General features: G+C 31.7%; 5 protein-coding genes across 32 annotated transcripts; 2 read left to right on the top strand and 3 right to left on the bottom strand.

Annotated features, from left to right (window-relative positions):
* Window positions 1–101948: 101948 nt before the first annotated feature.
* Window positions 101949–111158, bottom strand: LOC139486161 (sodium/bile acid cotransporter 7-like). Its single transcript, XM_071270936.1, has 11 exons — window positions 110927–111158; window positions 109621–109703; window positions 108910–109046; window positions 108210–108285; window positions 107208–107246; window positions 106671–106706; window positions 105995–106143; window positions 105116–105216; window positions 103965–104090; window positions 102871–103021; window positions 101949–102079 (listed from the first exon to the last, which is right to left on the bottom strand). The coding sequence occupies exons 1-11, from the start codon at window positions 111030–111032 to the stop codon at window positions 102058–102060; spliced, it is 1026 nt and encodes a 341-aa protein (XP_071127037.1). The 5' UTR covers window positions 111033–111158; the 3' UTR covers window positions 101949–102057.
* Window positions 111159–111315: 157 nt separating this feature from the next.
* On the top strand, window positions 111316–128473 carry LOC139486160 (ORC ubiquitin ligase 1-like). 2 transcript variants are annotated; one of them, XM_071270935.1, is made up of 7 exons: window positions 111316–111436; window positions 118758–118893; window positions 119237–119328; window positions 119991–120203; window positions 120786–120874; window positions 122836–124250; window positions 124647–128473. In XM_071270935.1, exons 1-7 carry the CDS (start codon window positions 111350–111352, stop codon window positions 124874–124876), a joined length of 2262 nt encoding a protein of 753 aa, XP_071127036.1. In that variant the 5' UTR covers window positions 111316–111349; the 3' UTR covers window positions 124877–128473. The 2 variants fall into 2 exon arrangements, with proteins under 2 accessions (XP_071127036.1, XP_071127035.1); XM_071270934.1 differs by having other exon boundaries at window positions 122836–128473.
* A 2493-nt stretch (window positions 128474–130966) lies between these two features.
* Window positions 130967–180025, bottom strand: LOC139486158 (adenylate cyclase type 9-like). Of its 3 annotated transcripts, none has more exons than XM_071270933.1 (7): window positions 179418–180025; window positions 166428–167913; window positions 154678–154761; window positions 143724–143878; window positions 139138–139188; window positions 137914–138028; window positions 130967–137177 (listed from the first exon to the last, which is right to left on the bottom strand). In XM_071270933.1, the coding sequence occupies exons 2-7, from the start codon at window positions 167860–167862 to the stop codon at window positions 135529–135531; spliced, it is 3489 nt and encodes a 1162-aa protein (XP_071127034.1). In that variant the 5' UTR covers window positions 167863–167913; window positions 179418–180025; the 3' UTR covers window positions 130967–135528. The 3 variants fall into 3 exon arrangements, with proteins under 3 accessions (XP_071127034.1, XP_071127032.1, XP_071127033.1); XM_071270931.1 differs by lacking the exon at window positions 179418–180025 and adding an exon at window positions 168153–168262; XM_071270932.1 differs by lacking the exon at window positions 179418–180025 and adding an exon at window positions 168019–168093.
* Window positions 180026–184104: 4079 nt separating this feature from the next.
* On the bottom strand, window positions 184105–260880 carry LOC139486155 (C-Jun-amino-terminal kinase-interacting protein 4-like). 25 transcript variants are annotated; one of them, XM_071270908.1, is made up of 33 exons: window positions 260396–260857; window positions 255520–255640; window positions 254674–254744; window positions 254185–254273; window positions 253197–253471; window positions 251912–252241; window positions 250525–250630; window positions 249763–249848; window positions 248765–248800; window positions 247326–247367; window positions 246043–246060; window positions 243337–243394; window positions 242790–242846; window positions 241739–241889; window positions 240795–240991; window positions 225782–225808; window positions 223774–223953; window positions 223154–223177; window positions 220894–221116; window positions 219898–220059; window positions 219265–219442; window positions 218477–218686; window positions 217786–217830; window positions 216686–216763; window positions 216181–216370; window positions 214491–214571; window positions 214047–214114; window positions 213348–213499; window positions 212801–212972; window positions 211912–212025; window positions 210132–210317; window positions 189670–189831; window positions 184105–189069 (listed from the first exon to the last, which is right to left on the bottom strand). In XM_071270908.1, the coding sequence occupies exons 1-33, from the start codon at window positions 260690–260692 to the stop codon at window positions 188963–188965; spliced, it is 4293 nt and encodes a 1430-aa protein (XP_071127009.1). In that variant the 5' UTR covers window positions 260693–260857; the 3' UTR covers window positions 184105–188962. The 25 variants fall into 25 exon arrangements, 24 of the variants coding, with proteins under 24 accessions (XP_071127009.1, XP_071127005.1, XP_071127008.1 ...); XM_071270904.1 differs by lacking the exon at window positions 223154–223177 and adding an exon at window positions 222049–222105; XM_071270907.1 differs by lacking the exon at window positions 223154–223177 and adding an exon at window positions 222049–222105 and having other exon boundaries at window positions 250525–250603; window positions 260396–260853.
* On the top strand, window positions 260874–276219 carry LOC139486157 (uncharacterized). Its single transcript, XM_071270930.1, has 19 exons — window positions 260874–261084; window positions 262736–262836; window positions 263500–263569; window positions 263986–264116; window positions 264492–264580; window positions 265753–265852; window positions 266392–266435; window positions 266672–266749; window positions 267181–267377; window positions 270209–270276; window positions 270811–270917; window positions 271578–271683; window positions 272179–272278; window positions 272657–272696; window positions 273248–273299; window positions 274332–274521; window positions 274770–274887; window positions 275592–275682; window positions 276067–276219. The coding sequence occupies exons 1-19, from the start codon at window positions 260919–260921 to the stop codon at window positions 276148–276150; spliced, it is 1932 nt and encodes a 643-aa protein (XP_071127031.1). The 5' UTR covers window positions 260874–260918; the 3' UTR covers window positions 276151–276219.
* The last annotated feature ends 2523 nt before the right edge of the window (window positions 276220–278742 follow it).

Genomic DNA, 278742 nt, shown 5'->3' with positions numbered 1-278742 from the left:
TTAGATTTTTAATTTTTCAAATTGGTCTACATTAAAGTCTGAAGGGTCCAAAATCAAAACTTAGTTTGATTTTAACAAAAATTTAATTCTTGGGGTACTTTGATATGCTGAATCTAAACATGTACTTAGTTTTTTTATTATGGGCCCAGTTTTAAAATTGGGGTCCAAAAATATGGGGTTCTTTGATATGCTGAATCTAACCATGTATTTAGAGTTATGATTTTTGGACCGGTTATCAAATTGGTCCACTGTGAGGTCTAAAGGGTTCAAAATTGAACTTTATTTGATTTCATCAAAAATTAAATTCTTGGGGTTCTTTGATATGCTGAATCTAACCATGTATTTAGATTTTGGATATTGGAATACCACAAAGGGATGGTAAGAATAGTCTTTGGGAGTTATGGCTCAAACTGTTATGGAATAAGGTGCAAATAAGGGGGGAAGGGTTTCCAGGTTAATATACAATTACTTAAGTGCAAAACATAATTTAAAAGCAGTGTAAGGTTGGTAATTGAAACTCATTTGAATATCTCACCTAAACTGCTTTTAAATTATGTATATTGGAAATTTGCCAAAAACTTTATTATTAATAAATCCATTGGAAATTTGCCAACAACTTTAGTTTAATGAACTTCATTGAAAATTTGCCAATATAAAATGTTGCTGATGAAGCTTTATTGTTTATGGCACCTAAACTGCTTTTAAATTATGTACATTGGAAATTTGCCGATAACTTTAGTTTAATAAACTTCATTGGAAATTTGCCAATATAAAATGTTGTATTTTTGGCCATGATTATTGTTCTTTGAAAATTGGAGTTATCTTTCTTTGTTCAGAATAGTAGTTGAATCAACTTAAATCAATGCTATATACAATATACAATGCAATATTCACTTTTACTACTAACTGATAAGTTAAAACAATCTTTGCCATTCAGTGATTACAAGCACTTTGATTACCATTCTAGGGTTATGCGTCTTTACAAGTGGAAAAATTGAAGATTTTTTTCATATCTGTTCTCTTAACTAAGTTTGTTCAACTAAATTTAATGAAATGATTATTTAATTAGTATCTCTTAACTCAGTTCATGTTCAATTTTTGGCAGCTTCACTTTCACAGTTATATAACGTTATATGCTATCGGGCGCAACATCTGTGTCCCTTTGGACACATTCCCCATATATTTTTAGCTCACCTGACCTGAAAGGTCAAGTGAGCTTTTCGCATCACTTGGCGTCCTTTGTCCGTCGTCCATAAACTTTTACAAAAATCTTCTCTGAAACTACTGGACCAAATTTAACCAAACTTGGCCACAATCATCCTTGGGGTATCTAGTTTAAAAAATGTGTCCGATGGCCGCCATGGCTAAAAATAGAACACAGGGGTAAAATGTATATTTTGGCTTATATCTTTAAAACCAAAGCATTTAGAGCAAATCTGACATGGGGTAAAATTGTTGATCAGATCAAAATCTATCTGTCCTGAAATTTTCAGACGAATCGGACAACCTGTTATTGGGTTGCTGGCCCTGAAATGGTAATTTTAAGGAAATTTTGCAGTTTTTATGCCCCACCTACGATAGTAGAGGGGCATTATGTTTTCTGGTCTGTTCGTCCGTTCGTCCGTCTGTCCCGCTCCAGGTTAAAGTTTTTGGTCAAGGTAGTTTTTGATGAAGTTGAAGTCCAATCGACTTCAAACTTTGTACACATGTTCCCTATGATATGATCTTTCTAATTTTAATGCCAAATTAGAGTTTTTACCCCAATTTCACGGTCCACCGAACATGGAAAATGATAGTGCGAGTGGGGCATTCGTGTACTGAGGACACATTCTTGTTGGTTATTATCTTGAATACTATTATAGATAGAGATGAACTGAAAACAGCAATAATGTTCAGCAAAATAAGACCTACAAATAAGTCAAATATGACCAAAATTGTCAGTCAACCCCTTAAGAAGTTATTGCCCTTTATAGTAAATTTTAACAACTTTTCGTCATATTTTGTAACTTGTTTACAAATCTTCTTTTCTGAAACTACTGGGCCAAATTTAAACTTACTTGGCCACAATCATAATTGTGGTATATAGTTTTAAAAATGTGTCCGATGACGCCGCCTACCAAACAAAATGGCCGACATGGCTAAAATTAGAACATAGTGGTAAAATGCAGTTTTTATGCCCCACCTACGATAGTAGAGGGGCATTATGTTTTCTGGTCTGTGCGTTCGTCCGTCCGTCTGTCTGTCTGTTCGTTCGTCCGTCCGTCCGTCTGTCCCGCTTCAGGTTAAAGTTTTTGGTCAAGGTAGTTTTTGATGAAGTTGAAGTCCAATCAACTTGAAACTTAGTATACATGTGCCCTATGATATGATCTTTCTAATTTAAATGCCAAATTATAGTTTTGACCCCAATTTTACGGTTCACTGAACATACAAAATGATAGTGCAAATTTCAGGTTAAAGTTTTTGGTCAAGGTAGTTTTTGATGAAGTTGAATTCCAATCAACTTGAAACTTAGTATACATGTGCCCTGTGATATGATCTTTCTAATTTAAATGCCAAATTATAGTTTTGACCCCAATTTTACGGTTCACTGAACATAGAAAATGATAGGGCAAATTTCAGGTTAAAGTTTTTGGTCAAGGTAGTTTTTGATAAAGTAGAAGTCCAATCAACTTGAAACTTAGTATACATGTTCCCTTTGATAAGATCATTCTAATTTTAATGCCAAATTAGAGAATTTATTCCAATTTCATGGTCCACTAAACATAGAAAATGATAGTGCGAGTGGGGCATCCGTGTACTGTGGACACATTCTTGTTGCTTTATATCTTTGCAACTAAGACATTTAGGGCAAATCTTTCAAGATTTAAATGTCCATCAGAATAAGATCTATCCCCTCACAAATTTTCAGATGAATCCTACAACCCGTTGTTGGGTTGCTGCCCTAAAAATTGTAATTTTAAAGAAATTTTGCAGTTTTTGGTTATCTTGAATACTATTATAGATAAACTGTAAACAGCAATAATGTTCAGCAAAGTAAGATTTACAAATATGTCAACATGACCAAAATTGTCAGAGAACCCCTTAAGGACTTCTTGTCCTTTATAGTCAATATTGAACAACTTTTGGTCCTTTTTGTAACTTGTACAAAAATCTTCTTTTCTAAAACTATGGGCCAAATTTAACAAAACTTGGCCACAATCATTACTAGGGTTTCTATTTAAAAACAAAGTGTCTAATGACCCCGCCTACCAACCAAGATGGCCGACATCAGTAAATAGTGTAACAGGTGAGCGACACAGGCTCTTGAGAGCCTCTAGTTTTAGAAGTTACTATTAATTGAAATAAATTTTAATAGTTATTGTTGCAAACTCCAATAGCAATTTGAATTGAGATCATTTTTGGAATAAATTAAGGGGGAGATGAAAAAAAATTGGGGGGGAGATCAATTTTTCAGATTTCAGAACAAGAAAGAAAATTTCTTCATACGTTTTTTTTAGAGGATTAATATTCAACAGCAAAGTGAATTGCTCAAAAAATGTATCAGTTCATTAGACCACATTCATTCTGTGTCAGAAACCTATGCTGTGTCAACTATTCTATCACTATCCAAATTCAGAGCTGAATCCAGCTTGGTTGCTGTGTCCATACTTGCCCCAAGCGTTCAGGGTTCAACCTCTGCGGTCGTATAAAGCTGCGCCCTGCGTATCATCTAGTTATGGATTCAGGAATGGATATTTGATTTCGTGGTTTTATATAAGTCTGCATACAAGCCTGTAAAATTCTACTCTTGAACATTTAAATTCGTAGTTCACATGTACCTGCCAGTTCCACAAAAATGAATATCCCACAAATAATGATGAATCCACAGTACCGGTATTGCATGTATTTGATTGAGATGCAATCCAAGACTTGGCTCTGAAGTTTCTTTACTTAAATCTTTTAATCATTCCAAACTCATATACAGCTGTAAGAATAAGTCCAACTTTGTTTCATAAGGATCTTGTTTTAGGGGGAAAATAGATCTCACAAAAATGATCGAGGCAACAACCAAAAATCTGATGGAAGCACACAACCTTCTAAACGAGCGATAACGGGTGCATCGTCGGACCAAGCGACTCCTGCCATGCTTTCATCGTCCGAGAATAGAACACAATTTGTCAAAACACAAACCAAACGAATAGTCTGATATCTAAAGTTTATAGACCGCTAAGTATGTCGCAAATGAGTTGAGATAGGCAAATCGTATTAATCAACAATTAGTGATGGCGACTACATTGTGTAGTCTAAATTGCTGCTTACAAGGACGTAAGTACACAATTTTAACCTGGTATTTGTGATTATTAGTTTATTGAATCCAAGAGTTTTAAAGACAAAGTCAACACTTCGAAGTTTTATCGAGAACGCTATCACAAGTTGGTTGAGCGTTAAGGAATATCTGTGTCACAATTGATTACGGATACTAGTATATTCCACTTGTTATAGCCACAATACGGTAATGTTACTTCGAATTAAACATCATAAAACTTGTACTTACCATGATCAACGCAACGGGTGCCAAATATGGAATCTGGTCTGCTAAACCCTTCAGAGCATCATTGACTCCCCCCTTTCTCTATGGTTATTTTGGATTTGCTTAAGCTGTAGTTTTCTCTGTAATGGTTTGTGAACTGTTTCTTTGAAGTTTTGGGCTTTTTCTACATTGAAATGTTTGTTTGTCTTTGACCTTTTTATTGTTCCTTGGTTTCTGCCACCATTTTTTAATCTTAAGTGATATTTTCCTGAATTTGTGTTGACATATTTATAATAGTGTAACTTTTGTAAGAATCTTAGAGTTTGGGTGTTTCGCATATTAAAGACATATATCTTGTGTTGAAAAAAGAAGTTTTACTCAGTCTATCTGTTATACTGTATCGTTGTCTTACTATGATTTCCTTTTTCGAGAAAACTAAGGATTTTCTTATCTCAGGAATAAATTACCCTAGCCGTAATTAGAACAACATTTTGGAATTGTGGGTCCTCAATGCCCTTCAAATTTGTACTCGTTTGGCTTTATAACTATTTTGATCTGAGCGTCACTGATGAGTTTTGTGCAGACGAAACGCGCGTCTGACGTATTTAATTATAATCCTGATACCTTTGATAACCATCATTAACATTCAACATTAACGGTACCATTTTTCCAATAATGTCCCTTTAGAGATGTTTGATGCTAAACAGATTTAATAGGGAAGTCAACGAGTACTCCAGTATCGCTCGGTAGTACCGAATATCGATTACCAAAATGATACTCAACTAATCGGTTTCCTGTTAGAATGTTGTTGCTTTGTAAAGTTTAATCAAAACGTATTGTTCTGGAGTTCACCTACCGGGAAATTGAATATTATTCAATATTAATTAAAAAAAAATATAAAACGATTCGTATGTTCGCGTTTAAAATTCTTTTGAACAGAGGTACATGCATGATATATGAACAAAAACATTTTAGTAAAGCTGCCACTTTTAGCCAATCTGAGTCACTCCCCGAACTCTGTGCCGTCAGAGCATATATTTTATTCAGCAGGACCTAACACATTTGGAAAATTGCTACGTCCCAGACAAGTTGACAAGACAATATTTTCAAATAAGAACAAATCGATGCACCCTGTATCGACCCTCAGATAAGGATTACTGACACCAGAAAGCTCTTATCATCACCCCTTTGTTGCTCATTGAATGTGTTTGTTTTACGGTTCCAAAATATGTTTGTGTTAGTAATTATTTTTCTAAAGATATCAATTGATTAATTACTTAATTAGATTATTACCAGTTTACAAAATTAGAAGATGTTGTAAATGAGCTTGTATGTAGTTATGGTATAAAATTCCATGCTCTATCATCTAGTCCTAGGTAATAATGTTGAGAGATTATATTACCGATCATAGGACAACTACATCGTCACATAAAATGAGTATCAATTTGTGTTTTCATTTTGTTAATATTTTACCGAGCTACTACTCGAGTATCGCTCGATAAATACAACGAGTAATCGATTAGTAAATCTTCACTGAGTTGAACTTCCTAATATTTAAAAATCAAAAATCTCTTTAAAGAAAGGTAGAGCTTATAAACAGAAAACTACAGAAAGTATAGCTAAATTTGGGGGAAATCAAAGCGTTGCAAAACGGAGATATATCACTTCATTTAAGATAATTTTCAAATTTAAATAACTAAACACTAGACTTTCCCGCACCAGATCCTCATTTCGACAATAAACATCTCTTCTGTGATTCTCGAGGCCCAATTATTTGAAAATCCAAAAAAAGACATTACAATGCAACGCTTTGATTTTCCCCGAATTGAGCTATTCTTTAGTTTTCTATGTTGTGTCATGTGTACTATTGTTTTTCTGTTTGTCTTTTTCATTTTTAGCCATGGCGTTATCAGTTTGTTTTAGATTTATGAGTTTGACTGTCCCTTTGGTATCTTTCGTCCCTCTTTTACAAAAGACAATCTCTTTTTATTCTTGTGAAAATTGCTAACATATGACAGTAAAGTGATCAAGGACTCACAACTCTCACAACTATACTAAAATCTAACTGATGGTTCAAGTTTCCCTTTTTTTGCTTGATACTCCATGAGATGTCAGAGTACAGCCCATTCATAATAGAAAACATGTCCATTGAAATTATAACGCTTTATTTTTTAGTAATCCTGCCTTATTTGATTTAATACTTTTATACATTGAATTGATAAAAATATTCAGTCGAAACTTAACATGTGGAGCAGGATCTGCTTACCCTTCCGGAGCACCTGAGATCACCCCTAGTTTTTGGTGGGGTTCGTGTTGTTTATTCTTTAGTTTTCTATGTTGTGTCGTGTGTACTATTGTTTTTCTGTTTGTCTTTTTCATTTTTAGCCATGGCGTTGTCAGTTTGTTTTGGATTTATGAGTTTGACTGTCCCTTTGGTATCTTTCGTCCCTCTTTTAACATAAAAATCTGTTAATTTGGCATATATTCAATTTATGAATACAACATAACTATAAGTTGGCTGTGTTTTATTTGATTAATATGTAAGGCAATATTATCGATTCAAAACTAAATCCTTGACAGTATTATTATTTAACACTATTTAATTATAAAGGTTATGACCATGACGTGTTGTTTGATTTAAAAGCAGATAGAAATATCGTACTCTACTGTTTTGTCTATAAGGCTAATTAAATTTAATTGATAGATTTTCATCCCCGACCGCCCCGATTTTTTTTATTTAAAAAAAAAATAACGATTTCCGGATTTTTTTATATCCGTTACCGGCAACCGTCGGTAATTTCGTTTCATTCAAAACTTCCTGTTTCAAATTTCGGTTTTTGTATTTTCTTCGTGTAACTTGTTTTACAACACCACATATCAAACTTGTTTTATAACATCAAACATCCAACATGTTTTACAACACCAAACATCAAACTTGTTTTACAACACCAAGCACCCAACTTGTTTTACAACACCAAACATCAAACTTGTTTTACAACACCAAACACCAAGTTTGTTTTTCCACACCAAACATCAAACTTGTTTTACAACACGAAGCACCCAACTTGTTTTACAACACAAAACATCCAACTTGTTTACAACACCACATATTAAATTTGTTTTACAACACCAAACATCAGACTTGTTTTACAACACCAAGCACCCAACTTGTTTTACAACACAAAACATCAAACTTGTTTTACAACACCAAGCACCCAACCTTGTTTTACAACACCAACCATCAAACTTGTTTTACAACACCAAATATCCAACTTATTTGTTTCATACGAAACATTTCACTCGTTTTATAAAACTAAACATCAGAGTTAAGTAACCTGATAATTACACGTTTAAAAGTTTATCAAGGTTATATGAATTCTTTTTTTATTAGTCAATAACATAATACAATACTGCTTTAAACAGTTTAATTTAATACACCAACATTTTTTCCTGGTGAAAGGTATGATGACTATGATTGACAAGCAAAAGCCATTAATTATATTTAGTTAAATATGGCTATTAAGATAGCATTGCAACCAAATCTATAATTTTGTAAAGTAGATGGTGCAAGTAAGAATAGTAGTTTACACTGTTTGTCATGTGACTCAATACCTTGTTTTCCATTTGAAACATTTGCTATTTGTGTTTCAATTGACATTTTGTGACTGCTGCTTCTCTGCTAAGCACACTGCATTTAGGATTGAGAGCAACGTCTGGTTTGCTTGGTTGGCCTTGTACAAAGGAGGTATATATTCTACTCGCATTATCAACTACCCATCATGAATACTAGTACGCATTTTATTTGCCACTGGACATTAAACAACCATTCATACATATAAGGTTGAACGATGATTTTGAAATATCTTGAGTATGAATGATTTAAGGTAGCACAATACAAAGATTTTTTCACTCCCAATCAGATAACTTTAAACTGATGTGATTCATTTCATACTTCTTTATATTTTATAAATGGGGCACCAAAAGAAAGACGAAATATTAATCTTTCAAATTGTGATAATTTCATTATGACATAATTATTACATATAAACCAATTGTTATGTAATTAGTTGCTATATTGTGATGTCCACACTTGAATGAATTTAGCGTCTTTGTTCTTCATAGCATCCCGAAATATTTTATAGATACTTGTACAACACAGCTTGACCTCCAAAACTGTGTCTCTGAAAGATTTCTCTGAAAGTTTGTAAAGTTTAATTTCATTAAGGTTTTAATATGTCTTTATAGTTAGAAGATTTAAGCTTGTAGGTACCACAGATAGATTGCTTGAACTATAATGCAAGTTAAATTCCAAAGTCAGATATAAAATAAAACCTCACCAAATATACAAGGCTAATTTGATAGACCAGACGCACGGACTATTAGTTTGTCCTTACAACCTTTTGACTCCATTTACGGTTTTGCATACAACTAAGAATGCCTGGCAGGTTGATCTTTATTTCTGTATTCTTAATTTTTCTCATTTCGTTATTTTTTCATTCATTTATTTTCGTAGATACCATTTGTTTGTGGATTGAGGAATGGATATTTGATTTCGTGGTTTTATATAAGTCTGCATGCAAGCCTGTAAAACATTGTACTGTTGAACATTTTAATTCGTAGTTCACATGTACCTGCCAATTCCACACGTACCGGTATTCCATGTTTTTGATGGAGATCCAATCCAAGACTAGGCTGTGAAAAAAGTAAAATGTTTGTTATTTAACAAATAGGTGTTTGGTGTTGCAAAACAAGTTTGATGTTTGGTGTTGTAAAACATGTTCACTGTGTCTAAACCACACCGGTAAAAATTACTCTGACTCGATGGTATCTAACACCCGGCACAATGACGGAATATTTATAGACAAAAGAAAGGTAGGTTTCTCCTTATTTTTTTTTTATTTTTTTATGATATCGAAGAAGATCTATATATATACAACTATTTTCTATTGTGAGATGCAATATCTTCTACAACCATTCTATATCAATGGAGAAATAAGTAAAAATGCATGTCAAAATGACGAATTGAGTGAATCTTGCCTCGAAATTGTTTAATTTCTCGTTAAATTGTTCACATTATACGGAAAGAAAGATACTGACACAGAGATTGCAAAACTAGTCATTATAAGCATCTCAATACTTGTATCTCTGTGCATGGAACAAAAAAATGGGTCATGTCAAAATGGAACTGGCCGGTTTCGTCAATGTTTACCACCCGGTTTCGTCATAGTTTTAACAATGCATAACCCGGTTTGGTCAAACAAACAAAAATCATAATCGCATTACATTATAATTGATTATTAAACTTCAGTTTTGAATTTTGTAGGTCGTTGGAAAACAAGTTCTTTCACCGGACAACGGCTTATTATTTATATGAGTCTCATATTTAAATAAATAGTAAGCAAACACTTGCATTCCTACTCTTAAAGAACACAATATTTTAATTTTACTTTGCATTCCGAAATTTTTTAACAGGAGAATGAAGTTAAAGCTCTCTAAATATGCGTTTTCTATATGAATTATGGGAAAATATGTTGAACATGTTTAAACTTGAAATTAAAGTTTACCGTCTTAAAAATCGAAACACACAATTGATATGTGATTTTCTCGCACAAAAGGATGGGCACCTTTATAAGTAATCTAATCGTTCTATGTATGCAATCTTTTCTATCATCGTTAAAAATAAATCTTCTTAAGAATACACGTTGATAATAAGACAAATGTATATGCATGCATAATCGACATAGAAAATAAATGCTGGGGCGGATCCAGCCATTTTAAAGAGGAGGGTCCCAATCCAGGACAAAAGGGGGGGGGGGTTCCAACTATATGTCCCCCATTCAAATGCATTGATCGGCCAAAAAAAAGGGTGTTCCAACCCCCGGTACCCCACCCCCCCCTCTGGATCCGCCAATGGAATGTAGGATTACAACTACCATGCATTAAAATAAAATTTATTTATCACTAATTGTAACTATACTGCTATGTACAAATTAGTATAATAGTCTCAGGTCATCGACAAAATTCAATAATAATTATTTTGTTAACATTACTAAATAAACCGGGTCTGTACTGTCGCCATTGTGTTATGATGATCGTACACTGACGTTGGTCAATATATTTTCACAATATATACGGACAGACGGATTCAGTTTATTTCAAAGTGGACGTAATTCGAGCAGCTTTTACATACCACCGAGAGTACAATATTTTGATTATTTTTTGCTTTACAAAATCGTTAAATACACGAATCAATATGGTTTTGGCAACCAAAGATGGGGTCGGGGCGTGCAACCTATACGTCGTCTAGATTCGCCACCTATCTTATAAAGTGTATACCGAATTAAAATATTGTAAGAAATGAGAAAACAGGAACACCCGGGAAATCGGATTATGTGAGTTGGATTATGTTTATTATAAACATTCTCCTTGATATTTTTAAACAACCGAGACATAGTGATTCGTATTCATAGCGTTTTGAACTATTTGTATACAGCTGCATATTTCAACAACCCGACCATAGCGCAAACAACAGCCGAATGCCACCAATAGGTCGTCAATGAAGCAAGACACTCCAGCAACCGGAGGCGTCCTTTAGCTGGCCCCTTAAAAAATATGTATACTAGTTCAGTGATAGTGGACGTCATAGTAAACTCTGAATACATGTATATTTATTATATTTAAGGGATAATTTTAACTGTGATACAAGTTTTGGCACAAATTGCGCATTTATTATACAGTCTCTGTCATCGGACGAGTTAAGGTTTTTTCATCATTTTTTATTGTTTGTACTTTTGTTGTGCTGTTTGTGTCAGCGCCAACACTTTAACTCAGTTCCCGAATCAACTAGCTTGTAATTCCGTGGTTGTCTTTGGTTGCTTTTATACCATATGCGTTTTGAAATTAAAATAGGCAGGTAGTTTTCTTGTTTGAATTGCTTTACATTTGTAATTTAGGGCCCTGTTATAGCTTGCTTTCATGTATTTTGTGTGTTTTTTCCCATTGTTTAAGGCATACACTGACCTAAACTTGATTAATTCAACATCATTTTTGTCTTTAAAAGAAAGTTGTCTCACTGGCAATGTTTATGGGATAAGTGGTGACCGTCACTTCTTCTAAATAATACCTAGATATAAATGACGGTCATATTTTGCAAACCAACTTTTATTCACATTGAAAATACAAAATTGTCAGATATTTTTTTCAAAAATTATCTTGAAGTTTCATTTGAATTTGAACTGTAAAAAAATGAATTTGAACTGTAAAAAAAATGTGAAAAACATGAAAATAAATGTGCCTACCAGAAACGGGGAGAAAGTTACAAATCCCACTGGTATGTTATGGATGCTTAAGTGTGAAAACTCGCGTTAGTGCGCGAGTAACAAAGTATATATAGTACCAGAAAATCTGGCAGAGCTGCATGCATTAATTTGTGCAGAATAGTATAGACTATAGTCGGTTTGTGACTGTTCGTCAATGATTGAATGAATAAATGTATTAATAATTGATAGTAAATATTGTAAACTAAGTGTATAGTATAGTAAATTAGAAGTGGCACAATCAAAACACATCCTTTTATTTTTACATCTTTACATACTACTATAATAAACAAAGAAAATATAATGTTATAAAATAATTAGATACCAGTGTTTGCTATTGAGTATTCATATTCCATTTAAAATTAGTTTGAAGTTAAGTGAAATAAGGGATACGCCTTTCATTAGGAAAATGTGTATTACCATAATTACCTATGTCCAAAAGTGCCCGTTTAAAATAGATTTTAACACGCCAGGTTTACTTTACAATAAATAGATATTTAAATTCTCGAAAGACAATGTTCAGATCCGTGTGAACGTTGCTTTTCATAAATTGTGTGTTTGAAAAAAACTAAAAAAAACCGGGTGATATATATAGACGAAACCGGGTGGTTATGTAGTAAACAACAGCCGGTTTATTTTAATTTGACATGACCCTTTTCTTTCGTTCCATACACAGAAATACAAGTATTGAGATGCTCATAATACTAAATTTGCAATCTCCGTGTCAGTATCTATCTTCCCGTACCTTTCTTTCCGTACAATGTGAACAATTTAACGAGAAATTAAACAATTTCGAGGCAAGGTTTACTCAATTCGTCATTTTGACATGCATTTTTACTTATTTCTCCGGTAATAAAGAACGGTTGTACAAGATATTGCATCTCACAATAGAAAATAGTTGTATATCTATATATATTCTTCGATATCACAAAAAAATAAAAAAAAATAAAAATAAACCTACCTCTCTTTTGTCTATTAATGTTCCGTCATTGTGCCGGATGTTAGATACCATCGAGTCCGAGCTTTTTTGCCGGTATGGTTTAGACACAGTGATGTTGGATGTTTGATGTTATAACACAAGTTTGATAACAAGATAAGTGTTTGATGTTGTAAAACAAGAGGGGTGTTTGTTGTTGTAAAACAATGAAAATGTTTGGTGTTGTAAAACCAGTTGGGTGCACTGTTTTTTTGAAGTTTCGGGCTTCTTTTTTTACATTGAAATATTTGTTTGTCTTTGACCTTTTTATTGTTTCTTGATTTCTGCCACCAATTTTTAATCTTAAGTGATATTTTCCTGAATTTGTGTTGATGGCATATTTATAATAGTGTTTGATTAATTCATAACTTTTGTAAGAATCTTAGCGTTTGGGTGTTTCGCATATTTAAGACACATATCTTGTGTTGAAAAAAGTAGTTTTACTCAGTCGATCTGTTATACTGTATCGTTATCTTACTATGATTTTTGTCGAGAAAACTAAGGATTTTCTTATCTCAGGAATAGATTACCTGAGCCGTATTTGGAACAACATTTTGGAATTTTGGGTCCTCAATGCCCTTCAACTTTGTAATTGTTTGGCTTTATAACTATTTTGATCTGAGCGTCACTGATGAGTCTTGTGTGGACGAAACGTGCGTCTGGCGTATTTAATTATAATCCTGGTACCTTTGATAACTGTCAATAACATTCAACATTAACGGTTCCATTTTTCTTGCAACAGATGAACATTTTCGACAATAATGTCCCTTTAGAGATGTTTGATGCTAAACATATTAATAGGGAAGTCAACGAATACTCGAGTACTCGAGTATCGCTCGATAGTACCGAATATCGATTACCAAAATGATACTCGACTAATCGGTTTCCTATAAGAATGTTGTTGCTTTGTAAAGTTTAATTAAAATGTATTGTTCTGCAGTGCACCTACCGGGAAATTAAATATTATTCAATATTAATAAAAAAAAAATATAAAGCGATTCAATGTTCGCGTTTAATTGTCGTTTAAAATTCTTTTGAACAGAGGTACATGTAGGATATATGAACAAGAATATTTAAATAAGGCTGCCACTTTCAGCTAAGCTGAGTCACTCCCCCAACTCTGTACCGTCAGAGCATATATTTTATTCAACAGGACCTAACACATTTGGAAAGTTGACAAGACAATATTTTCAAATAAGAACAAATCGTTGCACCCTTATCGACCCTCATAAAAGGATTAATGACACCAGAAAGCTCTAATCATCACCCCTTTGTTGCTCATTAAATGTGGTTGTTTTACGGTTCCAAAATATTTTTGTTTGAGTAATTATTTTTTTAAAGATATTAATTGATTAATTACTTAATTAGATTATTACCAGTTTACAAAATTAGAAGACGCAGTAAATGAGCTTGTATGTAAATATGGTATAAAATTCCTTACACTATCATCTAGTCCTAGGTAATAATGTTGTGAGTTTACATTAACGATCAGAGGACAATGACATACAACACATAAAATAAAATGAGTATCAATTTGTGTTTTCATTTTGTTAATAATTTACCGAGCTACTACTCGAGTATCGCTCGATAAATACAACGAGTAATCGATTAGTAAATCTTCACCGAGTTGACATTCCTAATATTGAAAAATCCAAAATCTCTTTAAAGAAAGGTAGAGCTTATAAACAGAAAACGACAGAAAGTATAGCCAAATTCGGGGAAAATCAAAGCGTTGCAAAACGGAGATATATTACTTCATTTAGGATAATTTTCAAATTTAAATAACTAAAAGTTTTAATAACTACCAGTGGTAGTTATAACATTCATCTCATCTCACCTCACCTATCCCCTTCATGCCGGTCAGCATTTAAGGTCCTGATACATTCTTTCCATTTTACACGGTCTTTAGCTGCTGTTCTTGCTGTAGCCCAGCTGGTAGTTATTACATTAATGGTACCAGATTTCCCCGCACTAGATGCTCATTTCGACAATAAATGTCTCTTCTGTGATTCTCGAGGCCCAATTATTTGAAAATCCAAAACTTATTAAAAATGAAGACATTACAAAGCAAAAATGTTTAACTATAAAAAAAAAAAGACAATCTCTTTTTATTCTTGTAAAAATTGCTAACATATGGCAGTAATGTGATCAAGGACTCACATCTCTCACAGCTATAGTAACATCTAACTGATGGTTCAATTTTCCCTTTTTTTGCTTGATACTCCATGAGATGTCAGAGTGCAGCCCATAATAGAAAAATATGTCCATTGAAATTATAACGCTTTATGTTTTAGTAGTCCTGCCTTATTTGATTTAATAGTTTTATACATTGAATTAATAAAAATATTCAGTCGAAACTTAACATAAAAATCTGTCAATTTGGCATACATTCAATTTATGAATACAACATAAATATAAGTTGGCTGTCTTTTATTTGATTATTATGTAAGGCAATATTATCCATTCAAAACGAATCATTGACAGTACATGTATTATTATTTAACACTATTTAATTATAAAAGTTATGACCATGACGTGTTGTTTGATTTAAAAGCAGATAGAAATATCGTACTCTACTGTTTTGTCTAAATATTGTACCCGCCCTTGATTATATAATATAAAGAAAGACTTTATTTAGTAAGCCTTTACATGCAATATCTATTGTCCTTAATACTAATCAGTTTTATTTTACTGACTTGTCAATAACTTCCCTATCGTACGTCCCAATGTCGTCTCAAGTCTTAGGGAAATCTTTGTAAAATAACCTTTATACATTCTGTTTATATTGGTGAACATCATGTAAAATTCAATCAACACTAAAGTATTCTATTATGATAAAACTGGTTAATACGCAAGATTCGAATATGCGTTATTAATGTTTGGCCTTGCTGATTTTATCAGCTCTTTATTGTTTAAATAAATTAAGTTTGAATTTTCCACGGTGTTGGTCTAGTATATTACTGAAAAAGACTTTAATTGTTTAATGATGAGGTGAAAATGGAAGCGATATCGTTATCAATTATTCCACCCTATCATTTTGAAAGTATGTAATTTTCTTTTGTAGTGTAGAACTGTTTATTGATCGCTAAGGGTACAAAGACGACGAAATTTATTGTTACGCGTCTGGCGTATTTAATTATAATCCTGGAACCTTTGATAACTGTCAATAACATTCAACATCAACGGTTCCATTTTTCTTGCAACATATGAACATTTTCGACAATAATGTCCCTTTAGAGATGTTTGATGCTAAACATATTTAATAGGGAAGTCAACGAATACTCGAGTACTCGAGTATCGCCCGGTAGTACCGAATATCGATTACCAAAATGATACTCGACTTATCGGTTTCCTGTAAGAATGTTGTTGCTTTGTAAAGTTTAATCAAAATGTATTGTTCTGCAGTGCACCTACCGGGAAATTAAATATTATTCAATATTAATAAAAAAAAATATAAAGCGATTCAATGTTCGCGTTTAATTGTCGTTTAAAATTCTTTTGAACAGAGGTACATGTAGGATATATGAACAAGAATATTTAAATAAGGCTGCCACTTTCAGCAAATCTGAGTCACTCCCCCAACTCTGTACCGTCAGAGCATATATTTTATTCAACAGGACCTAACACATTTGGAAAGTTGACGAGACAATATTTTCAAATAAGAACAAATCGTTGCACCCTTATCGACCCTAATAAAAGGATTAATGACACCAGAAAGCTCTAATCATCACCCCTTTGTTGCTCATTAAATGTGTTTGTTTTACGGTTCCAAAATATTTTTGTTTGAGAAATTATTTTTTTAAAGATATTAATTGATTAATTACTTAATTAGATTATTACCAGTTTACAAAATTAGAAGACGCAGTAAATGAGCTTGTATGTAATTATGGTATAAAATTCCTAACACTATCATCTAGTCCTAGGTAATAATGTTGAGAGTTTACATTAACGATCATAGGACAATGACATACAACACATAAAATGAGTATCAATTTGTGTTTTCATTTTGTTAATAATTTACCGAGCTACTACTCGAGTATCGCTCGATAAATACAACGAGTAATCGATTAGTAAATCTTCACCGAGTTGACATTCCTAATATTGAAAAATCCAAAATCTCTTTAAAGAAAGGTAGAGCTTATAAACAGAAAACGACAGAAAGTATAGCCAAATTCGGGGAAAATCAAAGCGTTGCAAAACGGAGATATATTACTTCATTTAGGATAATTTTCAAATTCAAATAACTAAAAGTTTTAATAACTACCAGTGGTAGTTATAACATTCATCTCATCTCACCTCACCTATCCCCTTCATGCCGGTCAGCATTTAAGGTCCTGATACATTCTTTCCATTTTACACGGTCTTTAGCTGCTGTTCTTGCTGTAGCCCAGCTGGTAGTTATTACATTAATGGTACCAGATTTCCCCGCACTAGATGCTCATTTCGACAATAAATGTCTCTTCTGTGATTCTCGAGGCCCAATTATTTGAAAATCCAAAACTTATTAAAAATGAAGACATTACAAAGCAAAAATGTTTAACTATAAAAAAAAAAAGACAATCTCTTTTTATTCTTGTAAAAATTGCTAACATATGGCAGTAATGTGATCAAGGACTCACATCTCTCACAGCTATAGTAACATCTAACTGATGGTTCAATTTTCCCTTTTTTTGCTTGATACTCCATGAGATGTCAGAGTACAGCCCATAATAGAAAAATATGTCCATTGAAATTATAACGCTTTATGTTTTAGTAGTCCTGCCTTATTTGATTTAATAGTTTTATACATTGAATTAATAAAAATATTCAGTAGAAACTTAACATAAAAATCTGTTAATTTGGCATACATTCAATTTATGAATACAACATAAATATAAGTTGGCTGTCTTTTATTTGATTATTATGTAAGGCAATATTATCCATTCAAAACGAATCATTGACAGTACATGTATTATTATTTAACACTATTTAATTATAAAAGTTATGACCATGACGTGTTGTTTGATTTAAAAGCAGATAGAAATATCGTACTCTACTGTTTTGTCTAAATATTGTACCCGCCCTTGATTATATAATATAAAGAAAGACTTTATTTAGTAAGCCTTTACATGCAATATCTATTGTCCTTAATACTAATCAGTTTTATTTTACTGACTTGTCAATAACTTCCCTATCGTACGTCCCAATGTCGTCTCAAGTCTTAGGGAAATCTTTGTAAAATAACCTTTATACATTCTGTTTATATTGGTGAACATCATGTAAAATTCAATCAACACTAAAGTATTCTATTATGATAAAACTGGTTAATACGCAAGATTCGAATATGCGTTATTAATGTTTGGCCTTGCTGGTTTTATCAGCTCTTTATTGTTTAAATAAATTAAGTTTGAATTTTCCACGATGTTGGTCTAGTATATTACTGAAAAGACTTTAATTGTTTAATGATGAGGTGAAAATGGAAGCGATATCGTTATCAATTATTCCACCCTATCATTTTGAAAGTATGTAATTTTCTTTTGTAGTGTAGAACTGTTTATTGATCGCTAAGGGTACAAAGACGACGAAATTTATTGTTACGATATAACACTTAAGATAACGTTATGAAGATTTAGACGCTTTGCAGGAAATTCAGTGGCCGGATGTGAAGGAAAGATTCTAGTGTTCAGTAAGGGGAACATTTAGGGAACACCTTATCAAGGAAATATTGTACCCGCCCTTGAATATATAAGCGGAAAAGGAATACCTTTAGGATTCTGTCAATGTTCTTACAAAGAAGACCAATAAACCAACAGAATCCAATTCTCGCGGATAGTTTTACTTTTGTGATTTTATTTTATGTAACAGTATGTATGCTAACGATACATCCCAATGATAAGTTTTACCCGGTTACTGCAGTGGGAAATCTAGTGACAAAATATTACTTCCTCTTTAAACACTGAAATAAACTCATCATATATACCAGAATAGAAATTTTGTACTTGCGCAAGACGAGCGTTTCGTCTACAAAATTCCCTTCAGTGACTCTAGAAAAAAAAGTACAAAAGGCCAAACAAAACACGAAGTGAAAGAGCATTGAAGACCAAACATTCCTAAAAGTTTTGCCAATTACAGCTGAGGTTATCTATTCCTTAGGAAGAAAAGCCTGAGTATTTCAAAAATGTCAACTTTTGTGAATAGTCAAATTATTATTATGATCATATCAATGATAATTCATGTTAACATATATGTACTGACTATTGGGCTGGTAATACCATCGGGAAATTAAAACTCCATCAGCAGTGGCATCGACCCAGTGGTTGTTTGTAAACTCATCATATATATGTACAGCTAAGGTAATCTATTCCTGGGGTAAAAATGTACACATGATAAGAACAGACCGGTGTGCTCGCTAACGTAGATGAGAAAAAATAAGCACACTTATACATTTGCATGTATATTTCTAATAACACAGTTTAACTAATATTTTTTTTTCTAATTTAGAAAGAACTTTCGATCAGTATCGTCACCAGTATTGTTTAAGTATTGACTTTCTCGACTCAATCACAAGAAGAGTGAAAATTCTTTTTGTTTTTGTTCACTGGACCACTGACAGTTTATTTTCAATCCAGTTACCGGTAGGAGTATTGCATTTTGTGTATGCTTAACAGCATAGATAAAGACGCCAATGAGATGCTCTCAAAGGTTACGCACTTACTTTTTTCACTAGATGTCTTGAATTGTCTTTTCTGTACACTGATAAACAAAAACACGTGCTGTGTTTAATTTTTTATATGGAGAAACAATTAAATAACTGATTAGGAATGTTTTATAAATCAGTAAACACTTTCATTTAAACACTTACAACTGCATTTGTTTTTTATTAAAAAAAGATTAGCATAGGTGTTCTGAAATTCGACATTTTTGTTCTTCTAAAAATGACCCATATGTACTTTGAAATATGTTTTTACGTTCAAGACAACATAGTGCCGACTCCATTAAACAGCTATACTGTACCAATTGTTATTCCACTTATCGAGAAAAGGAAAAGAGTAGAGGTCTTAAAAAGGTTAAAATCGATATGTTCGTTTGTTTTGTGATTGTTTCAATTATTCGTCGGCCTTTTAATTGCTTACTCAAGGAAATGCCAGTTCATAGCTTATTTATAATATAAAAAAAATGTCTAGCAAGACAAGTTTTGTCTAGAAATTATGAAGTTTTATTTTCAGGTAGTCATACATCATTTGATTTTTATAGTTTTTTTTATATTAGATAAACCATATTATTCAGTCAAAGCTTATTATGAAATTATGTCAATTTGGCATAACAACATTAAATAAATGTAAAATTTTGCTATCTATTATTTTTTTTATTTGAAAGGCAATATTTTCCATACAAATGAACCACTTAACATCATTATTATTTTAACACTACTTAATTATAAAGGTTATGCCTATTACGACTTTAGATACATGTTATTTTAAACGTGCCAAATTTGTTTGATTTAAAAGCAGATAGAAATATCGTTCTTTACTATCTTGTCTACGGTCTAAATAATTGTTTTACTGATATTTAATTAGTTATCTTTAACATGCTATTTCCAGTGTCATAAATACTAAACAAAATCGTTTGTCCCAGTTGGCTTGATCAGCTCTTTGTCGTTTGTAATAAGGTTTTGAATTTCCAGTTTTTGACCTTGTACGTGACTGAAGCGACATTAATTGTCGAAATGCACATCTGATGGAGTAAATATGGAATCGATATCGTTATTAGACATTTCACCCCATCTTTTTGAAAGTATGTAATTGTCTAGTGCAGTGTTATGTTTATTGATCGCTAAGGTTACAAATACGAAGAATATAATTGTAAAAATACATGTTTAAAACTTGAGAGAGTCCATTTTCATAGGGAGATGTAATTTAAGATTTTATCTTGTATGGTTTATAAATCATAAAAACGTTCATTTGAACACTTATAACTGCATTTGTTATTTCAAAAAAACAATTAGCTAGGGTGTACTGTAAAAACGACATTTTTTGTTCTATAAATGACCCATATTCACTTTGGATTAAGTCACTCAGTTCAATGCAACATCGTGTCAACTTCATAACAGCTTTACTTGTATACAGTACCAATTTTAATTTCACTGATCGAAAAAAAAGAAGGTCAAAGATCTTTAAAAAGGTTAACACTCGCAATATATTCCACTCCGTGATTGCCTAAACATTTACCTGCCTTTTTTAAAAACTTGCTTACTCCACGAGACACATAATCGAAAACATATCTGGATAGTCAAGATTCTATCTTAAATTCATGACGCTTTATTTTTAAGTAGTTATGCATTATTTGATTTAAGGGCATACGATATAGTTTTGATCACGTATTTACATTTTGATAAAAAAAAATCCATATAGACTATTTTTTACCTGATTAAATCAAAGATGAAAACAAAAATATACCTTCATGTGCTTCTTTTTGAGTAAAATGAAGTAGAAATTTTGTATATTTGCTAAAATTTCGGATTTCTGGCCGTATTTTCTCTTTTGAAAGACAGACATAACTTTTTTGTTTTAAAAGATAAACACAAATTGTTTTCCGTTAAATAATTTGTAATTTCTGTACTTTATAAGTATCCTAAAATATACATTTGTTATTCAAAAATAAGACATATTTATCAAATGTTTATGAATGTAGAAAAAAAACATAATTTTTTGCTGTATATTTATCAAATATTTAAAAAATTGCACTATTTACGTTTTCATGAAATTTGCACACATAATCTTCTTTCGTAATCAAACCAAAAGGCTTTTTAAAAAAAAGGGTCCATGAACTCGTTTTCAGGTTAAAATATGTTTGAGTGATAAAAATCAGTCGAAAACTGAATCTTTTCCCGATAATTCATAGTTTGACGTCGCGAAAATAATAATTTACGTTAGCAACGTCATAATTTCCCCTGTAACTGTATTGTATGCCCTTTTAACAGTTTCACATATTAAATGAACCAAAATATTCAGTCGAAGCTTATTATAAATTCTGTCAATTTTGCATAACAAACATAAAAAATTGTAAACTTTTGCTATCTATTAATTGTTTTATTTGAAAGGCAATATCTTCCATACAAATGAAATCCTTAACAGGATTATTATCTAAGACTACTTAATTATAATGGTTATGACTATGAAGAGTTTAGCCGCATACAATTTTAAACGTGACAAATTTGTTTGATTTAAAATCAGACAGAAATATCGTTCTTTACTATTTTGTCTACGGTCTAAATAAAAGTTTTAATTATATCTAATTAGTAAGTTTTTAATGCTATTTCCATGGTCCTAAATACTAAACAAAATCATTTGTCCCAGTTGGTTTAATCAGCTCTTTGTCGTTTGAATAAGGTTTTAGATTTCCACGGTTTTGACCTTGTACGTGACTGAAGTGACATTAATTGTCGAAATGCACTTCTGGTGCAGTAAATATGGAATCGATATCGTTATTAGACATTTCACCCCATCTTTTTGAAAGTATGTAATCGTCTATTGCAGTGTAATGTTTATTGATCGCTAAGGGTACACATGCGAAGAATATAATTGTAAAAATAAATGTTTAAAACTTGAGAAAGTCCATTTACATAGGGAGAAACAATTTTATAGTTGATCTGCATGGTTTATAAATCATAAAAACTTTCATTTAAAAACTAAGAGTGCATTTGTTATTAAAAAAAAACCAACTGCATGGGTCTTCTGTAAAAAAGACCCTTTTTCTCTAAAAATGACCCATATTCACTTTGGAGAAAGTCTCTCAGTTTAATACAACATCGTGCCAACTTCATAAAACAGCTTTACTTGTATACGGTATGAATCTCAATTTCCCCGATCGAACAAAAAAAAGGAAAAGGTCAAAGAGCTGTAAAAAGGTTAAAACTGGCAATATATTTGTTAGTCCATGATTGCCTCAACATTTATCTGCCTTTTTATACGACCGCAAAAATCGAAAAAAATTTGGTCGTATATTGGTATCACGTTGGCGTCGTCGTCGTCGTCGTCGTCGTCGTCGTCGTCCGAAGACATTTGGTTTTCGCACTCTAGCTTTTGTAAAGGTAAATAGAAATCTATGAAATTTAAACACAAGGTTTATGACCATAAAAGGAAGGTTGAGATTGATTTTGGGAGTTTAAGTCCCAACAGTTTAGGAATTAGGGGCAAAAAAACAGGTCCCAAAATAAGCATTTTTCTTGGTTTTTGCACAATACTTTAGTATAAGCTAATAGAAATCTATGAAATTTTAACACAAGGTTTATGACCACAAAAGGAAGGTTTGGATTGATTTTGGGAGTTTTGGTCCGAACGAATTAGGGGCCAAAAGGGTCCAAAATTAAACTTTGTTTGATTTCATCAAAAATTGAACTATTGGGGTTCTTTCATATACCGAATCTAACTGTGTATTCAGATTCTTAATTTTTGGTCCTGTTTTCAAATTGGTCTACATTAGGGTCCAAAGGGTCCAAAATCAAACTCAGTTTGACTTTAACAAAAATTGAATTCTTGGGATTCTTTGATATACTGAATCTAAACAGGTACTTAGTTTTTTTTATTATGGGCCCAGTTTTCAAGTTGGTCCAAATCAGGTCAAAAATTAAACTTTGTTTGATTTCAACAAAAATTGAATATATGGGGTTTTTCAATATGCTGAATCTAACCATGTATTTAGATTTTTAATATTTAGGACCGGTTATCAAATTGGTCCACATTGAGGTATAAAGGGTCCAAAATTTAACTTTATTTGATTTCATCAAATTTTGAATTCTTGGGGTTCTTTGATATGATGAATTTAACCATGTATTTAGATTTTGGATATTGGAATACCACAAAGGGATGGTAAGAATTGTCTTTGGGAGTTATGGCTCAAACCGTTAAGGAATAAGGTGCAAAAAAGGGGGGAAAAGGGTTTCCAGGTTAATCGACAATTACTTAAGTACAAAACATAATTTTAAAGCAGTGTAAGGTTGATATTTGAAACTCATTTTTATAGCTCACCGAAACTGCTCTTAAATTGTGTATATTGGAAATTTGTCACAAACTTTGTTATTAATAAATTCCATTGGAAATTTGCCAAAAACTTTAGTTTAATGAACTTCATTGGAAATTTGCCAATATAAAATGTTGCATTGGAGTTATCTTATATGTCCAGAATAGTAGTCAAATCAACTTAAATCATGACTGTATGACATTTTATATTTTATGACGTATTTAAATGAGTAGTTATTGTTGAAAACTCCATTAGACATTTGAATTGAGATCATTTTTGGAATAAGGGAAAGGGGAGGTAAAAAAAAATTGGTGGGGTTCAAATTTTCTTATTTCAGATTTCAGAAATGAAAAAGAAAATTTCTTCAAATATCAAAGGATTAATATTCAACAGCATAGTGAATTGCTCAAAAGCAACAAAAAAAAAAACCATTTTAAGTTCATTAGACCACATTCATTCTGTGTCAGAAACCTATGCTGTGTCAACTATTAAATCACAATCCAAATTCAGAGCTGTATCCAGTTAGAATTTTGTGTCCATACTAGCCCCAACTGTTCAGGGTTCGACCTCTGCGGTCGTATAAAGCTGCGCCCTGCGGAGCATCTGGTTAAAGACTTGCTTACTCCATGAGACACATAATAGAAAACATGTCTGGGTAGTCAAGTTTCTATGTTGAAATCATGACGCTTTATTTTTAAGTAGTCATGCATTATTTGATTTAATAGTTTTATATATTAAATAAATCATATTATTCAGTCGAAGCTTAAAGTCATATGAAACGAGTAACCGGTGAAAAATAATGTTTATCCAATTCTTAAATCAATGCATAAATATATCCTGAAGTTGGTCTTCTGTGCACGATTTTATCATTTTTACGCAAACATATCGTATAATCGTCAATTTTTTTTCTCTCACTATCTGTTATAAAGTGAAAATATGGCAGCTACTTGAGAAGCCGAAGTTTACCGAATGACACCTTATAGTAAACAATCAACAATTAAACGTGGATTTTGAGCACGTGTTTGACATGTTCAATCAGATAATAGTTTATTTTAAGGACAGATCCCTGCGTATTGTGATCGCATGAACAAATTAAAGAATTTTCTTCAGAAAAAAGTATATGTGCATAAGTTTCCTAATGAAAAACTATCCGTTTAGTTATTAAAAAACATATGCATTATATTTTTTTTAATTTGAGGTTTCATATGACTTTAATATAAAAATCTGTCAATTTGGCAAATATTCAATTTATGAATACAACATAAATTTTGTTAAAGTAGGCTATCTTTTATTTGTTTAATATAAAAGGCAATAGTATCCGTACAAAACGAAATCCTTGACAGTATTATTATTTAACACGACTTAATTATAAAGGTTATGACCATGACGTGTTAATTAAGGCATATGTTATTTTAATTGTGATAAAGTTGTTTAAAAGCAGATAGAAATATCGTACTCTACTGTCTTGTCTATGGTCTAAAGGAAGATTTTATTTAGTAATCTATTTCCATTGTCCTTTATCTGTTTACACTAACCAAAAATAGTTGATATCAGTTTTATTTTACTTAAATGTCAATGATTTCCCTATCATAAGTCCCAATTTAGTCTCAAGTCTTAGGGAAATCTTCTAAAAAGAACCTTTTTAAATTCTGTTTATATTAGAGACCATCACGTTAAATTAAATCAGCACGAAAATATTCTATTATGATGAAACTGGGGAATTCGCAAGATTCGGATATGTGTTATTAATGTTTGATGAGGTGAAATGGAAACGATATCGTTATCAAACATTTCACCCATCTTTTTGAAAGTATGTAATTTTCTTTTGTAGTGTAAAACTGTGTATTGATGGCTAAGGGTACACATACGACGAAAGTTGTGTAGATTTAAACGCTTTGCAGGAAATTCAGTGGCCGGATCATAGGTTATAGGGGTGATTGTGAAAGATTCTCGTGTTCAGTAAGGGGAACATTTAGGGAACACCCTATCAAGGAAATATTGTATTCGTTCTTGAATATATAAGCGGAAAGGAATACCTTTCGGGTTCTGTCAGTCAATATTTTTAGACAGAAAATCAATAAACCAACAGAGTTACTTTGATCAGATATTAGTTGCGTAAGAGCAATAAAATTGTAAGGACATTTTGTTTCTGCTGCAAATTAGTTAACGTATAGGTCGCATTGGATATTGCAAATTGACAGAGGTGACTGACCCACTCAGAGGACAGACTGTACCAGCCGTACTGTCTGTAAGTAATAGGCTGTCCTACTCGGAGGACAGACTGTACCAGCCTGCACGGTCTGTTAGTGACAGACTGACCCACTCGGAAGACATACTGTACCAGCTGCACTGTCTGGTATTCAAATACTGTCCACTTCCTAGGAAAGACTGTACCAGCCGCATTGTCTGGTAGTAACAGACTGTCCTACTCGGATGACAGACTTACCAGCCTACACGATCTGTTAGTGATAGACTGACCCACTCGGAAGACATACTGTACCAGCCGCACTGTCTGGTATTCATATACTGTTTGCTTCCTAGGACAGACTGTATCAGCTGCATTGTCTTGTAGTAACAGACTGTCCTACTCGGAGGACAGACTAACCAGCCTACACGGTTTGTAAGACATACTGTACCAGCCGCATTGTCTGGTATTTAAATACTGTCCAATTCCTAGGACAGACTGTACCAGCCGCATCGTCTGATAGTAACAGACTGTCCTACTCGGATGACAGACTTACCAGCCTACACGGTCTATTAGTGACAGACTGGCCCACTCGGAAGACATACTGTACCAGCAGCACTGTCTGGTATTCATATACTGTCCACTTTCTAGGACAGACTGTACCAGCTGCATTGTCTGTCTGGTAATAACAGACTGTCCTACTTGGAGGACAGAATTACCAGCATACACAGTCTGTTAGTGACAGACTGACCCACTAAGAAGACATACTGTACCAGCAGCACTGTCTGGTATTCATATACTGTCCACTTCCTAAGACAGACTGTACCAGCTGCACTGTCTGGTAGTAACAGACTGTCCTACTCGGAGGACAGACTTACCAGCATACACAGTCTGTTAGTGACCCACTCAGAAGACATACTTGAAGGGACTCACCGTCTCATATGGCGGTCAGGTTATAAGTTTGTATAATACTTGTATATATTATTGCTCTTTATTACTTTATGTCAACAAAGAGTTAGTTCAATGTGTATTTTTTAGTTTATTGTGCCCTTGGCTCTTCATTGTTTAAATTAATTAGGTTTTGAGTTTCCTCGGTTTTTCTCACATGTATGACTGCAAAGACGTTAATAGTTGAATGATACCGTAAAAATAGTACTGACATTGTTATTTCGCTCCATCTTTTTAAAAGTCTGTATTTTTCTTTTGCAGTGTAATGTTTATTGTTCGGCCAGGATACCAATACGAAGAATCTAAATGTAACGATACATCTTTTACGCTTGAGATAACTTTGTGTAGATTTATTCGCTTTGCGGGAAAGTCAGTGGCCGGGTCGTAAGTTATAGGGTTGATTAGGAAAGATTCTTGTGTTCAGTAGGGGGAACTTTTAGGGAACACCCTTTCTAGGAAGTATTGTTATCGCTCTGGAGTATATTAGCGGGTGAGGAATACCTTCCTGGGGTTCGGTAAATGTAATTACAAAGAAGACTAATAAACCAACAGAGTTGCGTTGGTCAGATATTAGTTGCGTAGGAGCAATAATATTGAAAGTACATTTGTAAACGTATAGATCTGATAGGTTGATAGAGTAGACTGACCTTCCCAGAGGACAGACTGTACCAGCCCGCATTGTCTGGAAGTAACATACTGCCCATTTGCTAGGACAAACGGTATCAGCCCACACTGTCTGGAAGTGACAAACCGTCTCATCTGGAGGTCAGGCTGTTAGATTGTATAGTACTTGATATATATAATTGTTCGTTGTTACTTTATATCGACAAAGATTCGACGTGTATACTTAAGTTCATTGTGCATAACATTGATAGATAGTTATATATCTTTGGTATTGCCGAATTGTCATGGACAGCTTGATTCAAAGTATTCACTGGAACGTTTGTTTAAGATATTAAGATATTAATGCCTCACTGGTTACACGTTACAGTAGAATGCCATGATAGTTGTCAAAAGTACCTGGATATCTTGTTATCGGATGGTATTTATGTATTGCATATAATCAGAATTATTGGTCTATTAGATCACCAATTTCTGAAACTGGCAAATTAAAAAAATCATAAATGATTGAATTTCTATATTTAAATGAAGATTTAACTAAATGTCATTGAATTTGAGGAAAAGTGTTATCTATGTATGGAAGTCCTCTATTTTAAATGTAATACATATTTGTAAATGCTATGCTTATTCAACAGAAACGCTTTATATTTTTCAATCTTCTACCCAAAACGATTTCGTAGCAGTATAGGTCATACACGTGTTTATATGTTTATATGTGAACGTGTGTCCCAAAAGCCTTCATTTACTAGTGTTTATAAACAAATATTTTTTCGAGTTTGGCTATGGCGTGTCAAACGTTGCAATATTAATATAAAGAAGTATTCATAAAAGTAAAATGATTGTTCATAAAAGTAAAATACTAGTGTTCATAAAAGTAAAATAATTGTTCTTTAAAGTAATATAATTGATCTTAAAAGTAATATAATTGTTCTTAAAAGTAAAATAAATGTTCATAAAAGTAAAATATATGTTCTTAAAAAGTTTTATAATACGTTCAATAATTTGAATTACGGGATACCTCTTTGTTTTTATAACAGTGTATTTGATTTGATATATGCCCTGAATGTGGACAGGGTTGGGCTCCAGACCGAGACTTTGATCTGAAACCGGACTAGACGCCGGACAAGGACTGAGAAAATTATGGGGAAAAGTGGTGAAATTTACTAGCATATATATATATATCTTTATTCCCGAAAACCAAAGTATAAAATTATGGTACAATGACATATACAAATAAATTAACATACATAGTATAAATTTTAGATACAAATGTAAAGTAGAGACCTAAAAGAGTTACCCATGAGATTCATTATAATTTTTATAAACTAACACTGTTTTTTTAGTTCAGACGGGTTGTTGCTATTCATTAGACCTGGAAATTTTACAATATTTGGTCTGTTTACAAAATGATGCTGTAAAAGACGATTGTATCAAAAATATGTTTCGACCCCCTTTTCTTAGATACGAATAATCAGTCTTTCGTGTATACCAGTCAATTAAAATATTCACATTTTTACACGTTTCTATTCCTTAATTTGTACATAAACTGCGGTAAGATAGCGTCAAGCTTTGTTTAAATCAAATGGTAAAAACCTAATATATGCAAAAATAAAAAAAATATTCCATGTTAAACTGTTGAAGTTTAAATAATTTTCGTCCGTTTTTCAAGTTTTTTTTCAGTATTCGATTTCATTCTAAAGGTAGAACTAGAACTCTTATATGATACAGCGCCACCTAGATATTATCAAGTTGCTTTTTTTTTAAAGTCAATACGTATACCTTTGAACTTTATTTTTTGCAAATTATTATTTCAACTGAATTGTGATTCATATCTCAGCATTTTCATTATTATGTGTGTGGAGGATAATATTTTTTTTATAGTATATCAGGACAATAATGGCATGTTTAGAGTGGTGTTGTATATAAAGTATGGAGATAAGGAATGTTTTTTGTTTCAATCGTGCATTTCTGGATGGTGTTGGCTTTCATATTTACCCGTTTGAAAGGTCGAACTACAACCAATGGATGACACTTCTAAGGGGTTTATTTGTAGATGTACTATTTTAAGTAATTTTATATATGTTTTTCCTTTTAAAATACATATTTCAGAACAAGTGTGATATTTTGTTTCATAAATTGTGGAAGTTTATTCCTACCAAATAAGACAAAATCTACTTGCTTACCATTTTATTTTGTGCCGTAATATCATGTACCACCGTAGAAAATGGTTTGGATTTGCTAATACATTCAATTTGATGCTTATACATGTTTACTTAATATACCTGTCCACATCAGGTGCCTGTTTTTTTGTTTGTTTGTTATTATCGTGTCTGGTTTTCGTTTTTGTTTGTACAAACATATTGCCATTGATTTATATCTTGAACAACACTTGTCAATTTGATGTAATTCAGCTTGCTTTGCTAAGACTCGACATTCAAAGCCATATTTATTGAAAAGTTCTCTCATTGACAAGCATAGTTATCATATAATCATATCAGAAGCAGGATAATTTGATTGTTATTAAATGCGGTTCTTTCAATCAACATACGTAATAAATCTCAAAACTTTTTTTGCTAACTTATGAGTGTTGCCCATAATTCAGAAATTTAACAGTGTTTCGGGATTTTTTGCTTAAAGTTAACTTTTTAAGCATGGGTCCCTTTTCAAAAGTCTCCCAACTACTACCTTATATGAGGATTTGAGAAAAGGGGACATTTGCTATGTTAAAGAAGTCTTCAACTTGCTCTTTTTTTTTGCCTGTGAAGACTATAAAACCTTCATCTCTATATTGATAGTTATTAAAGGTATCAGGATTATAATTTAATACGCCAGACGAGCGTTTCGTCTACATAAGGCGCACCAGTGACGCTCAGATCGAAAAAGGTAAAGAGCCAAAGAAGTACAAAGAGCATTGAGGACCCAGAGTAATTTGATGTTTTCTTTCCATTTGAACTTATCTTAGATATTTATTAATAGGACAGACCGATGCAGATATGTGCATGATGGTGAAAATATACCACCTATGGAGGAAGCGCTACTATAGCTTGTTTGTATAACTTTCCATTAAACTCAAATTTATTGTTTCGTAGAATTAAACAATTGATGAATCGATCAGTCGTAATTAAGGAACAGTAATTAATGTCTCCTACTAGTTTACCATTTCGCAATGACTCATTAATTGTTTCTAGATTAATTTAATGAATTTTTGAAAGACTTAGGTACATGTCCGTGCTTTGAATCCTTATAATTCTTTGAGAATTATACGTTTGGGAATATATGACTTTTTTTTCTCTATAAAGATTATCAACTTTATATTTTATTACCATATAGCATATAAGTGAGTAAGCGACCGGTGTAAAGTTCTTTATTGCCACGTTTTAGATATATTAAATGCTCCGTATGGAGGTGATCTTAATTACAGGAAGCTAATACAGATAAGAAGAAAAAATTCTCCGAATGAACAATAATTAAGGTTCCGAATATTCCCTCAGTGGTTCACACAATGAAAACATCAGGGGTTCACGCAATAAACTAGGGATTTCCCACAGGTGCGCTATACTAACTGGACTCGATAAACCCACGTGACTGATAAGAAATTCCAGATGCCAATTTACAACCTCGGTATCACAAATAGTTACCAAAGGAGTTTTGCCGCTGAGACTATAATTGAATAAAATCATATGACTTTAGTACAGAGCTCTGCAGGCCGTTAATACATGCTAATTAGTCGTTGTTATTCATTTTAAATTTTACTTCCATGATATGAGTAATGCAAGAATACAACGCATGTCATCTTAATGCCATCATGCTCAAGATATTTGATTGATTGACGTTAACTTCATTATTTGAAGATTAATATGGTAAAAAAGTTTGTGTTTCCATTTGAGAAATTTTTATAATACCTTACATATTTGAAACCCCAGGTTACTGTTTGTATGGTATATGCGCTTTTTCACCTTATTTTTATTATTGCACTGAATACTGATAGTTTGATAGGTTTCGTTGAAAATTTTCATGGAAATTGTTTTATTTTTTATTTCTGTTTTACCGTTTGTTTCATATCTCTTGTTAATACTTATTCAAGGTAGCACAATACAAAGATTTTTTCACTCCCAATCAGACAACTTTAAACTGATGTAATTCATTTCATCCTTCTTTAAATTTTATAAATGAGGTACCAAAACAAAGAAGAAAGATTAATCATTCAAATTGTGATAATTTCATTATGACATAATTATTACATAATTATTTATTATGTAATTAGTTGCTATATTGTGATGTCCACACTTGAATGAATTTAGCGTCGTTGTTCTTCATAGCATCCCAAAATATTTTATAGATTCTTGTACAACACAGCTTGACCTCCAAAACTGGGTCTCAGATTTCCAAAAACATCAATAGAACAAATGTTATACCCAATTGAATTTGGTGGTCTCTTATGAATTGATGTTGCAAACTTCATTGAAGATTTATGAGAGAATGAAATGCAATAAGAAAAATCTGAGACCCAGTTTTGGAGGTCAAACTGTGTTGTGCAAGAATCTATACAATATTTTGGGATGCTATGAATAACAAAGAATCTAAATTCATTTAAGTATGGACATCACAATATGGCAACTTATTACATAACAATTAATTATGTAATAATTATGTCATAATGAAATTATCACAATTTGAAAGATTAATCCTTCTTCTTTCTTTTGGTACCTCATTTATAAGATTTAAAGAAAGAGGAGTGGAATAACATCAGTTTAAAGGTGTCTGATTGGGGATGAAAAATCTTTGTATTGTGCTACCTTAATATTCCCTTATTCGATATATTACTTATTTCATAGTAGACTGCCATTATATAAATAACACATAGCTGAGAGGGTGATAGAGCAGATTGTTACCCCGAGAATTATCAATCGCTCTATCACCCTCTCAGCTATGTGTTATTTAATTTATTATACTGAATTTCCTATCATTATTGCCGTTTACAGATGAATTTTATTTAAAAGTACTTTCTATGACGTCATGTACATAACAACGTAACGGGTTTTAGAAAAATCAACAGAAATGAAGCAAGATGTTTTATTATTTAGTTTTCTGACAGTCAAATAATAAAATCCGAGCCAAAATGTAGAACCTGAGCAGAGAGGGTGACATTAAAAAAGACTGTCACCCGCTCAGCCATGTGATAGAGTAAATTAACACCCGCGTATGAGCCAATCAAAATATGGAATAATTAAGGTAAAAGCTAACCATGAAAAATAAGTTTATCCTACCTATCTCACAAGTGAGTTCAGTTTTTTAGAACCAAATATAATGCCCTCCATTTAAATATGTAATCTATCAACAAGTAATTGGGGAGGTGGAGAAGGGTTTGTGTCCGAGAATAACACTTTTTAGATTTTAGACGTCTTCTGTGAAACGTTTTCTCAGAACTAACTAAAATTCGATAGAACTTTTTCTATAAGAGTTACACCATATATCATGAAAACAAATCAGCGTTTCAATTTACATTTGATTGCCCAGAATAAATTACTTATACCCGCTACCAACATTACAAGATATATCTACAGTAACTTTCTATCAAAATATTTTTTTCAAAATAGCCATAAAGATTTCCAGGAAGGTAAGGTAAACAATCAATGAATAACAAACGAAAAAGAGGAACGTTAAAACAATAGCACCTGATTCAACCTTCAATGAAAAATATTTTGCGTTCAAATTGGAATCATAGGAATATTCTTTATTTGAAAAGTTCATCACCATACATTTAATCTTGATTGCAGGTTTTTGTATGAAATAAGTAAACAAGAAAAATATGTGTCCCCTTTTTATAATACAGTACAAATATGGTATATACATGTATAGCAAAATATTGGGTTAAACCGATTGGATAAGTATACACAAACAGTACAAGATTCTTAGAGGAAATAACGATGAATTGAGCACATGTATTGTATAATGTTTCTGTCTCGGTATATCTTTAACCTTTTCAACTTTTGCAATTGCTGAGTATTTTTGTAGACGAAACGTCTGGCGTACCAAACTTTTAGCCTGGTATCTATGATTTTTGATAAGCTGTGTGTATTTTTAAAAGAAAGTCGACTCTTTCAGTATTCTATCCAGAAAGGCCTACATTTGGCTTGAAAGCCTCCATCCCACGCTAAGGTCTGAGATCAGTTGCAGATTTTGTTAGAGAAACAGCTCTCTGACCGTATAAGATGCAGAGAATAACATGAAATATGCAGCTTGTAGACTAATTATCTAAAAGTATTATTGAAAGAGACTTAAAAGATTCTCTTGAGTTAGCAAATGTCTTCGTTGAACAATGCCCTGATAGCAGAAAAGGTTGTCCATGAAGAATATTTGTTATAGGATACACAAGATTTTTACTTCTAGTTTTGCCGATAAATCGACTTAGATATCCTACAAAATTCAAGGAAGATTGGTTTCCAAAGTATAATTTAATCACAGAGCTATCAACATTTATCCCCACTTTCCATTATATGTTCTACATCGTGTTTTGGTTCTAGGCATGTGCAACAATATGGCCGCAAAAATTTGACAGCTCCAGAAAATTTACAGAGAAGACGGTTTCCTTTGTTAAGAACATGCATTTTTTTTCCTTACAACTTACAAAATACTCATTTACACATCCATCATTATTCTTTAACTCAGAGTCAGCCGAAATGAAAAAAATACACACTTTACCCAACTGATCTACCTAAGAGGAAGAATTGTTTACATTGGCAACAACTGTTCAACTGACACATATAAATAAACATTTACTACGCTCTAAATAACAAATGAGCAATGAACGGAGGAAATTTATAGCCGAACAACCCCAAATCCCATGTGGTTTTCGATACAAGACACCCATACTTGAGTCGGAAAACAAGGGCTTCGCCATACGAAACTACAGATCTTGTGGATCTGATTGAAAAACACAGAAGAAATACAACTCCAAGTCTCAGAACAAGAAACTGAGGAAAAGAATATTAAAGACAGAAACTGTGGTAAAGGGTTTAGGTGAGTTTATCTTATCAGTATTTACTTCATGCACTCAACGATCAGAAGTTTCCACAATATAAGAACTAACAGCAAGAACAAGTAAACTGTATAAATAAATTCGTTTCAACACCAGCTTAATTGTCATCATAATCACAATTGTAAAGTACATGGATCTAGAAAAAGCAGAAGTGGACCAACTACATATACTCAGTAATGATGAAACTCATATCAAACAGTATATACCAGCTTACTTACAGTGATAAAATAACGTAAATCACCAAGATCAAGACCTTACAGATGCAAATCAATAACACCATACTTGATATTAATACTATTTATAAATGTAAATGATGTCAACCCAAATCCAGGACCAACACAACACAATAATAGTACAATATACCGCTGCGGCGTGTGACCAACCTGTCACCTGGGACCACGGAGCTGTCAGATGTGACACATGTGACCTCAGGACATTTATAGTGGCACTTATAGCTACCTCATAGCAGACGAAAACACCGCTCTGAGATGGGACTACGTTGTTTGCGACAATCCAAGCTACAACTTGTTGTGTTACACTCAACATCTATCCAAACAGAAAACTACAGCTTCAGTCCATTGGAAAATTATTCTTACAACAGTACTGAAACACAAAACAGAAAGCCACTACATTCGTCAACATCAAAACGAAATAATGTATTAAAGGAAAAACATAATCCCTTTACACCATTGCGAATTCTAAATGCCAATTGCCAGTATCATGATATATCAGATACAAACAACACAAAGTTGAAAACATCATAGGTAGTACCAGCATACAAAAAGGGTCACGAGAACATGCCAGAAAATTACAGGCCAATATCTCTTACATGTATTTGCTGCAAGATCATCGAACATATTATTATCTGCCACATTATAAAACACGCTGAGGCAAATAACATCCTTTATCCACTCAAACATGGATTTCGAGGTAAACTATTCTGAGAGACGCAACTCTTAGAATACATTGATGACCTGACAAAGTACCTTGAATTGGGAAAACAGTGTGACCTACTGATACTAAACTTCTCAAAAGCATTCGACAAGGTATTCCATAGCCTACTTCTATATAAAATAGATCACTATGGACTCAGGGGAAAGACCAACAGCTGGAAAGAAGCATTCCTGACAAATTCAACTCAAGTAGTGGAAGTTACGGGTGAAAAGTCAGAGAGAGCGGATATAGAATCTGCAGTTCCACAAGTATCAGTTCTAGGCCCGAGTCTATTTGTGTTCTACATAAATGACCATGAAAATAACCTAAAATCAACAGTTCGTCTGTTTGCTGATGACCATCGCCTCAGATACTGATTGTCGACACCTACAGTCAGAACTTGACAAACTGGCACTATGGGAGAAAAAGTGGAAGTTGGAATTTCACCCTGAAAAGTGTAGCCTGCTGACTGTCTCCAGAAAGAAAAAAGACGATCAACTAGGAATATATACTACATGACTATGTACTAAAACATGAAACGTCAATTAAGAACCTGGACTGGATCGTCAACGACAAAGACAAAGACATGTACCTCCAAAGACCAACTATATAGTATCCAGACACACACAACAGTATGGATACGTGGTACAAACAGCAACCAAAGACTGCAGGAAATGGCCCTTCGTTGTGAACATCATTAAAGACTGGAACAAGCTTCCCCCGGAGATCACCATAGCACAGTCATTTAAGACATTTAAATCTCAAATGACCGATCTCACACAATAAAGATGAACATTTGTTTTTATCCTATTTTTAACCATGCAGAACCAATTTGCCAGTATATTCAGAAAGCTGAATGTGGGAAGTATATGAAAAAGAGGCAATATGATAATTCATTCAAATGTTTACATGTAGTGAGAATATCTGTTGTTTGAATGTTGCTTCCGGTAGGAGATTGTCTTGATAAAGACTGGAAAACACAAGGATGAATTTCTTGTGTACGGAATAGTTTTTACATTCATCAGGAGCTCTCAAGCCACATATTAAAAGACAAAGCTATAAAAATACCTAGTAACACGTTGAGCTTAATGATCAAAAGGTTCCTAAAATATATATCAATTATACTTAGATAAATTTTGCCTGCTGGTGTTTGATCCTTTCTTTTATAAATTTTATTTTGATTTATAGACATAGATTTTTCAAAATCGTATGGTAAAAGAGCCGAAAGATAACAAAGGGATATTCAAACTCATAAATCGGAAACAAACTGACAACACCTGTCAAAACAAGACACCAAAGACAAACAACAGTATATTAAACGAGACATAGATGATAAAGATTGGGTAACACGTACCCCACCAAAACCGAGGTGATCTCATTTGCTTCTTAAAGACAAATCCTTCTATTCAGATCTACCAATAATATATTCTCTATATATTTTTTTTACTTTAGACTTGGTAAAAGCTTCAAAATAAGTAAACAAAAAAATGGGGTCACCGACCTCGTTTTCGATTTAAAACGCCCTCTTTTTCGTGATATTTAGAAATCGGGACTTGTAACAATAGCAGTGTAATATTTTTTGAAAAGTTCGTAGCCCATTCAACTTGTCTTGTCTGTTAACTTAGTTGTTAGTACCAACTATTTTATTGATATAACCATTTTCTGAGTAGAAAAAAATAACGATAAGTTGCTGTAATAGTTTTCCCGCCTTTTTTATCGTGAAATATCTATAAAAAAAAGTAAGTTTTATAAAAATGACCAATAATTTCTCGATGAGTATTGAATAGAATATGCGTTGTTTATAACTAAACAAAATAATAGAAAAAAAAGATATTTCTGAAAAGGGTGCTAACAGTTTGAATTGGCGGGAATAAATCGCGCCAATTCTAAAAACAACGTTGTAAGACGTTAGGCCATTTGAACGATATTCTTACAAATTGCGGACAACTCAGTTCTCATTATTTGCTGTTTTGTTGTTTGTTTGTTTTCAATTACAATGAATGCACATTGATCTACACATGATAGTACTTATAGTTTCCAGTCAGTATCACAGACACGTAATATAAATGCGGTGGTTGGAAAACAATGCGTTGTACTTGTAAATGAATACGCGAATGCTTCTATGAACATTTCTATTCAGGTTAATAAGAGAGTTTAGGTGTTGAACAGATATTTTATATAATTAAATGAACAGCGACATAGAAAACTAAAGAATAAGCAACAAGAACCCAACAAAAAACAAGGGGTGATCTCAGGTGCTCCGGAAGGGTAAGCAGATCCTGCTCCACATGTGGCACACGTCGTATGCTTATGTGATAACAAATCCGGTAAATAGTCTAATTAAAACATACTTAAATTTTATCTATTTATTTATTTATTATTTATTTTCTTATTTCCTGCAACTTTCTCTTCTTCAAACGAAACGACCGTTATAAGTAAAATTATTCTCACATTTCTTTGTTTTAGAACTTGTGAAATGTTAATCAAAAAGATAATTAATAAATGCAGAACCAAATATAATGAACCAAATATTTCCTTATTCTATTTTCTACGATTTTTTTTTTATTAACGAAATGGTTAATAGACCGGTTATTTTAAGATTGCAATGTATACTAATGCACTAGTTCTAAAAAGATTGTAAACGAGAGATGGTCTTATAATCTTGAAATTTTGAATCTAATAAGATTAATTCAATTCCGTGGAAGTGTTAAGGGGGTCTAATCAACACAGTTTTTAGTTTAGATTATTCATCCATAGTCATATTTTAATTAATTACCATTAAGTATCGAAATATTCCGTAATGTTGCTAGAACTTCTTCAGTCTAAGTATACTCATTCAATTCAGCTATCATACCGAGATTATGGACGGAGCCTAGTCCGTGTGTTGTTTTTTTTTTAATCAACTCGTGACAAGATTGTTAATTGTTTGTTTTTTTCATATGCATTCCTAATTCGTCATTCCGACAACTATTTAACACAGATTATGTTTTTATACAAAAGTTGCGTACCTCGTATAAATATATTGATGTTCCATTTCACAAGCATTCAAACTTAGCAAATCGGAACAGAATGGTCAAATAAAAACCTGCAAAGTTAGAAGCGCATATGTTTATTTCTTTGAAGAATTTATTTTACATTTATGTGTCGTTGGATTACTACCTACATTGAATTTTGATAAAATGATTGATAATTTTTGCACTTTCGTAATGATTTGTTGAAATATAAATACAAATAAAAACCTACTATAGGTATTGACTTTGAAAACAGATTAGTGAATACATGTAAAAAGTTGAGGAAATTAGTACTGATATTATAATTTGATTGGCCTACTTTGTTATCGAGTATCCTTATTCGGTTTCGTTTATTGACAGTCGTTTTTGTGTGGTTTTTTTTTGTGGTGATTGCTGTATAGTTGACTCTCTTTGTATTCATATTTCTTATTATTTGCTGTTTTGATGATTGTTTTAGCTACACTTAATTCACAGTATATACACATAATTTTTTCATATATAGCCAATTCAGATACACGTCTGTTATATAAAAACAATAATATTTAATTTTTGACAAATCAACCATTAAAAACGATTGTCAGTCATCTCCATCGGTTCAAAGAGAAATAACTGTCATAAACGTTTCCAGTTCGCGGAAACCGCGACGTCATAAACCGCTGACGGCATAGTACTGTTGCGCTTGTATGTGCGCATAAACAATAGATAGATTTGTCTTTAAGGATAAGCAGATCTTGCTCCTTACGTGACACCCGTCGTGTTGTGTGTATGTGTACGGAATAGTTTTCCTAGATGTACACTCATCAGGAACTCTCAAACCCACAAATTGAAAGAAAAGTCTATCAAAGTATCCAAATACACCTGAAGCTCTAAAACCCAAAATATAAACTATTTCATCTAACATATTTTTTCCTGCTAGAGTTTGATCCTAACTTTAATAAAAAATATATTTATAAACATGAAATTTCTAAATAGTACTCTAAGGGAGTCGAAAGTTCCAAAGGGATATTTAAACTCAGGAGTCGGAAACAAACTACAGACTTAGACAAAAACCAACAAAAGACAAACAAAAGTATACAAATCAAAACAATGAAAATAAAGATTGAGCAACACCAACCCTACCAACATTCGGGATGATCTCAGGTGTTCCTTCAGGGTATGCAGTTCCAAAATGTGAAACCAGACGTGTTGCTCATGTTAGAAAAAGAACAAGTAATAAGTCTCATTTGGTAAATCACATCTGGGGAAAAGAGTGTCTTTTATCTACATAAAATGAAAGTCGTATCTTATGTCTGGGAGATTGAGTTATAGGTTCGTTTAATGGGAATGTGATAAGAAGATGAAAAAGAACACGAAATGAATCTGACAGTAACTTTAAATTACAGTAAAAGCGAATGTTCTGCAGATGAATAATTTCAAAGTTTTGACTACATACATAACATATATCGCATTGTACAAATGATACAGTTGAGTCTGTTTAAAACCTTGACCTGTAATTAAAAAAGTACTTGATCTTCTTATGTCTTTAGATACCGGTATCAGTATAAGTGTATAATCTGTTGTGTCCCCGGTAGTGATATTAAGACAAGGTGGTGTTTTACATGGCGGGACGAATGCATGCATAGAACGTTTACCCTATTGACGCAGTCTGTTTCACTCTGTTTGAAGTTCATGTGATTCTCTCAGGCTCTGTTTTTTCTTCTTATCCATTTACGAGCTCTAAATATCGGATAACTACTATGAACATCAAAAGTGTGCTACAAAAGGAATGATATTTTCTCATGTAACATTTTATCATATTGAAGTTAACACTCAGACAGTGACTGCATTTCGAATACATATCGCTCCAATTGTACAGATACTACAGTGCTTGGTTTTCCTATAATAATGTCCTTTAAAAAGATTTATTGTTTACAATGAAGCAAATTGGTCCCATATGGTAAAGTTAAGGTCGTCCATATAAACGTTTTATGCATGGTATCATGATTTAATGATTCCTTAGATATGTCCAATTTCTTGTTACTAATATCGCGTCTTCCTTTTACAAGATCTTAACATAACAAATGCCATAATCATCTGTTAGTTATATGTAATAATGGGCGCCTAGCTTGGAAATTATCTCTAGTTTCCCGTGTGCACTTGTGATATTGTTTAAAACTCAAGCAATAAAATCTCATTATTTAAGGTTATTATTGGTCAACAGTATGGGTGGAGTGTTTTTATGAGTCATTTTTTCTGCAATTTGTTTTGTCTTATTAACAAGAATTATACAATAAATTAATTCAAAATAACACAATTCATCATTTTCTATTTTTAATATATATACAAAATTTACAGAAATTACTTTTATTAAGCCGACTGAATATACTTAAAAAGGTATAAGTTAAAGAAAAATACGACGATATGTATGGTCCAAAATATGTGATAAAAACAGTAAATAAAGGCAACAGTAGTATACCGCTGTTCGAAATTCATAAATCGATAGAGAAAAAACAAATCCGAGTTACAAACTAAAACTGATGGAAACGCATCAAATATAAGAGAACTACGACACAACAGAAACACAACATTAAAATGTAACACACACAGAAACGAACTACAATATAACAATGGCAATTTCCCTGACTTGGTACAGGGCATTTTAAGATAAAAATGGTGGGTTTAACCTGGTTTGTGGCATGCCAAACCTCCCACTTTAATGACAATGTTAATTATAACATTAAAATGACAACATTACATAACAGGACTACAATACAAATAAATAGGAGAAAATATAGAACAGAGAAACAAACGATTGATAGCCATCAAAAGGTACTTTGTTAAATATTTAATACGCGACACGTGCGTCACGTCCACACAAGACTAACCAGCGACGCCAAGATGAAAAAGTTTAAAAGCCAAAACAAATACAAAGCTAAAGCATCGAGGACCAAAAGTTTTAAAAGTTTCGACCAACACGGCCAGGGTTATACATCTGGGACAACAACATCCTTTAATATTATTTAGAATTTAGAATAAAACATACCTTTGCAAACAGTAAATTTTATAGAATAAATATTTCAAGAAGTAGGTATCTGAGTAAATTATAGAAAACGAAAGGAAAAAAATCTCCAAGTCGACCCGAAGTGCTCTAATAATGAAGGCAACCAATGAGTCAGACAGCAAGAATGCAACATTTTGAAATACAAATCACTGACATACATAAATAGACCCTGGGCAACTCAACGACATTGCAAACTGCAGAGCAAAGCATTCAAATCTTATAATCTAACCAAAAGGTGCGGGAAATATTCCAGTTATTTCAATTAAATTCAATATAAGCACATTTCGTATTGTGAATTAAGTAATATATTACATCAAATGATTATAAAGTGACCACAATGTTGTTGACTTTTTGCAAGGAACACATGATATTGTCATTTTCTGCAACCTCATACTCTTTTATAATTGACTTGAAAACATAAGTATGCATTTCCGTAATCTCCAGTTAAATCAGTTAACATATTGCTAAATGAAGTTGTTTTAGATTGTGGGTCTAATGGTGGACTTAACAAAAGTTTCTTGTTTTTCCCTTTTTTTTCATGTTCTTCACCAACAAGATGATTAATTGAATATCTGATGGTTTCTGATAGATCAATGCATGGGTTAATTTTTGGCTCTATGTTTGCGATTTCTTTAGTCATACAATTAATCACATTGTGTTTTGTTATGTCTGTACCATCCACTTGAAATTCCCATCTACACTCCCATACTAACCAGTTTATCAATTTTACGAAAGAAGACCGTAAGGCAATTTCACTTTCGCAAAAATTTACATTTTTGTAATCATTATTGTCAAGTAAAAGGTCTTCGAGTAGTCTTGGTTGAACCAAAGGGGGGCCATACATTTCATCAGCACATAGCTTATCTGAATACACAAAGGTAATTTCATTGTTCATCATTTTTCTAAGACCATTCAAAAATTCTTCTTGTTTCATATTTTTATAAGTTTGATGCCATCCAACAAATATTTTTGCGCCAATGATTTTGTTCTTAATTGCTATAATCTCATTCAAACAGCTTCCACATGGAGACAAGAAGGAAAACAAGTAAATTGTCGGAGGATTTTTTAATTTATGTTCTAACCTCGCAATTCGTCCTGTAAGGTCGTTCAATATTATACTTTCAGCATGTTCATGAATTGTTTTTGGAGTCGCAGATACATAGTTTTGTGTTTGAAGTTTGATATCGAAAATAATGGGAAACGGACGATACGGATTTTCAGCATTTCTATTTTGTGATAATTGATTCAAAGTAAGTACAGCAAATTGATTAAAGCCCTTGTCTATATGTTGTAATCTAGTCCCTTTGGCAAATATTTGGCAAATTTCAGAAAAATATCTAATATCAGTGTCTTGAAATTGCGTTACACAATTATCTTTTTGACTATAATAACCTGGAGAAGTATTAACTTGTGATGGTGTATTCTTCCATATGCAAAAGTTTTTATGTGCAAGATTATTGCAACATTTAGTTCCTGCGCTGCAACATTTTTCGCCACAGCACTTTTCGTTTTTTCCACAACAATAATTCCCGCAGCAAGTAGGGACATCATCTTTACATGCACCTTTTTTTTTTTTGCAACATGTATGTCCTGGAGGAACACAATAGTTATGACAATCGTTATCAGAATTACTGATTGGACAGCATGCTGAATTTTGCGTGTTGCAAAACAAATTTTCTGGGCAATGCTGACAACCTAATTTAAATATTAAACAGGAGCAGACGTTCATACGATCGCTATTAAAGAAAGCAAACCTCATTTTTGTCTGTTTTACTTTGTACATGTCGGTTCCTTCTTTTACCATTTCAGAACAAAAGCAGATTACTACAGCCAAAGTCATGAAAAGAATGACCTTAACAAGCTGTTCTGTAAAATATGCTACCATTTTTTACCTACAAATTAGATTAAAAAAAAAGGCGTGAATACAAAAATAATTTCTGGAATAGCATTTGTTCGGTAAACTCGTTACCAAAACGGTAAGAAATTTACGAAAGAAAACAGTTGTAGTTCTTGGCTTTAAATGTTCTGCACAACAAACGGTAAAACATGTACCTGTCACAAGCAAAGGTTAAAGAAAAGTCGACTACCTCAAGACTAGATAACCTGAGTTGTATTTGATAAAACCTTTCGAAATGTTTGGTCCCCAATGTTATTCAACTTCGTTCTTTATTTTGCCTTTTTATGTTTTTTATTCGAACGTCAATGATTTTATTAAGGAAACTCGGGTGTAGAAGGTAGTAAGCCTAGTATCTTTGTGATGTTATTTTTCTATTCATTACAATAATTCTGGGGCTTTTTTCTCGTTGCTTACTTTAAATGGTCTTTATTGAACATATCTGAATGAATGTGAAGTGAAATAAAACATGGTGAATTGTTAGGAGAAACAAAACCTTACCATACATTTTTCACGTAGAACAATAACAATCAAAACTAAGGAGTAAACAAAGACTCGCAAAACCAAAGGACATTTACATCAACAGTTATAAATAATAATTAAGAAACAACACGAACTCCACTAAAAACCGGGAGTGAAATCAGGTGCTCCGGAAGGGTAAGCATTTCCTGCACCGTATACGGTACCCGTCGTGTTATTTTTCTGTTCAGTACGGTAATGATGGAAGGTTATTATGACTGAGGAAGAATATCAGATATGATTTCTGACACACTTTTGTCATAATGGCCAATGGCGACCGTAAAATTTCTTGAGTGATGACCTACCAAACTTACGAACCGGCCAAAGAGATGTTAACTCCCTACCGCCACCAACAGGAAAAATACCGCATACACAGGCAGACTTATTCTGATCACTTAACAAAAGTGTATATAAGCTCATCAAAATGGAAACCACGGCTAAACACCGAAACATATAAATGAACATAAATTTGAAAAATAGGCTGGAGGTTCCTTACTTTGGACTGGTAACATGCGTTTAGGTTAAAAATGTTTTGTGATATCTCAATATTAAAGTAATATAAATTTTATTATCCTGATTTCAAGTTAACGCAATTTGATTGGCTGATATTGTCCTAATAAATTTCAGTACATTTTTTCAATATGTCAATTGGAGTTATCTTCCTAATCCTGAGCTTTAAAAAAAAGTATTTTTATTTAAGTTGCTTTATAGTACTAATATTTTTCATTTTCCACAGTTCAACATTAAAGATCTAAATATATTTTGTTGATATTGTCCTATTAATTGATCTGAATATAATAATATGTAATATAAAAAAATCAGGATAAATTCGTTACACAGTGTGCAACTGTCCTAATACAGAATTTATCGGGTCAATAAAATGCATATCGGGTTTTATTGACCCGATAAATTCTGTTATGAGAACAATTACACACCTTGTTAGTAATATTGCTTTTCAATAGGTCAGAATGAAATGCAAGTTTTGTAATTATTTTGAAATTTTAAGGAGTCATCAAATGTGGTAATTAGACCATAAAGACAGTTACAAAAAAAAATGCTTTAAATGTACTTCGAAATGAAGAATTAATCCTGTTTGGATTTGTATACATAAATAGTTTATGTGTGCCTTTGCCACATAAGAAAATACCTGTACCAAGTCAGCGATATGATATTTGTTATCCATTCGTTTGATGTGTTTATCTTTTGATTTTGCATTTGATTAGGGACTTTCCGCTATGAATTATCATTAAGAGTTCGGTATTTTTGGTATTTTGCTTTTTGCTGATATTCAAATATTCTCTAGATTATATCCTCATATAAATACTTTCACAATAGCTTTTAGATGAAATGTGTAACTGTAATTTTGATGAAAATTAAAATAAATTTCATGTTGATTTTTCTGTTTTATCAAAGACAAAACGACAAATTTCAATTAATAAAAAAAATTCAACTTATGCCCCTTTTTGAACTTTGAATTCGTCAGAGTTTGTAAGAATTTTTTCAAAAATTATAATTATTACAAACATTTATATTTACAAAATACCACATTATTGCACATTCTCCACATACAAAAGTGATATTCTTATAAGGATAACATATTAAACCAGTCTCCTACTAATTTTTATTTTGTCTTTTTTAAACTATGTTCATAAAAAAAAGTGGATCTAGAATAAAACCGTCTATGCTTACAAAAGTTTCGAGTAGGATTTTCTCTTTAATCCTTTACATTGTCGAGTAAGTATATGTAAGAGAATGATAATCCCTTCCTTCCTGATTAAGTAAAAGCGTAAGCGTTTAGTCCTCAAGACCGAAATGATCTCCTGATTGATTTAATACATAATATAAAATTTCTAAATTATTCTGAATATTACATCGGAATATTGAAATTATTGGAAATCTTTTTTTTCTATTAATCTTACCAACAGGTCCGAGACCACAATCGTCGTCCCTTGATTTTCGTTGTTCTGTCGTCCCTTGATTTTCGTTAATTTCGTTGTTCACGAATATAGTCCCTGGTGTAGACAGTGGGTAACTTGCCATTAATGTTTATACCCCTTCCAAATTTATTTCTCCATGTTTAATGCCTCAAATTGCAAGAAGGGGGCTGAAATTACGTTGTAAAAAAAATTTGGGTCTCGAATTTTTAAGGAAAGTAGTGATTTGGTCCAGCTGAGAAAGGTTAACAATTAGCACTTCGGAAGCTGTTAAAAGATTTCAAGACGCCCTAAACATCAAATTGTCCATATTTTGAGATAGAGCCGATAAAGTTTTCTATAATTTTGTTATAATTTGTCCCAAAAGTAGTACAACACACTGTAAAAATTTCATTGAGAAAGCGCAGGTGGGATTTTTTTTATTTTCATTTATATTCTAAAAGAAATGCACTACGAAATAATTGTGGTCTCGGACCAACAGTAAATCCCGTACTATGAGTTTTGCTTAACCTATTAGTTAGAGATTTATGAAATATTTGATTTATAACTTTATGTTTTTCTTTTTTTCACCAGCTCAATAATCAGCACTTCTGTGTTGACATGAATTATAATTGATTTGGTCATAAATTAACTGTTTACAAAACTTTGAAGTTTTGAAATGCTATGGCTTTTCTATCTCAGGAGTAGATTATTTTGCTGTATTTGGCAAAAGTCTTAGGAATTTTTGGTCTACTCTTCACCTTCGAACATTATTTGACCTTTTCATCATATTTGATTTGTGGGTCAACGATTAGTCTTTTGTACACGTCTGGTGGAAATTTAAAATTTAAATCCTGGTATCTATGATGAGTTGATTGATATTGTTTAATTTTGTTTTGTTAACTAATGTTAAAGTCATCAATATTTTTATAATAACATTAAAGGTACACATATTACTACGCATGTACACTATATTTATTTTTTGGATTTTGATTGTTTTTTTTAATTTAACTATCAGTCAGCTTGGTCGCATTTTTTTCAAACGGATAAATGTGCATCGGAACATTTCTAACTTAAGCTTAAATTGAATTTAGATTGTTTCATGTTGCCTGTATTCTCAAATGAAAAGCAGTCACCTGAAAATATTTATGAGGTAAATGGTGTTCAATTGGTTTTTTTTTCTCAAGATTTTGTCTTGCTTCAATAGTTATCAAAAGTACCAGGATTATAATTTTATACGCCAGACGCGCGTTTCGTCTACATCAGACTCATCAGTGACGCTCAGATCAAAATAGTTAAAAAGCCAAATAAATACAAAGTTGAAGAGCATCGTTTCTCTATAAGCATATAACTTAAGGATGCATGAGTAGGCAACATCAAACAACATTATTGTTAAGTATGGACCCATTGGTAGAAAATCTTTGTTTTGGACCGAAATGGAGTCATATTCATTACAATTATTCCCTATTTAGAACATGACTTACATTCATTCTTCATAAATTAGTAACACAGAATATTACAATTTCATTGGTCGATTGCACTTTGCTATATTTTAAATGATACACAAAAAAAATAACTGTTTACTGAATTTCTGAATTTCTGAATTTTGAACAGCGGTATACTGCATTTGCCTTTATTTTCTGATAGAATGAACAGAAATTGCGACTGAATATTCATTTCGTGTTGTCTTAAGTTTTTTTAAATTATTGACTTTTGTTCATTGTTTGTTGAACATTTACGTTTTTTCTCTTGAGACATGCTAAAGCTAAAAAAGACTCAGATTGCACGATAAAGTACAGTAACGCTGCCAATTCGAAAAATCGAAATTCCTTGTCCCATATGCATATATATGTATATATGAATAAGCAGCAAATGCACGATTGCTTCTATTAATTGGTGTTGGAAGCTTTAAATTACTAATGGTAGTAAAGATGCTTTATAACAGATATCAGAATACATAAACCTGATCGAAAGACCCAATGAACCCAACTGGCAGCTAAAGACTAAAGGAGAAGGTCCGGTAAGGACTCATTTTGGCCTCAAATTTCAGTTTCATCTGAAGAAAGATTTTAACCACTTTTTAAACACTTAAGTGTCTATTTCACTTGATTCAATTAGTTTATGTGAAAGATTTTAACTGATTAAGTCATTAAAGATCCGATTGAAGCTCAAATATGAAAAATATCTCAAGTACGCCAAAAAACGTCACTTTTCAGATTGTTTTTGTCAAAAATGAAAGTGGCCGCATCCGTGTTCATCCACAACCTTTATATATGTTATGTACTATCATAAAATACAACTTACATTGCAATATTACGGATGAACATGAATGCGGCCACTTTCGTTTTACACGGAAACCGTCTAAAATTTAACTAAAATGATAGAATTTTGAAGATTTCAGTAATTTAGCATGACTTAATGGTGCTACAACCCGATATATGTGCATTGTATTGTCAAAAACAGCCCATATTTATGTAGCAGAAGCATTCAACTGTCCAATAAAAAACTAAAAGTTTACATTTTAACAATTTTGTAAAACTGTTATATTTTTGGGCCAAAAAGGGGCCATACCGGACCTACTCATTTCATTTCAATATTCCGTTTTTATAAATATTTGTAACACCATGATAGTCTTTTTAGTCTGAATCTTTGCTAAAAGAAATAATGGTACTGACGGGTGAAAAAAAATAAAACAAATAAAACAAATATCATACTCATGAGTCTTCTTCGTATTTAAAATCACTGCAAAATATGATTCTTTAAAAGGTTGTTACGTGATAGTCTTAACTGGAATTAATTCGATTCAAACTTCAAGTATTTATAACAAGATTGATTACCTTTTAGCAAGCCTCGTACTGAATATCTCTTTCAACGAAAAAACGTGAAAATGGATAAACAGTCCTTTCCTAGTATTCCTTTTTGACACTGTTTATCGCACTTTGTTAAAAACTATTGTGAAGTTAAAACGCATATCGTTTACCTTTTAAATGTTCAATAATATACCTGTATACCAATTATATACGACAAATTTTTAAACAATCAAAATATCATTTTTGAACATGTTAATAACATTTTTTTAATTTGTGTTAGATTTACATATTGGGCAAAGAATAATAGATGCGGTTTGGGTATTTTTCTTTATTTTTCTTTTTTAGCACTTTAACTTGGAAATTAATTCAAATAAAATTATTTTTATTTAAAAAAAGATTCGATGACATTGCACATTACATGTCTTCTTTAAACGCAAACTTTGTGTCTTCGAGAAAGGTTTTCCCAAAACATCTGTCGAGCACAAAGAAATTTGTATCTGAAATAAAAATGATAAGATGAGTTATGATCGCCAATGAGATTATTCAAAAATAGTTTGTGAACCTTTTATATGAATTATGGATAATTCAAGGTTCTATCTTTACAGTCAGAGTCAATGTATACATGTGTTGCTAGACGGGGTTGTCTCGTGGTACCGTGTGCAACACGTGCGAGAAATCGTGATTTCATACTCCAATTGAGCCGAGTTCAAGATGTAAAAATTGACATTTGTTGCTTTTCTGCTAGACCTTGCCATTTGGCAGTGAGAGCAAAGACTGATCAGCTCAGAATTATAATAATGGAATTTCTTCCTGTGGACTGTATCTTTATGAACTAAAAAACTAAAAAAACTGGTTCAGCATTTTGTTAAAAAATTAAGCAGGTTTATATTGAGATCTTATTAGCATGTTTTCGACCGGAATATGCATTTATTTACAAAAGTTGACTTTCAAAAACTTCTTTTTGTTCGACTATAGAGTTTAAGCTCATAGTTCTGAATTTTCAATTTGAATATTTTTATTTAATGTACATATTACATTACATTAATATTATTTTATTACACATTGTTTGCAAGAGAAAAGAGCAAGTTACAGCGAGTAACCAATCAAATTGAGAAAGGAAATGGGGAATGTGTCAAAGCGACAACAACCCGACCATAGAGCAGACAAAAGCCGAAGGCCACCAATGGGTCTTCAATGTAGCGATAATTCCCGCACCCTTATGTGTCCTTCAGCTGGCCCCTAAAGATATGTATACTAGTACAGTGATAATGGGCGTCATACTAAACTCCAAATTATACACAAGAAACTAAAATTAAAAATCATACAAGACTAACAAAGGCCAGAGGCTCCTGACTTGGGACAGGCGCAAAATTGCGGCGGGGTTAAACATGTTTATGAGATCTCAACCCTCCCCCTATACCTCTAGCCAATGTAGAAAAGTAAACGCATAACAATACGAACATTAAAATTCAGTTCAAGAGAAGTCCGAGTCCGATGTCAAAAGATGTAGCAAAAGAAAATAAATAAAATGACAATAATACATAAATAACAACAGACTACTAGCAGTTAACTGACATGCCAGCTCCAGATCTCAATTTAACTGATTGAAAGATTATGTCTTCATTATATGAATATCAGGCACAATCCCTCCCGTTAGGGGTTTAGTATCATACTATTATAAAATATATGAGAAGAACATAACCCGTGTCATGCCAATAACTGTTTTTTTTTAAATAAATGTGTTTAGTTCCGATGCAAAGACCCTATAAGTGAATCAATATTAAAGCCAAAATATGCAATTTTTAATGACCTGACAACAGTATCGTAACTATATCCCTTCTTAATAAGTCTGTTTAAAGGTTTTGTAAGCTTTTGAGGTGAATACTGACATTTTTGTGCTTTGTAAAGAATATTACCATAAAAGATTGGATGTGAAATACCTGAACGTATAAGATGTCTGCATGTTGAGTTATATTTACGAATTATTTCCTTATACCGGTGATAAAATTTAGTAAATGTTTATAAGAGTTTTGTCTTATTTATACGAAGGAATTTAGGAAAGTTTTTTTTTACATTAGGACAACCAGGCGAGTGAGAATTTTAAATGTGGGGAAATGTAACTTTTATCCTAACTCAAGTGTTAGTTGTTGTAGAGTTATATCTATGATTGTTCAAATCTCTGTCAAGTTTCCCGCACAAAATTTGTCTTCACCCTCATCCAAACATATAAAGTATGATGTCAAGTTCACAATACGAAAATGCATTGTAAAAGTAAAATTACAAAATACCGAACACAAGTAAAACTGCAAACGGAAAGTCTTTTATAATTTGGCAAAATCAAAAGCTTATACACATCAAACGAATGAAAAACAACTATCATAGTCTTGACTTGGTAATGGCATTTCCTTATGTAGATGTGAATTAAACCTAGTTTTAAACCATATTTTGACTTTTGATTATTATGTCTTTTTTGTTCACGCATTGTTGTAAATATAACGGAATTAGATGCGACTGTCAGATAATTAAGAGGTTTAGCGCTTTAAAACCAGGTTCAATCTACCATTTTCTACATTTGAAAATGCCTGTACCAAGTCAGGAGTATGACAGTTGTTGTTCATTCGTTTGATGTGTTTTGTCATTTGATTTTGCCTTTTGATTAGGGACTTTACGATTGATTTTTTCTCGGAGTTCAGTATTTCTGTGATTTTACTTTTTAATGCTTGCTTACCCTCTCACTTGTATGACAGTCATTTCAAATTTCATAATCTTGACAATAATGTGTTACTAGCAATAAACCAAACAGACAATAAAGGTAAATATTCGTCAAAAAATGGGGTACAGCAGTAAACATTGTGTTATAATCTTAATCACAATAAAAACAAATAACTATTTTAACAAAAAAAATACAAAATGACATACTAGTATACCCACTGTAAAGACAATTACATCAGCAAAAGAGCGGGACCAGAATACAAAAATGACCAAAACACATTAAAAAAATGTATGATGTCTATATACCGAACCATGTAATTACAAAAACGTGACTAAACAGTAAAGGTTGAAAATATAAAAGGACGAACAAATAACACGTGATGATGAAGATAATCAACGTCAGTACCTAGAATCTAAAATTCAAGACCATAATGTTTAATTGTGCAGTTGATACTGTATATTTATCAACAAGGTCTTGGTATCTTTCTTGATGTATTACCTCAGCTGTATTTGGCAAAAAATATCGGAATTTTGGGTATTTCCAACTTCGAACTTTATTTGACCTTTTGTAAACGAAACGCACGTCTAGAATTTCAATCTTGGTATCTATGATGAGTTTACTTACAACCACTTGGTCGATGCCACTGCTGGTGGAGTTTTTATTCCCCGAGGATATCACCCGACCAGTAGTCAGCACCTCTGTGTTGACATAAGTTATCATTGATATGGTCATAGTTATAAATTAACTGTTTACAAAACTTTCAAATTTTAGACCAGGAAAAGTGTACCTTAGCTGTACTTGGCAAAAAACTAGGAATTTTGGTCCTCAATGCCCTTCAAAATGTTGAAAAAGGTTTGCCTCCAAATTCAACAAATCTGTTGTCAATAAGACACTCCAGCATACTAATCACTTGTTTCTTTGTGTAGCATGTTTAACGTTTGTTCATTTTTAACAAAATATGCCGTATGGTATCCTAAAGTAATAAATTTATCGCCTTAAAAGCAAAATCACAAAAATAATAAACTCGAAGGAAAATTCAAAACGGAAAATCACTAGCACAAACACTTCAAATAAATGAATAACACCTGTCATATTCATTACTTGGCACAGGCATTTTCATTTGAAAAAAATGGTGGATTAAACATGGTTTTATAGCTAGCTAAACCTCTTATTTGTATGACTGTCGCATCAAATTCCGTTACATTGACCACGATTGCTTTTACCTTGTAGATTAGAATGGCCAGTATTTATTTTTCATTCTTAAGCCATGACATTGTCAGTTTATTTTCAGCTGATGAATTTGAATGCAACTTTGGTATCTTTCGCCTCTCTTTTAATACAGGGTTTGAAACCATTTCACAATTTCATAAAAAAAATCTTTTTCCGTATGTACAAAAATGATTGAACCTAGTTGTATAGCTAGCTAAACCTCTTGCTTGTTTGACAGTCACACAAAATTTCATACAAGTTCACTGATGAGATCACAACCAGTGGTAAACTTCACTTTTGAAAAAAAGTTTATTAAACTTTATAAAAAAAAATTAGGTGGAATAGCTTCTTCCTTAATTGTTCAACGTGTTAGTGACAGTGGTATTGTTTATCAAGTAAGTGAAAGCTGTGTCATGAATTATAATAGAATTTCATTTTTTACACAACACAACACAAATGAAAGAATTAATTCAAACTCTAAAAGACAAAGCTTCTCCAAGTAAAACATAAGTTTTGATGTTGTTCATGAACTACAATGTATATCAATAGTATATGTAATTTGACAGGCGAAACTTTCGTTACAAAACAAAATCTTTGACATAATTATTATTTTACATTAATTTATATAAAACATGTTATTAATTTTTTATGTGAATATTTAAACCAAAACACAAAATTAAGCATGGAAAATTTCAACAATAATGAAACTGCTATTTATATTGTCCATACTCGGAAATCCATCATTTGACACTGCTTAAGTGCAGTTATATATTTTTATCATAGGGTATATCATAAAGTCTAGTTTTCAACCAATTTCAGGTACCGTACAAATCATTTGTAAAACAGTATTGGTTTTTACGTGCTTTTCAATCTTGTGTGGTATATTTTGTTTTAATATGTTCATTTGAAGTTACGAATAGACATTAAATTTTGTTCATCTAATTCTCTATAAACAAGAATATTGCAACGTTTGACAGCACGAAAGAGACCTTTTTGCGGAAACATATGTCTTCATGTAGAATTTATATATTGCGTGTACTTGTGTTTGGTAACAAATGTCAGAAACTGGCGATTTAATAAAAATTTCATTATGGAAATGAAGGTTTTGCGACTTTGTTAGTTTTCATAGACAAAAAAGCTGTCTAGGTAAGCAGACCTGCATTCTAAATTGTGTACTTGTGTCACGTGTTTTTCTTGTAAGCAAACCCACGTGTTTGTGAGTCTCAAAAGCTATTATGTAAGGGTTTTTATATATTAAGTGTCTTAAAATTAAATTATTATTTTTTTTGGATTGTCAGTCTTTGTTGTAATGCGTTTATGTTTTATATAATATTTATAAGTAGGGATGTCAAAAGATCGGAAATTTAATTCTCGGATACTCGGTCATGATACGCTCGAGTACTCGAGTACTCGGATGAATCTTAAACGTCTAATGAAAAGAATAGAATTTAGTGGGATGCGGTGTTTTTGTTATTACCTTTTTATTAACGAAAGACAAACGTACTACAAAAATAACTTGATCCACTGTTATGTGTATCGGATCTCCATTTTTGTGTCTATTACACAGTGAATTACAGGCCGCCGTTTCTACAAATAACCCATAATAATAGCAATTATTGTGTGTGTACGTGTTCATGAACCGAAATAGAAAATGCAAATAAAACCATAAAAATTTGAACATAAAAGTCCGACAAAGTAGACATTATGTATCATCTGTTCCTGTGAGTTGGTATTTTTTTATATTACGACTTGTCAATTAATTTGTCAACAACAATATTAGACTTCAAATTACTTATGCTTGTTCGTGTTGCTCAGTCTTACGTTTTCTGTAGGTTTTTTTTCACTATCGTTTGTCTGTTTGTGTTTTCCTTATTTGTTAGCCATGGCGTTGTCAGTTTATTTTCGACTTATGAGTTTGAATGCCGCTCTCGTATCTGTCGCCTCTCATTAAATTGTAAATTAAACAATAATTAAGTTTCAAATAAAGAGTAATTAAATTTCTTTAAACTTAAATCAAATACCAAATAGTCTTGATTAACAAACAAAGGTAAGAATTACGGCTTGTGATGAGTTATTAATCCATGAAAGTGTTGATCAGTGTACAAACACCGTTAAAATGTCTCTAATCAGTAGGGTTCAGCACAGGGCACTTTGATTTTGTTCTTGTTGAGAAATACATGTATATGATCTGGTCAACAATTTTAGATGATAGGCTTTTTGACTTTCCTTTTTTTTGTTACAAGTAGTGCACATCAAACATTTCCTCGGAAGGAACGGACTACTATTTACTAGTACCAGATAGAAGTCTGAGGATTAACGTTGTTAATGAATTTAAAATAGTATTAGGAAGTGGATATTTCAACGGAACTAAATTGAGCGGATATGTGAGGAGACTTACTTTAAGATTTAAAACAGGCAAACGATACTTTATACAATTTACCATATCGTTCAATGCTAACATAAGGTATAAAACATGAAAACTATCTGGTAAATAGTTATCAAAGGTACCAGGCTTATAATTTAATACGCCAGACGCGGGTTTCGTCTACATAAGACTCTTCATAGACGATCAGATCAAAATATTTATAAAGTACAAAGTTGAAGAGCTTAGAGGACCCAAAATTCCAAAAAGTTGTGCAAAATACGGCTAAGATTAGCTATGCCTGGGATAAGAAAATCATTAATAAAGGTACACGTTTGAGAAAATCCTTGACCAAGGTACACATTTCAGCCACTTCAACTTTCAGAATTACAAAAAGAGTGCATTCAAATTTTTCTTCTGTAAGGATTTCTTTGTAGAGATTACCTAATTGAAAAGGTCGAAATTAAATGAAACGATGCTGAATACTGTCTATTGACCTTTATAACATTTTTATCGTCTAAATCTGTGGTAAGGTTTGGCCTATGATGTCGCTCTAAGACTTCACAATTGCAGGTGTACCTTTGTCTAATTATTTCGGTGTATTTTTTACCGATATCTTTTAATCCTGTGTGTTCAACATATATATTATCTCCTGGATATTGTACCCAAGTACATTTGTAAACAGTACTATGACACAAAACAGTATATAACCAGAATTTTCAGAAACAAGTTATCAGTTTCAAAACCTATGAATAAACAAGGGAACCAAATATTCAAATAAATCCGAATAAGAGTATTAAACTATGAAAAGGTAATCAGTTTAGTATTGACCTGTTCTGAATATGCTTACATGCAAACAGTTGATAGAGAGGAAAGACGGTGAAGAATTTCGGTAAATTAAACTTAAATTCCAAACTTTCAGAACAGGCAAATTCCAAGTATCAACCTTTTAAGAAATGTATGCAGTGAAGCTGTGTTAAATATTGGTGATTTACTGCACAAAGGGGAGTATGCAGTTTTAACAAATTTAGTTCAGGTTAGGGACAAGGTTATTATCTGTAATTATGTTATTCAGTTCAGTACAACTTTAAATAAACACAACACAAAAATATTATTTCAGCTGCATCGTCTCGAGTACATGCATAGATTGACAATTAAACAATGGTCTCCATAACAGTAATGTCTCACTCAATATTTCTCAGACTATAAATTTCAGCCTTTAATGCATGTGATTTAAAGTCCCACTCTGTCATTCTGCTCAGGGTTGGTATTTAAAACTCGCTATAAGTTCAAATCATACATTAGAGACATGTATACAAACTGTAAACAAGTAATGACACCGAACTGTTATAAATTTCAAGCAATCTATATAATAAACTTTATTTACACTAACCAATTGATAAGCTTTTACTCAGTTTGAAGAACCATTCATATTCAAATATTCTAGTTTTTCTTTAAACTACGTCTTTTAAATACGTTAATATTAAAACGTTTCGCTTAAATATTCAATTCCAACTTTGACCGAAATTAGACACTTTTAGTCAACCAAAATATACATCCAAATGCTGTAATGCTTATGAAGAAAATGTAGAAGTACACATTTTATTCAATACACTTAATGTAACACTGGAATTGCTCGAGATTTCTCACCGAGACCACTTAAATAAAATCCTGTATATGATGAAAAGTCCCTTTCTACCTAGACGTCTTCACAACTGAGAATCTGGGCTGGGAATTATTTCCCAAAAGACACGCAAACGCTAACTTTTCATGGGAGCTTAATTGAGCTCTCTGATTGGTTGAAAAGGTAAGAATATTTGGAATGGCAATTGTGAGATTCGATAAGTGAATAAACACATCATAGATACCAGGATTAAAATTGTATATGTGCGCCATACCTTTAATTTATGAATGAAACATTTCGAAAGTAATAGAATTATAATGATCAGCTTTTTAAGAAAAAGCATACAAACTACTATTTGGGAGTGATGATTAAACAACCATATCCTTTGAATGTATGTATATACACAGCAAAGCCCCTTCAAGTTATAAGAGATGTGGCACACTTCAAAACAAATTAAAACCAAGAACATAATGCAAAATATTTCTTTAGCCCATTGTTGCTAAATGTAAATTATTAACTTTTGACTTTTTGAAAAACTAAGGCTTTTCTACCTCAGAACTAGATTACCTTAGAATGTATTTGGCAAAATATTTAGGAATTTTGATCCTCAATGCTCTTCAACATCGTACTTTATGTGGCCGTTTTAACGTTTTGGGATTCGAGCGTCACTGACGAGTCTTGCGTACATACACAATTTAATCCTGGTAGCTATGATGAGTTTATCTACATAGAAAAGTAGCCTGAATATTAAAAACTCCATAAAAACGGACGTTTACTTGGATGCTTTGGAAATGTGACACCCGTTGTGTTACCCGAGCAAATTCAAATCTGATATTAAGTTTTTTTTCGGTATACCACGATCGAGAAAATAGGATGAACTTTCGTTTTCTAACATAAATTTTGGGAGAAGGTTGCTGCTAGGTAATCTATTCCTGAGGTAGAAAAGCCTTAGTATTTCAAAAATTTAAAAGTTTTGTAAACAGTTAATTTATAAATATGACCATATAAGTGATAATTGATATCAGCGCATAAGTGCTGACTACTTGGCTGATGATACTCTCGTGAAATATAACTCCACCAGCATCCCATGTATATTTTACATGAAGTGTTCTAATAAAGTATAAAGTGAAGGATATTGATAATCTTTATTTCTGCCTAGACTTTCAAACAAGTGAGAGGTTTAGCAAGTGATAAAACAAGGTTTATTCAACCATTTGTTTACATAAGGAAATGCCTCTTTACGCATCGTTGTCAATATAATAGAATGACGCGACTGTCATACAAGCGATAGGTTTAGCTAGCTATAAAACCAGGTTCAATCCACCATTGTCTACATTGGACAATGCCTGTACCAAATCAGGAATATCACAGTTGTTTTCATTCATTTGATATGTTTGAGCTTTTAATTTTGTCATTTGGTTAGGGACTTTCCGTTTTGATTTTTCCTCGGAGTTCAGTATTTTTTTGATTTTACTTTTTTCGTTATCAAATTATTGCGTTAATCTATAATAGTTATCGGATAATTTTTTATTCAACCATGCATAGCAAGAACCATACCCACGAATAAGGTGGAAGATATCAAGCATGTTAATTTGGAAAAATTATAAATGTTATGAAGTGTCTTTTTTTTCCTTATGTTTATTCATTTAGTAGATTTTTTTCATACATTTAAATTTTGTATTAATTCTCTCACCTAGTCATAATAGGCAACTGATGCGGTGCTTTTTGTCCGCAATTTGCTTTTTGTCCGCTTTTGCTTTTTGTCCGATAATTTTGCTTTTTGTCCGACACTTTTGCTTTTTGTCCGTTGCTTTTTGTCCGTTTCGCTTTTTGTCCGATATTTTCGCTTTTTGTCCGACACTTTTGCTTTTTGTCCGTTGCTTTTTGTCCGTTTCGCTTTTTGTCCGATAATTTTGCTTTTCGTCTGACACTTTAGCTTTTTGTCCGTTGCTTTTTGTCCGTTTTGCCTTTTTAGCTCACCTGGACCAGAGGGTTAAGTGAGCTTTTTTCATTACTTGGCATCCGTCGTCGTCGATAACTTTCGGAAAATCTGAAACTAATGGCAAAATTAAAGCAAATATGGGCACAATCATCCTTAGGGTATGTTGTTTGAAAAAGGTATCCGATGACCCCGCCCAAAAAATAAATGGCCGCCATGTCTAAAAATAGAACATTGTGGTAAAATGTAGATTTTAGCTTATATCTCTACAACTAAAGCATTTAGTTCTGGGATAAAAATATTCATCAAGTCATAATCTCATATGCCCGAGATTTTTCAGTTACAGTAGTCAACGCGTTTTGGGGTTGCTGCCCCTGATATTTTAATTTTAAGGTAAATTAGCATTTTATAGTTTTAATTTGATTGAAGTTTTATTTTAAAGTCATTATAACGAGTAAGCTTACTTGTTATAACGACTTAACTAACAACACAGCTAACTTGTTTTAACGACTTAATTAACTCGTTTAAACCACTTGGCTAACTTGTTTACTTAAAAACTACTACACAATTTTTATGTGATGTTTGATATTAATATAATGATTAAATGTGTTGCTATTATATAATAAATAAAATTGAAATGTAAATGGGGAATGAGTCAAAGCGACAACAACCCGACCATACAGCAGACAACAGCCGAAGGCCACCAATGGGTCTTCAATGTAGCGAGAAACTCCGGCACCCGGAGGCGTCATTCAGCTGGCCCCTAAACAAATATGCATACTAGTTCAGTGATAATGGACGTCATACTAAACTCTGAATTATACAAAAGAAACTAAAATTTAAAAGCATACCAGACTAACAAAGGCCAGGGGCTCCTGACTTGGGACATGCGCAAAATTGCGGCAGGGTTAAACATGTTTTTTTTAGATCTCAACCCTACCCCTATACCTCTAACCAATGTAGAAAACAAACGCACAACAATACGCAAAGTAAAACTCAGTTTAAGATGTCCGAGTCCGATGTCAGAATATGAAAAAAAAGAATATAAACAAAATGACAATTATACATAAATAACAACAGACTACTAGCAGTTACTGACATGCCAGCTCCAGACCTCAATTAAACTGATTGAAAGATTATGTCTTCATCATATGAATATCAGGTACAATCCCTCCTGTAAGGGGTTTAGTATTATACCATCATGAAACATGAGAAGAACATGCCAACAACTGGTTTTAGAATAAATGTGTTTAAATCCGATGCAAAGACCCTATAAGTGAATCAATATTAAAGCCAAAATATGCAATCTTTAATGACTTGACAACAGTATCGTAACTATATCCCTTCTTAATAAGTCTGTTAGCTTTTGAGGTGAATACTGACATTTTTGTGCTTTGTAAAGAATATTACCATAAAACATTGGATGTGAAATACCTGAACGTATAAGATATATGCATGTTGAGTTATATTTACGAATTATTTCCTTGTACCGATAATAAATTTAGTAAATGTTTTGACTAGTTTGTGATATCGAAAACCCTGGTGTAATAATTTTTCAGTAATACATAAATTTCTCTCGCTAAAATCTAATACGTCGTTACATACACGAGCGAATCGTGCAAGTTGAGATATATAAACACCATAAGATTGTGACAAGGGAACGTAGCCATCTAAAAATGAATAATTAACGTTAGGAAATGAAAATTCATCTCTTTTATCATAAATTTTTGTATTAAGCTTCCAGTTAATGATATAGGTATCACGATCGAGGAAAGGACATTGGCCATTGTTAGTATAAGCTATATTTAAAGTAAATACAACAGGATAAATGTCTTTAGTATACATACTGAAGTCGTCATTATTGAGAGCCAATATATCATCCAAAAATCTAAAAGTATTGTAAAATTTTGGTATCAAATGTTGTTTTGATGGGTATTTGCTGATTTTAGTCATAGTTAGTAACTCGTAACAATACAAAAACAGATCCGCAATAAGTGGTACACAGTTAGTCCCCATTGGAATTCCAATAACTTGACGATATAGGGAATCTCCAAAGCGAACAAAAATGTTATCAAGTAAAAATTCAAGCGCAAATATAGTATCAAAGCATGTCCAATTGACATAGTTCATTTGTTTGTTGCTACTAAAAAAATGACAGAAAAGAGTTTGAACATATGTATTGGCATTCTGACTTTTTAAATGCCCAATTATTTAGGGATGTGATTTTTTTTCTTAATATGAATATGAGGCAAAGTGGTATATAGGGTAGAAAAATCATAACTTTGAATAGATTCAAAATCACCAATATATGCATGCAATTTATCAAGTACTTCCAACGAGTTTTTGACACTCCAAAAGTCATTAATTCCACTATTTTCAAAGGCCTTATTTGAACAATTTATTATCAGGTTTTTGATTGTACAAAGTGTATCTGTAAGTAGAATAGACAATTTAGAAATGCAACAATGGCTTGAAGATGAAATAAATCTATACTTGTAATGTGTTTTGTGTAGCTTTGGAAGCCAGTACATAGTTGGGACTTTCATTGTATTTGGTTGTTATGTAGCTAAAAGTTTGTGTTTGTTACAGATGTCGTTTTCTAAAAATGAAGTCAGTTGGAATGTTGGTGAATTCGTGATTTCCTATTGCAGAACCTCATTGTAAAATTTACGTCAAACAATAATGATATTATTAGCGTCTATATCAGCCGGGACAAAAACTAGTTTTTAGTTTAGCATGGATTTCTGGCGAAAACATTTATAACGGCCGAAGTTTTTGTCTTGGTTAATAGAAGAAATTTTCATGATAAAAACTGAAACGCATGCGGAAAACACACAAACGCATAAAGATGTTTATTCAGGACAATAACTTATATCCAAAAATAACAGCAGAAATATATATGAACTACCACCAATGAAGGTTATAAAATACTATAGGTAATACTTAATGCTTTACGTAATGTGCTGTTTATCTTTTTTTGGTCGTTTATATAAAAAAGAAGATGTGGTATGATTGCCAAGATTTAAAATTGCACAAAAATAATGGATTTATACTTTAACGAAAACATCTCTTGAAAAGCTATTCGTTGATGGCTAAATGCTATTTATTTCTGAAATCTAAATTTTGTTTCGCTGTTCTGAGTGTTCTAGATGTTACATGCAGCTAAGATTGGTGAAACAATTACAAAAAAATACTGGTCTGTATAAAATGTACGCAAACGTAAACGAAAGAAAGCCGCTGGAATGCACTCCTGGTCTCAGATAAGTACATTTAAAAAATGACAGCTAACATGAAATAAGTGCCAATAAAAGAGTGAGTCCAACACTTGCTTTTTCAAAAACAAAATCTATATTCAAAATGATAATCTATAAAAAAAAAAAAAAAAAAAAAAAAAAAAAAAAAAATGAATATGAAAATTTACAATTCAAACAATAGATCGATATCAAACAAAAGTGTTTCATTATCATTTTTCGGCTACAATGGGTATATGAAACATCCAATGTCGTATTATCAACATTGAGTCCTAACAAAGAATTTTTCTGTCATGTTGTGCAACGAAATCTCTACAGCACATGGTACATGTAGTGACACCACTAGATGTTTAATATGATCCAGCGAAAAGTCTGACTTAGGTCCACGAAGGTAGCGAATTGTCTGTGTGACCATCGCTGACGGCTTTTAGTACACATAAGATATTTTATTTTATTGGTTAACAGATATTTTTTTCCATGAAACTGATATAGCCCCAAAGGTTTTACATGAACACCAATGTATACTCGTGTCAATTTGAAAGCCACGCGGAATCAATGTCGGAGATGTTTAAGACAAATGCATCGAAATGATACGTGAGTTAGAAAACGTTCGAACTCGAATTACGTCCGTTCAAATAACCCTTGTCCCTCACATATGTTCCAAAAATCTATCAAGCGAAAAGTATTCGACATTAGTCTTAACAGTCATTTTTGACCAACTATGCATAGTTCTAATAATAATAAACTAGAGGCTCTAAATAGCCTTTGTGATCTCCTGGGTCTATGTACATATTCAACAAAGGACACTCTCCAACATTGTTCACAAGAATATAATTCATGACAAAACCTGGTTTTTTTTATCTTGTATTGCTGATCATGTGATGTTTATATTTCTTCTATCTTGTTTAGTTTTGCTCAAAACACAAAAGAGGATAAAAAAAAATCCTCATTTAATTGCAATTACTTCTATAAAGATTCACAGTCTACTTAACTTTGTCGACACCATTTGATTTGTTAGTAGATCTTAACTTGCTGATCATTTTTGTGATTTAAAGTGTATCTTAATCTATTATAATTTTATATAATATATGACAAAACTTTTAAAAAAAAAAATAGATGAAAATCTTCTTTAAGGTGGTATGGAAGTTTAGATTAAAAATGATAGAATTTGCCAAAACGTAGTACAAAAATTTATATATGAACTGTGTAATGTTCAAAAATTTAACAGGTTGTGACAAAATGACACAATTTGTATGACAGCGCTGAAGTACGTCCATTATTCATTTTCCATTATTCAAAATTCAATAAAGAATAATGAAAGAGTTCATTAATCACTATACGTTAAGTGATGAATAATGAATAATGAACTAGTTTTCATTTCAGTATTCAAGTTGAAAAGTGAATAATGAAATAGAATAATATTTTTTGACTGTGACACTATATCCCGTATTACAGAATTCGTAATTTTGATCTTACAAATATTCAAATTAATATCAGACAAAAAATCAAAACACTCTTTGAAATTTTTAACTTTGTTTATTTATCTAGTTTCGGAGGAATAACTAGAGGGATTCCCTAACTATTTTTAACAGAAGTTTCTTGGTTTAATGTATGGACGACCTGAATACCATAAATATAAAAAAAAAACACTCAAAAACTTCACGTTGTCTTTTATTGTTTTCACTGGACATTTGCTATTCCTCATCCCTTGATTATAGATATGACATGTTAATTGTACATCAATGACCATTAGAGGGGATACTGAGGACCAAAATGCCAAAATACGCGTGAAAATTAAGAAATTGCCAATTTTTAATAATGAATCGGATAACTTGAATAATAGAATGGCTGCTGCGGCCCTTCAACCCCTATTTACACTTACACTTTATACCTCATTCGAAAGCTTATTAATAGAGGAGCAAAAGATATTTAGTCAGTGTGTTCCTCGTCGCCTTTTAGAGGAGAAACGAATGACTTAAATATCGAAATGCATGTGACTATTAAAAGACATAGCTTATTTTGAATAATGGAATGGACTGCTGCGACCTTTCAGCCTCTAATTCAAGAAACCTTAATACATCATTTGAAACCTTGATAGAGTAACAAAACTGTTTTAACAACGTGTATTTTGGCACCTCTAATGGTCATTGCGGGACATACTGTTTATAACAATTTTATTCCTCTTTGTATAGCTATAGGCTATATACCTCTTGTTTCTCTGTTGGAACGCTTTTGATTGACGTATAAGGTAGCAATACACAGTAAGGAGTTTGGTTTCGTATTTTGGACCCGGTGGATATGAAAGTTATAGTGCAATAAAATTCATTTTAGACAGCTGAGTACTAATTTAGCCTTCAAATACGGTAAATAAGAACATGGAGATTATTTTTTACATGTTTTATGGCCTATTTACTGTTTTACTCTCCGTATTTTCATAGCTAAACTGGCCATAAAGGTCCGGAAATTAATGTTAATAAATGTTTAAAAAAATCTTTTTTTCCACACGAAGTATTTTACCAAAAAAAAATACGCGCATTTTGGCATTTACGTCCTCCGTAACCCCTCTAATGGTTAATGCGGAACATACTGTCTGTAACCATTTTATTCCTCTTTGTATAGCTATAGGCTGTATACATGTTTATCTCTTGTTTCTCTGTTGGTTCGCTTTTGAATGACGTATAAGGTAGCAATACGTTAGCTTTCGAATGAGTCATAAGGTATAATCTGTTATTAGGGGCTGAAGGGTCGCAGCAGTCCATTCCATTATTCAAAATATCCATTTCATTATTCAAAATTGGCTATTTCTTAATTTCACGCGTATTTTGGCATTTAAATCTCCGTAACCCCTCTAATGGTCATTGCGGCACAATCGACATGTTATAGCTAAAATAAAAAAGACAATGTTTAGTATTTTAATTTTTATATATGTTTTGGTATTCAGGTCGTCCATATATTAAACCAAGGAATTTCTGTTAAAAATAGTTAGGAAAATCCACTAGTTTATACCCGAAACAAAATAAATAAATTAAAAAGATCCGGCATTATTTCACATTGTGTTTTGATTCATTTCTTACAAAATTGTATATTAATTTGAAAATTAGTTAGATCATACGAAAATGACGAATTATGAAATACGGGATACAGTGTCAGTCAAATAATATAATTCTATTTCATTATTCACTTTTCAATATAAATACTGAAATTTAAAATATTTTATTTTTCATTATTCAACATTTAACGTTGAATAGTGAATATGAACTATTTCATTATTCATTATTGAATTTTGAATAATGGAAAATGAATAATGGACGTACTTTACTTCAGCGCGGTATTTGTATGGATTATAGGAAGAAAAACAGCATTTTGTGATCAGAAGCTAATCTAAGTCATAGAATTGAAAACAAAATGCGAGAAGATAGCTTTAAGAAAATGCTTTGAGAATATCAATAGATACAATAGGGTCACCGTGCGTTTTTCCTACTAAAATTAAAGATGGCAAAAGTTCATGTAGATTCTTTCAAAAATGCACTATGTCCCATAAAAATGCCAATTAAAAAACAAATAAAATTAAACAAATAAAATCTACGTTTGTTAAAATATTAATATTTATCAGTTTAATTTTGTTACAATGATTAAAAATTAGACTTTAGGTTTTCTTGTTATTTACAATCCAAGATATGAGGTAAAAAACACAAACGATAAAGTCAGTATTTTCCCCATTTATATAGGGCATAAGAGGAAAAGTGAGGCCATACAAATTCATACTTGACCTGTGTTTTGTGGTATACTCATTGCGTATAAGCTTCATGCCATTTCTGCAGTTAAAGAACGGATATAAAAAGTTCAGCAGTTTTTCCATTTCCAAACTCTAGAGCAGTAAAAGTGACACCATCAAAATTCAAACTTGATCTGGAATGTGTGGTAATAAGCATTGCGTTTAAGTTCCATAACATTGGTTTGGGGCGAACTATAGTTAAAGAATGGAAACCAATTTCGGACGTCATCTGACAGTTTTGACAATTGGTAGAGCTCAACATCCTGCTGTTGTCAGATTTTCTCTCTTTTTAATGGTTTTCAAAATAATAGACAAAACTTTAATTTTACCCCGTATGTTCTATTTCAGTCATGTTGGCCATCTTGGTTGGTAGGTGAGGTAATCAGACATTTTTCTTTTTAAATAAGATACCCTAATGATGATTTTTCGAAGTTCAAAATAAAACCTGCAAAACTATACACGTTTTTATATCGGACATAAAGCAAAATCAGCGGACAAAAAGCAAAACGGACCAAAAGCAACGGACAAAGAGCAAAAGTGTCGGACAAAAAACAAAATTATCGGACAAAAAGCAAAACGGACAAAAAGCAACGGACAAAAATCAAAAGTGTCGAACAAAAAGCAAAATTATCGGACAAAAAGCAAAACGGACAAAAAGCAACGGACAAAAAGCAAAAGTGTCGGACAAAAAGCAAAATTATCGGACAAAAAGCAAAAGCGGACAAAAAGAAAATTGCGGACAAAAAGCATCGTATCAGGCAACAACAAAATAATTAGGAACAATAACAGCTATCTTATTGTGATTTTAAAAGATTATTTTTGCGAAAAAAATGTACTTGACTCACAAAATTGTGTGATGATACAATGATAAAAAAAAAAAAAGATGTGGTATGATTGCTAATGAGACAACTCTTCACAAGAGACCGAAATGACACAGAAATTAACAACTATAGGTAACCGTACGGCCCTCAATAATGAGCAAAGCCTATACCGCATGATCTGCATATTTCTTTAAATCAATTTAGTTTTATTTACTTCATTAATCAACAGGCCTTTATAATTCGAATCCATATGTTGCCTTTTGCATAAATTATCATTTCACAGTTCTTGCGCTTTACAATGTATACATTTTATTTTATAAACAAGAATTGATAACTTTTTAGTACACTGCATTTTTCATGAGAAAAATATTGCTAAAAAAAAATCACAAAAACACTGAACTCCTAGGAAATTCAAAACGAAGAGTCCCTAATCAAATGGCAAAATCAAATAATAAAGCACATCAAACGAATTGACAACAACCGTCATATTCCTGAAATTCCTAATGGAACGAGTGAATTTTGCCATTCAACTTATTTAAAATACAAACAATTTTTATTTTCTAGCATTCACAACATCATTTAACGAAATCTCGATAAACGGATTAAGAAATTTTAACATTTGTAAACTAAAAGGGAGGCGAAAGATACAAAAGGGATATTTAAACTCATAGGTCAAAAATAATATGACAATAACATGGCTGAACAGGAAAGAGACAAACAACAGTACACAAAACTTAACACAGAAAACTAAAGTAATACTGTGGATTCATTTATTTTCGTGGGTACCAATTTTCGTGGATAACGCGAAACTTGCATATTCTTGGATATTTTATTTCGTGGTTTTTGCCAAAATCTGCACATTATCTTATAAAAATTTTGTAATTCGTTGAAAATATGATTTCGTGGTTCACCTGTATCCACGAAGCCACGAAAAATTGGTATCTAACAAATAATAATGAATCCACAGTACATACATTGTACATCGGTAACCAACTATCGCCTCTATTCGAAATGACAGATATATTTGTGTAAAAATAATGTCCCTCTATTTCATAAATACTTGTAAAAAATAGTATACCTGTCTCATTGAAAGAGGAATCTTTATTTGGTGTGAAACTCATTGACATGATATAGGATGAAAAGTTAAACCGGAAAATATGAAGACGGATTTGTTTTTTGTGTTATTACAAAAGTAAGCTCCTTTTTCTAGTTTCAGATTGTCTATTATTGATGTGAAATTTAACCCTCTAAATTCAAAGGCTTCATATTTTCCTTTGTAATAAAGTTACCAGGATGTTTTAAACTTCAGATTTCTCTTCCCAGTAAAGGATATGTTTGTGTAAAGTTGAAAGCCGACTCGAAGAGATTTAATTCATTTTTGTAAGAATGTGAATTATTTGACCAAACTTACCTGTCAATCAAGATGAAAGTTATATGTGACTTATTATTCTATTTTATTTTTGTCAAAACAGTCAAACTTTGTTTTCTTATTTCAGATTTATCATAAAATATTACTAGAGATTATATCGGCAAAAATACTATCTTCAAATTTCTGTAATTAAACAAAAATTGAAACCCCTATATTTATAATTATTTAAAGGCAACAATAGTATACCGCTGTTCGATTTAAATACACGTAAAATACTTAAAAGAAATACTACTCAATAGTAGACTGCATAGGAAATATATTACGAGTCAAAAAGTGATGTTTGCAACAAATGTGTTATTTTTTTTCAGCAATTAAGATATTTTAAAGGGACACTACCTGTCAAATTCATGTTCACCGATTTCACTCAAATTATCTTATTTATAATAATGAAAAACATCTAAACTATTGAAAGTCTAAAATGAACAGTTTACAGGTCGTGAGTTCGATAATATGTAGCTTCGTTTCGTGTGTATTTGAATCTAGACGCCATCTAGATAACAATTGTGTTGATACCCAAACACCTCCGTTGACCATGTAAGCAATATAAACATTACTATATATATAAATAGATTAAGCAACTCGTGCACTTAGATTTTCCATGGTCTGTTTAATTTCATATTATAGATTATAAAATATATGTTTATCATCGTTTTTACCTGTATACGAATTATTTTTTTGTGGATCGAATCAGTCAATCAAAATATTAAACCATGTTTCACTTTCAATGTTGACATTATTTTCCTTTACATATCTTTTCACGGACAATTCATGCGTTAGCCATCTCTAGCTAAGGGGTTAAATTGAAGTTCACATGAATACGGATTCAATGGGATCGAATTATTCATTTGGAAGTGAATAATTTATCATCAATGTTTCTTAGCTTATTTTGACAAAATTGAACAATACTGGCTGCTAAAAGCGAATAATTATTTCACTATTTCACTTTCATAAGTGATTGTAACAAAACGTCATACTTTAGATTTTGTATATATCTGGTTGCAGTGTCCCTTTAAGGCAAACAATAGTATATATAAAGTAACATAAAGATTTGTTTTTGTGAACTACTCGGTATTAAGCTTCATCTTTTGTCAATAGTTATCAAAGGTACCAGGATCATAATTTAATACGCCAGACTCATCAGTGACGCTCTAATCAAAATAGTAATAAAGCCAAACAAGTACAAAGTTGAAGAGCATTGAGGACCAAAAATTCCGAAAAGTTATGCCAAATACGTCTAAGGTAATCTATTCCTGGGATAAGAAAATCCTTTTTTTTTAATTCAGTTTTGTAACAGGAAATTTATAAAAAAAAAATTATCATATATTTGATATTCATGTCAACACCGAAGTGCTGACTCCTGGGCTGGTGATACCCTCGGGGACGAAACGTCCACCAGCAATAACTATAGCTATTTGCTTATATTTGATACATTATTATAACACAATATAAAGTCTCCAATATAAATATTTGTTTAGATTTAATATTTCAATATTTCTAAGAAAGCACAAAATTGTAAACTGAGAAAATGAGACATGTTTATTGCTTCACCCTATTTGCATGGGTTTTTACCGCGTTTCGAGTTTTCTATTTCAGATGAGACATTACACCCGAAATCAGAACATAGGAAACTCTCTTTAGAAGAAAAGGACGAAGAAATATTAGCCTTCTGATACTTATTTCAAGCGCAAGGAAGTTTATTTGAAAAGCAAACTTTTTGACTGTCTTCTTATTTATATTTCTCAGAACTGTTATTGTTACATCATTCTTCTTTGGAATTCAGGAAATATTTTCCTTCTTTCGGGTCTGAATCTTTCTGTAACGACATGAACCGATTGCATCGTTCTAGGTTGTCTCTTAAAATTTGATAGTTTTGGTTCAAATCTTGAATTTTAAAAAGAAAGTAAATGTTAAATGTTTTATAGCCTTTTGATACATTTTTTAAAGGGGTGTCGTTGTGATATTCCGATTAAGGGGTTTCAATAACAAATGAATACGATTTTTTTGGGGGGAAACAATATAAACTCATCATAGATATATCCATGTACGTATCAAGTTTTGTTAATAAATACAAGCCTTAATACATAAACATTTAAGATTGTACACATTTGTATTTTCCATATTTTTAAACTTCTGAGCTATCATATGTCTTTCAGTAGAAACTTCTTTTGTCGATAATTCATGCACAAAAGTGCGGAATACTGGGCTGGTAATTACCTTTGTGAGGAAAACTTCACCAGCAGCGGCATCGACCAAGTGTTGGTAAATAAACAAACAAAGGAACATCATTCACCATTTGATAAAAATTTTACAGGTATTCTTGTGAACTTTGTAGTAATACTCGTCATAAAACTTTGAAGATTTTTTTTGGAGAATGCAGAACAGTTCTACCAACTTACAGAACTATTCAATTGTGAGTTCCTAACAGTCACAAACTTTTAATTCATAAATTGAAATTGTCGCTCTATGTAGCCAATTCTCTATATAGCCAATTTCTAATAAAATGGTCCCCTCCAGCACTGCTTCTAAATTTGGGCGATATTGGATTACCGATGTTCAAATCTCATTTATCGATTTAATAAAAAAAAGAAAAAAATCATTGTTGCAAACAAAAAACTAAGTGAATAGCATAGCTGTTTGTAAGAACTACATATTTAAAAAAAAATGCAATAAGCAACATTAATTTAAGAATAAACAGTAAACTTTAGATATCAATCTACATAAATATACCTAAAAAGGGACATTATTGGACCTTTTGCATGAATCAAAGTACAATTTGACCAAAAACGTAAATGTGTTATGACCATTTGAAGAAAGTTCTAAAGTAGGGTTTAATCCTAGTGATCTTAAGAGTAATTAACTTTAATGTGATTTGTTCCTTGTATTGAGTTTAGTAAAATTAGATAAAACGATTTTTAGAGATTTAGCATAATAAAACCAGGTTCAATCCACTATTTTTCTACATTTAAAAATGCCTGTACCAAGTCAAGAATATTACATTTGTTGTCCATTCGTTCGATGTGTTTTATCATTTGATTTTGTCATTGAATTAGGGACTTTCCATTTTGAATTTTCCTCGGAGTTCATTATTTTTGTGATTTTACTTCTTTTTTTTTTTGTTATCTTAGAAATATTCACATAACATTTATTCGCACCAAAACTACTTACTCGTGATATTTTTTCTAAAATATTTACATTTTCGATAAATGTCTCATCAAGGATGGTCATAACTTTCAAAATTTACCAATGGAATTAGAAAATAGAATTGTTCTTGGAAGAAATACATATGATACAAGTCATCAATTTATTTCCTTTCTTACGGGTCCAACGAATGAAATAATAGCTGCATTTTAATGGAAAGCAGCTATTGGATAGTTTTCATGGTAACAAGGAAGCAAGCTATTATATAAATTGTGATTCACATAAACTATTTTTCATCTGAAAAAAAAATCCACCTTCAACCGATAATCAAACCTGAGGTAAGTTCTTAATTATGATATATGTTTAAGTTTTTGAAATTCTCTTCTTTATATATTGTAAACCAGTTTATTTTCGCGGATATTTTATTTTATGTTCTAATCGTTCTAGTTCACTTTGAGGTTAGTCAATCTTGAGATTTTCCAATTAACTGGATGTATACCATACGTAGGTTCTTCAACATAGGACGACCCTAATTTATGCATTAAGCTATCGGGTTTGAGACTTTATGCGGTTTTTGTTATTTAGGTGGGTCCAGAGCATGCAGAGTGATGACTACTGAACCAATATTTTGACTATTTTATTTATTATGTTTTTTGTTCACGCATCGTTGTAAATATGACGGAATTTGATGAGACTGTCGTACAAGTGTTTAGCTATAAAACCAGGTTCAATCCACCATTTTCTATATTTGAAAATGCCTGTACCGAGTCAGGAATATGACAGTTGTTGTCCATTCGTTTAATGTGTTTAGTCATTTGATTTTGCCGTGTGATTAGGATTTTCCGATTGAACTTTCGGAGTTCAGTATTTTTGTGACTTTACTTTTTTTTCTAGAAGTGTGTACGGTATGTACTATCAACAACAACATTTTTTAATCTGACTAAATCTTGTTTAATTTACTACCATCTCAAGAGGGGGGATAGGAGGGGTCCTGATCCCGAAATCCCGGACTTAAAAAAACGAATTCCCGAGGTCCCGAATTTAAATAAAGTAAATCCCGATGTCCCGAAAACCGAAAAAAACGATTCCCGGATCCCGAAAGGGTCAATCCCGAAATCCCGAGCCTAAAAAACACCCGATCCCGGAGTCCCGATAAAGGTCCTATCCCCCCTCATCTCAACAAAAGTTGTCTCATAAGCAATCATACCACTTCGTTTTTATATTAGTTATAATAATAGTCTCATAGAAATAGCAAATGGTGTATGATTACTTTGAATTGCATAATTATATTACCTTGTGTCAAAAAATATACGTTATTGTAAGAAGGATTTTGGTATAGCTTTGACGAACATTGAAATCTACCTCTAATTGGTCGAGTTCTTTATGTTAATAACACATAAACTTTTCGGGTCGGCGAGTCCCGGATCAATCGGCGGTTTTTTTTTCACTGAGAGAAGAATCTGTTTTGAAATCAATTTATTGATAGTCTATTGAGGTATTCATTTACGAAATAGATTGTACGTCTTCCTAAGACAATTATTCTGTAGAGTATAGCTATTTTTTGTAAGTTCTTTACTACATTAGTCGTAAAAACTTTGATTTTTTTTCTTGTTTGTATACTGTGAGTACAAACAAAATGGCGGAGTCCGACTGTTTTGAATCTGTTGAAGAAAGCTCTTCAGTAGGCAGAGGCTATGAGTCTGACTTCTCCACAAGAGGTATGTCTGATAATTCTATAGAAAGAGAGAGCAAGAAACGCAAATTTGCAACCCCTAGTCCAAATAAAAGTTATGCACATGCAATCCAAACCCCAGCCACAGTCCGATATAGACCTTTACGCAATGCCCCTCGACCCTCTGTCCCCGATAACCAGCATATTATTATCAGTGCTAGAGGTGTTCGCCTAGCAGAAGAAAATCCCATCAAAATTCAAAAAAATATTTCAAAGGAGTATGGAATTGTTAAAAATATTAGACCAATAAGATCTGGTAACATTATTGTAAACTGTATGGATGGTATGCAACTAAAACAACTGATGAAAGCGACTCAGCTAGGTGAATGGCAAGTCAAGTGCTCTAAACCACAAAGTCTTCTGAGCTCACAAGGATGCATATATAATGTACCTCAGGAATATTCTGAGGAAGACATTAAATATGCATTAAATGAATATGGGGTCACAAAAGCCATAAGGCTTACATATTATGACAAAGAACAAGCCAAAAGAGCACCATCTAGAACTATAAAATTGTTCTTTAGCACACCACAAATGCCAACATCTGTATGCATTGGGTTTCTAAAGTACAGAGTCAAACTTTTTGTACCCAAGCCAATCCAGTGCTATAATTGCCAACAGTTTGGCCATGTGGCAACAAATTGTAAAAGGGAAAAAGCATGTGTAAAGTGTAGTTTAAGACATGAAGGTCAGTGTAATTCTGATACAGCAGTGTGTGTAAACTGTAAAGGTCCTCATCAGTCTAACTCCAAAGATTGCCCTAAAAGAGTGGAAAAACAAAAAGCTCTCAAAAAGAGCAAAGAATTAAAGATATCAGTTGGTGAAGCCACTAAAATTGTAAAAGGTGAAGACACCAAGACCTTTGTTGTTGAGAAAGAATTAAATAAGCAACATATCAGTAAAACAAAAACCCACAAAAAAACCATATTGGGTGAAGCAAATATTACTGCTTCCCAAATGGTATCTATAATGACTGTTGCAATAACTCATATAATTAATGCTCCAAAGGAGAGAATTACAGTTGAGAATGTAGTAAAGTACATCAGTGAAGTGGCCAAAACTCTAAACTTGTCTAATGTTGACACAGATCAAATGAATCATTATATTGAGAAAAGCCAGTCCATCAGAATATAAAATTCAAAATTATATATATATATACTTAAAGAGTATTAATTTGAAGAACATCATTACTAACATTATGTATTTTATAATTATATTATTGACAATAATGACTAGTTCATTTGTCATACATCAGTGGAATTGCCATAGCTTTTAAAGCAATGGTCCAGAATATATATGGAATTTGTCAAATTCCTCTACTTATCCAGATGTAATATGTCTACAAGAAACTTGGTTTAAAAGTGAAACTGATCTAATTGAAATTAACGGTTACACAGTTGCAGATTTCTCAGTTAGAGACGGTATAAAGGGGGTGGCACTGCTATATATGTCAAAGTAGACATCCCATACTCTAAGAAAGAAATAAACTCAAAATTTGAAACTTCTGTAATTCAAATATTAATAAACAGTGATATGGTCACCATGATTAGCCTTTATGATGCATCAACAGACACAAAAGAAGATGATTATATAAATCTCTTGAATCAAATTGATGGTAAATTTATTATCTGTGGTGACTTTAATGCTCAACATTATCTATGGGGTAGTAATAAAACTGACACTAAAGGTAACTCATTGCACAATGATATTAGTACCAATAATATTATAGTGTTAAATGATGGATAAGGTACTAGACAAAACCCCTCCGATCTACAATTGTCATGTATTGATATATCAATGTCTAGTGTACAGTTAGCACATTAAATAACGTGGACAGTAGATAATAAATCTTTATATGGTAGTGACCATTTTGTAATACAATTAACATTGATTCAAACCTCGTCTTGTTCAAACAGCGAACAAGAGTTGATTTGGAACTATAAAAAAGCTGATTGGGATGGGTTCGCCAGCTCATGTCATAAACAACTTAGTGAGAACATGGTTACTGACAATATTAATGAATCATGTACTCATCTCACTAACACTATCATTAAAATTGCTGGTGAGCACATCCCTTTTAAGAAAAGAAGGAAAACTAAACCAGAAGTACCCTGGTGGAATGAAAACTGTACATTGGTGGTAAAAGAACGCAATAAAGCTCGTAACAAGGCTAGACATACAGGGGGTGGACATGATTATTTATTATACAAAGAAAAAGAAAAGGAATGTAGAAATACTATTAAATTAACACAGCAACAATATTGGGAAACCTTCTGCAGTGGCTTGAATAATAATAATAATATAGGGCAAGTATGGAATACAATTAAGAGAATGATGGGCAAAACTATTAATTCTCTAATTTTGCCTACTTTGATTTATAAAAATAAAATATATGAATCTACTAAAGAAAAGGCTAATATATTAGCTGAAGCATTTGCCAATGTAAGTAGTTCAAGTAACTATTCAGAAGAATTTATATCACATAAAGAACATATTGAGTCTAAAGAAGCTGAAAACTTGAAACAATATTTTTCTGAAAACTCTCAGAGTTATAATGAACCATTTACCCTTAATGAATTACAGGATGCTATTGCTGATACATCAGATACATCTCCTGGTAAAGATAAAGTTACCTATAGTATGTTTAAAAGTTTTAGTAATAAATCACTTGGTGTACTTCTTTTATTATATAACAGAATTTGGTTCTCACAAGATCTTCCCCTGGCTTGGAAACATTCAATAATAATTCCAAGCTTTAAAAAGGGGAAAGATTCAAGTGACCCACATGCATATAGACCAATTGCTTTAACATCTAATTTTGTAAAAATTATGGAAAAGATGATAAATAACAGACTGAGGTGGTACCTTGAGAAAAACCATATTTACTCACCTTATCAGAGTGGATTTCGTCAAAATAGAAGTACGATGGAACAAATAATTAGACTTGATAACGATATACAAAAATCATTTTTAAAGAAAGAATATTTAATTGGAGTATTTATTGACTTTCAGAAGGCATTTGATATGATATGGAAGTATGGACTCTTAAACAAAATGGTTAAAATTGGGATAAAGGGTAACATGCTCGGTTGGGTTAATAGTTTTCTCACTAACAGAACAATACAGGTCAAAATAAATAACACTCTTTCTGATATTCTCACGATCCAAAATGGTACCCCGCAAGGAAGTTGCATCAGTCCGACATTATTCAATATTATGGTAAACGATCTCCCTTCATGTATTAATAATTGTTCTATTTCCCAATTTGCAGACGATAGTGCAATATGGCTGTGTGGTAAAAATATTGGTTATATTCAAAGGAGAATACAGAAAGATCTTGACAATATAAAATCATGGTGTGATAAATGGGGATTTCTCATATCCCCCTCTAAAACTGTAGCTATTGTCTTTAGTAGAAAGAAAAAGTCTGAGAAGTTATTATTAACGTTAGGTAACAGTTTATTACAAGTAGTCAATGAGGTGAAATTTTTAGGAATAATTATTGATAGTAAATTGACTTGGTTAAAACATATTCAATATATAGAGGCAAAATGCAGTAAAGTCCTAAATTGCATGAAACTTCTAACAGGTACTAAGTGGGGAGCAAACAGCCATTCTCTTAGAAACATATACATTGCTCTTATAAGATCCAAAATAGACTACGGATGTGAAGTATATAATTCTGCCTCACATTCTGTAAAGAAAATACTGGACCGGGTGCAAAGTCAAGCACTTCGAATTTGTACAGGTGCATATAAAAATGTAGCCACAAGTGGACTGCAAGTAGAAATGGGTGACCCACCCTACGAAGAACGTAGGCAGTGCCTTATTACAAAATCGTTTTTAAATATATCTAGTCATGAAGACAACCATCCAACTAAGGAAAGTTTAGCAAAAAAGGCAACATTTCTCTGCTACTCCAGGGAAATAAAACAGAATAAAAAACCATATTTTATTGTTTCAAAAGATATGATTAATCAACATGATGTTGATATTAATCAAATATATAAATACAAACAATTCCCGACACCCCCTTGGCATTTGACTAAACCCCGTGTATGCACACAACTCTCAAGTCTCATCTCGAAAAAGGATAATCCACACTTAATTCGAAGTGAAAGTAACTTCATGATTGATACGCAGTACCGCCAGTTTTTAAAAATATATACGAACGGATCTAAAGATCCAAATTCTAATAAAACCTCATGTGCATTCGCAATACCTGAAATGGGAATAAAAAAAGGTTTCAAACTGCCTAAGAATATGTCAATTTTCACTTGTGAGCTTATGGCAATATTTCTGTCTCTTATGTGGTTAGAAGAATTTAAACCAAATAATGTCGTTGTGTTTGTCGACTCTCTATCAGCTCTCCAAGCCTTAAAGAGTAATTTATTTAAGGTAAAAAATTATTTATTATACGACATTATATTTTTATACAACCAGTTAGTCAAACTAGGTAGCAACATAATATTTGAGTGGATCCCAAGCCACGTCGGAATTTTAGGAAACGAAATTGCAGACCAGACTGCCAAAGTGGCTCTTAATAAAGATACAATAGATTGTCATATTCCCCTATATAAAGAAGACATCAAATGTTTAACAAAAAACATTTTAAAACAAATTTGGCAAAAACAGTGGTCAGACAACCCAAAGGGTAGATTCGGATTTCAAATGTTTGGCTTTGAGCGTTCCTGATGAAGGTAAATCCAGAAAAGCGCTTCGGACGCAATAAATTATTAAACGTGTTGTTTTATATTTTTACATCACTGGGTCGATACCTCTGCTGGTGGACTATCAGTCCCCGAGGGTATCATCAGCTCAGTAGTCAGTGCTTCGGTACTGACATGATTAAACAAACTTTACTAAAATTGTCCGTTTATAAATTTTGAAATTATTATGAAACTAAGGTTTCAACTCCCTCAGGCAAAGTTGGCTTTAGATGAATTTGGCTATTTATTTTAGGTATTTTTAACATATAGCTCTTCAACGATTTTTGGTACTTATACATCTTCGGATTTCAAATGTTTGGCTTTGAGCGTTCCTGATGAAGGTAAATCCAGAAAAGCGCTTCGGACGCAATAAATTATTAAACGTGTTGTTTTATATTTTTACTACACTCCTTCCAAAATAATGTATCATTTAAGATTACTATACCACAAATGAATAGAGAAAATGAACGAATAATATTCAGATTAAGATCTGGCTCTATTAATGTCAATAAGTATCTACACAAAATAGGGAAAAGTCCGAGTGAAATTTGTGAAAACTGCAAAGTCACAGACGATGTAGTACACTTCCTATTAGTCTGCTCAAAATATGATGTGCAACGTAAACAGATGTTTGATATGCTTAAAAATAACGGAGTCGTAGATCTCTCGTTGAAACACCTTCTATCCGGATACACACACACTTTCAGTCCCGTGCATAACTATCTACGGGAAACTAATATACTTATAAGGAAATAGGAAGACTCTCAACTACATGTTTAAGTGCCATTTAGCTTTAGTCTAGAGATCATAAAACAAATAATTATGTATGTGGAACAAGTCTATATGAATTATTTTTCAGATGGTAGCTAAGTTAAAATATTTCATCAATTCAGTATACAACCAGCAAGATTAAAGATAAATGAAAAACTCACCCGAACTTGAAATAATTTCCTTTTTAAATTTAATTAGAACTAACATAAGCAAGTCACAAGTGCAATGCACACTTCACCTTTGTGTCAGTCCTTTGAGCGTAATCAAACAGACTTTTTCTACCTGTGTCATACAACAGTAAATCATTCACCTTTCAAACACCAGTACTAATTGACCATGAAATGCACGCATTTAAATTTAACAAGTATCGACATTCAATTTAATCATTCTGATCTATTGAAGATTATTATACTAGATAAGTTAACAGTACATGTTAAGGGAAAATACAACATCACATTAAGATTCTCTACAATGGACAATGCAATTACAGTCATATTTTTTTTTTAAAGATATGAAAACAACAAACACATCGCACTATGCTCAGATAATTAACAATAGAAACATTTGTTACAGGCCTTTTTTTATATGAAAGTGCCACCAACATTTATCTTAATTATGTAACGTTATATGTTAAAAGTCTTTAAAGCTTAAACAAAAATACAATATGTCCTCTCAGATTTTCATAAACTGACAACTATAGTCATACTCTTATTGATAGAAATTAAGAAAAATAAACAAACACAATCACTACGCTCATACATTATTAGAATAGAAACAAGTCTTAGAGTTGAATCCTTTTCTATGATAATAAAATGATAAATTCTAAAATTTGTACTAGAGGATGTCAGTTAGACAAACATACACAGATTATTGTATAATTATATATATGCACATCCCAGCACTTATGTTTCGCTGGCATTCTCTGTACTAAAAATAAAATCAAACAATGTCATTGTTTAAATAATATACTGGTATTAAATTTTTTCATATTTTTCTATTTTTGCTCCATTTATATATTATACACTGTATATATATATATATAAATCTAAATAGGCGATTAAGGGCATAGGTAGGGATGATTTCTCGTTCAATGACAGAAGTGGTTTTTTTCTTGTCAGGGAATGAGGAATCACAAAATACCAGTATGTCTTTGGCAATTTATTTGGAAACAATTGATGCAACTTACCATTATGGAAAAGGAAAAACTACAATTAATCCTTTCTTAAGGATTCTTTATTTGCTACACCAATCGAGGGAGACGTCCTTACATTGGTAGCATATAACTAGCACATGTCTTGTTACCGGTTTCTAAATATACTTTTTTTAATATACATGTATATAAGTATATCACAGACGACACAAAGGTGAACAACCATATAAATTTTCTGAACAATTTTATGACACCTATCAATTAATAATGTACATTTCATTAGGGACTATCATTTGCTCTTGATTTTTTTTCTTCATTTTCATAGTACATAGTACATGTACCTTCTGATATGTGTTTTTTGTTTTTTTTTTATTGTTTTTTTTTTTTTTTGTCTCTCAACATATATATATTTTCTAGTAATTCAGCAACCATGTTCGTCAAAGTTTCATAAGATTACTCGCCAAAACGTAATACTAAAAATAAATTAAAGACTGAAAGTATAATTATATACATAATATCTTAAATTATGTTATATGAATCTAAGGCGCAATTACTACATAAGTAAGCCGCCTTCCAAAACCAATAACAACAACATAAACTTTTATATACATATTAGAGCCTTTAGACGGAAACATCAAAACCGATGTAGTCAGAAAAAATATAAAGTATAAAGGGAAAACGGTACTATAACATTTTCCCAGCATTAGGTTGGCCTTTTGTGTACCCAAGACAGGGCAAGGAAGTCAACTTAGGAGCGCTGTGATTGGATGTAAGGGTACAATATACATTTTTTTTATCTATGAATAAATGCAGTGTGTATATATACAATATAAATTTTAAAACCTATTGAAATATTTTCTAGAGAATTATTCGAAAAGGCTTCCAAAATTTCATAAATTTGGTGTAAAATAACGGTGAACATGGATAACATAAACAAGTTCCGCTGGAAATTAGTCATGATACTATTTGGCTTCAATTTTTCAAATAGAGTAATAAAGTTCAAACACCACACATAACTGTTTTATCCAGGTTTTTATTATAAAAAGTGGTAAATTTAGAAAATGTTAGTATTGTTGCCTATGTCAGAATAAATAGTACCGTTTTCCCTAAAGCATAATATTTATTAACCAGTTTTTTGTCATTCTAAGATCAAGCCCTCGATGAATTAGTAAAATAGTAGGTGTGCAATCCAAAGAAATAAAACCCATTCGACCTATATTATTATAAGTTACTAATTTTCTTATCTTTACATGTTCTCTAAGTCTGAGTGAAAGTTAAAAATAATAAGTGAAGTATTAAGTTACTAATTTTCTTATCTTTACATGTTCTCTACAAAGTCTGAGTGAAAGTTAAAAATAATAAGTGAAGTATTATTTTGTTACATATATTTTGAAAAGTTTTACTTTATTTTTGCAGAAAAAAGGCAAAATGGCTAACACTTTCGTAAGTTTTTCTGATTGTATGTCTTTTACAAATGTTTGACAAGAATCCACAGGATTTTATGTCTCACCGGATTTACTTCTACTAAAATTTGAAACTGTTGAAATTCAATAAGATAAGGTATTACTAAAAGTATCACATACAAATTATAACGGATTTATGTAGATGAGGTCAGTTTCAGATGAACCCTGTCATACGGACAATCATTACATACGCAAAACTAAGTAAACAAAATGTGCAAAGTACTAAGCACTAAACAATATAACCTTGATCACTAGGTGCATATACCAATACATCATTTAACTCATAATAATCAAGAAATGTAATTGACTTAAAACATGCAGTTGTTTTAAGCAGTCGCTAATCCATAAAGATTATTTCAAGGACAAAGGCTCTTTATGACATCTCTATACAAGATATGAATGAAATTGAGAATAGAAGCATCAAGTCTTCTTTTTTCTAAAATATTAATCGTGTTAATTTTAATACCAATAGTTAAAAAAAGACATAAATAAAGACAAAATACGATGTAAATGGTTACTCTATAACATTGTTGATGGCCCAACAAGACTCGAATACTCTGCCCCGAAACGAGTACATTCTCCACAACGCAACATTTTACTATGGTTTTTCAAGTGTGAAATTGTGAATGGTAAGTACCACATTGGCTGAAATGAACTGAATCTCACTTAAGGAGTTTCGCTTCTTAGTTTTAAAATAAAATGGATTTCAAATCACTGTTATGATTAGGTGGGATCTTAATAGAGAATCTCAAATAGCTGAGGAAAAAATGTAGGTCAGTGTGCTTGTTTTTGAGATAAAAGCCATTGAAAATTTGGCGGGAAACAATTTTCTCTAGACTTTTCATTCATTCAACATTGGCCACTTTCTTTTTTAAAAAACAATGAAAAAATAACAAGATTTTATAAGATTTTCAAAAATGGCTCATTTAAAATATATGGAATGAAAATATGAAGAGAATAAAGGAGCAAATGGGCAAACAATTACAAGCACTGTGATAGATAAAACCAGTGAATCCGAAAATCTGACAAAATATAAAAAAAATCTGAGTAGCAAACCCCCTTAAGACTGTACACAGGCAAAATTTGCTAACGTGATTTTCACGTCAATCTCGGATGACATTCATTTAAATATTTCAAATGAGATTCACCTCAAGCGAACTTATACATGAAACTCACGTGACAAGTTTTATGTGAATTTCAAGTGAATTGCGATTCACTTGAGTCTCACGTGAAATTTTTCACATGAATTTCACGTGAACTTTACCAAAAATAAATGGTATTTTTCATGATTTTAATTAATTTGAAAATTTTGATGCAGTTATATTTGAATTATTTTATTTTTAAGATTCATGTAAATTTCATGTGAAAAAAAATCATATGAAATTCATACGAGTTTCTCGTGAGATTCACGTGAAACTCACAAAAACTGATTTCATGTGAGTTTCTCGTATAAGCTGGTTTGAAGTGAAATTTATGTGAATTTCAAGTGGGAGTCACAAGAATTTAAATTCACGTGAAATTCATGTTAGCGAAATTTGTCTGTGTATGTACAGTCGAACCGAACCTCATTGTGTCGAACTCAGTAAGGGTCGAAAAATCGGATAAGTCCAGATATTCTGACCTTTTATTGACATTATTGTTTAACTTATTAAAAGAAAGTCAAGCGTACAATGTTGATTGATTGGTCGAGAGATGCACTCGGGTCAGCACTGTTTTAGTAGTTTCTAGTTTGAAGTTCTTGTCGCTTGCAAGAAAACGTTGTTTTCGTTCCTTCTCAAAACAAGTTTTAGTTAAACAAAAGACTTTAAATTAGAATTTGCTGTTTCTCTCCCAAGTCCGTGATATTTATGAGTATTTGACCGAAAAATATTTAAAGACAATAATTAAAAAAAAGAACTGTATGTTAGTTATTTTTAAAAGAACTTTTTACAGGTTACCCTCTCCTCGTGGAATAAAAGAATGATGGTAGGAGAGGAATTTGCCTTAGAGGTTAAGTGTAATAAAACTAATGAAAAAACTAAGTATAAAGATATATCTGATCCAAGGTGAAAAAATGGGAAATGGTTTACAATAAATTAAATTCTTCAAATTTCAGTTATATTACACATCTCAATTTTGAACTTATTTTCCTTTTAATAACATTCTTTAGTAAATAACAGAATATCATCATTTGAAAATTACAAAATGGCATAATTGTTTGTACAAATAGAGTAAATATCCATGTAAACAAGAACAAACGCTTGGAAAACAATTTAAGATCTAAATGCAACCTTTTCTTCAATATAACTCGAATGAGTTCTCACAGCATTTAAAGAAGGAATGAAATCAAAAATCTACAATTACCATCATGAACTGAATTATCATTACACGACATAAGCCTCATTCTGTGTATTGACTTTTGAAGAGAACTATTTGAAATGTCTTATTTATAACTCTGTAGTATATATGTGTTCTGTCCCCCCCCTAAATAAAATCAAATCAAACCAATTATTTTATTTTATTGTCGTATAAACTTTACAGTTTGTGACCAACATATATTAACACAATAAACATATATATGTCGTGTACATTTTATTATTTTGTACAGGTTATTACCTGTACAAACATTTTATACAAGTAATTACTTGTATGAAGCCACCATACAGGTTATTATTTATACAAATATAATTGTACAGGTAATTACCTGTACAATTTTTGTGGAAAAAAAAGATAATAACTTGTACAACTTACTATTTTTGAGTTATATTTATTTCTTCTTATTTAAGACTCTTATCTGTGAGTTTGCTAGTCTGGATTTTTTTCATTTGTTTATTAGTATGTATTGATTTTGAAATGTTAGAAGATTACAGACGAACGACAGACGCAAAGAAATAACATAAGCTAACATGACGTAAGAAGTATCTTTGAAGTGCAGTCTTTTTGGAACTTAATTTTGCTTCTTTTATATTACTTAAAGTCTCTCTGTATGTTTCACGTGTAAATATTGAATTAATTAGAAGATTTATTATCATCACACAATTTAGGTATTTCATCATGAAATTTCTTTTTTTATATACTGTTTTCCATCTTTATACTTTAGTTTTGACTACTAAACTGAACAGTTCTGGTCATATATTTGTTATATAAAGTGTACTCACACATTGAAATGTTGTACCTTTTGGCTAAGTAATAAATTATTTTTTAAAAGAGAAATGATTTGTTGTGAACTTCAATTAGATCAAGGTAAAATAATGCTTTGTACAAGTTATATCTGTTTCTCAGTAAAAATTGTACTAGTAATTACTTGTACAATTGTATTTGTACGAGTAATAACCTGTATGATGGCTTCATACAAGTAATTACTTGTATAAAATTTTTGTATAGGTAATAACCTGTACAAAATAATAACATGTACACAACATATCAAACATACACAATAAAAACAGCATCTTAATTATTTAATCTCCTACCATCATTATTTTATTCCACAAGGAGAGGGTAACCTGTAAAAAGTTTTTTTTAAAATAACTAACATACAGTTCTTTTTTTATTAATTATTGTCTTAATTTAAGTCAACAATTTACAATCCATCTCTAACAAAAAAGAATGTTAACAATTTAAAGACCAATGCTAATTTTGACAAGACTTTTTTTCAGTCTGTAATCAAAGAAATGGTGGCTTAGAATAGGCAGTTTCAATTTTCGTAATGCAGAACTACTCTAGAAACACAGTTACAGTCACTTTTATGCAAATCGGCCTACAAAAATTTAATGATGTTACTATTTTTAGTTCGAATAACTTTCATTATTGCTGCTATTTCTATGTATGCATAAATAAATGCTGTATTTCATTTTGAATGTGTTCTGTATGCATGTATTTGTTTGAAAACTAGTAGAGTTCTCACTAAATATCCTCTTTAAATAAAAAAAAATAAGTATAACTATCATTTCGTCCTTCAAAATCAATACCAATTTGTATTGTTCCGTTAATAAACCATTGTATACGGACAGTTGCTTTTAAACAGCCATGATTTTAATGGTATGTCTGTGGATGTAATGTTTGGACTTCAAATTTTGCTTTGGACACCAAATATGAGTTCCATGAGTCGGTTTTACAAAAAAAACACACTTACGACAATCTGTAATGTTGAACACTTTACTTTGTGACGCTAAAAGACGGAACATAATAAATACAGCCCGATGAAAATGCTTCAGTCAAATGTTGCGTCCTCTATATCCCTCCCGAATCCGCCACTGGTCATATTATACATACAAAGTTGTAAGATGTTATAAAATTGTTTTTGTTTCTTTTAGTGGGTACTCAATAAACTTTCAACAAAGCAAAGACCAAAAGGACGGCATCATTTTCCATTTCAACCCAAGGGCTGAATCATCGCAAGTTGTCTTGAATACGTTGACAAACAACAAATGGGGTATCGAGACTAATATTTTGGATGACAACGTTGGAGAGATTCATTATGCAAGCTCATTTAAGTTGAAACTTAAACCGATCACGGAGACCACGGTTCATGTGTATGTCAACGATAAGTTCAAAACCGAATACGAATGCCAAGGAAAGAAAATTACCGACGCCAACTACTTAATTTTTTCGCCTTTTGTTTCAATTCATCCATTATAAAAATAAAAAAGGACAACCTCTGAACATTTGGACAAAACTGTTAAATACAATTGCTTTTGATTGACGCATAAATCACTAACAACCTGCTAAAACATCATTCTGGTACTTCGCAAGTGTTTTTAAAGATCTTGAATATTACAAAATATAACAATTTGTCATTGTCAGCATACACATATTTCCGCCGTCTGGATTGTAGCCTTTTATCGATTTTAAAACAATAAAGCAGTTACAGTAACCTATTTGTTTTCAATTTATACAATATATCAATCTAAAATAAAACTATGGTTTTAGAAGATATACTGAGCCAGGAGTCAATGCAGTGAGTTTCGATACAAATTCAATGTGTCATGAATCCTTACAAAGATTTTTACACTGCCTGTCTTCTCTCTTTCATTTCAGGCACATATCCCATCGACAAATTTCTTCTTATAAAAAAACCTTTAGCTTTATGTTCATGGTAATTGGCGTGTTTAAAAGACATTCTCTTCTATTGGCTTTCTCTAAATATTATAGTTCCTCTGCTCTGTGCAGGGAATAAGTCTATAAATGTTTTACTTTTTCTCGTATAAAGTTCTAAGAAAAACTATTTGTGCCAAACTGTCAAGATTTTGTTATCGATCTTGTATTTTCAAATTGTAGATATTAAATTCCCTTCTTCTTCTGTTTAGCTTTCATATGTTATCACTCTACGTCCAATTTCAGCTTTATAACGCAGACCAACGATCTGCAACCATTCAACTCATTGGAACACAAGCCATGATTAAAGCACTTTTACAGCAGTACCGACACCAACTATACATGTTGCGTAATTTTGAAATTCTGAATGAATCATTCATATTTGTAACGACAAATCCTACACCGTATCCGTCAATTGTTAATACATTTGTTTGGTATTCTATTGTCATCTTTGCCGTTTATTATATATAATTGATTTAATTTCAAACAAAAAAAAACCCAACTAGTATTCAATTTAAAAAACATGCTAGGCGGTTCAAAATACAAAATATACAAGCAATGTATTTACAACTTAATACAACAATTAAATAGCAACCTAATGAACATCAATTAACAAAAACTAACTGTTAATATTGTTGGTAAAGGATATGACATATCCTCTCATTATACAACTGGTACAACGAATCTGGTATATTTCAAAGTTCAAGATCTTAGACTATTATGTATTATTTCAATGAAAATCTGTTTTTTTATGATTACACATAAGTTATTTCTTGATTACAATCGTAATTTTCAGATTTCAATCTGTTAATTTTGACGCGATAAATGTTCTTAAACGGATGCTAGAATATTTATTAAAAGGAGGACGAAAGATACATGAGTAACAGTCAAACTCATAGATTAAAAAAACTGAAAACGCTATGGCTAAAAAAAAAAAAGACAAACAGACAAATAATAGTACAGAAGATGCAACATAGAAAACTAAAGACTAAGCAACACGAACCCCACCAAAAACTGGGGGTGGTCTCAGGTGCTCCCGAAGGGTTAGCAGATCCTGCTCAACTTGTGTTGCTTATCTTATTATAATTCCGGTAAATTGTTCAATTCGGTAGGACACATTCGTGAAAAGGGAAGGGTATTGTAGATACGACATAAGGACATATCAGATAGCATCTGTGAAACGGTTAATCCATAACGGTCAATCAATTGGAGATGGCGTCCGTAAAATCTACGAAGGGATGATTTCGACTTCACCATTTGGAACTCTGGGTTTAATATCTTCCTTTGTGAGCAGCAATCCTATATCAAGGATATCGTGATAGGAAATACAAGCCTGGACATATCGTATCAATTGGGAGATATAAACTCCGTATGCAAGCGCTGCTAGAATGTTGCTACATAGAGATGGAAAGTTCACAATTGGGATGCTGAAATCATCTGTTTTATCCCTCGCCGCGATATAGCCTTTTTGTGCCAATGCGGCGTAAAGCAACCAACAATCAATCAATCAATCTCTTTTGTCGTAAATTTTTGTTTTCAACAGACCCTCATTGTCAATTTCTAGATGTAGGTCAAGATATGAGGCAGACTTAACTGTATCTGTAGTATCCTTTATCTCTAGTTCGATGGTATAGATTCGTTCAACATAGTTACCAACTTTTGTATTATTTAGTGAGAGAACATCATTTATATAGCGGAACGTAAAGTTAAGGGATATTGCTAACTTCATATCTTTTTTCTTAGAAGTTCCGGTATGAAGTCAGATATAGTCGTCTGTAAAAATTTGTTAATTCAAAACAATATAAAACTATTTCAGAGGATTTTTTTTAACATAAATGGCAATAACAGTTTCACTTGCTGATACATTTCAATTTGAGGGGAACTTTTCGAACTTTCCGAACACGAATACAATTTTTTGTTTTAAAAGAACATATACACTTACCAACAACGGATAAGAAGTCCTGCAAAGATACAATAATGAATTTAATCGATTTGGAAACTTCCAATCACTCTAACAAAAGCTTGTTACATTCTGAAAGCACGGATATATTATAATATTTGAAATAACCTACGAGTGCATTTGATATCAAGAACATCTTATGATGATGGAAGATCTATTATAATTTTCAGAATGAGGTTTCCCAAACTCAAATTTAATTCAATTCCATCTAGTTATTTTATGTTCTTTAGACAATAACAATCAAAACCAAGGAGTAAACAAAGACTCATAAAACCAAAGGACATTTACATCAACAGTTATAAATAATAATTAAGGACATTAAGAAACAACACGAACTCCACTAAAAACCGGGAGAACAAAGTAATCGAAATCAAAATTGCATATTTGCAAGAAACAACAAATACTAATACATCAATCATGTATCTGTTGATGTACGTTTCATGCAACATCGGGTATGAGGCATACAAACGTGTGGTGAGATACATCTGGTCTATATAAGATTACACAAATTCAAGACTGTAGCTACCGCCAATCAAAAGTATTTGTGATTATCCTAAACGATTCGATATTTCTTTGTACTATTTGTAAACAGAAATTAATTTTTTTTAACTTGTGGCCACGATGTTATGCCACAAGCATACGGTGTCAATGTTTTTTTAAGTACACCAGATCCGGATTTCGACAATAAATGTCTCTTCAGTGATGTTAGGGATCGAAACGGTATTTGGAAGGCCATATAAAATGTACCCTCATTTTATATATATTATATATATGTTACAGGCATTTTCTAAATTTAGGCATTTTGTAAAGTGACTGAATTTTCAGGCAATTTATAAAATGCCTAAACTTGACAGGCATTATACAAAATGACTAAAAATACCTAGTCATTTTGTAAAATGCCTGAAATTTAGAAGCAAAATTTAACAAATTGCCTGTTCAGTTTTAGGCAATTTGTAGAAGAAGGACATTGAACATAGTGGACAAAGCACAATGTCTTGCAAAGAAAATGACTAATGGTTCAGTACTTGGAAGGTTTGTTTGTCATAGGATATATTACTTTTAGTGAAACTAAGTAAAGTACATACTCAATTCGTAATTCTGATACCAGAAGTGAATTTATGACGTTATATTGTCAATAGAACAAAATTAACAATAGAATTTTTTGAAATTCTAGATTCAAAACAGTAGGGTGAAAAATGTGTAGACAAAAACGATTTTTTTTATTGACTGATTGCTGTACATGTCATGCATGTAGAATTCTTAATGTGAAAAAAGTTTTGCATTTGAATAAAATATGGCAATATATTTAATGTTCCTTTTCAGAAATAATGAGAATTTTAGATTGGTACATACACATCGAAACAACTCCCCTCTACAATATGGGTTTCGCCATACACGGCTGTGTTTTGTTGTGATGGAAATGTATGGTTGGTAGTGTCATCTGATATTACGTGTTTCAATCAGTACAGCCTTCTGCAAATTGTGTCTATAGTCGCCGTCACATAAAATTGGCACCATGTTTTTTGTCAAAATTTTCTTAAATATCGACCGCGTTTACTAAAGATCATGTTTTTCAATTAGCGGAATAAAAATCCGGTCCAAATATCCACTACTGTCCTACCTTTTATTGTGTTTGCACTGTATAATCCTGACCTTCACATAATTCAAGATTATTTTGTATGGTGGAATCCGACATTGTTATTACCGGAAGTGTTGCCGTGGAGTTCCACGTGCTCTCCATTTTCTTGTGTCTCTCGGAGCTTTTCGTCATCTTTACGTAAAAAAGCGCGGGAAATTGTATCATCAATGACAATGATATTACCGGAGAGTAACGAATGTTATGGAATAAGGGATCCTCATAGAAACCAAGATGAATAGAAAACAACATTCATGAATGGTGGAGGGATTTTTTAGCAGCACAGAATTTTGAATGTTTTAAGTGTTACATTGCACCCAAAGTCTTAAACTTACATTTTATTAGTTACCTTACACACTTTGAACTGTAATATAGACCATATAAACTGTAAATAATAATTTTATGTCCATGTAACTGTCTCAACCGCGCGTCGTGGCGTGAGTGTTGGCTACGGCTTGTCTACCCTGTGCCTCTTTATAATCATCTAGATTTTACTAGTATCACCGCTTGTGCATCATTTTAGTGATATTATAAACTTTTTATTAATTTACCAGAACTTTTTATGCCAGTCTAGTAAATCCAATATGGCGACCCACTAAGTCCGTGCAGAAATTTGGCGCCATTTTTTCATTGAACATTTGTACAATCATCTCATACTTGAACATTTCATTGCCATACTAGTCTTCATATCGCTTATATATTATAATCTGCAATTTACTAATGACAACAAACAAACTTAGAAAATACATTGCAAGGCAGCAACCTACAGTACAAGGTATCCAAAGAAGAACTCCTATCTTGTTATCTGATAGCAAAGGAACAAGGCTTGAAAGAGAAATCCAATCGGACAACTCAATCCATGACAAAATTGTCTTTAAATGCAAACCAGGGGCCTCTACACAACAGTGTGTTGATTGGTTAAAAGAAAATTTTAAAACCGAGATCAAAAACTTTGGAGATATTCATCTATATGTATGGGCAGCTACATGCAACCTGACTACTAAACACCGAGGTGGCTCTATATCTCTAACATCTTCAAATAATAGTTCAATAGATCTAGTACTAAAACTGTACAGAGACATTATAAGCTTCATTGAAAAATTTCCATCCTGCCGGGTTACCTTCCTGAATATCCCAGTATACTCCATATACAAATACAACGAAAGTCTAAAGGTACCCAATCCTGAGGATGTAATTGAACAAGACCATAACTTACTCCATCAGATCCACATTCTCAACGCTGAGATTAACAAACTAAATCGATCATTGAGAGTCACATCACCAGACTTTAATGTAAACCTATGTGTTAACCCTAAACACACTACACGTAGAGGACAAGGAATTGCTTCCAAATTATCCTATAACTTTGAACTTTATCAGGACGGGATTCATCCCAGATATTTACTAAATACAGTTTGGTTACATAAACTAGTACTACAAATAAGATTTGATTGCTGGTTTGTTTAAATTCTACCTTAAAGTACTCTATAAAGAAATATATTGTGGTCAGTGTGGATGTTCCCACGCTACACCAATACCAACCTACTTACAGAGATCCAAGACATACTGTAGACAACTCTTAAGTAAGTGTATATAGGATACCTAATTTTACAACATTTTACCAATTTTATCAATTTTATCCAAGTCTGTGGTAAGTGTGGATGTTACCACGCTATACCAAATCCAATCGTAACTGATTTGCTATTAATAAAATTTAAATAGTCCCATTAGTCATCAGTGGTAAGCGTGGATGTATCCACGCTAAACCAAAACATATTCATCAATATAATCCGCCGCCCTAGTAACTTTCAAACAAAAAAACAAAAAGCTGTATCAAGATCTCACTTAAAGCTGATTTATTACTAAGCTTCTCTATACCAGGAATTAAATTGTGCGCTACACAACACTGGTAAGTGTGGATGTCACCACGCTATACCAATACCTATTTTACCTGATTTGTCAATAAAATTTATGTGCCCGTAGTAGCTTTTCCGAAAAAGCAGCAACAATATTTCACTTACAGCATAATCCATACTAATTTACCATATATATACCAATACTTGTGCATTGCATAACACTGGTAAGTGTGGATGTCACCACGCTATACCAACTCCATCTCATCTATCTGATTTATCAATAAAATTTGTATCCATAGTAGCTTTCTTAAAAAGCTGTATCAAGATTCATATAAAACTGAACTTATTCTATACCAGAAATATAACTTTGCGTTACATAATACTGGTAAGTGTGGATGTCACCACGCTATACCAATTCCATCTCATCTCTCTGATTTATCAATAAAATTTGTATCCGTAGTAGCTTTCCAAAAAAAGCGGTATCAAGATTTCATTTAAAACAGAACTTTTTCTATACCAGAAAAATAACTCTGCGTTACATAATACTGGTAAGTGTGGATGTCACCACGCTATTCCAATTCCACCTCATCTATCTGATTTATCAATAAAATTTGTATCCGTAGTAGCTTTCCAAAAAAAGCGGTATCAAGATTTCATTTAAACAGAACTAACCAAGCTAAACCTATACCAATTTATATATAATTAACACTGAAACTATAACTCATACAGCATCATTACATGGTAAGTGTGGATGTTACCACGCTATACCAGATATAATTAATCAAAGGAGGTAATTTTAACATCATAATCTTCGTGAAAGATAGAATACTTCTGTGGCTCCCCTCGAAACAATTATAGGACACATTAACTCAAACAGCATCAGGTATTAGACTCAGGTGTTGTGGTAAGTGTGGACGTCACCACGCTATACCAAAGATACACATATAATCCAGGAAATCTTCAGCTAGCCTCTCATTCTAGCTCAAACACAGCTGACTCAATATTTACAGACCTTCTTATTGTGGACATTATTAATATCTCTAGTGGTAAGTGTGGATGTCACCACGCTATACCAAATACAGGAATATATAGTCTAAACGCTAAGCTTCTTATTTCAAACACATCTGGCTGTAATTACACTTAACTCCTCTCTTGTGGATATCAGTATTACGTTAAGTGGTAAGTGTGGACGTCACCACGCTATACCAAAATATTCATCTTTTCACAGATATTATTCTAGAGGTCCGACCTGTTGTGGAATTAGGCGAAATTTTCTTGTCTATTACAAAATAAAAATCAATAAATAAAAATCAATTAACAGCAGCTCTAAACAACGTGGTAAGTGTGGATGCTCCCACGCTATACCAATATCTTACCTTCGATACAACCCAACTTCAACTTTGTTCAGAAACAAATATTCTCCTTGGTAAGTGTGGATGTCACCACGCTATTCCATCATCTCAAGCTTCATCTGATAAAAACATATATCTAAAATCAATCATTCTATTATGGCAAGTTTACGACCAACTAGAGACCGGATACCTACACAAGTCTTCACTCCATCTAAAGTCAACGTCTCAGTAAAATCCTACTTATTGAATGAGCAAAAAGCCATCGGGAAAATAGTGGACGCCACCATACGACCAACGGATGTAGACTTACAATATAAACATGGTAACATTATCTTGGAATTCTCTGCAGCAACCTATCTGCATTTCAGCAAAACTCTACTTCAACATCTTGAGGCACATACTGATCTCACATGCAGCATACATGATAAACAGGACAAATCTGGTAAGGTGGTAGAACAATCTATTGCAGTTAAATGCAATCAAAACTTGCGTCAACATTACAGAATCAACCTATATAATACCACCTGCAGAGTGGAAGTGAATGGACGTAACCACCACATGTTTTTTGATGAATTACAGGCTATATCCAAACAAATGGACAGCATCAAAGACTACTCATCTGTCAATAAGAAAATTAGGGAAGAATGTATTAAATTGCAACAAACATCTGCAAAGAAAATAAATAAAACATCTCCTCCTGCTATCCTGAACAACAGTGCATCCGAAGATCAATCTGTGACTACCAACACATTATCTAAAGAGCTGACTGTGGCTAACAAAAACCACCAAGACACAGTTAACAAAGGCACTGACAGATCAGTTCCAGACAATATTTGTCCTAAATGTAACCGAACACTACTTTCACGAGGCGTCTTCTGCATTAAAGGCAGCCATTGGATTCACTACGCCTGTGAAAAGCTAAAAAAAATCAGAAATTGAAGAACTGGAAAAAGAGTCGAACAACATCCAGTACACATGCACCATATGTAATGCAAGAGACTCTATACCAGCTGATGGAAATATACCAACTAAGCAAACACAAAAAGTCAAGAAACTTATGCCAGTTGTCATTCCAGATGTAGCATCACCACTTTCTTGTGTCTCCGCTGCCAGGGCTATCTTAAATGAGGAAACAGTCATCAGAGATCAAATAGAGGACCTGCCTCAACCAACTGAACAGTCACATCTGTCACTTACAAACAGAGTCCCAATAACAGGCACAAGAAATGACATTTCCTTATCTGACAAAGAATTACGGCATAAGGAAGGCAAACTGCGTAAAATGGAAGAGGAATTAAAAAAGGAAAAAGTGACTATTAATGATGCACTGAAAGACCAGGCACACCTAAAAACATACTCCCTCAGTCTGGAGGCCAAAGTAAAAGAACTGGAAAGCTCAAATAAGATACTGAGGATGAAAATTGTAGGTACACAACATTCAGGCTCTACTGAAACCATGAACAAACAACCTCCACCTATCTTTCAAGAAAATCAACCAGTGTATACTCCTCAACACACAAATAGTATGGATACTTATATCTCATCATTGGAAAATAACATCATCAAAGATAGAATAACCCATATTGAAAATACTCGTCAGTTATATAGACAAATGCACGACATGGAACTGCAGTCCATTCAACAGAGGCTCAGAACTCTAGAACTGACATTATCACAATCAGCTAGGCCACACTATCAGCCATATCATACAAGCCACTTCCAGTACCCAATTCCACAGGGCCCTGCCTACATGGCTAGACCACCTACATATCCCCATCAGTGCAGACCAATGAACACCAATTGGCCAGGTCAACCACAACACATGCCAGCTTACCTTCCAAACATGCATGGATTACCTCCACATCCTTCCAATATTCCGCCTCCATCTTATTTCCATCATCAAACAATGGTCAACAACCAGCATAACCGTCAGCCAGCCCAGCAAACATTCACAGGAGCAAACCTGCACTTCAGGCATGACAACAAACACAATCAAACCGTAAATACCGATATTAATTCCACAACAGGGCTTCAAGCAACCAATACTGTCAATCATCCGCATACATCTGTCACAACTACACCTCCGACAGAAAATGCAACTTCAAACATGGCAACATCTCCAACTATTTTAAATTCTACAGCTACATCTGTACGTCTTAACACAGTAAATGAAATCAAAATATCACAACAAGAACTCCAAACAGAACCTGAGGAAGTCAGCAGTACGTTACACAAGGATCAAGACTGCACAAACAAAGTTAAGAAATCTATACCTGACAAAGAAGTTCCAAAGGTTGATAGAAATCAAATATCACTGGAAGTTATTGAGCCCAGCTCAAACACTGAGGATTATCCAACAAATAAGCCGGACACTTTTTTAGGACTTTGCCAGAACATCCAGAGGATCACATAGCACATGATGCCTCTACTTCAACTCTACTTAGAATATCCTCCTTCAATTGTAAAAATGTATATAACTCCCAAGCTTGTATAAAAGACATTTTAGATTTTACCGATTTTATATGTATTCAGGAACATTGGCTATTCAAGTTTGAACAGGACAATATTGGAGAGCTCTTTAACAAAACATCTTGGACATGCAAGTCAGTTGACGAAAACAACCCTATACCTCCAACACAAAAACCTAGAGGATATGGTGGAGTAGCCATACTTTGGAAACAACATCTAGATCATCTTGTAGAAAAAATTAATGATGGCTCAGAGAGAATTATATGTATAAAGATAAATGTAAAACCAAAGCCGATCCTGTTAATCTGTGCTTATATGCCATGTAGAGGGTCAAAACAGGCAAACGAACAGTTCAAAGAATGTCTCGACCAGCTCCACGAAATAATTCTCAAATACTCCGACACATGTACACCTGTCCTATGTGGAGATTGGAACTGTGATCTGATGAAAACAACTAATAAATCAGCACGGATAAAGGAACTCGAAGACTTCATAAGTTCTAAAAAGCTAATGTTTAAACCAACCCCATTAACATTTATTCATCCAAATGGCAATGAAACATCAACAATTGACTATATCTTTGTACACGACAGCCTAGCCGAAAAAGTCTACAACACCATTAGACTGGATATGTTGTCAAACAACACCTCTGACCACTATCCTCTTTTAACGGAAATTGAAACCGAGATTGTTAGCAAGAAAAAACAAGACCAACCAGTAGTGTCAAATAAAATCAAATGGGATAAAATAGATTTACAACAATACCAAGATAGTTTAAACAAATGCCTTCAAGAAAATCCCATAGACTACTTGAATGATTCGACCGCAATAACAAGACTTATGGAAACCATAGTTACAGCCCAAAAAAATATAGTACCACCATCTAAAATTTCAACTCAACGAAACAGACATATCTGGAATGATGAAATTGAACACTCACTGAAAATGAATAAATCATCACTTGATAAATGGAAACTGGAAGGAAAACCAACGGCTGGTGAAACTATGCAAGAAAGGAAAAAAACTAAAAAGCAACTGCGCAAAGCGCGAAGACAAGAAATTGCGCGACAACGAGATGAATCGCTACAGAAGATCATGAACGCTAAGCAAAGAGATAGCAAAATATTCCATAAACTTGTAAATGCACAAAGGAAAACCAAAAAATCTTCCATATCAGATCTGACTGTAGAAGACAAAACCTACTCTTCTCGGGAAGAAATACTAAAAGGTTGGAACGAGCATTTCAGCAAGCTCGCAACACCTGAGTCTAATACCACAAACTCCGATCATACCAACAAAGAATTTGACATAGACATTATCGAAGAAATCTGCAAACAAAATGCTGTACCATTAACTTTCACAGCTGAAGAAATTGACAAAGCCATAAACCAACTGAATACCAACAAGGCACCTGATATATACGGTATTACAGCAGAACATATCAAATATGGTGGAGATACATTACTGCAGGCAATAACATCTATAATCAACAACATCTGCTCCTCTGCAACCATACCAGACTGCATAAAACATGGAATCTTAACACCAATATTCAAAAACAAAGGACTACCAAATGAGGCAAAAAATTATAGAGGAATCACTGTACTCCCAATTATTGGAAAAATCCTGGAAATACTACTGAGGAAATTGCTAAGAGACATCATTGATATTCTCCAAAACCGATTACAAAGAGGTTTCACTCCTGGGGTATCTCCTCTATACAGTGCCCTCATCCTCCTAGAATCCATAGCAGAATCAATGGACCAAAAGATGCCTGTTTTTGTTGCTCTGCTAGACGCCAAATCAGCATTTGATGTTGTCAATCTTAACAGCTTACATCGTAAACTCTTTCTATCAGGAGTAGGTGGGACCCTCTGGCTACTTATCCGCCAACTGAGTACATACGCCACAACCTCTATTAAATGGAACGGTCTAATGTCAAAACCATTCCCTGTACAACAAGGAGTAAGACAAGGTGGGATATTAAGCACTGAACTGTACAAAGTTTACATCAATGATGTATTGGACCAATTAGAAAACAGCGGCCTTGGTACCTACATCGGAAATATATACTGTGGATCCCCGACTTGCGCAGATGATGTTGCTCTCATTGCCAATTCTCCTAATGACCTCCAAACAATGATAAGCACGGTTGAGAATTACAGCATGCAAGAGAAATACTCACTCCAACCAACCAAAAGTGTCATATTAAAACACGAACCACCTTCAAAAGATACAGGCTTCAACTTCAAAATTAATAATATAAAAATGAATGAGCCAGATTCAGCTGTGCATATTGGCATAAAACACAGCTCTGATTTAAAAAAAACTATCAGCATTCACGTTGATGAAAACATCTCAAAGGCAAGACGAACTATGTATAGCCTGATGGGGGCTGGTCTGCATGGAAAGAACGGGCTAAACCCACTAACTTGTCTTCACATTTTCAACGTTTATGTTCTTCCAGTTCTTATCTATGGAATTGACATTCTTCTTCCAGACAATAAACATTTAGAGCCACTAGAAGTATTCTATCGAAAATCAATTAAACAAATCTTGTCGCTTCCCAACAACACTGCGGATGCAGCAATTTATACTATAGCAGGAGTTATACCACTCCAAGGCATTATACACAAAGCAGCCTTAAACATATACAACAAGATTTGTGGTATGGAATCATCTCTCGAAAAAGATCTGGCAGAAAGACAACTCTCGATATCTGGATTTAACTCCAAAAACTGGTTTTCTAAAATACGTTGCTTACTTGCACAATACAATCTACAATCAGCTCATGAACTTATACAGAACCCAGTCAGCAGATACAAATGGAAAGCAAGTGTTAAGAAGGCAGTGGACAACGTTTGGCATGAACAACTCAGGACAAAAGTATCATTATTCAGCTCTCTTCGCAATTTATCTGCAAATAATACTCTATGGCACAATACTCATCCATGTCTTGCAAGTGTTGGTACCTCTGCACAAGATATTAGCCGCCTACAACCAAAATTAAAGCTATTAACAGGAACTTATTACCTGCAAAGCAATAAGGCTGCATTTAACCAAAACTCAATAGATCCAACGTGTCTTCTCTGCAATGAAAATTCAGAAACTGTTGAACATTTTATTCTAGACTGTAAACCTCTGAATAACACTCGTATACCATACTTGCATGAATTAGACTGCTTTCTTCGTAGCATTAAAAACTGTGATAAATGCTTTAACCTAACCAGCTTAGTAATAAATAAACAGCTTATTTTAGATCCAAGTAGATTATTATGCGCATGTGGCTGTAGATGCAAATGTATGGACAACTGCTTCAAAGTAGAGTATATAAATAGAAAACTGTGCTATGCTTTACATACCAAAAGAAATGAACTTTTGAAAGCTCTACCGTCAAACAAACGAAAGGGCCATTGAATGTAGCCAACATTCACCCCACGGGCGTAGATTTTTGCTTTTCTTGAATACCGAACACCCCTGTAAATATAGTCCTGTAAATATATATTGTGAACTTTTAAACCGATTCTGAAAAGAAGTGCTCCTTTAAAGGAGGGAATTCCTTATACAGATACAGATACAGATACAGATGGCGGTTTTACACTGTAAATAATGTTGAAAAATGTGAAGGTCAGGATTATACAGTGCAAACACAATAAAAGGTAGGACAGTAGTGGATATTTGGACAGGATTTTTATTCCGCTAATTGAAAAACATGATCTTTAGTAAACGCGGTCGATATTTAAACTTTTTTTTACTAAAAACATGGTGCCAATTTTACGTGACGGCGACTATACGTTTAAATTTATATGGTCCAATATATGGATTGGAGAAAATTTTGGTTTAAGATCACAATTTTTTTAAATTGAATATAAAGGGCAATAACTCCATAAGGAGCAATTGACAGTTTTTGTCATATTGTCTTATTTTTAGATTGTACGATGTAATTTTTTGAACGTTATTGCTGTTTAGTTTATCTCTATAGGCTTTAGATATTATGAAAGATAATAAACAAAATTGTAAAATTTCCTCAGTAAAACTGCATTTAACAGACAAATAACAGTGCTTTGACAGAATAAGTATCTACTGCTAAAGAAGATATTCATGTGTGCCATGTGTGCTTATTGCGAACCACAATGAAGTCGAAAGTTAAGTATTTGTCAGTAAAGGTACATTGTAATGAAACGGTAAAATATATCATGATTCAGGTTTCGCAAACTTTGGTTAAAGTGCTTAAACCAGATTTAATGCCAAACAATGTATTTACAAACAAATCAGGACAAATATTGTGTGACAGTTCTGTTGTCCAAACATTTTGAGAAATGAAAAATATTTTTTGGAATAATTCAGTAAAGTTTGTTAATACTCTTATTTTTAATTCAGTAATTATCATAATGAAAGCTGCTTAGGTGTTGAAAGCGTTTAATTGTATATAATTTCATTCTATAAAACCATTTCAGGCATTTTGTAGAATGCCTATCAATTTTTCCAGGCATTTTGTAAAATGCCTAGAAAAATTAGTCATTTTGTATAATGACTGAATTTTGCAGGCATTTTAGAAAATGCCTAAAATTTTCAGGCATTTTACAAAATGCCTAAATTTAGAAAATGACTGTAACATATATAAAAGATTAAATAACATATTGCTTATCCGTCAATTCTCAGACTTAACCACAGCGCTGTGGTGAATTCAGTGTTGTAAGTGCCTTCATTTGCAATCAACTATAACATCTGTTCAGTCTATGTTAACTGTTAACACTTTAAAAGACAATTTCTACATCATACGGTTACATTTACGACAAAATTTATTTAATAAACCACCTGATCTGATTCCTAATCTCCTGACCAAAATTTACAAATCTCCTGATCCGAGTTTCACAGTCCATCACATGTATGTTATCATCAACATAATACTTAATTTGACATAAAGACTGAACATAACTGAATAATTTATTATTCAGACTTTTTTAGATGATGTTTAGAACAAAATCGCCGCTTAAGTTTTAAATCATTTGTTACTGGTCGCTGTGTGTAATTGGGTGAGGTATGATGTAAACTAGTGCATACACAATTCATTCACTTCAAAAGAAGCCATAGAAACTCCATTTATGGCTAAAACTTTGCCACTTTAAATACAAAGTTTAGAAACAAAAATATATCCTTGAATAGAAAGTTTATATGCACTATTTTTTTTCTTCAAAAGGTCAAATCATAAAGCTGTGCAGCAAATTTTCAACTTTTATAGGCCTCAAACTTCAAACTTATACTAAAAAGTAAAATAACAAAAATACCGAACGTATAGGAAATCCAAAACGGAAAGCCTGTAATAATGGCAAAATCCAAAGCTCAAACACATCAAACGAATGAATAGAATCTCTGATATTCCTGAATTGGTAAAGGCATTTTCTTTTGTAGAAAATGGTGGATTAAACCGGGTTTTAAAATACTGTGGCCCCTAACTTCACTTTGGGTCATCCTTAGAATTCCATTCGACTATCCATGTGTATTTATACTTGTAACATTCTCAAGTTGTGCCTCTACGTGATGAAGTAAGTATAAAGCTCATATGTTGGAACCATTACGAAAACAAAATGAAATATCTGGATATTATTAAGTGTCTCCCCATAATTGGTGTGGTTTGTGAAACAACTGTATTTATTAAGGCAATCTATAGGTTGGAGAGGCTAGGAGGAAGACAACAATCTTACAACTAAAATAACAGAGACCCTGAAAACACTTGTGAAAAATGTTTATGTCATCTGAAAACTGCAAAGGCTAATAGCTTTAGTATTGCACCGTTCCATTCATTTCCTAAAAAAAATAGTATAGAGTCCAAACAAAATTTGACCATCAATTAACTTGTCAATTTTGACATGGATCAAACCATGAAAATATAAAGCAATCTTTGTAGGAATTTTAACATTTTTTATTTCTCAATTAATTCACTTTTTCAAAATACTGACATTTTTGTAGTGCAACAGACTAATCTTACCATACCTACATATGCTACATTGAAACTTTTGCTAACTAGCTATAGGTATACATGTACTACTATTGCCTCTTTATTTAACAGTGCATCACTCGAATGTTTGAAAGCAGATGTTTTTAATTTATCAAGGGATCCTTTCTACCACTGATCATAATTTTAATTCTTATCAGAAAAAATGCAAAATATATAGACTGACAAAACAAATTTTAAAACACTTTTTGGTAGATATTGCATTTTAAAAAATAGGTCATATCATAGGTAATAACATTTAAGTCATTGAACACTGACAAAAAAGACAAGAAAAACCATGTAAGTAGTAAAATAAATGTTGGAAAGTGGGTTATATTAATTAGATAAAAAACAATTAAACAATAGTCAAAAGTAAAACATGTCAACCTTCTAAACAATGCCATTGGGTGCAAGGGCTGAGATCTCACAAAACATGTTTAACCCCACAGCATGTTTGTGACTGTCACAAGTCAGGTAGCCTCTGGCCTTTTTTGGTTTATTTAAATGTTTCAGAGTTTAGTGTGATGTCCATCTTCTCTGAACTAATAAACAGCGGGTGAGATCTCACAAAACATGTTTAACCCCACAGCATTTTTGTGTTTGTCCCAAGTCATGAGCCTCTGGCGTTTTTTTGGTTCATTTACATGTTTGTGAGTTTAGTGTGATGTCCATCTTCTCTGAACTAATAAACAGTGGGTATGTGGGAAGACAGGGAGTCTGGGACTCTAGAAAAAAAAATTTGATTTGCCTTTTTAAAATTGTTGTCTCATTATGTCACATTCATATCAAATAAATTCACACAAAACAGTTAAAATAAATCATATTTAATAATGTCATGTCTCCAATAAATAATACTATACAAATCAGTTGAGGTACTAATGATGAATTGTTGATTATCTGTTTTATGGATTACATCATCACACCTTAGATAACTGAGTCCTACAAAAGATAATGAGAGTTCATACAGCATTTATCATATGATGCAAGTTTATATACTTCAATGATTATCTCCCTTAAAATTTCACAAAATATCAGACAATTTGAACTTGTCTACTTTGGGTTTTTTTCTTGCATCATTTTTAAAATTGATGTTGAAAAACATGAAGGGTGTTAGCTCTAAAAAAAATATTTGGTGGAAATCTTCCTTTTTTCTCCTTCACACTGAAGTGTTCACAATATCCACTGTCCAATCTTTATGATATGACAGATGTTTAATAGTAACTAACTAATTTTGTAATTCTTTCCAGACATATTGTTTCGAGATGATGCAAGGGGCTCATCCTAATAAACAGTAATCTCCCTGTTTCAAATAGAATCATCCAAAACTTCTACTTATCCCCCTTGTCTATAGCCCTTTCAAAAACCCATTTCCTGATTCATAAATTTTACTGTAAAATTATAATTAAAGTTGGTTATCTCCCGTTTTGGGATGTAGAACTGCTTGGCCTCAAGGAAGCATCGCGAAGAGTCAATGATAAGCAGCTAAGATTTCCTGGTGATTTAAAGATATATTTGGTTGATAATTAATTGTATTTTGTTTTCCAACATGCAGCAGATTCTCTGCACTTCAGAAAATCAGTATTTAAAATACCAATATACTTCCAAACAAGGGAAATAATTCGGATTTAATTGTAATTTTAAAATCCAATTCAAGTTTTGGAAAGTAGACTGTGCCAAACTGGTATAATAATAAAGGATATTTTTTTTCAAAAGTTTCTACAACAACTGACCTGTATTTTTGATTGTATAATAACCAGCCTCTGATGGTTGGTACTAGTAGTCCACCAAGTAATATCTGTGTTGGATGATAAATTAACAGTGGAACTGATATCACAGACAGACCGGGATGATTGCTGAATAAAATTTTCACAATTGGAATTCCTAGTGAAAAAAAAGAAGAAAACAGAAATAAGACTGTATTCATACAATTATTTTCTTAAATTCTTAAAAGTATACATTTAAAAGAGAAATATTATTTAAGAGGTACATTTTGAGTACAATACACACATGGTAATTAGTTAACTTTTCACCGTAAATTTTGTTGATTGTGAGTGATTTGTCATGATATATCTTTCTAAATACTTGGTAGGTAAACCTTTGAATATGGATATTTCGTAGGTCATAATTTTTATAATTACAAAGCCTAAACATTTATGAGATGATCATATTCCCAAAATTGTTTCACAACAATAGTGCTGCTTTCTCAAGCAATTTGTGTGTGTGTATTTCTTCAGACATTCACAAAATAGCAAATAAGCACAATTGATAGTCTGATAAACTTTCAAATAATTCATTTTGAGTGGTTATCACCATAAAAAACTTTGTTGTACATTGAAATACCCTGGAATTAACTAACAAATGTGACAAAGATGGTTCATTCTCCTTTAATTCTGTCTCATGAAATGATTATACTGTGTATGTCTGCAACTTAAGTTACTTTGAGTATCAATTTTCTTGAATTGATGCAAAATTATGTTTTCATTGATAAATAATTTGGTGTTTTTGCTTAAAGTATACAATTGAGAATGGAAACAGGGAGCATGTCATAGAGACAACAACATGTCCAAAGAGCAGAAAACAGCTTTAAAGGCCACCAATTTTAAAAGTCTTCAACACTTGAGAAAATACTGCACCCGGGGGCAGTTTCATTCTTCGTTCAACATTTTAAGGTTCATCATTACTCAAAGTTCAAGAAAAGTGTTGCCCAACAAATAATAATGCTAATATAAGTTGTCTCATTGGCACTCACACCACATCTTCCTATATCTAATATAAGTAATATATATTTCTGAAACATAATAGTTCTTTTATTTACATTGCATACCTAAAGTGAGGGACTTGTGAGTACAGCAGAAGAGAACAGCCACTGCATCAGGAGGTGTAAACAATTTAAACACCTGAGTTATTGTCATAAATATACTAAACAAAAGTATACACTGGATTATTACAACTGAAAGTATAAAAGATAACAAATCAAAAGTCAATGCAAGTTCAAGTTTGAAAATTCAATATCCTATAATTCATTGTAATTTTGTATTATATACATGTGCTCATGCAGCATTTAGGACCATTTCATATATTTGGTATGCATTTAATATATAACATTAACTTAAAACACTTTCAAACTCTTAAATGATGCACATGTTATAATATTATGACCACAATGTGTTACAATTGGCAAAAGACATATTTGACCTAGATACGACAAAGTTTGTGCTGGCTGTTCCAAACCCCTCCCTCTGAAAAAACACATTGCCAGTCGTCTGATTGTTTACAAACTAAGGGAGGTTTATGGAAAAGCCTACGCAAAGGCTCTACACGTATACACATCAGACATGGAAAGTACCTTAATTGTCCTAATCAGAATCGAAATTATTGATGCAAAAAATACTTTATTGTAGTTTTAACATTGCTAGGCATTACATTCGTGTTATTTTAGCCCTAACTATTGCTCGGGCAAAAATAATCACAATTATAATGCCTACCCATGTTAAAACTACAATAAAGTATAGCTTGTATCAATTATTTGTTAAATCATTTTTTATTTATATATACATTAAAATAAATAAACTATATATCTACCCGATGGTAATTTCTGCCAATCAAATTACCCCCTTTACTCATTTTTTAAAGGGGGATAACTTAAATATCTGCGGCTCAAATTGAAGGTAGGGATTGGCCCTTCACAGGATTTTCCAGAACTTGTTCACTTTAATTTTTTTCTATTTATAATCACAGTAGTAGCCATGTTTGATGAAAGTTGGTTTCTTTAACCAAAATGTCTTTTAAAATTTGTCCAAAAATGTTTCATTTCCCCAATGTGTTTATCACACACAAATTGAAGTATTCTATTTTTATATTATCCTAAAATCATTTCCTCTAAAGTGTAATACTTATAGTATCCATAATAAACTTAATAAATAAAGTAGTTTCTATTTTTAAAATTTTAACTAAAATTAAGACAAAGTAACTTACTTAAAAATATAACTGACATCAAACTGATAAAATCTATACCAATATTTGCATTGGAAAATGTATCACAGAATGTAGTATAAATAATCAGCAACAAAATACAGCTGAAAATACACAAGGGAATATAGTTAGCATTGTGGATTCTTTCATGTTCATGGAATATCAATTTTCATTGATTTTGGTAGAAAACCATTAATTTAAATACTTGAGGAAATACAAATTTTTAGCTACTTCAATAGGAGCAAAAGTTGATAAGGTGCCCTCGAAATATAAAAATCATCACACCAAAAATTGATACCTAGGAACATAAATAAATCCACATTGAAATACCTGTGACATCACAGGAAAAGGAGGCTCAAGAATGCCGGCCAGTAGATTATAGTTATGCTGTAAATGCCATGGGATTATGAAGCTTCAACTAGCTTTAAGTAACTGCATTAGTTTATACTGCAAACTATGCTACTTTTGCAGCTAAATGCATTAACCATATAAATAAGTTTTGCATTTTGAGACATGTTTAATTATTCTTTATTAAAACAGTATAATTTAGAACTGTTTCAATTTAATTTGTGTTCTACAATATATAAGCATGATAAGGTTATGTTTATTGTCATTTTAAAGTAGTTATAAATTAAAGTATCGTCAGTAATGCTTTGATCTTCAAAGTAAGGAGAAAAAATACAGTGAATTGTCTGGAGAAGCCATTGTGTCTGTATTTTAAGCACTGAAAATATACATCCCAATCTTGGTCAGTTGTGGACAGATTTGACGCGTTCTGAGCCTATTGTGTATACAATAAAAAGACAAGGAGACATGTTATCCTGAAAATCCTACTTTAAAATTTACATAAAGCTATGTTTATTTATAAAATATTTTATTTACCTGCCAATACAACTGAATGGTATATGTTTTCTGTCTAACCATAGCTTTGCATGTTTTCTTAAGATCTGGCCGAGTACTAGAGGAAACAAGACTGTGAGAGAAAGTTGTGTTGCTATATTGTACACAGGTACATCCACAAGGTTACCAATCTAAAAAAGAGAAAGTTGTGTGGCTATAATGTACACAGGTACATCCACAAGATTACCAATCTAAAAAAAAGAAAGTTGTGTGGCTATAATGTACACAGGTACATCCACAAGATTACCAATCTTAAATAATAAAAGTGAGAACATATATATGCTATCATTTGTTACAATTTGAAGGATTATTTGTATGACTGTGTAAAATTAAGTTCTATCAAGAATATTTGCTTGTAGTCATCTAGTACTGTAAGGAAATTCACTATTGATTGAAGGCATTAAAGAACAGCTGATTTTAAACAGAAAATAGAATGAACAAATATTTTAAATAACATTTCTAGGCTATTTTCTGTTATGATTTCTTCCATTTACTATATTTTCCAACTTTATAGCTTGCTGTTCAGTGTAAGCTAAGCCTCCATGTTGAAGACCTTACTTTGACCTATAATGGGTTACTTTAATAAATTGTTATTTGGATTGAGAGTTGTATCATTGGCACTCATACCACATCTTCTTATATCTAAGTAAATACTTACAACATTTAAAATCAAGGCTGGTGTAGCAAATATACCCTGAAATGATCAATATGTCAAACTATGTATGCTTGCATGTCATATGTACTACTCTATCATGTTGATTCCACAAATTGATACTTTATTCAAACAGATAAATGTCCAATTATATCAAATATGTATAAAGATGACAAAAAGAGTCAAAGGAATGGAGGCTTTAATCCAGTAATATTTTTTTTTTTTGTTTCTTGTTTCATGTTATTAATTTATACAAGGCTGTTGTTTTTTTTTTCTTCATTTTTCTATATTCAGCTCATCAAGGAATTTATATAGTAGCTATGTGCCCAAAGATAAAGGTGAAATGGTGACTTGTAGATGTCAATTCAAAGGTTTGCCCTTTTGGTTCTTTTGATCCCAGACAGACAATTGTCTCATCCACAATCAAACAATATCAACTTTTTTTTATAAAGAATAGTATTTGAAATAGTATACTTCAAATAATTGAGTTTTAAGTGTACTTTGAATTCTAAAATGTGAGGTTCTCAAAGAAATTAAACTTACCAAAAAGCTCCCAAGTGCAGAGTTAAATATGGCTGCTGGCTAAAAATGAAGCAGATAAAGAATTAATTTCAACTGCCGTCAAAACATTTCAAAATTCTACAATAACCTGTATTCCTTGCATTTGCTGAATTTTAAAGATGTTCTGTGACAACAAACCATAAAGTAAGTTTTGAACATCTTTACTAAATAACATACTCTTTTTTACATGTCAATAAGAACCTTTGTCAATAGAGCACTTTAATAGATACATCAGTTGGATATAGCCTTCGAGGTTCATTATCAGTGTACATATGTTATAGTATTTCCTAAACTTGAAGTTTTATTGTTAGTAATTTTTGGCTAGTTGTTCTGAGGAACTTGATTTCATTTGCAACATTTTTTATTCTGTTAAGAAAAATATTGATTAATTGATTGTAACGGTACAACACCACTCTATGCTGGGTTATATTATGGTGGAAAGTTTTAATAAACAGAGGAAACAGTCAGTCCAGAAGAAAAAAACAATTTATAGTTATATCATATTCATCTCTCATTGATAATTGTGTAATGAGTTCTAATGTATTTTCAAAAAGAAAGTGCAATAGAAATTTTGACTTTCATTTTTTTTCTAAACTTATTTTTCCAAAAAAGAGCAAATTGAAACCTCAATTATAACCAAACCCTGTATGTGTTTATGGAGATTTTATATCAGATTGAAGCAATGAATATTCTGTATATTAGCTTTTTTGAATAGTCCATTATAATCTCTAATTGTCCTTCATTCCCTGATATCATTGGTGTTCACTTAAAATTGAGATGTCACATGAGACAAAATGACTAACACCACAAAAGAAACGTGATTGTTGTATGACGTCAATAGTTCAAGTGTTGCTGTTTCCAAAATAATAATAAGGTCTATACATTTCTAATGTCATAGAGTCATGTAAAAAGTCATCTTCCTTGAAGGGAATCTGTTTAGATGTTTCATAGTATATACAATAAAGTAACTGATCCTTTTATTACCTCATTGCCACCTATGGCTTTTGTAAGGATAACGGCTGATGAAACTGGAGGAGGCATACATCCTAAAACTTTCAAGCTGAAAAAATAAATATGTGTATGTCAAACAGTTGTGGAATTTTTCCTCATACTACACATGCATGTTCCAAATAAGATGTTTGCTAAACAGTATTAACTTGAATTAGACTAAAACTATGGTTTTTAAATTTACATTTAGACCAAGGCTTTAATTGCTTTTTGATGACTCAGAATTAAAACCAGATTTGTTTTATCCATTTCAACTAAGACAAAGGAAATTTAGTGCTATGTTCATCAAATCTGTCAAAGTAATCTGACATTCTCAGGAATATTGGCAGTAACAACACATGGAACATTTATCATTGGGCTGAGTTATCTCCCTTGAAATTGAATCAACTTCACATACACAATTTATTAGGTACATGTATATGGGTTGCACATGTTGAAAAGATTTATTTATCTATTTGATTGGTCAAACATAATTATGATAATTGTTCCATTGGAAATGTATTTATGTTCCATTAAATAAGTATTTACTGTTTTTCATTAAGCCATTCTACATTAAGAACTTGCATAATGCAGGATATAATTATAAGTAGAAGGTGGATTTCATGTCAACCACTGAATTACAGGCTCCTGATAATATGTTTTTCCTTACAATACATCTTCATTCTACACAACTTACCCTTGTAAGAGCAGTCCATCAAATGATGACAAAGACAACATGTTTACTAACACTACCATGATGCAGGGGAAGACAATAAATGTAAAACATTGGATAAACAGGTGAATTCTTATCTGTAATACAGCTTTAGTCAGATCCTGCAATAAAATACATAATATAGTAAACAAATGTGATGGTATACGTACTTCATAAACAACCCTGCCTGCAGAATAATTATCAAATAGTACATTTCAGGGAATTCACAATTTCACATGTAAAGTTAAGTATACCAAGGATATTTTTTTGTTAATATAGGTACAACTGGATGATTTACAGCACAAAATATTGTAACAAAACCAGTTGATTGTGGTATTATGTGTGTATGTTGCCATCCAGATGTCTTTTGGTTCTTTTTTTCACCTCTCATTTTTTTTCACATCTGAATTATGATGATCATAACAATTTCTATTGAATATGCTTGGTCTTTTTAAAATAAAAATGAAGCTTTCTGTGGATTCAGTAATTATCTTTCATGGTTCCAATTTTCATTGATTGAGGAAAGATATATATAAGTGGATATTTGATTATGTTGTTTTGCTTCAGTTTGCTTTCAAGCTTATATAGAAAATTTATACTTTGAGGAACAAATGTATACAATACCTATACAAAATAAATCTATGTAAATGGGTACCCCACAAATAATGAATTCACAGTTTTTCTCTTATACTGTACCTCTGTTTTGATAGAAATCCCACTGTTAAAAAATATTATGAAAACAGCCACATATTTTACTGTTATTTCTGGCTTTAGTAACCCTACAAGTAAAAAGTGACACATATATATATATATATATATATAATACATTTCTATCTTTTTGATGGCAAAACAGTCTACTGTGACTGGTCAACCTCTAAAGCTATAGTTTTACAGGTACTCTATACATGCTATATAAGTGGTGATTGTACATTTGTGAAGGAATACAATGTAGTACGGAATGACAAATCTACTAAATTTTAAGGAGAGGGTCCATATAGAAAATTCTTTTACATTAATATTTTTATGTTCAGTGAACCACGAACCCTAATTTGGCATTTAAAAGTTCTTTTAATGTGAAAACAACTTTATCATAATATGATTGATGGTAAATTACCTTCAACCAAAACTTCAATCTTGAGCTTCATCTGAAAAAATTTACTCAGAGACATCCATAAGCCACTGTGCAGTTGGAAATGTCGGTCGGGCATCTACTAGATGTATAAAAATCAAAAGCATTTTGTGTTTCAGAAAAATGAAATCTTTTATTGAATTTCGGTTAGATGTAAATTTTCGAAATCAGAGTGTTGATAATTAAGGAAAGGTTTATAATATGATATACAAATGTATTAGTAATAGTGTATGTAACTTTTCATTTGTTCACGTCTTTTAATAACATTATATATATATATATATTTATGCGATAGTTTTTAACCTTTATGAAGTCTTTCTACTTTTTTTTGGGAAGACCTATAATATTGCTTTTGTTAGAAGATGATAAAATTTGTTCGTGGCCACTTTTTTCTTGCGATGGTTTGATTTTTCATCAGATGTTTCTTAGATCTATGGTATATGACACCCAGTATATATAAATGCATTTGAAACTGACCAGTGGCGGATCCAGAATTTTTCATAAGGGGGCATTGCTGACTGATGACCTAAGGGGGCCCCGCTCCAGTCATACAGTATGATACTTCAGTGATTCCCTATATAATCAACCAAATTTTTCCCACAAAAGGGCCCCCCCCCCCCCCCCTTGGATCTGCCTATGCTGACACCACTTAACCAAATTACTTTTCCTTGTAGGAGTTATCTCCTCAAACACAGTTTTTCTAGTAATCTTGTTTCATATATAGCAAAACCGAAGAAGGAACTGACAAATTTATTTTTCTAAATTGCTCGTTACATCCTGACGATGTTTTTTAAAGTTTGACCAAAGAAGCATATTCTACAGAGATAATTTCCATTGTATTTAAAATTATATATATAATATGAGAGTTATTACCTCCTTTAGCTCCAATATGAGGGAACAGGTGAGCAAAAAATATAACAAATACTATTCCTGTTAAAAAATAATGTCTCCTTAAAAGAGACACAAGTAGTGCTATCATTTGGATTCATATGCAGTTGTTAAAAACTAAAAGTAACAGCTTTCAGTGTCTTTAAACTTTTTGTCAAATTCCCCCAACCTACTAAACAAGATACATGTGGCGGAAGTGCCCTACAACATCCAAACTTCTCCACTTACGCAGATAAAAAAAGTTTCAAATTTACAAGCAAACTTTCTTAATAGAAACATAGACTTTTAAGTTCTTATTCAGAATCGAGATTTAGATAATTTTGATTGTTTAATTATGTTCAATTAAATGTTTTCCAAAAATGGTCGAACAAAGATATCATTCCGCAAGAATATCCGGAATTCGGAAAGATGGCGGCTGATGTGCGAGCAAGAACTGACAAGCATGGAACAATAGCATTTACTCTACCTATATCATGTCAAATCTGTTTGGGAAAAGTATGAATTTCAGTTCTTATTGATTAGATAAGGTTTTCGTATTTTATTTCTCTTGCACTATCACACATAATTGTATTGGCGGTTAGCTATCGCCGGTTTCTAGGGAAGCCAACTACCCTTTTCTAGTTCTCGAGATGCACGAATTCGTGAAAGACAGTATGTTATTGAATAAGACACCCAGAATTGTTAACTCAAAATAAGAATTTCAGCCTTTGGAAACTTTGTTTATACAATGAGTTCTATATATATTTTGGTAGTCACTCTTCAGTCTTCGTCAACAAGTTGATGAACAACTTCAACAAGGGATGGGTAACACGAATGACCGAATACACCTTATCGCTATTTGTCCGCCATTACTGGATATTACACAGGTTCCCGTAAAAATTTGACATCACAAAACAAAATATCTGATGCCACAATGGAAAAGTGATTGTTGTATGCGTCAAAAGTTCAAGCGGCCGGGTCAGCCGGGGTTAGCGATAAGGTGTATGTATAACACTGTTATTATCTGAATAACATTTAAATTTTAATATTAGCACATATTGGCGACTTTTAAACATTGATTATTAATAATGTATTATCAATGTATTTTATAACTTAAAAATGATTTACAGAAAGCAGAAATTTTCATACAGATCATTTTAAATTTAGCGTGTAAATCGAATATGGCGGCCATGGTGATTTCCGTGGTCACCATATTGGATGAACACGCTTAATTCAAAAAGTGTTTTTATGAACTTATCTTCTTTTGGTAAATCATTTAAAACTTATAAAATACATCGATAAGGCCAATTAAAATTAATTAATAGATTTTCATCCCCGCCCGCCCCTCTAAAAACATCCCGCCCCAATTTTTTTTATTTTTACAAATTTACGATTTCCAGATTTTGTTCATATCTGTTTCCGGTAACCGTCAACATTTCGTTTCAATTTTACCTTTCGGTTTTCATATTTCTTCAAGTAACTTAAAATGATTCTGCAGCTCTAATGACTATGATGACAAAATCATCTACCGAGAATAGAGGTTGATTACGAAAAGGGCATTTAATAATAGGCTTTCAAGTTATACTCTGTATGCAAGTCTGCAAATCACGGAATGACACAAATTGTTGTGATAAGAAAACGGTTGATTTTTTCATTAATAAAATGAATTTGTGTCAGGAATTTTGGACTGTGTACCCAAAGAGCAAAAATCGTAGAACACATAGGTATAAAAACATAACTGATTAAACAAATTGGCAGAAGCACGACCTTGTTAGATTTATGACAATATTGAGTTCAAACAAGAATGTGTCCATAGTACACGGATGCCCCACTCAAACTATCATTTTACATGTTCACTGGACCATGAAATTATCATAGTTTACATGTGTACTAATTTTCAAGTTGATTGGACTTCAACTTCATCAAAAACTACCTTGACCAAAAACTTTAACCTGAGCTTCACACTATCATTTTTTTTTGTTCAGTGGACCATGAAATTGGGGTCAATACTTTAATTTGACATTAAAATTAGAAAGATCATATCATAGGGAACATGTGTACTAAGTTTCAAATTAATTGGACTTCAATTTCATCAAAAACTACCTCGACCAAAAACTTTAACCTGAAGCAGGACGAACGAACGAACGGACGAACGAATGGAGGCACAGACCAGAAAACATAATGCCCCTCTACTATCGTTGGTGGGGCATAAAAATCGGCAAACATTCACTTAGAAAATTTTGCCCTTGTCATTTTTTTGTTGTTGTTGACAACAGCAAACACTCTCAGTCCCAATACCCTTAATAGAGTCTTTAAACAACTTTTTTTTTTTGAATTTGGTATCCCCTGTGATGGGTTTTCAGATTCATCACTAAACAACTTCCTGTTTACCAAAATATTGAGACAGGGGTATTACTCAGTGAGAAGTAGCTCACAGTTTTACTTGTTACACTTGCATGTATGAAGAACATATCACCAGAGGGTTTCATAAGAAATAAAAATTAAAAAATAAAATCCTCCCACCCACCCCATTTTTTTCAAAATTTTGGATGAAAATCTACTAATTAATTTTAGTTGGCCTAATATACTATTATTTAATAATCATTGTTTTAAAGTCACCAATGTGTCCTAATATTAAAATTTCAAGTGTTATTTGTCATTCGAGGTACCGACAAGTTACTGCAAAGCCAAAAGTGCCAAAACTGATGATTCCAAGTTGTTGCTGGAAAAAGAAAAAAAATACTGGACCAAATTAATCATAAAATATATATGGACCATAATTTGCTATTGGGCTCCGTTTCCTATAACTATAGAAAAGTGATAAAATTTGAATTACTGTAAGAAAAGTTGTAACTACATCTAAAGATGCCATTATTTTTATTAACATACAAGTGTATGCTACTCTTCCCTAGAAAAAAAATTGAAATATACGAATTTCAAAGATTCTACAACCGTATTTTTGTGTCGTTTCTCGCGTTACTTTTTGCTTCCGAAGAGCATAACGCTGACTGATTTATAGATAATCGTCACCGGCAAATTCGTAACTTTTGCTTTCAAATAACAAAGAACATCGACCAATAAGAATAGTGAGAAGAAAATGCCGAGAACTATAAGTATTTATGTAGCAGATGTAAGAACAGTGGCGTGATTTTTGTGTCCGATTTCGTAACGCAAATTTTAGATGATGTAATCTGCTTTGTTGTAATAGAATTCTTAAAAACAATATGCAAATATGAACTCTCGCGAGATGTTCAAACAGGTAAATCAGAGATGATTTACATTCTTGTTTTGATCTTCGTAATAATTAAGTAAGAAAATGACGTTATCGTTATGCGTTACATTTCACACGAAACAGAAGTCCAGTTATTTATTAAAATTGTTTTTGTCCTCAAGTTCTAATCATTTCCGGTCATACGTGAAACATGTGACTAACATGTGATCACGCCCTTACAGCCGGACATACGATATACTAGTTCTAAACATTGTTTTTGTTTCCAACGGGATGTTAGCAAACATAATCTGTAGACTTGTTTCGACTTGTATAAAAAAGGAAAATACAATTTTCAAAGAGATTGCGCCGGGGGTCTATTATTATTCCTATACGATCTTGTGTGAAAATAAATGCCCAATGACTTGACAAAATCGATTTCAAATTTGACCGACGTTTAAACACACTACGTTTCCTAATAACGATGTAAAGGGTCCTTGGAAAATTCAATCGAAATTACGTCTCTTATCATGGTGCCGATGTTCGTTGGATTGATTTTGCTTCAGCAGTAAATATTACTGGATATTTTAGGTGAATAAAGATAATTAAATGAAAAATGCATGTTAATATACCGTTACACTAGGAATGTACAAAGTTGGTAACTTTGTCACAATTTTTAATTATTTTTTTTTATTCATTTTCTGCAAACACTTTTCAGAAACGCAATAAACTTGTCAAAGGAAAAGTAAACTTTTACCAGGCATGACTTGAAAGGAAGTACTTTATTGATTTTAGCCCACTAAAGTAGGTTAAAATGTGGAAACCATGTAGATGGTGTACAGGTCACAAATATCACATGGTACCTATTTTAAAGATTTTAATTGCAAGTTAAAAGTTTTTTTCTTTACTGGATTTAAAGAATTTTACATTGCCAATGATTTGGAATAAATTTTATATAACTGGAATTTCAAAACCAAATATAAATATATTTTTTTGGCCAAAACATCAAGATACAACAATTATGGTATCCTGTATCAATGAAGAAAATATGGAAAATTCTGAATAAATTGTACTAATTGTTTTCAAAACAAGCACATATTTAGGAGTTTTATAATACTGTTACATTTAAGATGGATTTTAAGAAAAAGTATACTGTTCAGATTATTTTAAGCAGATTTTGCAATAAAATAAAACTAAAAAAATGCTTTCGGTTTCTTATGGTTTCCTGTCACGTTTAAAAAAAACTTTAATATAACATTGAAAATAGATTTTAAATATTAACATGAAGCAAGTAACACTAGTAATGGTGTTTATTTATGCCTTTTGAATTATATTGTGCAAAATAAAGAAAATAAAGATTGGTTTCCTGTTTGGTTTCCTGTCACGTAAACTGTGAATCAAAATGTATTAATTTTTTCTCGAAAAACTCAATTGTTCCATTCATACTATTCTAACACCAACACAACCCACAAAATAAAAGTTAAAATTTTAGAACTTATAAAAAATGATACAAAAAGAAACCAAAGGCCGAATACCAAATTATGGTCCATATAGAGTATGGAGGAATTATATTTTGAAGTGGCGTCTTACTCTGACTTGTTTGACACCTGTGTTTCTTTTATCCCGTTAAAAAAAAGAATATAAAAATAAAATCAATTTTTGGCATGTGAATTGCAGTTGCTTCAAATATATGTTGTAAAAATAATGTTAATATAAACAGTTTTCTCCCCAGGCCGATTTAGCGTCACGGTACCGCGACGCTATATTTTCTTCCCGGGACGCTATAATAATTTCCGCGACGCTATAATTATTTTCAGGATGTTATTGTTCTCGTTTCTATATATGGCAAAGCCATGACCTAAATTTTGAACTTTCATCTAATTACCGCTTATGATCATAAAAAATATATCACCTTTAATTGTAATCCCTTCAAGTCGGACAATAGAGTCAATTTAGAGTGATTGAAAAGGTGTTAATTGCCCTTTGGGTGATAACTGTTTTGATATCAATACCCCAAGCTGTCACTTGTAACATGATTTATACCACGTGGTCTGCAATCACAAATTTCGACAAGGAGAAAATCATAAAAAAAATCGAAAATATATGTTTGCAAAATGAAAATTCAAAGAAACAATCATTTTTTCTCTTTTAAAAAGAGGTTGAGTCGATGTTTTTATGACTTTCAAAATATTACTTTCTTTCTCTTCCTTATTACTCTTTGTAAATCGAGAGTGAAAATTTTGATTTTGAGCTAAATAAGTTTTGGACTTTCTTTAGAAAGTGATCACAATTGGTTTAGTTTATGTTTCATCCTTTAAATGCATTAAAAACTCCATATATTCATTCCCAATCTCTTGTCAAACATTGTTTATTTTAGTATTTTTCATTGCTTTCGGCGGCCATTTAATATTTTAGTGTAAACTACTGATCAGAACCGGACCAGATATGACAAAAATCCGCATTTTACGATAATAACTACATATGCACAAATGGCACAGTAGACAGAAAACAATGATACCTAATGAGAAAACTAAGCATTAACAGACTATTTGTTAGATAAATTTGTTAAAAATATATATCATTTTGATAAAAAGAAACAACTGGGACTAATTCATTGAGTACCATGAACCAATATATTTCATAGACATGATAAACAAAAAGTTTTTCAATTTAAATTTTATTGTTATATGATTCTTTCTCTTCTCTTCCCCCTTTTTTTTTTTTTTATAAGAACCAGTGTTTTTTCCTACATATTTAGTGCAATTGTATCTATACAGGTTGCACTATGATAAACCATTCATTCATTTAGCTGGGTAGGAAGGGTAACTGGAACCACACATATATTTTTATATGGCCTAAGAGGAAAAAAAATACTTCTGGAACTATAAATGAATATAGAAAACATAAACTGAAAATACTGTTATCATGGTTATAGTTTAATTGTATTCTCAGTTATGAATTCAACAATATAAACACAAAGAATAGGGTGGAATAGAATATTTTATTCACCAAATAAGGGCCTATAGCATACAAACAATATAATACATTTTGTAATAAACAATAATGTATATAACATAAAGGAAATGGAGCATTGCCACGACGTGTCAAATAACATTGAAAAAAATACAATTTATTTTTTTACGCCAAATGTGATGCTATCCAAAATTTCTGGGGAGAACACTGTATAAATATACGTTAGTGAAACATCTCCATTAATCGTGATAGGGAGTGAACATGGATGCCACTGTACCCTCTTAGCTTACGAGGGGTTCTTCGGATATCGGAGGCATTTACCAGTACATACATACAAACATACATATGTGCACTGCAAACTATAGATGAGAAAGCCAAATAAAGTTTGTGTAGGTAGTCTAAAAGAGCAACATTTGTGATCAATCAAATAGTTATCAAAGGTACCAGGATTATAATTTAGTACGCCAGACGCGCGTTTCGTCTACATAAGACTCATCAGTGACGCTCATATCAAAATATTTATAAAGCCAAACAATTACAATGTTGAAGAGCATTGAGGATCCAAAATTCCAAAACGTTGTGCCAAATACGGCTAAGGAAATCTATGCCTGGAATAAGAAAATCCTTAGTTTTTTGAAAAAATTATTTATGATTCCTTATAAATACATACATGACATAAGATTATTATGAACTTTGCATACAAGCTTAAGGAACACATCACAAAAAGTGTTTCATATGAAACAAAAATAAGAAAATAAAATCCTCCCTTCCCCCTTTTTTATGCTATTGTGAAGGGGGCATTAAGTTTAATCATTGTCCGTCCATATGTCCCTTGATTGGTTTCCATTCACTAACTTTAGTTTTGAAACTTGTACATGTTGTACACAATGAATATAAGCACAGAACATGGGTCAAGTTTGAATTTTTGTGGTGTCACTGTTATCGTTCTAGAGTTATGCCCACTTTATTTAAATGGAAAAATTGCTGTCAGAATTCTTGTTTCCGTTCTCTAACTTTAGTTTGCCTCTTGAAACCAAAATGACCAAATGTTATGAAACTTATGCACAATGCTTATTACTATTCTCAGATCAAGTTTTATTTTGGTGAAGTAACTTTTTACAATTCAAGAGTTATGCCTCTTTGAAAATGGAAAAATTGCTGAAATATTCGTTTCTGTTCTAACTTAAGTTTGCATCAACTAAATGTTATGAAATGTATACACCATTCCTATTACCCCATAACTCAGATCAAATACAAATTTGGGTAGTGCCACTTTTTCAGTCGTGAATATGTCCCTTATATATGCAAGTGCCGAAGCAGAGGCATCATCTTTCTTATTTATCTGGAGGAAAATCTAATTAAATTTAGTTGGCCAATTAATGAACTTAGTAAAAACCGTTGTTAGACTTGACTGTTGTTAAAAATGTTATATTCAAAAGTATTCTGTCTTTGCCTACTAATATACATTTGATGTTTAAATAACAAAAAAAAATGGCCATTGATTGTATTCACTTCTTCGTTATGAGTTTGACTTTGGTATCTTCTGCCTCTCTTTTATATTTCTATTTTAGCTCTTTGTTTAAAGCAGTTGAAATACAATATAAGTAATGATGTAGGTTATATGTACATTCTTTGATATGTGAATCTTTATTTCAGGTGAAAAAGCCAGTTTTGTGTCCAAACAATCATGTTTTCTGTTCGCCATGTATGGATGTTTGGTTGGAAAGAAATAAACAATGTCCTGCATGTAGAACAGATATAAACACACTGAAACCTTTAAAGCAGATCATAGGTAAATTTTAATGATGTAATCACAAAAAAAACAAAAAAACTGAAGGGATGGAATATGTGTTAGTTTGAAACATGAGTATAGGCCAACAAATATTATTTAGCTGAAGAAATTTGTTTCAAGTACATAGCTATTCAGAAACTACAGTGCTAAAACAAAAGCAAAAAATAACTATAAATTTATCCACAAGTTTTCAGAATCTTATAATTTCTATAAAATCAATTCCAGTGCTGATACAGAAAAACTGAAATACAATATAAAAAACGTTTTTTCACAATGCAAATTCACATTGTACCTAAACCTGCTGCATATATCATATTTTCATGTGTATTTTAAATTTATTCAGGTGGACTAAATCATATAGAAAACGACAAGGACAAAATGAGTAATCCAGATTTAAGAAAAGCAAGATTTGACCTACTATTCAAGGAATACGAGGTATAGTATGTTATGATTAACTTTCCACAATCCAAAAAAATCTCAGAATATCTTATAAACCATCAATCAAAGGGTTGTGAGCAGCTAAATAGCAGCATTCAAAGGGAATCAACCAATAATATTACACTGTTTCATGGTTTTACGTGTATTATACAGTCTTCACGATGAACTGTTAAATCTACAGGCCAAAAGCTCAATTTTTGAAAAATTTTAGTTAGATTCTGTTGGCCTGTAGATATGATTTTTACAGGCCCGAGAGCAATTTAACAAGCCTGGGCTGCCACTCAGAAGACTGTGTATATGAATAATGAAATTTACAATGAAAAATAAATGCCAGTCTATGGTCATTCATTTTAACAAATAATTCAATTAAAGAGAATAATAAAACCAACATGGTTATCATACATTTCTATAATTAGTAAGGTTTTTTCCTTATCAGATTTTACCTACACAAATTAGATTTCAGACATGATAAAGCAAAACTTTATACAATGTATGTCTAAAGAATGTTAAAAGGCAAAACTTCATGTAGTTTTAGCCTTTAGTCACAATGTGGTTGGATTGAAATAACATTTCTGATAAAGAATGTTCTTTCCTTTTCTAGCCTTTTGTATTAATAGTACATGTAATAAAACCAACTCTTGAAGATTTTTTATTTTTAGGATGAGTTTGAGAGATTGTCATCTGAACTTAATCTATTCAAAGCAGAAAATGAAATGCTTAGAAATCAGTTGGCAAAAGATGGAAACAGAAAAGTTTTAGGCCCAAGGGATAAACCTTCTGACGCTACAACAATGTTAACTTTAACCAAAAAGTTACAGGATGCACAAAAACTGTATGAAAAGGTCAAGTCAGATTTGTCAAAAGTTAAAGAGGTAAAATTTAATTTAAGTTTTGAATAAAAACACTAGAGGTACCAATTTTTCTGCAAATATCATATCGATAACAATGTTTTTGATAATTTGCCAAAATGAACTTTATATCATGCTTTATTTCGAAAACACCATTCAAGGGGTCACCACTCAAGGTATCGGTCACATGGCTTTTTTCATTCTTCAGGTAGTCATTGTAGTGTGAAATTGTAATATTATGTGTAAATTATGTATGGGATAAAAAACACTTTTATGTGATAGAAAGTAAACATAAAGAAATTTGCTATAAGATATGAAGATAGCTCTTTAATACAAAATTATTTCAGAAAATAAAAGGAAAAAATATGTTCATTGAACTGTTTTTCAAAACAAAATAAATAGATGTAAGTACACATTCATGTTTGAAATTAGTGGTATCTGAATTATTTCCCCTATTATGGCCAAGTTGTAAAAAATTGAATCAAAAAGAAATATTAAACAATCGTAATTATTAGATAAAACACATAATTTCTTTATTTCTAGAGATTTCTAATATTTTCTGTTAGAACATATTGAATAAAGAATTTTATTATTTGTGATTTTCAGGAAAATAGTTCCCTGAAGGATGAAAATATTAACCTCAACCATGAAAATCAGAAACTAAGAACTGAAATGTCCAGCAGATCTCCTCATAGGTAAGATAAAATACAGATGATTCCTTCATTTAGTATCATTGCAAATAACAAACTCTTAACCAAATCAACCTATTAAATTGGATATAACTAGTTTTACTCATAGCACATCTAAAGTTTTACTCATAGCACACACTGCTTGGAGTCTAATAAATGTGTCTGTTTATAGCCAGGATCAATATATTTGTCAAAAAAAATCATTTATTTCTTCTTTTAGAAATTCAAAGATGTGCTGATCAGTTTTCAAGCTGTCAAATTCACACCAAGAAACATGCATAAATAAACTTGTATAATAGTTATATACAGAATAAACTACATGAAGTATGTCACACAAAACAAAATATTGTATTTATGGAATTAAACAGTTTAAAGTTTGAAATGATTTTAGAATTCAAATTCCTCACAAGTCTACAATGCTATTTCAATTCTAATATAATCCAGAAGAGTTTACTTGACTACAAATAACAAATAAATCTGGATTTACATATTAAATAGGTTTTATTCTGATTATCAAGATTCCGAAAAACCATCATATTCCTAATTTTAGAACTTGTCAAAGTGTCTATCCACCAAACAACAAGCCAGTATTCTTTCATCATTTACAAAATGATATCATGTATAGGTCACAAGCTAAAATGTACACCATTATTGCAATGTTCTCATTTACTGTAAATTCAGAAATTATTACAATCATTTATTATTGCCATTTTGTAATTTAAGACTTAAAATGTGACTTTAATTTTTGGGATATTGAGAAAAATCCCGTTAAATTCATATAAAAAATTTCAAAATGCTAGTTTGAATTATTGCGAATTTAGCCATGTCACATTTAGATTTGACAGGAACTTACTCATGGTATACATATGCTAAAAATATTGTCAAAGAGACTAACGTTGACCTTAATATTCTTTCTACTTGTAAGGACATAAAAGATGTAAATAAAATAAAAAACGATATAAAGTTAAAAATGAAAAATAGATATGAAGATTTAATTCAAAATAAATTTCAAAACATCGATGATAAAAGTAAATTTTTTCTCTATAAAAAACTAAAAAAAGATTACAAACTAGAATATTATCTAAATACATCTAATTTTCAGATAAGGAGATTAATCACTAAATTTAGAATAAGTGATCACTCCCTCTTGATTGAAAAGGGGAGATATTTTAAAATCCCAAGAGAGGAACGTCTTTGCCATAAATGTAAAATACTAGAGGATGAGAAACATTTTTTACTATATTGTGAGTATAATAAAACTCTAAGAAATGAATTTTTTCATCACATATGTACAGAAAATAATAACTTTAATAATTTAAATGAAGAAGAAAAAATTCATTATTTACTAAATCCATCATCGCCTTTACAAACAAATAAGTTAGGATCCTTCTTGAAAAAGTCATTAGAACTGAGGGCAGGGGACTCTTAACAACTTGTTTGTTGTTATACATTTTAATGCTGTTGATATTTTGTATGTTTAATATGTATGTATATATGTTTATTGTGTTTATTGTATTAATATATGTTGGTCACAAACTGTAAAGTTTATATGACAATAAAATATTTGATTTGATTTGATTATTTCGCAATAATAAAAACATTGCAATAATTTCAGATAGATAAAAAAACATGTGTTTGAAGTATATAAGCAAGTTTATAGTTGAATAAATTTCAAAAATCTTTGTACATCAAAAGTAAAAATGATGCAACATGCATAACAAAATACATTAACAATTTGTATAAACTTAAGCAGACAATCTGAAACAATTGTTTATTTTAATAATTACAACACAGTCATGTTTGTTTCAGAAGAATCTTATTTTGATTGCAGGTCATACTAAAATTATTGAACTTTTCTAGAATGAAGTGCTTCATACAAAATGTGCTTCGGTCAACACTTTTACACCCCAATAGAATTACAAAGTAAGCATCCAATTCTTAATTTAAGGTTTATTATTTTTTTTTAGGTATGGAAGAACCACAGTTTCAACCCTAGAAACAAAAGTGCAGAGTTTAGAGAAAGACAATGGGAGACTAAATAAAGCTTTGGAGAAAAGTGACAAATACATTGAAGAATTACAGAAGGATGCAGATAATTATAGAGGGAAGGACAGAAACCAAAGTTCAGCCCACAAAGATTACTTAGCCAGCCAAGAGCCGTATGAAAATCCTTCAAAACGAAAGCTCTTTACGGAACCTGTTGTCAACGGTGAGTCTTACAGGCATGCTTTGGATGATGAATATCTTAAGTCATATAAAACTACAAAATCAAACTTAAAAAGCAGCAACGGAAGTATAAACGACAGGGACTATCTAAGTTCTTATCAATCTAAAAGCTACAGTAAAGTTAACGGAAAGTCAGGAAAGAGGGTAACATTTGAATTACCACATGACAAAAATGTCACAACTTCCTTTGACCTAGAAATGCCTAGTCCAATGAAACAGAATTCATCTATCAGCGTATCATCTCCAGTTAAAGGAGTTCTGAAAAAGTCACCAAATGATTCTCTTAATCTGTCAAAACCGAGCAGTATTGAAGACAATAGAAGTTATAAATCTTTCTCTAAAGATGACAGTGATATTTACGTTCCAAAGACTAAGTCTTATGAACGATCCGATGACAATTTATGGAAAAGGTCATCTAATGGACATGATGAAAGTTTGAATGATAGTTTTGCACTTGAAAATCCACGTAAATCTTATAGAACAGATAAAGGATTTGACGACACACAACAGATCCAAAGGGAACTGGATGATTTAGATATATCTCTTACACCTGACTTTACTGACTGTATGAAGTTACTTAACCGTGCTGAAAAGAAGGTTCACAATCTTAATGATGACTCCAGCATGGATTTACCGTCCAAAACCTATCAAAATACTGATAACTTTGTTGATGATTATAAAACAAAAGATCTTCACGACTTTAAGTCTAGAGATTCATTACTAGATGATATAGGGACATACATACCAGAGAGTACATATTCTTCAAAATACTATAACAGTAATGGTCCGTCCAGCAGTAGTGATCTATACGGCCCATCTAGTCTTCCATCATACAGTGGGTCTTATAGAACAGGAAGTGAGCGTACAGAAAGTCCCTTGCCAACAGACATGAAATACACAAAGGACTATCCACAACACAGATCATCTTTGGACTCACTTAACTTAAAAGATAATGATATTGGAAGTACATATTCATCATCTATAAACAAAAAATACCCAACTTCTCTACGGTTTGGTAGAAGTCCATCGTTAGATAATTTATATATGTCTAAACCAGCAGAGAGTTTAGTAAGCCATACAGCTGATGACATTCCGAGAGACTACAAAGTACGAAGCTCACTGCCGAGTTACAGCTCGTTACGTGATGATAGTCACGGTAAGGATTATATGTCCTCCCTTCCTCCTAGGCCACAGTCTGTTAGATCACGGTCTTATTCTGATATGGGTACAACGGTTTCTTCATTATCACGTGGTAAACCGGGTATGTCTAATATCCCTAGCACTTACCCTGTTAGTTCTGATGGCATCACCACAACATCCTCAGCATTGTATAATGGTGATAAACCTTCACTGTATACAACTAGCACTCACGGGCCGGTTAAAGCACATTCAACATTTGCCTATACAGATGTTGATTTAGGTGTCAATCCAAGAAACAGAGCTTCATCGGACGGTTTGAGAACACGGTCGTCAAGTTTAGACATCCCATTAACAGATTTAACCAAGTATAGCTCTACCACGTCTAATCCTGAGTATCCCGTCTCATTTTCAGGTACACAGTATACAGATTCCAATACAAGATACAGTTCCTCATCGTACATTCCATCGTCTACAGCCTCCCTCAAACCTATACAAGAATCGGCCTATAGCTATATCTCCAATAGCTCAAGTCTAGGCAATGGTACAGACTCTTACCTTCCAGAACCAAAGAAAAGGCTGTTTGACTCTAGTGATGACTTAGAAATGTCACTTAGTCCTATCAAGGCTACACGTAAAATGTAAAAGATCATGTGTAATTTTATTATATTTTATTGAAGATATATCACATGTTAAATAAATTGTGCTGTACATCATTAGAAATTTATGCTGTTCTTGCAAAGGTTTTATAGCTACTTTTAAAATTTTAAAAATTGTTCAGCATGTCATAGAAAATGTCAATTTTATATTTTTGGCAAATATATTTTTAGGTTACAGTTATTTATTGAATTTTTATATAATTTGGCTAGAAAGATTTTAAAAGTGATTGTTTTGAGCATCAAGTTTTCAGAAAACTTTGAGAAGACTAGATTTGTTGGTTTGCTCAAATGTTTTATGCATAGATCAATTTTAAACTGTTATTCTAGAATTGTCCAAAATTTATGTAACTTGATTTCACATAGTTGTATTTTTGTGACCTTGAACTACATTGTATGAATTTTTTTGTACAAATGTCTTTAATTTAATCTATTTTATATAAGATTTGTCCACCTTTGTAGATCATTGATTTTTTTAACAGTTGATATTGTTTACAATTTATTATATTTTATGTGATTACCTGATGATACATGACTCAATCTTTGTAAACTTGTACTGTGTATTTATAAAGACCAAACATTTGCAGCAATTATCAGGTTGAAACATTAACAAGAAAATTTGGGTAAAGAACATTTATGATGGTATGACAAATGGCAACTTGATTCTAAAATATAATTTTGTGTGTCTTCATCCTACTAAACTCTGTTGAAAATGTCAAATTCAATATTAAGCTGTCATCTACTGTTTTTATACATATTTTTTCTATCTTGTCTTGATTTACCTATAAAGATTCTGTCATTTATTATTTTGTGCCATTTTCTGGTTTTCATCATTCTAAGTAACCATATGATATTTTGACACCTTCTTATGTAAAGTCCTTCCCTATTCTTAATTTAAAGTCCAGTAATAAAATTAATATGAGTCCCTTTTTTATGGCTAGGAATTAACTTTTTAAACCAGAAGCAAAACTTTGGTTTGTATCCTACAACAATTCAGCTATGAACCTGAATATTCATAAGAGCAGAAAAAAATCCAATTGATTTGATTATTAGAATATTGTATAAACATGCTATCATAGACATGAATCATAACATTCTGCACTTTTAGAATTATATATCTTACCATACATGTATTAATGTAAGAGTGAAAACCTTAAGATTGTTTAACTATGTTGTTTTTTTGTTAGCAATGCATTTAATGGATTGACACATGCTGTCAGAAGAAACTAAATGGGTTTTGTTATGTTATCATGTTATGTTATCATGTTTCTGTGTCACTGATCTATACCTCACATATTTTTTATAATGGGATTTATAATTTGATGAATCTCTGTTAATCCTGTTAATCAGGATAATCATGATTGTATATTTTGACTCAAGAAAAACCGTTATTTAATTCATTAAAAGTGTATATATATTTTCTTTAGACATTTTTTCGTAATGTTAGAAAATTGTAGTCTGCCAGCAGCATTATTTTTTAGCACTGTTTGTCAATGAATTATTTGCAAATTTTTGTGGTGAATTTTTTCAAAAAATATCAAAACCAATAGAAATAAAGAAGCAGTTTGTCTTCTTGCAAGTATTGATATTGAGTCCTGTTTACCTATGAATATTAGATTGTAATTTCTTCAACTTATATTTTTGCTTTTTTAACCGCTCTTACAGTTTGGTCAAAATGATGTATTGTAGAAAGTGTTATTTATTGATTTTTTTTCATTGTGGCCAGTTAGTCATATCATTGATAAAATAGTAAATTAATTTATTAGTCATTTGCATATATACATAGTAGTAAGTACCCATATGATCAAGATAAACTGCATGGATAAATCATCTACATTGATATGATAATGTCTATAGCTCTCAAATATATACATGTATAATGGATAAGCTTGTAATTCTCGGTCACAAAACTTTATCACCAGATTTTCTACAGCATAATTGAAATGGAACAAAACTAAACAGCATTTGCTTAGTAATACATGCAGTTGTGAATTTCAATATTTTATGTGAATTAAAAAATATTTTAAAGGTTAAAAGGTAGATAGCTATATAGGAGAAAATTGGATGTCATAAGGACATAGATGCATGACCCAATTTTTTATAACTCTACTTGTAGTAGTATGCATAATTCACTGCACATGTATATTCCTCTGCACTAGTTTTTATATACATCACACATGAAATGTTATCCATCTTTTTGCATTTAAGGTGTTGGCTATTGTACAAAGCATTTCAAAGCATTTACAGAATTTTATTTCTGACCTATGGTGCTATTTAATTTTAACATATATTTTACAGTTGTTTTATTGCCTCACCGGGAACTTATCTAAAACAGGAAAGTGTCCTTGATAACTCCTGCATCTTTTTTTATACTAAAAAAATGAATAAAAATTTAATATTTATTCTCATTTTCATATCTTTAAGGGTCAAAACCTCTATAAGTATGGCTTTCCTTTGTTATCTATAAGGGTCAATACTTCTATAAGTATGGCTTTCAAAATCTGATTTTGTATTCAGCATCAACTTTTATGTTAAAAAAAAATAGGGATAAGGGTCTACAATTTGTGGCAGCCATCTTGAATCTCAGTTGGTTTAGATTTTAGATAAAATTAGCGACTATCAATAAAAAAAATGCCATTAATTCATGTTTTTATATCATATTCATAGTTCAATTTATCCGTCCAAGAAAGTTTTAATTTTTTTTAAACTTTAAATGACTTGATTTTTACGATGAGATAAGTATTCACCTAAAGTCTGATGAGGACAGTTCTTTAACTTGTGTTATTGGTCAATCATATAAAAACCTTTTATAGTATTTTTAATGTCACCTAAGTAGAATAATTTATTCAAAATGATGGTAAGAAAATTATTCTTCACAATAATGCTCCATTTATTAGTTTTCTCAACATGGTCAACCTGAATTTTATTAATGCCCTGTTTTCATCATTAGTTGTGCATGTAAAGATGCAGACTACTAACTGATCAAATGAAAAATATACTGTGCCATATTCTTAATTAGAAATAAAAATTGTAATTTAATGTACCTTAATTAGAAATTTCTTCATTAGTTCATTTTCAGAAAAAGATTGAACATTTGGGGTTTTTTTTACACTTTTTTTTCTCTCTAAAATCCACAAAACTCTGAATAAATTTGAATGGCCTTATAAGGACTAATTTTGCGACAGGGTTTATTAATTATTTAAGTGAGAATGACTGAACCTTTAAGGAATATTTAATATTAAAGAATTGTATAACTTAGTTTATTTTAACCAACTTTACACATTTTAAATGTTTCATACCATATTAAATTATATTAATTGTATAGTAATTTATTCTGTACAGATTCAGTTTGAAATACAGATTTAGCATTGAATACTTTTATTTATTAAATATTATTGTGTTTAGACTGACTTAACTTTTAATCTTTGTCACAAAACTGAACAAGTATACTGTAAATACATGATTTTACTTTATGTATGTATAATGAACAGTGAGTTATCAATAACTACATATTATGCAAGATTTATTGTGATACTGATACATATTGTAGCAGAATAACTGACAAAAATTAAAATGCTAGTTTTAATCATTGTTTTGTTTATCTAGTCATAATATAAGGAGATTTGGTATGTTTGCCAATGAGACAACTATCTACTAGTGTTAAAATGAAGTGGTTATAAGCTATCACAGGGCCACTGTAAAAAATCAGAAAAAAATCATTACCTATAGAAGGCTATAAAAAGCCCAGACATAAGAAATGTAAAACAGAAAAATATAGAGGCCCAATTTATAACAAAATAATTCCAGACCCATCCTCCTAAAATATACTAGTTAATCATGTTTTCCTAGTAAGACCAGTAGATATTGTGCTGCCTTTGATTAGTTGTAATGGAAGATACAGATCGTCAGGAATGATCAACAATATTTTATTTTTTGGGAGTTGTGCAGTAGGTTGTAAGTATGCATGTTATCTCAACACATCTAATAACAAGAATGTGTCCTCAGTACACGAATGCCCCACTCGCACTATCATTTTCCATGTTCAGTGGACCGTGAAATTGGGGTAAAAACTCTAATTTGGCATTAAAATTAGAAAGATCATATCATAGGGGACATGTGTACTAAGTTTGAAGTCGATTGGACTTAAACTTCATCAAAAACTACCTTGACCAAAAACTTTAACCTGAAGCGGGACAGACGGACGGACGAACGAACGGACAGACGGACGGACGGACGCACAGACCAGAAAACATAATGCCCCTCTACTATCGTAGGTGGGGCATAAAAATTCATGGACCATAAAGAGAGACTTGTTACATGCACAAACCAAATTTCCTTGTTTTCAAATTGAATGTTCAGTCTTGTTTTCTTTTTGTAGGCAGAAAGTCATTTGGTGGTGTTGTTTGTTTTTTTTTAGTTTATCTCTCGCTTGAAGTAGTCAAAGCGAGACATAGGTACCAGTATTAATAACGACAGCGACTGCAGCGTCATCAACAATGTATTAGTTTGTGATTAGGTCTAGTTTATGACCAACCACTAGTGGTGAGTCAAAGATGTTCGGAATGCAGTTGTATAAGCATTGGCTCATCTCATTACCATGCCCTGTCCCTCAGTCATGGTCTATTGACTTGGAAATTTTTGCTTAGTTTCATGTATTAGTTTGTGATTTTGGTAGATTTATGGTGAACCAGTAGTGGTAGGTCAATATTTGGTATGCAGTTGTATAAGCATTGGCACATCTCATTTCCATGGTGATTGTTTAGCCATCTACCTTCAGTCATGGTTATTGACTTTGAATATTTGTAAAACTTGCATGTTAAAGTGTTGCTATTTTAATTTCAATATTTGCATTAACATAATGACAAAAAAGCAAGACATGTCTCTGTGATAACAGTTTATGAATACTAGTATCCCTTTGGTATTTTCTACTATCAAGTCTAATTCCAAACTACTGTAAAAGTAAACCATTAAAGGTCAAAGTGTGGTCTTTAACACAGAGCCTTGGCTCACAACAAACAGCAAGCTATAAAGGGCCCCACAAATCTGCTTCATATCTTTATTTACACCTAGAAATTGACAGAGAGAATTTGTTGAGAACTAAACTTGACAAGTGACTGATGATTTGAAATTAACCATGGTTAAATTTCGATTTTTGTGTAGCAAACATGACTGCAGTGCCTGCACTGTATAGCGTGTTATTTTCGGGGGGTGTAAATTTTCGCTTATTTTCGGGGATAGATCAAAAACGTCAAAATAAATTCCGCCAATTTAAAAGTGCACATGCAAAGGTATTGATAAAAGTTTTGAATCCGCCAAAATATTTCGAATTCAATTTAAATCGCGAAATTTTACACCTGTAAAAATAATCTGCTATAAGGTATATACCGGTACATTGTATAACCCAGTTGTATCTATCATCATTACCTTGATAGAAGATAGAGGCTTACTACAAATATTTTGAGACAGGATTGCAAATGGATAAATTTGAATTGAAATAAAATTGAAATCTTCCCTTAGAATGTTTTACAGACTTACAGATAAGGGTTGTCAGTTATGGAATATCTATCCATTTCACACTATCGATGTTCACTCTGGTCCTAGCAACTCAATTTTTACTTTTTTGTGTACCGCTTTTAGAATTATTCCGTCTTTTATCCTTATTCTTGTTAGCCATGAAGTTGTTTTGTTTCATTTATGGTTTTAGATTGCCCTTTTGTTTCTTCTCCTTCATTTTACTGTGGATTCATTACTTGTTGGATAAAAAATTTCATGGATTTCATGGTAACCAGGAACCACAAATTCCAATGTACAAAACGAATTACAAATTTACTATAAGAATGTATGCAGACTTTGGCTAAACCATGAAATCAAATATCCACAAAAAAATCTAGGACATTTGGTATCCACCATAAATAATGATTATCCACAGTAATACTAGTTCCAGGCTAGATATACAAACTCAATAAACAAATTTGTCAACAACAAAAATCAGGCAACAGCAACAATAATTAACAAGATTCCTGTCTTTGTACAAGAACATAAAGATGATTGCCAAATGGAAGTAGATGTACCAAAACTCTGGAGGTATGTGAATTTTTTAATTGTAATATATCATTTCTAAATTTACTTATAGCAGAATAACAAATGCAAATTTACATTAAAAAATCTCTTTTCCTCATAACTTGGCCTTACAATAAATACACAACATTTTCAAATATAGAAGCTATAAAACAACAAAGATTTAAACAGCAGAAAACATTTATCAGTTAAATATATTGATCTTGCAAGTGGTCAATCCTATTGAAACTCTCACATTTCCTTTCTTTTAAAAGAGAGCTACATTGAACAAAGCATTAAGGTATATGTAATTACAAAAATAATGAGATACATAATTACTTGCAATAAACCCCATCCCCCTCCCCCAAAAAAGAAACAAGATCCTATAGCATTAAGAGTCAATATTTTATTTATTAGAATATATTAAAAGTCTATACACACACCTTATCAAAATATTATAGAAAACAAGAAGTTGACACCTTAAAACTTGCACAATCCTTTATCTATTTTGGATGAACTGCATAATCTGTTTTATTTGAAATATTCCAATCAAAACAAACATGCGAACAAAAATTTAAACTGATCACTTCATGGTAAACTGACTTAAAACAAAACTTTAACTTGTTACTGGACGGACTGACCACCTGGTGAACAGAGAGAGACCAAAGAACATAATACCCTATCATAGACACACAAAACACATAATAAAATCTAATAAATACTTAGTTCTGTGCATTAAAACTGGGGTCATTTCAGAAATCCTAAAATTCCAAAATGAAAATTAATTAAACCATTTGTGCAAAGAAACATTTTCTAATGTTCAATTAAATACATGCATATAATTTAATCTATTGTGAACAAATGCAATGCCTTCAGATGTATAACCAAAACCTAATAAAAGTACTGACCATATGAGAAGATAGAACTGCTGAAATCGGAATAACCTTTAGTTCTGCCTTGGCAACAAAGAAAATTTCCTGAGTTCAACAGCTATCTGTTACTGTGTTGTTACAATCTGAACAGGATTAACCACTTGCAAGACAATAAGTTAACACATGAAGGGTTTCTGTTGTAAGACAGCTTTATCATCAGACACTAGAGTTTATAAATAAATATCTATTTTAAAATACAATACCTATAAATAGATTATTTTATGATAAATATTCAAAACATTTCTTCTCTCTACAAGTTTTACCTATTCTAATATTTAAATTACTAACAACAGTATATTAACATCCATACAATGGTATATATAAATTCAATTTATAAAAAGGCACATAAAACTGCAAAACGGCAATAAAACTTGTAAAGTAAATAAGATAGAAGAAAATTACAAGACATATTTTGAGCTATTTCTAACAAACATGACAAACATATATCTCACTGTCACTCTTAACAGAAAATTTTCATTTTTAAATTAAAAAGGTTTTCATCTTATTATAAATCAAGCTATAACTTTAACAACAACATCATTGATATTTGTAAAACAGATTCTAGATCCTTGCACCTTGCACAATTTATGCTATTTTTTTGGACAAATACATATACATATTATTTTGTAAATTGAATATCTGAGTATATATTTTATTGATAAATATCTTGAAATGTTCATTAATAGAACGCATTGTTTTTTTTTTAATCTCTAAAAAAAAAGTGATAAAGTCTGGAAAATTGATTACTATCAAGACTGAGTAAAATGGTTTTCATGTAATCTTTACCCCCAACTTTGATTGGACATACAAACATAGAATCAATTGGTTGGTTTTTAATCAAGGTCTTAAAAAGACAAAAAATCCATAATAAATAAAATATATATTCTCCAAACTTTCATCAGCAGGTCCCTAACAGCTAAGTCTAACAAAAAAATATGAATTAAAAATGTGATATATGGGAAAAACATGCTTCCCTTATCCCATTTCACTATACATCCTAAATAACATTCAGAGTATACCCAAGCACTGACAATTGATCGTAATGGCTCAAGGTAGGTTTTTATTTGGGATAATGACCACACAAGGACAATATCTAACTCTAATTATAAAGGATATACAAATTTCACTACGTAAATGAAGAGCATTTGCTTCAAAACAAACACAAAAACCATTGAAAGAGAAAACATAGAAAAGATAAGTGAAAAACACAATGACTAATGGCTTCTATCAATAATCTTTACTCATCATCATTATTTCCTGTATTTGCATAATGTATAAGCAGCATTATCCAGCAATGCTAGTTACTGTCCGACTGATTAGAGCTTACAAATCCAATTGTCAAATCACCGTTTCAGAATCTAATTCATTCTGGGTAATATTTTCAAAAGTGTGCACCAAAACGTTGTGATTGGTTTAAAACATTGTAAACAATTGAAATTCAACCAATGATGTAACGTTATTTTCATTTTGATGTACAAAAAATGATATTACCCATAGTCCTTTGGATTCTGAAAAGGCGATTTCATTAATAAATTTAAAGTAATGCATGCACATGATAAATTTTTGGTTACAAGAAAAAAACATAGGCACAAATTAAATGCCCATTTGTAATTTGTAGGTCCATACAATTTATACATGTTAAAAAATAAATGAGTTCAGATAAGAAAAATAATACATGATCTGTATACAGAGTGAGAATTTGCAAAACAATAAACTATCACAATCTCATTTTTTTTTCTAAAGAATCTGTATGCTCCATGTGGAAGAACAACAAATTAAATTTCCTAAAAGATACACATAACTTACACCAATAAATGTATTATTAAACACAATTGTAGATCACAGAATCATGAGTTGACCCTGAACTTATAATAACGTGAGCAAGCTCACATGTATACTAGAAGACCCCCCTACCCTCACTCACAGGTTTGTCCCCAACTTCCTTGTAACATCAAGCAAAAAGATAACAGAACTATGGCACAAGTGTTTTTGGTTTTGTTTCATATTTGAAATATATAAATAAAAACATCTTCATTAAAATGTACTTAAAAGCTTAAAAGTTTGGTGAACCATTGCATCATTTTATAAATATGAGGCACACATTACCCTGTAATCTAAACTGATGCTAATATCATATGTTTATTTCTTTACTGTTTGTCCTTCTTACCTCAAACAAGTATTTCATACACAGTAAAGATGCTGGTTAGATAGTAACCCCAAAAAAAATCAAATAGTTGTAAAAGAAAATTGTTTCTTATCAACACACTTACATTTTCTGCTAGAACATCCCCCCCCCCCCCAAAAAAAAAAAAAAAAAAAGTATGATTATTATCTTAAGTTCTTCAATTTATTTATGAGGAACAAAGTAAAACAAAAAAAAAACAATATAACAATATAAATAAAATCACAATTAAGTTTTTAAAGTTTGTACTGAAACATTAATTCTAAAATTAGAACAAAGTAGTAGCACACATGTGGTTTTCCTAACATCAAATCATAACTGCTGTTTGTGTAACAATACATTATTTCATAGTACTAAAATCTCATCTAAAATAATAATAATATTAAAAAAACAAAAAAACTAGAAAAAGTTAAAGCAGATCTCACAAAATATTACCCCACCCCTTTTTTTCCTCATAAATTTGTGTCTTTGTTTGTTGGTCTTTATCACCAATTTCAGCAATCTTGACTTAAATCATATCAGCCAGGTTTTTTTTGGAAGACCAAGTACCTAAGCCTAAGGAGAACCACACCATTTGTTTGGAACACTGGCAAAGTAGCCCTACTGGTTTGCAAGGAACGACTTAATAAAAAAAAAAAAATGGGGATATTCTCGACCAAATTCTATATAGTTCCACTGGTTTGGTAGATAGGTAAAAGTTAAATACCTTGAAAGATTTTAGGCTAAATTGGACCAAAAAGTCCTATAAGTTTGGTTGGCAGGGTTATCAGATATAATTGAATAGGATGATTTCTAGAAAACTTTGTCTTATTGGTTTTGTTGGGAACTTTAAATGTACAACTTATGACTTAAATGGATAAAATGATTGCATCAGTTTGATATCTTTTTGATAAATTTTATCTAAAGACATGTCACAATCTATAATGAAAATATATAAAGTGGTTGCAAAATAACACATGGCTCTTTGTCCCATATATATGCTTATAAATATGAAGGAAATGTTTTGGTTAAAGCAGAGTGTAAGAATTAATGTAAAATATAATGAACTCTCTTAGTCTTTCATCAATCATCAAGTTATATTTCAGTCAATGGCTACAATACAGAATGATAAAACTTGCTATTTGTAAAAATATTAAAAAAACACAAGTTTCAGCAAAAAAAAAATATAACCAGTTTCTGTTGATGTGGGTTAAAATTGGATTGATAGACATTATTTGTTTTAATGCATGGTTAGTTTCACACTCAAACTCAAAAGGAAACTCTAATAAAAGCATTACATACCAAATGAAAACACTCAAGCTTTTTTTCTATTTGGCCTTAGTTAATAAAATGGTTACATCAGCATAAAATTCAAATTAAAAAACAATTATACTAAAAGACAAAAGTACTGTGTATTTAAACAATCCATTGGCTTTATATATCACTGAACTGTCAAAGATTGAAGTAGACAGTATTAACTACAACCTTCCTTCACTCCCATTGAACTCCCTCTTTCTTTTCCACAAGGAGCGCAACTTTCATTTCACCTTTGCCTTTTACCTGTATTGAACCACGTTCTTCAAATTCAAAAAAATCTCCAAGGATTTCAATAGTTTTGGATGGAACTTGGATCCTACCCATCACTCCTGTAGAGTACATCCTACTTGAAATATTTACTGTATCCCCCCAAATATCGTACAATAATTTAGTTGTACCGATAACGCCAGAGGTTACTTCTCCAAAATTATATCCTATATTCAGTATGAAGTCAAAATTAAATATACTATCGTTAAACCTTTGGACCACATTTTGCATTTCTATACAGAATTCCATCAGCGCCAGTAAATGGCCGAATGGATGTTTGTTTTGGGCACGACTTACATCGTTCAAGCCTGATGCTGCCATAAATGTACTGGTAATTGTCTTTATTTTCTCTACATCTTTAAAACGTTTATCATCTAAGAGATCTTCATAATCACTAACAAGTTCATTCAAGACTCTGAGATATTCACGTCCACCCTGATAAGATTCATCGTAGAATTCATTGAAGTTAACGATAGTTGCGAATATGACTCCTACATCTTTATGGTTTTTGGAGAATTTTTTTTGAGTTTTGAGTTGCTCTGAGACATGCTGAGGAATAATATTGTGGAGTAACCAATCAGCTTGTTCCTTATTCTCTTTCATCTGCTGCTTAGCCTTAGCAGCACCAGAATCACCATGGAAACTGACACGATAACTAATCTCAAATTCTCGGTTTAGAAACCAGATGAGTAAAAACAACAGTAATATATCTAAAATTAGTTCAAAAATAAGTTTATGGTGACCAGAAAAAAGATAAGTTGAATATTTGGTTGCATCTACGTATGGTGGCATGGTAGCATTACCCGTCACATTTAGTATTACTGACATTGTGGTTGATACTGGCTGTGGTATGAAACACAACTCTACACCGAGTAGAATCAGTAATGTTAACCCAGCTAATGCAGCTAACATAGACTTCATCCAGGAACTCAGCATAGTAAAGTTACAATAATGTAACATGGCCATCACTATGCAATAGCAGAAGAAACGGTCTTGAAGCATTGAACTAAGCACTAGCTCACACGACATATTAGAATAGACGGCTATTACGGGTATACTGGCTAAAACAGCTCCGACTAAGTTACGGCAATACCAACCAGACAGAAAATGTACGCAACTTGGACAGTCAGCTACTTTCTTCTCATGGCATTTAATATCAGTGAAAGTATGCACTAAAGCCAACACTTCAATCAATAATGAGACAATAAAAACTGTGATCCATGCTATGTTCCTGTTGAAGATAATGAAGCAACAGATTGATATCAGAGAGAAAATAATGAATGATACAACTGTTTCTAACAAAGCATGATACCGTGGAGACGATACAGTGTTCTGGTACTTCAAATCTTCGTCATATCGATTCCTATATGCATGTTCCAGATCATTTTTGAGAAAACTAAGAGTTAGTTGATTAATGGGAGGACGGTAAAACAATTCTTTGTTTTTGATATCCACTTGTAGACAGCTGATGATCTGTTGATCGTTTATTTTGTGCATTTCAATCCGATGCTGCCAAGTATCATTCATAGGCATCCTGGCTGGATCCTTTATTTCCTCTGAAAAAAAATCAATTTTGTAATGTTAAATCAAATCTCAATCAAAAATACTTGCATGTTTATAACTTACACTTATACATTAAATTTTGAAATTTGTGTGTGCAAATATTATTTTAAAATGTGATATAATCCTCATAAACTTCCAAATTTACAATGTCTATTTCAGCTATTTTGATTTGAATGCTCATTATTAAGTACTAATGAATATTTGAAAATTTCATTGAAACAAAGTCCATTGTTAAGAATATGTGTACATAACATGTCTATCCTCTATTGAAGATATGGCTCAGTCAGTTTTTCTATGAGAATTTAAAAACATCATTTAACTCTGTGGATAAAATATAAACAGGATGTGTACAATACACAACATGTACAATAAAATGCCATTTGATACTTTAAATTCTAAGAAACTTAATTTATGATAGGATCCAGGAACTAATTTGTAGATCTACACAAAAATCAATTGTATAAACACAAAGTTCAGTACTTTAGAAAGAGGGAATATAAAGAAAACAATTTTTAGATGTGAATATTAACCGAGCTTCAAGTCAAGGGCCATTAGTATTTTCAAATCATGCAAGTTAAAGGTCTATTCTCTTATAATTCTATTTTGATTCTCCAGTTAGATATCCTTTTTAAATTAGACTGGTTAAAAAGAAAATTCAAGGCGTTAGTCTTGTGATATGAATATTTTTAATTCTTTGGGATACACATCTACTATGCCAAATTTACTAACCACCCCTACCAACATGACCAATTTTATCTAAGGATTGTTCACTTTCATCATAGTATCCACTGCTGTGTCTACGATGGAGAAGTTCTGTTGGAGATACACCGTTCACATCAGCACCCTGCAAATATAACAAACAATATGTTTGATAAGTTAGTATAAATCTTACAAATAGGCAGAATCCTAAGGAATTGGTCTACCTAGACTATTTGTTGATTACCACATGTTCTAAACTTTTACACTATGTATTAAACCTGTAAATCACCTTGGTTTTTGGTGGGGTACTTGTTCTATCTTCAGATTTCTGTAATGTGTGTTATATACTGTTGTTTTCATGCCATGGCACTGTCAGTTTGTTTCAGACTTATGAATGTGAATATCCCTTTGGTATATTTTGCCTCTCTTTAACGTCAAGAGGTAATTTTGAACTGGAAATCTTTTTAAACTTCACTCTCTGCTTACATCAACACCATTTGGACAATATCATGTGAACAGATGTCTTATTGACAAACCTATCACATCTTCTTATTCAATTTGTAAAAAGCTAAATGGAAGTTTTCCCATCTTGGAAGGCAAATGACAGCATTTGGTGGAGCAAGATTTTTACTGAAATCAGCAAATTTTAATGCTGATTTACAATTTATTTGTTGGACTTTTCATTGAAGTCATGCAATATATATCTTTTGGTGAAAACATTCTTAATAAATGCATATTTTAAAGAAATGCGGATAATTAAGTAAGATTTTTTTACAGAAGTCATTTCACTTTGTTATGTACGCAACATTAACCTAGAAAATAAATGTTGTGACCTCAAATTTATATCTATATTTGCACTCTTCTCTATGTTTTTTCTTTGTATATTGTTAACAAAGTTTGCTAAAAAAAAATTGTTTTAACAACCTACAGTTTAAAACAATGTAGGCGATGGACACTTTTATTGTATTCTTTAAACTGGCATGTACAGAATATAAATTCACATTTTCACAACATATAAAATAAATTGTGTCCTTTTAAGTTTTCAATCCAATACTTTCATTTGACTTTCTTAAACCTTTTACTTTTAATTAGAACAAAATATTCAATCTCAAAGGTTTTCGGTTTAGACAGTTTCCACTGTTAGAAAATGCACACCTTTGGCAGGGGAACCGGAAGACACATAATTAGAAAACTCTTATCTGTTATAATTCCAATATCCATATATCTTATAATATACAATACAACTGAGCTAACCTTAGAATCAAAATGATTTGATAGTCTAGATCCCAATTTCTCTTTAGTCGCCTGTAAAATAAGATTTTGTATAATATTAATACATTCCTTGTAAGGGACAATGTTTACTAACACATAACTTGAAGGTAAACACTACTCAGCAAATATTTCAAATCTATATTCCATGGATTCTGTACAATCAGGTGATATAAAAATGCATGATAATTATGAAAACTAGAAATATAGGGTCAGGATCTGAAAACAACAAAGCAAAGTCAGAGGATGTGAAATAATCACATTTTTTTTTTTAAGTACATTTAAGAATTGAATGCTTCTTTTTGTAACTTCATTGGGGTATAAAAGCGTTGATCGAAGTATTTCTGCGCTTCATTCTAAAATGTGCACACGGTCAACGCTTTTACAACCCAATGAAGTTACAAAAGGAAGCATTCAATACTTATAATTACATTTTTTAGCTAGGATCATGAAAATACGAATTTTATCAATTTTTTATTTAATTCACCTGTGCACTTTATTGTGGCACCTCGTGTTGTCATGAATGATAAGTTTTATTGTGTAATGCAATTCCGTAAGGAATAACATGTTATGTGCAGTTGGCCAATCAGAATAACGTATTATAATGAAACATACATCTAATGTACATTGTAATTATTAGCTTATACTGAGTTATAGGAGCATATATTTTATAGAAGAAGTGATATAACATAACGTTTTTAATTTGAAGATATATATCTGAAAATCAGGTCAAATGTAATCAAACATTTTAAAGATTAGAGTTGTCTACCTTCTGCCAGAAAAATAGCAAATAGGAAAAATTATTGCGAGAAAAAAAAAAAATTCGTGATAAATTTCTTCGTGTATTCATTTGCAAGTTCACACAATAATTAGATATATTTGTATCTAGATCTTATTAGACAAGTTAGATATTTTAGGGATGAATACATAAGAGTAGTGTGAAGGATTTCATAAATGGGCTAAAAGTCACAGATATATATCCCGATATTGGTTTAATTTTGCATACAATTTTGACTTGAACTTTAGCTGAAAATATAAAAAAAAATCTTGCATTTATCTTTTTTATTTTCTAAAACATTACTGGTTGAATTCTTTCAAAATAGTATATATATGTATAAAGAGAACAATAAATCTGAGAAAACATTCTTAAAATAGTATGGGGCAATAAGGCCCTTATTTGGCCCAAAAATTACGGGCGAACTACGTTTGCGCGCATTTGAGGATTAAAATGTTTTACCTTTGCGCGCAGCTTTTGATTACATTTGCGCGCATTCATTTCACCGGTAATTTCCGGTAAAAAATGTATATGAAAATTAAATTAAATTATAAATACCTATATTTTTATTTTTTTTTTTATAATAACTATGACAATCAATTATTACTTTTGAAAAGTATTTGTTTGTTAAAATTTTATATTGTTCATATTGAATTCTAAAACCAAGAACAAGGTGATCATGATAAACCCTATTATCATAGCTTAATTTTGTCTTATTAACAGCAACCAGGTGCTCCGCAGGGCGCAGCTTTATACGACCGCAGAGGTCGAACCCTGAACAGTTGGGGCAAGTATGGACAAAACATTCTAGCGTGATACAGCTCTGAATTTGGATTGTGATCAAATTTTTGACATTACATGGTTTTTTTTTACACAAAACAAATGTCAAGATTTTATAAATTTTACAATTAAAGATTTCTTCTTCAAACTTTTTAAATCTAAAATTAAATAGTTGACACAGCATAGGTTTCTGACACAGAATGAATGTGGTCTAATGAACTTAAATGTTTGATTTTGCCTTTTAGCAATTCACTATGCTGTTGAATATTAATCCTCTCAAAAAAATGTTTGAAGAAATTTTCTTTTTATTTATGAAATCTGAAATGAGAAAAATTTAACCCCCCCCCCTTTTTTCACATCCCCGTTTCCCTTTTTCCAAAACTGATATCAATTCAAATTTCTAATGGAGTTTGTAACAATAACTACTCTTTTAAATACATCATAAAATATTAAAATGTAAAATAAAGTGCTTGTTATCACTGAATGGTAAAGATTGGTTGGTAGTAAAAGTGAATATACATTGTTTATTGTATAAAACAATAAAAAAACTTCATCAGCAACATTTTATATTGGCAAATTTCCAATGAAGTTATTTACATAAAGTTATTGGCAAATAAAAATAGAAAATGACATCATAGTCATGTCTGACAAATGTCCAACATACATCATTATCTAAAAACATTTTAGATAAGATAAGGAAATAAGATGTAAAAAAAACTGCTTGTTATCACTGAATGGTAAAGATTATTTTAATTTATCAGTTGGTAGTAAAAAGTGAATATACATTGTATATTGTATATAACAAAGATTTAAGTTGATTCTTGACAAAGAAAGATAACTCCAATTAAAAAAAAATCTTGCTATTGCACAATATTTTGCAATTAGATATTTCTTGCTTACTATTCTGGACAAAGAAAGATAACTCTAATTAAAAAAAAATTTGCTATTTCACAATATTGTGCAATTAGATATTTCTTGCCATTACGCAATACTGTGCAATTGAAAAGACTTGCTATTACACAATACTTAATATAATAATTTTAGATCCTGATTTGGACCAACTTGAAAACTGGGCCCATAATAAAAAATCTAAGTACATTTTTCGATTCAGCATATCAAAGAACCCCAAGATTTCAATTTTTGTTAAAATCAGACTAAGTTTAATTTTGGACCCTTTGGACTTTAGTGTAGACCAATTTGAAAACAGGACCAAAAATTAAGAATCTACATACACAGTTAGATTTGGTATATCAAAGAACCCCATTTATTCAATTTTTGATGAAATCAAACAAAGTTTAATTTTGGACCCCGATTTGGACCAACTTGAAAACTGGGCCAATAATCAAGAATCTAAGTACATTTTTAGATTCAGCATATCAAAGAACCTAACTGATTCATTTTTTGTCAAAATCAAACTAAGTTTAATTTTGGACCCTTTGGACCTTAATGTAGACCAATTTGAAAACGGGACCAAAAGTTAAGAATCTACATACACAGTTATGACAGTTAGATTCGGCATATCAAAGAACCCCAATTATTCAATTTTGATGAAATCAAACAAAGTTTAATTTTGGACCCTTTGGGCCCCTTATTCTGTTGGGACCAAAACTCCCAAAATCAATACCAACCTTCCTTTTATGGTCATAAACCTTGTGTTTAAATTTCATAGATTTCTATTTACTTATACTAACGTTATGGTGCGAAAACCAAGAAAAATGCTTATTTGGGTCCCTTTTTGGCCCCTAATTCCTAAACTGTTGGGACCTAAACTCCCAAAATCAATACCAACCTTCCTTTTGTAGTCATTAACATTGTGTTTAAATTTCATTGATTTCTATTTACTTAAACTAAAGTTATTGTGCGAAAACCAAGAATAATGCTTATTTGGGCCGATTTTTGGCCCCTAATTCCTAAACTGTTGAAACCAAAACTCCCAAAATCAATCCCAACCGTTCTTTTGTGGTCATAAACCTTGTGTCAAAATTTCATAGATTTCTATTCACTTAAACTAAAGTTATAGTGCGAAAACCAAGAAAATGCTTATTTGGGCCCTTTTTGGCCCCTAATTCCTAAAATGTTGGGACCAAAACTCCCAAAATCAATACCAACCTTCCTTTTGTGGTCATAAACCTTGTGTTAAAATTTCATAGATTTCCACTCACTTTTACTAAAGTTAGAGTGCGAAAACTAAAAGTATTCGGACGACGACGACGACGACGACGACGACGACGACGACAACGTGATAGCAATATACGACGAAAATTTTTTCAAATTTTGCGGTCGTATAAAAAGCATGGTATTGTTATTCTATCATGCAATTCTAATATTGATGCATTATGCACAAAAGCTTCAGAACTTTTCATAGACGGAACTTTTAGTTACTGTCCAAAGTATTTTGAACAACTGTACACTTTTTATGGATTTAAATTTTGTCATTATGTACCACTAGTATTTGCTCTCTTACCATCCAAATCAGAGGAAATTTACACTGTGTAGATCAATATGATATCTTCGTAGTGTACAGACAGAAACATTAGAGTTCTATGTTTAAACCAAGGGTCGTACATAATGACTTTGAAATCGCAATGCACAATGCATTTTATAGGTCTGTATTCCCAGATACTAGAAAATAATGCCGTCGTTTTCATATAGGCTAAAGTTGGTGGTGCAACATATATATTTCTAGAATTTAGTGCTTGGGCAAATTAAACAAAATTATCCAGCTTGAAATCCCACGTCCACCTCCTCGTTGGTGAGCAGTCAGTGAGCAGGGGATTTAGACTAATGGAAGAGTATTTATACTTGATAATTGAACAAATTAATAAATTATTAAGCTGTATTTTAACTAAGTTTACCTGTCAAAAAAACGCGCGCAAACATAATGATTTTTGCACGCAAACGTAATACACCGAAAATTACTGCAAAATTTAAAAAACACTCTGAATAAGATACTTAAATATAGTTGCAACTGAATCTTAAGCAGAATAGAATAAACCATTATATACTGGAGACTTACCCCTCCTTCCCCTGATGCACCAGAGATACCAATCTGTTCAATCTCAACAGTAACATTTTCTGTCTCTCCTTCCTTCTCCAAATCTCCACTAGAAGCTTTAGGACTGATGGCTTTCAATCTTTTCTTTGGTTTACTTATAAAATAAGTCTTTATAACTGAAATTAAGAATGACTTGTCAGTACATGTATAAGCCAACAAATAAAACTTTTCTGACAATTATAAACTTTGCAGGCCAAAACTTCTTATCATTTCCTTAAATAAGATAAGAAAGACTTCAATTGCTCCAGATCAAGGATTTTTTGAAAATTTTCATGATTGCAAGTCTAACAAAATGTTAAATGTACTGTATTAGCCCCCACAACCCCCTCCCCTTCCCCATGTTTCATAGAGAGAACTTATTACATCATGGACAGTACAAGAACCAAGAATTTGATTTTTCTGGTTTTCTCATCATGCTCATTATAATGAGGAATTTGTCTGTGGTGTAAGCATGTAGTATGTTACTGTCAGGCAGAATTAAGTAACAAAGACGGTAATATCATGAATATATATATACATTCCACGTAGTTGTTCTAGTTACAGACAAAACTAAGAAACAAAGACAATTATATCGTACATATATATATACATACTATTCATGAATTAACCAACAAAGACATTTATGTACAAGATGACCCCACAGTTGTTATAAGTTACACTAGGTATTTATTGTTACTTAAAATCTATGGAAATGTTTATTTATAAAAATAAATCTCCGGGCATGTTGTCTGTTTGAAAACTGTTTAATTTGACAAACTTCTACACTATCATGACTATGTTTATAGGATACCCTGTCCTTCTTCAATTTTATATCAACCTGTCTAAAACAGAAAGGTCTATATTTAGACATAGAATTTAACACTAGGATAGGTCCTTGCATAATAACAGACTGGCACTGACTTTTTATTCTAAAAATTAAACCTCACAAGAAAAGTTCATAAAAGCAGAGGCAGATTCAAGAGAGGGGCAGGGGCCCAGTCTTCCCCATTCAGAGCTTCAAATATGATAAATGCATACACATTTTACAAATATCACTCCAAAGGTTGGCTTGAAGGGATCCCCCTTTTTCAAAATCCTGCATCTCCAAAAAAGTCATGATAAGTTGTTTTTTTATACTATGTAAAAGGACTATGAGCTATTACCATAGTTTTTAATTTAAATGAACTGACATCAATAAAATTGAGAAAGGAAATGGTGAATATGTCAAAGCGACAACCACCCGACCATAGAGCAAACAACAGCCGAAGGCAACCAATGGGTCTTCAATGTAGCGAGAATTCCCGCACCCGTAGGTGTCCTTCAGCTGGCCCCTAAAATATGCATAATAGTACAGTGATAATGGACGTCATACTAAACTCCGAGTTATACACAAGAAACTAAAATTTAAAATCATACAAGACTAACAAAGGCCAGAGGCTCCTGACTTGGGACAGGCGCAAAATTGCGGCGGGGTTAAACATGTTTATGAAATCTCAACCCTCCCCCTATACCTCTAGCCAATGTAGAAAAGTAAAACAATAACAATACGCACATTAAAATTCAGTTCAAGAGAAGTCCGAGTCTGATGTCAAAAGATGTAACAAAAGAAAATAAATAAAATGACAATAATACATAAATAACAACAGACTACTAGCAGTTAACTGACATGCCAGCTCCAGACCTCAATTAAACTGATTGAAAGATTATGTCTTCATCATATGAATATCAGGTACAATCCCTCCCGTTAGGGGTTTAGTATCATACTATCATAAAATATATGAGAAGAACATAACCCGTGTCATGCCAACAACTGTTTTTTTAGAAATAAATGTGTTTAGTTCCGATGCAAAGACCCTATCAGTGAATCAATGTTAAAGCCAAAATATGCAATCTTTAATGACCTGACAACAGTATCGTAACTATATCCCCTTTTAATAAGTCTATTTAAAGGTTTTGTTAGTTTCTGAGGAGAATACTGACATTTTTGTGCTTTATAAAGAATATTTCCATAAAATTTTGGATGTGAAATACCTGAACGTATAAGATGTCTGCATGTTGAGTTATATTTACGAATTATTTCCTTATACCGGTGATAAAATTTAGTAAATGTTTTGACCAGTTTGTGATATCGAAAACCCTGGTGTAATAATTTTTCAGTAATACATAAATTTCTCTCGCTAAAATCTAATACATTGTTACATACACGAGCGAATCGTACAAGTTGAGATATATAAACACCATAAGATGGTGACAAGGGAACGTCACCATCTAAAAATGGATAATTAACAATAGGAAATGAAAAATCATCTCTTTTATCATAAATTTTTGTATTAAGCTTCCCGTTTATGATATAGATATCAAGATCGAGGAAAGGGCAGTGGTCATTGTTATCATTAGCTTTATTTAAAGTAAGTTCTACAGGATAAATTTCTTTAGTATACATACTGAAGTCGTCATTATTTAGAGCCAATATATCATCCAAATATCTAAAAGTATTGTTAAATTTTTGTATCAAATGTTGTTTTGATGGGTCTTTGCTAATTTTAGTCATAAATTGTAACTCATAAAAATACAAAAACAGGTCCGCAATAAGTGGTGCACAGTTAGTCCCCATTGGAATTCCAATAACTTGACGATATACGGAATCTCCAAAGCGAACAAAAATGTTATCAAGTAAAAATTCAAGTGCATAAATAGTATCAAAGCATGTCCAATTGACATAGTTCTTTTGTTTATTGCTACTAAAAAATGATCTAAAAGAGTTTGAACATATGTACTCGCATTCCGACTTTTTAAATGCCCAGTTAATTAGGGATGTGAATTTTTTCTTAATAAGAATATGAGGCAAAGTGGTATATAGGGTAGAAAAATCAAAACTTTGAACAGATTCAAAATCACCAATATATGCATGCAATTTATCAAGTACTTCCAACGAGTTTTTGACACTCCAAAAGTAATTAATTCCACTATTTTCAAAGGCCTTATTTGAACAATTTATTATCAGGTTTTTTATTGTACCAAGTGTACTAGTAAGTAAAACAGACAATTTAGTAGTTGAACAATGGCTGGAAGATGAAATAAATCTATATTTGTAAGGTTTTTTGTGCAGCTTCGGAAGCCAGTACATAGTTGGGACTTTCATTGTGTTTGGTTCTGCTTGTAAAGAAGTAGCTAAAAGTTTATGTTTGTTACAGATGTCGTTTTCTGAAAATGAAGTCAGTTGGAATGTTGGTGAATTCGTGATTTCCTTTTGCAGAACCTCTATATAAAATTTACGTCAAACAATAATGATATTATTAGCAGCTTTATCAGCCGGGACAAAAACAAATTCCTAGGCTAGTTCTGTTAGTTTATTTTTGATACGCGAAATAGGGTTTTTATAGTTTTTGTTGAGGGTAAAATGTTCTTTAAAATGTTGTATTCGAATATCAACTATCTTCATTACTGAATTAAAAAAAGAGTCCAAAGATTTTTTGTCAGCTTTTTCCCGTTTTACCCATTTCAAACAGTAGGCGCGGAGTGAGTCGTTGATGATATTACGACACTCATTCCAGTTAACAGTTGACGGGGGACGATATTTAGGTCCTTTACTGAGGAATGATTTTAACTCTCGGTCGCGAACGATGTTAAGGTCTCCTGTTATAACATGGGAAATTGGTCCATAGGTGTATTCTGAATTACTGCAATTACACGACATAGGTGTATTTTCAGTGATATTTACATCTTTACACAATTGGCTATAATTAAACACATATTTTCGGGTAGATTTCTTGTAAATATAACAAATGAGAGGGAGTTCAGTATTATCAAAATATCCAGGAATTTGGTCTTTAACAGAATGGTCGTTAAAAATACCGGCAATATTTACAAAATCAAAACCTTTATTGACATACTTTATTTTAATAAAATGTTTTTTATGATCTTCAGGGCGATCAATTTTTGGAAACAGTTTAGAATAACAATATGCCATTATAATTTGGACAATTTCATACTTAGGACTGTAATATGAAATTGTGTTGCAATCCTCTAAAATTTTATTTAATTTATTTATAGGTAAAGAACAAAGCTTGGTTAACAGATAATGTCTGCCGTTGTTTTTTGAAATGGAAATTAGGTCCGAAATATTTGTATGGTTGGTCCGAAATTTTCTTTGATTGCGATTTTTTCTGCGTCCATGAGAACGATTTTTACGAACAGTTTTAGAAACTATATCCAAAATGTTAACAGAATCGGTTCTTGATATATTGCCAATTCCCATGATATTATCATTAAGACCGAGAGGGTAGACTGTCTGTAATTTTTTAATCCAATTTAATTCATTTATTTTTCGTGATCGTACAAACTTGGAATGAGATTCACCAGGCTGCTTATTTACTACTTCTAAAGGTTGAACTGTTAAATATTTAATAGGATGACTGTGCTTCTTAAGATGTTGATAAATGATACTTTTGAATTTATTGGGTCTTTTAAAACGATACAGGTGTTCTTGCGTGCGTTTAGATAAATATCGCCCAGTTTCACCTACGTACTGAATACCGCATCCCGGTTTGTTTCATGTGAGTAAATAAATAATACTGTTTGTTTTTCAAGTAATATCAGTTTCAAAATTTAGAGAAAATGTGCGACCATTAAATGTGGACCTTACTGTATTGTTGGTGGAAAGACGGGGACACGTAAGTCATTTTTTGGCATGACACTTATCGATAGAAGGGTAACCACGATTTTTATTGTTAAAAACGTTAGCTATTGTAGTATTTTTAGATAAGCGATTCTGAAGATTGAGACGTGTAGATACCCTTTGAACGAGTTTAGTATTTAATATTTTTCCATTTCTAAGCTTCATATTTGTTTTTTGGTATGTAGATTTATTACAAAGGAGCAAAGACTGGCGTCCAGAATATGAACCATCACACAGTAGATTAAATTGTGTAAAAATGATAAAACTGTTCGGCTCAAGACGTCAAATACTTATTGTCATAAGTTACCCGACAAATTTAACAAAAGATAGGGTATATCAAGGTAGCGACTGACGTCTGACTAAATAGATGAATGGGGCTGAATATTAAAATACTACTTTTTGATAGATATTCCTAAAGTAATGAACATAGAGAAGTTCTCGCTCGGACACACACTCCATAATCTAGTATAATATAAGAGCATAAACCTTAAGCACGGGGAGGCACTCTACTGTCTCCACACGGCACTAAAGACAAACTCTGTAAAAAATAAAATTGAGAAAGGAAATGGTGAATATGTCAAAGCGACAACCACCCGACCATAGAGCAAACAACAGCCGAAGGCAACCAATGGGTCTTCAATGAAGCGAGAATTCCCGCACCCGTAGGTGTCCTTCAGCTGGCCCCTAAAATACGCATAATAGTACAGTGATAATGGACGTCATACTAAACTCCGAGTTATACACAAGAAACTAAAATTTAAAATCATACAAGACTAACAAAGGCCAGAGGCTCCTGACTTGGGACAGGCGCAAAATTGCGGCGGGGTTAAACATGTTTATGAGATCTCAACCCTCCCCCTATACCTCTAGCCAATGTAGAAAAGTAAAACAATAACAATACGCACATTAAAATTCAGTTCAAGAGAAGTCCGAGTCTGATGTCAAAAGATGTAACAAAAGAAAATAAATAAAATGACAATAATACATAAATAACAACAGACTACTAGCAGTTAACTGACATGCCAGCTCCAGACCTCAATTAAACTGATTGAAAGATTATGTCTTCATCATATGAATATCAGGTACAATCCCTCCCGTTAGGGGTTTAGTATCATACTATCATAAAATATATGAGAAGAACATAACCCGTGTCATGCCAACAACTGTTTTTTTAGAAATAAATGTGTTTAGTTCCGATGCAAAGACCCTATCAGTGAATCAATGTTAAAGCCAAAATATGCAATCTTTAATGACCTGACAACAGTATCGTAACTATATCCCCTTTTAATAAGTCTATTTAAAGGTTTTGTTAGTTTCTGAGGAGAATACTGACATTTTTGTGCTTTATAAAGAATATTTCCATAAAATTTTGGATGTGAAATACCTGAACGTATAAGATGTCTGCATGTTGAGTTATATTTACGAATTATTTCCTTATACCGGTGATAAAATTTAGTAAATGTTTTGACCAGTTTGTGATATCGAAAACCCTGGTGTAATAATTTTTCAGTAATACATAAATTTCTCTCGCTAAAATCTAATACATTGTTACATACACGAGCGAATCGTACAAGTTGAGATATATAAACACCATAAGATGGTGACAAGGGAACGTCACCATCTAAAAATGGATAATTAACAATAGGAAATGAAAAATCATCTCTTTTATCATAAATTTTTGTATTAAGCTTCCCGTTTATGATATAGATATCAAGATCGAGGAAAGGGCAGTGGTCATTGTTATCATTAGCTTTATTTAAAGTAAGTTCTACAGGATAAATTTCTTTAGTATACATACTGAAGTCGTCATTATTTAGAGCCAATATATCATCCAAATATCTAAAAGTATTGTTAAATTTTTGTATCAAATGTTGTTTTGATGGGTCTTTGCTAATTTTAGTCATAAATTGTAACTCATAACAATACAAAAACAGGTCCGCAATAAGTGGTGCACAGTTAGTCCCCATTGGAATTCCAATAACTTGACGATATACGGAATCTCCAAAGCGAACAAAAATGTTATCAAGTAAAAATTCAAGTGCATAAATAGTATCAAAGCATGTCCAATTGACATAGTTCTTTTGTTTATTGCTACTAAAAAATGATCTAAAAGAGTTTGAACATATGTACTCGCATTCCGACTTTTTAAATGCCCAGTTAATTAGGGATGTGAATTTTTTCTTAATAAGAATATGAGGCAAAGTGGTATATAGGGTAGAAAAATCAAAACTTTGAACAGATTCAAAATCACCAATATATGCATGCAATTTATCAAGTACTTCCAACGAGTTTTTGACACTCCAAAAGTAATTAATTCCACTATTTTCAAAGGCCTTATTTGAACAATTTATTATCAGGTTTTTTATTGTACCAAGTGTACTAGTAAGTAAAACAGACAATTTAGTAGTTGAACAATGGCTGGAAGATGAAATAAATCTATATTTGTAAGGTTTTTTGTGCAGCTTCGGAAGCCAGTACATAGTTGGGACTTTCATTGTGTTTGGTTCTGCTTGTAAAGAAGTAGCTAAAAGTTTATGTTTGTTACAGATGTCGTTTTCTGAAAATGAAGTCAGTTGGAATGTTGGTGAATTCGTGATTTCCTTTTGCAGAACCTCTATATAAAATTTACGTCAAACAATAATGATATTATTAGCAGCTTTATCAGCCGGGACAAAAACAAATTCCTTGGCTAGTTCTGTTAGTTTATTTTTGATACGCGAAATAGGGTTTTTATAGTTTTTGTTGAGGGTAAAATGTTCTTTAAAATGTTGTATTCGAATATCAACTATCTTCATTACTGAATTAAAAAAAGAGTCCAAAGATTTTTTGTCAGCTTTTTCCCGTTTTACCCATTTCAAACAGTAGGCGCGGAGTGAGTCGTTGATGATATTACGACACTCATTCCAGTTAACAGTTGACGGGGGACGATATTTAGGTCCTTTACTGAGGAATGATTTTAACTCTCGGTCGCGAACGATGTTAAGGTCTCCTGTTATAACATGGGAAATTGGTCCATAGGTGTATTCTGAATTACTGCAATTACACGACATAGGTGTATTTTCAGTGATATTTACATCTTTACACAATTGGCTATAATTAAACACATATTTTCGGGTAGATTTCTTGTAAATATAACAAATGAGAGGGAGTTCAGTATTATCAAAATATCCAGGAATTTGGTCTTTAACAGAATGGTCGTTAAAAATACCGGCAATATTTACAAAATCAAAACCTTTATTGACATACTTTATTTTAATAAAATGTTTTTTATGATCTTCAGGGCGATCAATTTTTGGAAACAGTTTAGAATAACAATATGCCATTATAATTTGGACAATTTCATACTTAGGACTGTAATATGAAATTGTGTTGCAATCCTCTAAAATTTTATTTAATTTATTTATAGGTAAAGAACAAAGCTTGGTTAACAGATAATGTCTGCCGTTGTTACATGTAACCCGAATAATTCAGTCGTTATATTCCGCTGATCTACGAAGGCTACTCGTGTGGGAGAAAATCGGACACGGAAAGGGCTTGAATTATTCGAGTTAAGTTACATGTCAAACCATATTGGGAAATCTGTCAGATCTACAGTTAGTAGTATGAAAGTATGGATTGATTGACTGAGTTTGATGTTTTAAACCCTTATCAGCACTATGGACTATTTTAGACAGTCAGTTATTATTGCTGGAGGAACATAGTGCATAGAGAAAATCACTGACCATTACTAGGAAAATTTACAACCCTTATAGCTACATTTTGTAGTCAGTTAGGTTGAAATTAAACGCAACAGTGTTGACAGTTTAAAGTATGGACAGGCAATGGTTAATCTTAATGCATTAAATTGGAACCCCGCCACATTATGTATGTATGTGCCGGTCACAAGTCAGGAGCCTGTAATTCAGTGGTTGTCATTAATATGTGTAACATATTTGTTTTTCATTTTTTGTACATAAATAAGGCCGTTTAGTTTTCTTGTTTAAATTGTTTTACATGGCTATTTCAGGGCCTTTCATAGCTGACTATGCGGTATGAGCCTTGCTCATTGTTGAAGGCTGCACGGTGACCTGTAGCTATTAATTTCTGTGTCATTTTGGTCTCTTGTGGAGAGTTGTCTCATTGGCAATCATACCACATCTTCTTTTTTTATATACATCTTTTATCTTGAGCTCAAAGGAGACATATTAACCAGATTTATAATAAATCTATAGCCATTGATTATACAGGGTAACTTAATAATGATTCACAACTTATCCAATTTGAATAATATATACTAACAACTATCTTCCTATCACAGATTAATGACTTTTAAATGGTACCATAGTTGTACAGAGATCCTAAACTAATAATGGAATGACAACAATTACAGGAATCATATTGATTTGCATCACTAATCATCAAAGTAGAAACCATTCATGTGTTAATCAATTTTCTTGTAAATGGTCAGTTCAGGACAAATATTTAATTATATAGCTAAAGGGATATTTAATATAGAGGGCATTTAAATAGATGCAAATAAAAAAGCTCCTTTAGAACAAGATGAAGAGTAAGACCCCGTTTACAATTGTACGAAATTGAATCGATCTTTAATTGAATCGATCTTAAAAAGATCAGTTCGCGTTTACATTGCACAAGCAAGCGAGATCAATCTTATTTATTCCAGTGCGTTTACACTACAACATTAAAAGAACCGGTCTGATCTTATAATCTATATTTCGTAAACAAATAATACTAAAAATAGAATATTAAAGGAAATTTTGCATCACACACACTGCAAAATGATGTAGAAAATAGTTTGCATATTGGGATTTCGTATGGATGAATGGATTATTATTTTGGTTCAAACATCCCAAGTCATGTGTGTAGACTATCCCTAAAAAACAAAGGTCAATGCGTTTGAAGATGAGGATTTGCAGCAGAGAAATAAAACTTGTCGATTTAAAAGATAATCCCAAAACAGCGGAATCTATGTTTATCTTTCTTATTCCATCCATCATTTTGAAACACGCGTGTGTTTTTGTCGCCAATCATGCTCAGATTTATTTTCATATCTAAAAGACTAAATATAACATTCACCTAAAAAAAAAGATCAATCCTGATCGATTTAAGCGTTTACACTAAGAGAAAGATGGATTCAAGTAAGATAGTTTTTTTTTAAACCACCTCTGGAGGTAGACTTTAAGTCTGATTGAAGATCGATCTTTCCCGTTTACATTAGACCAAAGATCTCAGTAAAGATTGATCTTTTTTGCTAGTGTAAACGGGGTGGGTCTAAGTGGAATGAAAAGGAGTTGTAAGAAGTGTTAAGGAATGTATCAAAATTTGTAATGCTGAAAATGTCCTGTGATAAGAAAAATAAGGAATTTTAATTTGAATTTATAGGGATAAATGTTGAGGATACATTCAAATGTATAAATATTGTGTTAACTATAACTGTTAAAAAGTGCCATAACTCTGAACTGATAAACTAAAACATTTTTGAAACTAAGAGCAAGTCAACATTCACCAATATACCAACGACACTGTTGAGTTGGAAAAAATTAGATCCCATGCATACTTGAGCTAGTGCATGATATTTTAATAAATGCCTTTTTGTGCTGCTAGAACACCATTAATCAATCAATCACTCATCAATTGCTAGTTCTGAATGATGAAAACTAGCGACTTCTAGCATTTTAACTTATAAAATTTTATTCATGCAGAATACAGAACCATAAATTTTATAAAGTGAATCAACACAAAATATGATTTGGAAGGTCTAAGATTTTTATACCAGACAATATTCAACCTTTTCTTAACATTTGTGAATGTAAATTTATAAAGTTTTCGTCTTTTGAACACTTATTTGTACTTTTAAAGAGTTACTCATTGTTTTGACAAAAAAGATAATTAACTTGACTGTCTAACTCTTATGTGACAACAGTCTGAGTCAAATAAAATGGACCTTTGGGAATTTCTGCAAATTGCACGCTATACTGTAAATTCAGAAATTATTGCGTGCATTTATTATTGCGATTTTGTCATTTTAGATTAAAATGTGATTTAAATTTTTGCAATATGGAGAAAATTCTATTTAATTCACATAAAAAAAAATCAAAATGAGTTTAAATTATTGCTTTTGTAACCCTATCTCATTTTTCACAATAATAAAACCATCACAATAATTTCTGAATTTACAGTACCGGTATTCATGATACTGATTTTGTACTGATTGTAAGTTGCCTTCCGTGATTAAATATACTTTCCTATGTAAATTACCTTTTTGGTTCTCTGTATGTCTCACAGAAAATTGAGATGTTTCTTTATTATAATCTTCAATCAATACTTTGTATGTCCTGTTATCTGAAATCAAAAATAGCTCATAATGAATGACAATATCTATAAGGATGAAATTTGATTACTTCAGCTAAATAATACATTCAACATAATACCCTAAGATTTATAGAATAATGGCATCTTTTCTTATTGACTTTGTCAGCAAGGATATCTTGCCAGAACACTAGGGCGAGCTGATATTCAAATTGATGGAGTTTGTTGTATAAAAACTGCAACCATTATTCTTTTTATTGGTGAATTTTCATTCTAAAATGTTTTTTAGTTAGAATATAAACTCTTTTTACATGTAGAAAATATTGCTGTATGAATGACCTAGTGCCTGCATTTCATAGATAAATTGACAAAGATAGACATGAAAAATGTGAAATTACAGCATTGTAACATGAAGTCATTGCCTATTTTTTTCATATACCATGTCTTGATATCAAGTTTTATCTTTTGAAATTGGCAGTACATGTTTGTACACTCAAAGGGAGAATGTACAAATGGCCAATGAACTTTTGTTCATCTTGTTATTTGGAAAAAAAATCTCTTGTTTCAACATCAAGTCAAATAGTATGGATATTAATTGTTGGATGCAGTCTCTGTGTAATGTTGGGTTGATGTCAAATGTATTACCATACTGCTATGGCATACAAATGAATATTGCTACATATACAATGTGTATCAGTAATTGTGATGTCAGAGAGACAGCAGTTTAGAAGATAAATAATCTCAACTTGTCTTGTCCAATTTCTGTCTTAACTATCAAAACATCTGTTATATACAGAGTGCCAATACAAACTCAACAAATACAGAAATTTATATTTTTCATTTTTTATATTATATAAAATGCATTTTGAATATCTCTGGCAATTTTTTAGCTTTAAGATTCCAAATTCGAGATTTATTAACATTTACAAAATGAAACATTTTAACCAAAACACAAAATAAAGTATGGAAAGTTTCAACAGTAAATGAAACTTGTTGACACTCAGCATAGAAATACTCTGCTGAGTCTGAGCTAGGTAGAAATTACATATACATTACATGTATTCAATAATCATTGAAGTTGCAGGTTATCAAATGAATTATAACCAAATTCTGACTGACATTGGGATGTATCAGGCCTTGTCAAATATAAATGTCATGGAATCTACACTTCCAAGCCCATATGACCACAATCTACCTTTAAACATACTTTAACTTGATATTTGGGACAGGTTTACTTATGATTATTATGACATAAATAGTTTGAAAAATATTCAGATTTTTCTGTTTACAACCTATGACAAAAAAAAACCAAAAAAGGCACATATATATATGTATACAACTAAATGTTTACGCAAGTTTCCCAATCACATGTCACAGTGGCAGATCCGCGGGGGATTCTGAGGGTTGAAACCCCCTAAAAAGATTTTGGACAATCAATGCATTTGAATTGGGACATATGGTTGGGACCCCCCCCCCCCTGTTTTTTTACATATGGCTGGATACGCCCCTGTACGACAAGCTTCAAATTGCACCAAATCTTAATGAATGAATGAGATAGAGAATACAAAAAAAATCATGCAAACATAAACAGACTTTGTTTGTGTTACATTTTTGTTTTTCGTTCATTTTTTTACATAAATAAGGCCGTTAGTTTTCGCATTTGAATTGTTTTACATTGTCTTATCGAGGCCTTTTATAGCTGACTAAATGCGGTATGGGCTTTGCTCATTGTTGAAGGCCATACGGTGACCTATAGTTGTTAAGGTCTGTGTCATTTTGGTCTTTTGTGGATAGTTGTCTCATTGGCAATCATACCACATCTTCTTTTTTATATTAAAATGAAATAGACAAGCACCATAATCATGATAATTAACAAACAGCGACATTACTATCAATTAAACACTTGTTTTGGCTGATGCTCTCTTCAAATTCTGTTCAATGAAACAGACCTCTGCAACATTGTTGTATGGGACTGTGTTCTCTCCAGTAAAACACACCATGAGATTTTAGTTTAAACATATTTATTTATGTTTAAACTAAAATCTCATGAGATTTTATACCAGTTATCCCAAAATTACAGTATCACATTAATATTCATTCTTTTATAAATCTGATCAATTAATTAGCACCATGGTAAAATCATCAGTCATGGTACCATGGTGCTAAACAAGACCCAGCAGAGAACACTGAGGAAATAGAATGTATATATATATAACATGTATAACAGGCTATTATTTTCAATTATGGAATTTGCATAATTTCTTGTGCTTGAAATTTTAAATGAATTCTATGTTTATTCTGCATTATAATTTACTAAGCATTGCATAACACTATCCATACAATGTATTTCGTATAGATAATGTTATGCACAGCTAAGTTCACATATATGCATTCTTCTTTGTAATAGAACATTAAAATAAATAAACATGGAATTTATAAAAAAATTTCAAGCACAAGAACTTATATGCAAATTCCATAATTGATCATAATTAAAAATAATTCCAAGTTGAAATAATAGCCTGTTATGTGCCAAAAGAAACCAGAATCATAAGCCCTATATATATAGAATATTAGGTACCCCGGTAGTTTCGTTTTTGATACTGACTATATCATGTGGAATATCTAGACGAGCCCGTTAGGTCGAGTTAAGATATTCCAGATGATATAGTCAGTATCAAAAACGAAACTACCTATTATTCTGTTTATCGGTAGTTATGACGTCACACAATGTATTGCCTAATATTTTCAGTGATACAGCCAGTACGTTAATACACGAAAATATTAGGCAGTAAGATCAAAGGGAAAATATACGAATTACCGATAAAATGGTATCTCAGGTCAAATCTATAACTTCTTGATCAGGGGCAAGTGTTCTCCATTCAAGTACATGATTATTTTAATACATTTACAATTATCTAGATTTACTAAACAAAAGTCAATATTTATCAATTCAATAATAAATTGCTTCTATAAATAGACTTGGATATGTCAATAATAGAGAAAACATTTGTACTGGTATAACTATTGATTATCTATATCATTCTGACTAGCTTTTTACCCTCTCTTGATTAGGCCAAACAAATAGTATGTAAGGATCAGATTTCAATGTTTGAAATTAACATATGTAAAGGTTTTTAACATGTTTAACATTCATTACTTATATTGTTTAAAGGGCCCAAAACTCGCTTCAAAAGACTCAAAATCTTTTACTGGATTGCTCTGAAGATATTTTGATTTTCATTTTAAACAAGACTTACACAATTTTTTCCTCAATATTTTTTGCATTCCAGTCAACAAAATTGACAACACTTTATAAAATTACATGTTAGCATAGTTTGAGGAAAACACTCAACTTTGAAGTTTTCTGTATTATCAATTTTCAAGCTAGGTAAAAACTAAATAGCCCAGATGTTTAAAGAATCACTTCAATATAGTACATTCTGCTATTACATTTTGTTACTTTTGTTTAACTGTAACATTAACCGTTCCAGTGAGTTAATTTGTTTCCAACACATTTATTGCATGTACAATGAGAACCTTTTTCCAAACTTTGTCTATTAAAGTTGATAAATATTGTTTATATTCTTTTACAAGTTGATTGCAAGTATAATCTATATATCATGTATATACTTGCAATTGTAAGATGTACGATCTTGCAAAAGAAACCGCTGCACCATGTCCATAAGGTGAGCATTGTGGAAAAGCTAAAAGTTTAGCATAGCTTGTGCCCACTCTCAATGTGCATATTTAGATTATGGTACATGATTATCTGAAGGTAAAATTACAGCCAACTTTTTGGTTAATATACGGTTTCTAACTCTATATTCTAAGTAGACCCCATCTACTACATAAAACTGTCTGTGGTCTATCATACATGCCTCCATGAATTAATCTGAGGACAAGTAAAACTCTTGGTGAACTGTGAGTTTTAAATTTTGTCGTACAAATGTACATATTTATGTTTAACGAAATTTAAATTTTGTTTGTCCCAGGCTCTTTTCATACTTTTATGACAGTAAAGATTACTATTATTTTAAATAGAACCTATAAAGTCACTACTACTGGTATGTAGAAAACCTGTTACCATTTTGAAACATGTGCTACTATTGATACATACAAGGTAAACAATAGTTAATTCTGTCTAAATTACAATGCTCACGTTTATAAATCAATATTTTTGACCTCAACTTTAAAATCATTTAATTTAGATGTAAATAATTCAGTTTTCATTTTGTAAAATTTGAACAAAAATACACACCATGATGGGCTTTTCTCATTGTTGATGGCAGTATGGTGACCTAAAGTTGTTAATTTCTGCGTCATTTGGTCTCTTGCATTTTAAAAAAAAAAGTTGTCTCATTGGCAATCCTGAACCACATCTGTTTTTCATGTACAGTACCTAGGAAAATTGAGGTTTAAATCTGTATTCAATACAAATGTATTTATACAAAATCCAAGGTTGAATTTGAGACAGAGAGGACTCAGTGTTGGAAAAAGTGTTCTCACTACATTGAAGACCCATGCCTTCAGCTGTTGTCTGCTCTATGGTCGGGTTGTTGTCTCTTTGACACATTCCCCAATTCCATTCTCAATTTATTTTATTTACAGCATCTGACATTTTGACACATACTTCAAATAACAAAAACAAGGACTTTTGAGTTGTTCATTGTCGAAACTTCAGTTAACTTTGAATATAACATTTGTCAACTAGCTATAGACAGACAACGCCTACCACTTGATGGCAATTGTTCATGTACAATAACCTTTTAGGCCTGGTTGGGCTGGAGCTAAATATTACTTTTAGCAATCAAATTGTCTTCAGACGGACAAAATAATTACGTTTATAAGATTTACAATATTACTTCCTTATTTGACATTTATATAAATGTAAATATAGAAGTTTAAACAAAAGCTTTTTCTCTAATGAGACTTAATGTATAGTTCTATCAGCTGCCTAATGAGACAGGAATATACAGATTCATTTACTGATTTGTTTAATGCCATTATCATGATTATACATCTACCAGGACCGATTGGATCTTTTTTTTTATTGAAGTGGGTCACAGTGCTGGTTTTTTTTTTTTAAATTATATTGTATTTTTGCATTTAATACGCATACATAAACAGTTTTGTGATGGAGAAGTTTAAAGCTTCTTTATCATTTCGAAAATACATGTATAAACTTTTACAAAGCAAACTATATCAATTTGGCAATATTTCATATCAATGCATAGCCTTCAACAATGACCAAATCCTATACAACACAGCAAGCTAAATTTATATAAGGCCCAAAATGACAAATGTAAAACAATTGAAACAAGAAAATTAACAGCCTGATTTATATATCATGCATGTATATCTATTCAAGCACATTTAGAAATTAAAACTACATTTAGCTGAACTGCATCTGAATATAGAACAAATGATAAGTGTAACATTTCTATTTCCATATAGATGTTACATATGATAATTCTGCATTAACATGCTTAATGGCCGAAATGTTAAAAAAAATAAAATCAGGACATAAATGTTGGTTAAAGCAGTTAGAGCAGGAATTTCTGAAAGGATAAGTTTCATTCTTCATGTTCTTAGAACCGTTTAAAACCATATAAGTTTAAATCTTATGAAAATTCTATATAATATTCTAGTTATAATGTCACACATGTATTCATATAGTCAGAAATATTGAGGGATTAAAAATTTTACATGATTGACTTAACAATCTTAAAACAAGGCAATACAATTTATTTACATAAAACCAAAACCAAACATACTTCAAGTGTGAAAATCAAACCAAATATTTATACAGCGATCAGCAATTTATTACAAGAAAATTAATGGATTTGAGAGACATTACTGTTAGAACTTGATTGGTCTTGTTCAAGCTAATTGCCACAAAATGTCAACAATCACATGTTACAACTCATATCCACTAAAATAAATATACTTCAGAAAATGTTGATTTTTTTTTTTTCAAAATTTTTGTGAAAGTGCATACCATTGCATGGATTCATGATTATTTGTTTGATACCAAATTTTGTGGATTATGCTGGTATAGGTGAACCACGAAATTATATCTTCAACAAATGACACATTTCCTATATGCTTGTATGCAGACTTCCACTGAACCAAGAAATCAAATATCCACGAACATGTAAATTGTCCTTAATCCACAAAAAAAGTACATGTACCAGGGATTCATTTATTTCCGTGTGTACCAAATATTTTTTGAAAAAACTTGTACTTTGGTGGATAAGTTAAAGTTATGGATTTGCTAATTTGAAAGTACATAGAACTTTTAGAAAATTGAAATTAGTTGAAACATTTTAGTTTTATCTTTACCATGTTTACCAAAAACACCCATGAAAGTTGGTATCCTACATTATAATGATTTCACAGTATGTGCAAACCCTTAATCAAATCTGACAGCAATCTCCCAATAAATGGAATGACTATCAAGACAACAATAACATGTTGACAACTAGATGGACGGGTCTAAAACATTATTGTGCCTCTACTTAACTTTGTTGCCTGGGACGTAATAAAGACTGACTTTTTAAAGAGATTTTGAGAATGTAAAAACCCCTGTCAATTACAGTTTCACTTAATCTTATCTTTTACTAGCCTTTCAGACAGAAAATCAATGTAAAAGCATCTGTATAAAACCTATATATAATTGGTCTGCTACATTAATCTCATCAATAACTTGTCCTTGATTCAAAATAAGTTTCTTAGGGGTTTTGTCAACACTTCAATTTGGTAACAAAAGCAACAGTCTTTTCATCACTTTATCGTGAACAAAAACATCCCACCAAGTCCGTTCAGTCGAAAAGGTCAGTGACTTTCCCACATATGTCCAATCATGGAGAACCATAGAATCTTATTAAGATATTGAATATAATCTGTAATAAGAACTATATATGACCTGATTATAGAAATTCTTTGGATGTGATACATTGTAGAAGTAATGAAGCTTCGGCGATGTCTCCCTTAAGTCCAAAACCTCTTGACAGGCCATGGTCAGTTCAATAATGCATACAAATCTATACTAATCAAATGTAGGAGGAATTATGATAAAACATTACTTTAATAGCTGGAGCATGGTTAGGACAAGAAGATAAATGTTTCATACAATACAATTCACATCCAGGCCACATACAATTAATTGTTAGCTTTGTTTCTTTCTTTATAAACAGAAAAAAAATAACTAATTATAATTTACAGAAGGTTTTATTGATTCTGACGTTTATACAATTAATGACATGTACATGTACTTGAATAAGAAAAGATTTTAAACATGATTCCCTGTTATATCATTATACTATGAAATTCATAAAACTGAACACCTACATAATGTATAGATCTCAAAACCAGAGCTTGCAGTTATTTATGTTTGCAAAACATTTTGTAAATGGCATGGACTATGGATGAGATCTTAAATTTCTTTGATCTGAGTATGAACAAGTGAAACTGTGAGCTACTGCTCACTGATGATACCCCCGCCGCAAGTGGATAATATTAATAGTGTAAAAATATGCAAGTGTTCGGTAAACAGGAAGTTGTCGAGTGATGAATCTGAAAACGCATCACAGGGTATAGCTGACTTATATAAATCCTGAAACCAAATTTCAGAAATCCTTGTATTGTTGTTCCTGAGAAAAATGTGACGAAAATTTTCAACTTGGCTATCATGTGTAAAATCATACAAGTGTTCAGTAAACAGGAAGTTGTCAAGTGATCAATCTGAAAACGCATCACACGGTATAGCTGTCTTAGATAAACCCTGAAACCAAATTTCAGAAATCCTTGTATTGTAGTTCCTGAGAAAAATGCGACGAAAAATATTCATGGGACGGACGGACTGACGGAAGGACAGACAGAGGTAAAACAGTATACCCCCCCTTTTTTTTTTAAAGCAGGGGTATAATTAATACAACAATACTATTAAAACAAATAGTAAAATTATGTTCATACTTGTAATTCTTAGTCATCTAATATATATACAATTGTAAAATGTACATATAAATAAAGCATTTTGTCTGTGTTTGTCTCCGACTTTTGATTATAGTCTTTTTTTCCAGACAATATACAATGTATATACAATGTACATGTGTACATTTGGTTTATATAATTTATTTACTGTGTACATGTATCGTTACTCGTAACGATCCAGCCCCCTTGTGGGAAAGATCGTTGACTATTATTCAGACGTTTTACATTTTTACTATATATATATGTTAGGTCACACCAATTTGATTCCTTGTTCAACGGACCCGCCCGCACCTATTTTTTTCAAAACATAATTTTTTTATATTCCCCCTTCCCGCATCCGGAAATGTAATCATGTCCATTTCCCGTACCATTTTTTTTTGTAAATATTATAAAAAGATATCAACATTTGTTTTTAAAATCACAGTCTAACCTGTATATAACCATTTTAAACATAAAAGCTTCCCCACCACACTGTGTAAATATCTGTGAGAATATTTGTTTCAGCATGAAACCGATTTATCCAAAGTGGGAGTGCTCCGATATAAATTTATAACAGCGGAAATACCTGTAACATATGTGTAAAGGACAAAAAATTGGTTTCTTTCCCCCTTACTTATTCCCTATCAAAAAATGTTCGTTGCTATAATAAAGTACAAAGAACTTCTGTAGGATTTGCCTTCAACTGCAATTATACTGTATGCTGGCGAAACAAAACTATCCATAGCCTCTGCATGTTTATGCACCTGTCCTGATTGATTCAGAGGCCTGTCGTTTAGCAGTTATCGTTTGTTGATGTTGTTCATTGGTATTTTCCTGTTTGGATATATAAATTAGATCGTTGGTTTTCTGTTAGAATTGTGTACGCTAATAATTTTGGGGTCCTTTATAGCTTGCTGTTTGGTCTGTATCAAACCCCTGTGTAAAAGGCCGTACTTTGACCTGTGCTTGTTATTATCAGGTTGAGAACAACCCTCCCACAGACAAGGGGTCATTTTACTGATGTAAAAAAGAAAATAGAAATACATTGTACCAAGGATTTGTATAGTTCTTCTATACAAAACCTTTGAAAACTTAGAATTTTGAGAGTTACATCATATTTTAAACAACTTTTTCTAAAAGAGGGGTCCACTTACATGACTTATTTTGAATAATATTAAACTGTTAAAGTAAATGAGTTAATTTAACATGGTTAAAGTCCAGGAATATTACAAAATTCTTGGACATGTTTTGACCATTTAATACCAGATAGATATATAGTTCTTTGAGAAAATATGAGCCCTTTAACAATGTTTAAATTTTGTACAAATAAATATATTATAACTTATATTGATCCCTCATAAAACATGTAAAAGGGATATTTATAACATTAAGGGGTTGCCCCCAAACTGATTATGACTTGAATGGAGAATTGTCTCATTGTCAGTCACACATACATAGACCAGATTTAATTATTTCTTGGTGAACAGGGAAAAAATACTTCAGAAACTAAAGAAATGTCAAGTACAAGTAATAAATCAAGTTTTAATATTGTCTAAACCTACTATTTTATGTTTACAAAAAAAAATTATAATCGCTCGCCTTTACTTTTCAAGATTCGCCTCAAAAATTTGCAAATTAAATATTTTTTTATTAAAATTTTCAAATCGCTCGCTCGCCCCAAATTTTGGAGTCCCAAAATCCGTAGAACAAGAAATTTAATTGGTGTGGCCTTAGATAATAATGTAAGTTGAAATCTGGAATAAAAGTTCTACTACATTATTCAGTTATTTGGTGCAGCACAGAATATATAATATATATATAGATATTAAAGAAGATGTGGAATGAGCAACAATGAGACAACTCTCCAACTTGTATTTAGTAAACCATATATATACATGATACATGTATATATGTTACATGTTTTTGAAATGAAAATTGAGAAATTATCATCAGAATTTACAAAAGTATTCAAATTAAATAAGCTCCTTCATCCTTCAAATACATGTAATCCAGCATGCAGTGAGCTATCAATGACAGTATAAGATTTTGATTATAATGTCAGCATTACTTTCAATGTTGATTTGATTTCATTATAATATATTACATGTTTTATTTGCATTGCAATTACCTAGTATGTATACTTCATTAATTATACATGTATATTTTGTAACTTTTAATCCAAACATAAAGACGTCTGAAGGATACATGTACAAAAAAAATGTACCTCTGTAGTATAGTATTTTTATTACATATTGGTTAATTCAGGCCTCCAAAAAAGAGATCTTTAAATTTTAGCTAAAAACACTAAAACATTATTATACAAAGACGATGAAGACAAGTGATGAGTGTTGTTTACCATTTCATATGGAGATATGCTTTTCTTTATAAAAAAAACTTACATGTTATCAGGTATTAAATTGATTTATCATATACATGTACATTTGTACTTAGTACAAAATACAGCAATTTTGTTAGTCTAATAAAGGTTCTTTTTTCCTTTCTGTATCACCTACCCTGTATCACATACATGTACCCCATATCCCATAGCTAAACCTGTATCGCATAACAAAACCTGTATCGCATACCTGGCGTGACGTCATAATTCGAATGACGTCAACGTTTGACCTATGACGTCCAGTTGCTGAATTTCCTAGCATAGGAAAAAATGAATTCCCAATAAAAAAAAAATGTCCTATCATTTCAACTAAAATCAATATTTTTCCAATAAATTATTACCCAGCAACTTTACGAGTGATTTTTATATAGTAAAAAAGACACAATAAGATGTAGAAATGTCTGGAGTTTATTGTTTATTTGGTCATTTTTTTCGTGAAGTTTGTTTTCAGTGATCACCTGATGGATTAAACACAATGAAATTTTTACGGTTTTATAATATGGTAAGAATAGATAACAAACTTTTCACATCGTCAGAATGGTCAGAAAATCAAAATGATCATGAATAATACCATCGCCAAATAAACAATAAAACATTTCTTCATCATTTGTACATCTTATGATATTTATTTGATAAATATTAATCTTAGTTGAAATTATAGGACAGTATCGTTAGTGGATGCATTTTACAATGTTTTAATACATGGTCTTTAACCTATATTGAGAATGTAATAAGGTTAGAGGGGACATTACGATGTGGATATTAAGCAAATAAGGAAGTCTATAGAAAACAAGTTAGCTGGAAAAATAAAGCAAAATAATAACGTTCTTTTCTAGCTGTTAATTTCGGACGATTTAGAAAAAAAAAGGATATCCCATGAATCTGATTCTTTTAAAATATATGATAAACAGAATAATACATGGCAAAATCCTTATCGCATGCTGTATCACCACGAGTCGACCAATATCAGCCCTCAGGACTGATATTGGTTTCTCGTGGTGATACAGCACACGATAGGGATTTGGCCATGTATTATTCTATAAACATATATACATGTGCACGAAAATAAGGCATTATTGAAAATAACTTCCTCAAAGCATTGCTAAACAATTAGAATGTATAAATTAAATTTCATGTGTTCAAAAGAGATTCCTGATAATTGAAACTTTCTGAATTGTGAGTTCTACATGTAACTTGCAATTGTCCATTTTCATATTACCTGATTACCGACTTTTGACTCGGGGTTCTATAATTTTTCAACAGGAACTTAAATAATTAAAATTTATATGCAAAAACAAAAACAAATTCAAATTTTTGTGTGGTGATTGATTACCTTGAACATCAGGTCCATCTTCAACTTCATATTCATCTTTCAAAAAATCGTACGATGCATCAGAAATGTGAATTTTGCCAGGAACTCCTGAAGATTCCATGGTATTAGCAAGAGTGACATCATTAGACCAAACGTCAAACTTAAATCTCCTGGTGCCAACTATACCACAGAGAACGGTACCAGTATGAACACCAACTCTCATGTCGACAGATTCATTATTATCCTTATCAAATTGCTTGATAGCTTTGATCATGCCAAGCCCCATCTCTACACAGCACTGAGCATGATCAGCCTTTGGTTCTGGACAGCCGGACACACAGTAGTAACAATCACCTAATGTACTAATTTTTTCACAGCCACACTCAGTGCACAACTTATCAAACCTTCCAAAGAGATCGTTCAGGAGACCTACCAAATGTTCAGCTGTTTTATTTGAACTCATTTTTGTAAAACCAACAATATCAGCAAACAAAATGCTAACATTTTCCATTGAACTCATATTAAATGGTCTGAAAATGATCTCTCCCTTCTCATGATGCTTATGTTTTGTCTCTCTCCCATCATCTACTTCTTCATCAGGATTACTACGCTGTGAATCCATCACTTCTAATGCCACTTTCGGAGGCATGAGAGAGTGGATCATTTTTTCTTTGATCTGTTTTTCAATTTGTAAATCTCGTTTTGCCATTACTGACTGACCTATTTTCCAAAAAGTACTACGGCGTGTAACTTGAGACATGACAAATATGTGAATGCCCATGATATGAATACAAAAATGTAGCAAAACTTTGCCAACAATAAATGTTACAGACTGCATGTCTTTATTCTGAAGCACGACGAGAACTTCATATAATATTGAATGCGTAACACCTATGCCAATGGCAACGAATAGTGGCATGGGCAATACTGCGTACATTATCAATAACACTTCTATCGATGCAGTAAAACTACCCATTGTTGACAAGTCTGATTGCGCATATATAAACTGCACAAGGATTGCTGCACACAACACAACAGTTAGGATTATTGAAGTATATAAACAAAATCTTTCATAGAAGGTTGTGTACGAAAACCAAAGGATGAGTGCTACAAATCCCAACAGAGCTAAAGTTCCGCCTAAAAAATATGTCCACTTATCACTTCTTATAGTTCCAAAGAATACGCACCAAGCGATACACGCTATGATAATATAGAAGAGCGCATACTGAAATCGTTTCCGTGTCTGTGGAAGGTAACTTTTCCACTGTTCTATTTCTAAATCATTAGAATCAAATTTAGGATTCCACCAACTTCCAGATGCACGTTCAAAGAGAATTGGCCAAGAACCCCTTTTAATTGGAAGGGAAGTCCCCGTGATTCTATTTTTAGCTTGGTATTCGATGTCCAGTTCAACTGCATCCTTATCCTGCTCATAGTGTGCAGAGTTTTGGGCCATTTTTGTTTTACTAGAATTGAATCGAATACTATCCCATTATGTTGTCACAACCTACAAAATACACACATGTATGTTATGCACCAGTAAAATTATTTAAAAAAATCCAAATAGTGTAAATATTTTTTTGACAGTTTGGAAAACATGACTTGACCTTACCATGTACCGGCCATTTCCTTTAAAATACACAACACTTTGAAAATTAAATCGGAAATCTATGAGATTAAAGGTCCTTTAATTCTTCACGCATGATTTAACTTTTTGTGATGTGTGTGTACGAGTATTGACATTACCTTGCAGCAAGAAGATTTGTAAATCCATCGTGTCGGTCTCAAGCGGCTGAGTGATTGAGATCATCCAGTGGGAGGCTGCATTAAAAATAGAACAGCCGAATACACATAATCAATGATCAATGTAAGGTTAATCAGGTTGACCTGTGTACGGTGTGTACTACTGAATTTTAACTCAGAGAAAATAAAAAAAGAAATACTTACAAAAATAAATGATGAACTTATCATATTCCTCAAACATGTCAAAGAAGATATACAATGTTTTGAAAGTATGTGAGTCGACACAGCTCAGTTTCGAAGACATGCAATATATAAAGCTCAGAATATAAGATTTTACAATGACATTTTTTAATTTTAATATATTTAATAACAATGAATAAATAATAATATTAATGCATTGCTAAAACCTCAAATGGCTGAGAGAATAAAATCATAGGCATTAATATATCTTAAATGACTTAAATAACACATCCCAAGGAGGCCGAGTCACTATGTATCTGAGATCATAGATGTATTACATCTATATATGCTAAGATGTATATTTACGTGTTTTGTTTAGATAAAGAATTTGATTATAATCTGTAATTGTTATATAATAGCTTCAAATTGATTAATTTTACCGTGATTCGTCAAAATATATTTATCGTGATTCGCCAAAATATATTTATCGTGATTCGCCAGAGGTCTCAAATAATTATCGTTACGTAATGCGGGGTTCACACATTGCCGATTATTGCTCCCGTTTGAGATCAGACAGCGATACGACACGAAAAGTGAAAAAGTCGGATTAGTATCCTCAATTATCTGTAATGTCCTATTATTGTCTGAACGCAGTCGTTTTAGTTCGTAACAGATTCCTACTGGTCGGGAAGCATACCCGTAGCCAGGAGGGGGTTCGGGGGGTTCGGACGAACCCCCCCTCCCCCTTGAAATCAAATAAGCACTGTTAAAGTCAACGTTTTGTTCAAATTGTGACTGTTAAAGTCGAGTTCATGAGTCCAACGTCCCCCCCCCCTTTTGGAAATTCCTGGCTACGGGCCTGGGAAGGGCCCGAATAGTTCGGCAAAGCACCCCGACAGTTAGGTGCATCCCGTAACATTCGGGGAAACTAAGCCGATTTTGTCCGGCTAGTCGGATTACAATCGTGACTATGTCGTGACAGATTCTGCTGTATCGGATCGAATTCCTAACAATGTTCTGTGTATTTGGGACGGTGTCCTGTGGAACGGGAATGATCTGGAGAAATTTTTCATTGCTGTTTTTCTGCCGATTGAGTCCAGATTGCATCCAGATCTTTTCGATTGCGAACCGTTTTTGCCGAAACCGTTCCGAAATAGTCCCGTTATTGATTTTAAATTCGTCAATGATACCCACGCCAGAGTCCTGACAATTACAGAATACAGTACGACTGAGACCAGACAAAGCCGTTTGCAATGCGATAGAGCGGACCGTGATAGGATTACGTTCCGACAGTACCTGATCATCCCGAGTATGCCGACAGTTTTCGAACGGATAACTTCCGTCAGCGTCGGTTCACTGTCTTGTCACTATCTGATCTCTGTCGGATTACATTCGGTAGAATCGTGACGCAGTCGTGACAGACTCGGTCGAATTTTACCTGGCGAAAGATACAAATCGGATTAGAAGCGGATTTAGAACGGGATTATCGGGATAAATTCGCTTGGAACGGTTGAATATCGACGCTGCCTGAACAATATCTGATTGTGTCGTGATTAAATAATTTTTTTTTACAAATTTTAATTAAAGTTTGAAATTCCATCCACGATTCATAGGATCTTGATCAGACTTTTAATAAATTTTAATCGGGAATGGTCCTGTCAAGAACGGCAGTAAAAATCGTAAATGTGTGACCCCAGCTTTACCGTTATTTTGAGAAAAATTAACGTGATTCGTCAAAATCATTCGATTTTTTTTATCGTTTAAAAGAAATTGCATATTTTATCATCATGTGCCAAAAATTACCGTTAACATCATTCAGCAAGAATGTTTACCGGTATTCGTCACGAAGGTTCCCTATTACCACCCTCACATATACCTATAATCGAGTTAACGATATCATAATCTATAGGTTTCCTTTTTAAAGCAAATTTGTTCCTTGATCTTATCATGAATTTATTCATAATTTTTAACTAAACTTCAACACGTCACATGAGTGGTAACATATATTGGCCGGCATTCCAACGGGGACTATACGTGCATCTCTTATTACAGACAGGGGTATATAGCAGACCAGAGCTGGGCTGAAAAGTGGGGAGGGTGCAACTTCTGAAAGTGAAAAGCCAATAAATTTTCTATAATAGTTCAATTTAATTCCATCAGTTCGTGTTGTGCCGGTTACTGTCACGATTACTAATCAGTTCATGATGATGCTCTGTCTATATACTCTGGAAAACAAGGACAAGAGCAAACAGAATAAGTCCTATATTTACTTGAACTATTGAAGAAAATTAATTTAAAAATATTTAACTCTCCAAGAAAGAGGAGGTTCATGCCTCAATTTCTTGTCTAGTAATTTTGACGATAAAACATACCGTTGGCCTCCTTTGTATGGTGAGTATATGAAATTTAATTTAAAAATATTCAACTCCCAAACGAAAGAGGAGGATCATGCCAGATTTGCATGTATATTTTAATATAAAACATATACAAGTTGTACCTTTTTGGATTGTGAGTATAGATTCAGGATCTGACTGGTATTTCCATACACACAAATATATGGCAAACGGTACGATCTTTTCTTCAGAATTACTGTGATCTGATTTCATGGGTTCATTCATGGAGTGAACATGTCTCTGTTGTTTAATACTATGTATATGCGCGACCAAGTTTGCTACTTTCCGACAGAGATACATATTTCATGAATTAGTCTTATTTTTCACTGAATGTCGGTTACCAAGGCAACATTAATATAGAAAAGGGTGAAGATACATTTTTAAAGGGACAATACAAAAGTCGGGGAAATACATAAGAACGAAAGGACGAACACGTCTGCAAAACACTGCACGAAGAAACTCAAGATAGAACACTAACCGGCCCTACCAAAACAGAGAACGAACTCCGGACTATAGAAGTTACTGCTTCAATAGTGGAACCTGTTGTGTTGGTCGTGTTGGGTTAACAATTGCTAAAAGTCACATCCTGTGATGCCACAATCGAGGAAACGAAGGCGGGATTGTGGCTTCGACAAGAAGGACATTCTATAATGGTCAACCAAATTTTGATGGATCAAAGATTGGTTTTAAGCTCACCTATCCTGAAGTTTTAAAAAATGTGTCTGATGACCCAGCCCGCGAACCAAGATGGCTGACATGGCTAAAATAGTACATAGGATAAAACGCAGTTTTTGGCTCATATCTCTGAAACCAAAGGATTTAGAGCAAATCTGACTAAATAAAAGTGTTCATTAGGTCATTAGGTCAAGATCTAACGGCTCTGACCAATTTGGCAACTTGTTTTTGGGTTGCTGCTCCTGAATTTGTAATTTTAAGAAAAAAATGAAGCTTTTGGTTATTATCTTGAATGCTATTATAGATAGAAATAAACTGTAAACAGCAATAATGTACAGCAAAGTTAAGGCTACAAAGAAAGTCAACATGACTAACGTGTCAATTGACCCCTTAAGGAGTTATTGCCCTTTATAGTAAATTTTTAACAATTTTCATAAATTTTGTAAATTTTGGTAAATTTTTACAAAATATTTTCCACTGTCACTTCTGGGCCAAGTTCATTATAGATAAAGATAAATGTAAGCAGCAAGATTGTTCAGTAAAATAAGATCTACAAACACATCACCAACGCCAAAACACAATTTTGTCATGAATCCATCTGTGTCTTTTGTTTAATATGCACAAAGACCAAGGTGAGCGACACAGGCTCTTGCGAGCCTCTAGTTTACTTTACCATTAAGAGTTTTCAAACTTAGATTCATTGCTAGCCAGAACCTTATGTCGGGGTATAATCATGATATGAGGCACAAGACCGGGAGTATCGTACCAAATGTGTGTTATAATCCATACTCATGCCGGCTGCTGGAATATTGGCACACATAAATGGGAAGTTGACAAATTGACAACGGGAATTTAAAATGTAAACAATCTCTTTTGTAAAGCTTAGAACTCGGCCGACCCTAATTTTTAGATGAAAATCAAGATGTGAAACTGTCTTAACATTGATATACATGAAATATTTGTATGTTGAAAATATTCATCCTCTTCATAATCATTGATCTGCAGAAGGAACTATTCATAATATATATATACGATGTCATCAATTTTGCCAATTTGCACCACATCAGTCCCCAGTAATCCCGGTTCCAACTTTGTGAAAATGTAAACCAATACCAGTAAATCACAAATCATAGTGAATCACATCAAAAAATGGGAAGAAACGAAATATTCCCTTGAATTTGACAGTTTTAGGAGATAAAGGAGTAGGTCCGGTAAGGGACGATTTTGGCCTCAATTTTTAAGTTCATCTTACGAAATATTTTAGACACTTTTTAAACACTTAAGTGTCTATTTCAATTGATTCAATTAGTTTATGTGACAGATTTTAACTGAATTAAAAACGCTCCTATTCAAGCTTAAATATGAAAAATTATCAAATATGCCAAAAATCGTCACTTTTCAGATGGTTTTTGTCAAAAACGAAAGTGGCCGCATCCGTGTTCATCCTCAACCTTTATATATATTATGTATTATCATCAAATACAACTTACATTTCAATATTATGAATGAACACGAATGCGGCCACTTTCATTTAAGACGGAAACCGTCTAAAATTTAACTAAAATGTTAAAATTGTGAAGATTTCAGTAATTTAGCATGACTTAATGAAGCTAGTACCGGGTATATGTGCATTGTATTGTCAAAAACAACCCATATTTATGTAGCAGAATCATTCTACTTTCCAACAAATAGCTTAACGATTACATTTGCACAATTTTGTAAAACTGCTATATTTTGGGGCCAAAAAGGGGTCTTACTGAACCTGGCTCCTTTGGATAGTGCACCTGTATCAACTGAAACTTATAGCTTAGCAACGTGATGTTAGAGACATAATGTCTTTGGTGATGCGATTCAATTTTACCATTTTCAAAAAAAAAAGTTGATTCTAAATGTAGGAATAAGTTTTTAGGGAATTTGCAGCCAATCTCGATAAAAAAAAACTGTCTCTAGAGCGGATTGCCGCCGCAAACTCTGAACCTAAAACTTAAACAATATGTTATACTTTTTTCCGTACGATTTCTAATTCCTAAATTAATTATTTGATTTTTGTTGAAAATTTGTCCTACTTAACTTCCCATGATATCGTTTCACTCAGTAACTTCCTTCAAGTCAAATCTAGAAATTTAAACAGAAACAAACAAAAATAAACAACATGCGATTTCAAACCAAATATTTTGTAGAGCTATCAGCACTATTTTTAAGGAGAAAAGTATATGTATTATAAGACCAGAAGCTATCTCTTTTATTCTAGGAAAAACAAACGAAAAGGAAAAACATCAAAAACGGTCAATATGTGGATTGGTTTTAGTGTAAATAAGGTGTATATCCACCCTTGTAAATAAGGTGTATATCCACCCTTGTTTCTCGTTGTAATAAATACATTTTAAAAAAACAGTTTTAAGTACTTTTGTATCCTTTTTAACCTTGAAAGAAAAACTATTATTTTTTTAAACATAATTAATTGTTATGTTCTCGTTGCGTGGAAGCTATGTTTACTCCCTTTTAATAACAAAATTGTATTCGGATAAGACCATCTCTCTGTGTTATACAAATGTCACGAAAACGCTTTAAAAACATTTATCATTAATGTTATCTTGATGTTTATTTGCTATTTTACTTCTATGTCCTTGGCAAATATTCCCAGAATATGATATTAATGTTTTTGAATATACATGTATTAGGTAAAAAACATGTCATTATAATCTAGGAATACCTTGTAAAACTCAAGTAATTTAAGTTGAACTATTCTTTTATCATATTTTAAAGATTTGAAAATATTCAGGAAATAGTTCGTATATTAATGAAGACATAAAATGAGAAATGTGCCCCATTGTCGGGAAAGAAGACATTACATTCACGATAAAATCTGATTAAATAGTTAATTTGAACCAGCCTCATCTAGACTCATAGTTAATATTTTACTCAGAACGATTCTTATCTTGTATTGTACTAATGGTCATGCTTTTCTAAGAATGTTTATACGAAATCCGTAAGAGGTGTATTAATTGACATTTGATTCTGTTTATTGTTTTGCTGAAATCAGTACACAGACATTGAAAAGACTTTCACGTACGCAATAATGAAAAATTGTGCATGTAAACTATTCATAGCCATAACTGTCCATGTTTACGGGACCCATTTTTATTTGATGGGTAGTAAATGTAGATATATTCAACTTAGCCAGGCTGTGGGAGGTTTTAGTGCTCAAAGACATTTTTAACCCCGTCATATTTTTTGTGTGCTAGGTTGTCGTAGGTTCGTGTCTGTCATATTCCTTTTTCGTAAATTATTTTGTTATATTTAGGGCTATTGATTTTCTTATTGTTTTTTTTTTTCATTTTTCATGTCTGGACCTTTTATAGCCACCGTATTATAGCCGACATTAAGGTATAGGATTGTTTCCATTGTTGAAGGCCGTACTGTTGCCTATAATTGCTCTTCATTTGAACTTGGGTGGATACAGTTGTCTCTAATTGGCAATTACATCACATCTCTTTATTTTTATATTAAATATCAGAATTGTGAAATAAAATACGAGACGATTTCTCGTAGAAAATGCTGTCGAAATATCATTAAAAAAATATAGTTATATATATATACGTGCTTTCGTGCTATAATATAGTATCTTATAGAAATTATACTATTTCAGATCTATCTTCCTCTCAATACTATAATTTAAAAAAAGAATTTAAGCATTTAATCGTTGTTTTATTATCAGTTTTTATAAGTTCAAATTTTATAAATAAGGTCGATGAAATAGAAAGTCGTTTTACTTTAAAATTGCATTCCTACATAAAATTTAGCTGACTTGATTTACAATCTGGACCTTTTGTCTACAATCGTAGATGTCGAAAGACACCCATACAAATTAAGCGCATACGTTACCTTTTTGTATCATATTTTAAAGATTGATAAAAATATTTTTTTATTATTGGTATTAAATAATGATACCAATTGTAGATAAAAAAAAATAAAAGATTCAATTAACGACTTAAAATCAAGGATTTGTATATAAGACTATACAAATCCTTGCATAAATCAAAAAGTGTTTATAAATTGAAGATGTCGTTAGCTTTCAATGACTTTGGATATCAATCCAATCTTGCATGAACACAATACTTTTTATTGTTGGGAGAATTTTATTTTGAAAATGAAACTGGTTAAACTTGGAAGCGTTTTTAAAAGAACTTCAATATTAAATTTTGAAAAGGGAAGTACATAATTAACATTTTGATCTCTTACGGGAATACCTTCTGTTTTAAAACAAAATATATATTTCAGATCTTTAAATTTGTGACGAGGTAGGGTCAGTTCATTAGTTTCACTCGCAGTGACAAAATTAGAGTGTTGTTTAAAAAAACCTGAATGAAATGCAAGCATCAAAAAGTTCATAAAATATGCTTTTCGTTTTGTATATAGATTAGACCGTTGGTTTTCCAATTTCAATGGGGTAATTTTTGGGGGCCCTTTAAAGCTTGCTGTTCGGTGTGAGTCAGGCTCCGTGTCGAAGAACGTGCTTTGACCTATAATGGTTTACTTTTATAAATTCTGACTTAGATGTAGAGCCAAGTTGTCTCATTGTCACTCATACCACATCTTATATCTATTAAAAATGACAAGAATAAAACATGTGTTGTTCGTTGTATTTTGGGTTTCCATGTGCGTTTATTTTTTTCTCCCGGAGGAATTTAGTATTTGGGATTGGTTTTATCTGTTGTATAACATGTATATACAAATAAAATACTGGTTTTATTTAAGAATGTCCTTCTCAAAATCAGACATATTTTTTAATAAGCACAAACTGTTTTCAAAATTCTTTCAAATTACAATTTTGAGACAAAATGCGCAGACATGTTGTTCATACCTTACTTTACAATTAATATGAACGTGAATTTTAGATAAGATTGAAGGATTGTAAGTATACTAACCAGAATAAAGTAAATTCAAGTGATATTTACCATCTCCTCTTTAAGAACAGTAACAATTTCTATATTAGATGACTTGAAATATATAATGCCTGCATGTATTATTTCCAGCACGTATATATACATGCGAAATCCAGTTACAGTACTATCTGTACTAATGTTCAGTAACGAGCATTACAGTATAGATACGAATTGGTTTAATTGTTTTCGTAGTATTTTTTGACTGACGTTTGTCTTTTCTTCTCCTTGTTTTGCCTATAGTTATAATTTTGTCTCTATATTTTTTATGAATGCAATGTCCAGTAACGAGCATTACAGTATATATAGATACGAATTGGTTTAATTGTTTTCGTAGCATTTTTTGACTGCCGACGTTTGTCTTTTCTTCTCCTTGTTTTGTCCTATAGTTGTCTCTATATATTTATGAATGTAATGTTCAGTAACGAGCATTACAGTACAGATACGAATTGGTTTAATTGTTTTCGTAGTATTTTATGACTGACGTTTGTCTTTTCTTAATTCTCCTTGTTTTCTCCTATAGTTGTCTCTATATTTTTATGAATGTTATGACATATCAACCATGCACTTGTTATCTTAATTCTTATCTAATTACATCTTAAATCTTAAAATCTAATTACAGAAGTTCGTACATGTCAATATATTGTCGACCAAAATAGTAATGTCATAGGGTCTTACATGAATTATATTAACATTTCGTCTTTGGCAATTCATGATTTTACTATAACATAATTTGACATATGTTTGGCCACACCAGTCGATTCGAATTGTTTTATACCACATTTTGTTATTGTCAAAGACAATTTTTATTTAATAAAGAAATGTTTTGTCAACCTTCAGAAGTCAGTACAGCTTTTTAAATACGATCAATTAAATTGAAATAAAAATCACTTCTTCACTTTGTAATTTTAGGATGTCTTTTGATCGTTTACATATGTAATAATCTTGGAAAATGTAGTGAAACTTTTTTCTGGAATTTTTAGTGCGCAGTAATTTTTGACATTGTAAACATATACATGTATAATTATAATTCGACGAATCATTTATGTTTAAACTTTTTGAAAAATGTGAACATTACTGAATAAAAACGTAATGTTTTATTATGTATAGAAGACTAATTTGATCACTTTTAGGAATTTTCCTCAATGCTCAACTTCGTACTTTATTTGGCCTTTTAAACTTTTTTGGATTCGAGCTTAACTGATGAGTCTTTTGTAAACGAAATGCGCGTCTGGCGTAAATACAAAATTTAATCCTGGTATCTATGATAGAGTTTATCTAAATAAAATATGCACTCTTCGTGTTGGACATTTTGGCGACGGAATTATTAAACATATTAGCGTCGACATATTGAATATTCTTTACATTATGGTTCATTTCAGCACCAGAATAAACCGTCACACCACAATTTCGATAGCTATTTTTTTGGCAAAATTTACCGAGTTTGATAATACATATACCGAGTACTAATACAGGACTAATTTATTGTATTTTGCTTTTAAAGTTGTTTGCATTTATATTTAAAAAATACTGGTAATAAAAAAATCGATGTTTCACATAAACTTTGGTCATAATTGAGTAGTGTGCTATTCCAAAAGAACAAATATTGGCCAAGAGTCTTGATATCCCATTATACAAATTCTATAACAGACACCGGCCGTTTACGTTAATCCAGTTTCTTGGATTCTATCATCGACATACAAACAACAACAGATATAACGAGAAACATCGATATATATATAAACGACAGTACAAACAAGATAAGGAGACGCATCAGTTTTTACTGCAATCATCAATTCTAACTGCAATTGGATGATCAATTTATATTGGATATACCAAAAACCCATCATATAAGATCACTGTCATATAAATCCCAGGCTAGAACGGATTTCTAGTTCTAACGTAATCGTTGGTTTTATTGTACAGCATATGACGCCTTTTATAGTGTTGCTTTTAATCGAATATGACATTTTAACATTAATTTTCTGCTTCCTAAAATGGGCAGTAAAAACTTTAGGTTTTGCAACTGAAAAATTTATGAAAATGTTTTGCGCTAAAATTGGCATAAAATCTGACATGAAAGTTGGCAAATATTTTCGCTAAAATGGGGTAAATTAATACCTTAGCTCTGAAAGGACAGATGTGTTCTACAAATTGTCCTCCGTCGTTTTCCAACATGAGTGGAGTCTATAAGAGTATCATGCAATTGTGATTATTTTTATTTAATTTATGACAATTTTCCCTTCAACTTGACAAGTAAAAGAACATTAGAAATGTGTCCTTAATATATAGATGCGGGAGCAACTGTTCGTCTTTTAAAATAACGTCGTACCGCAAGTTGGTAAGGAAATAAAACTGAGAATGGAAATGGTGAATGTGTCAAAGAGAAAACAACTAGACCAATGACCGGAAACCAGCCGAATTAGATTAATTGACAAAAGAACATTAAGAATACAAGAAAGAAATAATACTGATCTGTGAATGCTTCAATCAAGACCTTTTATCATGTTAACATAAATGCATAATTTTAATGCAAATATTCTGTTTTGTACTTGTTAACACTAAAATAACAAAGATTCAAATTTCAACCAACACCACGGAAATAATTTCTAAAAGAACAATGTCAAATTTATATTTAGTAGTAGTAAACCATATTTTGTGATTAAGTTATAAGTGCGGACGATATTTTTTTATATAATTTTTCACTTACGCATTTTCTCACAATATAATAAATATAACTAAAATGTTTACACATACTTGAGATATGAACAGTTACACAGTGAGTGAAATTCAAATTACATTTAATTTGGTTATTGTCATAATAATTGTTATTAATATTATTCATAAAACATTTATTACATTTAAAAATTGGCATTTGTAGAATCAAAACAATTTAACTAAACATTATTTTTGTTCGGCCTTAATCGTATACCTTAAAGATTGGTAGAAAATCAGTATAAAATTTTCAAAGATTTTTTTCATCTCCATGGAAATATGATAATTTTACGAATATGATATAATCTGCTGCTAAAATCAAGTGTAAATTAGTATAAGCAATAGATTTCCAAATGTCTTACCTTAATCTATAGAACTTATATATTATCATATATCCCAAAGTTCGAATTTAATTCAACCACTGATAAGATTAAACTAAAAATATACTTAACTCTCAACAGTTTCAATGAATTGTAGTTATTTTTAGTTACACTATTTTATATATAGAAACATTATTCATCACTTCGCTGTGGTGTACAATTTGTCATATTAAACTGTTTACACACAAACAACCATGTACATAGCAATGTATTTATAATAAATCTAACTGTACAGTACGTTTTCTTGTTCCAAAATCCGTTCAACTCCTTGTTTGAAAAGGAGGTGCACATGCAGAAAAGTTCAAATGTTGTGAGGCACCGTCTCAAAATAAAACATATATATATTCCTTGCCAATGTGCAACTACTATAGCATATGAAGTTTTATTAAAAGAGTAAACTTCCTCAATCGATTTAATCCTTTCTGCATTCCAGGTATACACTTATTCCGCCTTTTCCAGTTTTATGCAGCTGCTTTGTTTTCCACAATGTCTAGAAATTTAACTTGATGCCATACAATGAGAGACATGCACGTTCGTTTTCCTCAGACCTTTTCACAGCTTTTCAATATTTCTCAGACACGTCTTCAATTATTTGGGTATAGTACATCATTCATTTGTATGTATACATTTTTTATTATTATAGTTGACTTAAAGCATTCTTACTTTTTAATATTTATTGTGGTCTAAAAGGAAACATTTCAGTTTAATGCCATAATTACCGTTATGAAGACATTTTAATTATATTGTAATGTGTGACAACCTAATGTAGTAATTAAATGTACGTTGACCACCTGAACGTCTCCAGAGGTCATCGGCCACCTTTGTTTTTAAGACTTTTACAGCCTAAAATAGTCAAGGACGTGCTTTTTAAAGATAATTATTATCATGTAAAAAACAGTTGCTCGCTAGCATGAAGCATGTGAAGGTCTTTTTGCCACATCATAGTACATAATACAACCGATTGTTTTAACATTTTAAAAAATATAACTAGCTAGTAGATTTGTTAAACCACACCATAAATTCACCCTTAGTGCTAGCGCTCCATATTTCTGTGTTTATTTTTAAGGTCACAGATACTGAGACTTTTAGACGCATATTTCTTTATTACATTCATTTTCAGAAATCAGATTTCGTATGTGCTGCCAATTTGGATACCCGGCGTTAACCTGACTTGTCATCTTTTTCGTGACCATAAAATTATGTTAGTTTAAAAATACGGCGATGAGGTACGACAGCTATCCTTCGAAGACGAAAGATGTAAATAACAACTGGCCAAACTACGACCTTCAATTTTTCGTAATTTTGTAATTTAGAAATCTTTAAGTTTCACGTAAAACTATATGGATACATTATTATTCTTTGGGTACCAATTTTCGTTGATTTCAAGGGTATAGGAAAACCACGAATTTGAATATTCGACGAAGTGAAATTTGTATATAGTGCTTGATAATAAACTACATCACTATTATGTATTCTTGTCGATCTTAACCTCATTTTCACAAACCATGCATTTCTGTGTAGTTCATTGGCCAAAATGAAATATCCGTGCATAAAAGTTCAACTACATGTTGATCTTTAGAAGACGTATATCCGTACTATATGGATCCATTGCCGATTTCATGTATTTTGACATCGTATATTATATTATAACAACTTTCCATAAAAAACACTTCTAATTAAGTTTCGCTCTGTTGTAAAAACTGAGTGGTTGGTTTTTATAGTAAATACATTTGATGTGACGCTTCTGTAGCCGTAAATACATTTGATGTGATGCAATACATCGTCTGATTATAGCGTAACAATGATCGATGCATTTCACTGGTTTCAAGCTATGATCAAAGGCTGCATAACCTACGTACGGAAGCTCCAAAAATTCCAAAAATACAATTTGAATTCGAAATAACAAACTAAAATCGTTACCACGAATGGAAGAATTAAATTTGTTATCACGAATTACAAAAAAAAATTGTGATAACGAATTTGATTTGTAATTACGAATTACAAAAACTGTTCGCGAATTTAATCTGTTATAACGAATTATGCAATTCGTGATTACGATTTAAATTCGTGATTTCGAATTCAAATATATATTTTTGGGTGTTCCTAAATGGGCTTCCTTAGATATTGTCCACCTTTTGCCGTATACGTATATATATATACTAGTTTATTAAGTTCACGGTATAAGTTTAAACCATTGATTGGCGTGTCTTTGCTTAAATCCAGTGGCAAATATTTCATACGTATTCCGGAAGAGCACGTTGTTAGAAGTTAAAGATCAAGTGTGAGCTTTGGTTCAGTTGATAAGTAACATGATCATGCCTTAACAACTAAATCATTAAACCGTTTGTCCTATACTTTTTCTATAAAGGATATTGTTATTGATTAGATTTAAGAAGATGTTGTACGAGTGCAAATGAGACAACTCTCCGTCCAATTTGTAAAAGTAAACCATTACAGGTCAAAGTAAAGTCTTCACCACGGAATCTTGGCTCACACCGAACAGCAAGCTACAAAGGGCCATAAAATGACCTTGTATTTGCCTTTTATAGCGCAAATATCATCTTGAGTTTTTATCATGTTGGTGCAAATATCTTCGTGGAATTGTTATCATGTAGGTGCCGATATCATCACGAGTTTTTACCTTGTATAACGCAAATTTCATCGTGAGATTTTTTATCTTGTAAATTGCAGAAATGATCCTGAGAACTTTCATCGTGAAGGATTAGATATCATCCCTTTAATTTGTATCATGTAGGTTCAGATATCATCTGAATTTGTATTATCATGTAGTTGCAGATATCATCTGTGAATTTTTATCATGTAGGTGCTAATAACATCGTGAGTTTTTATCATGTAGGTATGATCACATCTTCGAGTTTTTATTATGTAGGTGCAGATGAATAACATCTGTGAGTTTTATCATGTGGGTACAGATAACATCTGTGAGTTTTTATCATGTAGGTGCAGATATCATCCTGTTTGTTAATAACATGCATATATCATAGGGCAAGTTTTTATCATGTAATTGTAAATATAATTGCGAATTGTTATCATGCAGGTGTATGTATCATGCATGAGTTTTTACCTTGTATAGCGCAAATATCATGTGAGTTTTTATCATGTTGGTGCAGATATCATCGTGAGTTTTTATCATGTAGGTGCAAATCAGTTTTTATCATGGAGGTAAAACTATGATCACATCTGTGATTTTTTTCCTCTTGGTGCAGATGCATAACATCTGTTAGTTTTATCATGTAGGTGCAGATATCAGCCTGTTTGTTTATAACATGCATATATCATAGGGCAAGTATTTATCATGTAATTGCAAATATTATTGCGAAATGCAGGTGCATGTATCATGATGAGTTTTTACCTTGTATAGCGCAAATATCATCTTGAGTTTTTATCATGCAAATTGCAGACATGATCCTGAGAACTTTCATCATGAAGGATTAGATTTCAACCCTTTAATTTGTATCATGTATGTTCAGATATCATCTGTGTATTATCATCGTAGTTACAGATATCATCGTGATTTTTTATCATTACGGTGCAGATATCATCTGTGAATTTTTATCATGTAGGTGCTAACAACATCGTGAGTTTTTATCATGTAGGTGCAAATCAGTTTGTATCATGGAGGTATGATCACATCTGTGAGTTTTTATCATGTAGGTGCAGATGAATAACATCTTTGAGTGTTGTCATGTGGGTACAGATAACATCTGAGTTTTTATCATGTAGGTAGTTAACATCAGTGAGTCTTTACCATGTAGGTGTAGATAAATAACGTTTGTGAGTTTTTATCCTGTAGGTGCAGATAACAGTTTTAATCATGTAGGTGCAGTTAAATAACATCTGAGTTTTATCATGTAGGTGCAGATAACATCTGTGAGGTTTTATCCTGTAGGTGTAGATAAAGGCTGACTTTCTATCCTAAAGATGCAGATAACATCTGAGCTTTTATCCTGTAGGTGAAGATGACATCTTTGAGTTTTTACCATGAAGGTGCAGATAACATGTGAGTTTTTATCCTGTAGGTGCAGATACAATCTGAGTTTTAATCCTATAGATGCAGATAACATCTTTGAGTTGATAACATGCAGGTATCATGTTGGTGCAGATAGATAATATCTGTGAGTTTTTATCATGTAGGTGCAGATAACATGTGATTTTTGTATCATGTAGGTGCAGATAACATGTGAGTTTTAAAACCTGTTAAGATGCAGTGATGAGTAATAAATTTAAGTAACATTGATTTTTTTTAGGTTTAACTTATACTGAAAGAAATATGTTCATGGGATTTATAATTCTTTCTTTTAAGTTTAAGTAACTTTGATTACCTTTCTCTGTCATCCCTTCAGATATTGTCCTAGTTTTTGTTTTTTTTCTTAAACCTGAAAATTGCAAAGACCACTTAATGTTTTTCCATATGATTCCAGATGCACATCTTCTTTGCTGCAAGCATGAACATTTGATCTTTTTTTTTTAATTGTTTGCCATTGCATTGTCAGTTTTTCATTGTCTTGAGTTTGAATATCCATTTGTCATCTTTTGTCTGTCTTTTACATTCTATTATGGGGTAGGTTTGCAGTTTAAACAAAAGTCACGCCTTCAAAAAGCAGACCCATAATAAATTAGAGTGGACAAGCAGTAATAAATAATACTATTCACTTTGCAATTAACGTCTTTAATGTGATTTATATAATATATTACATCTTATATTTATAGATTAACAAATAATTTCAGGTCTACAGCAATATAATTTAGCATTAATTAATAATATCCATGCCTATATCTCATTAACAGATCAAATTTTAATTGATGTGAAGATACAATGTTATGATGATTCTGATGAAGAAAGCAAACTAGTTGTTCTATTATATTTGTTCAAAGTGGGCACCATTAACAATTGCTGTACATTGATAGACAAACATGAAGAGACAACATAACCACAGAATAATCATACAGGTCACCTCACAAATATAGAAATAACATATTTGCATATTTTAGATAACTATATAAGGGTAAATAAATTCAACCTAGATACCAGGATTAAAATTGTGTACGCCAGAAGCACATTAAAAAAAAGTTTACATGATAACTCATCCATTTGTTACCTTATTTCCATGCAACTGGATAATTTAATAAAAAAAAAATCTCTTGTTGACATAATATCTCAGGTCCAACATTGGGAAATCTAAGGTTAAGCCTCCTGATGTAAGCTGTAATACCTCAGCAATATCAGTTTCAATAAAAAGCAAATGTTCACAGTGGCAGATCCAGGGGGGGGGGGGGGGGTCTGGGGGGTTGGAGCACCCCTTTTTTTGGACAATCATTGCATTTGAATGGGGAAATGAAGTTGGACCCCCATTTTGTCCTGGCTTAGCAACCCCCCCCCCCCCTTTAAAATGTCTAGATTTGCCCCTGGTTCAAAAACTTTGGATTGATTATTATTTGTGTGATACCAATGTAAGTGGATTTCATCTGTTAAGGTGAACCACAAACTCTAATGTTCAAGCAGTACAAACTTCTATAGGCTGGTATGCACACTTTCGTAACAGAACACAATCAAATATCCACTAACATACAATTTTTTTCTTATCCCACGAAAATTGGTAGCAAATAATAAATTAATCTACAGAAGCTGGACGTAAAATCAAAAATTGAAATGGCTGGTTGCAAGAGACTCTGATAACAATTGCATAAGTTTTGTTGTAAATCACAATGTGATACAGAATGTCCAGACTTAAACAGAACCCGATTCCTTTCTATAAAGACTTTCATATTATCATAATTTCATGGTTTGGAATTTAAAAAGTTTGAATTCTATACATATTTTCTACACAAATTAATCAAATGTATTTAAGTTTAAGCTTCAATAAAACTTCAGCTGTTCAAATCAAGAAAAATCGAAAAGCAAGAAAAATAGAAACTTTAAAAAATTCAGTCAATTAATTTATGATTTAAATGCATGTTTATTTTCAAAACATTGATATTCATAGACGTAGACATGTTAACACAGCTGCATGGAGCCTAACTTATTTTTAACAAGGCCATGTGTAGTTTGGATGCATTAGGGAATATGAACATTGGTGAATAAAATTCTTTCAAAAACAAGAATTTTAGTGGAACCTACATAATGTATAAATTATAGAAATAGTTACTTGACTAATAAAAAATTAAATTTAAATGTTTCTCTGGAAATCATTTCCATCTAACATTTCTCTTTGTATTATATTTCACTGAAAATTCTTGCCAAGAAACACAATCTCTCGACATCAAGTAAATAATGTCAATAAACATAACTTTGTGATAAAACAACAACAAAACATTCCAATGAACAATAACAACTGAATAAATTAAAATAACAAGCAGAAATACAGCAAAATACAAGGAATATAAAAACACCATTGAAAGTATAATATCGGATTAAAGAGAAAAGAATGGAACAATAAAATTTTCATAAATTGTTTCAATGGTAAGAATGAACCTGTTCTTATTGTTTGTAATGAATGACCTTATGTCAACAAAAGACGATTTATCTGACATTCACTACTAATAAATAAAACTTGTGGCCAAAAGTTTGCTGTATTTAGATTTAATAAAGATTTCTAATTAATTGGATGATGAACCTTCTCTTCCAAAGATGTTTTTATGCTACTTGTAATTAGGAGCTGTCCATAATTCTTAACCATTTCTAAAATAATTCACAGAAGCACTCTTTTGGAAAAGACAAACCTGTCACTGTAAACAAGCATTTTTTTATTGTTAGTTAATCACAACTTTTTTTTTTATATATACAGGATTGACTGAACAATGAAAATAAATAGCTATCCAAACATAAAGTATGTAAGAACCATGTGACTGACTGTCATTGTCCTGACTTTTTACAGCCACTTATTGCACAGCCCAAAACATTTCACCTACATGACAGTCCGTCAAATAAAGGAGCATTACACACAAACATAATACCAAGTTTCAACATGCAATCTTGAACTTCATACAATAAATCGAACACAAAATTACTTAAAAAAGTTCCAAAATTTAGATTATTATGCAAAACCACATTTTGTAAAAAATGGTTGGGAATTGTGGATATTTTTGTATACATTAAAACAATGTAGTAATAAAATGGAATAAAAAATATTTATAACCTACATTAACACAACAAACCAAACAAATATAACAGAATAAAAGTATGTATGTGAAAAGCTGGGGCAGTGGTAACACTTCTCATACAAACACACTTCCACATGGAACAAAAATATTCGGCAGTGGTAACAGTTCCAATGCAATAACACTTCCACATGAAACAAACACAACTTGGACTAGTGATGACTTTATCAACAATTTACTTTCTATATGTTTAAAACATGGTAACAAATTTTCCAGATTTTAGGAAAAGATAATAAAAATTGTTCATATCATAAAATTAACAGTACAGGAAACAAATAAAATGCATTTGTATATATTATAAATTGCTATGATGGCAGTTGTTAGCAATTGCGACCATTAACATTTAACAGAGCTTGGAACTGGACAACAATTTAATTCAACCTTTATAAATTAAGGACTGGAAAACTGACCCTTCAGACTATAACATCAATTGTTCACCTTCAAATTCCAAAGTTCTTTTATAATGAAACTGTGTCAATAAAAGCATAAATGTTAACATACAATTGTTTCTCCTTCCACCTAACAAAACAGCTCCTTGATCCAAAATATTGAGCTGTGATATAAATGCCAATAAATATCCACTACAGACCAAATTATGATACTAAAGGTGACCAAAGAGCCTTCAACAATGTGCATTTGTATATCTGTATATTTTAACTATTGATTAGTAATATAGGAGTTTTATGAATTTTCTTTTCAAGGGGGGGGGGGGGGGGGTATATATATATCTCATTTTACATTAACACATCCCTATTCTGTCTACAGTAACAGTAATCATTAAAAGTATCAAGTTGGCCTTTGATAAACTATCAATATACTGCTAGAATTTCCATAATTATCTTACACTGCTTTAATGGTATCTTGTTTTAAAAATCCGCTCTTGTTAAATAAATTTTGTTAGAAAACAATTTCCATAATATTTTAGCAATGAAACATCAAGTACTTGCTTGCTGAAATTCAATTAAAATAGCTTAACATTAAAATATCTTTTGATACTTCAATAACCATAAAAATGTCTAAGTTTTATAAACCCTGATTACACTGTTCAGGAAATTAAAATCTGATTATTGCTTAATTTATCCCAGTATCGATAAAAAACAAGACAAATTTCAGTAATTCTGGAGTGGCCATGGAAAGTTATATCACTGAAATTGATAATATCAATGCATAGATTATTATTCATTTCAAATTATTTTCAACGACATGAAATATTTAGTATATTAAAGCAGAAATAATAATGAGTTTTTCTGTTATAATGGAAATCTGGTTTTCTAAGGAATATCCACTTAAATCTATTTATAGAAAAAATTTGATTGAAAAGAGATGCCTATAATTAATTTAACTCAGAAAGCTAATACCTTTACAAATATCATGTTATCTCATTACAAGAAACAAGATCTTAAATTAGATTGTTTCCTCTCGTAAAACTTGTAATACATAAGAAAGCAATGTTTCTCCCTCGGATATTTAATGTAATTGTTACGATTTATATTGTATCTAACAATATCCATCATAAAATAGCTAAATATAAAGTGTTGCCTGTGGTTAAATTTAGATTATATGTTATATTAACTAGGTTTGATAAATACAAGTTGTATCTAGAGAATCTTCTTCCATCAAGGATATTAAAGTCTGTTTACATAAAAACCTGACCCAGTTCCTCTAGATTATATTTCACAGTGACATTACTGCTAATACAAGAATTTGTGGTGTAAAAAATCTACTGATTAATGTTGGAATAAAATATGATGTAAACATTTTGTAAACCTCATATACACTGCAGGCAGTAGAACATAAATTTTAATCAAGGGCGTGGGTGGTAGGAGGGGTGGGGATATGAAAAGTTTGGGGAGAAAAGTTTTTAATATTTTATCAAAATTTATTTTGAGTTGTGAAGTGGAAGTAAAGTTCTGCAAATTTTCTTTATCTATCAAAACTTTTTCTTAACTCTGAATCAAACTCAAATTAAAAGGATCTATAGATGTTAAAACTCAGCTTAATGAAAATAATGATTTTTCTGACAGCGGTCACTAATATTAACAAATGCATGGGATAACAAATCCTAGGTGTCAATACTGGGGGCTATATGAATATTCCATATGACTTATGATGAACATAGGGTATAACAGGGGACAGTATTTTCACAACAAGGCCAACATGCTGTTCCCACATCCCTGCAACAAAATATCAAGCATTTAATGGAAAACTGCTCAGAATGTTGCGTTCCAGTCCATTCCATGGTACATAGATTGTCTTCACTAATTCAATTGTTTTTTAAAAGTACATAACATCTTGGTAGCTTTGTTACAGTTAAGCCATGCCATATATATCCACTGATGCATTTAACATTATGATGAGCTAGTCACTTCCCAAACTATCAAATGACTTCTTTCTCCTTTACTTAAGGATAACTTCTTCTCATCTTCCTGAAGGATTTCATCATCTTCTCCATCACCTACAATCAGATCCAATGTGTGACAATTACATATGTATTATGATGTCTGCTTAATGTCCAGTGGATTTAAATATTTGACACTGCACAGAAGCATTTGAGATAGAGATGAGGCTTTTGCAAGTATTGTATGAAACTTGAAAATACCATGACAAAATTGGGGTTTTTAATCCTCATTATATGTTTATGCAATGAATTCACATGCAACAAATATTCTGCTTATCATAAATAGTTTCACAGTTACTTCTTATAACAAATACACATATAAAAAAGAAGATGTGGTATGATTGCCAATGAGACAACTATCCACAAAAGTCCAAAATGACACGACAATAACAACTATAGGTCACCGTACGGCCTTCAACAATGAGCACAGCCCATACTGCATAGTCAGCTATAAAAGGCCCCGCCATGCATACCAAGTTTTGTTGACCTAACAATATATAGCAACTAATGGACTGACTTTATCCTGAAAACTAATATTAACCAGCAGCACAAGAAATTGAGATCAATCAAAAGCAGTCTACTTAACTAACCTTGGTAGAGTCCTATCCTAAAGTCCACATATCCTTCCCCTCCAGATAACACCAGTTTACTACTAACCTTGGTAAAGTCCTATCCTAAAGTCCACATATCCTTCCCCTCCAGATAACACCAGTTTACTATTGCTAGGTGGCGCTGGGGTAGCTTCTTGATAGATTTTGTTGGCAGTGCTATCTGTTGTGGTGTCCTCAGCTGTTCCACTTAATCCTTTTCTTTTGGCACCTTAAAAAAAAGACAGAAGAACTTTAATACAATCAAATTACCTCCAGTACTTAGAACCATTCATCCACATCAAATGTCCCTACAATGATTACCTAGATTACTTAGAACCATTCATCCATTTGTCATCAAATGTCCCTACAATGATTACCTAGAGTACTTAGAACCATTCATCCACATCAAATGTCCCTACAATGATTACCTAGATTACTTAGAACCATTCATCCACATCAAATGTCCCTACAATGATTACCTAGATTACTTAGAACCATTCATCCACATCAAATGTCCCTACAATGATTATCTGCAGATTTCCAATGGATTTTCTCAAATATGAGTAATGGTAGACAAGGGTTTCACCAGAGACAGCAACCCGAACACAACATAAAACAACAAAGAAACAACTAAAGATCATCATAATCTTTAATGATGGAAGGGTGTTTATACCATATAATGCATATTTCAAAAAGCATAATGTTTACAAATTGTTACAGATGGAGGGAGTCACAGACAGGTAGATGCAAGGCAGCAGTCACTTAATTCATTTAAACAGAAGCTTTAAGAAAAAAATGTTGAAATGAAAAAAAAAATATCTTAGTTATCAACAGAAGATTTTTGTCATTTGTTTTTGATTTTTATGTAGTTTTAATTATATTTGTTAATCAACTGGGAGTAATTTAGCAACACCCCCTCCTCTCAATTTAATAAGTCATATTTTCTTAGTTCATGAATAAAATCAAAGAGAATTCTTCACTAGTTTTATTTTTTAAATGATGAACTTTCTTCAGTAGCAGCATACAATTCTTCTTTTACAGCTTCATTAAGATGCCATTTTAATAGATCTATACATGCAATTTATACACGCCATATTGTTAAGGACAATATCACTTTTTTCATCTTTCAAGTTTTCAATGTAACACATTATTCACCATGGGAAAGCTATGCAGCAATGTTGAAACTGTTTTTTGACTTTAACCTTCCATCTTGTTTTCGTTATTATTCCCAGTGGGAATTTGTTACATAAGAATGACTTTTTTGAATATGTTTTAAAGCTTTAAACCAAATCCACTGTTGTTATTGAAAATATTGATAAGGCGCTGGGAAATTCCATTTCCTTCGAAATCAAAAGCGGAATAATTATCTTGATTGGAAATAATTCTTTTGAGTCTGCTGTTCACTTGCAACAATTATCGCCCAGGTAAAATAAACCATCACCTTGTAACTTCTCAAATGTTTACAAAGGAACTCTACAGAATTAATTGATTTAACAATCTGAACAGGAGAGAAATAAATGAAGGATGCTACGATCAGACATTACAGCAATCAGATTTTACAATGGTAAATCGTTGATGCAACAATCAATAAATTATTGGCAGTCAATTTTAAAATACAACAAACAAATAATCTAGTACCAACTAAAACCTGTGAAGAAAGAAATACATCTACCAGTATAGTTATTCATAACAGAAAAAATGATAAAAATGGATGTTTGATTCTAATTTATATCAAAGCCAAAACTTTTAAGTTAAATGCATATAAATCAACCAATTTTATTGCAAGACACTATTTCTTTTCAAAATGTAAAAATATTTTTATTTGCTAAAAAATAAGCTTCATTCACAAGACCTAACCACACATCATGCACATCAAGACAAGTTCAATTTTCAAATTTACATTTCAACAGATGCATATAAATAACAAAATTCCAGTCAAACATGACCAATTGCAAGAAAGATGATTGGCTAATTAAAATAAACCTGATCCTTCAAAAAGGTCTGACCATGCAGATAATTATATGTAACCAGACATATAGGCGTAAAACTGGTTTAATTAACAATTATTTTCCTCATTTATTTTCAATTCTAAGAATAAAAGTCCCTAATCAACAATCTGACTTTATTTTGCTATAAGATATTAGACTTAAAGTCATCAGAAAACATTTGGTAGGATTCCTGTTAAAGAGGCAAAAGACATCAAGGGGTCTTTCAAAACTCAAGTCTAAAGGAAACTGCATGCAGACAAGGTAATGGCAAAAAACTAATGAGTCCACCTACATAGAAAACTTTAGACTGAGCACCATGAACCCCACTTGGCTACAGTGCATGATGTCACAAAATAATAAGAAAATCTCCAACTGATCTCCCATTAAGACTCCAATTACAGATTTAGATTGAAGTACCACACAAGATCATTTCTTTTCATTGTCAGAGAATATTACTCTATCCTGCATGTTTTCCAATTTAACATGTATAATGATATTGCTTCACCAGGAAAGTTACTGATCTCTAAAGAATCAATGACCTTCCACAGAACATAGATAGAAACCACCTACATAATGTATTTCAGTTCTGAACTAGTGAAAAACCATCTGTCTACATGCAGGTCTAAATATATAAAATTCCTTTGTAATAAGAGTTTACATCAAAGTTCATTGTCAGTATATATAATATAAGTATATCAATAAGAAAGTAACCTTGATGACAAAAATAACTAAAAAGAGACCGTGGTTCTTTGTGTGGATCTTCGTTTTTTATTGTTTCTGTTTAAATTTACAACTTTTAGAGATTCTGAGACCAGGACAAGATGTGAAATATTGTTTTTACACCTTTCAACTGTTAAGACTGCATGTTGCCCTAAACACATCCACACTGTGTATAAAGATCAGAAAAGAAATTTGAATTCGTGATAGGAAAGTGTCCTTACAAGATGTCAAGCTAAAATTTGCCCCTCAAGAGTCATTTGTTTTTATGACATACCAATTTTCTTTGATTTTGTTGGTACAGGTAAACTAGAAACTACAACTTAAACATTTTCTACAGGCTTGATTTCCGACAACCACAAAATCAATTTTACGAAAACACAAATTTTCCTCAATCTGCAAAAAAATGATACCCAAGAAAATCAATTAATCCAAAATATATTGCAATGCATTGGCAAAGAATTGGTATACAGTTATACCCCTCATACTAAGCTATGGGCAAACAATTGGTATACAGTTATACCCCTCATACTAAGCATGGGCAAAGAATTGGTATACAGTTATACCTCTCATACTAAGCATGGGCAAAGAATTGGTAGACAGTTATACCCCTCATACTAAGCTATGGGCAAAGAATTGGTAGACAGTTATACCCCTCATACTAAGCATGGGCAAAGAATTGGTAGACAGTTATACCCCTCATACTAAGCTATGGGCAAAGAATTGGTATACAATTATACCCCTCATACTAAGCTATGGGCAAAGAATTGGTAGACAGTTATACCCCTCATACTAAGCATGGGCAAAGAATTGGTAGACAGTTATACCCCTCATACTAAGCTATGGGCAAAGAATTGGTATACAATTATACCCCTCATACTAAGCTATGGGCAAAGAATTGGTATACAGTTATACCCCTCATACTAAGCATGGGCAAAGAATTGGTATACAGTTATACCCTCATACTAAGCTATGGGCAAATAATTGGTATACAGTTATACCCCTCATACTAAGCATGGGCAAAGAATTGGTATACAGTTATACCCCTCATACTAAGCAAAGAATTGGTATACAGTTATACCCCTCATACTAAGCAAAGAATTGGTATACAGTTATACCCCTCATACTAAGCAAAGAATTGGTAGACAGTTATACCCCTCATACTAAGCATGGGCAAAGAATTGGAATACAGTTATACCCCTCATACTAAGCATGGGCAAAGAATTGGTATACAGTTATACCCTCATACTAAGCATGGGCAAGGAATTGGAATACAGTTATACCCCTCATACTAAGCATGGGCAAAGAATTGGTATACAGTTATACCCCTCATACTAAGCAAAGAATTGGTATACAGTTATACCCCTCATACTAAGCATGGGCAAAGAATTGGTATACAGTTATACCTCTCATACTAAGCATGGGCAAAGAATTGGAATACAGTTATACCCCTCATACTAAGCATGGGCAAAGAATTGGTATACAGTTATACCCCTCATACTAAGCAAAGAATTGGTATACAGTTATACCCCTCATACTAAGCATGGGCAAAGAATTGGTATACAGTTATACCTCTCATACTAAGCATGGGCAAAGAATTGGAATACAGTTATACCCCTCATACTATAGCATGGGCAAAGAATTGGTATACAGTTATACCCCTCATACTAAGCATGGGCAAAGAATTGGTATACAGTTATACCCCTCATACTAAGCATGGGCAAAGAATTGGTATACAGTTATACCCCTCATACTAAGCATGGGCAAAGAATTGGTATACAGTTATACCCCTCATACTAAGCATGGGCAAAGAATTAGTATACAGTTATACCTCTCATACTAAGCTCTACATGGATTCGTGTCTTGGTTTGGCTACACTTTCTGACCTTTAATGCCCTTCAAAGTTTGTATACAAGGTTTTAAATTTTCAAATATTTTGGCCTCAGAAAATTGTTATCAAAATTTAGTAAAATTTGTACTATTAATGTTTTTACTAGTATATATATATATATATAACTAGATACATGATTGGTCAATCTGTAAATCATTTTCCAATAAATACATTCATGAGAAGATCTCTATAATTTGTTTAGACATTGATACATAGTTGAACTATCTATTAGAGTTCAAGTTATAGATCAACATCTCATCATCAAAAAAAAAAAAACAAGCAGAAAAATCAAGTTTAGATGTGTACAAATCATTACAAACCTTATTTCTTTTTTTAAAAGACTAATATTAAATTAAAGTACTTCCAAAGTAATCTATTTTTACTTTGAAATAGACATGCTTGTGTAGTTCATCCGTATATATATCAGGAAACAATTTAAATGTTTTGACAGCCAACCAATTGAACAAATATATTGTTATGGTTTTTTTTCTGATTCTGGAAATAACACATAAAAGGTTAACAACCAGTTGCTTCGCAGGGCACAGCATTATATGACCGCAGAGGTTGAACCCTGAACGGTTGGGGCAAGTATGGACACAACATTCAAGCTGGATTCAGCTCTAAATTTGGATTGTGATTAAATAGTTGACACAGCATAGGTTTCTGACACAGAATGAATGTGGTCTAATGAACTTAAACAAAAAATTTTGCCTTTGAGCAATTCACTATGCTGTTGAATATTAATCCTCTCAAAAAAATGTTTGAAGAAATTTTCTTTTTATTTATGAAATCTGAAATGAAAAAAATTGACCCCCCAATTTTTTTTTCACATCCCCCTTTCCCTTATTTCAAAACTGATCTCAATTCAAATTTCTAATGAAGTTTGCAACAATAACTACTCATTTAAATACATCATAAAATATTAAAATGTAAAAAAAGTGCTTGTTATTACTGAATGGTAAAGATTGTTTTAATCTATCAGTTGGTAGTAAAAGTGAATATACATTGTATATTGTATAAAACAATGATTTAAGTTGATTCAACTACTTTTCTGGACAAAGAAAGATAACTTCAATTGAAATCCAATTGGAATTTCTTGCTATTGCACAATATTATGCAATTAGATATTTCTTGCTATTGTGCAATACTGTGCAATTGAAAATATTTGCTATTGAACAATACTGTGCAATTGAAGATTTCTTGCTATTGCACAAAACTGTGCAATTAAAGATTTCTTGCTATTGCTGAATACTGTGCAATTGAAAATTTCTTGCTATTGCACAATACTTAATATAATAATTTTGGATCCTGATTTGGACCAACTTGAAAACTGGGCCCATAATCAAAAATCTAAGTACATGTTTAGATTCAGCATATCAAAGAGGCCCAAGAATTCAATTTTTGTTAAAATCAAACTTAGTTTAATTTTGGACCCTTTGAACTTTAATGTAGACCAATTTTAAAACGGGACCAACAATTAAGAATCTACATACACAGTTAGATTTGGCATATCAAAGAACCCCAATTATTCAATTTTTGATGAAATCAAACAAAGTTTAATTTTGGACCCCGATTTGGACCAACTTGAAAACTGGGCCAATAATCAAAAATCTAAGTACATTTTTAGATTCAGCATATCAAAGAACCCCAAGGATTCAATTTTTGTTAAAATCAAACTAAGTTTAATTTTGGACCCTTTGGACCTTTTATTCCTAAACTGCTGGGACCAAAACTCCAATCAAAGCGCTGTAAGCGCTGAAGGCAGTTAACCAAAAACCAAGGCAACCGTAATTATGAAAACTGGCAATGTTGCCTCAACATTAAACATTCATATATAGTACATTGATGTTTATCTAATGATTTATTTATTAAGGCAAATAATTTATATGTTATCAAGGTTTCAAAAGCAATGCATATACGGTATCAATGTATATTTTTTATGGTGAGTCTGCAGTGGTACAAGTTCCCAATGATTGCAGTTGTTCTACTTGGTAGTTAACCTTGGTTTATTTGACTGCTAGAAGTTCAATCAGTATGAGCATGTAATAGTATGAATGGACTGGTTTCCCTGGAAAGAAAACTGAGTTTGTGTTCTATAGTACAAAAGTTATGAGACACGAATCAGACAAATGTTCACTACAACAGGGATCAAAGGTGAGGTCTGACTGACCTGCCCATAGTAAATGTAAATGATTTGTTATTTTGTCCCATACATATGAATATATATAATTTAGGGGTGGGGATCTCAACGGTTTTCAAGTTCTCAAACAGGTAGGGGTAGGCAAAGGATTTAGGGGGGCAGGGGGCCCGGCCCCCTCTTTTTTGGAAAAAATTTGGTTGCTTATATAGGGAATCACTGAAGCGTGACTGGAGCGGGCCCCTCTTAGGTCAGTTAGTGGGCCCCACTTATAAAAATTTCTGGATCCGCCACTGGGGGTAGGGTGACCCTAGGGACTTCCCCTACATTTCATTTTATTTGTTATATTGTCCCATACATGAATATATATGGTTTAGGGGTGGTGATCTCATTGGTTTCCAAGTTCTCAAACAGAAGGGGTAGGGTGACCCAAGGGACTCCCCCTATATTTCATTTAATTAGTTATATTGATCCATGCATGAATATATATTGTTTTGGTGTGGGGATCTCGACCGTTTCCAAGTTCTCAAACAGGAGGGTTGGGATGACCACAGGGACTTCCCCTATATTTCATTTGATTTGTTATATTGTCCCATACATGAGTATATATGGTTTAGGGGTAAGGATCTTGACCATTTCCAAGTTCTCAAACAGGAGGGTGAACAGTGACCTCAGGGACTCCCCCTATCTTTCATCTGATTTGTTATATTGTCCCATACATGAATATATATGGTTTAGGGATGGGGATCTCGACCATTTTTAAATTCTAAAACAGGAGGGGTGGGGTGACCCCTAGCAATTCTTCCTATATTTCATTTGATTTTTCATATTGTCACAAACATGAATATATATGGTTAAGGGGTGTGGATCTCGACCGTTTCCAAGTTCTCAAACAGGAGGGGGTGGGGTAACTCCAGGGACTCCCCCTATATTTCATTTTTTATTTATTATATTGTCCTATACTTGAATATATGCAGGGGCGGATTCAGATGGGGGAGGTTTGCGGGCTTGCACCCCCTTAAATTTGCAAAGCATGGGTTGTTCTCAGCTTAATAAAGAATATTCTGAGAATTTTACCTCAATTTTTTTTTTAGCCTCGCTCTGCTCAGCGAAAATTTAAGTTGGCGCCCCTCCTAACCTAAAATCCTGGATCTGCCCCCTCATATGGTTTAGGGGTGGGGAGCTCGACCGTTTCCAAGTTATCAAACAGGAGGGGGTAGAGTGGCCCAAAGAATGCCACCTATATATCATATGATTTACTTACATTAAGGTATATATAATATAGTTGCATTATTAGTGAAAATAAAGAATGAAACTTTCAGCTACTTTAATTGACCCTTCAAAATTGAGAAAAAACAAATAACCCCTCGAAATTGCAGTAAACTTTACACTTTAAAAGCATCTCACATGCATTATCATCATTTATCATTTATAAAGAAAATTTAGACTGTGACCATGAACATGTATATTGTTAGATATACTGTTCCCAGCTGTCACGCTGAATAAAATATTTTTCTGCTTTTTCTTTCTTTTCCATATATCTTTTGGTTTACAATACTAGTGTTTATATTCATTTACCATGCATAGATGTATTTTTTCACCTGCTTGGATTTATTTTGTAAATGATCGCCAAACCCGGAATTACCCTTATCCGCTTCCGGAATCGGATCCGATTTTGTAAAATTTTGTATTCACGGCCGCCATTGTTATGTGTTTACAATGTTGTTTTTGTCAATCAGATACGATTTTACTCGAATTTATACAATATTTGTCGGCAATTTTCTGTATAAAGCTAGCGGTTGAACAAAATGAACATCGCCGTCATGAATAATAATGATAAAAATAAGTTTTTAGCTCGTTTAATTGGAGACTTTGGTGAACATGGTGAAAAGTTTTGCAAAGTAATTTCTTATTTTCTTTCAAATGTAAGGTGACTACGTCGGGCGTAGCTAGAAACCAACTATCCTAGTCGAAATTCCGCTTGCAAAAGTGGAAGGTCGCGGACATCGGACCACCGCTAATTTGCACACCTGCCTCCAAATTGAAAAGCTACGAAAATTTCTTTTTCTAATTTGAAATTGCCGCCAACAGCATGAACAGTTGAACTTATTATATAATAGACTACTGACGTAGTTGTATGACAAACAATATTCCTACGACTTTTGTCATTTGGGAAATCTAAACTACTTGTCTTAAGAGATTTTCGGCGATTAAATATTTCATACAATTGTTCTTTGACATCTTAGCTAAAAGCACAAGTCATAATGAACTACACAAGGATTCTTAATAAGCACTACTTCCTATGTGTAACTTTAAAACTTTTGGATAAATCGACGATCATTTAAGGTTTTTCTGGTCATTTTTTTTGTAATCCAGAATAAAGAGTATTAAAAAAGTGTTCAATTAGTTATATATAACATAGTAGCAAGCTAGATAATAACAATGGCAAGTATTTCAGGATTTATTGGGTAGAACACAAATCTAGGGTGCTTGCATAATGCAGCTTAACTGCATAAAAATCAATACCAACCTTCCTTTTATGGTCATAAACCTTGTGTTTAAATTTCATACATTTCTATTTACTTATACTAAAGTTATGGTGCGAAAACCAAGAAAAATGCTTATTTGGGTCCCTTTTTGGCCCCTAATTCCTAAACTGTTGGGACCTCAACTCCCAAAATCAATACCAACCTTCCTTTTGTGGTCATAAACATTGTGATTAAATTTCATTGATTTCTATTTACTTAAACTAAAGTTATTGTGCGAAAACCAAGAATAATGCTTATTTGGGCCCTTTTTTGGCCCCTAATTCCTAAACTGTTGGAACCAAAACTCCCAAAATCAATCCCGACCTTTCTTTTGTGGTCATAAACTTTGTTTCAAAATTTCATAGATTTCTATTAACTTAAACTAAAGTTATAGTGCGAAAACCAAGAAAATGCTTATTTGGGCCCTTTTTGGCCCCTTATTCCTAAAATGTTGGGACCAAAACTCCCAAAATCAATCCCAACCTTCCTTTTGTGGTCATAAACCTTGTGTTAAAATTTCATAGATTCCTATTCAGTTTTACTAAAGTTAGAGTGCGAAAACTAAAAGTATTCGGACGACGACGACGACGCCAACGTGATAGCAATATACGACGAAAATTTTTTCAAATTTTGCGGTCGTATAAAAATTGTTACAAATATTGAAAAGTAAAACAGACAACAACAAGACCCAACTCCTCCAAAAAAGTAATGGAAGTACAACAAGGACAAACAACCTTGGAAAATACTTGGTCAAAGCACCATTTTTGAGTTGATTTGGTTAGTCTATCTAAATAATACTCAGGTATAGATTTTAAATATACCATATTTATACTAGACTCTTTCCATTGATCAAATTATACATACATGAGGGTAGTCATGACGTATAACGGTAAAAATTCTTGCCAAATGATGTTAATGGTAATCTTTAGTGCATGACGATAAATGTACACTTTCTGTTAGACGATAAAAAAATCAGCTGAATTTGAAGAATCACACTATTTTTTTCCCCAAAATAACAGTAACAATAATTATTTGAGACATCTGACGAATCACGATAAGGATATTTTGACAAATCACGGTAAAATTTTAACCAATTTGACGCTAACGGTAGCCGAAAATGGCCGTTTGACGACTGACGGTAAAGGGCATTACCACCCTCATTCATTGTACTTGTAATGGAATTTGTTGACATTGTTCTGGTTTAAAATTTTCCCCAGGCTGTTGGTAACTTATCCATTACAACAAGGAGATAAACAATGGAAAGTGCATTAAAATAGTTCCCTCATTAATTCTCCATTATAATAAATTAACAATGTTATACTGCAGGTCATAATCATTTCTTAATAACCATCCACTCTAATCCAAGGTCATTACACACAATTTATTATAAGATTCTCATTTAATTTAAGACATTAACAGATTACTAAAAGGACCAGGATAAAAGTACAAAAGAAATGTCTCGACTAAGGAGAACTATTTTCTACAAATTAAAAATAAAAAAAAGCCATGTAGGAGCATATCATATGATGATGATGGATGGCTGTTTAAGGTCCAGGACCCTGCTTTATGCTAGTGCTCGTTCACAAGAGGATATGTTACTTATATATCCTTTAGGCAAAGTTGACTTTTTTATAAGCATTCATATTTTTAATAAGCTTTGAATTTTCAAATATTTTGGCCTGGAAGAAACATTGATCATCAAAATGTGCATCATGTGCAGAAAAATTGGTACTGTTTATGTTATTAGACAGTTGCGACAGTTGCTTTAGGACCTTCAGGTTTTTCTTCACTCAAATTATCAGATATTTTTAGTTTCCAAATTAGGTCTTTAGAATACCTAAGCACTGTTAATTTAGAAACATATCACTATTCTATCAATATGTTGTAACCAGATGCTCCGCAGGGCGTAGCTTTATACGACCGCAGAGGTTGAACCCTGAACGGTTGGGGCAAGTATGGACACAACATTCAAGCTGGATTCAGCTCTAAATTTGGATTGTGATTAAATAGTTGACACAGCATAGGTTTCTGACACAGAATGAATGTGTTCTAATGAACTTAAAATTTTTGTTTTCTCTTAGAGCAATTCACTATGCTGTTGAATATTAATCCTCTCAAAACAAGAATGTGTCCTCAGTACACGAATGCCCCACTCGCACTATCATTTTCCATGTTCAGTGGACCGTGAAATTGGGGTAAAAACTCTAATTTGGCATTAAAATTAGAAAGATCATATCATAGGGGACATGTGTACTAAGTTTGAAGTCGATTGGACTTAAACTTCATCAAAAACTACCTTGACCAAAAACTTTAACCTGAAGCGGGACAGACGGACGGACGAACGGACGGACAAACGAACGGACGCACAGACCAGAAAACATAATGCCCCTCTACTATCGTAGGTGGGGCATAAAAATGTTTGAAGAAATTTTCTTTTTTATTTATGAAATTTCAAATGAGAAAAATTGAACCCAATTTTTTTAATCACATCCCCCTTTCCCTTATTCCAAAACTAATCTCAATTAAAATTTCTAATGGAGTTTGCAACAATAACTACTCATTTAAATACATCATAAAATATTAAGATGTAAAAAAAACTGCTTGTTATCACTGAATGTTATTTATTATAATTTATCAGTTGGTAGTAAAAAGTGAATATACATTGTATATTGTATATAACAAAGATTTAAGTTGATTCTGGACAAAGAAAGATAACTCCAATTAAAAAAAAATCTTGCTATTGCACAATATTTTGCAATTAGATATTTCTTGCTTACTATTCTGGACAAAGAAAGATAACTCTAATTAAAAAAAAATTTTGCTATTTCACAATATTGTGCAATTAGATATTTCTTGCCATTGCGCAATACTGTGCAATTGAAAAGACTTGCTATTGCACAATACTTAATATAATAATTTTAGATCCTGAATTGGACCAACTTGAAAACTGGGCCCATAATAAAAAATCTAAGTACATTTTTGGATTCAGCATATCAAAGAACCCCAAGATTTCAATTTTTGTTGAAATCAGACTAAGTTTAATTTTGGACCCTTTGGACTTTAGTGTAGACCAATTTGAAAACAGGACCAACCAGGTGCTCCGCAGGGCGCAGCTTTATACGACCGCAGAGGTCGAACCCTGAACAGTTGGGGCAAGTATGGACAAAACATTCAAGCGTGATACAGCTCTGAATTTGGATTGTGATCAAATTTTTGACATTACATGGGTTTTTTTACACAAAACAAATGTCAAGATTTTACAAATCAATTAAAGATTTCTTCTTATTTAAATCTAAAATTAAATAGTTGACACAGCATAGGTTTCTGACACAGAATGAATGTGGTCTAATGAACTTAAAAGTTTTTTTTTGCCTTTGAGCAATTCACTATGCTGTTGAATATTAATCCTCTCAAAACAATGTTTGAAGAAATTTTCTTTTTATTTATGAAATCTGAAATGAGAAAAATTTAACCCCCCCCCCCTTTTTTCACATCCCCGTTTCCCTTTTTCCAAAACTGATATCAATTCAAATTTCTAATGGAGTTTGCAACAATAACTACTCTTTTAAATACATCATAAAATATTAAAATGTAAAATAAAGTGCTTGTTATCACTGAATGGTAAAGATTGGTTGGTAGTAAAAGTGAATATACATTGTTTATTGTATAAAACAATAAAAAAAACTTCATCAGCAACATTTTATATTGGCAAATTTCCAATGAAGTTATTTACATAAAGTTATTGGCAAATAAAAATAGAAAATGACATCATAGTCATGTCTGGCAAATTTCCAACATACATTATCTAAAACATTTTAGATAAGATAAGGAAAAAAAGCTTCATCAGCAACATTTTATATTGGCAAATTTCCAATGAAGTTATTTACATAAAGTTATTGGCAAATAAAAATAGAAAATGACATCATAGTCATGTCTGGCAAATTTCCAACATATATTATCAACTACTATTCTATACAAAGAAAGATAACTCCAATTGAAAATTAATTGCTATTGCACAATATTGTGCAATTAGATATTTCTTGCTATTGTGCAATACTGTGCAATTGAAAATTTCTTGCTATTGCACAATACTTGATATGGAATCCTGATTTGGACCAACTTGAAAACTGGGCCCATAATCAAAAATCAAAGTACATATTAAGATAAAGCATATCAAATAAGCCCAAGAATTTAATTTTTGTTAAAATCAAACTTAGTTTAATTTGGACCCTTTGGACCTTAATGTAGACCAATTTGAAAACTGGACCAAAAATTAAGAATCTACATACACAGTTAGATTTGGCATATCAAAGAACCCATTTATTCAATTTTTGAAGAAATCAAACAAAGTTTAATTTTGGACCCCCATTTGGACCAACTTGAAAACTAGGCCAATAATTAAAAATCTAAGTACATTTTTAAATTCAGCATATCAAAGAACCCCAAGGATTCAATTTTTGTTAAAATCAAACTAAGTTTAATTTTGGACCCTTTGGACCTTAATGTAGACCAATTTGAAAACGGGACCAAAAATTAAAAATCTACATACATAGTTAGATTCGGCATATCAAAGAACCCCAATTATTCAATTTTTGATGAAATCACACAAAGTTCAATTTTGGACCCTTTGGGCCACTTATTCCTAAACTGTTAGGACCAAAACTCCCAAAATCAAACCCAACCTTCCTTTTATGGTCATAAACCTTGTGTTTAAATTTCATAGATTTCTATTTACTTATACTAAAGTTATGGTGCAAAAACCAAAAATAATGCTTAATAGGGCCCCTTTTTGGCCCCTAATTCATAAACTGTTGAGACCTCAACTCCAAAAATCAATCCCAACCTTCCTTTTGTGGTCATAAACCTTGTGCTAAAATTTCATTGATTTCTATTTACTTATACTAAAGTTATTGTGCGAAAACCAAGAATAATGCTTATTTGGGCCCTTTTTTGGCCCTTAATTCCTAAACTGTTGGAACCAAAACCCCCAAAATCAATCCCAACCTTCCTTTTGTGGTCATAAACCTTGTGTCAAAATTTCATAGATTTCTATTCACTTAAACTAAAGTTATAGTGCGAAAACCAAGAAAATGCTTATTTGGGCCCTTTTTGGCCCCTAATTCCTAAAATGTTGGGACCAAAACTCCCAAAATCAATACCAACCTTCCTTTTGTGGTCATAAACCTTGTGTTAAAATTTCATAGATTTCCATTCACTTTTACTAAAGTTAGAGTGCGAAAACTAAAAGTATTCGGACGCCGGACGACGACGACGACGACGACGCAGACGCCAACGTGATAGCAATATACGACGAAAAATTTTTCAAATTTTGCGGTCGTATAAAAATGAAGAATCTACATACACAGTTAGATTTGGTATATCAAAGAACCCCAATTATTCAAACAAAGTTTAATTTTGGACCCCGATTTGGACCAACTTGAAAACTGGGCCAATAATCAAGAATCTAAGTACATTTTTAGATTCAGCATATCAAAGAACCTAACTGATTCATTTTTTGTCAAAATCAAACTAAGTTTAATTTTGGACCCTTTGGACCTTAATGTAGACCAATTTGAAAACGGGACCAAAAGTTAAGAATCTACATACACAGTCATGACAGTTAGATTCGGCATATCAAAGAACCCCAATTATTCAATTTTGATGAAATCAAACAAAGTTTAATTTTGGACCCTTTGGGCCCCTTATTCTGTTGGGACCAAAACTCCCAAAATCAATACCAACCTTCCTTTTATGGTCATAAACCTTGTGTTTAAATTTCATAGATTTCTATTTACTTATACTAACGTTATGGTGCGAAAACCAAGAAAAATGCTTATTTGGGTCCCTTTTTGGCCCCTAATTCCTAAACTGTTGGGACCTAAACTCCCAAAATCAATACCAACCTTCCTTTTGTAGTCATTAACATTGTGTTTAAATTTCATTGATTTCTATTTACTTAAACTAAAGTTATTGTGCGAAAACCAAGAATAATGCTTATTTGGGCCCTTTTTTGGCCCCTACTTCCTAAACTGTTGAAACCTAAACTCCCAAAATCAATCCCAACCGTTCTTTTGTGGTCATAAACCTTGTGTCAAAATTTCATAGATTTCTATTAACTTAAACTAAAGTTATAGTGCGAAAACCAAGAAAATGCTTATTTGGGCCCTTTTTGGCCCCTAATTCCTAAAATGTTGGGACCAAAACTCCCAAAATCATTACCAACCTTCCTTTTGTGGTCATAAACCTTGTGTTAAAATTTCATAGATTTCCATTCACTTTTACTAAAGTTAGAGTGCGAAAACTAAAAGTATTCGGACGCCGGACGACGACGACGACGCCGACGCCGACGCCAACGTGATAGCAATATACGACGAAAAATTTTTCAAATTTTGCGGTCGTATAAAAAATAGTACAGCCCTTGTGATACATGCCAGATTATCATAATCAGAAGTTTAGATCCAGGGACAAACAAAACATGTTGTCTAGAAATTTTAAAATTTGAACTCTTTTGACAATACCCTTCTTGACAGTATGACAAATAAAGCTGATCATCTATATTAGTCTATTGTACGTCTGAAGAAACATGCTGAACTGAAGTCTCGAAGGAGTCTGAGAAACATTGTAAATGCTTTCGATTCAAATAATGGATTTCTTTCTGTCTGAATCAATCTGTCAGATACAGAACTAGCATTATTATAAAGTAACAGCATGATTGTGACTACCTCTAAGTAACATCGGTCTCTTATCTAGCCGAGGTCACAAAAGTTATCAGAGACGGAGAGAGAACCAATGTAATCAGTTTACAATAGACTAATAAATAATCATTTAATGTTTATCTCCAAGTCAGAAAATATCTAATAAGGAAGTAAACCAGACAGTGTTTACACTTTATCTAAATGTGATTTCAGAAAAGTCATGTTTTTATATCATTCTCCTCATTAGGGATACCATATGACTATTGACTGTATGGAAGCATAGCCACTCATTAAATCAGGTCTTTTGTACAGTTTTATTGCCAAAATCTGCCATCTAAGCTAATGAATGATAACATTAATATCCTTATATGTAAATGTGATTACTGTACTGTATAATCAAGACTAAGCTTTTGTTTTTTGTTTAACATATTTGGCTTTGTTATTGTTTTTGTTTAGACTTATAAACATATTTAATTTTCATGTTTTTTTTTTTTACTTTTTGGGACTATCAAGTTGAAAATATTTATTTTCTTACAACAAAACAAAAAAAACAAAATTTACATGGGAATATTTTCATGAATCTATCTTAATTTCTAAATAAATCCCAACTTCAAAAATTTCTCTAGTTTACAAATTGGTAGAATTTTATGATGTCTCATTCATTCAACATCCATTTTCAAATAGAGGACAGACAGCATCAAATAAAGCTTAAAACATAATAAATGCACAACTTAATCAATTGGAATGCATAGAAAAATTCATTAATAACAATACAAATTTCACTGTGAAAGTTTTATGACCACAATCTATATATCAAATCAAATTGCTTATTCTCAAATACATGGCTTAAAATACATTTCCATGTACTATTTAGTTAAAACATATTTATTTATAGTGGATTGGGAAACAAGTTTTGCAACTTATATTTATCCCTTTCCACTTTGCAGGTGTGAGTACTGCCTTGTAGTGGCATTAGTCCGCAATTTTTTCGAAATCTACAAGGGTGTCTTTAACGTGCAAGAGATATGGCTTTCTCTTAACACGGGTCAGCCATTTATCATCCCCTTCTGACGGACTATCATCGCTTCCTCAAGACCATACTCTCAAATGGTGTCAAGGGAGAGCCGAAAATTCAGTCCCTTAAATTTTCATCCTGGAACGGGAATCGAACCAGGAACCTTTGTGTTAGTTTAATACTTTATTGAAAAGCACTTTACGCCCAATTGGCTTAAAACATTATACATAATATACAGTTTACATATATAAAACAATGAAAATAAACAATGCAGACACTTTGAACTATAATCCTGGTCTTTCTTTAAATCAATATATATAAATATATATATATATAAGAGATTCAAATTATATCAAGGACTCCCTGCCCTCAGTCTTAGTGACTTTTTTAAAAAGGAGCCTAATTTGCAAGTGTCCTGTTTTGTTTCAGGATTGAGGATATGTTTTAATTTATCTATATCATTTAAGTTATTATATTTATTTTCATTTAAAAATTCTTTTCTTAATTGTTCATTTGTTTTACATTTAAAAAAGAAATGAAACTCATTATCTAGTACATCACAATGTGTACATAGTCTTAAATCTCTGGGAATTTTTCTGATTAGTACTCCGATGCACTAACCACTACACTACGGCTCTCTCTAATCCTCATACAGCTAAACTTTGCAAATAGGAGCAATCTATAGAATATAGCATAAGATTCAAGATTCCTATCCTTAAAAAAACTACTTGTTCCATGAAATTCCAATATTAAAAGTCTTAAGGAACTTAGTGTCAAATTGGCTATCAAATCTCAAGCAAGTTGCGGCTAATTTTAATTACTTTTGAAAGCCTTGAATTAAACTAATTCTCAAGGGAATTTCAAATTAAGTAGACGCATTCTGCCTCCGGTTTATTAGATCGATAATTCACATTTAGAAGAATGAAAAACATTGATCTTATTAACCGACAATATGCAGCGCTTTAGACTACAATATAAGGATGAAAATAATCTGCAAATTAAAACTGTTGCAGATGCATGATTTACAGAACTCTTGAAGAAATAATTCATCCATACTTATAACAACGAATTGCTCTATAACTAATTAAATCCATAAAATGTTCTGTACTATAAAAAATCTAATTAGTTTCGCCTTATTACTTTGATCAATAGTTTTGCCCTTTGGTCTATCTTGTAAGTTCTCAGCGACTTTTTGATCTGTGATTAAATTATTCTGATAAATTGATTTTTTCTTCAAAACTTTGTTTTCTTCTCTATTTTCCATTATGAAACACAAATGTAATAAAGATAATGGCCATCATTATACGATCTAATTAACGCTTTAGATATGATCCTAGTTTAATGTTTTAAATTTGTGTTCTGCTCTAATCTTCTTTTATTTGTAAATAGTCTTAGACAACATTTTTACCTATTTGATGGGTCTTTTGCTTGACTTTTAATAATGCATCATTTTGATAAAATTTTGTATTACTACAAAAATCCAATTAGTGCTGACATCTATTTGATCTGATATTAATTATACCTTGTTATACATATAGAATAACCATACATTGTCTCGAAATATAAGTGTTATTTGTACAAGGCTTAGAAACAGGTAGAAAGGGAGGCTGTTCTGAGCATTTCTACCTGTTTCAAGCCGAGTACAAATAATATTCATATTTCGAGACAATGTATGGTTATTCTATATGTATAGTAACTCTTATAACTGTTCTAAATGAAGTATTTAAATAGGGTAAAAACCTTCATTTCTTAAATTTGAGCGGAAGACGTAAAATTTCCGTGAACCTTTATGTATTATTGACGTCATAAATAAAACTCTACGGAAACGCTTTGTCAACTTCATAAACAAGGTGTTATACGGTCAATGACTGTATATCACATATGAATATACGGTCAATGCAATTTGACTGCTCAAACAGCACAGCTGCAGTATATTTAAATTCAAGGAGATGTGGTATGAATACCAATGAGACAACTATCCACCCTAGTCCAAATAACATGGATGTAAGCAACTATAGGTCACTGTGCCTTTAACAATAAGCAAAACTCGTACATTTTAGACAGATATAAAAGGCCACAACATGACAAAATGTGAAAGGGCGCAAGTTCCATATCAGGAAAGTCACCTCCCAAAACATCAATATAATAATAATAATAAATGTGAAACAAATCAAACGAGAAAAGCAACTTGCAAAAACAAGAATACACCTTATAATAATTCCATTCAACCAAAAAAAAGCTAATCTATTGCTAATAGAAACAGAACTAACCATACAATTTGTCATTGTCCAATGAACCCTTGAAATGAGGTCAAAGTCATTTGATACCTGAACAACTAACAATAATTTTTTATACATAAAATATAGTTGAGGACAGTATTTGAGAAACACAATTATTCTGGAAAACTTAATATTTGACCTTTGAACTATTAAAATGAGACCAAGGTCAGGCTAAACAGATATGTACACCTCACAATCATTATATACACCAAATAAAGATGACCTATTGTATATATGGTATAAGACATGGACCAAACTTCAGAAACTTAACATTTACCACTGAATCATAAAATGAGGTCTAGTCTAGGTCAAATGATACCTGCAAGAAGGACATGTACTTCTTACAATATAATACCATACAACAAAATACAGTTGACTTATTGCTTAAAATATTTGAGAAACAGTCCAAAACACAAAAAACTTAACATTGACCAATGAATCTCGATGGAGATGCTGTCACAGTCAATTTCAATTGACTCAGCATTTAATCTCAAAGCAATACATGTATAATAATGTTTCCATAATAAAAGAACGTTAATAAATATAGTGACATTAATAATGGTGAAATGGAAAACAGCAGTAAAAGTTATGTCACTTCTGTAAATCGCTGACATGTACTATGGATTCATGTTTTTGTGGGATACCAATTTTTCATGGATTTCGTTGGTAAAGGTGAACCTCAAATTTAAAATTTCAATGAAGTGTAAATTTTGTGTATGTTAGTATTCTGACATTGACAAACCACAAAATCAAATATCCACAAAAATTAATACCTGTAAAAACTAGACATAATTGAGATGGGTGCCACCTCTGTGGGCCTCACTGTGAATAAGGTGTTGTAAAAAATTGTGCATCTTTACCATAGAACATAGGGGAGGTCACCTGAAACCTGTTCTACATTTGTTGTAAGTTCCATCAAAAGTCTAGCCATTACCAGTACAGAGCATTTGTTTTAACAAGGAACACAGTCTGTACCTTTAGCCCTGTACTTAAATCTAGTAAACAATTATTTGCAGGGAAGAGATATTCTGTTTACTTATGTAGGACAAATGTTGCAATTTCTGATTCCTGCTAGTAGCTGAAAAAGTTTTTGGTACAGACCCGGAACATGAGCAGGCAGACATACTGACAGAAGGATTGATGGATGGACAGACAAGACAGATGGATACAGTGATTCCTATATACCCTCAAACAGGCTGGGGGAATACTATATTAACCAGAAATGTGGGTTTTTGTGGGCAAAATAATCATCATAGAAATAAAATGTCAACAAACTTACCTGGTACTGAGACAAAGAATTTAACAGCATCCCGATGTCCATGGAATGACAACTGAGCCTGGGCCATTGTACAATACGGTATAAAACTCCCTGGAGTAACACTGTCTGTTTTGTTATCACTATAAACACGAATAATTCCTCCTGGTCGTCCACCGCTGGATGCTGATGACACGGTCTGTTTGTTACCTAAAACACAGTACAAAGGATGATGAAGAAAGTGTAAGGTAAATAGCTACAAGACAGTCAGGAAGACCATACTTTATAATGGTTTTCTTTTATAAATTTTGACTTGGATAGAGAATTGTCTCATTGGCACTCATTCCACATCTTCTTATATCTATGACAGTAATCCAACGACAACAGTACAATAGAATTCAAGCTTGTTCATGACAAATAAAATTTCTGTTCTATTGGTTAACCTAGGTCTTAAAGACAAAAATTATGAAAGAGGCCAAGGATCAATGTCATTGTGACCTGACTTTAGTATATCTATATGATACATCCCAATACCATGATGCAACTGAATAATAAAAATTATGTTACACGAGTTATGTGCAGGACAGGCATTTTACAAGGTTTTACTATCAATACCACAAAGTGAAGGCCAGAGAGACCTAGTTTTTGTATATGACACAACCCCAACCCATGATGCAACTGCATACCAAGTTTGGTTAATCTTAGTCATACAGTACAAATGTTATGGCCTTGGACAGAAGGATATGGTAATTCCTATATACCCCTATATACTTTGTTTGAAGTGGATATAAAAAGTTTCCTTCTATTCGGGGATTGATAAAAATGTGCTAATTTTTTGTATTTACTTAATTACTTAAGAAATATTGAGCTGATCTAAAAGTGTAATTGTTTTCAAAAATATGCCTTTTAAAAGTTTTTTGTTGTGTTAATATAATTATAATGATTAGATAACATGTACTATGTTTGTGGTTAATATAACTTGACAATTTTAGGAAGTAATCAATTTAAATTTTGTGGTATGCTTGGATATAAAAAAGTGCCTTCTGACCTCCATCCCCATTTTTTTTTTTAGACAAACCTTTTATTGTTTATCACATCATGTATCATGGGATGGGGATGTGTCATTTTCTTTAGATGTTTTCTTTTAACAAATCAATTACTGGACCACAGTAGGTCTAAATGCTATGCTGATGCAACCCATTTTTATCAGAAATTTATTATGACGCACTGTTTTCGTGTATACTTAATTTCAAATTTGTTTTTATTCACAAAATTAATTAATGTTTGTTATTTATAAAAGTGTGTTGTGCATGTTAAAATTATATTATATATTATAACTACATATTTTCCAAATATATCATTCATTCTTATTTGCATGTTTTCTCTTTCACAAACTGCATACATGTATATGGATAAGGGTACGACAAAAATGCTTATGTATTCACCCTTATTGTTATATATGGTGACCTATAGTTGTTAACTTCTATGCCAGTTGGTCTCTGGTGGAGAGTTGTCTCATTGGCAATCATACAACATCTGATTTTTATATTTCTGGAATTTCAGTACAGTACACTTGCAACACTGCTACAATGGGTTTCAGTACAGTTAATATAACAAAAGAATGCACAAGCTGCTTTACTTAGAATTTAGATAAAGTTTTCATCACGTATTGTACAATCTCAATAATATCAATGACCTGTGAAAATAAGGTCAAGGTCAGACCAAGCTGCACAGACATGTACAACTTACAATCATTCCCTAAACCAAATAATGTTGACTTATTGCTTATAGTTGTATAACTTACTTTCAGACAAAGGCACAGATATAACCACACCATTGCCGGTTCCTATCCAAAGTCTCTGACATGAGATCAACATTGATGTTATCCTTACAAACGAGAAACCAAGCTTTCCAGTTCCTGTAAAATAAAAGAGCAAATTTTGTGTTTAGAAAAAGAACCTATTAGTTTTATTCAGCATAATGTTGATAAGATTTAGGAAACATAAAATTAAACAATAAAGATCTAGCAACCTGGGAATCTGAAAACAGTCAAATCTTTTTATACATCTATATGCCTTGCTGCCAAAGAACTTGTGATTGATTTCTGTATAACAAGTAAAGGTTTCTATCTTTTGCTAGACATTTTTTCTGTTTTGTATATAAACCACTTGAAAACATATGAAAGGGAGATAATCTTAGTTGTGCATGTTTTTGTTTGTTTATAAACTTATCTCCCTTTTATTTCAGTAATTTAGAAACAACTGTAGAACTTTTTGGATTACTAGTGCACAATAACTTTTGGTGATAAAACAAAGTAATAATCAATCGTTCATAAGTAAAAACTAATTACTTGTCATTATAAAAGAAGTTTTCATATTCATGTCAAACTTTTTTGGGGCCATCAGTATTATGAAAGAACTTCTTCAGAACTAAAACTATTTCTTTACCAGAAACAGTTACAATACAATTGAAAGTTACCAATTCTGCTGTACATTATAAATCATACATGCTATATATATATAGAATTACTATCTCAAGAAAACTAAGAAATAACACATATCATGAAACAGTGGCCTGATACCTAACACTTATGTAAAATATAGCTTCAAGTATCAAACTTTCGAGATATCTTCTTTATATTCATCTACTGGTTAAGGCTGTTTTTGTTTTTAAAAGGCATACAATTTATTTACCTAACATCTTGCTAACATAAGGTTCTATGTCCACGTCCTGGAGATGTTGATGTGTGTAGGCATGGTATAAACGTAAGGTACTGTCTAGTCTTATAGATACCCATACACCATCGCCCAACCATGCTAACTGTCTCACTTGACTTTCTTTTCTTGGATGTGCATCAAAAGTTTTCTATAATATAAAATGTTACTTAGATAATATACACAACACATATATGAGGGGTTGAGAAAAGTAGGATTCTAACAAAAGTCAAATAACTTCCAATTGAATTGAAATTTTAAAATAATCAACTTTTGCAAGTACAACATAAACTAATCGCCTAGAAATGAAATTAAAATTATCTCTGGTTTATATACTATGGTTTATATACTATGGTTTATATACTATGGTTTTTATACTATGGTTTATATACTATGGTTTTTATACTATGGTTTATATACTATGGTTTTTATACTATGGTTTATGGTCATAGAGAATGTGGTGCAAATAGAATAATTTCAGCTTGTCCTGAAATATAATTTGGCCATTAACACACAAACTACATACCATAATAGACATGGATTCTGGGTCGACTACATGTATTTTGTTCCTGTATCCACACCACACATGGTTGTTAGCTATCACAGACATACACCGTATAGAATGATGGGGTTTACCAAGATCTAACAAATGGTAGTTCTGTAGGTCCCATTGTCCATCTGTTCCAAAAACAAACAAAAATCTTTTTAAAAGCACCATTATCATAAATACAGGAATGTATCTTTTATCATGCATTATAAAGAGATTGCTTCATGTATCTGAGGGTCTGCATTGTTTCTTTATTAAAAATGAGAGTGTTGAGAAACTAATGATGGTTTTCATTTGATTTCTCAGCTCATTATACTTTGATAGTTTCAACAGTATTTATGGTTGAAAAATTATATCAATAACATAGTATAATTTAACATTGCAGTCAAATATGGGATTCAGAAACAAGTTTGAAATCTGTCCTCTGAAATTATAGTTTTTTATTTGTTGTTCTTCTGTGCACAAATATGGGTTTATTGACATGGAACTCTCAAACTGGTAAGCTTTTCTTTCATGAAGTAGGACTCTCTTGGACTTTTAAATCAACAGCAATAAATCTTGTTTCTTAGCTTTAATTTTTTTTTCATAATTCATCATATAACTTGGCTTCATAATCTTTTACCATAGGTTAAAATTACTTTAATTGATTTCTATTCTTGACATTAAGATTTATTTTACCTATAGCTCTATGGAATATTGCAACTTTCCCATTGGCCAATGCCACTAATACTCTTCCCTTTACATGTCTAAAAAGAAAACAATGTAAGTAGTTTAATAGTAAAAATCTGGACAATAACAATCAAGGGGAGATAATTCCTCACCATTATTGTTTACTTCAAAGAGACAAAATTTAATTTTTCATTCTATTGCTATTTACCTCAAATATGCTTTTAAAAATATTGCCTAATAAAATTTTCTGTCATCATCTATCATGGATGCATATCCAATGGCAATAAGATGTTCAGAAAAATTATTTTCCTTCAACTTTTTTTTTATTTGAAAAATCGAGAGCAAAAATTCTTCTGAATATTTACAAAAAAACAATCTGAAGTAACAAAAGTAAACACACTACATTCTACGTCGGATTATTATACACAATGATACATAATAGGTGTGACTTACACAATATTTAACACAGCATCTTCTAACTTGACTGAGTGTAAACATCTTCTCCATTGTGATACTGCAGAGTGAACGTATAAACTGAAAAAATAAAAACAGTTTTGACAATTATTGCTAATTTTGTTTGTTTTTTTATACCAATTTGGTGGATTGAGGAAATATTTTCTAGATACATGATTTTGTGGATTTGCCCAAGTATATTTGCCCAAGTCTATTCGCCCAAGTCTATTTGCCCAATTCTATTTGCCAAAGTCTATTCACCCAAGTCTATTTGCCCAAGTCTATTCTCCCAAGTCTATTTGCCCAAGTCTATTCGCCCAAGTCTATTCGCCCAAGTCTATTCGCCCAAGTCTATTTGCCCAAGTCTATTGATCCAAGTCTATTTGCCCAAGTCTATTCACCCAAGTCTATTCGCCCAAGTCTATTTGCCCAAGTCTATTCGCCCAAGTCTATTTGCCCAAGTCTATTCGCCCAAGTCTATTTGCCAAAGTCTATTCACCCAAGTCTATTTGCCCAAGTCTATTCTCCCAAGTCTATTTGCCCAAGTCTATTCGCCCAAGTCTATTCGCCCAAGTCTATTCGCCCAAGTCTATTCGCCCAAGTCTATTTGCCCAAGTCTATTGATCCAAGTCTATTTGCCCAAGTCTATTCACCCAAGTCTATTTGCCCAAGTCTATTCTCCCAAGTTTATTCGCCCAAGTCTATTTGCCCAAGTCTATTCGCCCAAGTCTATTTGCCCAAGTCTATTCGCCCAAGTCTATTTGCCCAAGTATATTCGCCCAAGTCTATTTGCCCAAGTCTATTCTCCCAAGTCTATTTGCCCAAGTCTATTCACCCAAGTCTATTTGCCCAAGTCTATTCGTCCAAGTCTATTCGCCTTTGGAAATTTGTAATTTGTAAAACATATCAATTTGTGGTTTATCCATACCCACATAACCCTTGTAAATTGATATTCAACAAAGTACTCCTAACTGTAACTCAGTATTAGATTTCAGAAATTTTAAAACTGTAGAAACATAGACCTACTTAATGACCTTCACACACTAATGATGGGCATTTAAAAATCTTTCATTGAAATATTGTAAAGGAATTTATAGGTTTGTTCAAATCACAATTTTATGTCCTTGGTCATATTTTTTTGTTGTTGTTCAATTGAAAAGAGCTAAAATCATATTTTCCCCTTCAATATTGCAATTCATTTTAAAAATATTTCTATCAAAATAGAGAATGAACCAAGAAGGCAGGACAATACCAACCAGGAAACAATACAATTCCATAAGAGTAGAAGAAATGAGGAGTAATATGGCAGGTAAAGTGATGGGAGGGGATGAGGTAGAAAAAAACTGATCAAATCCATACCCTCATTCACAAACTGTGTTACATATTTGTTTTCATTCGTTATTTTGTACATGAATTAGGCCATTAGTTTTCTTGTTTGAATTGTTTTACATTTGTCAATTTGTTGCCTTTTATAGCTGACTATGTGGTATGGGCCTTTTTATTGTTAAAGGTTGTACATTGACCTTTAGTTGTTAATTTCTGTGTTATTGGGTCTATTGTGAAGAGTTGTCTCATTGGCAATTATACCACTTCTTCTTTTTTCTATTAACCATGTAAATTTACCTGCCACTTTGTGAGGCTAACCACATTGTAGATATAATACTACTAATTTTATCAGCTGTATATTTACCTGCCACTCTGTGAGGCTAACCACATGGTCGGTAGAATACTACTCATTTTATCTGCCTCCTCAAACTGTAAGTCACTGTCATCCACAGTTTTTCTGTCTGATGATCTGTCAGAGGCTGTAGATATAGGCGTTGTACGACCTGATGATACAGGAGAGCCTTTAGCTTTAAATACTGCTGGTCCATTCTGACCTAAATATAGCACAAGTATAAATTAATCTGGGAATTATATCTTAAATTAAGGTGACATTAATATTTTTGTAGTAGGAATTTTAAATCTATTTGGGATAAAGTGTGAAAAAGTGACAATAAAACAAGAAAAAAAATAAAAAATCATAAATACAATAATTCAGTAATTTTTACGGGAATCTACTATTTGGACTGTTGACAGAAAATGAGAGATTAATTCATATAATTTCAAGAGATATATTTAGAATTTAATGCTATTTCATTCTTAACAAATCTAAAAAGAAACTATTCCATCATTATTTTTAAGATAGCACTAACCTTCTATACTTTGTTCAGAAAGCAGACTATCTCTATCTGTTTCATTCTTCTCCTTTTGATCAGAGTCATTCTTCTCATCTGTAATCAGAATAAATAGAAATGGTGATGGAATATGGAATAACCGTTTCACAGATGATATCGGATATGTTCCTTACGTCATTATTACAGTCCCCTTCCCTTTTCATGAATGTGACCTACCGAATTAGCCTATTTACAGGGTTTGTAATAGCATGAGCAACATGACAGGTACCACATGTGGAGCAGGATCTGCTTACCCTTCCAGAGCAACTGAGATCATCCCCAGTTTTTAGTGGGGTTTGTGTTGCTTAGTCTTTAGTTTTCTATGTTGTGTCACATGTACTAATATTTGTCTGTTTGTCCTTTTCATTTTTAGCCATGGCAGTGTCAGTTTATTTTTTATCTATGAGTTTGACTGTTCCTCTGGTATCTTTTGCCCTTCTTTTAAAAACAATGCAAACAATATATCAATATTTTTTTGTTGAAAAAAAAACCAATAGTTAGCCTGACTTGAACAGATACATAATATGTTGTGGTTCTACAAGTTTTACTTTTTACCAGCCAGCCCTTTTTTCTTCTAGATCATATTTCATACACTATACATATCAAACAAGAATGTGCCTTTAGTACATGGATGCCCACTCGCACTATCAATTTCTATGTTTAGTGGACCGTGAAATTGGAGTAAAAACTCTAATTTGGCATTTAAGTTAGAAAGATAATATCATAGGGAACATGTATACTAAATTTCAAGTTGATAGGACTTCAACTTCATCAAAAAATACCTTGACCAAAAACTTTAACCTGAAACTTGCACTATCATCTTCTATGTTCAGTGGACCATGAAATTGGGGTCAAAACTCTAATTTGGCATAAAAATTATAAAGATCATATCATATGGCACATGTGTACTCAAGTTCATTGGACTTCAACTTCATCAAAAACTACCATGGCCAAAAACTTTAACTTGAAGTGGGACGAACGGACAGACGAACAGACCAGAAAACATAATGCCCCTATACTATCGTAGGTGGGGCATAAAAACCTGAACAGTATAGCTACAAACACACTATTTAACTTACCTCTTAGAGATTCTCTGGACTGTGGTCGATGTTCTGGGCTGATTTCTGAAAATACATAATTCATTCATCAGAATAGATTATTTTATCAACTTTAGACTCAAGAGTATATAAACGCATGACATACTTTGTGGCAGAGTATTCTTGTACTTGTCAAGTGAGAGCAACTAAAAGAAGTTAAACCAAGCTTACAATTGTTGCCTTTCTTTGGGGGGAAAATTCACTGTTATGCGTTTCTTTTCACAACAAAAATCATCAGAAAGCTGCTATTTTTAATTACATTTTTTCCCCACAAACTGAGAGATTTTTTTGTTTATTTGTCAAACAATTACCTTTAAAATTAAGGTGTCTACAATCTGATATTAAACAAGAATGTGTCCTCAGTACACGAATGCCCCACTCGCACTATCATTTACCATGTTCAGTGGACCGTGAAATTGGGGTAAAAACTCTAATTTGGCATTAAAATTAGAAAGATCATATCATAGGGAACATGTGTACTAAGTTTGAAGTCGATTGGACTTCAACTTCATCAAAAACTTCCTTGACCAAAAACTTTAACCTGAAGCGGGACAGACGGACGAACGGACGCACAGACCAGAAAACATAATGCCCCTCTACTATCGTAGGTGGGGCATAAAAATTGTGTTCACAAATTAACCTTTCCTTTATTTCTAGTTGTCAATAACTTTACCTTTAGATTGAGGTGAACCAAACGGAGATGACATTGGAGATGTTGGTTTACTGCTTGGTTTCCCTGTATTAACACACTGTACAAAGCTGATGTCACCTATACCACTGTCTGTGGCCTGGTTGTCCTTATCCATAGGAGGAGGATTATACTGAGGATAAGATTCTGCCTTCAATATTTCTTCATCTACTGGATAGTCTGATTCTAGAGCACCTAATAAATATTCAAATACATTGTAGTTATTGAAATATTTATCATGATGGTTGGTTAGTGCTACAGACTACAAATTTGTACAAAATATCAGCATATTATATACAATGTATGTGTCAGTGTTAAAAATATTCCATAAATTCTTAAACAATGAAGTTTTAATGTTTTTAGGGTTGATGTCTCACTAAACTTTTTCAGATTTGTTTTCTCTTATAACTTAATCAAAATGTTGGTGTCATTTCTCTAAATTTTGATAGCAATAGGCCACATATACAGGCATTTTTTTAGGTGAATTAATAAGAAGATCACAAAATGCTAATCTTGATATACACACATTCTTAACATACTAATACCTGCTATTCTACCACAAAATACTATAGAACACCATGCACATCATGCACTGTTTTATATTCCTGGTTTTGTATCTATATAAGATTCCATTGGGATTTAATTTCGTGGTTTTTATTAATTGGAAGTGATATTACATGAAAGTTAAACTTATATTCTTTCCATGAAATAAACAAAATTAAATCCTCCACAAAATTTCTGCTTTTTCAGTAAACACAGAACATCAAATATACCTGCTATACTTGCTATACATAGTATAGAAGCTGTTGATACTCTGAATGTCTCTAATATTTCACCAGGACTGTTAGCATCAATGACTACCACACGACTCTCTGTTGATGTACTGGTACAGATCCAAACATAAGAGGATAACTGTTCCTTACCAGAGTCTTTCAAATTCTTCTCATGTTCCTAAAACAATCATTAATATTTTCTATTAACTATATAACACAATCTAAACTTCATTTGCAACAGGTCCTTTTCAGCATTTCTCATTGATTGAATTAGGACACTTCAGCAGGAAATGTTTGTCATTCTCGAGTAAATAATAAAATTGAAAATGGAAATGGGGAATGTGGCAAAGAGACAACAACCCAACCATAGAACAGAAAACAGCAGAAGGTCACCAATAGGTATTCAATGCAGCGAGAAAATCCCGCACCCAGAAGTGTCCTTCAGCTGGTCCCTTAACAAAAGATTGTTTTTCATTAAAATCTTGATTGTATGAATATTTTTTTTTTCTTCAGATTTTCTGAATGAATCCATATACTCGTAATCATAAGCTTTTACCCTGTACCATGTCTAACCTATACTCTACAAGCCATCGCACATTTTATGAAATTGTTTATCATGGATTTATTGTTTACCTTAAGTTCATGGTTTAATTTTTCCACATCGTCTTTGGTAATCTCCTTCTTAGTTTCCTGATCAAAGTCTCCAGGTTCTGAGTAGAATACACTGGCCCCTACAATAGACCCTCCATCTCTGGTCCTTCCTCCGGTAAGGTTTACTCCTGCTGCACACCATATCTACACACAAAATCATCAAATTGTCATATAACATTCATTGATTTACTTTTTATTACTGTAAATTCAGAAATTATTGCAAGGTTTTTATTAACATTATTAATGCGACTGGATGAAATTGCAATACTAACTCACATTCTGACTGCACATCTTGGTCAAGCAAAATATAATAATTGATCAAATATTGTGTACAAAATTAGTACATGTATAGAATCATGATTTGTTTTTAAAGACTGCATTTTTTGTCCACTTTAATAAATGATATCAATCAAGCAATAGTCACACATGTATACCTTTAGCCCCTCATCTCTCTCTATTAGGGGTCTACTAATAAATGATATCAATCAAGCAATAGTCACACATGTATGTATACCTTTAGCCCCTCATCTCTCTCTATTAGGGGTCTACTAATAAATGATATCAATCAAGCAATAGTCACACATGTATACCTTTAGCCCCTCATCTCTCTCTATTTGGGGTCTACTAATAAATGATATCAATCAAGCAATAGTCACACATGTATACCTTTAGCCCCTCATCTCTCTCTTTTAAGGGTCTACTAATAAATGATATCAATCAAGCAATAGTCACACATGTATGTATACCTTTAGCCCCTCATCTCTCTCTATTTGGGGTCTACTAATAAATGATATCAATCAAGCAATAGTCACACATGTATACCTTTAGCCCCTCATCTCTCTCTATTTGGGGTCTACTAATAAATGATATCAATCAAGCAATAGTCACACATGTATACCTTTAGCCCCTCATCTCTCTCTATTAAGGGTCTACTAATAAATGATATCAATCAAGCAATAGTCACACATGTATGTATACCTTTAGCCCCTCATCTCTCTCTATTAGGGGTCTACAGTAGACAGGAACAGGCACTGGTACATGACTTTTTGATGGAGCATCTCGAGAGACACTGGTTAGTTTGGCGGGTAAACTCCAACCATAAGCTTGAAGTCTACCATCATCTTTCTTCACATGGGCTCTCACTTGTTTGTATTGCTCCATTCTTTCCTTTTCTCTTTCTTTTTTGGCTTTTTCTGACATTCTACAATTTTTTTGAACATCATAGCAATAAAATCTTCAATTAAAACATGTAAAAAGGAAAATGGCAATTTAAATTTCTACCTTTAATTTTTATTTTTAGAATCAAGATAACTTTTGTCTTTGTTGGTTACTTTGTTTATAAAGAAACGTGATCATGTATATGAATAATTGTCAAAAATCAAAATCAGAATTTTTCGTGAGATATTTGAGTAAACTCATGACGATAATTTACCAAGTAATTTTAACACTCAAAATCACAAATGAATAACAAACTTATATTGATTTTTAATTGTCATCTTAAAGACATAATTTAAGAACAAATGCAACAAACATCTAAAATTAAATGAAATCCGGCAATCCTGAGTAAAATACTTTCACTACATGCAGTCATTCAAAATTTTAAACTGAATAACAAAAGAAACACACCATCACTGTATAGGTCTTCAGATTGTTCAATTGATCAAGTATATTTGTTCTTAAAATTAATCTAAGAAATTGATTCAAATTGATAAGATGTGAAATTTAAAACAGGTTCTACAGAGAAATATTTTTTTAATTATCATTCGTTAATTTTTTTTACAATTTAAACAAATTTAAACAATTCAATGGTTAAAACTCATGAACATCTTGCAAGAGCAACATTTTATTTTATCTGCATTTCATGGTTATTAGTATGCTGCAAAATCCTATGATAACTTAAGTTATAGTAGGAAAACCTTCTGTTTCTAACAGAACCTTATAAAGAAATAGACAAAGCAACTCCTCATTATATTAAAAAAAAATTGACACGGAAAAAGAAAGACAATTCTGTCTCCGAAAATATGGTGCAGTTCTTAATTTGTTTAGTGTATTAAATGCTCTCCTTAACATATTGAATACCACAATACTTGACGGTTGAATTGATAAAGATCATTAATATTATATTAGACATACACTGTATGTTGATGTGCTAAGACAGGATCTTCTAACAGTGACTCTATTTTACTGGATCTAAATAAAGCAGTTCAGATGCATAATGATTACAACAACAACAAGCAAAACAGAAAACAATGAAAGCTCATAGATTTATCATATCGATACTTCTGTACTACCATATTAAAACATTCCTAAATTCCTTCCCTTTCACACTTTAATTTGTGTACTGTTCTTTCTTTCACAAATTTGTAAAACAATTTCATATTTGGCAAAGAAAAGCAAATTTCTGTATCAAGCACAATCATAAAAAATATATATTATGTTCAAACTTTTTTAAATGAGTTGGACTAGGAATTGTCTAGGAACATATTTAATTTTGGAAAACAATTTGAAGTTAGTTGTAATCTATTTCAAGCTTAAGAAAATATATATGTTAAATGCATAAATAAATCTATGAACTTTTAAAAATATACTGTAGATTCAGAAATTAACATGTGATGATGGCAGTTGTGCATTAGTAAATGTAGTGCACATTATACCAGTAATATTATAACAGTACATGTGCAGTACATACAACAAATGAGATACCTTGATATATACTACACATGATCACAAGTGAAATTTCAATAATATAATGGAGATCCAGTCATTAATTTCTGAATATACAATGACAAAATGTAATAAAACAAAACTGATGAAATAAAAAAATGTTCAAACATGCATCACACTTATGTTGATGGCTTCCCTTTGATTCCCTCTGATAAATAAGTCACAAACTTTTGTTTTGAAGTTGCTGAGTTCCAAATGCTTGTTTGAAATTTACAAATTGGCCCGAAATCTTTCAGTGGACATAGTAGGCATTAATTCCATCACATTTCATTCTTTATAATAGAAGCTGTATCTCTAATTTTGCATAAAAAACTTTTAAGACAGATGGATTGTACCGGCAAGGAAGAAACTAAGTGCTCATCATGAATATTAATATTCAAAGCGTTAAATAATTCAAATTTTTTAAGAGTAAGCATATATAAAGAATGAAATACTGGAAAGCATCTAATTATATAGGGCATTATAGATAGTGAAGCTAACACCATTTAAATGAAAAATTTGTGAAACTGTTTACCCATCATCGGCTGGATTCTGTTTTCTAATACAGTAAAACAACATTGTTTTAAGTAAATACAATAAGTTAATTCGCTGTTTCAGAATCGAATGCATCCTGGGTAATATTTTCAAGTGTACACCAAAACGTTGTGATTAATTAAACAATGGAAATTTCACCAATGATCTGATGTTATTTTCATTTTGGGGTACGAACAATGAAATTACCCATGGTTCTTTAGATTCTGAAAAGGCCAATTGCTGATTACAGGTTGGTATACCAGTGTCTCACGTCAGAGGAGAGACACTTAGTTTGTCATAAGATATCAATCAATCAAGTATTGAATGAAACATCATACTTTCAGTTTGTCGTGCTATTAAATAGTTTAAGCATGCTACAATTTGACAATGACAACACAAAATGATGCACGAAATATGTTTGAACTAATATAATGCATATCAATGAATACAACAGATACTAAAATATACTTTTTCTATGAATAGATTGTTTCGTTTCTTTATAATAAGTGCGACTTAGAATTAAATGACTCCATTGCTGTGATTTATTACAAAGATGAAATACTGAAAAAATACTGACAACATTTTACATTTCTAACCAGTTGTGATACACAATTTACTTACAATTCATCCTGCATGAAGTCATAAGCTTTAGCTTTGTCCCCAAGATTGTAGCTCTTCCTAGTCCGCTTATTGGGGTCTCCTACAGGTTGAACTTGTGTAGTAGGGGCATTGTATTTTACGGTTGCCATTGGATATGGCTTCTTGTTTGGCTTGTTGGAGGAACTGAACAGGTTACTGAAGCTGCAATATAAATAAGTCTTCAGCTAATCCGGCTGATAAATACATACCTACAACTGTCTTAACCTTGGAAAAAAAGATATTATCCACTGGGAAAAATATCTGGTGTACTTGTGGTTAAGGCAAAAGCTGTCTTCATTGCCAGGTTCTAATGTGATTCCATTGGCTGCTTCAGGTGCACATTAGGTCAAGGTTTGGAATTCTAAACAACTAAAAAAGTAAGTAGGAAAAAAAAGAAAATTAACTTCAATTATTTTATTCTAGTTAAGTTCAGGACTGTCTGTTCATGTTTAAAAAGAGTCTGTAATACTAAGTTTGAATGAAAATTGCTTTCTTTACTCAGTTCAAACTTCAAAAGTGTATTGGGAAGTGTTACAAGACAGCCTTAAGTTTAGAAAAATTCTAGACAGTTTAGGTAACACAGTGACAGTATATCAAGAGATTGTTAGGAAAAATGTGAAAGTCAAAAGTAACTTGAAGATAGTAGCAAAAACAACCAAATTAAATAAAGCACACAAATGATAAAATGTATTGTGAAGGTAAAATAGGCATATAAGTTTTGCCAGATAAGATAACCAGGAAGGCTAGAATATTCATCTTAATATAAAATACATGAAAAAATACACTAGGTATCAATCAATCAAAATCCAGGATACCTTTATGTGTCATTCATGGCAAACAAATTGCACTCTTTCTCAAGCTTCACACTTTTACCAACGTCATAGCAAAAGCAAGACCTAGTAAAATATCTTTACCTCAATACATTTGAACCTCATATTGAAGGAATAACAATTTCATTTTTTTAGAAGTTTACATTTTGTAATAAAAAGTTCACACATACATGTATATATTCTTATTGAACAAAATATGGATATGAAATTAAAAATCAAATCTAGTTCAGAAATACAACCTGCAGTTTTCACTACTCAGGCCTGAAAGTCTGTCATTTTTTTTTTATCTTTATACTGTGTCACTGTCAAGATTGAATAACTATTTCAAGTGTTACCAAAACATTATTTTTGAAACCGTCCAAAAAACAAAAAAAAGTGCAAACTTTATCTTAAACTATAATTAAGTTCAAACACCTTTGATATTATAAAACCATTAGGAATTAAGGTCAATGTTGGGTTTAGGGTATGCCATTATGTATAATAAATGGAAACATGCAATATCATATGAGAATGGCAATCTAACAGTCTGAAAAGTGTTAAATATTTAATTTGTTGTTATATATATAGCCTTATAAGTATATAGAACAGCATTCATACACAGAAACAAAAGCTATTTATAGGACTATGCATCACTCACCTGACATTTATATCTAAGATTTACTCAATTTGCATACAAGTATTAAATTGTGTGTTTAAATTATGTTATCAAGTTGAAGACAATACATCTTTTATCCAAACACCATTCTGATTACTGTTTCAAATATTTGCAAATTTCATTGTTGTTTTAGAATTAACATACATTTTGGGAGCACAATCTTTTAAAATCTTTTGTGAAAGCTATATTTTGTCATGGAAACAGTATTAAATGCTACCTAGCTGTAATTCAAATTCAAAAATCAATCAAGCAAATAACTCTCAGCTCCAATGAGTTTATACCAAACATATATACTATAATCTGTGCAAATCCACAACCGTGATTGGTGCAATTACTTTTCTATGTGGGGAAAAAGATAGCAACACTTCTAAGTTGTAAATCTGTATGATTTGACCCTCTTGGAATGTTCAAGCTAGCATTGTTAATGATGTAAAAGTTTAATGACAGGTTTCTAAGTTAGTCTAGGAACATGCTATGTTAGGAGTAACTCGTGGCATTCACATACCTATTCAGTTTCTTAGAAAATTCTGATCTATAAAAAATAAACAAGTAGGGAACATGTCATTCAGTGAGTCATACACAACATACAAGCAGGGAACATGTCATAAACATCATACAAGCAGGAAACATGTCATTCAGTGAGTCATACACAACATACAAGCAGGGAACATGTCATACACATCATACAAGCAGGAAACATGTCATTCAGTGAGTCATACACAACATACAAGCAGGGATTCATTCAGTAACATATACACAACATACAAGCAGAGAACATGTCATACACAGAGTTTAAAGCAACAAATAAGTAGGGAACATGTCATTCAGTAACAATTACACAACATACAAGCAGAGAACATGTCATAAACAGAGTTTAAAGCAACAAATAAGTGTTCAGTAACAATTACACAACATACTAGCATAATTCAAAGAACATGTCATTTAGCTACACATGCACATTCATAGCTCTACAATCTGTTGATACCTGTATCTTTGCATTGCTCAATTTCATGTTTTTTTCTGACTGGTAATGACAACTTTATACTAAATCCATTGGAAGTTGGATGTGTACTGATTGTTATTTTAGTCTTTGATGCATGATTTTTTTTAGTTGTTATTGGCTTAGAACTAGCAGTCAGTAACTGAGAGTACTCTTTGGTCTGTACTTGGTGTCTTTTTGTTGTGGAGATGTATAGATATCCTGCCATGCCCACTTTATGTTTTTGCTAGACATACTGTATAGCGGGTTATTTTCGCTGGGTGCATATCTTCGCTTATTTTCAGGGATTGAACAGAATCACAGAAATAAATTCCGCCAATTTAAAACTGCACAATTAAGGTATTGATAAAAGCTTTGAATCCCCCAAAATATTTCGTCTACCTTATTCAATGAAAATCGTGAAATTTTACATCTGCTAAAATAACCCACTATATGGTAGTTCTGCTTTGTATCGGTCTGATGTGAGTAAAGCTCATTTCTATTCATATTTATGTTGTACTGTTACATCACTGTCTCAGGCTAGGGGAAGGTTGGCCTACCTTCAAATAAGTTTTAACCTAACCACATTCTGTATGTGCCTGTCCCAATCTGGGAGCCTGAATTTAAGTGGTTTTCTCGTTTGAATTGTTTTACACTTGTCATTTTAGGGCTTTTTACAGCTGACTGTGTGGTATTGGTTTTCTTCATTGTAGAAGGCTGTAATTAGTGACCTATAAATGTTAATTTTTGTTGTCATTTGGTCTCATGTGGAGAATTGTCTCATTGGCAATCATACTACATCTTCTTATTTTCATATGTTCAAGAAGGGAACATGTCATACAATTAATTAGGCTAAATAAATAAGTGTTTCCTATATCCCTATCCTCCCTAAATTTTTTTTTAGCTCAAAATAGCCTCCCCTTCAGTTTTTTTGGTTATTTTGTCAATAAGCACAGTTTAAGTCATAATGTCCCTTCCATAGACTCAATGTTAAAAAAAAGTAAAATAAAAAAAGAAATCCCTACTTTAAAGAAAATGCTTACCCAATTTTTTTTCACAGATGTAGAAGTTTTATATTGTAAATAATAATTGAATACTTTTGTTGTATAATTGTACCATTCAGGTTTAATATTTATTATGTATATATACATATTGTTTTTGTTGATTATCGTCTCTCATAAATCTGTAAAGATTGGCTTATGTATACAAAATGTATCTTTTATAAATGTATTGTGTAATTTTATACATAAGGTGAGACGTAAATTAAATATTGAATTGAATTGATGTAATTGGAAACACACACTTTTTTTGCCTTATACACAACACACAAGCAGGGAACATTTAATTTAGTAACATATACACAACACACAAGCAGGGAACATTTCATTAATTAACATATACACAACACACAAGCAGGGAATATTTGATTTAGTAACATATACACAACACACAAGCAGGGAACATTTCATTTAGTAACATATACACAACAATGACAACATACAAGCAGGGAACATGCCATTCAAAGAGTTGCATGCAACACACACAAGAAAGGAACATGTAATACACAGGGTAACATAAAACACATAAGCAATGTACAAGCAAGAGTATACAATTAATGGACAAACAGGCAAAGCAAAAGCATTAATTGCTTTATATACAAGGAGTAAAAGAAAACTTGAATATATTGACAGTAATTTCTTCACTTTTCATTTGTTCATTTGGCTTTGATCCAATTTCCTTTTAATTGGTGAAGCCATGATCAACAGTCAATATCAGTACAAAACAAGTTACAAGAATGTGTCCACAGTACACAGATGCCCACTCGCACTATAATTTTCTATGTGAAATCGGGGTAAAAACTCTAATTTGGCATTAAAATTAGAAAGATCATGTCATAGGGAACATGTATACTAAGTTTCAAGTTGATTGGAATTCAATTTCCTTAAAAACTTTAACCTGAGGCGAGACAGACGGACAGACGAACGCACAGCCCAGGAAATATAATGCACCTCTACTATCATAGGTGGGGCATAAAAAGTTGGTGCTCACAGCACAGGGCTGAACATTTATTGAGACATTTCAAGGTTTAACTAGAATGTGTCCATAATACAAGGATGTCCCAATGGCACTATTATTTTCTATGTTCAGTGCATGGACTATGAAATTTGGGTCAAAACCCTTATTTGGCATTAAAATTAGAAAGATCATATCATAGGGAACATGTGAACTAAGTTTCAACTTGATTGGACTTCAACTTCTTTAAAAACTACCTTGACAAAAAACTTTTAACCTGAAGTGGGACAGATAGACTGACGGGCGAACGAACAGATGAATGGACAAACAGAACCACAGACCAGAAAACATAATGCCCCTCTACTACTGTAGGTGGTGCATAATATACAAGTATGATTAAATGAACAAAAAAATATGTACTATTGGTATTTTCTCCTGTATAAATGTGTTCTAACGGTAATTCATATTTGGGTACCATATGAAAGAAAACACATTTTCTTTGTATCAGTTACTTTGACCTTTGTTTCCAAAATCATAAGTGTCTCCCACTACCCTATATCTTCCCTCTGTATCAGTTTTATTGCAAGCAAGGAAAATTCACAAGTATTTTTTCAAAACATTTTTATGTTTAGTAACAACACCTTGTTCATTGCCCTAAAATTCCAGAATCATTTAGAGTTTTCTCCATTTCCTATATCTTCCATCTGTACGAGTTTAATTCCAATCAAGTAAAATAACACAGTTGCCATCCATTTTTTTTAATGTTGTCTTATATCTAGTAACAGTGACCTTGACCTCTGTCCTATTGACTCCAAAATATGTAGGCCTTATTCCCTCAGCTTTTCTAACACCACCTTCAAGAGTACTAGAACTTATATTTTACTTCCAGTTTGGTAAACATATGTTGCTTAGTTGCTGTTTATCTGTTATCACTAAAGTTTACTCAACACTTTCATGTCTTATGTATTGTAGTTTGTATTTTTATTATGACAGGTTTAAGATAGACTTGTATGCATCACACCAAAAAATGGATACATAACTATTGTCCCACACCAGTGATCCCAATATATAGTTTCATGTTATTACCATGTTCTGAACATGAACAACTAGACTGTGCTACTGGTCAACAAGTTTTAATGAATGGCTATTATCTATTTTGAATTTATTGAACCATAAAACTAATTTTTGACTCTTCACATTGAATAATCCGTGAAGTCAAAAATTAGTTTTATGGTTCAATAAAATCAAAATAAATTATTGCCATTCATTATAAATAAATTTCTATCAAAACTAAGGCTCAAAGAACTTTTTATATTATTTATATTAACAATAACAACCTACACACATATTGGCGTATGAATACACAACATCAGAGTGGGCGTGTCGCCATCAAAATTGACAACATCGAAAATAAAACTAATAATTTTAACCAATCAGAAGACAATAAAAACACCAAATTTATTTATTACACCATAATAAACAATACACAATGAATGTAATACAACTTCAGGACTAGGCAAGGCTCCAGGTTGAAGGATGTACCTTGCCCTATAATGGTTTACTTTTATAAATTAAACTTGGATGGAGAGTTGTCTCATTGGCACTCATACCACATCTTCCTACCGTATATCTATGATATTGTCATTCTGAACATTTCTGTCCCCTATCATATTTTCTTAATCTATTAAAGTTTTCATGATAAAAGACAACACATTTTACCATTGTCAAGTGTGTTGTCTTTTATCCTAAATGTTGATGGATTGGCAAGAATGAACAATTTCATATCAGATACCCTTAGGACCTTTAGCTAAGTTTTGTTCAATTTGGTCCTTTGTTATCAGAGAAAAGTTTACTACAATGGATGCCAAGTGATTGCAAGACTCGTATGGCTCATATAAAGCTAACAAAGCAAAAACTATGTAAGGCTCTTCTGTCTGTATCCTATATTATTGAGATTGATTTCAAGGATAAATATGAGTATGTTTTGCCATTTGTTTCATTGAATGTCAGAAACTCATGATTGTCATTTGGTATCACCAATGATCACTAAAGAAATAAGTTTGATCCAGACAATGCTTCATTATCATTTGTATATGAAGTACCACATAAGAATAAATGAATGTATGTATGCATAATGATGGTAGTGTTAATTTTTTTTATCTGCAATTGATATCACAGTATTTATTTGAACATGTCTTCCATAAAACAATCACTTTCTAATGACTTTATGTAGGTATCTTCTTTAATTTGCTTTTACCTTCCTATATTAACACACAGACCACAGAAATGTTTTACTATAAAAACTTACATACTGATCTCTACTAAAAAACTGCATTCAACTTCAACAATGCTTTCTGATTTTTTAAGTTTCATCAAAATAAAATCAGAATCTTATTGAGGATTCATATACTTTCACGGTTTCAACCCCAATATTGATTTGGCTTTCCATTGAAGAAATTTAAAGTTTTTTCACTATTTTTCAATGTCTTAACAGAAAATTTAAATGACAATGAATAAAGTGGTCCCTTTGAAAACTTTCATTAGAGCAGAACTTTGTAAGATTGAAGTCAATCTTGGTAATCTGATGGAAGAATGACTGGTTAATGTCCAGTGGCAAATTAAATGCATTTTTCGGATGAGATAACCTGATAAGAATATAATCCCTGCTTTATACAAGACATACACCTGAGCTGGAATTTTAATGATCACAAATGCAAGGTAACAGTGTGCAGAAAGACATCACCTCACCAGAACACTTTATTCTTACTTCAAACCAATTGTTGCTCTTACTCCTAAATGCAGCATGCTTAGTAGAGAAGTAGCAAATACCAATTTTCAAGTCTTTTGAGTGACCTTACGAGGGTTGGAACGGAATACCTCCAATACTAGAGGCGAGTACCCTACCACAAGTCCACTGAGGTAAATAGAAATAGCACAGAACTTCTCTGATTGATGTTTTGTTTGTTTAGAATTCAAGGGACCTAATTCATCACAATGGAAATTAAACATGCCATATTCTTGTGTTAAGTAACTATAGAAATGTCACAGTACTATAAATTCAGAAGTATTTTTACACATTTACTTTTTGGATTTTTAACTATATACATATAAATGTAAGATTTATTATTGTGATTTTAGAAATAATTGAAATGTGAGTTTTTATATTTGTAAACCCTATCCCATTATAAAAATTATAAAAACATCACAAATATTTCTGAATTTACAGTATCTAGCTCAATATTAATTAAATTGAAATACAGATCCGGTGTACAAGCTTTGCTTAAAAGGATTTTTAACAACACTCTGTTCTGATAAAACATTACATTAGCAAATGAAATTACTACAGGCAAATTTTTTGAAGCAGGGTTTTCAACAGGTCTTTTAAACTAAAAGTAGGACACAGCCTTTTTTTATCCTTCAAAGTAGGTACAATGCAGGATTTGTATTTCAATCAAATTGGATCAATGTAAGCATTAAAGGGAAGCTTAAAGAGAATTCACACATTAAGATAAATATACTTTTAATTAAAACTGTACAACATTCACTAAAACACATGCCATTCATGCATTTTTAAAATCAGATGAGTTAGATATAACATAGAAATAAATTTGGCACAAATGCATATAACTTGTGTTAATAAAATAAAAAGTCTGTATATGTATATATATATAATATCTGCCATGTAAACACTAAAACTTTCCCCGAAGTTTAAAAGTCATTAAAACACGATGTAGAATGGGTAACAACTAGCACCATCTTCACATACTAACTGGGCATGAAACTGAAAAGAAAGGAATTATAGGTTAAAAGATTTTCCCAGAATTACATGTTAGAAAAATAACCCTTTTTAGATATCTGATTTTTAATTTGCAAATGACTTTATTTAGTGAATGTTTACATGCAGTTTTACAACACTGACTACAGGCTAGCAAAGTGTAAATATGTATATGTTAACAAATCTGTAGTTTGTTAATGATCTAAAAATAGAGTGATATCAACAATAGCTTAAAAGATTAAGCTGAAATTTTTACTTTTCATGCAAATCATATCAAATTTTGATAAATTCAAGAATTAAGTACCGACATCTATTTTGGAATAACAGATAAGAAATTTGAAAACTCTTATTTTTTTTAAAGAATGAGATATTTAAATTTGAAAAATGAAAGACACATGTGTTAAACCTGTAAATTTAATATGTTACATACAGGCATTCCACATAAATCATTTTTATTAAATTTTCAAGAATTTGCAACAAATGCCAAGAATGTATTTAAGGTCTGAACTTACAACGACTCAAATTTTCAAAGACCAATTCAAAATTCATTTAAGTACAAATGGGATCCTTCCTGCCACAAGTAATAATTATTTCTCCATTTATCTGATAATCCAAAAAATATTTCTGTCTTATAATTTTGTTACATATCTGATTCTTGAAACCTGTTACATTTTTGTTCAAATAAGGCTCTTAAAACTTTAATTCTAAATGTTAAATTTTGATAAAAAAAAAACAAAAGACCCAAACAGATTGTCAGTGATCTCTTTGTTTCACAATGACACTGTGGCAGGAAGTTTGATTTAACATCTGAATTCTCCATGACTGTTAAGCATGCTGTATACAGAATTAGTAGTCAGAAACAGAGGTTAGTAGAGAATTCACAATAACTAGTAAACACAATCAAAGTTTTGGGGTTCCAATTTTTGATTTTGCAACATCATCAACCTATCTTCATCTTGCAACATTTTTCAATGACCAATATTGTCAAGACTTCAATAAGTTACAAGTTCATGCCATGTTCATAAATACAACAACCCAGACAATCAACGAAAACTTGAAAAGCAACAAAATACTGTTGATAACAGTAAAACCTTTGAAAAATATTTCAAGGAATTCAAATATTTCAGTACTTCAATGTATTAATTACTGTACTAAAATCATGATTGTAAGTCATCAACAGAAATGGATAAAGCATAAATAAATGTTTTATTTCCCCCCCACATAATTATGCATTTTGACAGTGTATTTTGTATTTCAGTTGTTTTGGGAACAGCCATTCACATTTTCAAAATTAGATGTACCATCTCTGATGTTTCCTTGAAGAACCAATTCAATATTTTGTTATTTGTTATTTGCTGAGGCCCTTCCTATTCAAAGACCTCTCTTCTACTGAAAGGGTAGCCTGATAATAGGAGACTATAGTTTGATTCATTCTGTGAAACATACTATAGCAAGTGTTGATGCCGCTACTTTTGTGAAGTAAACCCCTTTTTAAAGCCCTTTCAAGATGGACAAGCCACACATTCATGCTTGTACACATAACTACATTTCATCCTGGATATACACAAATTATTTGCCACTGGACATTAAGCAAACAACCGTCAAATGTTATAAGATTCAAATCCCAACCTAGGCCAACAATACTGTAAGGTTTGCCTGCCAAAGTGATAGATAGAGAAAAGGGTATTTTAACACCATATGCAATAGACAACTTTCGAGTTCGATGCATTTCCGTCAAAAACTCTGGTTTTAGTGAACGTCATTTGTGCGTTTAGGGGCGTCGTCACTTCCATTCCAAAGTTGAGCGAGTGGTTGGAAAACTATAATTCTATATTGTATGAATTATACGACAAAATGAATTCTCAAAATTGACAATCAGCATTGATGTCATTAGGGAATTGTCATTAAGTACCTACAGAACAACCATTATTTCTAGTTTATCCTGCACAATGACGATCACCAAGACGCTTGATGAACGTAAATAGTGCAGGGATACAGGCGACCCCCTCTATCTGGTAAATGACGTCATAAAGGCGCGTATAATTGACGAGTTTTTTCCGGTGACGGATGAACTCGAAAGTGGTCTATTGGTTCAAGTTAGTGCCTAAATTTTATATCTTTTTTATAGTTTCTTCCATGTTTCCATATTTTCATTTGTTTCAATCCAGAGAAATCCTATGGGAAAAAAGTGTCAAGAAAACATCTTCTAAAATAATGAAAAACACACTTAATATCTTTGATCCATATTGATAAAATAAGTTATTCAATTAAAATAATTTTATTAAAACAAACATATAACAAATATCTTTAATCATGCAATAACATGAATTCATTTTTCTTCACAAAATAAAAAAAATATTTAAAATAACAATCAAGTTTAATTTATTTTTTACAAATAATTAAATTTATTTTACAAATAATAAAATACCAATAGGGATCAATATGGATCAAAGAATTAAATTATGTTGGCATGCAAAAAATAGAAAGAACAGGAAAACCTGGAAAAATAAATGTGAATTAATTTGTCAATAAGGATGAATAAGAAATATGACAGAATGGACTTTGATCTCTTATTGATCCCTAGTGATTTACATTATGGACCAGAACCTGAGTAAACCTGTTATCTTTGATATGTCAAAACTTCTTTAAGGTCTAGTCGAGGTATTCAAATATTTACCAGCAAAAAGTACAGCAAATTAAGAAATTATGGAGTGCAAATATTATTGCAATTTTTGAAAAATGGACAAAAATTTTAAATTTCAGAAAAATCTGCATACAGATAAATGTATCAGATAATAGCCACTAGGTTAAAAGTAAATTACCTCGACATGACCTTTTGGTTGAGCAAAATGGATCAAAAATAGTAAAACAGTCTCAGGTATGTATAAGCTGGTCCTTACAAATAAAATTAACCTCAGTTCTATAATTAGCACCATGTAATTATTGATTATAGATCTATTTAAATACATTCATACCTTTCTAACATACATGTACTATCATTAATGTAATGAAAGTCTATTGGAATGTGAATGAATTTCTACACTCAGAAACACTTGTGCAATAAATATACATATATATTTGTAATGCATAATGAATGTTACAAAATTGAAAATGTGAATAAAATCATCTTTATTTTTTGGAAAAAGTTAATTCAAATCTCCTTTATGTTTTAGAAAATGTGTTTTTATCAGTATATATAAGTAAATGATTAAACAGCTACTAGAGATTCAAGTTAAATTTTGGACGTTAAATTTTTGATGTCTAGAAACTTGTGTGTCCTATAAAAAAAATATTTACAGAAAAAGCAAACTGAAAATGATTTTTGGTTGTCTAGAACCTTGTATGTGTCCTATCTAACTATTTACCCAAAGATTCAAACTGGACAATAATTTTTGGATGTCTAGAACATTGAATGTGTCCTATAAAACTATTTACCCAAAGATTCAAACTGGACAATAATTTTTGGATGTTAAGCATGTTGAATGTGTCTTATAAAACCTTTTACCCAAAGATGCAAACTGGACAATGAATGAATGTATTAATATGCGTCTACTACAGAACCCTCACAGAACACAATCTAGTCACAACCTGCTACTTAGTACAATTCGTTGCTGGATAAAACATTTAATAAAAGTCTAAATGAATCTAAAATTTCTATCCAACTAATCAAAACTGAAAACACTTAAAGTCGTCATAAAAAACATGAGTAGGATTTCAAATATTAATATCAGTGACTAAAACTATGATCTAATAATGTCAGTCTTTAAAAAAATGTTGCTGAAAATCTTCCATTCCCATCCAACAATTGAAAACAATAAAGCTTTAACTCCTATTAAAATATATGTCATGTATGTGGTGGAAATATAAAATTTCAATCCCCATTATAAAATTATCAAGACTTAAAAAAGAAAAAACAACATTCATAACTAGAATAACTATTGAAAAACAACCTTAACAAAAATACACTAACAATAATGATGTATTAAACCTCCTTAAAGAGATCAGGTTTGAATGGATCACATGTATATGATTAAAAAAGGCACCAATAGTCAGAACTGAGGTATTATAATAAAGGTTGACCCCTTCACATTGTACTTCTTGTCAGTTTTAATAAAGCTCCTCCACTCACCAATTTTTATATTTTTGGTTTTACAATTTATAATCAATTTTATTTTATTTCTGGAAATAGTAAAATATGTTTTGAAAATATATCTAACCATAAGGTAAAATTAGTTTCAATTCCCAATCAAAAAGAAGGAATACTTAAAATTGCTGATATAATCCACAAAGGTATCATAATGATCATTATTCAATCAATGATATATTATTCACTTGTTTGTATATATAATTAATTTCACTGTTTGCAGTGTGAAGTCAAATGTTTGTGAAGTACAAGTTAAGGTCAACCTTATAATCCCATACCCAAAACAGCATATTATAAATTTATAAGTACTACACTTATAAATTGCCAATGTCTATAATATATTAGATGATAGAAAATTTGATTTTATTACTTTTTTCATCAAAATTTGATGTAAAAGAGATTTGATAATCAGATCAGCTATCTTCATTCCAGCTTCACCAGAAAAATGTTTTGGATTTCTTTAAAGGCATAAAATATCTAAATTTCTGGTGGAAATGGATCATTCAGAAAAGTTCTGAATTGCACCACTGGAATAATCAATAAAAGCAATAGTTATCATGGTGGTCAGAATAAATTGTCTCCAAAGACCCCATAAAAATCAATCTGGGGCTCTTACAAAATTTTATTCTTAACATTGAAAGTGATGCTGTTTTAAGTATGGTTTCAAACAATTTGTGTTTTGGGCTTTCCCTTCTTGTTAGGATTGCTGGCAGGAATCGGGTCAGGAGCTACAAGCTGACCAAAACTGAAAATGGAAAATAATAATTGATTACATCTGAATTTGTTTTCAGTACTTGTTCTTTCCTCGACTTCAAGTTATCTAAGATAAAAGAGTATGCTGAGTACAGGGGATTCATTTATTTTCCTGGATACCAAAGTTATCTAGGATTGTTGAAAAATTATGTTTTTATGGATATTTGATTTGGTGGTTTTGCCATTGTCTATATATTAGCTGATAGAAAATTTCTACTATGTTGAGTATCAAAATTCATGATTCACGTAAGACCATGAGATCAACGAAAATTTGTAACCCACAAATATTAATGAGTCCAGAGTATACTCAATTTTCTACAAACTCTTTCAGATTGAAAATTTCATACATTAGAACACTTTTTGCTGACATTTAGGAATCTGATTAAATATCTATTGTACCACTTTTAACTTTATCACAAACCTCACATTTCCCCCTCATAAGTAGGAAATTTGAATTTAACTCTCTTTCTTACATCTATATATAAGTTAAATAGCTAAATACATGTATATGGACTAGTAAGACAATTGGAATTGCCATTCCATTCTTATGTTATGAGAAATTATAGAAGTACTTAAGGGAGACTGTTTTGATAAATATATCTATAGAATCAAACCATAGCCTGGTATATTCCATACGTTTTACTATCATTAAACTAAGATTGTATCATAAATGCAATCAATTTATATGTTAGAAATATAATATATATCACTGCTAATAAATTTGCATGAGACTTAGTCACATACAAATTTTAGCATAAATAAGTCAGTCAAAAACTTTATAACCACTTTACTGATATAAATGGGATTAACCATATTGCAATTAAATAGAGTTAATATCCTCCATTAGGATGTCTTGACATCGATCTTATAACTTTTTATGCTAAAAAGTGTTCCTTTTTGTACTAAAAAGTCTTCTTGAGATTTCCGATAGTTAGACAATAAATTGAGATGGTATTTCAAATATTGATTCAAACAGTTATATAAATCATGAAAATTTTACATTTTTTAAATTTGATTTCATAAACTAAATAAGACCAGGTGCTCCGCAGGGCGCAGCTTTATACGACCGCAGAGGTCGAACCCTGAACAGTTGGGGCAAGTATGGACAAAACATTCAAGCGTGATACAGCTCTGAATTTGGATTGTGATCAAATTTTTGACATTACATGGGTTTTTTTTTACACAAAACAAATGTCAAGATTTTACAAATCAATTAAAGATTTCTTCTTCAAACTTTTTAAATCTAAAATTAAATAGTTGACACAGCATAGGTTTCTGACACAGAATGAATGTGGTCTAATGAACTTAAAAGTTTTTTTTTGCCTTTGAGCAATTCACTATGCTGTTGAATATTAATCCTCTCAAAAAAATGTTTGAAGAAATTTTCTTTTTATTTATGAAATCTGAAATGAGAAAAATTTAACCCCCCCCCCCTTTTTTTTCACATCCCGGTTTCCCTTTTTCCAAAACTGATATCGATTCAAATTTCTAATGGAGTTTGCAACAATAACTACTCTTTTAAATACATCATAAAATATTAAAATGTAAAATAAAGTGCTTGTTATCACTGAATGGTAAAGATTGGTTGGTAGTAAAAGTGAATATACATTGTTTATTGTATAAAACAATAACAAAAACTTCATCAGCAACATTTTATATTGGCAAATTTCCAATGAAGTTATTTGCATAAAGTTATTGGCAAATAAAAATAGAAAATGACATCATAGTCATGTCTGGCAAATGTCCAACATACATTATCTAAAAACATTTTAGATAAGATAAGGAAAAAAAGCTTCATCAGCAACATTTTATATTGGCAAATGGCAAATTTCCAATGAAGTTATTTGCATAAAGTTATTGGCAAATAAAAATAGAAAATGACATCATAGTCATGTCTGGCAAATGTCCAACATACATTATCTAAAAACATTTTAGATAAGATAAGGAAAAAAAGCTTCATCAGCAACATTTTATATTGGCAAATTTCCAATGAAGTTATTTACATAAAGTTATTGGCAAATAAAAATAGAAAATGACATCATAGTCATGTCTGGCAAATTTCCAACATATATTATCAACTACTATTCTACACAAAGAAAGATAACTCCAATTGAAAATTAATTGCTATTGCACAATATTGTGCAATTAGATATTTCTTGCTATTGTGCAATACTGTGCAATTGAAAATTTCTTGCTCTTGCACAATACTTGATATGGAATCCTGATTTGGACCAACTCGAAAACTGGGCCCATAATCAAAAATCAAAGTACATATTTAGATAAAGCATATCAAATAAGCCCACGAATTTAATTTTTGTTAAAATCAAACTTAGTTTAATTTTGGACCCTTTGGACCTTAATGTAGACCAATTTGAAAACTGGACCAAAAATTAAGAATCTACATACAAAGTTAGATTTGGCATATCAAAGAACCCATTTATTCAATTTTTGATGAAATCAAACAAAGTTTAATTTTGGACCCCCATTTGGACCAACTTGAAAACTAGGCTAATAATTAAAAATCTAAGTACATTTTTAAATTCAGCATATCATAGAACCCCAAGGATTCAATTTTTGTTAAAATCAAACTAAGTTTAATTTTGGACCCTTTGGACCTTAATGTTGACCAATTTGAAAATAGAACCAAAAATTAAGAATCTACATACATAGTTAGATTCGGCATATCAAAGAACCCCAATTATTCAATTTTTGATGAAATCACACAAAGTTCAATTTTGGACCCTTTGGGCCCCTTATTCCTAAACTGTTAGGACCAAAACTCCCAAAATCAAACCCAACCTTCCTTTTATGGTCATAAACCTTGTGTTTAAATTTCATAGATTTCTATCTACTTATACTAAAGTTATGGTGCAAAAACCAAAAATAATGCTTATTTGGGCCCCTTTTTGGCCCCTAATTCATAAACTGTTGTGACCTCAACTCCAAAAATCAATCCCAACCTTTCTTTTGTGGTCATAAACCTTGTATTAAAATTTCATTGATTTCTATTTACTTATACTAAAGTTATTGTGCGAAAACCAAGAATAATGCTTATTTGGGCCCTTTTTTGGCCCTTAATTCCTAAACTGTTGGAACCAAAACTCCCAACATCAATCCCAACCTTCCTTTTGTGGTCATAAACCTTGTGTCAAAATTTCATAGATTTCTATTTACTTATACTAAAGTTATTGTGCGAAAACCAAGAATAATGCTTATTTGGGCCCTTTTTTGGCCCTTAATTCCTAAACTGTTGGAACCAAAACTCCCAAAATCAATCCCAACCTTCCTTTTGTGGTCATAAACCTTGTGTCAAAATTTCATAGATTTCTATTCACTTAAACTAAAGTTATAGTGCGAAAACCAAGAAAATGCTTATTTGGGCCCTTTTTGGCCCCTAATTCCTAAAATGTTGGGACCAAAACTCCCAAAATCAATCCCAACCTTCCTTTTGTGGTCATAAACCTTGTGTTAAAATTTCATTGATTTCCATTCACTTTTACTAAAGTTAGAGTGCGAAAACTAAAAGTATTCGGACGCAGGACGACGACGACGACGACGACGACGACGCCGACGCCAACGTGATAGCAATATACGACGAAAAATTTTTCAAATTTTGCGGTCGTATAAAAAATTAATGGGGGATTAATTTTTCTTATTTAGTTTATTACAATGAGAACATACTTTATAGTTCTTTTCCAAATCATCATAACTTTTAAATTGACATTGTGTTTTTGTTCATTTGAATTAGATATAAAATTTTGCCTGCAAACACCTGCCAATAGCATCAAAATTCCCCCTCCCTTTGACAAGACAACAGATATGTTTAGCACATCAACAGACAACACTTTACTTACAAGTTCCAAATAGATGACTTTTTCTGTTTTTGTGTTGTTGCTATTTCTGGGTGTTCTCTAGATGCTCTGATCATCTCTGTCCACCGAACAGCCTCTTGTAATTCCATTAATCTTTCTTTGTATTGGTTTCTCTCCATCAATACTCGGGCCATTTCTACCCTGGTAAACCTCTTTCTTTGAGCCATTGGCACATCATCCTGAAATAAGGTTATTATATATCATTCACAATTCATTCAGCAATTTTAAAATAGTTTCAAGGTTCGACTTCACCCAGATGGTGTCTTTTGTGTTCAACAAATTAAGATGTAGGACAAATGAGTGCTAAACCCATTATTCATGTAAAGAACATCAATACAAAATGTATTTGAGTGAGTTTGTTTTCTTGTTAAAAAAACAGAAAGTTAAAATACAAGGTACAAGTATTTGGATCATCGTTGAAGGACATTGTTTTTGTTAATGGTCTGATAAAAATTTCAAAATGGGATTTCATTTATTTTTCATTCAAAATGTTTTTTTTTGTCTTAGCCTTAACAGGCTATTTTGACCTGTAATTAGAGATCCCTCTTTCAGTTGTCTCCCTTATGAGGGACATTAATTCTAATTTATAATGGAGAGCTAGCAGAACGAGCAAACTTGCCTGTGCGTAATGTCAGTAATCTTTTAGGTTTTCATATAATTTAATTACATCAATTTGTTGTTAATCTAAAAACTTTTGACATCAGAAATGATTTTTTATGAAAAATTAGTTAAACTGCCGATACATCACTTTCAATTCATTATACTTTGCATTGGCAAAAGCCAATTTTGTCTGGTATGGAACCAGTCTACTATTGACAAAGGGAAGTAATTTGTTTAAAAAGTGTGTTATAATAGAATCAAATCGGTAATTGGCAAATGGACTATTGTATTTATCAACTGAAGCAATATATAAACATTAATAATACTTCTTCTTCTCCTTCTTTGGCTGAGTTTGTTTTCTTCTCTAATTCTTCCTTCATTTTTTTTATTTCGTCCTCCTGTGATTTCATTCTTTCTTGTAATTTAGTTTTTACTGAGTGTAGCGATGATAATTCTTCTCGACATATTTCCAATTCACTGTCAAATACAAAAAAGTAAAATAAATCATACTGATTGGTAGTTTCATTATTCTAAAGGACTAGTTAAAGCTAATTTCCTAATGCTTGTAGTGTAAAACTTTGGTTGGGTTGCTTGTTTTGTTTGTATAAATGTTAACTCAAGCTTTGTAATTAAGATTGACATCTTTAAACAAAATATTTTGGGATAGTTAGACTTGTATATCTCATATTTAAATTTGAATGGACGTTATCCCAATTACAATTGTACAATATACAAACAAAGCAAGCAAGCTAACCAAAGTCTTGCTCTACATGCATTAGGTAATGAGCTCTATCTGTGAACTAAACTCGACTGTTGTCTGCTCTTTGATTGGGTTGTTGTCTCTTTCACATATTCCCTATTTCCATTCTCAATTTTATCAATATATTATTTAGATCTGACCTTACGGTATGGGTTTTTCTAATTGTTGAAGGCCTTTCAGTTGGCAATAATTGCTTATATCCACTTCATTTGAACTTTGTTAGATATTTGTCTCATTGGCAATCATACCACATATCCTCATTTTCATAAAAAGATGTGGGCAACCATATATATCTCATGAAAAGTAACACATATAAGAGTATGCAAGAAATTCATCCTGAATGAGAAACAATTAAAGATGTCAAAAAAGTTACGGACAACAAGTATTCTGTGAGTATTGCATGGCAAACCTAAAGTCCCCTTTGACTTAGTAGGTAGGGGACTAACAAGTGATGGATGATTTTTTTTATTGGTTCTGTCACAACATTTATAGATTTAGAGCTGGATATATTGTATAGAGATCTATCAATCTTGCTCTTTAAATGTCTATTGGTTCTTTTTGTTGCTTGATTACATAACATGAAGCAACATGTGGTATTCAGGAAAACATGGACTTACCCTGTTAACTCATCTACTTTGGCAATTAAATCATCTTTCACTATATTTAAAGCATTCCTGGAAAAAAGATACAAATTCATATATTGGTGAGTTTGTATTCAAAATAATCAAGCACTAAAGAGACAAGTTGCTCACATTTTCAAGTTATAATTAAATTGACTGTCAAGTAATTCATCAATAAATCGACTGAAAAAATATGGCAATTACTTACATAAAGTCTGTTTTGTTTTTAACACAATGATTGCCTATATATATTTTAAATCAAATCCAATTTGAAAATATGTTATTCGTTAAATATTTGTTACAAGCAGCTTTGTTTATTTACTGTGGATTCATTTATTTTCGTGGATTGCTGAAAACTTGCATATTCATGGATAATGGATTTCATGGTTTTGCTAATCTCTGTATACAAAGAATATTGAAAATATGTTATTCGTTGAACATTTGATTTCGGTGTTTGATTTCGTTGTTCACCTATACACACGAAACCAACAAATAATAACTAATCCACAGTATTCTACATTTGTTTCTGTAACATAAAACATACTTGGTTTCTAGTAATTCTGTATTTTCTAAAATAATATTCTCCAATTCTTTTCCCATTCCTGTAATTAATAAATGACAACTTTTACAAATACTGTATTCATATGAAAAACAAGAATATTATGTGCAAATATCATACTATTACATCAGGTGTTTAGTGAAACACAAAATCTAGGTCAAAGCCCTAATTTGGTATCTATTCTAAATAAATTCACATCATAATGAAGATCTGTGTTAAGATTCAAGTTGATGTGCCCTTAGTCAACCAACAGGATAGGCATATAAAAAGTAACATTTATTTTTCTTCAAACATTTCCCTTACTCTAAACAGTTAAAGGAAAGAAATCTTGGATGAAATTTCTTTAAAAAATTTCATGATTTGAAACAAAATTCCTCTCACATTGATGGATAAGGTTTAATTAGATTAGACCTCATCGTCTGATCAACATTTTCTCCTGTCAATAATCTGTTTTCTTTGAAATTCTTTGTCAAACAAAAACAACCTTTTGATTTTTGCAGAAGAAAAACATGCATTACAAACACGAATTTCTATTAATTCATGCAAAACTAAACTCAATTAACTTAAAAATAGGTAATTAAACTACATTTACAGAAAATAGTAGTCAGACACATATTAGTAAATGACATGCACAAAGGCATTACAAACAATACTAGACATAACAATTGTCTTGCATTTTCATAACCTCTAAAGCAATATTTTGGAATGCTATATTTTTTTTAATGTACTTTCATTCAAAAAGGGAAAAAAAGGAAGTAGTTGACATTTAAATTTGATCTTCATTTTTTAACCAAAAAAAATGGAGAAGGGAGTAAGCTCATAAAGTTGGAGGAGACTTTTTGACTAAAAAATAAATAAAATACACTTATTGATAAAACAGAGTGAAAATTAAGTCAGTTTTCAAACAAAACAACCTGTAATAAGAATAAGTTTAGCCTAAGGCAGTTATTGTTGAGAAAAAGTTTATTTTTTCCTCTCTAATTTATTTCTAATACTATCAAATTTCTGAATGTCCTGCAATCCAACTTGTTCTTATATATAATATTTTTCTGTGTTTAATTTTGGCTGAATTTCTGGGAATTTTAAACTTTGTTTAATACATTTTTGTACTTGTATATTCATATTAAAGAAGTAAAAAGTTTGACATATTTGCGTTATTTTTCAAAATGCACTCAATAAACTTATGCAAATAAATCCCTCACTAAAAAATTAAGTTGGTTTACAGTCTAATGTGCAATATGCAGCCTACAAAACAAACTCATACAAGCTTGAGCAATGAAGGGATTGATTATGTGCTTAATGTAAAGATACTGGGCTTTTCTTACAAAATGTCTTATATGAAGTGGTTAGGAGGTTTTTTTTATCCTAAATCAAAGGAAATAATGTGTATGTTTCTGCGTCACAATAAAATAAATTTGGATTAAAAAAAAATTCTGACTATTTAACTGGCTATTCCAAAATTCTCAAGAATTCCCCCCCCCCCCCCCCATAATACATGTAATAAAGGTCCTTTTCTCTCATGATCAAAATAAAAAGAGTATTTTTTTCTATAATCTATAGTTATTTTCAATATCATCTCCATGACTATATCAGACTTCATGATGAACTGGTCAATCTACAGGCCTGGAGCTCAATTTTTGAAAATATTTAGTAAGATTCTGTTGATTTTCACAGGCCTTAGAGCAATTTTACAAGCCTGGGCTGCAACTCAGCGTGAAGACTGCTATATACTACATCACTCCTGTTATTATTTTCCTTTTTTTAACAGTTTTTTTTTAAATATCTAAATAAATTGAATATCCCCTTCAGATACCCCATTTGATAAATATGTAACATGCATAACAAGGTTGATTGATTATATAATTTTTTTTAAATAATATCTATGTTTACTGTTATATATATGAAATCATGAACAAACATCACTACAAGGCCAGCATATCCAAGTGCAGTGCCTGTGTGCGAAAACACAACAAAAAGGTCAAATTAAAGGTGAAGCATTTATTCAATGGACCATACATATCAAAATGATGCAATTTCAAAGCCAAACAAATGAAAATGAAAAGAAACAGAAACAAAATAAAACATAATGTGCTCCAACTGTCAGACAAAATCAAGTCATTTATGAATGAAAAATAAAGTATGGTTCCTATATTGCATTTGAAAACTCAAGGAGGCAAACTTCTTAAAGAGTTACAAAAAAGGATATATTTGTGATATTAATTGAAAAATTTCCTTCAGAAAGAAATCAAAATTACAGGCTACCTCCATTCTAAAAGAATGTTAGAAACAATGTATCTTTTGATGTTGTACCTTGTGATTTAACCCCATAAAATTGTCATGTTACCCAATAAGATATATCAATATTATCAAACAATGCATTGGAACATCTAGTTACCATTAGTTCATGAACCATTTAATAAAATTAGCAGATGGTCCCACTTTTTTTTATGCATGATTTTCTGATCCAATCGTGAGCCTAAGGTTTCCGGCCAATTTAAGGACAGTCAGTGCAGTTTCTTAGCAAAATTGAACATGTTGACAAAATAAGGAAAATTTACATTCAAATTAAAAAAAAAACATTTATAGGAATCAAATAAATGTATATGATATACAGTGTATAATGGAAAGTAAGATGCCAGTTAGAGCACAAAGCAATAAAAGGTATAGAAATATATAACAAGTTTTGCTTACCAAAGAAATTATCACTGACTGTTATAAAACAGAAAAGAAACAAATAGTTAGTCAGGGAATCACATTCAGAATAGTATTAGTCACATATGATTCTCATCATGCTTCTATTACCATGCAGCATTTTACCCATAAGGCCATACACTGCTACTTAAGTTTGTAGTTCTATGGATCTCTTAAGAGACGAAAAGGTGTGCAAGCTAATCAGATTTCAGTCAAGAAAAAAATCTCATTTTTGCAGAAATTGAAGAATCTTTTTAAATTTTTAATCCTTTTAATTTTAAGACTGTAAAATATCTGCAATAGGACGAGAAACAATTTTCTATTCAAAAGCTCCTTTGCCCAAAAATAGACAGTGAATCCACAGAACAAAAACATAAATTTGGTATGGCCTTACAGATTTGTATCCCTTATTGCTTTTAAATTTTGTAATATGCAATGGTGTGTTTCAAAATCATAAATATTAGAAATAGTCTTCAAAGGCAAAGCTTCATCTAAGTAATGCAAACAATTACATGGAGCAAACATTTATGTGATTTGTAAACGTAAACATGTTGTCTGAAAAAATGTTGACACAAAAATACTTCCTTTAAGTCAATAGTTTTTCAGAACAAACTTAAACACATTCAATTATCTGAAAAAGTAAATGTTTTTTACTAAGGAGCTTTTTCGTCATTCGTTGAACTGTCTTAGAAAAATCACATGCTGCATTCTTATGATACAATGCTATCCGTAGGTTATATATCTTAAGTCTAAACATTCTCATTGGGCAGTCATTCAAGCATGCTCTTTCATAAATCATGAAATGCACTTTTTGAGGATACTTTAATCTGATCAATTTGATTAAAACACAGATCCTGTGTATTCCCTCTGCTTACAAAGATCTGATAGACTTAAATCTTCTTTCTAATCTGATAAAATTCATGTCTGTCTTTTCAGGTAATAGTAATGATATTTCTTCACTCAAACTTTTGAAGGTGTTTATTACCCAATGATTTACAACATGATTTAGAACGGGTCTTCAAAACAGAAAGTAGAAAAAGAATTTTCAGATCTATCTAGGCATGGGATCTGTATATTAATTTATACCAAATCTGATTAAATTAAAAATTGTATTAACATCAATCTTATACAATTCTCACAATTTTTCCTCCTTTTCCATGAAATCATCAACCTACTCTTAATTCCAGATTGAAAATAACATTACATATTTTTCCCATGTATATATGATGTTAGTTGGTTCTTTGTAAATCTTATTATTAGTAAGTAGAAATAAATAATCGTACCAGTAGATCGTCGTTCATTCTGATCATCTTCATTTTCACTATCTGCATATACATACAAACAAACAACAATTAAAAAACATGCAACAACAAAATGCACAACAATCTATTCTATAAATAAAAACATTACGGCAGAAATGCTCCAACCCAACTTAATCATGTTTTTTGTATCTTGTGGATAGCTGTCTCATTGGCAGTCATACTACATTTCCTTATTTTTATATGTAGTGTAAGAAAATTTAATGAAACAGTATCAGATTGGAGCTTTTCTACTTTAGAAAAAAATAGCTTCATAATTTTCTAATAGACATTCACTTAATATATTTGGAAAGGTTGTGTTCATGCTTGATCATTAATGTCAATGCATGCACAATGTTGATTTTTTAGAATGAAGTATTTCATAGAAATAGAATTTTCTTGGAAAAATATCTATCAAAATTTTTTAATTTTTTTAAAATTTTTGTTATCATTCTATAGGCAACACATTAAGCACTTTGTCCCAAATTCTTAATTTTATCAGCAATTTGTAAATGAAATGAAACTTGACAAGACCAACATTAATTTGTTTGATATATTTTGTGACCAAGATTAACGTGTTTGATATTTGAACTATATTGTATAGAATTGTGACCAAGATTAACGCAATTATTTAGGTTTTGAAAATAACTTCTGTGTATTACTTTTCCATTCCCTTGAATATTGAGCCAAGTTAATGAAATTAATTAAAACAAGGTTTATAAATGGTTGTGTTAACTACATATTAAAGCTAAGTTAAGAGCATAGATTATATGTTTACAAAATGCAGTTATATAATAGTAAGCATAGATTGAAACTTTTACTTCTGAACTAATATTAAAAAAAAAAAAATACTTTGAAATAATACGAAAAAAAAATTACTTTGTGTTTATATTCAAATCTATGGTGCACAAAACTCAATAATTATGAAAGACTAATCTGGCCATATAGAAAATCCTACATTATTATACTAAATAATACAGGGAAAAAATGAAATCAGATTATAACATTTTTAGATCATGGAAAAAGAATATACTGTCAAATGTACATGTTTAAGAGTGGGTACTTTTTATATATTTGTCCTATTCTTTTCACTAATAGTGGACTTAAAAAAACAATTTTCAAATCCAAATAAGTCTAATGTTGCTTGCTGTTAAAAGATTATATTTTCATTCTTAAAAGCATTCAATTATGAGAAAGGTTATTCTTACAATGCTTTATGTTATAAGATCATATTTTCATTTTTTAGAGCATTCAATTAAGAAAATATTGTTCTTACAATGCTTTATGTTATAGATTATCGATTCCTTCTTTTTATAACTTTGAAAGCATTCACTTAAGTAAGATTATAACATGCATGACAGAAACTATATACACACATTTATATACACAGAGGTAGATACAACAGAAGTTAGTAAAACCCTCACCTGACGAGGCATAATCACCAGGATTAACTTCTCGACCTTAATAATGTAACATTTATGTATAAAATCATGTTAACATACTAAAAGTTCATTTCTAATTCCTAACAAGATTTATACTTTTCCTAACCAATTTTTCTTTCTTTTTTAATTTCATAAAGCAGTTCACTTGCTTAGTTCAAATTCAATTGATACTTTAAATTTTCTTGCATTGTCGAGAAGTGACATCATAAACAGTATATTAATTTTCTGGCATACATTTACATACATGTAACACGAATAAAAGTTATAATGAAATGTGGCATATAAAAAATACAAAATCACCAATAGTGATTGTTCTACATTGTTGTCAGCATAATCTTTTTTCATGTTAACCAATAATGTATTGAGCTTTTAATTTTTTGTAGGACCTAAAATCTCAATAAAAACTTGTGCCGCACAGTTTAATTCTTTATAATTGTTATAAGCATTATTATCTGAATACTGTGGATCCATTATTCCCATTCTAGGATGAAATTTCAGGGACTGAATATTCAGCTCTCCCTTGACACCATTTTGTGAGTACAGTCTTGAGGAAATAATGATAGTCCATTGGAGGCGGATGATAAATGGCTGACCTGTGTTAAGAGAGTCATATCTCTTGCATCTAAAAGACACCCTTGTAGATTTCGAAAAAGAACCGGCAAATGCCTAAATAGGTTTAAACTAATTTATTTTCATGGACATTTGATTTCGTGGTTTTGCCAATCTCTGCATAAAAAGCCGTAGAAACTTGTAATTTATTAAACATTTGAATTTGTTGTTCACCAAACACATAATAATGAATCCACAGTATAATTTTTTTGTTCACATACCAAACAGTAAACAGCCCTCATTTTCTCATAAAACAAACAGAATATCTCATCACTAATGTTAATAATTTAAGCAATTTTGGCCATAAAAAGTAATACAGGTAAACAGCCCTAACCAGGCATGCAATAAATGTACATGGTATTGATCTTTACCTGTAATATCTGCTCCGAAATCAACATCACCAATTATGTCTGCATCCTGGCACGTTAATTCATCAAATATAGAATCATTGTTCCTACTAAAAAACATAAGAATAAAGAGAGTGAAACATTATCCTTCAATAACTGATAAAAACGACTTCTCTTATAGCATTGTAATGTATGTTAATCTTAGCGTGCAACATCCATGGTCAAATCATGACAAATGCTGGTACATGTATTGCAATATTGCTTGAAAATGACAAAAAAAAAAAATTAATAGATATGGTTCGTGTCTTGTTATTATATTGCTTGGCTATGTTTATACAATAAAGGTTTGTTGCAAGTATACTGATGAATAATATTCCTCATAGAATAATAACTGTTAGAATATATATATATATGTCATGCTTGTGCATCCTTGACCTTGTCACAAACTTAAGCAATTGTGGAGGCAGCTGACAATGGAAACAGCACAGCAAAAAGGCAAAAAATCACTTTATCAGGTAAATCTGCTCTTAGTGATTTTTATCCTAATCTGTTGTTGACTTGTCGTTGGATTGTTTTCATTAATAAGTTCCACCTTTTATCTCATTCACAATCATACCACATCTCCTTACATACATGTATTTTAGTATTAAAATTAAATTTGATTTCATATGCATGATTGTTTTTTTTAAAGAATTTTAAATGAAAACTACCTATACATTAGTATGTAATAGATTACTTACTGCATATTTTGGTATATTGTTACTGTGTATGTAATAGTTTACTTACTGCATATTTTTCAGACTATTATTACTTTTATGACTACTAGATGATTCCTCTAACTCTTGTAACTCTGGAGTGGTTTGAACTATATGAGCCAAAGCATGATCCAAACCTGTCAAAAAAAAAACAACAATGAATTAGTTTCTCACATAACTTGTTATAACATCTGAACAATCACCGAATGTAAAGTTTCCAAAAATTCAATTATCAAATGCCAACATTCTAGAATTTTGATCAAAGCATGGACAACCCTTATTTATAACGACCAGAATTATATACCAGTCTGGTGGCCGCTTTTTGTGTGTAAAAATTTTAATGTTCAATATGAATCATCAGCAACATTTATTTAAATGATAAGGCCATTTCATTTATGTATTCTAGAAGGATAATATATACACAATTTTAAACTACAGTTGAAGTCAATAATGAATTAAGCATGGAATGCATGCCTACGTGTTCATCTTCTTGTGAGAAGTCCATAGAAGTTTACATTTTTATGGTGAATAAATTGACAGATCACAATCTGTTTTGATTGTTATAAAAATGAGAATAATATATTACTTACCATAAAACACACCATAATGTAAGCATGAGAGTAAAAAAAAGAGAAAGAGAAAATTCCATTACAGTCAGTCACGATTTGTCAGGGATTCAGTTTCATGACTCAAGAAGAAAATTTTAAAGAGCTCAGGCAACAATTTTCGTTAATAACATTCAATATTACATAAACAAAATTTTCTCTTTTTTAGTAAACATTACGTTATCTATCATACTTTTTTTAAATACAAATGTTCCTATGACTTTGATGTATATTATTTAGGCATTAATTTTGAAATCATAAGTTATCCCAAGCATAAAAAGTACTAGAATAACAAGACTTTGTTATATCAATTTACAATGCTAAAAATGTGTTCTAATAACATGAATATACCTAATTTGCTTTTTGTTTGAATTCTTTTGTTTTTTAATCTTAAAATTTCTCAAATGTGGGAAAAAAATCAAACAATTGGTATGCTCAACAAAATTTTCTACCACCTTCTAAATTTTCCCTGCTTTAAAGAATTAATGATCTGTCAATTTAAAAAAAAAAGATTAGAGTTTGAAATTTTGATTTTACATTGTGTGTACATAAATCTAGTGTGACAATTTGAAACTATGAAAGTTATTTTGTTTGTTCAGTAAAAAGAAATTCTCACAACATAACATGTGATGTTAAATTTAAATGTGAAATATTTAACATTAATTTAACAATAATTTCCCCCATAACAGTATAAACAAATATCCAGAAATAAAACACAGACAATATTGTCTACTAAACGCTAAGTAAGTCATGTAATTTGGTTTATTAGCATCATGTTCACAATTTTGGTATTTTCTTTTATACCTAACTTACCAAATATCTTATCTTCTTCAAATTCTGGTTCGTCCATACTTTCACAACGTATTCTATGTTTTGGATTAGGGGTAGATGTCACAACATTTTTAACATGAGAATCTTTTTCAGGTGTCACAAAGTTTGTGTCAGAGTTATCTAACTTAGTTGTTTCTAAATTGTCTAATGTACTACTATCCTGATTAATAGTTAATTGTTCACCAGAATTTTGTGAATGTATATGATCTGATATGTAATTTTCCTGTGAATTTTCTTCATTTTTCACATTTTGTAACAAATTGTCTATCGGAGTCTGAGTGTCTGATTGTGTTTCCTCCTTCCCGTCGATCTCTAATAAAATAACAAGCAGAAAAACATGCAGAAAAATAAGATAACAAAGCAAACATAATATGAACAACAAACTATATGATAAGAAACTATATGAAAGATTTCCGTAATAATTGTATGAGTAGTCAGATGGCACACTTCAAGTAAAAATGTAATTTGGTGGCAGTTTTTGAATATCCAGCCTCAGATATAAGCAATTCAATTTTCTTCATTTCCTGTAAAATAGAACTGTGCCTTCTGTTACCTCATATACATTTATTTCTGGAATAGTGCTAAACATACATATGAAATAACTCAGAAGAAAAGATAAATTTATCCAAAATAAAACAAATGTATATCTAGTCAGTAACAATATCAGTATAAAAAAGTGAACACAAATAAAGATTAGAATTGTCATTAAACTATCTTTAAATAAATATGTATGTCTAACTAACAAAACAGTAACTTAAACAAAGTTTTCAACAAAAAATCCCCATATTTTTCAGACATAAGATTAATAAATATAAGCATTGCGGTATAAATATTACTCCAGGGTTTTGTTTTAAAATTACTTACTCATTTCTGCAGAAAGTTAAATTTTAGATTAAAACATAATCATTAAAGGTAGCTGTGTGAATCAAAAGATTTCTGAGCTCTGTGATTGAAGATAAGATTTATTGGATTGACATAAATACTTTATAATTTTTCTTTTTCCATTTTAAGTCAAGTTACTTTTTTCTTTCATATGTTGTATCACAAATATTTTTTGCCTGATAAGAAAAATATGGTATCTGCATAAAAATACTGAAACTAAACATGCTAATAGAAAATATCAAAGTGATTTTTTATGAAATTGTAAGATTTTCAGAGAATGCTTTTCTTGATTTCTGTGATATTATTTATGAAACAAAAAGAAGTTAACATCCAGCTAACTTGAAAGCAAAACAACAACAACAATAACAGTACATATTATACATACTCATTCCCGTGGATGTTTCCTTCACCTCCACATGATCCGTAACCTGTTCTTTATCACATGTAGATATACGATTCAATTTTCCTTTCTTCTCTTTGGATATTTCTGGAGATTCTAAATCTGCCAGTTCACTTTTCAGACTAACAGTAGAGTCAGCGGTACTCCTTGGTGAATTGATGTCTATACTTTGTGTAGGACTACTGAGAGATCGCACGGTTGTGGCTGACTGACCAGGCAGAAACATACTTACTGGTCGCAAGTTTGGCAAGTTGAATCCCCTTTAAAATATATGCAAATTGCAAAGGATTTAAATACAAGTATATTTTTTTGCAGTCACATATATTCAAAATGTATAAAGGCAAAACAAAAATTTAATCTAAGTTTTAATGATTTCGTTCAAGATGGTTAACAATACATTGAACTTGGGAAGCTGTTTTAACCAAAGAAGCTATATGATACATATCTATAAAATATATTATTGTATAGCAATATAATATTTCCCACAGAACGTAACCAAAAGTTAGCGTGCAATAAATTCTAATATTGCACTAGTGCAATAAATCTTCAAAATTCATGACGTCATCAACGTTTAAATCTTAGTTTAAACTAATTTTTACTTTCAAATATTATATTGCTATACAATAAAAGGATTATTGCATAAATATTGGGGAATGTTGTCCCTCGTAGAACATATATTGCACTCGTAAGCTTGTGCAATAACCTATAGATACATATATACTTTGTTTATTTCATGATTGAAAATGATATATAACAATTTAATTTAGATGTTACATGTTGTACCTTGGATTTCTGGTAAAACAAATAAAGAGACCCTTCACTAAAATACTGGACTAGAGAACAAATTTTGTTGAATAAAATAAACATATAAACATACATAGAAATATCTTTATATCACGACGATGCAATTATGTTAACTTGTACCAAATAGAATCCACAATGTAACAGATAGAAATATAGTTTTAGTACTTACTTATTTCTTGGGCTATTTGAAAGTTCTGGTCTATCTGTACCTAACAAGATCTTGGTTCTCTCCATATAATCCATATGTGTTCTAAATAACTGCAAATAAAAGATGTTTGATGCATCCCTTTATATACTCATGATACTCCAAGTAACAAAACTAGTTTAACTCACAACATAAGCTTTAGATTTACCAGTTGCAAAGTAACAAGAGGAAATCCACCCCCTGTGCCATTGATTCTCAATTCAATCTTTCCTAGTGAATGTAGTGTAAAAAGAGTCAGTAAAAAAAAATCTGTTGCTGTTTCTTTCAAACATTTCTAAAGTGGTAAAGTTGTTGTCAACATGGATAATGGATATCTGTTTGTCAAATTCTAAGTAGCTCAATATAGCACAAGTATCATTCAGAAATAATTTGCTTTCTAAATAAATGCTGACACCAAGAAGCAACAATTTTAACCCTAATAGTCCCAACAGCATGTAGTATTTTATGCCTTACCTCTGTGTATCGTTCATGGAGTTTGTTGTAATCTTTTTTAAGATCAGCTTCTTTTTCTTCTAGTCTTGAAACTGAAATAAATTGATAAAATAGATGATGCTATAAGCAGTGATCCAACATTGCAGTTTTTTTTTAAATGATTATATTATCTTGTTCTTCTATCATGTCTATAGATAGAATATATTAATCAAAATTTTACCATATTCAAATCAAGAAATATATTTATATCCTCCAGTCTGAAGAGCTAAAAAGTAAAACAAGACAACCTCCTTAGAACATCATCCTCCAATTGCAATCAATTCAAACTACATGTATCATATCATTTGGACAAATTTGAGTTTATAGAATTCTGAATAATATATCCTTGTATAAACATAATAAAACAACATCAAAGGCTTATTCACTAGATTTTTCAATTATTAACTTATTAAAATGTTTGAGTTAATGTTTGAAATTTAATCCTGATAATAATAATTTATCTGATTTTGTCTGCTTAAATTGTTTTTCTTTGAGTGAATTTTCAATGTCACTTACTGTTGTTGAGTAAATGCCATTATGCTAAAGGATAAATATAACTGGTACAATAAAGATTCTATTCTTGAATCTGTACCAAACAATAGTTATAACTTTTATTCAAATTGCTTTATAATTGTATTACATAATTTAGTGTCTTGAAAACTCTTCTTGAATCACTTTCTACTTCAGATGAAAAATAGTTTCTGTATACCTGTATAATGTGTTGAATTTTTGTTTTGTATTCCTTCCTTTTTCCTGTTAAACTATTTTCATTTTCCCTATCATTTATATAAAGTAGTATAATAACAACATATATAAGAGTTACTTTACCATGATCAGAAGAATTTTTAGCTTTCAGTTCTAACATTCTGACAATTGATTCTAAACTTTCTATTTTTTCTTGAAGCTCTTTCTTTTCTCCTTCAACAGAATCTTCCATTTCCAAATATTTCTGGAAAAAAAATAATCAGTTCATTAAATGCATACATCATGTGTATATTATTGTATTAACAGTCTGCAATTTAGCATAATACATGTAATAGAATTATTATTCAACATCCTGTTCTAAATATTGCAATTTGCATGATGAAAATTTGACCATTTCATTCATCATTGTTCATATAAATTCCATTTTTTTTAAAACATATATCTACACAATGTAAAAAAACATAACAAGTTTATATGACAAGCTCTGCATATTATATTGGATTTTCTTATTTATGTAGGGACAGATTTACAAGACTTGAAATGCAAGTAATTTAGGAAATAGAGAACTTTTGGTAACAAGCATTTTTTCTGGATGTTCCTTTATGGGATATATGACAGATCCCTTGAAAATGCAGGATAATAGACACATCATTCTGACAAACATGCAAAATTATCAGAATTGCCTAACCAGAGGACTTATATTGGGGAAACCCAGATTTTTAATTAAAGTCAAAGACATTGATTGGGTTATAGAAGGGGTCCTTAGGAATTACAATTTTGCATGTTATTATGTAGAGTGAAATTTGTAAACTAATTGAGTATTTTTTTTTTAATGACAAGTACATGTAGTTAACATGTTGAAAGTAATATGAAGTACTTTTTCGTCTGATCTCATTCTGTCGTGCAATGATTTAGCTTCTTTAATTATTATGTTTGTACATACATGTACAAAATTACTCCCATATAATAAGATTTTTTTTCTCATTGCAACATGGAAGAAGTTAATAAACACTGGGCATAACATATTTCAGTATCAAACTTGAAAGATGTGCAGTATTTACAGATCTTACATACTATGTCTATACATGCATGATAAATATTCAATTTTTGATAAGCTTGAGTAGTAGCTACAGTGTAAATAAATATGTTCTTCTATTTAACATGTTTAATCTACTAAAGATCTGTGAAAAGTTGTTTTAACAACAATTAATTTTCAGATTTGAGAAAATAGGGCACTGACCCATCAATAATGTTGATTAATTAGTCAATGCCCCATGTTAGGAGTATATTATATTTGTATATTTGATCCATTTTGTACAAAGATAATTAAATTAAGTCCCAGATTAAATTAATTAAGTGACAAAAAGGGTCAGTCTTAATAACTTTAATTTTATGACACATACATTGTACATGACATGCATACTAAATAAATTAAATATAGAAACAAAATTATACATGTAGGACTATACAGAAATAACTTGGAAACTTATTAAATCCCATTTAAAACCAGATGCTCCGCAGGGCGTAGCTTTATACGACCGCAGAAGTTGAACCCTGAACGGTTAGGGCAAGTATGGACACAACATTCAAGCTGGATTCAGCTCTAAATTTGGATTGTGATTAAATAGTTGACACAGCATAGGTTTCTGACACAGAATGAATGTGTTCTAATGAACTTAAAATTTTTGTTTCTCTTAGAGCAATTCACTATGCTGTTGAATATTAATCCTCTCAAAAAAATGTTTGAAGTTTTCAAGAAATTTTCTTTTTTATTTATGAAATTTCAAATGAGAAAAATTGAACCCAATTTTTTTAATCACATCCCCCTTTCCCTTATTCCAAAACTAATCTCAATTAAAATTTCTAATGGAGTTTGCAACAATAACTACTCATTTAAATACATCATAAAATATTAAGATGTAAAAAAACTGCTTGTTATCACTGAATGGTAAAGATTATTTTAATTTATCAGTTGGTAGTAAAAAGTGAATATACATTGTATATTGTATATAACAAAGATTTAAGTTGATTCTGGACAAAGAAAGATAACTCCAATTAAAAAAAAATCTTGCTATTGCACAATATTTTGCAATTAGATATTTCTTGCTTACTATTCTGGACAAAGAAAGATAACTCTAATTAATTTTTTTTTTGATATTTCACAATATTGTGCAATTAGATATTTCTTGCCATTGCGCAATACTGTGCAATTGAAAAGACTTGCTATTGCACAATACTTAATATAATAATTTTAGATCCTGATTTGGATCAACTTGAAAACTGGGCCCATAATAAAAAATCTAAGTACATTTTTGAATTCAGCATATCAAAGAACTTCAAGATTTCAATTTTTGTTAAAATCAGACTAAGTTTAATTTTGGACCCTTTGGACTTTAGTGTAGACCAATTTGAAAACAGGACCAAAAATGAAGAATCTACATACACAGTTAGATTTGGTATATCAAAGAACCCCATTTATTCAATTTTTGATGAAATCAAACAAAGTTTAATTTTGGACCCCGATTTGGACCAACTTGAAAACTGGGCCAATAATCAAGAATCTAAGTACATTTTTAGATTCAGCATATCAAAGAACCTAACTGATTCATTTTTTGTCAAAATCAAACTAAGTTTAATTTTGGACCCTTTGGACCTTAATGTAGACCAATTTGAAACGGGACCAAAAGTTAAGAATCTACATACACAGTCATGACAGGTAGATTCGGCATATCAAAGAACCCCAATTATTCAATTTTGATGAAATCAAACAAAAGTTTAATTTTGGACCCTTTGGGCCCCTTATTATGTTGGGACCAAAACTCCCAAAATCAAACCCAACCTTTCTTTTATGGTCATAAACCTTGTGTTTAAATTTCATAGATTTCTATTTACTTATACTAACGTTATGGTGCGAAAACCAAGAAAAATGCTTATTTGGGTCCCTTTTTGGCCCCTAATTCCTAAACTGTTGGGACCTAAACTCCCAAAATCAATACCAACCTTCCTTTTGTAGTCATTAACATTGTGTTTAAATTTCATTGATTTCTATTTACTTAAACTAATGTTATAGTGCGAAAACCAAGAATAATGCTTATTTGGGCCCTTTTTTGGCCCCTAATTCCTAAACTGTTGAGACCAAAACTCCCAAAATCAATCCCAACCGTTCTTTTGTGGTCATAAACCTTGTGTCAAAATTTCATAGATTTCTATTAACTTAAACTAAAGTTATAGTGCGAAAACCAAGAAAATGCTTATTTGGGCCCTTTTTGGCCCCTAATTCCTAAAATGTTGGGACCAAAACTCCCAAAATCAATACCAACCTTCCTTTTGTGGTCATAAACCTTGTGTTAAAATTTCATAGATTTCCATTCACTTTTACTAAAGTTAGAGTGCGAAAACTAAAAGTATTCGGACGCCGGACGACGACGACGACGACGACGACGACGCCAACGTGATAGCAATATACGACGAAAATTTTTTCAAAATTTGCGGTCGTATAAAAATGTACTTTTAAGATATCAAGACTAGAAATGCAAGTAATTCATGTAATTTAGAAAATAGAGAACTTTTGGTAACAAGCATCTTTTCTGGATGTACCTTTATGGGATATAAGACAGATCCCTTGAAAATGCAGGATAAAAGAGAAATCATTCTGACAGACATGCAAAATTATCAGAATTGCCTAACCAGAGGAATTATATTGGGAAAACCCAGATTTTAAATTAAAGTCAAAGACATTTGGTTATAGAAGGGGCCCTTAGGAATTACAATTTTGCATGTTATTATGTAGAGTGAAATTTAAGGTTAAATTATTATGAAAGAAAAAAGTAACTTGACTTCAAATGGAAAAAGAAAAATTATAAAGTATTTACGTCAATCCAATGAATCTTATCTTCAATCACAGAGTTCGGAAATCTTTTGATTCACATAATCTATTATCATGATTATGGCACTGAATCTATATATCTGACAAAGATATCATAAATAAAGCCTGCAAGTATATTTTGTTGCCAGGACCACTAAGGCAGTATGTGATAAAACCAATGCAAAACTGTTCTGTTTAATCAAAAATAATGTCATGTAAATAAGGCACCAAATTAAACTCCAGGGAAATTGTGTTTTCATTACCATGATTACCAGAAATTATAAGAGTATTAATTGTGAGGCCAAATTAATTAGTTACAGAAGTACTTATCTTCCACAACTATAGATGCACCAAAAAAAAAAAATGTAGTCAATATCAAATGACAAAATCACTTTTTTCGATCAATGATATTTATTCATTTACCATGTTTACAAAACAATATTTAGTAAAATATACTTAATATAGTTTACAGTATGACCATTATGAAAAAATGTGACTGCAGTCTGCATATTGAATAATCAATATGGTCAAATTGGTAATGTGACTGAATCAGCCTGTGGCCAAACTTATTTTGTAACTGAAATGCATCAATTTAGCGTACACATGCAGCGGTAGTCCAAACAATTTATCTTGCAATATAAAAAAGAAGATGTGGTATGATTGCCAATGAGACAACTATCCACAAAAGACCAAAATGACACAGACATTAACAACTATAGGTCACTGTACGGCCTTCAACAATGAGCAAAGCCCATACCGCATAGTCAGCTATAAAAGGCACCGATAAGACAATGTAAAACAATTCAAACAAGAAAACTAACGGCCTTATTTATGTAAAAAAATGATCGAAAAACAAATATGTCACACATAAACAAACGAAAACCACTGAATTACAGGCTCCTGACTTGGGACAGGCATATACATAAATAATGTGGCAGGGTTAAACATGTTGCAAGACATCATAATTATTTGAACTATAAACTATAAAAGCAGGGGTTGAGGTGTGATATGAGTATTGAGGGTTTTGAGGATTCAAAGTCGTAGAGATTAAAGGTTTCTGATTAATTTATTTGTGCTCATGCATCGGTTGTTATTATACTCCGCATTAAAGCAAAAGATGTCTCTTGTGAATACCTGATCTGCTACTTTTCGCAGCTGTTTTTCCCTTTCATACTGTGTCAACAACTGCTCATTATCATCTCTCAAGAGTTCCAATTCTACATCTGATTCTTGTTTATCTTGCAGCGCCTGGTCCAAACCTTCTAAAAGACCTACAGTTAATGGCATTAACTCTTTGACTACATCTTCGTCGTACTTTTTAATCATCCTTTCAAATTCTTTGTAAACATTCGTGGCAAGTGCTGAAACCTTTTCTGACATGACATGGCCCTCCTCGTTAGTTCCATACACCGTTTCGGCTATCTCAGCCATCTTTCAAATTTTCAATCAGCTATAAAATATATAATTGAGTTTGCTAAATATAGCTACATTTTGTTTATACGTATGGGATTTGATCAAAAGGAAATAATTCTGTTTTGACGTCTGAGCTGTCGTCCATATTGACAAGTTGATGTATAAATTAATCATGTGATGTACAGAGCATGCGTTGGCGAAAGAATGAGCCACTTCCGGTTTGGGGGCCAATACAAAAACAAACATGACTGGGTTCAGGCACCTCAGGAGAATTTCGGGTGCCATTTCGAAGTTTATTGCACCACAAAAAATACGAGTAACACACTTAAGATTTTCCTCCCAAATACTGCAGGGCAAAACAGTCAGAATAGGATGTGCCTGCGGTTTTTGGGGGGATACAGCTGTGGCTGGTAAGAGTTCAAAGTTTGTATTAGGTCAATTCGTCCCATAAAATCGCCCCAAGTATTACTTTTAAACTTAATTTTAATTAATGATTCCCCCTCCCTAGCAAACAGCAAGACAATATAGAAATATTGTTAAAGATAAATCTAACAAGATTGAAATTTCAAGATTTTTAATTCAATAACATGTTGGGTCAAAATAATTATTTGCTATTAGTATTAGTGTGACAGGATTGCTTCCCTTAGAAAAACTTAGTAGATACTTAGTCAGCCGTAAGCGGTTGAGCTATGGAAGTACTTCTTTAGCTCAGTCGGTTAGCGCGCTGCCTTGTAACACAGAGGTCCCGGGTTCGAGTCCCGGTGGAGACAAGCAATTTTGTAATGAAATTCGTGCTCTCCGGTTACATTGGCGCCCAACAATAATAACCCACGGTTAAAATATAAATATAAAAAAGATGAAAATATCATCATTATAGAGTATAATGACTCTTGAGGTGGGGGAAGTGTAACAGGATTGCTGCCCTTAGAAAAACTTAGTAGTTACTTACATTGTAGTCAGCCGTAAGCGGTTGAGCTAAGGAAGTACTTCTTTAGCTCAGTCGGTTAGCGTGCTGCCTTGTAACACAGAGGTCCCGGGTTTGAGTCCCTGTGGAGGCAATTTTGTAATGAAATTTGTGCTCTCAGGTTACATTAGCATAAATGTAATAATGGGTATTACATCTATGGTATTGGTAGTATGGTGATGTGTTTCTTAGAGTTTATGAATTTGTACACTAAATCCATTGGATGTGTACTGATTAATACTTAAGTCTGGTAATATATTTTTTATTTACTGCTCTAGTTGAAGACTAAGTTGGCTTTGAACTACATTTCAGCAACTTTGAGTACCCTTAATTCAGTGCTTTTTTTTGTCTTACCGTTATATTTGTTTTTCATGTAGAAATTTTTTAATTGTTTTTATTCCTTCTACCAATCTTTGGTTTTGTTTCTCTGACAGTCTTAAGTGTTTTGTATGCTGTTTGCTCTTGTTTTTCTTTTTTTGCCAGGACATTTTAAATTTAGACTCATGGTATCTTTCACCTCTCTTTTGAAGCCATTTAAAAAATGTGCTTGTATTGACATCCTATTTTGCTTGAGAATAAAACATTATCTGTAATCTCTGTTTGGTTAAATTTTGTTGATTCATTTATTATTTTATAAGATTAATTTATGTTTATTAGCTCCTCAATTTATCTATGGTACAAAGTTAGACTTTCTTTAATAGTTAATAATACTTTTTAGCTCCTCAATTGATCTATACTAAGGTACAAAGTTAGACTTTCTATAAGTAGTTTTATATTTTTTAGCTCCTCAATTGATCTATTTGGTACAAATATGACTTTCTATAATTTTAATTTTATGTTATATATTTTAGTTCCTCGATTGATCTATGGTACAAAGTTATACTTTCTATAAATAATTTTATATTTTTTAGCTCCTCAATTGATCTATGGTACAAAGTTAGACTTTCTATAATTTATGTTGTATTTTTTAGCTCCTCAATTGATCTATGGTACAAAGTTAAACTTTCTATAATTTATGTTATATTTTTTAGCTCCTCAATTAATCTATGGTACACTTTCTATAATTTTAAATTTACATGTTATGTTGTATTTTTTAGCTCCTCAATTGATCTATGGTACAAAGTTAGATTACCTGGTGTTTGATTACCTGTCAGAGATCACAATGTCGCTGTTAATTTCAGCTAAACATAAGTATCCCGTAAGTAGATTTTATTTACATGTCACTTTAAGATCATAGATTGAAAGATACTGAATAATTGAATAATGGAGTTGATTGAAGTCATGAAGATGGCTATATGTTATCTTCAAAATGATTGTAATGAAACCAGCCATCCCACACAAATGCAAAGAAATTTTTAATGACATTGAATGTTTTTGTAATGGAATGATAACATTGACTTCACTTAAGGTGGTACCTAACACTACAGGGAGATAACTCTGTAAAATAAGCTAAACGTTTTCATTATGTGGTGTTGTTAAGTAAATATTGAGCTTCTCAATGATCAGTGAAACTGCTGTATAACCAGTGTAATTTTTCTGATAAAATAGTTGGTTCAATTTTTTTGAAATTTTTATATTTTTGTCAAAGGGTCAAAGTTAATATCTTGTCAAAATTTTATGAAATTTAAACAAGCAAAATTAATCTAAGTGAAGATGTTAGGTACAACCTTAATATTTCATTGAAAACCCACCAATTAATAATTTATTTTTTCCCAAAGAAATACAGTGATGGCTTCAATATTGTGTAGCAGATTGACAGTTAAATATGTTGTATTTTTCATTTTGATCACCAACATTATTACATAAACAGCATATTTCACAAATCTATAAAGTAATTCAGTATTAATGTATTTAATTGTAGAATCTAGGGTATGCACCTGATTTTGTACAGATTTGTATGGCACCATTCATCAAAGATATCAAGTCTAAAGGTATTGTTTTATATATATATCAAATAAAGATTGACTGTCATTTCATTGCCAATAAGATTTTTTGGACCCTGTACATTTAGCCATGGTTCATTGACTTTGACTTTTTTTGCATAACTTACACGTTACAGTATTGCTATTTTAATTTTAACATTTGCATTTTACAATCAAAGTAACAAAAAGGTGAGACTTATCTCTGTGGTAACAGTTTACTTTTGCTTTCAGACTCTCCCTCAAATTGGCAAAAATACAACCTGCCTAAAGAATTAAATGGTTTACTTATAAATTAAGTAATTGATTTGGACTTGCAATTGTTTGATTGGAGCAACACTGATGAGTCCCTATGTATTTGGTTGTTTAATAACAGCCTGATATCTTTAATGAATTTTGACAGTATACATTCTTCATATATATCATAGGTATAAAAGTGATAAGTAATGCTGGTGGTGTAAATCCACAGGCCTGTGCTGATGCATTAAAACAGATATGTGCTTCAGTTGGTGTCGAGATGAATATTGCTGTTGTTACTGGTGATGACCTAATGCCTAAGGTATAAAACAGACACAATTAAATGATAGTTGTATAAAATATGTTGCTAGGGATACAAAAAAATATTCATTAGAAAGTAGGCCTTAGAATTTAGGAAGAACTTTTTTAATACTGTTCATAATGACGACAAGATCAACTTAAAATTAAAGGCTAATGTAGAATTTTCCCCTATGTATAATAACCATTTAGGAGAGAATATGTTATGTGAAAATTTGTGACAAATATTGATAATGTTATAAAAATTCTGCTGATATATTAACATAAGAAACAAGGCTTTATATATTGATTGACCACCAATTTTAAAAGTTTTAATACAGTGAATTATTTAGTATGATTTTTCATTTTTCCTTTGTTTAGTATTTATTGCTTATTTCAGAGCAAAGAATTGATCAACAGTTCAATCACTGATATGGATTCAGGTGATCAATTCCCTAAAACTGTACACAGTATGAATGCATATTTAGGGTAAGTTGGTGAAATACATTACAGTTAAGGGTAATGTTTTTTCTCTAAATATGAAAATGAGGACAACGAAGGAGGAGTGTTATAAATGATTGCCAATGAGACAACTTTCCATCAGAGACCAAAGGATTTATCTAACAAAGGGAACGAAGGAGGAGTGTTATAAATGATTGCCAATGAGACAACTTTCCATCAAAGACCAAAGGATTTATCTAATAAAGGGAACGAAGGAGGAGTGTTATAAATGATTGCCAATGAGACAACTTTCCATCAAAGACCAAAGGATTTATCTAATAAAGGGAACGAAGGAGGAGTGTTATAAATGATTGCCAATGAGACAACTTTCCATCAGATACCAAAGGATTTATCTAATAAAGGGTCACTCGCTGTCACATTACAGCCTTAATCAATGAGCAAAATCCATATTTTTAACTATGGAATAAAGGGTCTGCATTACAAAATGTGAAACAATTTTTAAAAGAGAAATAAACAACCTGATTTCTGCTTAAAACACAAATAAAAGAAAAACATGACAGACATGGCTGAAATCCATAGTTTTCAGAAATTATTTTATCTTCTTTACTACTCACCAATCAAACATTCATTTCACCAAGAATCACCATTTTATACTAGGACGACCTTTTATCAAGGTTAAACATACACCAAGAAAAAGTCCCTGATTATGAATTTAGTGACTGTCTCACTCTCTCAGAGGTCCACAGCTATGTTTCATTTGTCATTGCCAGTGATCTTTTCTCTGTTAATGAATTATAGTTTGTGTTCACATCATCTTGACACTTAGTATGCAAGTTGATTATGGAGTGAACTGAGTAATATCTGTGTCAAATTAGCATTTTGACCCATATTTACTGGTTCCCTGAACATTAAAGTTGTGGTTTAGGTATGTTATCACCATAGTCTTATTAATGATGTTATCTCAAGATGAAATTAAGGCTAAGAGGCAAAACCTATCATATTGTTAGGAATTACCATGTTTTGCTCATTGTTGAAGACTGTAGACTGATCTTTAGATTCTAACATCTACATCATTTGGGATGTGTTGTATAGTTTCTCATTGGCAATTATACCACATCTGCTTATTTTAAAAAGCAAAAGTTAGAACTGTGCCTCTTACATGTTTACTAATATATAAATTACCTTTTCTGTTTTTGAAGAGCTGGACCAATAGCTAGAGCTCTGGACCTTGGTGCCGATATTGTTATCACTGGCAGATGTGTGGACAGTGCTTTAGTTCTTGGACCTCTGCTGCACAATGTAAGGTGATCACACACTTTAAAAGTCTCTCTTCACTATCCTTTGATTTAAGGTTGTTAGATATTTTTATGGGTACTATTTGATGTTGTTAAAAATATTTTTTGTATGTAAGGAGATGATGTCAATGTCACCAAAAAAAATAACAAGATATAAATTTAGAGTTCAACATTGTTTTTCTACAAAAGACAAATCTGAATATAAATCAAATTCCAAATCACTAGAGTCTACAATATTTTCAAAGTGTACAAATGTGAACAAGAGACTACCACAGATTTGCCATCAACACTTAAGATTTTAATTTATACTGTTAATTGGTGATATGATGGTTGAAAATATCAATTTTGCCTGCTCCTGAAAAACTGGATTTTTAACTGTCAAATTCTGACTGACAACAGACAAGCTTGGTATCACCAACACAACTTCAATTTCGATTGATAATGGTTATGTTTCAAATACAGAATTGCTATGAAAGTTTGCGCTTCTTAGTAGATGAAAGGATTCTCACAGGATAATGCAACTGTTTATTTGTTTTTTAACAGTTCCAATGGAATATGAATGATTTTGATCACTTGGCTGCTGGCAGGTTTGTATTTCTATATAGAACATATTTCTAAACTTGTAATATCAATTTTAAATTTGCAAGACAAATATTTCTTCATCAGATGCCTCTCAAGACCAATCTTTTAAATTGATTGATTGATAGTAGGTGTTTGACATAACTTCTATGTAATATGAAAATTGACAATAGCATTATATGATGTCAGTATGAAATGACTACCAGTACACTTCAATAAAAAAATCAACATTTGAATCTTACAGTTTGGCCGGACATCTGATAGAATGTGGTGCACAAGTAACTGGAGGAATATTCACAGACTGGAAAACAGTCCCTGATTGGTGAGTAAATTATTCACAGAATGGAAAACAGTCTGGTCTCGTTAGGGCTCTCACGGGTACACTATAGGGGCTAATATCAGCAATATCTTGGGAAGTTATAAAATGGTGGAAAGATCAACTTTTCTTAAAAAGAGTTATGCCCCTTGTAAAAACTTTTAAATTCTCAACCAAATGAATCCTGAAGGGAACTCTTAACATTTTGGTAAAATGATGAAAAATTAAGCAATTTAGCTCAATTAGAGACCAGTTTGGTAGAACTCTATATATATATATATAATATAAATATATTTAATGAATTTTGATTGATTTTTTTGTTTTAATAGATAAATGTAGTATTTTTCAATGAACATTTAAGAAATATTAAAAAAAAAGAGATTCTATGTGATAATTAGGTTCCAAGGGCCTCTGGTTAATGAATTTAATTATTACAGGGATCATATCGGTTTTCCTGTAGTAGAGTGCAGTGCTAATGGAGATTTTATTGTGACTAAACCAAAAGGAACAGGCGGTTTAATCAATGAAGCTACCGTTAGTGAACAGTTGGTATATGAGATTGGTGATCCAGCACATTATTTCCTGCCCGACGTTGTCTGTGATTTTACACAAGTACAATTAGATGAAATCAACTGTAAGTTACATGCACAATTTTGTTTCTGGTAATAGAATTACTGGTATATGGACCATAATATGGTATTCAGCCTTTGGTTTCTTTTTGTATCCTTTTTTGTAATTTCTAAAACTTTAACTTTTATTCTGTGGGTTGTGTTGGTTTTAGAATAGTATTAATGGAACAAGTGGGTTTTTCGAGAAAAAAATAATACATTTTGATTCACCATTTAATCATGTTACGTGACAGGACACCAAACTTTATTTTCTTTATTTTACAAAATATATTTCAAAAGTCATAAATGAACACCATTACTGGTGTTACTTTTTTCATGTTAATATTTAAAATCTATTTTCAATGTTTAATTCAAGTTTTTTTAAATCGACAGGAAACCATAAGAAACCGAAAACATTTTTATGGCCCGGTCGGTGCCATATAGTTTTACCCTTGTCCGAAATTCCAAAATTTCGTCTTTCCGAAATTCTGTCATTCCACAACAAACCATTGTACGGAGTTTTTTTCTAAACAACTTCAGATATTGGGCTGATTTTTGGTTTGTGAGTTAACCATGATGAGTTACAGATCAAGTTTAAGTTTTGTTCCTCTCCATTAATTTTTGCCAAAATTAAGGGTTTACAACTTTCATGACTTTGAAAATTGTTGAAAATCACAGTTATACAGACTTTTTTTCTAAACGCCATCAGATATTGGGCTGATTTTTGGTATGTGAGGTAACCATGATGAGATACAGGGCAACTGTAAGTTTTGTTCCGCTTCACTAATTTTTGCCGAAATTACGGGCTTTGGACTTCGATAAATTGTTGAAAATAACAGTTATACAGACTTTTTTTCTAAACACTTTCAGATATTGGGCTGATTTTTGATATGTGAGGTAACCATGATGAGTTACAGATCAAGTTTAAGTTTTGTTCCTCTCCATTAATTTTTGCCAGAATTAAGGGCTTACAACTTTGAAAATTGTTGAAAATCACAGTTATACAGACTTTTTTTCTATAGGTCTCCACATTTTGAGCTGAGTTTTGTTAACAGTTAATTTATAATTATGAACATATCAATGAGACTATCATCATGTTTGTGTCCACATGTGTTATTGAAATTGCAGGTTTTTCAACTTTTTGGGATTGGGCCTTTTGACACATCTAGTTTTAGTTTCATTTTATTGAAAAATCTGCTTAAAATAATCTGAACAGTATACTTTTTCTTAAAACCCATCTGAAATGTAGCAGTATTATAAAACTCCTAAATATGTACTTGTTTTGAAAATAATTAGTACAATTTATTCAGAAATTTCCATATTTTCTTTATTCATACAGGATACCATAATTGTTGTATCTTGATGTTTTAGCCAAAAAAATGTTTTTATATTGGTTTTGAAATTCCAGTTTTATATACAATTTATTCCAAATCATTGGCAATGTCAAAATCCTATAAATCCAGTAAAGTAAAAAAACTTTTAACTTGGAATTAAAATCTTAAAATAGACATCATGTGATATTTGTGACCTTTACACCATCTACATGGTTTCCACATTTTAACCTACTTTAGTGGGCTAAAATCAATAAAGAACTTCCTTTCAAGTCATGCATGGTAAAAGTTTACTTATCCATTGACAAGTTTATTGAATTTCTGAAAAGTGTTTGCAGAACATGATTAAAAAAAAAAAAATTATATAAATTGTGACAATAGTTATCAAAGGTACCAGGATTATAATATACCAACTTTGTACATTCCAAGTGTAACGGTATATTAACATGTATTTTTAATTAAATTATCTTTATTCACCTAAAATATCCAGTAATATTTACTGCTGAAGCAAAATCAATTCAACGAGCATCTGCACAATGATAAGAGACGTAATGTCGATTGAATTTTCTAAGGACCCTTTACATCGTTATCTGGAAACAAAGTGTGTTATAACGTCCGTCGAATCTGAAATCGATTTTGTCAAGTCATTGGGCATTTATTTTCACTCAAGATCGTATGTAACATTATGCACATAGGAAAAATAATAGATCCACGATGCGATCTCTTTGAAAATTGTCTTTTTCGTTTTTTTTTAAACAATATGAAACAAGTCTACAGAATATGCTTGCTAACATCCTTTTGGAAACAAAAACAATGTTTTGACCTAGTATTTCATATATCCGGCCGTAAGCGCATGATCACATGTTAGTCACATGTTATCTGACTATTCTTATTGGTCGATGTTCTTTATTATTTGAAAGAAAAAGTTACTATTTTGCAGGCAACGATTATCTTTAAATTGGCCAGAGTTACGCACTTCGGAAGTGAAAATAACGCTAAGAAACGACACAGAAAAGCGGCCAGATAATCTGAAACATTTGTTTATTTCAAATTCTCTCTAGGGGAGAGTAGAAAGCACTTTTATTTTAATAGAAATAATAGCATTTGATGGTGGAGCAACAACTTTTCTCACCAAAATACAATATTTTATCACTTTTCTATAGTTATCGGAAACGGTCCCAATACCAAATTATGGTCCATATTATATTAACATTTTAATGTCCTTGTATATGAACCAATATTTGTGCCGTCTTTCAAAATCATTAGATTACTATATGGAAACTTTTTCTTGTACATGTTGTTCATTCAGTACTAAGTCAGATTATCTGGACTCTGTTTTGTTTGTTCAGACATTTTATTGGAAGGTGTTTGGTGTTGATGATTGATGTGGTCTGAATTTAAGTTTACATAAAATATCATGTTAACTAGTGGTTGAGAGATATTTTAATGCTTATATTTTAAACTTTTTGAAGCAGACAATAACCAGTTTGATTTCTTTAAAGTTATTTTTTTATTTTGTTTGATAGCAGGAACTGATGAAGCTGCAGTGTTTGTAACAGGAGCTAAAGGAAAACCACCTACTAGTCAGTATAAGGTAAGACACATGTGAGCTAAATGCACACACACTGGGACCAACGATTTAACTTCAAGATGATGAAAAAAGTATTGTGGTCAAGCAGATGACAACACAAAATATTCTGAATCCAGATTTTTGTATATGAACTGATAAGATGGCATAAGTAAGTCTGAAATCAATTCATTCCATCATCACCCCAAAACTGATACTTATACAGCCAGTATGCAAGAGTAGACATTTTAGTTTGTCCAGTCTTTTGTGCTTACAAAGTTGTTTTTCAGGGTATTATTGAGCACATTGATAAGTCTTTTTAAAAGGTACAGAGGCTATAGATACCACTGATAACATATAGCTTTAAAAAGAAAATAAGGTACCGGTACTTTATGTATATCTAAAAAATGTAAAATTCCAAAAAAAATAAATTAAAAAAATATGAAAATAAGGTGTTGTGGTATGATTGTCAATATCACAACTCTCCACCAGAGACCAAATGACATAATAGTTACAAACTATAGGTCATACAACCATCATTATGTTTCTTTTTATTTTCAGTCAAGTGCAACTTATGCAGATGGTTACCGATCTACAGCTGTGGCAATCATAAGAGGTCCTAATACCAAACAAAAAGGAGAGAAAACAGCAGATCAAATTATTAAAAGGTGAAGAGACTTAAAGTAACAACAAAGTTGATGTTAAAAGATTATAAAGAACAAGTTTTATAAGGGCCCATTTTTATGCCCCATTTATGGGCATTATGTTTTCTAATCTGTCTGTCCGTTCGTCCGCCTGTCCTACTTCAGGTTAAAGTTTTTGGTTAAAGTTTTTGATCGAGGTAGTTTTTGATGAAGTTGAAGTCCAATCAACTTGAAAAATAGTACACATGTTCCCTATGATATGATCTTTCTAATTTTAATGCCAAATTAGAGTTTTTACCCCAATTTCATGGTCAACTGAACATAGAAAATGATAGTGCTGATGGGGCATCTGTGTACTATGGACACATTCTTGTTTTAAAGATAAAATTGGCATATTGATATGGATTAGTTAAATTTTTACAATACTTTTATTTGAAAAGAAATAATGGCAACATCTTCAATCCGAAGAACAAACATGACAGAAAGTAAGCAAACATCACAAAATCCAGTTTTTCTCTAATTTCTTCTTGTTGTGCTTTCCTAAATTCCTGCCTGGCAATTTAAATTTTAGAGTGAAAGACTGACTGTGGATCATTTGTGCTTGACTACACATACTTGAATATTTAGTTTGAACCAAAACCTCTGAATGAATATGTGTTATCTGTAATAGTTATTTATTTACAGATGTAGAAGAATATTCAAGCAGTTGAATTTAGAAGATTTCTCTAGAGTGCATGTTGAAGTTTTGGGTGCAGAGCAGAGCTATGGACCAATGACTAATTTACCTCATGTAAATACTGGATTTATTAACTTAAGTGGATTGCTTAAACTAACCTAGAGAAAATTGGTACTTTGTTAAACATTTTAATTTGGTTCACCAAATCCACTAAAAATAGCCAATTAAAAAATAGAAATGAAGACCCCAATCTAGATACTTGGTTTTGGCTAGTGACTTCAATTTCCTAATCTAGACCCTCATATACATGCATCATAATCAAATATGTTTTTTTTATGGTCTTCAATGCTCTTTGTAACTTTTTACTTTATTTGGCCTTTTTAAATTTTTGGATTTGAGCATCTCTGATGAGTCTTGCAAACAAAATTGAATCTGGCATACATAATTTGAGTCCTAGTATCTGTGATGAGTTCATATTAAAATCATTGAAAACTTCTAAAACATGAGACTTTACGAAAAAACACTGCAGTTTATCAAAGGTTCAACTTTTCTGAAGTTAAACTGTTACTGAATGAAATTTGTTTGTAAAAAAAAAAACTTTTCTTTCAGGGCAGCAGGGAATCAGTCTTGTGGTTAGCTGTCCATCATCATCAGAAAAAAGCTTTAGAGTTCTTTTCAAAAGAAATAGCTCCAGCTGGTACTGGCATGGGTAGGTCACTCACATAATTGGAAACCAGTTTATATTTAAGATAAGATAAAGCTTATATCTGTAAGAGAGTTTCATGTTAAAAATTGTGATGCCTTTCTGCTTATTATGCAGAACATGTATGCTTTTCATCAGTGGCTGAATATTTTGTACAAAAAGAGCGGGTAGCATGTCTGTTTTAATTTTTTTATAAGTTGATAAAAACATTATTAAAAGCATCTATTTTAAGTGTACCAAGCTCTGTTATACCTTTTAGTTACTTTTTGTTTTAAACTAAAAACAAAAACAGATTTTTGATTTTAAGTGATTGCTGTTAACCTCAATAGATATATTTTTCAATGATTTGTTGTTAAACTGCATATATATTCTTTATTATAATAGCTCCAGGACTTACAGGCCTGGTTGGAGGAAGACCTAGAGTGTAAGTTATGTAATATGGTTTTCAATGTGCTTTATTTAAGAGTTACATGCCTATTTGTAATTTTTATTGGAGTGTAAAAGCGTTGACCGAAGCACATTTTAAGAAAGTCTGCATAATCAGCACTTTTATAATCCTTTAAAAAAAGAAAAAGAAGCATTTAAATCTTATAATAATGTATTTATGTACAACAATGAATTTTTTTTAGGAATACTTTTTGATGTTGGATTGACTCATAATTGCTTTTAGTCAATCAAAAGTTCTGATGAAAGATACATTTCAATTTATTGTGGTAACTTACAACAGATAGGCCACCAACACAGACGAAAAAATAAACTCTCACCTCACTGAAAGATGTAACATCACCAAATAGGGTCCAGACAAAAATGTGAATATACTGGAAAGTAGTACATGTATATTTATGAAAAAAATATGGAATATAAAAAAATATTTTGTGTACATTAGTTGAACTCGTTTCATAAACAAAAATATCTGAAAAATTTGTACTGATAAACTTGTTTCTAAAACAAACTTCAGTTGTTTTTCTTTTACAGATCACCAATATTGAGACTGTTTTCCTTCATGTACCCTAAAAAGGATATTGAGGTATGCAAGTAAAATCTATCTTTAAAAGATAATGAACCTGTTTTCATCCCTTTCTCAATCTCTATAGAGATTGCAATTTGCATATATGGCATTTGTAATTTTAAATTTAGATACTGGTAAACCATTTGGAACAACAAAGTGGAAGATTTCCCTTTTTAAACTCCACACTTATTGTGTGGTGACTTTTTTTCTAAATTTTTTTGTATAAAGATACAAATTATTTTAAAATTTCAGTATAATAGCTAGACAGAAATACCATCTTCTACAATAGCTAGACAGAAATAGTGTCTTCTACAATAGCTAGACAGAAGTACTGTCTTCTACAATAGCTAGACAGAAATACTGTCTTCTACAATAGCTAGACAGAAATACCTTCTTCAACAATAGCTAGACAGAAATACCTTCTTCTACAATAGCTAGACAGAAATACTGTCTTCTACAATAGCTAGACAGAAATACTGTCTTCTACAATAGCTAGACAGAAATACCTTCTTCAACAATAGCTAGACAGAAATACCTTCTTCTACAATAGCTAGACAGAAATACCTTCTTCTACAATAGCTAGACAGAAATACTGTCTTTTATAATAGCTAGACAGAAATACTGTCTTCTACAATAGCCAGACAGAAATACCGTCTTCTACAATAACTAGACAGAAATACCTTCTTCAACAATAGCCAGACAGAAATACTGTCTTCTACAATAGCCAGACAGAAATACTGTCTTCTACAATAGCCAGACAGAAATACCATCTTTTACAATAGCTAGACAGAAATACTGTCTTCTACAATAGCTAAACAGAAATACTGTCTTCTACAATAGCTAGACAGAAATACTGTCTTCTACAATAGCTAGACAAAAATACTGTCTACTACAATATCTAGACAGAAATACCATCTTCTACAATAGCTAGACAGAAATACAGTCTTCTACAATAGCTAGCCAGAAATATCGTCTTTTTTAAAAACATTTTTTTTAATCCTAATCAGTGGTTTAGTATGTGTATGTACAGAAATGTTTCATTTTTTATAGATAGATATCTCCCTAAATGGCAACCATGTTGAAAAATTTGAACCTCAGGAAATTCCAGTAGCTGAGTATCCAAAGGCAAAGGAACAGCATGTAGTGGATGAAGTTATAGTACAGACAGGGAACAAGTCATACAGATTAGAAGACCTGGCTTACACAAGGAGTGGAGATAAAGGAAATATGTGTAATATAGGTAATCAAGATAAAAATATGTGAAATATAGGTAATCAGTGATACAAATAGTATAGTAAACTACTCACATAAATTTGTTATGTTCAGAGATGCTCTTCAGACATCAACTACAATATGTTGTACCTTTTGTCTATGTTATAGGTTTAAACCTTTCATCTTTGTTTTAGGAGTGATAGCTAGACACCCGGCTATATTACCATACCTAAGACAGCAGTTACAGCTATCATACATTTTTTATTTTTGTTTTAGGAGTGATAGCCAGACACCCAGCCATATTACCATACCTAAGGCAGCAGTTAACATCAGAAGCTGTCCAGAAATACTTTTCACATTTATTTGACAATCCAAGTAATGCTTCTGTACAAAGGTCAGTCATTTGAATTCCACATTAGTCATAGCTTTATATCTGTCAGCTTTCACAAAAAGTCATTTGTGAAATTTGAAAATTGAAAAAAGAGGTAAAATTGTAAGAAAAAAGTATGATTATAGATGGTCCCTTAAAGTGCCAAAAATGCTGGAATTTACAATATTTTTTAAATTAAAATTTTTGATAATTGAAAACAGTGGTAAAGGCAATTAACTTTAATGAATTGAGTATTCACAAGACTATTTTTGCCCTGATGATTATTTGTTTTCTTAAATATAGAGTAAATATGCATAAATTAAGAACTATTTATATATAATCATTTATGGGTTTCACTTAACCTCCACCTTCAATACTTCAATGGTGTATAATAACCAATTCATTAATATGTCTCAAAATGTGAAAAATAAATCGTCTTTTTAAAAATGCTGAAAAGAAGTTGTTATAAAAGTGAAGCCAAAGATACTAGAGGGATATTCAAACTCATAAGTTGAACATAAACTGACAACGCCATTACTTACAAAGAAACAAAAACAAAAACAGACAAACAAACAAACAATAGATCATAAGACAAACAAAAACAACTAAATACAGCAACACAAATCACATCAAAAACTAGCGGTGATCTCAGGTGTCCTGGAAGGGTTAGTTCCTAATTATTTATTTTTTTTAATACTTGGATATAAAGTATTTTTATTACTTCGTAGATACTACGTTCCTGGTATACATGGAATGAATTTTGTCTTACCTGAATCGTTAGGAGGAGGTGGTGTTGCATCCCTACGAAGTGACCCTCAGGTAATTATACTTATTCAAAATAACAGGTTGAAACTTATTTCTTTGGATTCAGTTATTTTGGTGGATAGCAATTTTCTTAGAATAATTAAAAACTGTATTTTCATGAATATTAGATTTCTTGGTTTTAGCAAAGTCTGCATTAAAACATAAAAGAAAATTTAAGTCTTTTTTTAAATATTTGAATTAGTGGCTTACCTTTACCCACTCAATCCACAAACATTTATATCTCATGAATAATAGTGATTCCACAGTAGATCACAAACAAATAATACACTTTCACCAAAATGATGCCAGTTAGATCTCAATGAAATAAGGTAGAGTTACTCCCCTTAATTAACTTTATTTTTAATCTTGTCATATAAATACTCTTGTATATTATTTCAGGGCAAGGCCTATGGACAGATGTTGTTGGATTTTATTGTGAAGGACGTCCCAGATATGGATCAGTATTTGAAGGAAATTAAGTGATGACTAAAATTACTTTGATATGACTATCATTGTTTTAATTACAATATGCAAGGAAATATGTCAACATGTTACCTTTACCCACTCAATCCACAAACATTTATATCTCATGAATAATAGTGATTCCACAGTAGATCACAAACAAATAATACACTTTCACCAAAATGATGCCAGTTAGAGTATTTGTCTGTATTTGTGATAATTTATATTTAATATACTTCTTAAGCATTTTAAGTGCATATTACTTGACAATTAAGAATCAACGAGAATGCAGCCGAATGACACAAAAAATCATGAAGAGGTCAAGATATGATCTTGGATAATATATAATTGTTTATACGCTATAGCAAGATCTAAACCTAAAGTCTAGAAATGTGTGAATGAATTTGCCTAAACAGTTTTTAAACATCTTCATGTTTTACACACACTTTTTGAAAAATATGGAAGACATCTTTTTATGGAAATGATTCCTAGTAAACTTATTGAAAGATAAGCTATTGTTAATTAAGTCTTTGTTTGTTATATTTTGTTGTTGGGTTTCTTTTTCATTGCAATTTTTCCATCTCTTTAATTCGTGATGAAAGGTTGTTAATGTATTGATTGATACCCATAATACCAAAATGGTATTTGTATGAATGTTACAGGAACAAGAAAGCTATGGTTAAAGAAGATATTACTTAACATTGAAAATGTTCTAAAATTGTTGAAAATCCAAACCTCAGGTATAACCAGACTACCATTTCTGGACATTTGAATGACATTTTCTATATGTTGTAGCATTTAACAGACAAATTGTTGTATTTATTATTTTGCACAATCTCATGAAATGTATTTTTTATATTGTATTTAGAAATCAATGATTATGAATGTTCTACAAATATCATTAAATGATGAAAAGGGTTTTAAACCTGGTTTAAAGGAGGAGTGTATTGGGCTATTGAGTGTCCTTTCTTTTTGAAGTCAAGATATGCTATTTTTGTCCTCTTTATTTTGGCATATGGCATGTGGCATATTTATTTCTATAAGAGCACTGGATAAGCTATAGATGTGCATACATTACCAACTATATAAATACGGACTCCATAAACTATAAAATGATACTGGATTTGATACAAATGGTAAATTTACAAATAGGATAACTATGTATGTGTTATAAGCTCTAAAACGGGGTAAAAATGTCATTTCAATGTTGTAGCTCTAATTTATTTAAAAATAATCTAATTTTGCAAATAAACAGATATAATTCATTTTATTTACTTGCTTCAGTTTGGTAAGTTGCCACACACATGTTATAAAAGAGTGGTCATGTACTTTTTATATTTAGGTTGTTCAGAACCAAACACAGGATTAGGTTAAAATGTACTTTTTAGGGTATTAAGTGATTACTAGTAATTGAGGAATACATGAGGAAGATACCTAACTCTGCTAAAACCAAAACAAACTGACAATAAAAAACTAAATACAACCTATAGACAAACAATGGCTTACAAAACACAATATAGAAAACTAAGAACTGAGCAACATGAACACTAAATAAACCAAGGGTGATCTCCGATACTCGGAGGGTATGCAGACTCTGTTTTACATGGATGAATTCAACTTTTGCACTTGGAATATTGGTTAAATAGCTTCCTTGTAAGCAACATAATTTATGACCCTAGTTACCTTGTCAAATATGAAAAAAAGTGAAGTCGCAAAAAATACCAAATTCAGAGGAAAATTTATACAAAGTCAACAAATTGTAATATCTAAAGATCAAACACATCAAACCAATTGAAAAGAATTGAAAACAACTGTCAAATTGGATTAAACCTGGTATTATAGTTAGCTTAACATCTCAATTGTATGACAGTCGTATAAAATTCCATTATATTGACACCGATGTGTGAACAAAACAAACAGACATAATAGGTAAAAATGTCAAACATTGGGGTACAGCAGTCAACATTGTGTTATAATCTTTATCACCATAAAAAGACATACAGACAAAGCACATTAGCTAAAATGAAAGACAAGAATACAAGAATTTAACATAGCACAATAACACAATGACGGGATGTATAAGTACAGAGCCATGTCATATGTAACAAAGAAACTCAAAAAGGCATATACACAAAGCACATTAGCAAAAATTAAAAACATGAATACAAAAATTTACCATAGCACAAAATGGATGTATAAGTACAGAGACATGTCCAATGGATATCACCAACAACACTTAAAAGTAAAACTATTATTCATAAAGACAAATAAAAGAATCCTATTACACATATTTAAGATGATAAACAACATTAGTACCCAGAATCTATACTTTTCGTTTATTATTATTTATTTGTGAAGTTGATGAGGGATATTTATCAACAAGAACTTGGTACCTTCCAATGTACTTTATAAGAAGGTCAAGACGTTCTTTGACTTACCTCTGGCTCATTAACTTTCTACTCGGACACTGGTAAAGTTTTACAAAGTCTGAGAAGATAATTAGCTACATCAGTATCAAAGACAAAAACTTATCAGTATTCACTGCGAAGAGCACAAACAAAATGGCATTTTTAGGGATCATATAGGCTGTAAAAGAACAACAATGTTTCAGCT

The sequence above is a fragment of the Mytilus edulis genome, chromosome 8 (genome assembly GCF_963676685.1).
Source record: "Mytilus edulis chromosome 8, xbMytEdul2.2, whole genome shotgun sequence".
NCBI lineage: Eukaryota > Metazoa > Mollusca > Bivalvia > Mytilida > Mytilidae > Mytilus > Mytilus edulis.
Note: the sequence above shows the minus strand (reverse complement) of the source record. Positions and strands in the feature narration are given on the sequence as shown.

Coding starts and splice junctions, on each gene's coding strand:
- LOC139486161 (XM_071270936.1), bottom strand. CDS start 111,032: ATGATAGCACTACTTGTGTCTCTTTTAAGGAGACATTATTTTTTAACA. Junction 108,286..108,909: donor GATGGACTGCTCTTACAAGG/GTAAGTTGTGTA, acceptor TTATTTTTTCAG/CTTGAAAGTTTTAGGATGTA. Junction 103,022..103,964: donor TCACAAGTCCCTCACTTTAG/GTATGCAATGTA, acceptor TTTTTTCACTAG/GAATTCCAATTGTGAAAATT.
- LOC139486160 (XM_071270934.1), top strand. CDS start 111,350: ATGGCGGCTGATGTGCGAGCAAGAACTGACAAGCATGGAACAATAGCA. Junction 111,437..118,757: donor GTCAAATCTGTTTGGGAAAA/GTATGAATTTCA, acceptor TCTTTATTTCAG/GTGAAAAAGCCAGTTTTGTG. Junction 119,329..119,990: donor TACTATTCAAGGAATACGAG/GTATAGTATGTT, acceptor TTTTATTTTTAG/GATGAGTTTGAGAGATTGTC.
- LOC139486158 (XM_071270933.1), bottom strand. CDS start 167,862: ATGGCCCAAAACTCTGCACACTATGAGCAGGATAAGGATGCAGTTGAA. Junction 143,879..154,677: donor ACATACAGAGAACCAAAAAG/GTAATTTACATA, acceptor TCTTAATTTCAG/TTATAAAGACTTATTTTATA. Junction 138,029..139,137: donor CAAATCATTTTGATTCTAAG/GTTAGCTCAGTT, acceptor TTATATTTGCAG/GGTGCTGATGTGAACGGTGT.
- LOC139486155 (XM_071270904.1), bottom strand. CDS start 260,692: ATGGCTGAGATAGCCGAAACGGTGTATGGAACTAACGAGGAGGGCCAT. Junction 248,801..249,762: donor TTTCGGAGCAGATATTACAG/GTAAAGATCAAT, acceptor TACATTATTAAG/GTCGAGAAGTTAATCCTGGT. Junction 189,832..210,131: donor ATTCTTTGTCTCAGTACCAG/GTAAGTTTGTTG, acceptor CTTTTTTTTAAG/GTGCCAAAAGAAAAGGATTA.
- LOC139486157 (XM_071270930.1), top strand. CDS start 260,919: ATGACTGGGTTCAGGCACCTCAGGAGAATTTCGGGTGCCATTTCGAAG. Junction 261,085..262,735: donor GGGGGATACAGCTGTGGCTG/GTAAGAGTTCAA, acceptor TGTATTTTTTAG/CTCCTCAATTGATCTATGGT. Junction 271,684..272,178: donor CAATGACTAATTTACCTCAT/GTAAATACTGGA, acceptor CTTTTCTTTCAG/GGCAGCAGGGAATCAGTCTT.